The sequence below is a fragment of the Ornithorhynchus anatinus genome, chromosome 7 (genome assembly GCF_004115215.2).
Source record: "Ornithorhynchus anatinus isolate Pmale09 chromosome 7, mOrnAna1.pri.v4, whole genome shotgun sequence".
NCBI lineage: Eukaryota > Metazoa > Chordata > Mammalia > Monotremata > Ornithorhynchidae > Ornithorhynchus > Ornithorhynchus anatinus.
Window position 1 is genome coordinate 25,960,273 of NC_041734.1, and position 272,329 is coordinate 26,232,601.

Here is a 272,329-nt window from a genome sequence, read left to right on the forward strand (position 1 = left end):
ATTAATGGTATCAGTTGAGTGTGTACTGTGTGCAGAAAACTGTAACTAAGCACTTGGGAGAGTGCAATGTAATAGAGCTGGTAGACAGATACAATCCCTACCCCTAAAGTTGCTTGCAGTCTATATGTGTGAGCTTTTCCCTGTGGAGGGGACTGTTTTTTGACCTCCACGCTTGCTAAATGGTTGCGCCTTCAAAGTCAAGATTACTAAATTATCCATCCACCTCCCAAAGCTTGCTCCTCCCCAGGCTAGGTGTGTTCATCCTAAGTCTTGAAATAGCTTTTTATATGGAATATTGTCAATGAAACCGCTTTAAATGCTAGTCAGTGTTTCTCTGGCACTTCCTCTCCCGAGTGTGTTCCCCATCCTCTTCAATGGTAGGTGCTCCAGCCCCCACAGCCCTTCAGTTTATGGCTGAGGGAAATGTACCAAGAGGTCTCCAGGACCAAGATGAGGCCAGAGCCCCCCACTGCTGAAAAGTGCCCAGGAGACCGAACCGTGATGTCAACCAACTGGGGAGTGCAAGGTCAATCAGTTAGAGATGCTCTATTGTAGAACAAGAGGGCTGCTCTGGGGGGATGTCCCCTTAGCTGCGCCACAGGCAGGTCCGACTTCACATGGTCAGCAAGGCCAGTGGTTGGTTGGTTGCTCCAGGGTGGCAGCGCGGCAGGGATGAGGCAACGGTGTGTCTTCTGACTCGCCTAAGATGGCTGCCACTCAGGACATTCAAGATGGCACCCCTCCACATCACTTACTGCACATCCTGGGGAAACAATTTCGTTCAGAATGGGAGGAACCATGTCAAAAAGTAAAGATGGCTGCCACTGCCCATCCTCCTGCCCCCAGCCCTCTGCCACAGGCACAGCCACTGACTTTAGTTTTTGACAGAGATCCTCTGCCTCTCTGCCCTCCCTCCTTCCCCCCTTTAATAAAGGAGTCCATGAAAAAAGGTCAACATTTGTTTTAGTTTTCTATTTTTATTGAAGCTCCAGGGAATCACAAGGCGGTGGGAAACAGGGTTGTATTTCGGGGGTAGGGGAAGTTCGGAGGGGCTTCCTGGATCAGCTCTCAGCCTCCCACAGGCCCCCACCGGGCGAGCCCATCTGCCTGCCCACCTCCATCTGGGTCTGGGCCATTGAGTGGCCCAGAAGTCCGTTCTGGGCTTGGCTCGCCCACTCCAGGGAAGGCAGAGAAGGCATCCATGGTGGGACATCGGAGCCGGAGAAAGCCAGAGCTCCACTTCCTGCTGGCATGGAGGAGGGGAGTAGCAGGTCAACGGACTGGGGGTTGGGAGGAGCCAGTTCTGGGATAGACTCGCCACAGCGGGACCTTAATGTGGTGTGGAACAGCGGCAGCCGGAGCACCATGCTTCCATTCAAAGCGGGAGCGGCTCTGGAAGCCAGGGGTGGCAGGCCGGGCAGGATCTTGAAGACCCAAGATCCCTGTACTTCCTGCCAAGCTGTTCCATCCAACAGGTGAAGAGAATAAAACATGACAATTCAAGAAAGGACAGCCTTTTTGGGTGTACAACTAAGCCACCTCCTCCCTACCCTCTAGGTTGGGGTCCTGCCATTTCGAGAATGTAAACTTTTCCTATGTCAATCACCTGTGTCTCTCCAAGGGTGTCCACGAGTCTTTCTGTCCTTAGATTTGTCCGTGGGTCTGTCCCGGATCCGTCCACAGATCTGACCACAGGGCCATCTGCTGGGCTTCCCCAGAGGCCGCGGCAGGGGTGGCAGGGCGAGCCCCAGGGTCTGAGCTCCTCCTTTTCCACAGCCCAGCCTCTCTAAGGACAGATTTGTGGACACCCCAACGGACAGCCCCGTGGAGAGCCCCAAGTGACTGGTTAGATTGCAAGGCGGAGGTGGCCTTGTTGTGCACCCAAAAAGTTTGTCCCTTCTTGAATTATCATATTTCATTCTCCTCGACTGTTGAATTGAATGACTTGGCAGGAAGTACAAAGATCTTGGGTATTCAAGCCCCTTCTGTATCTCTCTGGGGTTGCAGAAGAAATCCTTTGTCCTTGTTAGTGACATCTGGGGAACGGGTCCAATTTGAAGGCAGAAAGTCTCTGAAAAGTCTCGAGACCCAGTTTGCTTGGATTTCTTAGAATAAAATGTCAAATTCCAATATTAACCCTTTTAGATAAAATGCAACCGTAAAATAGAAACCCCCATCCGCCCGCTAGAAGTTTAATTTAAATAAATGGGCATTACAGGCCTGCCGGAGGGGTCCAGGTGGCCCCGGGGCTAGGCTGTTGGCTGGATGTCAGGTTCTGTACCACAGGTGAGAATGGAGAGCCCCAGATAGCCCATGTGAGGGGATTGATCAACCGTCAGCCTGGGAGGCCCCGACCTAGATCGCAAGCCAGAATGGGAGGATCTGTTGACTGGGGCTGCCCGAGGACAGACGGGGCTATTTGGGTCCTCAAGGACAGATTATTTCTTTGACCTGGGGTGTTATTGAACTTAAGGGATCGGCTTGGGTTGGGAGGTGAAGAAAGAAGAAGTTTCTGAGGGGATAAGAACTGCTGCCCGGGTCAGAGGTTGGAATGAACCCCGGCATCCTGTGCTTTGGGGCTGGGGAAGATGAGCTCAGTCACAGTAAGTACTGAGGTCTCTGGCACCGGCGTGAAAAGAGTTGTGCCACCATCGGGATGGTGTTGTCAGGAACATCTTGGCACAACGAGCAGGGTAGCCCTCCTCTCGCTGGACAGACTAACCCTTGTGGCTCGTGGCTGAGTCTGTGCTACTTTGGGAAATCCTGTCAGTGATGGGATGGAGACGAGCCTAAGGAACCAAACAGCTGTCTGCATGGTGCCCATTTATGCACAGATGGAGGAGCACAGGGATGACCCTCTGCAGTAAGGTATCCAGTCAGGGGTTACCCTGCACCATGCTTGACCGGAGGGTTTCTCGGAGCTGCATAGCTGTAGCAGTCCTCACAGTGGGATGGAGGGAAGTGGGATGTTTGTGTGGGCATGGTTTGCTGGGGAAAGACGCCTACAGCCCTCTGGCCCATCGGGAAGAAGCTGGGCTATTGCAACTAGGACTCTGGGAAAGGCACGGGAGCAGCCTTTCCATTTCAGGACCCGGCAGTGAGACGCCAAGCCAGCTCTGACGTGATTGATCAGGACAGTGGACCACTGGTGGAGGCCTTCTCCAAGTGAAACACATCGCGGGAACTCAATATAATTAAGCAAGGGTGGATTACAGCAGACCTCTGGATCATGAAGTTGGGAGGATCTGTTGGGGTGGTTAACCTTAAGTTTCAGTTCTCCTAGAATAAACAAAAAGAGCCAGTTCTCTTCATCCTTCTATCAGGCATACATACATTAGAGAATCAATACAATAATAATAATGATAATAATAACAGTACTTGTTAAGCACTTACGATGTGCTAAGCACTATTCTAAGTGCTGGGGTATTTACAAGTTAATTAGATCGGACACAGTACCTGTCTCACATGGGGCTCACACTCTTAATCCCCATTTTACAGATGAGGTAAGAAAGAAGTTGTGACTTGTCCAAGGTCACATAGCAGACACGTAGAGGAGCTGGGATTAAAACTCAGGTCCTTCTGACTCCCAGGCCTGTGCTCTATCCACTTAGTCACACTGATTCTAAAGGCTTTAAGGTCTCCTAGAGACTGGGGGCCCCTTTCAGGATCGCACCTGGAGAGTTTCCAGTCCTCTACTGGTCACGACTTCAGGAGGGAGAGTCAAGGAGAGGCATACCCATTATGCTCCTATCTTGGGCAATGGCTAGCGAGTAGGAGGCAATTTGCTACAAGTCAAAACTCACCTGTGCTGGGCAGCAGTGGCATGGGAGAGAGTGGAGGGCAAAGACTCGTTTACGGCGCGGAAGGCGGCAGCGGTAAACCACTTCTGTATTTTTACCAAGAAAACTCTGATACACAACCAGAATGACTGCAGATGGAAGTGGGGCTTTCTGGGAGAGATCGCTACGGGTCGGACACGACTCGATAGCCTAAGACAACAAGAGAGATCAGGGGAGACCGTAGCAGTAGTCATCATTGAGTGCTCTGTTGGTGCAGGGCACTGTACTAGATGCTTGTGAGTTTTTCTTGGATCTGGAGGAGATGCAGGAAGCCACTGGAGGGTTTGGGGGAGAGGATGGGTTTGGGCCAAGAGACTCCAGGAAGATGACTCTCGCAACAGAGTGTGAGTCCACATTGGGGAAGGGGGAGGGAAGGAGGTAGGGTAGAGGAGTGCGTGTATGAGGCTATCGTCCTCTTGCCTGATTCCTCCACGGGGGGCATGGGACTCTTTTCCGGCCTCTATCACCAAGTCTAGCTGGGGAGCCGAGATCTATGGGCCCCGTGACCTTGAACCCTGTGGCCTGCCTGGGGGCTATCGCAACTCTCCAGAGAGACTCCATCGGCTGCCCTGGCCATGCTGGGGTGAAGCAGTCAGCTCCCAGACCAAAGCCCAAAGAAAAGTTCAGCCAGGTCCAGCAGGGTCTGGAAGGCCCAGTGCCCAGAGGTTGGGTGACTAGTAGGAAACAAACGTGGATACCGACTGGCCTTGGGGGACGGCAGTGTGAGTGCTTCCAGAACCCCTAGTTTACTCCCCTGGTTGTTCCTCTCCATAAATATTCATTCATTCATTCAATTGTATTTATTGAGCACTTACTGTGTGCAGAGCACTGTGCTACAGGCTTAGAAAGTACAATTCGGCAACAAGTACAGACAATCTCTACCCACCAACGGGCTCACAATCTAGTAGCGGGGAGGCAGACAACAAAACAAATTGTTTGCTTTTGCTGAAAAGGGTTTCTCTATTTTTCTCCTCTCCTTGCTCTTCTCTTCCACCTTGTTTGCCTAGCAGCCAGTGGGGCAGGGCTGGTTCTTGGGCCTCAGGGACCTGGATGGGAGACAGGCCGCCTGACTTTGAGTTTGATCAGGTCGGCCCTTAATCAAGCCTACCCCCGACCCTGGTCATCGCCCGCTTATTAACACTACTGTATTGTATCATACTGTATCATGTTGCTATATTATCGATTTCGTTCGTTACTGTTTATTGTTGTCAGTGCTGCCACCCACCTCTCTGGCCTCACCATGTCCCTCCTCCCCCCCCTCCCCTTCCTATCCTCCCCTTCCCCTTCCCCTCTCTCGCTCAGCTCTTTCCCGCTCTCTCCTCTGCCTCCTCCCCCTCTCCCCTCCCCCGCCCTAGAACCCCACTTTACCAGCGCTACCCCTCTTCCCCCTCCCCCTACTCTCCCCCCCACCAAACCCCCTCCTCACCCCCTCCCCCCTTCTCTCTTCCCCATCCACGCCCCATCCCAGTCCTCCTGTCCCACCGCTACCCCTCATCCCCCTCTCCCCATCCAGGGCCCCGCCACCTCTTTCCCATCCAAACCCTCCCCTCCCCCCGCTCTCCCCCCCCGCACCCACAGGTACTTTCAAGTGTGGCCTCTGGAACCCCCGCTCCATTGCAGGTAAACTAGTAAACTACCTTTCGTCCATGACCTTTTCCTTTCCCGCTCTCTCCTCCTCCTCGCCCTTTCAGAAACGTGGCTCACTCCCAAAGACACGGTCTCTGCCGCTACTTTCTCCAGCGGAGGCCTCTCCTTCTCCCATTCCCCCAGACTCACCGGTAAGGGAGGAGGCGTCGGCTTCCTCCTCTCACCCTGTTGCCGCTTCTGCACTATCCCTCCTCCCCCCTCCCTCTCCTTCCCCTCCTTCGAAGCCCATATCATTCGCCTCTACCACCCCCTCCAGATACTTGTCGCTGTCATCTACCACCCTCCCGGTCCCACCTCCGACTTCTTCAACCACCTTGACCCCTTTCTCACCTTCCTTCTCTCCTTCTCTCTGCCCACTCTGATCCTCGGAGACTTCAACATCCATATGGATGTACCCGATGACTCCTCTGCCGCCTGCCTGCTATCCCTCCTCGACTCTGCCGACCTCCTGCTCCACCATACCGCGCCCACTCACCGACTCGGTCACACCCTCGATCTCATCATTTCCTACCGCTGCACTATCTCCTCCCTCACCAACTCTGAAATCCCTCTCTCTGACCATAACCTTCTCACCTGCCTCATCTCTCACACTCCCTCCCCCCTCAAATCTTTGCTACTGCCCCACAGACACCTCCGCTCTCTCGATCCCATCCGTCTTTCCAAAAGCATCTTTCCTCACCTTGCCGCCCTGTCCTCACTTCCCACTCTTGACGATCAGGTCTCCGCTCTCAACTCCAACCTCTCTACTCATCTCAACTCTCTCGCCCCCCTTTTCCTCCGCCGCTCTCGCTCCACTAACCCACAGCCCTGGATCACCTCCTCTGTCCGCCTCCTACACTCCTGTGCTTGAGCTGCCAAGTGCTGGTGGCGAAAGTCCAAGCACCAAGCCGACCTCACACACTTCAAATTTATCCTTTCCTGCCTTAACTCTGCCCTCTCCTCCGCCAGGCAAAACTTCTTCTCTTCCCTCATCGACACCCATGCCTGTCACCCCCGCCAATTGTTCCGGACCTTTAATTCTCTCCTTAGGCCCCCTGTTCCTCCCCCTCCCCCATCTCTCACCCCCAATGATCTGGCCACCTACTTCATCACAAAAATCAACATAATCAGGTCTGAGCTCCACAAAGTCAACCCTCCGCCTCTCCCTTCCCCACCACCAACCCTCTCCCCTACTTTTAATAATTATGGTATTTGTTAAGCCCTTACTATGTGCAGAGCACTGTTCTAAGCGCTGGGGTAGATACAGGGTAATCAGGTTGTCCCACGTGAGGCTCACAGTCTTAATGCCCATTTTACAGATGAGGGAACTGAGGCACCGAGAAGTTAAGTGACTTGCCCACAGTCACACAGCTGACAAGTGGCAGAGCTGGGATTCGAACGCATGACCTCTGACTTCGAAGCCCATGCTCTGTCCACTGAGCCATGCTCTCGACCCCACTTCCCCTTCCCGTTATCACCCTATCTCCCTACTACCCTTCCTTTCCAAAATCCTAGAACGAGTTGTCTACAATCGCTGCTTAGAATTCCTTAACTCCCATTCTCTCCTGGACACCCTCCAATCTGGCTTCCGTCCCCTCCACTCTATTCATTCAATAGTATTTATTGAGCGCTTACTATGTGCAGAGCACTGTACTAAGCGCTTGGGATGAACAAGTCGGCAACAGATAGAGACAGTCCCTGCCGTTTGACGGGCTTACAGTCTAATCGGGGGAGACGGACAGACAAGAACAATGGCACTAAACAGCGTCAAGGGGAAGAACATCTCGTAACTATTACGGGCTCTCGTTATATCCCGGCTAGACTACTGTGTCAGCCTTCTCTCTGACCTCCCTTCCTCCTCTCTCGCCCCGCTCCGGTCTATTCTTCACTCCGCTGCCCGGCTCATCTTCCTGCAGAAACGATCTAGGCATGTGACTCCCCTTCTTAAACACCTCCAGTGGTTGCCTATCAACCTCCGCTCCAAACAAAAACTCCTCACTCTAGGCTTCAAGGCTCTCCATCACCTTGCCCCTTCCTACCTCTCCTCCCTTCTTTCTACTGCCCACCCCGCACGCTCCGCTCCTCTGCCTCCCACCTCCTCACATTCCCTCGGTCTTGCCTATCCTGCCATCAACCCCTGGGCCACGTCCTCCCGTGGTCCTGGAACGCCCTCCCTCCTCACCTCCGCCAAACTAATTCTCTTGCCCTCTTCAAAACTCTACTTAAAACTCACCTCCTCTAAGAGGCCTTCCCAGACTGAGCTCCCCTTCTCCCTCTACTCCCTCTACCGCCCCCCCTTCACCTCTCTGCAGCTTAACCCTCTTTTCCCCCCATTTCCCTCTGCTCCTCCCCCTCTACCTCCCCATCCCCTCAGCACTGTACTCGTCTGCTCAACTGTATATATTTTCATTACCCTATTTATTTTGTTAATGAAATGTACATCACCTTGATTCTATTTAGTTGCCATTGTTTTTACGAGATGTTCTTCCCCTTGACTCTATTTATTGCCACTGTTCTTGTCTGTCCGTCTTCCCCGATTAGACTGTAAGCCCGTCAAATGGCAGGGACTGTATCTGTTGCCAACTTGCTCATTCCAAGCGCTTAGTACAGTGCTCTGCACATAGTAAGCACTCAATAAATACTATTGAATAAATACTATTGAATTTACCCCTCCTCCTAGTCAATTCCTCAACCCCAATCCAGGAGGAGTGGCCCAGGAGAATTTAGAGGTGGGATCAGGGGCCTGGGAGTGGGAACAGAATTGGGGACCACCAAGGGCCATGTGGCAAAGGTTGGACTTTTCATAGGAGGGGAGGCACTTAGGAGAGGTCACTGGGACTACCCTCTTTTTCTCCAATCCAGCTATGGGAGACAGACAGCCCCCGAGTCCTTTCCTTATCAAGTCCCTAGTCTCAGGCCATGGGAGCTCACAGTAGGGGCCAAAGAAACCACATCCAGGCAGATGTCTCACCCTCTTTATGAGACTTCTGTCTCCCTTCCCCTTCTTTGCCTGGGGCTTTACATGCTGCCCCCATTCCTCCGCAGAAACCTTGCAGTGCCATCCCCCACTTTCCCCTGGCAGTCTGCTCATACCTGAAACATTCCACTGGTGTAACGTCTGGAGAGGTTGCATGCTGGTGCTGCTGCTACAGTCACACTTCCTCAAGACGCGTTGGGAACCGGAACGTGGGATGTCCTGTTTGCAAGGTGGCAGAGGTTTCTCAATGGTTTCTTTCGGTGGCCTGGCGGGAAACGCTTAGTACAGTGCTTTGCACACAGTAAGCACTCAATAAATACAATTGACTTTATGTACCACCAGTGCAAAGCAGGCCGCAACCTAAATCTGTCTTGGCTGGGGGAATCGGCCACATCTATTCTAGAGTCCAGTCCACAGCTGGACAGTTGGACAGTTCATTCCTGTTGGCCTTGTGAGGCCCAGTCCTGCCAAAGGTGCTGGGAGGCTCTTCTCCTTGGTTTTGCCCATCTGCTCCTGGGGCTCTTCTTCCCTTTCTTCATAAGGTGCCGTGCCGATGTGCCCCGCCCCCTGCCCACAACAGAATGAGCTCACCGGGGCAGATCTGGAACTTCTCACCCCTCAGAGAATCTTCCAAAGGGGTGGCCTGAATTCTTGAGCACTGCCAGAGCCATCCCATGTTGGGGCAAGAGGGAGGAGGTTAGAACATTATCCTCAGGAATCAGCCTCCGTGAGGGTCAGGGAGTTGGGCATATCCCAACTCGATCAGTGCATCAGCCTCCTTGCTGACCTCCCCACATCCAGCCCATACATTGTTCTGCTGACCGGATCATTTCTCAAACATGGTACTGTGCATGTCTGCCTGTGCCTCGAAAGCTCCAGTGGTCTCCCCACCCATCTCAACATCAAGAAGGAATGCCGAACTCTTCACCACCAGCTTTAAATCACTATTCTCCCCATCTTCAAAACCCTACTACAGCTCTGCCCCTTGTCAGCTGTGGGACTGTGGGCAAGTCACTTAACTTCTCTGTGCCTCAGTTCCCTCATCTGTAAAATGGGGATGAAGACTGTGAGCCTCACGTGGGACAACCTGATTACCCTGTATCTACCCCAGCACTTAGAACAGTGCTCTGCACATAGTAAGCGCTTAACAAATATCAACGTTAATTAATTACTACAATCACATCTTCTTCAGGAGGCCTTCCCTGATAAAGCAATTTCTCATCAATCAATTGCTCATCAATCACTCACTCATCTATTCTTTTCCATACTGTGTCACCTATGCACTTGAATCCTTAATCCCTGAAGATTTAGGTACTCACACCACCTGCTACACCCACAGCACTGTGTACACACAGTCTCCACCAACCTGTTTATTTAAGTGCTTGTCTCCCCCATTAGAATTTTAGCATCTTGAGGGTGGGAATGTGTCTACTTATACTTACTCTCCTGTACTCTTACAAGGACTTAATATGGTGCTCTGCCCAGAATGAGGGTTCAGTATTACCGATTGTTGGATTGATGGAATGTGTGTTTTCTAAGGGTGTAGTCTGAAGGCACCCCAAAAGCTCCCTGACTCTTGTTTCCCAGAGGTAACTTTAAAACTAATGGCAAAAACAGGCTATGGTGCCTGTGCCAGGATCAGGGTTATTTTTCAAGATGCATCCTTTGGTCCTGCTTCGGAAAACGTCAAACTAGAAAATGTGACTATTCCATTCCTGAGTCTCACTTTCTATACCTCTTCAATCTCGGGCTCACTGAGGTGCACCAAACTAGAACAAGGGCAGGGGAGGAGGGTATCAAGTGGGTAGAATCTTCAGGGACAGCCGGTTCTTGTTTTCAATTGTTGCCTTTCCATATCCAGGTGTTCCTGTTTCCTCTATCTGATTTCCTTAGGATTGGCGGCCCCCATTGGCCAGGTGGACATCTGCTTCCCATGTGGTTCTGCTGGGAGCTGAAGCCTGCCAGGGCAGCGGGGAGTCCATGGGGGCAGGTTCTGGGGCCGGGGGAGTGGAGCAAGCCCTGTGCCCGTGGTAGCCAGCACTCTGGATGCTTGGCATCACCTGGCCCTGCTGTAACTGCTGGCAGAGGGAGGGAGGGGGAAAGGGAGGGAGGAAGGGAAGGAGGCACAGTGGGCAGGGGTCTCTGTCACCTCAGGTCCTGGGGTGCACCCTTGGCAGCCCACTGTGGGTCCAAGAGGGACCAGGAGATGGGAGAACAACTTAGAGCAGGAGAATCTCTCTACCCTCTTAAGCAGAGTGGAAGACTCCTTGCCGCCCAGATGCCCCTCCCACATCTTTCAAATACCCCTAAGATCACTATCCCTAAGCTGAGAAGCAGCGTGGCTCAGTGGAAAGAGCACGGGCTTTGGAGTCAGAGGTCATGGGTTTGAATCCCAGCTCTGCCACTTGTCAGCTGTGTGACTGTGGGCAAGTCACTTAACTTCTCTGTGCCTCAGTTACCTTATCTGTAAAATGGGGATTAAGACTGTGAGCCCTACGTGGGACAATCTGATTCCCCTGTGTCTACCCCAGTGCTTAGAACAGTGCTCTGCACATAGTAAGGGCTTAACAAATACCAACATTATTATTATTATTATTATTATCCCAGATTTACACACCTTCTTGGACCACACTGGCATGACTCAGTGGAAAGTGGAGGGGCTTGGGAGTCAGAGGTCATGGGTTCTGATCCCAACCCCACCACTTGTCAGCTGTGTGACTGTGGGCAAGTCACTTAACTTCTCTGGGCCTCAGTTACCCCATCTGTAAAATGGAGATTAAGACTGTAACCCCCACCTGGGACAACCTGATGACCTTGTATCCACCCCAGTGCTTAGAACAGTGATTTGCACATAGTAAGCGCTTAACAAATGCCATCATTATTTCCCAATACTTCTCTCCTTTTAATAGTAGTATCAGTGTTCACTGAGCATTGTGACATATTCTACATCCCGGTAAAATAACTGGCTCCTGCCCTTCACCCCGGGGCCACTGGAGAAGTGCCTGGACCCCCATTAGGCTCCACTATGTCCTAATGCCTGACAGTTGAGGAACCAACATGGCCTAGAGGAAAGAGCATGGGCCTGGGAGTGATTGGACCTGGGTTCTAATCCCAGGTCTGCCAATCGCTCTGCCATGGCATGTCACTTAATTTCACTGGGCCTCGGTTTCCTCAACTGTAAAATGGGGATTCGATACCTATTCTCCCGCCCATTAGGACTCCGAGACCCATGCAGGACAGGGACTGTGTCTGACCTAATTGACTCCTACCTACTCCAGAGTTTAGAACGATGGCTGACACACAGTAAGCATTGAACAAGTACCATAAAACAAACAACAGAGAAACTGTTCTTCCCAACCTGGGGCAGGCAGAATTTGGGGCTCCCTCCCTAGAGCCCTCAAATCCCCATACCCGTATCATTTCTATCTCTTGTCTCAAGTCCAGGAAAGGGTTTGATTGACCAGGGACTAGATCATCACTCCATCCCAGGACTGGCTACAGGAAGCTCACGGAGAAATCCGCCAGTCAATCATATTGATTGAGAGCTTACTCTGTGCCCAGCATTGTACGAAGCCCTTGGAGAGTATAATAGAATAATAAACAGCTATGTTCCCTGCATAATGAGCTTACAATCTTGGGGGGTGGGGTGGGAGGGAGGACATACATTAATATAAATAAATATATTATATAAATATAAATAAATTCCAGGTATTATAAATTATTATTATAAATTATGACAGATAAATTGCTGAAGGGCTGAGATGGAGGATGAATAAAGGGAGCAAGTCAGAGCGACACAGAAGGGAGCGGGAGACGAGGAAAGGAGGGCTTAGTCAGGTAAGCCTCTTGGAGGAGATGTGCCCTCAACAAAGCTTTGAAGGTGGGGACTCTAACTGTCTGTCAGACATGAGGAGGGTTGTAGTAGGAGAGCAGTGGGATGAGGTAGGAGGGGGTCAAGGTGATTGAGTGCGTTAAAGCCAGTGGTGAGGAGTTTCTGTTTGATGTGGAGGTGGATGGACAACCACTTAAATTTCTTGAGGAGTGGGGAGACATGGCCAGAAAGGTTTTGTAGAAAAATGACCCCGGCAGCAGAGGGAAGTATGAAGGTCATGGGTTTTAAATCCAGCTGATACTAGTCTCCTGCGTGACCTTGGACAAGTCAGCTCACTTCCCTGTGCTTCAGTTACCTCATTTGTAAAATGGGGATTGAGACTGTGAGCCCCGCATGGGACAGGGACTGTGTCCAACCCAATGTGCCTGTATCCACCCCAGTGCTTAGTACAGTGCCTGGCACATAGTAAGTGCTTAACAAATACCACAGTGATTAAATAGGAACTGGAGTGGGGAGAGATGGGAGGCAGGGAGGTCAGAAAGGAGGCTGATACAGTAAAGCGAGAGAGGATTGATATGATAGCAGTTTGGATTGAGAGGAAAGGGTGGGTTTTAGCGTTGTTGTGAAGGTCGAACCGACAGGATTTAGTGATGGATTGAATATGTGGGTTGAATAAGAGAGAGAATTCAAAGATAACGCTATGGTTACAGGCTTGTGAGACAGGAAGGATGGTGGTACCGTTCACAGGGATGGAAAAGTCAAGAGGAGGACAGGGTTTGGGTGGGAAGTTAAGGAGGTCTGTTTTAGAGGTGACGAGAGCATAGTTAAGTAGAGAAGCATTGAAGGCAGGAAGAAATGCGAGACTGCAGAGAGGGAGAGAGATCAGAGTTGGAGATGAAGATTTGGGTAACATTTGCATAGAGGTGGTAGTTGAAGTCATGGCAGCCAGTGAGTTCTCCAAGGGAGTAGGTGTAGATGGAGAACAGAAGGGGACCCGGGTCTGCACTTTGAGGAGGCCCACAGTTAGGGGGTGGGAGACAGAGGAGAAGCCCCTGAAAGAGATGAAGAATGAGCAGGCAGAGAGATAGGAGGAGAACCGGGAGAGGATGGCGTCAGTGAAGCCCAGGTTGGACAACGTTTCCAGGAAGAAGGGGATCCGGTCGACGGTGTCGAAGGCAGCTGGGAGGTCGAGGAGGACTTGGAGTAGAGGCCGTTAGAGAAGGCGCTCCCTCCTCATCCTGCAGTCAGCCTTCTCTCTGATCTCTCTACCTCCTGTCTCTCCCCACTCCAGTCATTCTTCACTCCACTGCCCGGCTCATCTTCCTGCAGAAACGCCCTGGGCCTGTCACTCCCCTCCTTAAAAAGCTCCAGTGGTTGCCTATCAACCTCCGTACGAAACAAAAACTCCTCAGTCTGGGCTCCAAGGCTCTCCATCCCCTTGCCCCCTCCTACCTCTCCTGCCTTCTCTCTTTCTACTGCCCACCCCGCACGCTCCACTCTCCTACCGCTCACCTCACGGTCTCCTGTTCACGCCTATCCCGCCGTCGACCCACGTCTGGCCCACGTCCTCCTGCTGTCCTGGAATGCCCTCCCTCCTCACCTCCGCCAAACTAGTTAGCACGCTCCGCTCTTCCCCTCTTCAAAGCCCTCCTGAGAGCTCACCTCCTCCAAGAGGCCTTCCCAGACTGAGCTTCCCCTTTTCCCTCTGCTCCCTCTCTGCTCCCCCTCCGCCCTCTGCTCCCTCCTCCTTCCCCCTTCACCTCCCCTCAGCTAAGCCGTCTTTCCCTCTGCTCCTCCCCCTCTCCCTTCCCCGCAGCACTGTGCTCCTCCGCTCATTTGTATCTATTTTTATTACCCTCTTTATTTTGTGTTAATGACATGTACATCCCCTTGATTCTACTTTTTGCTATTGTTTTTGTCTGTCTGTCTCCCCCGATTAGACTGTGAGCCCGTCATTGGGCAGGGACCGTCTCTGTTGCCGAATTGCCCATTCCAAGCGCTTAGTGCAGTGCTCTGCACCTAGTAAGCGCTCAATAAATACTATTGAACGAATGACCCCCGGGGCCAGGCCTTTCCCTGGCACCTGAATCATTCAATGGCATTTATTGGGTGCTTACTAGGTGCAGGGCACTGGGCTACGCACTTTGAAGAAAATACCCTGTAACGGGGGTGGGGGGGGGAACGGGGGGACGTGGGTCTCGGCCGGCTGGGCCGCGAGGCGGTAAGTCAGTCCCGGACCGTGCCGGGGACCAGCGCGGCGGCGGTGGTGGGGGGGGAGTCGGGCCCGGGAGGGTCGGGCCGGGCGTGGGGGAGGGGGCGGAAAAGGCACTTCCTCCGGGCCCGCCCGGCCCCGCCCCTTCCGGCGCGCGCGTGCGCGCTGCATTTGGGGATAGTAGTTCCTCCTGCGCCGCAGACGGGCCTGGGCGCCCGGCCGAGGACTCCATCTCCCAGCAGGCCTCGGGGCGGGGCCGGGCCGGGCGGAAGGCGGGCGGCTTTGGCTTCGTCCGCCCGCCCGTCCGCCCGCCCGCCCGCGCTTCCCCTCTTTTCTCGTCCTGCTCGCCCGCCGGCTGGCCGGACTCGGCGCACGTGGGCCCGCCCGCTCCTCCGCCCGCTCCTCCGCCCGCTCCTCCGCCCGGCCGGCCCGCACCATGGCGTCCGGCTGCAAGATCGGCCCCTCCATCCTCAACAGCGACCTGGCCTGCCTCGGGGCCGAGTGCACCCGGATGCTGGACTCCGGGGCCGACTACCTGCATCTGGATGTAATGGACGGGTAACTGCGCCGGGCGGGTCCCGCACTCACTGACAGACCCACCCACCGACCGACCGACCGACCGACCGACCGACCGCCTCCCCCCCCCCCCCCCCGACTGGGGCTTCCCAGCCGTCCATCCCCCGACCCTTTCTACCTCACCTCCCTTCTCTCCTTCTCCAGCCCGGCCCGCACACTCCGCTCCTCGCCCGCCGCCACCGCTCACCTCCTCCCTGGGCTCCTTCTTACCTGAGCCGGAACGCCCTCCCTCCTCACCTCCGCCAAACTAACTCTTTTCCCCTTTTCAAAGCTCTCCTGAGAGCTCACCTCCTCCAGGAGGCCTTCCCACACTGAGCCTCCCCTTCCCTCTGCTCCTCCTCCCCTCCCCGTCGCCCCGACTCCCTCCCTCTGCTCTATCCCCTTCCCTTGTACATCTCCGTACCTATTTACAATCCTTTTTATTCTGTTGATGATGTGTTAATGATCTATTAACGATCTATAACTCTGTTCATACATTTTGACGCCGTTGATGCGCGTCTACTTGTTTTGTTGTCCGTCTCCCCCCTTCTAGCTTGCGAGCCCGTGGTTGGGTAAGGATTGTCTCCATCTGTTGCCGAATGGTACTTTCCAAGGGCTTAGTAGAGCGCTCTGCACACAGTAAGCGCCCAGTAAATACGATTTGAATGAGTGACTGCCGTGTGCCCCTCTGCCGGCCCGACTGTGTGCCCGCCTGTGCCCGGGAGGCCTCGCTGGGCGCCCACGAGCCTTTCTGGGCACGGGTGTGTGTGTGAGGGACCGGGGGAGGGATGACCAGGGATGTGAAAAAGGGCGGGGGCGGCGACCTCCTCCTCGGGCCCTGGAGTCAGAAGGACCTGGGTTCTAATCCCGCCTCCCACACCCCGTCTGCCGGGTCACCTTGGACAAGTCACTTCTGGGCCTCAGGTAGTTAATCGGTAGAGCGGGGATTAAGTCTGCGAGCCCCACCCCATTATCTTCTATCTACCCCAGCCTTTGTGCTTGGCGCATAGTAAGCGCCCAACAAATGCCGTAAAAAAAAAAAGGCGTGCTGGACAGGTGATGACTTGCAAATGAGAAAGCGGGGCTGCCACAACACCTTGTCCCCAAAGTGTTTGCCCAAATACAGTGGTGTCATGTTCTGAGGCACGCCTACCCTCCCTTCCTCTTCTCCATTCAAGTTTTTTCCACCCAAGTAGGATTTTGGCCAACTGTTGCCGCTTCCTTACCGTCCTGGAGTTTGTCAGGATAGAGCATTTGAGGCCACTGTAAGGGACGTCTCTGGCAGCCATAGTATGCCTGGCTAGTTCCTGGTTGGTGTCAACATTTCCTCTTCCCCTCTGCTCCGATCCCCTGCTCACCCAGTTCTCTAAATGCTGCTGTTGGTGCCGGCCAGAGGCTGGGGGCCGGGGGAGCATCTTGAAATCGGGGTGTCCAGCCTTCACCCCCGCTCTGAGGCAGTGCCCCACCCTGATAAGTTATCGTTTAAGGGCAGAGTAGGTTTCCCTTGACATCTCTGACAAAGTCCAGATAGGCTTCTCCATTCAGGTACAGCTGCCTGAACCATCCCTTTTATTAAGTCTTGTAGTGAGAGTCAGGGAAGCAGATTCCTTATAATAATAATTGTGGCATTCGTTAAGCGCTTACTATGTGCCGGGGACTGTGTTGCAGTGGATAGAAGCAAATCGGGTTGGACGCAGTCCCTGTCCCACATGGGGCTCACGATCTTAATCCCTAAAGAGAGGAGGAATCGGAGGCACAGAGAAGGTAAATGACTGTGCCCGGGGTGACACAGCAGACAAATGGTGGACCAGGATTAGAACTCATGTCTTCTACACCTCAGGCCCGTGCTTTTTCCACTGGGCCACGCTGCTTCCTTTTAAAAATGCATACAGGAAAGACTCAGGCATGAGTGGCTGAGACTGATGTACAGCTGAAGCTTTGATTCGGTACAGGAATGAGCAGCGTGTTAGGGGAGCCCCAAGTACCTGGGTCAGAGTAGCACTCTGGACTTTAGGGCATGCCGGGCCCCTGACTTGGAGAGTAGGCTTAGCTGGGAAGGTTGACCCTCGACTCCGAGGTTTTTTGAAAATTTGTTATTTTCGGATATCTGAGTGTCGGTTCCAGAGTGAATCGAAAGTTGAAAGTGTCGCGGGCCTGGTTTGAAGGGCCCGAACTGCAGTTTGGTGCTGGGTCGTCACATCTGAGCGTCACCGGGAGATAGCACTTTGCTTCCCGGGCACTCCCGTTAATGTGGTTCTTAGAACCAGGGTCAGGCCAGAGGGGAAGAGGAAATGGTGACACCAACCAGGAACTAGCCAGGCAAACCGTGGCTGCTAGAGACATCCCTTACTCTGGCCTCAGATGCTGTATCCTGGCAAATTCCAGGGAGATAGAACTTGAATGGAAAAAGGGAGGGAGGGAGGCGGGCCGGTGTGCCTTAAGTATGACACCTCTATCTTTGGGGAAGCCCCAAGTACTTTCATATACCTGGAACTGCCTTCCTACCAACTCCCCCTTGGAAATGGCTGAGTTGCCCCTTTCCCCCTACCCTTTCTAACAGCATAAAGCCCTACAGCTTGTGGAAGGAGGAGCGGCCTGGAACTAGTCCAGTTGGGGCGTGATGGATGTGTTAGGCTGGAGGTAGCTCGGGAAGGAGGAAAGGAGTGCTTTTAGACTGGAGGAATTGCAGAGCCCATTTCATGAAGTCTTGCAGGAGTGGCCATCCCTACGTGGATACAGACTCTTCCTGCACTTGTTTTCTCTGAGATAGAAGCTGGGGGCCTGACAGGCAAGCCATCCTAAGTTTAAAGTAAAAAGGCCAGTTTCTTACTGGGAATGCCTTCCTACCCGGTCGTACTCACCCAGGTATCTAGTGCAGTATTCTGCCCACAGATTGGGCTCAATAAATGCCACTGAGTAGTTATTGAATGAGAAACCCATTTCTTAGTGGGGGGTTTTATGTTTTTTGTTCATCGCTTACTGTATTATGTGCTGGGGTAGGTACAAATTTATCGAGTTGGGCAAACTCCCTGCCCCACAAGGTTGATTGATCGATTGACCGATTGATTTCCCAATTTTACAGATGAGGCTCAGAGAAGATAAGTGCCTTGCCCAAGGTCACACAGCAGACAAGCGACAAAGACAGGATTAGAACCCAGGTCCTCCAACTTCCAGGCCCGGACTCTGGCCTCTAGACCACACCACTTCTAGTTGGGTTGGATTCTGTTATGACCATACCAATTTCTTTGGCTGATAAACCCTACATGGGGATTGTGAAGACTTAAACAGTGCTCCTCATGTAACGTGTAACTATAAATAAAGTCTTAGTTTTATCGTGGGCAATTACATGCTCATATGATCTCTTTTCCTAAGAGCACAGCAGAATCGGTCAGTTGTTTATTGAGTGCTTACTATGTGCAGAGCACTGTACTAAGTGCTTGGGGGAGGACAAAATAAGAGTCGGCAGACATATTCCCTACCCACAAGGAGTTTATAGAATGAAACAAAGGGTTGGAGAGGAGTTTCTTGTATTGGCAGGGTGTTTGTCTTCAGTATGAGAATAGCTAAATGATTTATAAAACCAATGTCAGTTGTAGAAAAAGATGACTTTTTTTGAGCAGGGGAAGGGACAAGGGGACAAATTAAATGCCTTCTCAAAAACAATCACTTCAGTACTGTTCACTTAAGCAGGGTTCAGGCTAAGACAGGGGAAGACTTGGAGGTGATGTTCCCTGCGGGAGCTGATTGGACCTGGGGTGTGCAGGTCTAGATCAAAGTTAAATGCGAAGCAGCCTGGCCTGGTGGATAGAGCATGGGCCTGGGAGTCAGAAGGACCTGAGTTCTAATCCCGGCTCCACCGTGTGTCTGCTGTGCGATCTCGGGCAAGTCACTGCACCTCAGTAAGCTCACCTGTAAAATGGGGGTGAAGACTGTGAGCCCCATGTGGGGCATGGGCTGTGTCAAATCTGATTATCTCGTATCTATTCCAGCGCTTCGTGTGGTGCCTGGCACCAAGTAAGAGTTTAACAAATACCCTAAAATAAGAATTGCTAAGTTTGCTTGGAGATGCTTGCCTGAGGTCAGTAACAGAGATTGTTAATTAGTCTGTTTTATTGTCTGTACTTCCTGGATGAGCATGGAGTGGGTTAAAAATGACAGTTTTGCTAGGTTTGAATACAGTCCGATTGCCTTAAACAACTCATTCAGTGGGCCAATAATACTGAGACATATTGTATGTACCCCTTACTGTTGAACTCAAAACAGTTTATTTTCAGAAATTCTGATAATAATTATTATTATAGTATGCTAGGTGAGTGGTATTTTTGACCCTCTGGATGCAGGTCACGGGGGCAGGACTGGGAATGGGATCCAGGAATTTTTTTTCCAGACCTCCACTCTCCCTACCCTGCCTGCTGCCTCTGGCCTTGGGCATTCAGCCCAGCCCAGGCAGGGCAACCACCCAGGTGTCCCACTGGGGCCCAAGAGGCTTTTGGGAACTGGCAGAGCCACTTTCTGGGTGGCAGACTCTCCATCCACTTGCCCGAAGATTAGCTTGTGCAGTTGTCTTTGTGATCCAGAAGTGGTCAGGCTGCTCCCTGATGGTTGTGAAGGCAGCTAATGTGCCAATTAAAAGCCAGTGTAGCGTGTCAGCGAAGGTTGAAATTGATTCCGGAGAGACAGATTTTCTCACGCCCTCGGGTGGGTCTCACAGTTAGTTTATGTTTAGATGAATTTTCCAGAGTGCTTTCCTAAATACTGAAACCGTCCATATGCGCCTATGGATGGTTTAATCCACAGGGAAGCATCTTGGCCTAGTAGATAGAGCCTGGGAGTCAGAAGGTCATGGGTTCTCACCCCGGCTCCACCACTGGTCTGCTGTGTGGCCTCATTTCCCCCATCTGTGGGGATTAAGACCGTGAGCCCTACGTGGGACAGGAACCATCTCCAACCCAACTATCTTGTATCTACCCCAGCACTTAGAACAGTGCAAGTCACAGAATAATCGCTTAATAATAATTATAATAATAATAATAATGTTGGTATTAAGTGCTTACTATGTGCAGAGCACTGTTCTAAGGGCTGGGTAGATACAGGGTAATCAGGTTGTCCCACGTGAGGTTCACAGTCTTAATGCTCATTTTACAGATGAGGTAGCTGAGGCACAGAGAAGTTAAGTGACTTGCCCACAGTCATATAGCTGACAAGTGGCAGAGCCAGGATTCGAACCTGTGACCTGACTTCCAAGCTCGGGCTCTTTCCACTGAGCCATGCTGCTTCGCAAATTCCGTAATAATAATCATTATTATTATTATTGTGATTATTTAATGGGTTCCACATGGAGACAAAAATGATAATTCTGTTTTCCAAATGGACTCTGTTCCCTTGGTAGGCACTTTGTTCCAAACATCACCTTTGGTCACCCTGTGGTGGAGAGCCTGAGGAAGCAGCTGGGACAGGACCCTTTCTTTGGTAAGTCAGAATTATGAAATCTTAAGCAAAAAAAATGTTGCTTCACTAAAACCAGAGTGCTTGTTTCACTCAGAGGCCAGAAAAGACAAGAAAACACCTAGCTTTAAGGGCTGTATTTTATCAACTTTAAGAGTGGGCAAGCATCATGAAGGTGTGGGGTGGGGAACAGGACATGACGGTTTAAGGGATTGGGGTATTTCCTTCCAGGTATTTCCAGGTTTAAATACGCCAGGAAAACTTGGGGTATTTCCAGGTTTTTCCTTCCCGGAAAAACTCTCTTCACACTTTTCTCCTTTGAAAGTGGAGTTTCATCTTTTCCAGTGGAAGAGGGTTGTGTTCTTTTCACATATGTAGCCCCTCTCTGCTCCCATCTCAAGGTTGTATAGGTTGATAAATTTGCAGGTAAATCAGAGCTGCTGGATAGCTAGATTCTCCTTGCCGCCGTCCCCCTTCCCCGCCAACCCAGCCCAGGAAATTTTATTGATAATGATGATGATGATGGCCAGAGCCATGAGGCTTTAATAATAATAATAATAATAATGTTGGTATTTGTTAAGCGCTTATTATGTGCAGAGCACTGTTCTAAGCGCTGAGGTAGATGCAGGTTAATGAGGTTGTCCCACATGAGGCTCACAGTCTTAATCCCCATTTTACAGATGAGGCCACTGAGGCACAGAGAAGTGAACTGACTTGCCCACAGTCACACAGCTGACAAGTGGCAGGGTTGGGATTCGAACCCATGACCCCTCACTCCCAAGCCCATGCTCTTTCCACTGAGCCACGCTGCTTAGGTGTCCAGTGGGTACTATTACATGGATCAGCTTCCTCTCGACTTGAGGAAGTCTTGTTGCCATTGAATGAGACAGAAAGCATTGGGATCCTGAATTTCCTATATACTTCTCTTCCCCCATCCCACTCCACTTCCTAAGATGGCTCTTCCACTACCCACTATCCCTTGTGCTCCCTGGTGACATGGCTGAGCTGAGGAGACAGCTGAAGTGGGAGAAGATTTAGAAATACTTAGCTGGTGGACTTCATCACCTGATGAATTCTTTACCCTGATTAGTGGTTATTCAGGTGTCCTTTTCTTTCACTAGAGCAGTTTTTCTGTTTTAACTGCCTCGGACCCAGAGGTGCAACCCGTACCCTCGGCACCATCAACTTCCGCCGCCGATGCGGCGTGCCCTGCAGTGACACAGCTGAAAAATTCAATCCTTTCTCTTGGTGATTTAAATCCAAGCCAGAGCATCGAGTGTTGTGCTGGCAGAGAACAGTTAGTGCTGAGTAAAGGTTCCAGCCTGTCGAGTCCCGGAGTGGCTGAACTGAGTGATTCCTTTCAGACATGCACATGATGGTTGCCAGACCGGAGCAGTGGGTGAAGCCAATGGCGGTAGCAGGAGCTAATCAGTACACCTTCCACTTGGAGGCCACCGAGAACCCCGGCGCACTGATTAAAGACATTCGGGAGAACGGCATGAAGGTGAGAGGCTCAGGGGAGACCGACACGTTCGACACAGTGCGTTCCCTTGGAGGATTTGCTTACGTGACAAGTGGCTTATCGTGACTGTGCATTTTATGGGGCTGCGTCTGTGCGCTCAGCTTTATGTTGGAACGTGACAGAACTTTATATGTTAAGCATTTACTGTGTACCTTACTGAGCGCTGGGCTAGGCACAGACTAATCAGGTTGGGCATGGTCCATGTCCTCCTGGTGGCTTCGCTGCTCTCCGAATGAAGCAGGTTAACGTGTCCTCGGAACATTTTGTCCGGCCTTCTAGGTGACACTGACCTGTTGCGGAGGTGGACTCCTTGGCCGTGGCTGGGGACCATGAATGTTTGATGGAGGTGGTAGGGGCGCTCACCGAATCTGAGCCAAATACCTACCAAAGTAAAGCCTGACTCTCTAGTTGGCAGCCCTGCTCCTTGGTCCGTGGCAAATTTATCCCCGGCAAAAGCCTCAGAGGCTTCCCTAGCAGCCTGTGCTGCTTCAGGGGTGATGGGTTCCCCGTCTAGTCCGGAAAATACTTCCTGAGTTCAGAGCAGAGGTAGGAAGGCCATCTTGACCCCGCAACACTGAGTTTGACTCCAGGATTTGGGGTCCAGACAAAACTGGTGGGATACCCTGTTCCAGGCTCTTTGTATAGTGGAGCGTGGTGAAGCAGGGGCTTCAAGATATTGAGGGACCCTTTGCTTTCTACTATGCTTGGGTATTTGAGGATGGACAAGTAAGGAGGCACCATCGAGTGGGTTAAATAGATCACTGATTTGGGTCTTAATCCCTGCCTGGAAAGCGTTTCACATATCCGGAGAACATAGGGGCACAGCCTAGTGGAAAGAGTACAGGCCTGGAGACCGGAGAGTTGGGTTGTAATGCTGGCTCCACCGTCTGCCTCCCCTGTGACTTTGGACAGGTCACTGAACTGCTCTTGGCCCCAGTTTCCTCATCTGTAAAATGGGGATTCAGTGCTTCTCCTCCCTCTTCCTTAGACTGTGAGCCCCATGGGGAACGGGGACTGTGTCGGACATGATTATCTTGTCCAGCGCTTAGTGAAGCAGTTGACTCATAAGAAGTGCTTAACAAATACCCCAGTTGTTATTATTATTATTAATGACCAATTTGCCTGGCTTTGTTGTAGGTTGGCCTTGCTATTAAACCAGGGACCACGGTGGAGTATCTCGCCCCATGGGCCAATCAGATCGACATGGCTTTGGTCATGACAGTGGAACCTGGCTTTGGAGGACAGAAGTTCATGGAAGACATGATGCCAAAGGTAGCTAAGAGGACATCGCCCTGGGGCACATTACTTGAACGCTTTCATGAGGAGTGGAAACGGCCCGGAGATGTATAGTATTGTCAAGACTTTTCTCTTGTAGGTGCTCCCTTAATTCCTAGAACCTCTTTGGGAAATCCCATGTGGGCCCTGTCTGCCCCTTGCAATAGGGAAATGGTTTCTTGGTGCATGTAAGCGGCCCTAGCCATTGAATCCTGTATAAACGGAAGAAAATGACTGAAAGTTTTCTCCGCAGGGCCCAAATTGAGGAATTTTTCAAAAGGCGATCATGTGAGGAATCAGCGTGCCCTAGAGGAAAGAGCACAGGCCTGGGAGTAAGAAGGACCTGGGTTCTAACCCCGGCTCCACCTTGGGCGAGTCACTTAACTTCTCTGGGCCTCAGTTACTTCTTCTGTGAAATGGGGATTGAGACTGTGATGACCCCCTATGGGACATGGATTGGGTCCAATCAGATTAGCTCGTGTCTACCCCAGGGCTTGGCACACAGGTTAAGTGCTAAACTAATTCCATTACAGAAAATAATTTGAGGGGTAGCTTAATGGAGAGTGACTGTGTATATTGCAATTCACTGGCTAGCTTGGTATGTTTTGAGTCTCTGCATTTCATGGTGGTCTTTTTTCATTCTATTTCTAGGTTCACTGGCTGAGGACTCAGTTTCCCTCTCTGGATATTGAGGTGGATGGCGGAGTTGGGCCTGACACAATCCATAAATGTGCAGAGGTGAGAATCCATTGTAAGTCTGCCCCATGACCAGGACTTGCTACAATCAAACCCACTTCCTGGGATTAATTGAGTTTAGAAATGTGGGGCTCCCTCGAAATAGAAAACTGGATTTGTCTCAGACGTGTTCAGTTTGATATATGGAAGTTGGCCATGCCACCTCCTTTCCCTGTCTCTCATCCCTGATCTTGCCATTATCCTGGATTCTCCGTCTTCCTTTTCCCATAGGCAATCCATCGCTAAGTCCATCCGATTTTCTTCTACATTTCCCAGCTGTGCCGCTTCCTCTCAATCCAAATGGCCACCGACCCCGGTACAGGACTATGTCGTATCTCAGCCTCGCTGGTCTCCCTGCCTCCATTCTCTTCCTTTTCTGGTCTATGTTTCATTCTGCGGTCCAAGTCATTTTTTCTAAAATGTCCTTCTGCACACATCTCCCAAGTCCTCAAAAACCTTCAGTGGCTTTTCATTCCTCTCCCTTCTACCTCTACACCTGTTTACACTCTTCGTTTCCATCAAGCTAACCTATTCATTGAGCCTCCTTTTTTTTTTATCTCTTCCAGTTCTGACCCCTTGTCAATACCCTTCCTTCAGCCTGGACCTCCTCCCTGCCCCAAATCTACCCAACCACAGGTCTCCCCAGGGTATGTCCCCTTCTCCCGTGCAGCTGCCACCCTCTGAACCACCTTCTGCACTTGTTTACTTACTCTGTACTACTTTTTAAATGGTAAGGGGTTACTGTGTGTCAAGCTCCTAGGGTAGATACAAGTTAATCAGGTAGATACAAGTTGATCACATGGGGCTCACAGTCAAGTAGGAGGGAAAATGGATATTGAATCCCCATTTTACAGTGTAGAAACCTGTGGCACAGAGAAATGAAGGGACACTTGACCAGGGTCACACACAGCAGGCTAGTGGCAGAGCAGGATTAGAACCCCAGTCCTCTGACTCCCCCTAGGCCTCACTCCTTTTATCTTTAGATATCTTCCTACATGTTTTATTACTGCGTACATGCCTGATTACTTACCCTGTGTATCTGTCCTGGCCCTCGAGCTCCTCCAGCCGACAGGGCAGAGCCCCGTGTATCTGTCTTAATAATAATAAATTTGATATTTGTTATGCGCTTACTATGTGCTACACACTGTACTAAGCGCTGGGGTGGATATAAGCAAATAAGGTTGGACACAGTGCCTGTCCCACATGGGGCTCACAGTCTCCATCCCCCTTTTACAGATGAGGTAACAAGCACAGAGAAGTAAAGTGGCTTGCCCAAGGCTTGCAAGTGGCTTGCAAGTGGCTTGCACAGCAGGCAAATGGAAGAGCTGGAATTAGAACCCAGGTCTTTCTGACTCCCAGGATCGTGCTATGATAAACACACCCCACTCACCTGCTTCCAAGCTAGCCTGGCCCTCCAGGCCCAAAGCCAGCAGAGCTGCTTGGACAGGGAACAGGAGGAAAAGCCAAGCCCCCACCAAAGTCCACTTGACAGATTTTACTCGTTTTTGTGAAATTTAGGAGCAGGAAATGGGAAAAACAGTTCCAATTTTCATATAGCCAAGAGTTCTCTGAGTATTCTGCAATTCCTCTTGTAGGAGTTCTGGCTTTTTTTGTTAGGCACTTGAATAGATGCAAACTAATCAGATTGGACACATTCCCTGTCCCACATGGGGCTCACAGTCCAAGAGGGAGGGAGAACAGGTATTGAATCACCATTTTACTAACGAGAAAATGAACGCATAGAGAACTTAAATGATTTGCAATTAGAACTCAAGACTCCTGACTCCTAGACCTGTGCTTTTAGGCCACTCAGCTTCTCTTGTACCCTTAAAATCTGCCAAAAGTTAAAATCGTTGAAGGTAGTTCTGTAGTCCTGCCTAAGGAGCTTTAAGCATTTCAAAGATGAAAATGGACTGAACTAAAGGGACCAGTTTTAGTCATTTATTTGTTTCCAGTTGGGCTTAGCAGAAAATGGCTGGGGCTGTATCACATTCAGCTCTGCAGATGGGCACTCAAATATTACAAGTAGTGGTACTTGAAGCTCAACTTAGCACAAAGGTGAGAATTTGGAAAATGTCAAATCTGTTTAAAAAAAAAAAAAGATGAGGTTTGCAATTAAGGCCAGTTTCCCCTCTAATTTTTAACAAACCACCAATACCACCTAATATTTTTTAGGTAATATTTTCCCAAGTGTGGTGCCACTTCTTTAATGTTATAATAATAATAATGGCATTTGTTAAGCGCTTACTCTGTGCCAAGCACTGTTCTAAGTGCTGGGGGGATACAGGGTAATCAGGTTGACCCATGTGGGGCTCACAGTCTTAATCCCCATTTTACAGATGAGGGAACCAAGGCCCAGAGAAATTAAGCAACTTGCCCAAAGTCACACAGCTGACAGATGACGGAGCTGGGATTAGAACCTCTGACTCCCAAGCCCTTACTTTTTCCACTGAGCCATGCTGCTTCTCTTATATAGATAGGAAGGGCAGAGTTTAGCTCTGAATGTACTAATACCCCTAACAATCAATCATATTTATTGAGCACTTACTGTGTGCAGAGCACTGTATTAGATACTTGGGAGAGTACAGAAGAAGAGGACTGCAAATAGATATATCCCAGAGTCTTTTATATGTCCACCCTGATGGGGCAAAGTGCCCAGCTCTCTGGCCTCATGTTGCTCAGTGCCATCTTCAAAAACAGTGGGTAGCTCTCTATGTACACAGACAAACACACACATACAATTTATATGTTATTTATTTACTGCATAAATAATGTAGAGTCATCAAGTAGAGCTGCACATCCAGGTCCTGCCCTGGTAACTTTACGGGGAGTTACATCGGCAGGCACCACTTTGTAATTTCCAGCGTCCCATTACTTGGCCCTGAGCGAATGCCAGTTTGAGGCCACAAGCCGCACCCATCAGCTCTCGGCCCCATCTCCAATTGTGGCCTGGTTTGCGGTTTTCACTCGGTCCCAGGGTCTGGCCTGCAGAGCTGGATTTGGTTAGTCCTTGAAATAACTCATCCGCTTGGGGTTTCGGTGGGGCAGCGATAACTACCTCTGCACCCAAGAGACTCCACTAATGACAGACTGTTTCGGGTAGTCAGTCAGGACTGTTAAGGGCTGTTAGCTGGAGAGACTAGAAATCGGAGGATTGAGTTCCTACCCCTTGAGCTAGCATATACTTCTGAGCATTCCTCTCAGTGTGTACTTGATACTCCACAGCTGTATAACCAATCTTTCCTATCTTTCAGGCAGGGGCCAACATGATTGTGTCCGGCAGTGCCATCATGAGGAGCGAAGACCCCAGATCTGTAATCAATCTCCTGAGAAACGTGTGTTCAGAGGCCGCTCAGAAACGCTCCCTCGATCGATGAACTCCTCCTGCCTTCCTCTTCCCCGTCCTCTTCCCTCCCTACCCTTCCGTCCTTCCCCGTGGCTGCAGGTAGCTAAATGGTCTGCCTATTAAAATCTTATTTTTTAGTGGTGCCGAAGGGTCTTCATCTTTTTGCTGTTGAAGCAGGGCTGCTGTCCTTAGCAGTAGTTCATGCCCTTCTGTTTGATGACCAGGACCACTTGTGCAGAATACTTTGTGATAAAGGGAAAGAGCCTGTTGTTGGGTAGGGATCTGTTGCCAAATTGTACTTTCCAAGTGCTTAGTACAGTGCTCTGCACCCAGTAAGCACTCAATAAATACGATGGAATAAATGAATGAAAGTCAAAGTAACCACCCGTGGTGAGGCCAAAGGCTCACGAGGGAATAAATATGGGCCGGTTTCCCTTCTCCTCGGCTGGCTCTCAAGTGGTCTCGTCCTGTTCCAAGCCATTGTGCCTTGTGGGCAACTGGAACCATCTGGAGTTCAGCGGCATTAACAGAGAAGTCAGTTGTAACTGTCTAAAGTTCACCATTACCCTCAGGAGGCTGGTAATTGTGAACTTCCAGCCACTATGATGCAGTTCCCCATGATACTGTTGAACTACTGAGAGCGAGGGAGATGTACAGTGCAATCCTGGTCGGGGTTGGGAGTAGGGGAGAGTCAGGGGGGTGGCTCGTGAGAGGATGTTGGGCTGGGGAACATCACAGTTTGGATATTCTGGGTCACGGGTAACTGGGCACTCAAACCTCCATAGCAGGAGAGAGAATTCCAGATGGAAAATAACTCCTCAGTCCTGTAGGAAAGAGTTAGTGAGGGGAAACCTGTACTTTTACAGGCAGATGCTAGGGGCATGGTGTTCACTGATGGAGTTCGTCTTACCCCAGTGTAAATATGACAAAGTTGGGTGATTATTTTAACCTATTCATGACATTGGGTCCTAAGGATGCTACTAAAGGGAACAGAAAATTGGATACTGATGCTACTTTTCCATGTAGTTTTCAAATCTAACTTTTGTGCATTCCTGTAAGAAATGTTTTTGCAAAGTTTGAAATTAAAAAAATCAGTGTGAGAAGCAGCATGGCCTAGTGGAAAGAGCATGAGCTGGGGAGTTGGAGGACAAAAAAAAGCTTTTGTTGGGATAGTGATGTACATTCTTCTTAGGTTGGCTGGCTGTTTCGGTACAGCTCCCTTTTGTGAATAAGCAGTTTTGTTTAAACAGGGTGATGGCACAACTGGGGAAAAGCACATAGGAAGAGGTGCAGGGGTATGTTAGGGAAATTGCAAAATGCATTTATTTGATGTAACAGCACATCAATCAGTGGTATTTATTGAGTGCTTACTGTGTGAAGGGCACTGTTTTCAACGCTTGGGAGGGTACATACAGCAGAGTTGGTCGATAACATTCCTTGCCCACAAGGAGCTTGCAGTCTAGAGTACATCCTTCCCAAAAGGTCCCACAGGCACTTCCTCACCTTTTGGAAAGACCCTGTTCCTTCTGCTTTCATCTTGTTTAGCTGTGAGGAGAAGTCAGCGAGATTATTTGGCTTGGTAGTTCTTCAATAGAGCAAGGCAGTTAGTGAGAAAAGTGGGTTTTAGTTAACTGGCCTCACTTTAATTTTCCAATTGCTGGGAATGGATCCTGCTTTAGAGATGGACTAAGAATGTATGGGAAACAAAAGGTTAGTGTGTCATCAGCTACCTCAGACTACTGAACTTGCCTACCTCATGGGTAAGACTATGAGCATCTGCATAATACAGGAACTTACTGAGTCAGACCAGTGCTTTAACCAGCCCAGCTCTCTGTCTCCAACAGAAGGTTTGGAGGGCCATTAATCGCTTTAATCACCATCCTGGAGACGCTTGTGAATTTTATATTTTCAATCACAGGGCTTGAAAAAGCAAAGCCACTTGCCTCCTAATCTGGATCTGCCCACTTGGCTAGTCCTGTGTTTTTAGGACAAAGGAGGACTCAGTTGGTGGCAAGAATCCTGGCTAGGAGGGGATGCAAAATCCATCTTCACTCTCTACTGTGGAAAATAATCTGGGTGGGATGGTTACGGGGGCAGCGAAGGGGAGAACCAGGTTGGAAAGGGTGAGGGGAAGACTGGGAGAGCTAACACTGTGGTTCAGTAGTCCCTTGGTAAGGGAGGGATTAGAGAGATCGCTGCAGATATCATCAGTGCCTGGCAAACAAAAGTTCTGTTCAAAAGCGCATAGCCACCTGGGGGTGGGGGAGTGTGGGGGGTGGGAAGAATGCCCAGCCAACCAGTAGAGAGGGGTCAGTTGTTGCTGACCAAAGGCACAGCAGATGGTGGGGCCCAGGCCTGCCCCCTCAGGCCCCACAAGACTGCAGACCAGTGAAACTTTAAGCAAAAAAAAAAAAAAATAAAATAAAATCCACAAATACAAGAGGACTGTTGTACTGCAAAAGATGCTAGCTAAATGCCAGTTTTGTCCAAGAGTCTGTGCAGGCAGTCACTGCTGCCAGAATGTGATGCTTATAAGTGCCATTTGCATAAAGCTAGTTGGAAGAATTAGGGGAGTGTAGTGCCATAATGAGGATGTGAATTGGTAACGCATGCAGTGCTCTACAAATGTGTTTATTGCCAGTAGAATCAAAGGATCGCTCAGCAACAGGAACCAAGTGTTCTACAGTTTTAATGAAATTCAAACTACACAAAACATAGAAATAAGTTTAAAAAATTAGGGGGATTTAAGCATTAAAGCAAAAAAAAACAAGTTTAATTCTAAGGACAAACTGGTTTCAGCAGATTTAGGGGGTTTTTTTTGTTTGTTTTTTCTTAAACTAAGAGACAGTAAAACTACAAGCAAAAGCAGCAAGTGGGGAATTCTGACAACTGTTTCCTCCAATCCTAGCACTTATCAATTTCACGTCAATTGACAGAAGCTTGGTGTGAAATCACACAAACTAAGCCAGGGCCGGTTATCTGGATCCTTAACAACTTGGAGCACATGTTCAACAAAGACGTTATTTGTATAATTTCCCGTGACACATAGAAAAACACGACTGGTGTAATTTGGATTCCACTGAGAATGTGTGCTACACATTCAGTCTTGCAGAGGCTAGGTGTTTTAACTAGCAAACCTCACTCTTGAATTAAAATAGATTAAGTAAAATACATGGAAAGTTGAAGGGAATTAAAGAATCAAAACTCCATTACACGATTCTTACACAATTTCATCTTTTCACTTTCAAATAAGTACGTTCTTTTTACGTGGCCCCTTTACACAGAATAAGAGCTAGAAGATTGGATGCCTTAGCTGAACTTTCAGAGATCTGGTGATTGAAAAAGCACCAGTAGTTAAACGTTAACTCTTTTCTGCTTGTCTTGCACCTCAGTGACCTAGAAAATAGTCTAACAGAAATAAATTATTTTAAAGGATTAAATCTCACCTCTGCAGGAATTGCTGCAAATGACTCCCATCTGCAATAAAGGGAGTTAAACATGTAAAACAACCTCCCTTCACATAGTTAAGGTATTCAGAAGCCTATATTCAATTAAAACTATGGTAGAGTACACTTTGCATTAGGGATTTAAATCTGGTTGCATAACTACCAAACAGTTGCTCATACTGAGGACATATACCTCTCTAGTACTGGTTCAAGACAGCTTTTCTGAGTTGGAACAGTATGCTCAATCACCAGGACCATAAAATATATTTCAAACATGACACTGACCCTAAGATTCGGAATTAGGAATGCCACTGGATTTAAGTGCTTGGTTATTCCAGGCAAATGACTGCAGCCCTGAGATGTAACTGAAAAAAGGAGCATCTTGAGAAAAGATTTTGTGCTTCAAAAGGAATCCCAGGGTGATAATTCCTACTCTCCTGTTTTAAAGCATATAAGAGTGAAATATGTTACACTGACTTTATCTTCCACTTTTCTCCAGTTTTTAATGCTCTACTGAACCACCCCGATCCTTGTCACCTGTTTTTCTTTATATTACTGAGTCCTGGGCCATCAGACTTGTCGCCTTCCAGTCCTCCCGGGAATTGCTTTCTTGGCAGGGGGATCCACAAGCTACTTGTGCACATGAGTCATCTCCGTGGAAAATCACGGTAGACCTTTCAGGTTGATCTGCTGTCTCTTCTTGGCACAGCAGGGCTGCTATTTCTTCATTCTTTAGTGGAAAAACTCTCCGTTCCCACCACCCAGACTGAAAAGAAATAAAAACAGCTTAAGGGTGGAATTCCAATACATTTGTGTCATAAATTTTATCGGGAAACAAACGGCAACCCTACCACGCTTTTCATGCAACAGGAAACTGCCGTCTACCTTGTCAAGAAACAAGAAAAAACCCAAAAAAACTAATGCTCTTGCCAGGAACTTAGTTAGCTACCGTCCCCACTCTGGTGGGTCTGTTGGGGCTATGAGCGACTTGGAAGTTCAGTCCTAGGCAATGCCCCCTAAAGATCTTTTCAAATAATTATGGCATTTGTTAAGGATTTACAATGCTATTCTACGCATTTTTCCCTTCTTACTGCCTCAGAGGAGTTTTCCTTTATTCAGATGCCTGTTATTCTCTAATCTTTAAAATAATCTTCCCCAACACACCCTCCCATACTCCCAAACTCATTCTACATGCCCCCACAAGTTGCCATTTTAGTCCCTAATCTTTCCTGGCATCTGGGTTCATGAGCTGCCACAGAAAAGCAGGGTGCCTAGCGGAATGAGTATGGGCCTGGGGTCGGGGAACCTGGGTTCAAAACCTACCTCCGTCACTTGTCTGCTGCGTGACCTTGGGTAAGTCTTTTAACTGTTCTGTGCCTCAATTCCCTTGTTTGTAGAATAGGAATTAAGACAGTGAGACCCACATAGGATATGGACAGTGTCCAACCTGATTAGCTTGTATCTACCCCACGGCTTAGGACAGCGCTTGATGCACAGTAAACGTTTAACAGATAAAATTTCTAATCACTGCAGGAAATTGGGGCTGAAAGGAAACAAATTCACCTAGAGGTAAGACTATATCTTTAATTTTCATTAAAAAAAAAACATGGAGATTTCCTAGTCATTTGAGTACATTTTATCTCCTAGGGTCACATAGGAGGGGTGCTATCTGTAGTTACACATGGAGAAAACATTACTGAGAGATGAAATGACTGTCCAAACTTTTTCGGAGAGCCAGTGGCAGAAGCCAGTGAACAAGAGCTTTCTGGTGTCTAGCCTAGTAGTACAGCCAAGGTCAGAAAAATGGGAAGAAATGAGAAAAATGCCTAAAAAAATGAGAAGAGGGGAATCAGCATGACCTAGTGGAAAAAGCACAGGTTTGGGTTCTAAGCCCTGTTCTGACACTTGTCTGCTGGGTGAACTTGGGCAAGTCACCTCACTTCTCTGCCTTAGTTACCTCATCTGTCAAATGGAGATTAAGAATGTGAGCCCCATGTGGGACATGGACTGTCCAACCTGCTTATCTTGTATCTACCCCAGTGCTTAGTACAGTGCCTGGCACATAGTAAATCAGTTAATGGTATTGAGTGCTTACTGCGTGCAGTGTGCTGTACTGAGCGCATGGGACAGTGCAGTACAACAGAGTTCAATTGGTAGTGTGAACACTTTCAGATGTCCCAAAGAAAAATAAATTCTTCATTTAGAAACACCTTATGTGATTATGCGTAGTTGGGGTTAAGCCTGCTGACCTTAGCTTCTTCGTTTTCATCCAAGATCGGTGAGACATCCTCACACAAATAATTGTGAACTTCGGAGGGTTGGTCGGGAGTAGTTTCAGCCATGTAGCACTGAACGGTGCCAATGTTGCTATCTTCTTTCAGCAATGAAACTTGGCTCTCTTGCCCATCAACATTTTTGCCTAAAGACCTAACAAAAAGCATGTGATTTATTAACTTGCATATGCAAAGTTTTTCAAAGTAGTGATGTATATAGAGTAACACAGGCCCCAGTTGATGTTAATTATTTTCTAAGCGACTTCTAGCACACCAAGCACTCATCTCCTCACTCAAGGAAGGGAGAAAGGAAGCAGTAGTTTGGGGAGGAGAGTTCTCCGCCCCACACATTTCTGGGACAGAGTAGGCAATGTTTCTATGGCCATGAGTCCTAGGAATATCCGGATGTTAGAGATGATGACAGTCCTACCCTTCCTATATGAGAAAATAGCATCTCCTTGCTCCGCCTTCTCTGTGTAGCATAATTGCGGCAGCTGTTGCATTTAACAGAGTTGGTAGACATGTTCCTTGCTCACAAGGCGCTTACACTCTAGAGAGGGAGACCTAAGTGCTGTGGGGCTGAGGGTGAAGTGAATATCAATTGCTTAAAGTGTACAAATCCTTGTTCAAAGACAAAGAAGAATGGAGAAAGAATAGGGAAGATGAGGACTTTGATGGGGAAGGCCGCTTGAAGGAGATGTGACCTTAAGACCCTAAAGGTGGGGAGAGTGAAGGTCTGTTGGACATGAAGGGGGAGGAGGTTCCAGGCCAGAAGGAGGTTATGGATAAGGAATCAGCAGCGAGACTGAGGTATAGTGAGAAGGTAGGTATAAGAGGAGCAAAGGGGTGGGTTGTAGGAAATCAACGAGGTAAGAGAGGTGGGTGTGGTTTGATTGAGTGCTTTAAAGCCAATGTACAAATTCCAGCACTAATGAAAATATGTAAATGCCAAAATTATAAATTTTAACATCCTCCCTCGTAATAATAATGTTGGTATTTGTTAAGCACTATGTGCAGAGCACTGTTCTAAGCGCTGGGGTAGATACAGGGTAATCAGGTTGTCCCACTTGAGGCTCAGTCTTAATGCCCATTTTACAGATGAGGTAACTGAGGCACAGAGAAGTGAAGTGACATGCCCAAAGTCACACAGCTGACAAGTGGCAGAGCTGGGATTCGAACCCATGACCTCTGACTCCCAAGCCCGGGCTCCTTCCACTGAGCCACGCTGTGAACTCCTTCTGGGCAGGGAAAGGTCTTGTGCTTCTGTTGTGTTTCCCAAGAACTTGGTAGGTGGGCAGGGAATGTGTCTGCCAACTCTGTTATTGTACTCTCTCAAACACTTAGAACAATGCTCTGCACACAATAAGCACTCAATAAATACACTGATTGATTTTTTATACCAGTGGGTGCTTAATTAATACTATTGCTTCTACCATTTAAAATAGTCAATTTTACTTTAAGGCAGCAATTTCTGTCAGGTAAATCTGCTATTACTAAACGTGGCAGCAAAAGACGGCAAATTCAGAAAAAAAATTTCATCATTGCACCTGATTGAGCAGAGATTCTTTACTTTTTGCCTTTTCTCCTCTGCAAAAGAACTGAAGATACAGGGCTCACAGTACAAGCCTACATTTTCCCAGGAGGGGCTTTGCGTGAGTACCTTTCCTAAAAATTGCCTCAGAGATTCAGTGCTAGGACTCAGGATTCGGTTTCTCCCGCTTGCCCCACTACCACTTGCCTGCTGATTCTTCTTTGCCACTTGCTTTGTTCCCACAGGGACCACCTGGTTTGCTCTTTTTCTTCGTAGTTTTTATGGCGTAGTGAAAAGACTTCATCAGAAAGGTCTTCTCTCTGAATTGAGAAAGACAAGGTGAGTGTAGCGTACAGGAAGGGCATTACTAGGAAATTAGCTTAAAGAGAAGCAACATGGCCTAATGGATACAGCACGGGCCTGGGAATCAGAAGTTCATGGATTCTCGTCCCTGCTCTGCCACTTGTCTGCTGTGTGATCTTGGTCAAGTCACTTCACTTCTCTGTGCCTCAGTTACCTCATCTGTATAATGGGGATTAAGATGTGAGCCCCATGAGGGACACGGACTGTGTCCGACTTGATTTCCTTGTATCTACCCCAGCGCTTGGAAAAGTGCCTGGCCCACACTATGCACTCAACAAATACTATGAGTTTTAGTCCTGTTTAGTCAACAAAATTCCACAGAAGAACTAAGTTCCTAACAAAGGTATTTTGAGTAAAACCTGCTTGGACTAGTCACTTGGGATTGAGTTCTAACTTTCGAGGGAGAACTGGTGAAGCAGCGTTGGAGAAGCAGCGTGGCTCAGTGGAAAGAGCATGGGCTTTGGAGTCAGGGCTCATGAGTTCGAATCCCAGCTCTGCCACTTGTCGGCTGTGTGACTGTGGGCAAGTCACTTAACTTCTCTGTGCCTCAGTTCCCTCATCTGTAAAATGGGGATTAAGACTGTGAGCCCCACGTGGGACAACCTGATTCCCCTATGTCTACCCCAGCGCTTAGAACAGTGCTCGGCAAATAGTAAGCACTTAACAAATACCAACATTATTATTATTATTATTATTATTAACTGGTTGAAAAAGTACTCTGTGCCTCAGCTTTTATTTTATTTTTTTTATGGTATTTGTTAAATGCTTACTATGTACCAGGCACTGTACTAAATGCTGGGGTTACATAAAAGATAATCAGGTAAGGCACAGCCCCTGTCCCACATGGGGTTCACAGTCTTAATCTCTATTTTGGCTTAGTGGAAGAACCGCCTGGACTTGGGAGTCAGAGGTTGTGGGTTCTAATCCCGGCTCCACCACTTCTGCTGGGTGACCTTGGTCAAGTCACTTAACTTCTCTGTGCCTCAGTTACCTCATCTGCAAAAATGGGGATTAGAAAATGTGAGCCCCATGTGAGACAATCTGATTATCCTGTATCTACCCCAGCATTTAGAACAGTGCTCTGCACATAGTAAGCGCTTAACAAATACCATAATTATAATTATTATTTTACAGATGAGAGAACTGAGGCCCAGAGAAGTTCAGTGAATTGTCCGAGGTCACACAGCAGACAAGTGGCGAAGTCCTTCTGACTCCCAGACCCGTGTCCTTTCCACTAAGCCACACTGTTTATCAGGCAACTGTAATAAGGTGAAAAAAGTAACCCTGTCAAAACATAAGGGTTGGGGAAAATAAAGAGGCTTAATTAAAGTAGCATGGTCTAGTGGAAAGAGCATGGGCCTGGAAGCCAGAAGACCTGGGTTCTAATTCCGGCTCCACCCTTTGCTGTGTGACTTCTGGCAAGTCACTTACTTGACTCTTGACTTGACTCTAAAGTATGTAAAACCAAAGCATTTTTCTGGGGCCGGTAATCATTGGAGTGCCTGGGACCTCGATCGATGGAGGGGATGCTAATACACATCAAGTCACTTCACTTCTCTGGGCCTAAGTTTCCTCATCTGCAAAATGGGGAGTCATTACCTGTTCTCCCTCCTACTTCAAATGTGAGCATCATGTGGGACATTCATTCAGTCGTATTTATTGAGCGCTTACTGTGTTCAGAGCACTGTACTAAGTGCTTGGAAAGTTCAATTCAGCACCAGAGACAATCCCTGCCCACAAAGGGCTCACAGTCTAGAAGCCGAGGGCGGGGGATGATAATCTCGTATCTGCCCCAGCACTTAGTACAGTGCTTGGCACATAGTAAATGCTTAAATATCACAATTATTACTATTATCATTATTGTTCTTAAAAATCCTTGTGAATGATGATAATGATGATAATAATAATCACTGGGAGAGACAAAACAATTATAGTAAAAATAAACACTAGGCTAGATATAGGCAATTCAGGTAGAGCACGGGTCCTGCCCCACATAGGTCTCACAGTTAAAGGCAGAGAGTACCTTAGTCCGACTTTACAGATGAGGAAATTGAGGCATAAGGGAATTTAATCAACTTGCCCAAGGCCCCAAGTAGGCCAGTGCAAAAGCAGGGACTAGAAAGTAAAGTGACTCCCAACCCCACACTTTTTCCACTAGGCCACACTGCCTCACCAGCATTGGGTCTACTCTTCTAGCAGATGGAGTCCTCACATGCTTTCACCTGCACAGGTGAAAATATATTTTCAAGGTCACGCAACCAGCAGCACAACAAAAATATCCTGTAAGTTTGCCTTTCCTCATTCTTCCCAGAGAACCTTATTTTATTAATAACAATAATAATAATTACAATATTTGTTAAGCATTTACTATATGTCAAACACTATTCTAAGTGTTGGGGTACATTCAAGATAATCAGGTCTGATAGAGTCCCTGTCCCACATGGGTTAACAGTCTAAGTAGAAAGGAGAACAGACACTGAATCCTCATTTTACAGTTGAAGAAAGAGAGGCACAGAAAAGTGAAGAGATTTGCCCAAAGTCATACAGCAGGCAAGTGGAGGTGTCAGGATTAGAACCCAGCTCCTCTGACCTCCAGGCCCGTGCCTTTTCCGTTAGGCCATGCTGCTCCGATTCCTCAACTCCAACTCTCTCCTCCTGGATCCCCTCCACTGCACCGAAACTGCCCTCTAAAAGGTCACCAGTGACCTCCTTCTTGCCAAATCCAATGGCTCCTACTCTATCCTAATCCTCCTCGACCTCTCAGCTGCCTTTGACACTGTCGACCATCCCCTTCTCCTTAACACACTGTCCAACCTTGGCTTCACGGTCTCTGCCCTCTCTAGGTTCTTCTCTTGTCTCTCTGGCAGTTCATTCTTGGTCTCCTTCACGGGCTCCTCCCCCCATTCCCATCCATTAACTGCAGGGGTTCCTCAAGGGTCAGTTCTTGGTCCCCTTCACTTCTCTTTTTTCACTCCTTTGAACTCATTCACTCCCACGGCTTCAACTATCATCTCTACGCAGATGACACCCAAATCTACATCTCCTCCCCTGTTCTCTCTCCATCCCTCCCGGCTTGTACCTCCTCCTGCCTCCAGGACGTCTCCACCTGGATGTCTGCCTGCCACCTAAAACTCAACATGTCCAAGTCTGAGCTCCTTCTCTTCCCTCCCAAACCCTGTCCTCTCTTTGACTTTCCCTACCCTGTGGACGGCACTACCATCCTTCCTGTCTCATAACCCTGCAACCTTGGTGTCATCCTTGACTCTGCTCTCTCATTCACCCCACACATCCAATCCATCACCAAAACCTGGTCTCATCTTCACATCACCAAGATCCACCTTTTCCTCTCCAAACTGCTACCTTGCTGGTACAGTATCTCATAATATCCCGACTGGATTATTGCATCAGCCTCCTCTCTCATCTCCCATCCTCCTCTCTCTCCCGCTTCAGTCTATATTTCACTCCGCTGCCTGGATTATCTTTCTACAGCAATGCTCTGGGCATATCACTCAAAAACCTCCAGTGGTTGTCTATCAACCTTCACATGAAGCAAAAACTCTTCACTCTTGGCTTCAAAGCTCTCCATCACCTTGCCCCCTACCTCATCTTCCTTCTCTCCTTCTACAGCCCACATGTACACTCCGCACTTCGACCGCTAACCCCCTCACTGTGCCTCGTTCTCGCCTGTTTTGCCATCGACCCCTGGTCCATGCCCTACGACTAACTTGGAATGCCCTCCCTCCTCACATCTGCCAAACTAACTCTCTTCCCCTCTTCAAAGCCCTGCTGAGAGCTCATCTCCTCCAAGAGGCCTTCCCAGACTGAGCCCTCCCTTTTTCTCATCTCCTCTTCCCCTCCCCATTGCCCCTACTTCCTCCCTCTGCTCTACCCCCTTCCCCTCCCCACAGCACTTGTGTATATTTGAATATATTATTTATTACTCTATTTACTTTATTAATCATTTACTATGATTCTATTAATCTATTTTGATGGTATTGATGCCTGACTACTTGTTTGGTTTTGTTGTCTGTCTCCCGCCTATAGACTGTGAGCCTGTGGTTGGGCAGGGATTGTCTCTATCTGTTGCCAAACTGTACATTCCAAGTGCTTAGTACAGTGCCCTGCACATAGTAAGCGCTCAATAAATATGATTGAATGAATGAATGCTTCACATCCTGAAACATCACTCAACCCACATCTTTCAGCTCCTCAAAACCCTCCAGTGGTTTCCAGTTATCCTCCAAATAAAACAGAAACCTGCTTTAGGGCTTTCCACTAAATCACTCCACCTTACAAAGCTGCCCTCCTTCACCCTCTCCAGGCCAGTTCTTGCTCTTCAGTCCACGCAAGCCTGGCATCTAAATGACCTCACTTTGGACGATCTTTTTTCCATCATGCTGCTCTCGCTTTCCCAGCTGGCTGGAATTCTCTCTGTCCCCAACAGCATGCCCTAATGGAAAGGGCCCGGGCATCCGGAAGTCTGGGTTCTAATCCTGGCCCCCACCACTTGCCTGCTTTGTGACCTTAGGCAAGTCATGTCACTTCTCTGGGGCCAGTTTCCTCATCTGTAAAATGAGGATTAAGTATCTGCTTTCCCTCCCCCTTAGCCTGTGAGCCCATATGGGATCAGGACTGAGTCTGTCTAGACTATCTCGAATCTACCCCAGTGCTTTCAATATAGTAAGGGCTTAAATGCTTTTGTTATTACATTGCTATTATTATTCATTCATTCAATAGCATTTGAGCACTTACTGTGTGCAGAGCACTATACTAAGCGGTTCGAATGTACAATTCGGCAACAGAGACAATCCCTGCCCAATGACGGGCTCACAGTCTAAACGGGAGAGACAGACAGAAAAGCAAAACAGAACAAAACAAAAACAAGACAACATCATCAAGATAAATAGAATCAAGGAGATATACAACTCATTAATAAAATAAACAGGGTAATAAATAATATATACAAATGAGCACAGTGCTGAGGGGAGGGGAAGGGGCAAAAGTGGAGGGGGAGGGGAAAGGAGGGGGAGCAGAGGGACTCTCCCAAGCACTTAGTACAGACCCCAGCTCTCTGCACATCACTAAAAATCTTACTTCCTCTACCTTTCACAATTAATTCCCAGTGCTCTGTTAAATTATTGACCAACTCTGGTACTTATTAACATACTGATACACACCCTCAGCACTCCTTTATATATGCTTATTCAAGTATGCATTCAATTATTTAATTTGATCCTTTATAGGCATTAGAGTGTAAACTCCATGTGGGCAGGGCACAAGTCCCTTCTTTGTTTTGTAGCTTCCCAGTACATAGTACCAAGTACTCAATAAATACTACTGCTTTGAAAAAATGGTTTATCCAGAGGTCAATTAAAATTACAACACCCTGACTGTTCCAGGAATGTTTTCAATGCACAATTTATCAATGCACAATTTAAGAGATTAAACAAAAAAAAACCCCACCTCTCGGCTGCTGGTAATGGGAGGGGGGCGAGGGGTGGCTCTGGCATAGGAGGACAGGGATGGAGCAGGGAGGAGGGGGGTGGGGGGTGATGCAAGGGGCGGGGAAGAGTTGGATGGGAGTGAGTTGAAGGGGGATGCGCAGGGGGAGGGGGATGAGGGGTGGCGCTGAGACAGAGGGATTCCAGGGAAGGGGCGAGGGGGCAGCACAAGGGGAGGGGAGGAATTGGGGGGCAGAGGGGGTGGGAGAGGTGAGGACTGGGATCTACCTTTCCAGCCCTGACCTCTCTCCTTCTCTGCAGTCTTACATTTCCTCTTACCTTTACGATGCCTGCTGACACCTCAAATTTAACGTGTCCCAAACAGAACTCATCTTCCCACCCAAACTTTGTCCTTCCTCTGGCCGTCATCACTGTAGACAGCTGCAATATCTTCCCTGTCTCACAAGCCCATAACCTTGATGCTATCATCAACTCACCTCTCTCCTTCAACCCACATATTCAATCTGCCACCAAATCTTGGCGGTTTTACCTTCACAACTTGGGTAAAATCAGCCCTTCCCTCTCCATACAAACAGATAACCTTGCAGGTCTGAGCACATACCCTATCCCAACTTGACTACTCCTTGTGGACCTCCCTGCCTCCTCCATCTTCCCACTCCAGTCCTTAAGTCACTCTGTTGCCTGGATCCCATTTCCAATATATCATTTGGCCCACATCTCCCCTCTACCTCCACCACCTCATCAAACAGAAATTCCTTCCCCCTAGCTTTAAAGGACTCAGTCAGCTATCCCCCTCCTTCTTTAACTGTCTGATGTCCTGCTACAACCCAGCCTGTATTCATTGGTCCTGTAATGTCAATCTACTCACTGTACCTCAATCTCGTCTTCCTTGCCACCTACCCCTTTCCCACGACCTCCCTTTAGCCTGAACCTCATTCCCCATTCATATCCGACAATCACTCTCCTCACCTTCAAAGCCTTATTAAAATCACATCTTCAAGAGGCCTTCCCCGACCAAGCCCTCATTTCCCCTATGCCCTCTCTCTCCTCTACTGCACAGGCACTTCAGTCTGTGCCCATTAACCACAAAAAGCAGTGTGGCTTAGTGGATAGAACATGGTTCTGGGAGTCAGAAGGACCTGGGTTCTAATCCCAGCTCCGCTACATGTCTGCTGTGTGATCGTGGGCAAGTTGCTTAACTTCTCGGGACTTCAGTTACCTTATCTATAAAATGGGGATTAAGAGTGTAACCTAACTTGTATTTTACTCCAGCTCTTAGAACAGTGCTTGGCACATAGTAAGCACTTAACAAGTACTATTATTATTAATATTCACCCCAGCCTCAGCCCCACCATAAGTTTGTAAGTGTGTAATGTATTTTAATATTAGTCTCCCCCTCTGGACTGCCTGATCCTTGTGGGCAGGGAACATGTCTACCAACTCCGTTGCACTGTACTCTCCTAAGTGTGTAGCACATTGCTAGAGAAGCAGCATGATCTAGTGGATAGAGCATGGGCCTGGGAGTCAGAAGGACCTGGGTTCCAAACCGAGCTATGCTAGTTGTCTGCTGTGTGACTTTGGGCAATTCACTTAACTTCTCTGTGCCTCGGCTACCTCCTCTGTAAAATGGAGATTAAGATTGTGAACCCCATATGGGACACAGATTGTGTCCAACCCAATTTGTTTGTATCCACCCCAGTGCTTAGTACAGTGCCTGGTAAATTTGTTAAGGAGCTTAATAATTGCAGCAATTATTGTGGCTTAGTGGAAAGAGCCCAGGCTTGGGAGTCAGAGGGTGTGGGTTCTAATCCCGGTTCCACCACTTGTCCGCTGTGTGACCTTGGGAAAGTCACTTAACTTTTCTGTGCCTCAGTTACCTCATCTGTAAAAAAAAAAAGGGGGATTAAAAAAAATGTGAGCCCCATGTGAGACAATCTGATTACCCTGTGTTTACCCCAGTGCTTAGAACAGTGCTCTGCATATAGTAAGCACTTAAATACCATACTTATTATTATTAATAATGTTCTGCACACAGTAAACAGTCAAATATCACTGATTGTTTAGGCAACCATTGTTTTTAGAAGAAAAGAGGACCTTTAAAGGAGCTTTTTTCAGCAAGATACAGTGATTCTATATACTGTTCCATTCAAAGTAATCACTTGTATTATAATAATAATATTTATGGTATTTGTTAAGAGTTTACTATATGCCAAGCACTGTTCTAAGCCCTGGGGCAGATACATGGTAATCAGGTTGTCCCAAATGGGGCTCACAATCTTCATCCCCATTTTACAGATGAGGTAACTGAGACACAGAGAAGTTAAGTGGCTTGCCCAAGGTCACATAACAGACAAGTGGAGGAGCTGGGATTAGAATCCACAATCTCGGACTCGCAAGCCCATGCTCTTTCCACTATGCCACATTGCTTCTATAATAATGATGATGGTATTTTTAAGCCCTTACTGTGTGCCAAGCACTGTTCTAAGTGCTGGGGTAGATACAAGGTTATCAGGTTGTCCCATATGGGGCTCACAGTCTTAGTTGCCATTTTACAGGTGAGGTCACTGAGGCACAGAGAAGTTAAGTTACTAGCCCAAAGTCACACAGCTGACAAGTGGCAGAGCTGGAATTCGAACTCATGACCACTGACTCCCAAGCCCATGCTCTTTCCACTAAGCCACACTGTTTCTCATACTGCAGTGTGGCCTAGTGGATAGAGTTCAATTTCAATTTCAATTCAATTATATCTATTGAGCGTTAACTGTGTGCAAAGCACTGTACTAAATGCTTGGGAGAGTACAAAAACACACACATTCCCTGACCACACTGAGCTCACAGTCTAGAGGGGGAGAACATGGGCTTGGGAGCCAGAGGACCTGGGTCTAGTCTCGCACGGCTCTGCTGCTTGTCTCTTCACTTCATTTCTCTGGGCCTCAGTTACCTCATCTATAAAATTGGGATTTAAGCCTGTGAGCCCCATGCGGGACATGAACTGTGCCCAACCTTGTAATAATAATGACAGTATTAAGCACTTACTATGTACCAATCACTATACTAAGTGCTGAGGTGGATACAAGCAAAGTTTGCACCCACCTTAAGGAAAGGCCAGAACTGAGGCTTCATCACTGGTGCTTAGAGGCTGAGGGGCCAAGTCCAAGAGCAGTTTAGCCTTGGGTCCTTGGATTTCCTTCCCTCCCTTTCCCACAGCCTGGCAACAGTTCATTTTCCAGTGCCATCTTCTCCAACTGCTTTCAAGCATGCCCACACATCCGCTATCCTAAAAACAACCACCCTTCCTTGACACCACACTCCCTCCAGTTATCTCATCTTTCCACCCAACTTCTCACCCCTCTTCCTCTACCCCCTCTTTGATCTGTGTCATCCTTGCCCTTGAATTTGCACCTTTTATTCATTCCACCCTCAGCCCCACAGCACTTATATACATAGTCATAATTTATTTTAATGTCTATCTCTTCAGCTAGACTGTAAGCTCCTGGTGGGCAGGGAACATTCATTCATTGGTATTTATTCAGGGCTTGCTGTGTACAGAACACTGTACTAAGCTTGGAAGAGTACAATACAACAATAAACAGACACAGTCCCATCCCACAGTGAACTTAAAGTCTTAAGGATGACTACCAAATCTGTTGTATCGTACACTCCCAAGTGTTCAGTACAATAGTCTACACACAGTAAGGGCTTAATAAATATGACCAACTGATTGCCCCCCACCCTCTGACCAGCGGGCGTTCCTCAAAGTTCAGTTGTGGGTCCTCTTTTCTCCATCTACACCCACTCCTTTGGAGAATTCATTCGCTCCTAGGACTTTAAATACCATCTTTACCTGGGTGATTCCCAATTCCCACATTCTACCTCTCAGCCTGGACCTCTCTTCTTTCCTCCAGTCTTACATATCCTCCTGTCTTCAGGCTATCCCTACTTGGATGTACTGCTGACACCTTAAACTTGTTAAGCACTTACTCTGTGGGGTGGACACAGGATCATCAGGTTGGACACAAGCCCTGTCCCTTATGGGGCTCACAGTCTAAGTCTGACATGTCCAAAATGGAATTCCTCATATTCTCTCTTGAACTCTGTCTTCCTGTTGACTTTCCTATCACTGTGGACAGCACCACTACCTTCCTTGTCTCCCAAGTCTGTAAACTTGGCATTATCTGTGGCCCATCTTTCTCATTCAACCCACAGTCTGTCATGAAATCCTGTCAGTTCTATCTTCATAACATCTCCAGATTCACCTCTTTCCTCTTCCTCCAAAATGCTCTCATGCTCATCCAAGCATTTATATTCCACCTTGACTACTACCCCAGCCTCCTCACTGACCTCCCTCCCTCCTATCTCTCCCCTCTCCGGTACATCTCAATGAATCGATCATATTTATTTGAGTGCTTACTTGTGTGCAGATCACTGAACTAAGTACTTTGGAGAATACCATAAAATAGAATTAGTAGAGTTGTTCCCTGCCCACAAGGAGTGTACAAGCTAGAAGGGACTTTTTCGCCCACCTCATTTTTTGGAAAAACTGTTCAGTCCCTATTTCTCCACTCCTCAAAAGTCTCCAATAATTGCCCAACCACCTCTGCATCAAACAGAAACTCCTTACCACCAACCTTAAGGCATTCAGCTCTCTCCCTCCTACCTACTCTCTCACTACCACCCAACCCACACACTCCGCTCCTCTAGCACCAACCTTCTCTCTGTACCTCTATCTCACCTATTCTGCTACTGACCCCTTGCCTATGTTCTCCCTCAGGGCTAGGACTCCCCCTTAACAGCTCATGGTCTAATCCAGCAGCCAGCCAATGGTATTTATTGTTTCCTGTGTGCAGACTCTTGTGCTAAGCGCTTGTGCTAATAGAGTTGGTAGATATGTTCCCTGCCCACAAGAAGTCCAGAGGAGAAGACAGGCATTAAAATAAATTCCACCATTCTCTCCACCTTCAAAATTACACCTCCTCCAAGAGGTCCTTCCAGACAAAGCCCATGATTTCCTCTATCTCCCCTCTCCTCTGTGTCAACTGTGCACTTGTCTTTGTACCCCCTAAGCACTGTACTCCCCCCAACCCACAATACTTATGGAAATATCTTTATACTCCACTATTTCCCCATCCCTCCTTTATTTTGCGTCTGTCTCCCCCTGTAGACTGTAAGCTGTTTATGGGTAGGGATCACATCTCAACTATGTTATATGGTACTTCCCAAGCCTGTGCTCAGCACACAGTAAGCACTCAATAAATACCACTGATTGATCGATTGATTTTCTTGCCTAGAGCATAGAGTCAGAGCCTGGTTCTTGGTGACTACTGACTCTTCCCACCTACAAGCCCAAAGAGCCCACCATCCTGAGGTATTGGGAAGGGCTATGGTAACTTCAGGCACACATGGTCAATCTCCCTAAGCCCATATTCAAAATTATTTGCAATATATATAGAATTAGGGCACTTACTAGCCATTTACCAGGTGCTATACCGTGTGGTAGATATGAGACTCATCAAATCAACCACAGTCTCTGTCTCAAACAGGGCTCACAATCTAAGAGGGAGGGAGAAGGGGAAAGCAGGAATCTTTTCCCCATCTTACAAAAGAGGAAACTGAGGTTGAGAGTAGTGAAGTGACTTGCTCAAGGTCATACATCAGTCTAGTGGTAGAGCTGGCGGTAGAACTTAGGTTTCCTGATTTCCAGTCCTGTGCTCTATCGACTAGACCACTCGGCTCCCTATCCTTACTACAACCCCGAACTACCCTTCTTTTGAAGGAGCTGCTGTGTCTTAGGTGCTGCCAGGACCTAATGTTCTTTCATTAAAAATAGTAACAATAATAATAATTTGGTTCTACATCCATCTTCCCTTTTATTGTGTTTCTAAACAATTAGGCTTTACTATGTAATTGTCAATGAATTTTCATCCAATCGCATTTATTGAGTGGTTTCAGTATGCAGAGGACTGTACTAAGCCCTTGTAAAGTACAGTTCAGCAATAAAGAAAGACCATCCCTGCCCAAAACAGTCTTACAGTCTAGAATGGAGGAGACAGACATCAAGACAAGTAAACAGGCATCAGTAGCATCAATATAAATAAATAGAATTATAGATATATACACATCAAAACAAGTAAATAGGCATTAATATAAATAACTAGAATTACAGATAGGTACAAATAAACACAAGTCCTGTGAGGCAGGGGGTGGGGTGGGTAGAGCAAAGGGAACGAGTCAGGGTGATGAGAAGGAGAGGGGGAGTTGAGGAAAAGGGGGGCTTAATTTGGGAAGGCCTCTTGGAGGAGGTGAGCCTTTAGTAGGGTTTTGAGGGGGGAAGTGTAATTGTTTGGCTGATTTGAGGAGGGAGGATGTTCCAGGCCAGAGGTAGGACATGAGCCAGGGATCGATGGCTGGTCAGGCGAGAACGAGGCACAGAGAGAATTTATTTAAGACACAACTTACCTCGTCTTCACCGAAATAAGGCTTTTCCAAAGGTTCCAAAGGTTGAAGATCCACAATCCGCCAGCTATTAAAAATATAAAGATGGAAAACTTGAAAAGATTAGTTCATCTAAAATTAGGATTCTGAGCATCACTCAACTAAACTTGCCTTGCTTAGTCTTACACATTCATAAAGATTGAAATGTTCTCATTTTTATTAGCGCAATTAGGATTGTTTCATACAGGGAACATTACCTCCAAAATAAGGGTTTGAGAAGGAATAAGGGATTGTTGTGACTGACATTTCAGTGATGCTTTAGTTACTGAGTTATGCTCAGTTCCTCCATAATGTTGGTAGTAGTTGTTTCGGATTAAACACTTGAACGGGAATTGGGAAATGTTCTTCAATCAATCAATCGTATTTATGGAGCACTTACTATGTGCAGAGTACTCTAATAAGTACTTGGGAGAGTACAACACAAGAGAATGAGCAGACACGTTACCTGCCCATAAACAGCTTACAGTCTAGACAGGGAGAAATACATTAAGATGAATGAACAATATTCATTGTTCACCACATTCTATCTGGAAAGAATGTGATGTGCCCAACCATTTTTTCCAGTAGCGCATGTGTGTGACTTTGGTCATGGCCAATTGTACTCTAAGTTTTTCTTACTGTGAGTTTCATCAAGAACGTAATTCCCACGTCTTAAGAACAAAGTATGCTATTATCTAAATGGGGATTATTTTATTCAGACAAAAATACCCAATCCGCCGGTAAACTTTATACTGGTAAGAATCCACCCTCTTCTTCAAGTGCTGAATTAGCACTGATATTTCTCCCATATCTTAAAATGAATAGGATATATGCAAATTGGTTCAGGCACTTAGGCTCGGGCATGAAATCAATTTAAAAAAGCCTAAAAGGAATCAAATTTTAATCCCAACTGAAGAGAATATCCAAAACACATTTTTGGGTTTTTTGAGCTGATCAGAATTTTGAGAGTGGCATTGGTTTTTGCGGCCAGCCTTCCACATCCATGTCCTGAGCTGGAGGAAGAGGGAGACCCTTTGACAAGAAGGACTGGGAGTCCCCATTAGCCAGAAGACCATTTACTTTAACTCTGATTGAAGCGAGGACAATAAGGAGGGATGGATGAAAGTATGCTTACCTTGGAGTAAGAATTTCTTTGTACTGAAGCTTCTCCAGTTTGGCAGGAGCCACCAAAGACATGGGAATCACAATATTATCTATGTCATAAGAGCTTTCACTTCTAATTCTCCGTCTTGTACTCTGAAAGGCATAATTTTGGCCAAAGAATCTTTGGCTTAGTGATGTTCAGAAAGTCCTCCCACAGAAGAGAGGAATCGTGACTGATTTATGAAATGCTAGGAATCGCCAAATGTATTCCAGAGTGAGAATCCAAGAAAGCTGTAGGAAGGCAGGAAGCTAGAGAGTCAAGGAGAAAGAGTGCATTGGAGTGGGACTCAAACCTCAGAATTTGTACAAGGAAATGCCTTACTGCCTCAAGGTTGCTAGCTTCCCCTCCGAATTCCACCCTTTCTCCTTCCCGTATCTGCTTCAGAGCTACATGGCTCAGTGGAAAGAGCCCGGGCTTGGGAGTCAGAGGTCATGGGTTCATATCCCAGCTCTGCCACTTGTCAGCTGTGAGTGTGGGCAAGTCACTTCACTTCTCTGGGTCTCAGTTCCCTCATCTGTAAAATGGGGAGCCTCACGTGGGACAACCTGATTACCCTGTATCTACCCCAGTGCTTAGAACAGTGCTTGGCACATAGTAAGCACTTAACAAATATCAACATTATTATTATTATTATTATTATTATTACTTTCACCCCTCTGTGCCTCCTAGGAGGACTTAGCCTGTCAGGCTGCTGCATCTGGCTTCCCTTGTCTCACTCTTGGTTCACTTTTCCTTTCAAGCCACATGAACATAACCTCCATGTCACGTAATCAAAGAAAGTTTCCATAAGGAGGCAATTGGGATTGGTGATTTGGCCAGAACGGGGATCTAGATTGGTAGATGGAAAGGGGGAAGAGAAAGTTTTCCAGGCCATTCTGAAAGAGACCTGGGGTTTTGCAGAGGCCAGTCATCATTCCCAAGCCCTCCTCAGCTGTCCTGGGCCCCTTCAGAGCTTCCCCTAAATTGTGCAGGAGCTCAGGACTCATCAGCAAGATGAGGCAACAGGAGCTGTGTGGGAATGGAGCATGTGTCTGAGCAGCTGCTTTGAGATTTCAGTCTCCCAGGCCCCTGTAAGGATACCAGAAACACAGCTGAGTGATACAGGGCTGCTATGTCACTGTTGGCCACAGACTGGTGACCAGTCAATCAATCAATCACACTTATTAAGCACTTACTGTACACATGGCACTGAATTAATCGCTTAGGGGAGTACAACAGAGTTTATAGACACATTCCCTGCCCACAACTAGAAGGTGAGACAGTAATTTAAATGAATAAACTACAGATATGTACATAAGTACTTTGGGTGAGGAAGGGGTGAATAAAGTGAGCAAATCAGGGGGATGCAGAAGGGAGTGGGAAAAGAGGAAATTAGGGCTTAGTCAGAGAAGGCTTCTTGGAGGAGATGTGCCTTCAATAAGGCTTTGAAGGTGGGGAGAGTAATTGTCTGTCAGATATGAAGAGGGAGGACGATCCGGACCAGAGGTTGGACGTGGGGAAGAGGTAGGGGGTGAGAGAGATAAGATCTAGGTGCAGTGAGGTTAGCAATAGAGGACCAAAGTGTGGGGGCCGGGTCGTAGTAGGAGAGTAGCGAGGTGAAGTGGGAGGGGGTAAGGTGATTGAGTGCTTTAAAGCCAATGGTAAGGAGTTTCTGTTTGATGCGGAGGTAGACAGGCAACCACTGGAGGTCCTTAAGCAGTGAGAAAACATGGCCTGAATGTTTTTATAGAAAAATGATCCAGGCAGCTGAGTGAAATAAGGACTGAAGTGAGGAGATAGTGTAGTAGTAATAATAATATTTAGTGGTGATAGTAGTCACTGCATTCATGATATGTCCATTGGGTGCCATGAACTGTACTAATCTTTATCCACAAAAGTTACTTAATAAATACAAATGACCACAACCTATGACCAATTTGTCTGCATTACTATGAATTCTCCTACTGCCTTAGCAACCCCGCCCGATTTTACGTCAACTTGAATCTTTTGCCCAGGTGGTCAACAGAAGTTGAGTTTCTCTTTAAGAGTAACAGCTGAACGCTGGCCCTCACACTTCAGGACCGAGAACCTCTGAGAAGGAATTGATTATAGTGGTAGTGGCTTGCCCAGGAACACTTGCAGGCCATCATCCCTGCCAGCTGAGATCCCATTTTTGGCCAGAGTGCAACCGGCAACTAGGAAGGCAGGGATGTAGCATTCTGAGAAGTCCCTGCAGGCTTATTTATGGCGAAAGTGTCCACAGCACATCAATCGATATAAGTAAATTGAATATTGAATAAAAGGGTACAATTGTTTAGGTGCCTTTCCAAGACAAGGGACCATCCAGACAAGAGTATTTTTAAGGTCTGGGACCTAAGGAATAGGGCTGGGTTGGATCTGAATCGAAGAAGAGTGGCCTGAGATCACCTGTGTCCTTCAGCTCAAGGGTTGCAAAACCCAATCGCTTAGACAGTAAGCTCAGGGAATGTGCAGGGAATGTGCATGTTGTTATATTGTATTCTCCCAAGTGCTTAGAACAGTGCTCTGCACACACTAAGTGCTCAATAAATATGATTGAACCCCACAAGTGTGGGGAACAATCACCTGCACAGGTGTGTAGGAGATTTACCTCAGTCCTGCATTCGATTACATTACGGAATCATATATAACAATGAATTTTTTGATGTGGTATTTGTTAAGTGCATATCATAGTATCAAAGACTGTGTCATCATAGTGTCAAGGACTGTTCTAAGCAACGGGTAGATACAAAATAATCAGGTCAGACACAGTCCCCGTTCTACATAGAGGAGGGTGAACAGGTATTGAATGTACATTTTACAGATGAGGAAACTGAGGCCCAGAAAAGTTAAGTGACTCTTTTCATTAAGTGTGTGTGGGTGTGTGTGAGAGAGAGGGAGAGAGGGAGAGAGGGAAAGAGGGGAAGAGGGGAAGAGCGGGGAGAGGGGAAAGGGGGAGGGAGAGAGAGAGAGAGAGAGAGAGAGAAAGGATTGGGAGGGAGAGGGAAAGGGGGAAGAAAGGGAGAGGGAGAGAACTTCTGCCCTTGTCTTTAAGGCACTCACCCACTCCTCATCCTCACTCCTCTTCCATTATCCCTTAGCCCAAGGCTTCATTCCTCTCAAGCCAATCTACTCACTGAGCCTTGTTCCGATATCTTGCAGCTGACTCCTTGCCCACATCCTTCCTTTAACTTGGAACTCCCTCCCTCTTCACATCCATCACCCTCTCCCCATCTTCAAGGCCTCTCCAGGAGGCCTTCCCTGATTCATCCCTCATCTCCTCAAGCTATATCCCTCACTCTCCTCAACCCACCAATTGTCACTTCTGCATTATCTAAGTAATGGCAATGCACAGACACACTGCATTTATCTACATATTTTTTATACTCTATTTCCTCCCCATACCTATAATTTGTTTTAATACCTTTCTCTCTCCTTAGATTGTAAGCTCCTTAAGGACCGGGATCTTCTAATAACGCTACTGTACTCTCCCAAATGCTTGGTACACTGATCTGGGCAGAGGAAGCACTCAATAAATGCTTCTGATGGATGGCTAGGGGCTAGGACTAGTCTTTAACATAAGTAAATGGATGTTCAATTCATCCTGTCAACTGACCTTAATAAATGCAGTGGGCCTTAAATATCTCTAAGTATCATTTTACTTTGCTAATTGAGTTATGAGTCATGAAAATAAAGTGAAAATAAAGTCTCTACACATGCTAATACTTTTATGGAGAATTGTAGGAGGGTAGGGGTTGGAATCTATCAGGTAGAGTTGGCTCAAATTGGGCCAAAAGTTATATGAATAAGAGAAGAAATAAGATCAGGAAAAACACAAACATGTTTCCTTTACCCCCATTTGTAAAACACAGTGTTCTTGGACAGCCCCAAGTTAAGGACAACTTGTGTTTCAGTACTCATCCCATATCTGGAAACACAAACCTGCACACCAGCCATTTCCTCTGGCCTTGTGTTGTTCTGTAATCCAGACAGATGTGCTTTGTCAGGTAACTCTGCCTAATTCTGCCATTGAAAATGCATAGTAAAACCAGACATTCTGGCAGAACCAGGTATATTGCTATGTATGTATTACTCCCTGTGAGGAAGTAATGAACGAAATGCCTACCTGTGGTGTGGTTGGGATTGATCTGGAGAGGACCTGGACATCAGAAACTGCCGTGAAATGGTGAAGTGCTCCTGGGTCTGCGTTCTGCAGAGTAAATTCTTCAAACCTATTTTTTTCTCCTATCCCTGAAGGAAACAGATAGTGATATAGTCAAAGTAGCTGATGAGCCATTTTTTATGGTATTTGTTAAGTGTTAACTATGGACCAGGCACTGTATTAAGCGTTCATCAGGTTGGACACTGACCCTGTCCCAGGTGGGACTCACAATTTTAAATCCCCATTTTATAGATGAGGGAATGGAGGCCCAGACAAGTGAAGTGACTTGCCCAAGGTTACACAGCAGACAAGCGGCAGATCGGGGATTTAGAACCCAGGTCCTTTGACTCCCAGGCCGGTGCTCTTTCACTAGCCCACACTACTTCTCTAGAAGAAATAGAGCCATCCTAACATTACAGAAATCATCATTATAACTATCAACCAAATGCTCTCCTTATATCACGTTCTGGTCTAGGCAGTCTGTCTCACCTCAGAAAGATAAATATAATCCTAAAGCCAATCAGAGGACTCCAAATGAGGGCTTTCTTACCTATCTGGGGTTTCATTCAATCAATCATATTTATTGAGTGCTTAATGTGTGCAAAGCACTGCATTTTTAAGGCTGCCTCTCCTAGTCCCTATTCCCTAAAATCCCTGAGTGCTTAATGTGTGCAAAGCACTGCATTTTTAAGGCTGCCTCTCCTAGTCCCTACTCCCTAAAATCCCTGCCCACTTTCACCCCTGACATACTCCAAACAAAACACTGGCATGTTTGCCTAAGACTGAAGAAACATCTAAGAGAAGCAGCATGACCTAGTGTATAAAGAGGACCTGAGTTCTAATTCTGACTTGGCCACTTGTCTACTCTGTGACTTTGGGCAAGTCACAAGTTCTCTGTGCCCAAGTTACCTTACAGTAAAATGGAGATTAAGACTGTGAGCTCTATGTGGGACAGGGACTGTGTCCATCCCGATTAGCTTGTATCTACCCCAGTGCCTGGCACATAGTAAATGCTTAACAAATACCATAAAAAAAGGTAGTCTAACCCCAATTTATGAGTTTGCATCAATGATGATTCCATGTTATAATTTTTAGAGGGAAATAACTGCCCCTATTTTGAAAAATGTATTCAACATTTAGCAGGGAGGCACAGACATGGAGATCTGAGTAATGAATTTAATAAAGGTAAAGTTGTGCTTTAAGGGATAATTTTCTAATTTTGAACCTTGATTCCTATGTACGTCTCAGCCTACCTGGGGAGGTTTCACTTAAATGCTGCTTTCTTCCTTCTAACAATTGTGCTGTGGTCTCCGATTTTGTTTGAGATTTGCATATGGGAGAATGCCCATTTCTCCATTCCTTAGGAGGAGTATGATGAGCAAAATGCACTACAACACGAGAAGTTCAAATAGTATATTCAAACCGGTAACAGGCATGCCAGAATGAGAGACGATCGTTCAAGATTAAAAAGTATAACACAGAATCTCCTATACAAATTATACGGCTGGACATAGAAATCCAAAGACTTGCCCCTTTTCTTCCAAAGGTCCTTTTAATGCTCTATCATTTCCCATACTCCTCCCTTCTGCATCGGCCTGATACTTGGATTTGTACTCCTTATTCAATCCATTCTCAACCCCACAGAATTTATGAACATGTCCGCAATTTATTTTAATGCCTGATTCTCCCTCTCGAGTCTAAGCTCGTTGTGAGCGAGGACCACGTCTACCAACTCTGTTATATTGCACTCTCCCGATTACTTAGTACAGTGCTCTGCACTCAGTGCTTAATAGATACAACTGATTCCCTTTCCACTGGGAATAGGTAGGAGTCACAGAGATTGGGAATCCTTTCCCCACCCACCCGGTTGGGGGTGTCTTAGACAGTTGTGAAGTCTCATGGGGTTTAGGAGAACACTCTGAACCTGACAGATGAAGCCAAGAACTGTAGTTATAGGTAAATTGGCTGAACTTCAGTGCAATCCTGGGGAGTTTCAGGAGTATCCTTAGAGATGAGGCTCTTACACTCCAGGATTTTGCACAAATATGCCCTGAGGATTCTTTCGCTCATTCATTTTTCAATCAGTAGTAATTACCGAGCACCTTCTGGACTTAGAGTACAAACTAGGTGTTTGGGAGAGTACAATAAAAGACAGAGTCCTTGCTCTTGAAGAGCTTAATGTAAACTTAATGCAACACACACATTCATGTGAGGGGGGAGAGAAAGAGTAGAAAGGGAAATAAATGAAGTTATGGGAGAGAGGGAGAAAGACAGATTCAGAGAGGGAGGCAGGGGGGTATAAGGAGGAAAAAAAGGGAGAATTTGGGAGATGAGAAGTGGATGAGAGCCTGGGAGAATAAGCATATGGGGAGAAAAGAGGCAAGAGACATGAAGGCAGAAATGAGAAGAACAGGAACAGGAAGAAGCTAAGAGTGGATAGTAGGATTAAGAGAGGGAGAAGCAAAGAGGGAGACAAGGAGGAAGCCCAGAGAGGGGAAGGCAGGCAGAAATGGAGAAATGCAAACGTACTAAGAAGAAAGGCCTGAAGCCATGGCAATCACACTATCACCTGCAGAGGAGGCAGTGAGAGACAAGCCAGGGCCAGCCAGGAGATGAGGGAAATGAGGGTGAAGGTGGAGGGGGAAAGAAGGAGAGAGGACAAAGATGGAAGGAAGGAGATAGAGAGATAAAGAGGGGGAAGAGAGAGGGAGAGAGGAGAAAAAGGGAACTCCAAAAATCCATTAATTTTTTAGGTCCCAGAGAGCAATTAATTAACAATCAACTAATTACTTCAAGACGTGTACACTGTAAGATCCCTGTGGGCCGGCATCAGGACTACCAACTCAATTTATGGAATTGCATTTTCCCAAGCTCTTAGTACAGTGCTCTGCACATAGTAAGTGCTCAATAAATTCCACTGATTAACATAAACTGAGAAAAGGAAATTAAATGTTTACAGTGCCTAAGGATCATAAAATTAATGCATGATACATGTGCACACACAAACCACACACATTTATGTATATAACACTTAAAGGAAATATTATACCCTCTCTTTCCAGCAATGTGCTCTCAGGAGAATCTCTTTTAATCTCATTTCCTTTTACCAGTGTTTCAAAGTATAAGTGAAGTGGAACATCTGGAAAACAAACACAAAGCACATGTTTGTCTAAGAGAAAATCATTTTGAAGACAAGAGAGTTAGATTCCTTTAGGGGGTACACCCTTGGCTCTGTACCCCTTAAGCCCTTTTATACTCACTCCAGCCTTCACATATCCTTATACTCTACTATTTCCCCTACCTATAACTTATTTTATTATCTGTCGTCCTCTTTAGTCTGTAAGCTCGTTGTGGGCAGGGATCTTGTCTACCAACATTATTGCATTGTACTTTCTCAAGCGCTTAGCACATTTCTTTGCAGAGGGTAGACATTCAATAAATACCACTAAATGATCGATTGAGTCACAGAATTTTATTTGAAATTGGAAGTAGTAGACCTCAAGTTGCTTACAGTCACCTGGAGGGAAATAAGACACACACATATTTACAAATAAAGGAATCAGAATAAATAATTGAAAATGTCCAACCAGATAAATGTAACACATTGGTACTGAGGTGTTGGGTGGATAAGGCTTGGGGTATTTGGAATTAATTGCGGAAGGCATGCTGGAGGAGGTGGGATTTGGATTTTAGGAGGGTTTGAAGGTAAAAACTTCAGGCTGTAATCAGGAGGGCTCTGGAGGGGAGGGAGTAATGGGCTGGGATAAAAATATGGGTAAGAGGTTGGAGGCAAGTGAGATGGGAATGGTCATAGTTAGAAGGTGAACTTGGAATGAGCAGAATGCTCACTGAAGAGTAGCTGGTGAAGGCAGCCAATGAGGGCAGGGATTGTGTCTGCCTACCCTGTTGTAGTGTATTTTTCCAAGCACTCAGTACAGTGTTCTGCACATAGTAACAGCTCAATCAATGCAGTTGATTGATTGATGTAAGAGGAAGAAAGCTGGTGGATAGCCTTGAAGCCAACGGTAAGGTGTCGTTGCTTGCATTAGAAGGAAATGCGCAACCTTTGGAGCTTTTGGAGGGTTGAAGAGAGAGATGTTTCAGGAAGACGACCGGGGCAGCAGGGTGAAGGATGTGCTGGAGGCAGGGAGACCAGTGAGGAGGCTGATAAAATAGTCTAACAGTGACGTGACCAGGGCTTGAACCAGAGGGGTGACTGTTAGGGTGGACAGGAAGGAGAGGGTGTCTGGGAAGTGACCCGAAGGAAGAATCAGAAGCATTTATCAGTTGACTGGATGTGAGAGAGCTGCATGTCGAGGAGTGGTCTACCAACAAAAGTGGCCAGCTTCAGGGATGTTGGTGTACTCCAGTGTGATAGGAGAGTTGGGAGGAGGACAGGGTTTGGGAAGGAAGATGGGAAACTCAGTTTTGGAGAGAAGGTGGGAGGTAGGGGGTACATTAGGAGTCCTAGGAGCTAGTTTAAGGATTGGGATAGTTCAAGGCAGCAGGGGGTGGGAGTCGCTGAGGAAGGAAACCAAGAGTTGTCATCAGAAAACAGAGCTGAGTCACATGGCAAGGCGGGGCAGAAGCTCTCCAGCTGCAGGGCTCAGAGGCACAGTACAGGATCATAGGAAGCTGATGGGGACGGTGGATTCAGGGCTGGGAGTTAACTGTGTGACAGCCAAGGAGGGACACAGAGACAAGGGGATTGGTTCATTGAGTTGGTAGAGGGTAGAGTTGAGGGTATGGACTTTACCATCAAGGGATTAGGGGTGTAGGTAGGGCATGTTGAAGAGCAGCGTGTCATGACTCTTCTCAATGTGCCTTGTTCTCACTTGTCCCACTGTCGACCCCTGGCCCAGGTCCTAACTCTGGCCTGGAATGCTCTCCCTCCTCAAAACCACCAAACTATCTCACTTCTCCCCTTCAAAGCCCTACTGAAAGCTCATCTCCTCCAGGAGGCCTTTCCAGACTGAGCCCCCCCTTTCCTCTGCTCCTTCTCCCCTCCTCATTGCCCCTACTCCCCTCCTTCTCCCCTCCTCATTGCCCCTACTCCCTCCCTCTGCTCTACCCCCCACCCCTCCCCAAACACTTGTGTATATATGTACATATTTATAATTATAATTCTATTTATTTTTATTAATGATGTGTATATATCTATAATTCTATTTATTTATAATGATGCTACTGATGCCTGTTTATTCATTTTGTTGTCTGTCTCTCCCCTTCTACACTGTGACCCCATAGTGTGCATGGATTGTCTCTGTTTTATCTTTCTACAGAAACGCTCTGGGCATGTCACCCCCCTCCTCAAAAATCTCTAGTGTTTGCCTATCAACCTTCAAATCCAGCAAAAACTCCTCACTATTGGCTTCAAAGCTCTCCATCACCTTGCCCCCTCCTACCTCACCTCCCTTCTCTCCTACAGCCCAGCGCGCACACTCCACTCCTCTGCTGCTAATTTCCTCTTAGTCCCTCGTTCTCTCCTGTCCCTCCGTTTACCCCTGGCCACACTGTTTCTCTGTTACTCTTTACTCTCCCAAGCACTTAGTACAGTGCTTAGCACATGGTAAGTGCTAAATAAATAGAATTGATTAATTGATTAGGGGAATGAAACTGCAGGTGCTTCACTGGTGGCCCTTTCTCAGTCAATGAATTTAACTTTGCCTTCTCCAGAATCAGGCTGACCATTCATTCATTCATTCAATCATATTTATTGAGCACTTACTGTGTGCAAAACACTCTATTAAGCGCTTAGTAGAGTACAATATAACAACAAACAGGCACATTCCCTGCCCACAGTGAGCTCATTTTCTAGAGGGGGAGAGAGATATTAATATACATACATACATAAATTGATTAATTACGGATATCTACATATGTGCTGTGGGGATGGGAGGGAGGATGAGTGAAGGAAGCAGGTCAGGACAATGCAGAAGGGAGTGGGAGAAGAGGAGTAGAGGTCTTATTCAAGGAAGGCTTCTTGGCGAAGATGTGACTTACACTGATTTGCGTTCACTGAAAGTCCTGGCTGGCTTGCAAATTCCACATTCAGAGGCTTACCTGAGGGGAGTGATAATACAGGATGGAAAGAGGCATCCAGCTCATGAACACGGTGGCTTGATAGCTCAGATTTTGCAGTGTGATTGCCGGCATTCCAGGTTGAGGCGGACGACGTACAAGGCATGGGCACAGAAAGGTGATTCAGGACATCTTTGGAGGGCAAAGCCTGCATAGGTAGAGATGCAAACAGATGAAAGAATTTCTCCGTGGCCTCTCCCCTCCTCGTAGAAGCCTCTCCCAGGGAAACCGGCAAAAGAGGCCAGGCATGGTAGAGGAAGACAAGTGCCCTGCTCATTTTCTTTCAACCTTTTACTAAAGGGGAAAGGCAAATGATCAGGACTTGAGCTTTCCTTATCACTGGGCCCTGCACTGACATGATAAATGTTTTCTGACAGGGCTTTGGACTGCAACAGACTAGAAGAATCTAAACAGAACCACTGCTGCCTCTTCACTGCAGCGCTTGGGGCTCTGCTCCCAGCATGCCCTGCGCACTGTGGACTATAGGTGTGGACTTAAATGGCTCCTAATGGCCCGCTGGACTACCCCACCACTTGGCTGTGTGACTCCTAACACAGTAAGTGCTCAATAAATACGATTGAATGAATGAATGCTTGTTGTGCACAATATCACGACCCCAGGGCCCTCAGCATCCTACTCTGCCTCCCTGGGATCACAAATCAGCTCTCCTCTGCGTCACCGAAGAGCCTCCATGCCCGCCCACCTCCCACCACCCGGGCAGGACACAGAAAACCAGCAGCGGCCTGGCACTGCCTCCACAAATCCCAGGGAAGATTGTGGGGGCTGCTGCTGGGGCCCTCACTGTGGCCCATGAGCTCACACTAGCCTGTGGACTCTGAACCTTGAGGAGCCAGAAATCCTGCTCCTCCTGCCACAACATCCAACTGATTCCTGCTTTTGTCTTTATGTTTCTTGGTTTTTTGTTTCATCTCTCCTTAGTGTATCTGTTGTCAATTCCTTCTCCCCATTTTTATTTTTAAGTCGCGAGGGCCTTGAGGGACAAGGATCATATCTAATTCCCACCTGCGTATTCTTTCTCAGAGCTTAGTGCAGAGCTCTGCACACAGTAAGCTGGGCAGGGAATGTGTCCGTTTATTGTTATAATGTACTCTCCCAAGCGCTTAGTACAGTGCTTTGCACACAGAAAGTGCTTAATAAATACGATTTAATGAACGAAGCACTTCTTAAACACCAAACTACTACAACTGCGAAAGAACTTGTCATGTTAAGGCCTCAACCATCTTGGGTCTGGATTATGCAATGGTCTCTTTCCTCGCTTTCCAGCTTAAACCCTATTCCCCCCCAGCTTCAAGTATCATTCCTAGGCATGCCACTCCTTCTGTTTTTCCTCCAATGCAGCAAGCATGCTTACTCTTTCCCACAGAGGGCCTGCCCTTGCCCGCCACTTGCCAGAACCCATGACTTCCCCAGGACTTCGGAAAGCAGTATGGCACAGTGGATAGAGCACGCGCCTGGGAGTCAGAAGGTCACGCGTGCCAATCCTGGCTCCGCCGGTCTGATGGGTGACTTTAGGCAAGTCACTTCACTTCTCTGTGCCTCAGTTCCCTCATCTGTAAAATGGGGACTGAGACTGTGAGCCCCAACACGGCCAGGGACTGTGTCCAGCCTGATTTGCTTGTATCCACCTCAGCTCTTAGTACAGTGGCTGACACATAGTAAGCACTTAACAAATACCACAGTTATTATTATTATCATTGTTCCCTACTTCAGGGAAGTCCTCCCCACCTCTGCTTCCCTATATTAAAACTTGACTAGACATTCCTAACTATCCACGCACATCCCAAGATTAACATCATCTGGCCCTGGTCATTCCAGTAAACCCCCACGACTTAGCATATTCACACTCAATATATTTTAATTGCTGTGATTACATACTAGCTCTGGGGCATTTATTTTCTGCATCATCATTCAGTCTGATTTAGGACTGGCTGGGTTAAAAGTTTTCTTAAAAGTAATGAGTCCAACTCCCCCATGGATTAAGAGCTTTGGGAGGAATGCTTGACATTTTAACAATGCAATAACTAAGCTTCTAAAGGTCGGAGAAAGTTACTGGGAGTTGGAGGCCCCGGGTTCTAGTCCTAGGTCTGCCACTCGTCTGCTGTGTGACCTTAGGAAAGTTACTTCATTTCTCTGTGCCTGTTATCTCATCTGTAAAATGGGGATGAGATCCTCCTCCTTCCAATTTAGACTTTGAATCCCATGTGGGACAGGGATTGGGTCTGACCTTATTAAACGTGATTCTACCCCAGGGCTTTGAACAGTGCCCGACACATAATTAGTGCTTAACAAATATTATTATTATTATTACTGAATCTCTCAAAGGTTCTAATTCCCTTCCCAGGGAGTAACCTCAGGCAGGCAGTGGAAGAGTCTGACTCAATAAAAATATTAGGAAGCTATCATTAACCACTACATATTGAAAACAAGCCATAGTAAATTGTTTACAGGTATTATGGGTTGGAATTGTGGGCTGGAGAATTTCCAAGAGTTAGAAATAAGGCAATTGAAAAATTATGGCTCATGAAAAATACAGAGCTCATGTTCAATTTATGGCTCTTCAGTTTCCAAGTTGTTCTTCCTTGTCAAGGAAGAGAGAAATTTATTTCTTTACTGATTCAGATTTTAATATTATGGTCCCTTGAGATTCAGTACCAGACAAAAAGACTGGTTTGTTATAACTTCAGCCCAGTGGTATCTGAATATGTAGCATTATTTTCAAATTATTTTCAAATTTAATATAAGCTATATTACATAAATATAATATCTTTATATGGCTTTTCTATTTACTGTTTCACCCTATCAACCAACCAATCAATGATATTTATTGAGCATTTACTGTGTGCAGAGCATTGTACTGAGCATTTGGGAGAGTACAATACAAGAGAGTTGGCAGAAACGTTCCTTTCCCACCAGGAGCTTATAGTCTAGAGAGGCAGACAGACAATAAAATAATGGCTATTTCTGTAAGTGCTGTGGGGTTGAGGATGAGGTGACTATAAAGTGCTTAAAGGGTACAGATCCAAGTGAAAGGGTGATGGAGAAGGAGAAGTAGAAGAAATGGGGGCTTAGCTAGGGAAGGCCTCTTGGAGGAAATGTGACTTTAATACGGCTTTGAAGATGAGAATGATGGGCTGTCGGATATGAAGGGGGAAAGAGTTCAAGGCCAAAGAGAGGACAATGGCAAGGGGTCAACGTTGAGATAGATGAGAGAGATGTACAGTGAATAATTTGGATTGGAGGAGTGAAGTGTTTGGGCTGGGTTGTGTTAGGAAATACATGCCTTTCCCTCTGCTCCTCCTTCCCTCCCCATTCCCCCTTCTCCCGCCCTCTGCTCTTCCCTCTTCCCCTCAGCACTGTGCATATTTGTATATATTATTTTACTCTATTTTGTTAATGACGTGTATATATCTATGATTCTATTTATCTTGATGATATCTACGCCAGACTACTTGTTTTGTTTTGTTCTGTTTTGCTTTGTTGTCTGTCTCCCCCATTTAGACTGTGAGCCCGTTATTGGGCAGGGATTGTCTCTGTTGCCAAACTGTACATTTCAAGCACTTAGTACAGTGTTCTGCACATAGTAGGCACTCAACAAATACGAATGAATGGATGAATTAGGAAATCAGCGAGGTTTAAGATAGGAGAAGCAGCCTGGCATAGTGAAAGAGCCCTGTCCTAGGAGTCAGAGGACATGGGTTCTAATCCTAGCTCTACCACTTGCCTGCCGGGTGACCTTTGGGCAAGTCACTTCACTTTTCTGGGCCTCAGTTTTCTCACCTGTAAAATAGGGATGATATATCAGTCCTTCCTATCCCTTGGACTGGGAGCCCTACTTGGAACAGGGATTGCCTCACCTGATTATCTTAGCGCTTTAAATAGTGCTTGGAACACTGTAAGAGCTTAACCAATTCCACAATTATTACTATGATTATAGGAGGGGGTGAGCTGATTGAGTGCTTTAAAGCCTCAAGGAGTTTCTGTTTGATGCAGAGATGAATGGGCAACAAGTAAAGGTTTTTAAGGAGTGGAGAGGCATGAACTGAACTTTTTTTTTTTAGAAAAATGATCTGGGCAGCAGAATGAAGTACAGACAGAGGTGATGAGAGACAGGAGGCAGGGAGGTCAGCAAAGAGGCTGATGCTGTAGTTAGGGTGGGATATAAGTGCTTGAATCAGCAAAGCAGTTGCTTGGATGGAGAGGAAAGGGCGGATTTTAGTGATGTTGTGAAGGTAGAATCATCAGGGTTTGGTGACAGATTGAATATTTGAGTTAAATGAGAGATATGAGTCAAGGATAATGCCAAGGTTACAGACTTGTGAGACACGGAGGATAGTGGTGCTGTCTACAGTGATGGGAAATGCATGGGGAGGACAGAATTTGTTATGGGCAAATTACGTTTGAGGTGTCGGCAGGACATCCAAGTAGAGTTGTCCTCAAGTCAGGAGGAAATACGAGCCTGCAGAGAAGGAGAAAGATCAGGACTGGAGGTGCATATTTGGGAATCATCTGTGCAGAGAGACTAGATGAAGCTGTGGGAGCAAATGAGTTCTTCAAAGGACTGAAATGAGTTCTCCAAAGGACTGGGTGTAGATGGAGAATAGAAAGGGATGCAGAACTGAGCCTTGAGGAACTCCCACAGGTAGACGATGGAAAGGAGGAGCCTGTGAAAGAGATTCAGAATGAACAGTCAGACGGATAGGAGGAGAACCAGGAGAGGACAGTGTCAGGGAAGCCGAGGTTGGATAATGTTTCCAGGAGAAGGGGTGGTCCACAGTGACAAAGGCAGATGGGAGGTCAAGGAGAATCCTAACTAGCTTGCTAGGGGCTTTGGCAAGAAGGAAGTTATTGGTGACTTTAGAGAGGGCAGTTTCAATGGAGTGCAGGGAGCGGAAGCCAGATTGGAGGGGGTCAAGAAAGAACTGGTACTGGGAGCTGAAGGGGTGGGAAGCAGAATGCCTGCTATTTGCTTCTGATAGAATTCCTGAGGATGCCTGTGTGGCTAGAACCTTTTCCAGTGAATGCAACCCTTGCCATCTAAGCACAGAGCACCCTGCACTCTGGGTCAAGGGTGGACTCACCCTCCCATCCCTGGCAGGCCCACATCTGCACCTAAATGCTCATGCCCCTCTGGGTGCTGAAGAGGGTCAGGCTCATTCTTCTAATCTTAATATTTTTTTCTCCCCTTGCAATGCGCAGATAGCAATTGCCTGTGGCCTCCCCAAGTCACCAGAGGAGGTTCTAGCAGTGTGGGCTAGCAGTGGAAAGAGCAGGCCTTGAGGGGTCAGGGGGCCTGGCTTCTACACCCAAATCTGTGACTAGCCTGGCCAGTGACCTCCCGGTTTCTCTAGGCCTCGGTTTCTTCATCTGAAAAGTGCAGAAACTGCTCTTTGCTTCATTCATTCATTCGATCACATTTACTGAGCACTTACAGTGTGCAGAACACTGTGCTAAGGTCTTGGGCGAGTACACTATAATGGTAAACTGGCACATTCCCTGCCCACAACGAGCTTATAGTCTAGAGGTGCTACTTGCATCTCCTGATCCAGTGTGGTTAATAAATGGGTAAAATAAAGTGAGTTTTAAGAGGGCTTAGGAAAACAAAAGTGCTATACCAATGTATAATTATTGACTGAGTTTCTGATTTATGATGCTCTACTCTCTTGGGGAATGAATTACAAAGTATTTATTATATCATTTAAGTTCAAAATGACTTAAAATGGCTTTCTTTTCAACTCGTTTTTCCTCTAAAATCTTTCTGCTGATCTCATCCACTTTGATTGTATTTCCAAACTCTTTCCCCTAAAAGGAAGGAGTACTAGTATTTCAAACAACCTCAAAGATGCTCATATGCATTTCAAATCATTCTAAACTTCAGAATTATTAAAAGCCTTCCACCAGCAAAGGCAAGAAAAGCGGCTCCTTTAAAGATTCAGTCTTTAAAAGGAAACCTATGCAAATCCCTTTGTACCAGTAGGTAGCATGACCTACTGAAATGAGCCCGGGCCTGGGGGTCAGAGAGCTGGATTCTCATCCCAGCTCCACCACTTGCCTGTTGTGTGACCTCAGGCAAGGCACTTCACTTCTCTCTGTCTCCATTTCCTCGTCTGTAAAAGTGGGGTTCAATACCTATTCTCCCTCCTATTTATACTGTGAGCCCCCTGAGGGACAGGGACTGTCTGACCTGATGACCTTGCATCTGCCACAGTGCTAAGAACAGTGTTTGACACATAGTAAGCACTTAAATACCACAATACTCACATAATTACCATCTATGACTAAATATGCTATTTTGTTGCAGATAAAGCCATACTAGAGGAATTTTAGTGGTTCCATCCCTAACCAGGAGGGAGCATGTCTAAGAGTGTAACCATTACACTCTTTCTCCAGGCCTCTTGTTGCCCACTGATGGATACAGACTCCTGGTTTGACCCCCAGTGGCATTTCTTTCCCCCTTCAAAGTCTTATTGAAGGCACATCTCCTCCAAGAGGCCTTCCCTGACTGAGCCCTCCTTTCCTCTTCTCCCACTTCCTTCTGCATCGCCCTAACTTGCTCCCTTCATTCATCCCTCCCGCCACAGTCCCACAGCACTTATGTACACATCTATAATTTCTTTATATTTATGTCTGTCTCCCCCTTTAGGCTGTAAGGTCGTTGTGGGCAGGGAATATGTCAATTTGTTCTTGTACTGTACTCTCCCTAGTGCTTAGTTCAGAACTCTGCACAGACTAAGGGCCCAATAAATATGACTGAATGAATGAACTTTGTATGCTTCTTACAGGAAGGTGCCAAACACCATTGTCATCTTCTACCTATCAAATGCAAGAAAAACCTGCAGGTTGTGCCCATGTTCTACAGGGCATCAAATTCACTAGCATGCTGTGTGGCAGAGGACCCTGAAGGATGCACCCGTGGACCAGTGGACAGCAGTGGACACCTGGTTGGCTCCAAACTCACAGAGGTAATATGGTAAATGCTGTTTAATTGCCTTCACAGGCTCTCCCCCCACATAGATTACGCTGAGGAAAAGCCAGGGGATTTCAGAGATGTCACCGTTATCACAGTCTTCAAGATGGAAGGGGAGAGATCTGGCTCTAGAAACGCTGCTCTTCATTGCTGGCAAGATCCTGTTTAAGTCCTCCTGAAGTGAAGAAGAGGCGGTCAGGGGTGGGGGGTGGGGGGGGAGGGTGGTGGGTATTCTGAACTGGGGTAGTGAGGGAAATGAAATTCCTTCATCTATACAAACTCTTGTAGGGACATTAATTCTCTTTAGAAATAAGCTGCTAGCAGATATTATATGTTCCTTTTGTCAGTAGTGTTGTTTGTAACAAGCTGATTGGGAACGAGACTGGATGTACAAGGATTGGGAATATTTTAAGGCTCAGAAATGATTGACTACATGTAATACATTTCTACTTAACGGCAACTCTTTTTTATTGTCATCTCCAACATCTATGCACTTATGTGTTCCCAACTCTTCTGGATATAAAAGGCAGTGGAGGAGAAACAATAAGCCCTTGGAGGTGGGCTAACCACCCGCCCGAGAGGTTTGAGGCCTGTGGGAGCTACTATTTTGCCTTCCTCCAGAAGAACGGGACAGCTTCATCTCTGGGAATGCAGGCTTCCTGAGAGGAGGGCTGCCATCCAAAAAACCCTACACCCCTTGATGGAGTAAAACGGGAATCTTTAGAGACTTGAGCTCGGTGGGAATTTTCAGTTACTAGACTAGAATTAGGGAAGAGAAGGAAAAGGGGGCAGAGGTTCCTAGACCTTACTTTAGCACATTCTGATATTCAATTGTTGCTTGTGGTGGAAATAGTATTTGTTGTTTACTGGGTGCAGAACAGTGCAAAGTACTACTCTCCCAAACACTTAATTCAGTGCTCTGCACATAATTAAGCACTCAATAAATACAATTGATTGACTTATTGACAGAATAAGCACATGAGAATTAGACACGGTCCCCTTTTCCTCTTGGGGCTCTCAATCTAAGAGTATAAGTAGGGAAAAGGGACTGGAGACAGACACATCAGGAATGATGAGGCATTCAAACACAACACAAACACACATAACCAGCAGCTTTGCGATCATAATTATCTTCTTTACATGTCCCCAATTAATCAATCAATAAATGGTATTTACTGATCACATACTGTGTGCAGAGCACTGTAGTAAGCACTTCGGAGACTACAAATATCTAGCAGAATGCTGTGTTTGCAGTAGGCCCTGAATACATTTTAATAGTGAACGGGTGGTTGGATGATAAGTGCATCACAGGGCATATGGAGATGGGAAGAGCTGAAATCTTTGTTTATGACTCCCCAAAGTCCACCTTACCTGCTGACTCAAATAACACACAGGGCTTGGACTCAATCTGTAGAGTTTTCTTTTGTGGAAACTCTGAAGTGGCCTTGTACGGGCAGATGTGCACATAGTAATCGTGGAAGGAGACTTCATTCTTGTCTTGTCTCTTCCCCTTTTCTTAACATGCTTCTCGCTACGTAACCAACTACTGGAGGGAGGCCGCTGATTCACGTTCTCTGAAAAACTGAAGTACCATGAAATAATTGGTAGGGGGAAATAAGCAGACAAAAAAAATTCAGCCAATGGACTGCTTTAGACTGAGAGGCTAAATCAGATGTAGTGTCAGTGGCAGAACTAGAATGAGATTATCAGAAATTTCAAGTACCCATCTCACCAGCTACTGACGAATTTTCTCATTCTGGAAAAGCAATTTCTAGTTTCCTATTTTCCCACTTGAGAAACATGTGCTTAAATACTACAGTTAAGTATTTTAAAATGCAACATAAATGTCAGTTACAAATGATTGATCCACGTTTACAGATTTCATAATGGTGTCAAGTGCCAGGGCACAGCTCTTCTTAGGTATGGCTCTGCATTTCCTTCTGTCTACATCTTGAGTCTCTTTAAGGCGGGATACAGAAAAACAGTAGCCCTGCGGCTGGCCCAGCGGCGAGAGCGCCGATCTGGAAGCCAGGCGATTCGGGTTCTGATCCCGGTTTGGCGTACGGCTGGCTAATCTGGGCGAAGGCTGGTGTACACGTGCCCCTCTGTAATGGGCTGTGCCCCCGTCCGCCTACTTGCTCGTTATATTCCAGCCCCCGGAAGGCAGGTATGAGAGTGTGAAACGCGCTGCTCGGGCCACAAGCACTTTACCCGATCCCCCCATGCAGGTTCTCCCCTTGTAAATCTTCCAACCCACAGCTCTCCCCATCTTCAAAGCCCTTCTGAAAGCATCTCTCTTCCTGGTGACTTTCCCCAATCACTGTTCTTCTCAGTCGAGAGCAGTGAATCGATGGAATTTTTTGAGCACTTACTGTGGGCAGAGCACTGTGCTAAACACTTGGGAAAGTACAACATGACAGAGTTCCTTGGTGGACACTTTCCCCACTCAAAAGGAGCTTACGGTCTAGAGGGGGAGACGGACAATGAAATAAATAAATTACCAATATGTACATAAGTGTGAGGCATTGGTGGGGTGAATATCGAGTGCCAAAATCAACTCCTCATATTTATGAGAGCTTACTGTGTGCACAGCACTGTAATAAGCACTTGGGAAAGTACGATATAAGAGGTTGGTAGACTTGTCCCCTGCCCACAAGGAGATCACAGCCCAGAGAGGGAGGCAGACATTAATATAAAGTAAGGATATTTACAGAAATCCTCTGGGACTGAGGGTGAGGTGAATAAAGGGTACAAATTCAAGTGCAAGGATGATGCAGAAGGGAGAGGGAGTAGGGGAAATGAAAGCTTGGTTGAGGAAGGCCTCTTGGAGAAGACTTGACTGGAATAAGGTTTTGAAGCTGGGGAGAGTAAGCATCAGTCAGAGGAGGAGGAGGAGGGTGTTCCAGGCCAGAGGTGGGATGCAGGCAAGGCGTGGGCACCAAGCCTTAGGCTCTCAACTACCACTAGAGTTGGCAGACACATTCCCTGCTCACCACAAGCTTACGGTCTACAAGGGGAGAGTAATCATTTAACTCATATAATAATAATCATCATCATCTGTGGTATTTTTTTTAAGTACTTACTATGTGTCAAATACCGTAGTAAGCACTGAGGTAAATGCAAGATAATCAGATCCCACATGGGGCTTACTAAGTAGGAGGGAGAACAGTTATTGAATCCCCATGTTGCAAATGAGGGAACTGCGACCCAGAGATATTAGGTGACTTGCCCAAGGTCACACAGCAGGTAAGCGGTGGAGCTGGGTCGAGCACCCAGGTCTTCTGACTCCCAGGCCCGTGCGCTTTCCTCAAGACCATGTTGTTTCTCTATGGTAATGCTAGTAATACATATACACATATGTAACATCTCTCCAAATGTTCATATACCAATCTCCCCCTGCACATACACATTTAGAAACATGTGCAGATACAGTCATGCATAAGAACGTGCTTTCTCACAGACCACCTCATGCTGGGGCAGCCACACAGAAATAGCCCCCTCCCGCCCCGCCCCCAACCTCCCGCACTCACAAATGAGCCCATATGAAAAACGGGCACACGGCGATCCAGGTCAGCTCTGTCCCCCAGGAACTCTGGTCCCCACCCAACATCTGCTCGCGTCACAACTGCCCAGTCCCAGACCAAGCCCAGATAACCCTGCTTCCATACTTTCAGAAAGAATAAAATAAGCCTGTGTTTAGTCTAGTGGAAAGGGTGTTGCTTTGAGAAGTGGTAGATGATCAATGGTATTTACTGAGTGCTTACAGCGTTCTAGTCCTGGTATGCCTGCTGGGATCGGCACTCAGGGATGACAGTTTCTGATCGAAGAACCACTTGGGACACTGTGGGAGGGGAAGACCGACCCAGCAGGAATCCTGAAGGGGAGCCGGTGGAAGGTGGACAGCCACGGCTGCAGAGGCTACTGAGGCGACTGCCCACTGGGTTACTTAGAAACAGCATGGCCTAGTGGCAACAGCAGGATTTGGGAGTCAGAGGCCATGAATTTTAATCCCAGCTCAACCACCTGTCTACTCTGTGACCTTGGGCAAGTTATTTCACTTCTCTGTGCCTCAGTTACTTCATCTGTAAAATAGGGATTGAGAATGTGAGCCCCAGGTGGGACAAGAACTGTATCCAACCTGATCAGCTTGAATCTACTCCAGCACTTAGAGCAGTGCTTGGCACAGAGTAAGCATTTAACAAATACTATAATTATTATTATTGCCTGCCTATTTGCTTGCCGGCCTCTGGGCCTCGGTATGAATAGAACTGGTGAGGACAGAGAGAACCAGGATTCTTCTGTGCAAAACTGCTAGTACTAGAATCGATCCCTTCACATAGGTTCTCACGGCTGAAGACTCAGGATGGAAGTTCAGGCCTTGTTCCTGCTGGTAGGCTCTGTCCTACTCTAGACCTTGTAACATCTGGAAGCAGTACCCAACTTAAGTATTTAATAAGTTTCTCTTGTTACTGCCTCTTGGGAATTGGATCCAAATGGCTGGGCTCTTGGTCTGTTTATGTACCCTGCCCACTTTCCAAAACACTATTTCCCTGCTGTGGCTATCTAATTTACTGAGTTGTCCAGGGCAAGGTAGAAGCAGTTCTTTCTTGGAGGTCATGCACTGAAGATCAGGCAAGCAAGCGAAGGCGCAAACTTAAAATTAAATCATATGATGTTGTTACTTGCCTACAAGAGATGCCATTGGTCAGGTGTTTTCCTCTGTAGGATTTGGAGGCAAGTGGAGAAGATGTTGGTGACTGGTTGAATGGAGCAATCAGACTACTGATGATTTCAGTCAACTGAGCACTCTGGAAGAAAAAAACAACATCTTCTCCTTTAATAGCACTAAGGGTGATTTTGAGTATGAGCTATGAAGCTATGACTGTTATCACTTCATAAGGCCAGCAAACGATTCCCTACCTGGATGATATGAACGAGTCCTTAAATCGCAGTAGCACTTGGTGTGATACACTCAACTAGGTTGAACCAGTTGCTTAGAAAGAGACCTAATGGATAAAGTATGGGCCTGGGAGGCAGAAAGATCTGGTTTCTAATCCCAGCTCCACCACTGGTCTGCTGTGTGACCTTGGGCAAGTCACTTAACTTCTCTGTCCCTCAATGATTTCAGCTGCAAAATGGAGATTAAGAGTGAGAGCCCTTTGTGGGACATGGACTGTGTCCACCCTAATTTTCTTGTATCTATTCCAGTGCTAGTTCAGTGCCTGGAACATAATAACTCTTAAAAATTACAACAAAAAACTAGAATGGTCAAAATAATGAAGTATATTAAATAATTGAGTGTGTGTGTGTGTGTGTGTGTGTGTGTGTTCTGAGCCTATATAAACAGACTGGTGCTCTGGTTAGCTGTAAGGATGATATATCTGAGATGCTGGAAAATTCACTTGGGAAGGTTTGTTGTTGGAGGTGGGATTTGAGTGTGTAGAAAGCTGCAGTCTGAAGATGTGGGAAAGGATGGAGTTCCCAGCCGAGTGAACAGCGAAGGCAAAGGGAATGGAGATGGGAAAATGAAGCATGAAGTACAGCTGGAAGGTTGGCTGGGGGGGAACAAAGATGGTGATTTGGGGAATGGCGGCTAGCCCAGGTGGGGCCAGATGGGGGAGAGCCTACAGGCTGATTGTGCGGAGTTTTTATCTGCCTTGGAGAGACACAGGAAGCCAGTAGAGAATTTGGAGGAGAGGAGAGATATGGGTTGTGCAAAATGGCAGAAAGATGATCTGTGCAGCGTGTGTTCTATGGGCTGGAGGGGGGAGAGGAGAAGTTCTGTTGTAGACATGTTGAGGTTGAGAGGACAGCCAAGTGAAAATGTTTAGGGAGCAGGAGGATATGTGAGATTGTAGATCAGATGAGAGGTCAGGGTTAGAGGGAAAGATTTGGGAGTCATCTGCAATAGAGGCGGCAGCCAAAGCCACACGCGTGAATAAGCTCCCCAAGAGAGTGAGTGTAAATAAATGAATGGCATTTACTGAGCACTTACTGTGTGTAGAGCACTGCACTATGAGCTTGGGAAAGTACAATAGAGTTGGTAGGCAGTTTTTTTAATGGTTTTTGTTAAGCTCTTACTATGTGTAAGGCACTGTAATAATACTACTAAAATAACAATGATGGTACTTTAGTGCCTACTATATGTCGAGCACTGTCCTAAGTGCTGGGGTAAGTAGGTTAGACACAGTTCCTGTCCCACACGAGCTCACAGTCTAAATCCCCATTTTACACATAGGTAACTGAAGCACGGAGTAGTTAAGTGACTTGCCCAAGGTCACCCAGCAGAGAAGTGGCAGAGCTGCAGGTCTTCCAATTCCTGTGCTTCTGCTCTTTCTAGGAAGCCACGCTGCTTCTCCAGGAGATGTCTACAGTTTAAAATGAGAATAGCAGAGGACCCAGGACTGAGCCTTTGGGGAACATCCACAGTAAAAATATGAGGTGAAGTGGAGGAAGCTGTGAACAAAACTGAGATGGAGCAGTCAGAGAAACAGGAGGAGAACTAGGCTAGTTTTGTGTCAGCAAAACCGAACCCCAGTAATGTTTTGAGGTGGGAGGAGTGCTCCCTGGTGCCTGAAGAGGCAGAAAGATCAAGGGGATCAAGAGAGATCAAGATGGATTTACAGCGCTCTGCACACAGTAAGCGCTCAATAAATACAATTGATTGATTGACTGATTACAGCCCTTTGGACTTGCCTCTAAGGAGGTCATCAGTGACCTCAGGGAGAGTGTTTTAGGTGGAGTGAAGGGGTCAAAAGCCAGACTGCAGACAGTGGGGGAAATGAAAGTTTGTAGGGAGGAAATTAGGGCAGTCGGGTATCTAAAACCCATTCTAGGAATTTGAAAAGGAATGGGAGCAGGAGACAGTACAAGAGCAATTCCACCTGGGTATTCTTTCCTAGCACTTAGGACAGTATACAGTAAGTGCTTAATAAATACTGTTACTACTCTTAGTACTATTACTTTGAGGGACCACAGTGTTGAAAGAGGGATTTTTAAAAATTTTTAAAAATGAGGGGGAAAGGGAGGATTGGCATGTTTCTATTTACCAAATTCCTGCTGGCAGTAGAGACCCTGCCTAATTAGCCTTGCAGGTCTGCATGCGACTTACGGTCCCTGTTCTACCATTCTACCCATTTTCCAAGTAACTTACTCACTTACTTACTTGCTCTCATCTCTCCCTCCCCTGATCTCTCACTCTCAACTTCTCCCCTGTCTGGGACTCCCTCTGACAGACCACTGCTCTCCCCATTTTCAGGACCCTTCTGAAAGCACATCTCCTCCGGGAGGCAGTCCCCACTTAATTTCTGGTCTCCCGAGCTTATATCTCCCCTAGAGCTAAGACAACGCTTCCCTAACCCCTACAGACTTGGGTCAAGCCACCTCTCTTTATAATAATGTTGGTATTTGTTAAGCGCTTACTATGTGCCGAGCACTGTTCTAAGCGCTGGGGTAGACATAGGGGAATCAGGTTGTCCCACGTGGGGCTCACAGTCTTAATCCCCATTTTACAGATGAGGGAACTGAGGCCCCCGAGAAGTTAAGTGACTTGCCCACAGTCACACAGCCGACAAGTGGCAGAGCTGGGATTCGAACTCATGAGCCCTGACTCCAAAGCCCATGCTCTTTCCACTGAGCCATGCTGCTTCTTTATCACTGTGTGTGCTGGGCAGCAGTGGTACAGGAGAGAGTTGAGGGCAGAGACTCAAGCTTACTGCGGGGAAGGAGGCGATGGCAAACCACTTCCATATTTTTACCAAGAAAACTCTATGGATACATATCTGGAACGACTGCAGATGGAGGTGGGGCATTCTGGGAGAGATGCATCCATGATGTCGCTGTGGGTCGGACATGACTCGACAGCATAAGTCAACAACAATGTACCCTACTGACTTTATTACATCCTCCTCTTGGCAGTTTATTTTAGAAGACATTCCCTCACTGATTATACCACCCCTCTGGCTACCCTCCCCTCTCTGGTTCGCACCTGGAGAGTTTCCAGTCTCGGCTACGGAAGGAATAGTCAAGCAGAGGCATACTCATTCCATTCTTAACTTAGGCAGTGGCTAGCGAGTAGAAGGCAATCTGCTACAAGTCAAAACTCACCCATGCTGGGCAGCAGCGGCTTGGGAGAGAGTAGAAGGTGGAGACTCAAGTTTACTGTGTGGAAGGAGGCTATAGTAAACCACTCCATATTTTTACCAAGAAAACTTTATGGATATATTGCCAGAAAGACTGCAGGTGGATGTGGGGTCCTCTGGGAGAGACGTGTCCATGGAGCCACTGTGGGTCGGCAACGATTCGACAGCATAAGGCAAGGCAAGACAAGACTGGCTACCTTAGGACTCCTGGCCATATCTGTTTGTTTATTGGTTATTTGTATAATCAATTGATTATCTGTGCTTTGGAGCATTTGAGTACATTCTCGTCTTCTACCTATTGCACGTTAGGAACAGTAATAATAATGGTATTTGTTAAGCGCTTACTATGTGCCAAGCACTCTTCTAAGCGCTGAAAGAATCTACTGGTCTCCTCCTGAGATGGCAAACTCCAGCTGACAGGATTGGCCATTAGGGGGCTGCAGTTGCACGCGTGATAAGTAGCCAAGACCAAGAGTTGGGGGACTCAGCCTACTGCCAATCCCACCAAAGCAGTGTCCTTTGTACTGCAAACCATCTCTGTGACCCACTCTGAGACCAGGTACTGAAGATTCCCAGGAGAAAAAAAAAGTGAACACAAATGAGAATCCTGGAAATTAATCAGAATTAAACTATGGAACCTGACTACCAAGACTACTGAATTGTACTCTCTCCAGTGGTTATGCTCTGCCCACAGTTAAGCACTCAATTGTCTTGTTTTATGCCGTCGATTCATTCCCGAGCCATAGCGACACCACGGACACATCTGTCCCAGAACACCCAGCTCTCCACTGGCAATTGTCTGGTAGTGGATCCATAGAGTTTTCTTAGTAAAAATATGGAAGTGGTTTACCATCGACTCCTTCCATGCAGTAAACTCAAGTCTCCACCCTTGACTCTCTCCCTTACCGCTGCTGCCCAGCACGAGTGAGTTGTGACTTGTAGCAGATTGCCTTCTGCTTGATAGCTACTGCCCAAGCTAGGAATGGAATGGAGAGGCCTCTGTTGGACTCTGTCCAGTAGCCGAGACTGGTAGAGTACTGGAAACTCTCCAGTTGTGACCCTGAGAGGGGAAAGCACTCAATAAATACCACTGATTGATTGATCATCATCATTTACAAAAACCAGTGCACACATTAGTAGTTCTTTACAAGACAATTATAATGAATTAAAATTACAACATGTTTTTTAAAATCCTTTAAATACTAAACAAAAAATATGGCTTAATGATGTATAGGCATCACCTTCCCCCCTTTCCCCTCCCCTGTACCATCCTCCAGGAGACTTCTACGTGGATTACTGGGTTCCATTTCGGAAACAGTCCCCTGAGTCGATGATGGGGCCCTGCAGATAAGTCAAAACTATGTTGTAGATTCCCTCCGGCCAACTCTCCCAGTTTCCCCTTTCCCATTCCTAGGGATCTTCCTGATTCCATGTACTCCAATCTCAACCTCTTCACCTCAGTCTGCCCAGCTCCAGTCACCTCCCTGGTACTCTGTTCTGTAAATTAGTGCATCACACAGGGCCCCACTCAAACCATGCACCTCTACTGATGGTAGCAGGAGGCTGGCAAAATGCTACTTACATTTCCTCCCCTGGTGGCTGGACGTCTGTGTCCTGGACCCTGCCTCTTCACTTCGGGGGGAGGGGAGAAGGGGGAGACTTCATTGGACACAGCTGGCTTATTATATTCTGTCTTGCCCCAATCTCTATCCGCAGGTACTCAGTTACAAAGACTGCAGCCAGTCCCCCCTGCTTGACACCTGCTCAAGCAGGAATCCCCAGTAATTTTCAGCTACCGGCCTGAGGCACAGCTCCTTAGGAAGGGAGGACAAGAAAAGGAGGAGGAATGGGGAGGGTGTGGAGAGGTTGGCATTCATTCATTCGTATTTATTGAGCCCTTACTGTGTGCAGAGCACTGTATTATGCACTTGAGAGAGTGTGATACAACAATAAAAGGACACATTCCCTGCCCACATCAAGCTTACGGTCTAATAATAATGATGGCATTTGTTAAGCGCTTACTATGTGCAGAGCACTGTTCTAAGTGCTGGGGTAGATAAAGGGTAATCAGGTTGTCCCACGTGAGGCACACGGTCTTAATCCCCATTTTATAGATGAGGTAACTGAGGCAAAGAGAAGTTAAGTGACTTGCCCACGGTCACACAGCTGACAAGTGGAAGTGCCGGAATTCGAACTCATGACCTCTGACTCCCAAGCCCGTGCTCTTTCCACTCAAATAAATAAATTACAGCTATGTACATAAGTGAAGAAGTAGAGAAGCAGCATGGCGTAGTGGCTAGAATACGGGCCTGGGCGTCAGAAGGTTCTAATCCCAGCTCTGCCACTAGTCTGTGTGACCTTGGCCAAGTCACTTAACTTCCCCGTGACTGAGTTACCTTATCTGTAAAATGGGGATTGAGACTGCGAGCCCCATGTGGTACAGGGACTGTATCCGACTCGATTTGCTTGTATCCACCCCAGCTCTTAGTACAGCATCTGGAACATAGTAAGTGCATAACAAATACCATAATTATTATTATTATAAGTGCTGTGGGGCTAGGAAGGGGGGAGAGTAGAGGGAACAAAGGGAGCAGGGTGACGCAGAAGGGAGTGGGAGATGAGGAAAGTCGGGGCTTAGTCTGGGAAGGCTTCTTGGAGATGATGTGCCTTAGGTATGGCTTTGAAGAGGGGAGAGAGTAATTGTCTGTTGGATTTGAGGCCAAAGGCAGGATGTGGGCCAGGGGTTGGAAGCAAGATAGGTGAGATAGAGGCACAGAGAAAAGGTTAGCACTAGAGGAGCAAAACGTGTGGGCTGGGTTGTAGAAGGAGCGAAGCAAGGTGAAGTCAGCGGGCAAGGGGGTGGACTGATTTAAAGCAGTTTTTGATTGATGAAGAGGTGAATGGACAACCACTGAAGTTTTCTGAGGAGCAGGGCGACATATCCTGAACGTTTTTATAGGAAAATGATCTGGGCAGCAGAGTGAAGTATGGACTGGAGTGGGGAGAGACAGAAGGCTGGGAGGTCTGCAAGGAGCTGATGCAGTAATCCAGGCAGGACAGGATGATTGTATTGTATTAATGTGGTATCAGTTTGGATGGAGAGGAAAGGGCATATTTTAGTGATGTTGTGAAGGTGGGAGCGACAGCAATTAGTGATGGATCGAATATGTCGGCTGAATGAGAGAGAAGAATAAGGAGAATGCCAAGGTTATGGGTTATGAATGGTGGTGCTGTCTACAGTGATGGGAAAGTCAGGGGGAAGACTGGATTTGGGTTGAAAGATAAGAAATTCTGTTTTGGAAATGTTAAGCTTGAGGTGATGGGAAGATATGCAAGTACGGATGTCTTGAAGGCAGGAAGAAATGTTGAGAGGGAGAAAGATCTGGGGAGCAGATATAGATTTGGGTATGCATAGAGGTGGGAGTTGAAGCCATGGGAGCAGATGAGTTCTCCAAGGAAGTGGGTGTAGATGGAGAATAGAAGGGAATGCAGAACTGAACCCTCGAGGGACCCCCTCAGTTAATGGTTGGAAGGCGGAGGAGAAGCCTGTGAAGGAGACTGAGAATGAACGGCCAGAGAGATAAGAGGAGAACCAAGAGAGGACAGAGTCAGTGAAGCCACGGTTGGATAACATTTCCAGGAGAAAGGGGTGGTCCACAGTGTCAAAAGTGGCTGAGAGATCAAGGAGGATTAGGATGGAGTACATGCCGTTGGACTTGACATGAAGGAGATCACTGGTGACCTTTGAGAGGGCGGTTTCCATGGAGTAAAGGGGACAGAAGCCAGATCGGAGGGGGTCAAGGAGATAATTGGAGAGGAATTTGAGACAGCGATTGTAAACAACTCATTCAAGGAATCTGGAGAGGAGTAGTAAAAGGGAGATGGGGTGATAATTGGAGGGAGCCTTGGGGTCAAGAGACTTTTTTTTTTAGGATAGGGAGATATAGGCTGTTTAAAAGCAGTGGGGAAGAAGCCTTTAGAAACCTAATGGTTGAAGATGGCTAATACGGAAGGAAGAAGGGAGGGGGCAAGAGTTTTGATAAGGTACGAAGGAACTGGGTCGGATGCACAGGTGGAGTATGGGGCTTTTTAGGAGACAGGAGATCTCCTCTAGAGATAGTGCTGGGAAGGAAGGGAGAGTTGAAGAGGGGTCCAGAAGCAGGAGGGACTGAGGAGGGGCAAGGGCGATTTTAGGGAGCTCACACCTGATAGTGTCAATTTTCTTAATAAAGTAGGTGGCCAGGTCATAGGGGCAAGGGAATAAAGTAGGTGGGCAGGTCACGGGGGCAACGGATGGGGGAGGTTGGGGGGCAGGGGACCTGAGGAGGGAGTAAAATGTCTGATGGGCATGGGTGTCAATATGGGTGGAGAAATAGTTTTGCCGGGCAGAGGAGAATCTACGCTGGTTGCTACTAAAGACCAGCAGGAGCTGGGGAGGATGACCTACCAAGTACTTAGTACAGTGTTCTGCACACAGTTAGTGCTCAAAATGCCATTGATTGATTGGTTGACTGGGAAGACAGTTAAGGGAGAGGACAAGGAATATAGAAGGGGAGGGAAACTGCTCACATCACAGCCAAGTAGAAACAGAACAGGGAGAGGGAGAAGAAGGGAATTGATTCTCCAACAGTGATTTAGATGTAATGTAGAAAGGGCTTCCAGATCCTGGGCTATATCACCAATTAGTACATGACATAATTCTGGATTTTACGTGGTGGTTCAGAACAGGTGGTACACCTACTTCCAGACGCTAAATACGGAATAATTTCTCGACTGCTACTGACATTTTAAAAACAAGGCCTTTATGCTCCAAATGTCAAACTTCAGGGTAAACTGAGATTCAATATGGCCACACATACTGTGATGCAAGCCAATCTGAGTATCAAAGCAACTAAATGACTAAAACACCATTATGGCAAATGCATTTGAAATAAGACTCCTTCCCAAAATTGTTTTAACTTGATTCTTGCTTCTACATTATAAAGGTTTTTACACAAGCTTTACCAAAAAATGATAGATATTTATATATGCATGTGTGAATATATATATATACACACACAAACACACCCCTATATATACACACACATACATTTAACTGTCCATTTTCAAAGATGAAACCACTGTCAATTAATCAATAGTATTTACTGAGCACCTATTATATGCAGAGCACTGTACTTCAAGCTTGGGAGAGGAGAGTAGTAGTAAGCATACTCCCTGTCCTGAAGGATCTTCCAATCTACCAGAGGAGACAGATACTAAGATAAATTATTAGTAATATTGATAATACTACTACTACTAACATTAACATTAATAACAGTTGCATTTGTTAAGCTCCTACTATGTAGCACGCACTGTATTAAGTCCTGAGGTTGATGCAATATGGGCAGATAGGACATAGTACAGGTCTCATGGGGGCCCGCAATCTAAGAGGGAGGGAGAACAAGTATTTTACAGATGAGGAAACAGAGGTACACAGAAGTTAACTGACTTGCCCGAGATCATACGGCAGGTGAGTTGACGGAGCCAGAATCAGAACCCAGGCCCGTGGGTACCGGAGGACTGTGTTGAGTTGTTAAGAGAGATGAGTGAAGATAGGTAGGAGGAAGATATCTAATTGAGTGCACTAAAACTAACGATGAGGAGACTCCTCTTGGTGTGGAAAAGAAAAGGCAACTATTGGGGATACCCAGGGAGATTTGTGCAAAACGACCCTCTTGGAAAAGATATAGGCAGCGGTATAGAGATATGTACTAACATGCTATGGGAAATGTGACTGTTTAGGTGCATAGGTGGCTGGAAGTCCTGAAAAGGAATTGAAGATATATGGTGGGAAGATTAGAGTTCAATATCAGAAGAGCTCTGAAGATGAGGAGAGTGCCTATCCATCAGATAGGAAGTGGGGAGAGAGTTCCAAACAGGAGGGAGGGTGTGAAGTAAAGGGTCGACTTGGGGAGAGATAAGAACAAGGTACATCGAAAAGGTTGGCTTGAGAGCAACGAAAAGTGTCAGCTGTGCTGGAGTGGAAGGAGAGTTGGATAAGATAAATTGGAGAGAGAGAGTTGAGTGCAATAAAGAGAAACTCCCAACCACTTGCTTTAAGGGGTTCCGAGAGGAATGAGCAATCACTGGGGGATTTTGAGTAGTAGGGAGACATGCAGAATGTCATTTTAGAAAAATTATCCAGCAATAAATATGGGTGTGGCCAAAGCATTACTTCAATACACACACAGCAAAATAGTCGAAGGCATTAATTGGACTCATGACAGTTGGTTCTGGGAAACTATCTTCAAGTTGAACTGCATTTTGTAATCTGTAACCCATGGTCTCATAAATCCAATGGGATAATGCGGGATTGTTTCCTGATACAAGGTTGCATACTTGATTTTAACCCAAACTACCCAGAATCAAGTACACACCCAGCCCATATTAGAGGAGTGACGTAGTACCTTAATGCATTTATATTGGATCAGTGAGACTCCCTGATAGGGTAGCCAACTTTTATTTCAGTAAAGCAGATGTGTCAACACTCCCTAGTGATTCTGCCAGACAATCGAGTAACCCTCCTTGCCCATCCCCATCAATCCATCAACGGTATTCACTGAGCACTTACTGTTTTCAGAGCACTGTTCGGAGTGCATGGGAAAATACAATAGGAATCATACCTTCTAAATCCCTCACCCCCGCCCCACCAATAATCACGGCTTTGTGCAAGGGCTTCCCCATTTTGCCACGGCTCTCACATGTCCCTCTACTGCCAGGGGGGTTCTTAAGGCTAGTGCCCTAAAGAAAGTTAGTGTTATAAAACTGAGACAGGGGTAAATGCAGAGTAGTTAGTTGTAAATTGAGGACTATCTGTGCAAAAATATCTCCTTTTGTACTGATGATAAGCACTCAATAAATACCATTAATTGAATGACTGATTTCATGACCCTCCCAGATCTTATGCTTATTAAGAGGTGCTACTCGTTCTCAACTGATGGTATTTACTGAGCACTTACTGTGTGCAGTGCACTGTACTAAGGAGTTGGGGGAGTGTAAAACAACAGAGGTGATAGACACATTCCCTATAGAGGATAATCAAGACCCACACAAAAATAAAGAATGAAGTTGATTTGGTTATTTCACTTAGAGACAAATGAAATTAATCAAGTTTAGGACTATTTCAAATCGTTTTAAAAAATAATCACTTGGTTCCATTTGGCACAAGGCTCTGTATTTACCTGTTTTTCTATGTTTTGCAGAAGTAAAGTAGGGCTGCTTGGTGACATTTCAAAATCTTGATCCAGCAAAGATTCTGGTTGCTCCACTGGAACTTGAGAATTCCCCATTGGGCTCAACAAAGCTGCTTGGTCTGTCAATTGTATCTGCTTCATCAAATTGTGTTTTGGAAGTTGGCATTCCTTTAGGATCACCATTCCCTAGACAACAGCAAAAAACCAATTAACTCTCTTAAGTCATTTTTAAAGCCACAATAAACTTTGAATCATGCTTACTTTATCCCTCCGAAACTCCCGATTTCTATCTGGAATGTGTTTTTGTTTTTCTTTTATTGGTATTTGTTAAGCACTTACTATGTGCTAGGCACTGTACTAAGCACTGGAGTTGATTCAACCTAATCAGGTTGGGCACAGTCCCTGTCCTACATAGGGCTCACAGTCTTAATCCTCATTTTACAGATGAGGTAACTGAGGCCCAGAGAAGTGAAGTGAATTGCCCAAGGTCACAAAGTAGACAAGCGGAGGAGCTGGGATTAGACCCAAGATCCTGACTCCCAGGCCCATGGTCTTTCCACAGAGCCACACTGCTTTTCATCAATATACACCTTTTTTAAACTTACATACAATGTAAACCTATGAAGCAGTGTGGTCCAGCGGAAAGACCATGGGCCTGGCAGTCAGAGGCCCTGGCTTCTAATGCTAGCTCCACCTCTTTTCTCCTCTGTATGACCTTGGGCAAGTCTCTCAACTTTTCAGCTCTTTCATCTGCAAAATGGGGATTCAATACCTGTTCTTCCTCCACTGTGAACCCCATGTAAAAAGGACCTGATTATCTTGTATCTACCCAAGCTCTTAGTTCACTTCTTGGCATACACTAAAGCACTTTACAAATACCATAATTATGTATCTAGTTGAATATATATACTTCGTCACACAAAGGCACACACATTTTAAGAGAGTCAAGCTTCATTACTTCAAGGAGCCAACACAGATGATGGTTTCACTGAATAAATTCAAGATGATTTTCTGTTGAGTGCTAAAGTCTACCTCACACGATAGCTTCAGAAGAAAACAACAACTTCTTAAGGGTTTTCTTTTTTAATGAGTTCACAAGTTGAGCGTTCTCATGTCTCACGCTTTATCAACCCCACTGCCTGCCCTGGCTAGCAGTTTTGATGTGCAACTCTGCCATGGTGTGTAAGCCACCGGCACTACAAGTGATTCCTCTGCACGGGTTCTCGGTCCTGAAGTCTTAGGGCTGCTGCTCATTAGAGGTTTCTGATGGGAGACTGCCCATATATGACATTCTTTTTGTGGTATTTGTTAAGCACTTACTAAGCATCAGGCACTGTTACTAAGTGCAGGGGTAGATGCAAGCTAATCGGGTTGGACTCGCTCCAGATCCCGAATTGGGCTCACAGTATTAATCCCCATTTTACAGATGAGGTAACTGAAGCACAGAGAAGTGAAGTGACTTGCCTAGTGCTTAGCTGCAGTGCTTGGCACATAGTGAGTGCTTGATGTATTTATTCTTGAGGGCTTACTGGGTACAGAGCACTGAACTATGCGGCTGGGACAGTACAACATAATTGGTAGACACCATGCCTTCCCACAAGGAACTTACAGTCGAGAGGCATCGAATGGGCATCTCTCATTCCCCTAGTCTACTGGCTAACAAATCTGGCAACCTGCAGTAGAGGCAATACCAAGTTTTCACTTGAAAACTAAAAATTTTGATTCAAGATGGAATCTATCTCCTATTTGGAGAAAGGAGACCATTTCTGCTTGACACCTGGAATCTATAACAGAGCATTTTACTTTTTATTGAGGGTCCATCATTCGCAGAATTACCCTTAGGGAGGGGCCACCAGCTGCAGGGTAGGTAGGAGAAGTAAAGGGGGCTTTCAAGAGTGAAACTCTTTCTGCTCTTAAAGCAGTCATTCCCTCCCCTTCTATTCCAGGACAAGCCTTTCATGAAAACTGTGGGCTACTGAAGTTTTTATTAGATTATATAACTTTATCCAAGTCTAAATCAGTTTCGAAGAAGCACCGGAATTTTTGCAGTAAGATTAAAACTATTGTGCCTGGCTGTAGTTTATTATCAAACTCTCAACTCAATTAATTCCTGTCTCCCCCTGCAGACTGTAAACTTCTTGTGGGCAGGGATCACATCTATCACCTCTATTATAGTTTACTTTCCCAAGCATTTAGTGCTCTCCACTCATGAAGCACTCAATAAATGCCAATTATTAATAGATTGATTACATTTATACCCCATATGGTCTAATTATAAGCATCATTTCTTTTCAATTTGTCCTAACCGCTGTGAAATGAGAAATAACTGTCACATTTCATCCCAAAGAACAAATGAAATGATTGCATTGTGCCTTTCGGGAACTCTGCTTGATCTAATTAAATTTTATAATGACATGAGATGTTATTAAAGTGCAAAGGGATTTCTGTAAGAAATACATGTTGATTTCAATATGGAAAGTTGGTAAATTTAATAAAATACTTTTTGAATCGCACCTCAACTTTTCCTTTCCTCTGCTCTCATACTCTCTCACACATTCACTCTTTCCCACTTTTTTTTTTGTCTCCCAATGCAAGGAAATAGAAAATAGGCATATCACAGGAAGGAACAATCAAGGTATCTACCTCTTCAGTTTTTTTTAATTTGCAATTTGCAAAATCAAGTGGTCATCAAGCTAATAAAGTATTTGATTCTTTGTGCACATTGAAAACAAAAAATATAGCATTTTGTAAAAATTCGAAAATGAAACTTCATAAAAGCTATTAAATAGGGTCCCAGGTTTTTACAGAAATGTGATGAAAGAAAAGATCAATCAATTTATATTTACAATCACATAATATATTTAATTCAGCAATTTTAAAAAGTTTTTTTTGACATTCACATCCTGTTTTGTTGCATTTACTTTTACTGCTCTTTATATTATTTGGTAGAGACCCAAATCTCTCACAAAAAGACTGTTCCCATGGGTTGATTATTTCAGAAATCCCCTCTTGGAACACCTAGATAGTACCTTGTTAGCACGAATCTGCCTGTGAATGCCAGTTAGTTGTTGAATTTTACATTCTAGTTCTGAAATTTGGGCTTGAAGCCAGGCCCAGCGACTGCCAATTCTAGCTCTGTCTACAAGCCACCTCCATTCAGAACTGCAGTTCCTATGAACGAGACAGAAGACTGATTAGTCAAAGAATAAAAACAATTGCATTTATGCTTTTATTCTTCTAACTTTGGTTTGCTGGTCTTTAAATCACCTTCACTGAGTTCCTAAGACATCAACATATGAGCGTATCAACTCATCTAAATGGCTATATTTCCCCAAATTTTTTGCAGAGTTTAGGAGATAACTTACCCCACTATTGGCATTTAAAAGAGAAAATAACTAATCACTTAACTACCTGAGTCAGTAAATAAAGCAATAGTATTTGTTAAGCACTTACTCCAATAGACTTAATCCCTGCCTTCAGGGAGTTTACAATACAGTAGGGGAGACAGACACAAGATTAAATTACAGGTAGGGAGAAGCAACAGAGTTTAAAGATATGAAAATAAGTGCTAGAGGGTAGAATGGGAGGGTGAGTGCCCAAGGTTTAGGTGATGTAGAAGTGCTGAAGTGGCCTCAAGGTGGCATGGAGGTGGTGGAGTAAAGACATGAGATTTACTCAAGGAAGGCCTCTTGGAGGAGATGTGATTTTGAAAGGGCTCTGGAAAAGCAGCATATCCTAGTGGATAGAGCATAGGTCCTTCTGGGAGTCAGGAGGACCTGGGTTCTAATCCCTGATCCACCACTTGCATGCTGTGTGCTCTGGGCAAGTCACTTACCTTCCCTGTGCCTCAGTTACTTCATCTGGAAAGTGGGGATTAAGACTGCAAGCCTCATGTAGGACGTGAACTGCGTCCAACCTGGTCAGCTTAGTGCTTAGGACAGTGTCTGGCACATAGAAAGTGCTTATCAAATTCCATTAAAAAAAAAAAAGATGGGGAAAACAGTGGTCTGACCTGTGCAGGGAGAGGAAATTCCAGACAGAAGGGAGGGTGGGAGAAAGGAGGTCATTGGCGAGAGTGATGAGAATGAGGCACAGAGTATGTGTATTGACTAGAACTGAGCAAAGCAAGTGAACTGGGATGTGGAAGGGCAAGGAGAGCTGATGGAGTGCCTAAAAGCTGACTGTCAGGAGTTCCTGCTTGATGCAGACAGGAATGGGTAACGGTTAGAATCAAATTCTCCACATCCAATGTCTAACATTAAAACTGAAACATTATGGTAAATATTAGTAGGGCTAGTACATTTAATACTCTGTCAAAGGCATCCTCACCTGATGCCTCAAAGGCAATTGGACAGCCAAGGTTATGGGTGTGATCTGTAGCCAGTAACACAATACCTCTGAGCCTCTTCCTCAGCAACCAATAACTCACATACATAGTTTATGCATGACATGATGTTTGGGCAACTGAATAAGCGATTTCACGAACTGGAGTGCTGGAGCAAATCAATCTTGATTAATAGCCTTACAGTTTGTCCCTTTCATTTATATAATTTTACCATCAACTCATCGACCGTGCTGTGTTTACTTGGTTGTCCCAGCAGAGGATAGCTTAGCATCGATATAACATAAAAAGAAGAAGAATTTCATGGTGATATCGCATATGCTACGAATTTCTGAAATCCATTTAAAATAATTATCAACTTTTGGGATAATTGATTTTGTCCTGAAATTAGAGTAAAAAAAAATGCAATCCAGATTGTACGCTGTAGACACCACCATGTGTAAATCAGATGTTAAAGGAGCAAGTGATTGACAAACAGCTAAAATGATGGCAACAATAAAAAGGTATGTCGTAGCTTCCAAAACGAAATTAAAAAAAATAACCCAAGTCAAACTGTGCAAGATGTAAATATTCCATTGATATCATAATGTAAAGAATTATTTTAATCTTGATGGCGTGGAAATCCAAATGACACAAAGAAAAATCTCACTGAGGATGCTGCAAAGAAAATTCAGGCTTGAAAACAGCAAAAGCACATGAATTTAAGCTCATTTCTTCTTTGTTTTAGAATGCAATGTGTATTTATTTTTATAATAATGGTTAATTTTGGTTGTAATTGTGTGGCCTAACTTAGAACACATATTACAGTCAGTTCTTTGATAATGCAGGGGTTACCTTTTAACCAGACTCAACACGGAGGAAAAGTTAAAATACATAGCTGTTAGCCAACGCCTATATACAAAGATTTCTTCTAACAGCAGATTATGACCATCCATACACATGTGCACTATGGGAGGGTCAGTCCCTTATTCTCCAACATCATTCTATCCAAAATAAGTAGTGAAAGCAGGCATTTTGGAAAAACTGACTGTTTCCTGCTGACCAAAACTTATCCACAAATCTCTCTCTCTCTCTCTCTCATCCCCCCCCCCCCCCCCCGCCCCCGGAAGCGTATATATCAATAGGATGGAAGTTGAAAATTACATCATTTTATAAATGCAGTTGAATTTCTTCCTTTATGTTCCTAACGTAGTCCAATAACTTGGTGGCTTTTAAATGTAATATAGCTAGGTTTAAATTCCACCTTTGGCTTGTGGTTGACCAAGACCCCTATTCATTTTTTGATGCACTTATGCAAAAGAAGTCATTTCCTCATTCTGGAATTGCTTTTTTTCTGTCCCGTGGAACATTTGTCCTTATTTTGACTGCATCCCACTTTGGCCTGGGGCATTCTCTAATTTCTTAAGGTGACTCATAATTTTATTCCTATCTTCTAAAGTGGTAGCAACTCTACCAAATCATTTTCAGCCTCCTCACACCTCCCTGCCTCCTGTCTCTCCCCTCTCTGGTCCAAACTTCACTCTGCTACCCTGATCATTTTTATGAAAAAAGCAATCAGTTCAAATCACCCCACTCCAAAAAAACCTCCAATAGCCCCTCATGCACCACTGCATCAAACAGAAACTCCTTACCAACGGCTTTAAGGCACTCCATTGGCTTTGTCCCCTCCTACCTCTTCTTGCTGATCTAAGTGCAACCCAATTCACACACTCTGCTTCTCTCACACTAACCTACTGCCAACTCCTTCCCTCTGCTGGGGAACTCCTTCCTCCTTCATAACTGACAGTCCACCACTTTCCCCACCTTTGAAGTCCTCTTAAAATCACATCTCCTGAAGAGATCTTTAAGTCCTCATTTCCTCTACCCACTCTCTCCTCTGCATCATCTATGCACTTGGTTATGAACCCCTTTATTATTATTATACCACACCTTTCTCCTTGAAACATTATCCAACCTTGGATTCACTGACGCTGTCCTCTCTTGGTTCTTCTCTGATCTCTCTGACTGCTCCTACTCAGTCTCTTTCACTGGCTCCTCCTCTGCCTCCCACCCTCTGACAGGAGAAGGCCCTCAAGGTTAAGTTCTAGGTCTTCTTCTATTCTCCCTCTGTACCCACTCCCTTGGAGAACACATTTGCTCCCATGGCTTCAATTACCATCACTATGCAGATGATTCTCAAATCTACATCTCCAGCCCTGTCCTCTCTCCTTCTCTACAATTTCTCATTTCCTCCTGCCTTCAAGAAATATCCACTTGAATGTCCTGCTGTCACCTCAAATTAAACACATCCAAAACTTAGCTCTTTATCTTCCCACCCAAATCCTGCCTTCCCCCTGCCTTTCCCCTCACCATAGACCAGTATTGTACAATCACCCTACCCCCATTTGGTCTCCATACCCAAACTACCTTCTCCTGACACCCATATTGAGTGAGAAACAGCGTGGTTCGGTGGAAAGAGCCCAGGCTTGGGAGTCAGAGGTCATGGGTTCGAATCTTGGCTCTGCCACTTGTCAGCTGTGTGACTATGGGCAAGTCACTTAACTTCTCTGTGCCTCAGTTACCTCATCTGTAAAATGGGGATTAACTGTGAGTCTCACGTGGGACAATCTGATTACCCTGCACATAGTAAGCGCTTAACAAATACCAACATTATTATATCAACACACTCACCACCACCCTTTCCACTGAACTCCCTGGCTCCTCTCTCCCTCCGCAGGTCTCGTACCACTAACCCACAACCACTATCCTCTCTGCCTCACAAGCCACATTCCACCCACATATTCAATCTTTCACCAAATAATGTCGGTTCTAGTTCTACTCTCACAACATTGTGAAAATCCGCCCTTTCCTCTCCATCCATACTGCTACCATGTTGAACCAAACACTTATCCTATCCAGCCTTGACTACTGCTTCTGCCTCCTCGCTGATCTCTTGACTCCCCCCACTTCAATCGGTGCTTTGCACTGCTACACAAATCATTTAACAACAAAAGTTTTCTGTTCAAGTCTCCCCAGGCCACAAGAACCTCCAGTGGCTGCCCAACCACTTCCACAACAAAGAGAAACTCCTTATCATTGGCTTTAAAAGCAATCAACTTGTCCCACCCTACCTCATCTCACTAATCTACCACAGCCCAGCCCACAAACTCTACTCCTCTAGCACCAGTTTACTCACTGTGCCCTGATCTTGACTGTCTCACCACGTTATCCCCCTAGCCTGGAACTCTCTGCCCCTCCACATACGCCAGACCACCACTCTCTCTATTTTCAAGGCATTACTAAGGTCACATCTCCTCTAAGAGGCCTTCCCCAATAAAGCCCTCTTTTCCCCGGCTCACTCTCCCTTCTGCGTTGTCGATGCACTTCATTCTGGACTTCTGGACACTTTCCTCATCCCAAACCCTTCAGCACTTATGTACATATCTCTAAATCATACAAAATAAATGACTTATTCATAGTAATGTTTGTCTCCCCCTCTAGACTGTAAACTTGCTATGGGCAGGGAACATGTCTGCTAATTCTGTTGTACTCTACTCTCCCCAGGGCTTAGTAGAGTGCTTTGCACATAATAAGCAGCTCTGCATGAAATAAGCACTCAAAGATTATTGACCAATGTGATTTATGAGATATGAGATATTCAGCACTTAGGCCAGGGTTTGACATATAGTAAGCCCTTAACAAATACCATAAAGCATATATATATAGAGTGGTTTGGGCTTCCTCTCTCTTTAGTTTTAAATAGAAGGTAGCCAGACTTGTTTGAAACCCAACAGAGAACAAGTTGTTAAGAAAGGAGGAAACAACAAACCCCAAAAGCAAAAAAGAGATACAAAGGTGCAAAGTAGTTCCATTAAATAAACAGGAGAAGCAATTCTGGTCAGGCCAGAATCAAAAAGGGAAGCTGCTCTAACATCAAAACGTTTTTCACCGTGGTTGGAGGAACTGACAAACTGACTGGGATTATGGCAGGCAACAAACACTGTGCCCAGGAGTTGTTCTCAAGCCATCTTTGATTTCACACATTTTCAGTTTGCTTTTCAAATCCCCCCCTTCCCTTCTCCCCTCCCCCCGGGCCCCAACTTCAAAAGCAGGTCTGGGGCACAGCAGTACCCCAGCCAGAAGGGTAAGAAAAAGGACGTTAAATCTGTATTGCAAAGATTTGTTCAGCACTCTGTTTGCCCTGCTCCTATTTCAATTCAATTGCATTTATTGAACGCTTACTGTGTGCAAAGCACTGTACTAAGCACCTGGGAGTGTAGACTACAACAGACTGACACATTCCCTGCCCAAGTGCAGGAGGGCTGGAGAGGAGAGAGGGAGCTTAGCTGCATGCAATTCCACCCCTCAAGGCACTTGACCACAAGTAGTTCCACTTCCTGGGTCCATGATGGGGGTGCCATTTCCTTAAGAGGCATGTGGCTGACTTATGGACTGATCTAGGGGTCTACCAAGTCTACCAGTGCTTAGAACAGTGCTTTGCACAAAGAAAGCGCTTAACAAATGCCATCATTAATTAATTACCAATCCCGAGGCAAAGAGTTTGAACTATGATCCAAAATGGCACCATCCCATTCCATGGGGAGACCCAGTAAATAAAGTAGGAGCTGATTAATCAGTAGCCACTAAGAAACACCTTTTTGTCACATCACCTTGATGGATTTTTTCTGAATAATGCCTAGTAGAACAAAATATGTCAAACCATCATGGAACTTGAGGAATAGAGCAAAAAAAGGAGGGAGACAGAAAGAGAACAAGAAAAGGAGGGAGAGAGCTAAAAGTCCCTCTAGACTTTACTCTCGATGTGGGCAGCGAATGTCTATTATTGTACTCTCCCAAGCTCTTAGTACAGTGCTTTGCGCACAGTAAGTGCTCAATAAATGATTGAATGATTATCTTTATCTTTCTTATTTCCATGCAGCCAAATAACATGGCAGGTATGGGGGGAGAGGTGAACCTTCCTCTAATTCAGCATCCATGGGGCCTACGATAAAGGGGTGTGCTCCTTGAGCCACCTGGTGCCTTGCCACAGAGGCTATTCCTGCTCTTGGCATCCCTGGCAGTGAGTGGTCCCCTTCCCTGCTCACTTTGGGGGCTCACTCTAGTACCATTACTGCTTGTTGACTGTGGCAGCAGGCAGAAGGGCAGGGGAGGAGGAAGGGTAGGGGGCAGCTCATTGTTGGGGAAGGGTTAGGGTCACCTGCCGGGGTTGGGGGGGGGCAGTGGAGAGAGAGAGAGAAATGTAAGAGTTAAAGGTCCAACTTGTACTGCTGTCCAGTGAGGATGATGGGAATCCCATCAGTCTCAAGGCCAGGTGAATCCCAGACAAGATCCCCGCTACCGGTAGAGGGCAAGGAGTGGAGTTGCCACCTTGGTCTCTTTCCAGGAGGACCAGCTGCTTCTTGCCCAAAAAGCTGTGAGAGCAAAGTTAATGATGATGCCCTCAATGTGCCAAGTCCCCGAGAGCCCATGCTCAAGAGTCCCATCTGATTCCAAGAGTCAGGTATGGCCTTGCAAACCACAGGTTGCCAACCGCCACCTTAGAGAATATGACCATGGTGATCCTGTCCATCACAGAGGGGAAGCGAGCAGGACGTTCTGTTGGCACCATGGAAAATTGAGAGTACAACCTCCATATTTATCTGTCTTGGTTTTGGACGATGAAATTATTTGCTGCAAGACCCTATCTAGCTTTGTGAGTATAGATGAAAAGACCAGAACCGTACAACTGTAGGCTGTAAGCTCTAGACCTCTAGATTTTTATGCTCATTGTGGGCAGGGAATATTGTACTCTCCCAAGCGCTTAGTATGGTGCTCTGCACAGTAAGTGCTCAATAAATTGACTGAATGAATGAATATAACACATTCTGTTGCCATCTGCCCATAACAACAGACCTCTGCTGCATTAATAGGTTTGTCCAAAACCCGGTTTGTCCGTTTTCAAGTCCATCTTTTGTAGACTGGAGTTTGCCAAACCTTTTCTACAGCAGAGCAGCCCCTCCCATGATTGCTGCCCACCAGGGCTGCTCTGTCCATGCAGTGATCTCCCAGCAGTCTATTACTGTGTCTCTTTTTTGAGGCTGTGCTTCACTGTGTCTTTATCAGGTCTTCTGCCTCCATTGTGTTCTCTATAGGGATACAGTTCTTCTCACAAGTCCTCTCCAGCAGAGCTGTGTCACTAGGAGCATTGTTTCAATGCTGATGAGATGACCGCATGCCAAAGACCTCAGTGGTGGTAATCCTGTCCTGCCATTTGATATTGAATATGTTCACCCAACACGTCTCTAGAAAATGAACGTGCCTTCCGTAACGAGTTCAGTTCTCACAGCCGAATAGGGAGCCTCTGGCCCACCATGACAACCATCTAGACTCACAGCAAGTTGACATGTTTGATTCCCCTTTCCTGCCACACTTTTGTTTTGCAGTTTGCAGAAAGCGAGGCTGGCTCTGTTTTCTATCTTCATTTTTATCTACTAGATTTTTTTTTCTATATTTCCTATCCATTTCTCCCTAGGCTGGAAGCTGATTGTGGACAGGGAACGTTCATTCACTCAATCGCATTTACTGAGCACTTATTTTGTGCAAAGCACTGTACTAAGCACTTGGGAGAGTAGATTACAACAATAAATGGTAACATTCGCTGCCCGCAACAAGCTTACAGTCTAGAACAGGGGAGAAAGACATTAATAAAAAGTCCAGATTTATCCATAAGTACTGTGGGGCTGGGAGGGGAGAAGAATAGAAGGGAGCAAGTCAGGGTGACACAGAAGGCAGCGAGAGAAGAGGAAAGGAGGGCTTAGTATCTACAAACTCTGTTGCATTGTCCTCTTCCAAACACTCTGGACTCTGAATCCGGTGATCCGAGTTCATATCTCGGTAGGACTTCTCTTCTAGATTCCCTTGGGACTCCATGTTTATTATAGGCAGAGGATGTGTTCAGTACAGTACTCCCAAGTGCTTAGTACAGTATTCCACACACAGTAAGCACTCAATAAATAAGACTGAATGAACGAATGCTCTGCACATAGTAAGCACCCAGTAGGTACCACCGATTGATTGGACAGAACACTTTCTAGGTAGCTGAATTGAGTGATGGCTTTAAGTTTGTGCTGCTGCTGAAAGCTTCTGATTTGGGGTAGGTTTTCTTGGGTGTGAGCTGGTTCATTTCTTCAGTCTCACCGTCCATCCATTGCAGTGGGGCACACCTGCAGAGCAAGTCATCATCATCGGCATGCCCTTCCTGTGGGTGTGGGCTTCTAGAGCACAGTCACCTGCACAAAGCAGTCCCAGGACCACTGACTCAGTGACTTGGGGAACCACTTGTAGATTGCTGAGCCAGAAGCCTGGAAGTGGTGGAAGCCAGTAAACCAGGGATCTTGTCTACCGACTCTGTTATACTGTACTCCCGCAAGTGCCCGGTGCACAGTAAGTGCTCAATAAATACCACTGATGAGGGAATTCTACAGTTCCTCTGCCCAGACCCCTGATTCCTACCCGGGTCTCCACCTGGCTTCTAGACATCCCCCTCTAGACTCTAAGCTTGTTGTTGTCAGGAATGTGTCTGGGTACCGTTACCCAGTATTCTCCCAAGTGCTTTGCACTCAGTAAGTGCTCAGTAAATTCGACTGACTGATTGGCTGACAATGGCTTCAGGCACAGCAGCACCAAGGTAAGGGGCAGCAGACAACATCAAGTCCTTTCTACTGTGGTAATTGACCTCACAGAAATATCTGACAGGCCAGAGCTCTGGAAAACGTTAAGTTAATTTTGCTGCCTGACAAATTCACCCAGATCCTCAGGTGCAGGCTGGCAAAGAGGGCTCATAGCCCGGGTAAATGCTGTATGCCAACATCAGGGGTTGGTGGGAGTGGACATGAAAATGGTTGCGATAGGCCTGCAGCAAAGTGTGCAGGCTGGCAAATGTTTTTGTGAACCCTCAAATCAATCTGCTCATCTTATTCATTCAGAACCCAAGTGAACTCGTTATATCCCGTTATATATCCCGGCTAGACTACTGTGTCAGCCTTCTCTCTGATCTCCCTTCCTCCTCTCTCGCCCCGCTCCGGTCTATTCTTCACTCCGCTGCCCAGCTCATCTTCCTGCAGAAATGATCTGGGCATGTCACTCCCCTTCTTAAACAACTCCAGTGGTTGCCTATCGACCTCCGCTCCAAACAAAAACTCCTCACTCTAGGCTTCAAGGCTCTCCATCACCTTGCCCCTTCCTACCTCTCCTCCCTTCTCTCTTTCTACCGCCCACCCCGCACACTCCGCTCCTCTGCCGCCCACCTCCTCGCCGTCCCTCGGTCTCGCCTATCCCGCCGTCGACCCCTGGGTCACGTCCTCCCGCGGTCCTAGAACGCCCTCCCTCCTCACCTCCGCCAAACTGATTCTCTTTCCCTCTTCAAAACCTTACTTAAAAATCACCTCCTCCAAGAGGCCTTCCCAGACTGAGCTCCTCTTCCCCCTCTACTCCCTCTGCCATCCCCCCTTTACCTCTCCGCAGCTAAAGCCTCATTTTCCCCTTTTCCCTCTGCTCCTCCACCTCTCCCTTCCCATCCCCACAGCACTGTACCCGTCTGCTCAACTATATATATTTTCGTTACCCTATTTATTTTGTTAATGAATTGTACATCGCCTTGATTCTATTTAGTTGCCATTGTTTTTACGAGATGTTCTTCCCCTTGACGCTGTTTAGTGCCATTGTTCTTGTCTGTCCGTCTCCCCCGATTAGACTGTAAGCCCGTACAACGGCAGGGACTGTCTCTATCTGTTGCTGACTTGTTCATCTCAAGCGCTTAGTACAGTGCTCTGCACATAGTAAGCGCTCAATAAATACTATTGAATGAATGAATGAATGAACTCCCGCGCAGGGAGAAGGGCAGGCTGCTGGAAGCTCACAGAATATCAATCAACCAGTCACATTTCTTGAGCACTTAATGGACGCAGAGCACTGTACTAAATGCTTGGGAGGGTACCATACAACAGAGTCAGGAGACACGTTTCCTGCCCACAGTGAGCTTACAGTCTGAAGGGGGAAGCAGACGTTAATATAAATAAATAAATGTGGGCTAGGGACATAACTGCTGTGGGGCTGAAGAAGGGACGGAAAAAGGGAGCAAATCCAAGTGGGAATTTTTGTAGAGATGGAGTGGAAGAGAAATCACGCTCTATGTCACACCTAGTCTTACTTGGAATCTGGTACAGAGCACGGCCCCCGATGGCACCCAGCAGGTTTGGGATAATGACTTCAGGCTGGCAGGCAGAGGGCCATTGAATGGCCAATTGTAGTCCCACTCTACGCTGCCCTGGGAGGAAGCCACATGGACTAGGAACGCAGCCTGCTCCTTCCCAGACAGGGGTTCATAAGGGTGTAAAGATCAATCTTTTCCAATCATATAAAGGCCGTCATTTGATTTTAGGGTTTTCCACGGGTCACATTAAAGTCCATCAGTCGTACTTCTCAGCAGAGCCTGGTTTGGGAGAATCAGGAAACTTTTAGGGCCTCTGTTCTGGACCCACTCTTTCACTGTTCAGGGTGAACACTGAATTTCTAAAGGGGGTTGCTCAGAAAGCCAGCATGCTCCCTAATAAATGCTACCAACTTCAGCAACTGAGCAATCACTATTACTACTATTACTATGGTATTTGTTAAGTACTTACCATGAGTCAAACACCATTTTAAGCGCTGGGGAAGATAAAACTTAATCAGGCCCCAGTCCCCATCCCAAATAGGGTTCACAGTCTACATAAGAGGAAGAACAGGAATTGAATCTCCATTTTACAGATGGGGAAATGGAGGCACAGAGAAGTTAGGTGACTTGCTCCAGGTCCCACAGCAGACAACTGGCAATGGCGGGATAAGAATCTAGGTCTTCTGATACCCAGGACCATGCTTTTCACTAGGCCATGTTGCTCCTCCTTGTTTCCTTGAAATGATGCCAGCTATCTTTCAATGTCTACTCTCCCCTCATCGAGGGCCTTTTCACTCTGAATGGCCCAAAGACAATTCAACCATCTCTTCTGGTTATCACTGGATTATATTGTTACTGCTGTCATTTATTAAGCTGTAATCGTTCTAATTGCTTTATCTGGTGACCCTTCAATCCCTCCCTTCGCCTGCCCCTGTCTGCCCATCCCAGTCCTCTCTTCCCACCTCATCTTCCCCAACCCTCTGCCATTCAACTCCTCCCCTTTTCTCCCCCCTCCACACATGCAGTCCCTCCCCCCCCCCCACCAGCTGCTGCCAAGTGTAGCCTGTGGAACCCCCGATCCATCATGGGGAAGCTCCCCTGCATCCTTGACCTGCTCCTGTCTCAGTCAATCTTCCTCGCCATCACTGAAATCTGGCTCTCCCCAGATGACACGGTCACCCCTGCGGCTGTCTCCAGAGGGGGCCTCTGCCTCTCCCAGACTCGCTGGGAAATAAGGAGGTGTTGGCTTCCTTCTTGCACCCCAATGCCGCTTTTGTGACATTCCACCTTTCCCTCCCCTTTCTTTTCCTTCCTTTGAAGCCCTTATTGTCCACCACTACCACCCCCTCCAAATTCTAGTAGCTGTCATCTACCACCCCCCAGGTCCCGCTTCCAACTTCTTTAACCATTTTGATCCCTTTCCCACATTCCTTCTTCTCTTTCTCCATGTCCACTCTGATTCTTGGGGACTTCAATATCACTCCTCAACTCCGCCGAACTCCTGCTCCACCCACCTCCCCCCCCCCCCACCAACTTGGACACACAATCTCATCATCTCTAACCACTATATAATCTCTACCCTCACCAACTCTGAAATCCCTCTTTGACCACACCCTTCTCACTTGCCTCCTCTCCCTCACTCCTCCTCTGCATAAATCTGCGCTATTCCTCCCTAGAGACTTCCGATCTCAGGATCCCATCCAACTTTCTCGAGTCATCACGGCCCACTTAGCCTCCACACCCAGTCTACCCGCTCTTGATGAACAAATAGACATTCTCAAAACCACCCTCTTTATTCAACTCAACTCGCCTGTTCCCCTATCCCTTCGTTAATCTCGTACCACTAACCCACAGCCCTGGATCACCTGCACAGTCCTCCTCCTTCGCATAGCCGATGGTGTTAATTTTATTAATAAAGCAGAGGGCCAGGTCATTAGGGGCAAAGGATTGGGGGCAAACGGAGGGACCTAGGGCCTGAGGAGGTACATTACCTCATTACATTACATTAATGTAACATTACATTACCCTATTTATTTTGTTAATGAAATGTACATCGCCTTGATTCTATTTAGTTGCCATTGTTTTTACGAGATGTTCTTCCCCTTGACTCTATTTATTGCCATTGTTCTCGTCTGTCCGTCTCCCCCGATTAGACTGTAAGCCCGTCAAACGGCAGGGACTGTCTCTATCTGTTGCCGACTTGTTCATTCCAAGTGCTTAGTACAGTGCTCTGCACATAGTAAGCGCTCAATAAATACTACTGAATGAAAGTAGTTAAATGTCTAAATGTCATTACCCGACTCCTCTCTCTCTTTCAACCCACATATACAATCCGTCACCTAATCCTGACGGTTCCACCTTCACAGCGTCACTAAAATCTGCCCTTTTCTTCTCCTTCTAAACTGCTACCACATTAATACAATCACTCATCCTATCCCGCCTAGATTACTGCATCAGCCTCCTTGCTGACCTCTCAACCTTCTGCTTCTCTCCACTCGAGTCAAAACTTCACTCTCCGCTGCCCTGATCATCTTTCTACAAAAACATTCAAGACATGTCATCCCACTCCTCAAAAATCTCCAGTGGTTACCTATCTGCCTCCATATCAAAAAAAACTCCTTACCATTGGCTTTAAATCTCTCCACCACCTTGCCGCCTCCTACCTCACCTCGCTCTCTCCTTCTACAACCCAGTATGCACACTTCACTCCTCTGTGCAAAGCAGGGTGAGTGTTTGTACTAAATGTACAATACAAGAAGTCTGTGTCCTGCTAATGACAGGACACGCTTTACCCTTCCTACTCATTGGTTTCTGAGCCTTGTTCCCCCTAAATGGCCAGAAGAACTGCACTACTATATTTTTCAGGGTGTGATGGGCAAATGGACAAGAAACTCTCACTGCATCACTAACATCGATGACTACAATCTTAGATTTGAATGATGGGTCTGCTTCTGTTTACCTGGATTGTACCGGAGAACACGACTGCCAAAATTCTCATGTCATATAATTATTTAGGGCTTTGACATTCCTGGATCAGAAATTTCCTTGCAGGCAAGAACATGTTAAAACTGATCTCGTGCTTTCCTTCCTCTGGTTTGCTTTCTGGAAATCAGCATCTTGTTTTAAAAAATAGCTGCTCTTGGTTACACATTTTTTGAGCCACACCTTGCTTGGTGGTGCAGGTGAAATTTTTTAGCTCCATGGGACCACCTGTAAAAAGTGATGTGTGACCAACAATGCCTTCCTCCTTCTCCTCATCATGTGTACAAGATTACCTCTTGATGTTCACTTTCACAGACTCCCTACAGACCTCATGACCATTTTGGGTCTTTTCTCTGTGAAAAGCATAAGCCTCTCCCAAAACACTAATGATTAACTACTGCCCAGTGGTATAACTAGATCATTTTAACAAATCATTTAAATATACTAAAATTCAGAATTATCCACCATGATAATAAAACCATTAGTTGTGAATTCACATGATGTAGTCTTATTTGTTTACCTAGTCTCCCTCATTAATTGTACATTCGTTGAGAGCAGGGATAATAATAATAATAATGATAATAATAAAATTGTGGTATTTGTTCAGTGCTTACTATGTGCCAGGCACTGTACCAAGCACTGGGGTGGATCCCAGCACTTAGAACAGTGGCTAGCACATAGTAAGTGCTAAACAAATACCATTATTTTTATTATTATTATCATTATTATTATTATCATTATACAAGCAAATCAGGTTGGAGACAGTCCCAGTCCCACTTGGGGCTCACGGTCAATCTCCACTTAACAGGTGAGGTAACTGAGGCCTACAGAAGTTAAATGACAGGCCCAAGGTCACACAGCAGACACGTGGGGGAGTCAGGATTAGAATCCAGATCTTTCTGACTCCCAGGCCCATGCTCTATCCACTTGGCCATGCTACTGTTTTGAATGTCTGGCATACCCCAAGGAGCTCTGCTTATATTAGGTCCCCAAAAATGTTCTGAAGTTAAGAACTGTAAAGATACTTTCGCTTACATTCAAAAATGTTCTGACTTGAAATTAAGTTGCTAAATACTGATGCATTGTTTCTAGCACAAAATTTTAAATTTCCCTGCAAGAACAGCTTTCCTGCCTTGACCTTTTTGAAAAATAAAGATCAAATCTGAACCTACAAAGACAAATTCCTTCACCCTTTGAGAAAAAAACAGCTCATAGTAATACCAATCGGTGTTATTGAGAGTGTTTACTGGGCGCAAGGCACTCTCCTAAGTGCTAACAGACAACAAATAGAATGGGCTTATTGTGTTTGGTTGTTTTTTAAGACGATCCTAAAGCTTGCTCACACAAGTGTAAAACTGCTAAAGAAAATAATATTAGGCTAAATCCCGCCCCCCAGAAGACCAACCTCAAAATGATGTGAAGGTCTCGGATCCTGAAATATACCAAACATGCTTCAGAAAATATTTCAGCCCACAGCATTCAATAGCTGATAGTTTTTTGGCCACTCAGAAAGCATCGTGAACCTCAATGGGCACCTCCCCGCCACCCGTCAAACACGAATCCTCTTTTAACCAGGCTTAGCCTCTTGCCCTTCCCCTCTTAACCCCTCAGACCTCACTCAACTTGGCCTTTGGTTGGCTACGACAGAACCCGCTCTCAGATCGAGGCCTTAGGGAGGGGACCTGGACTATGGTGGCGCTTCGGTTTAAGAGTCCCGGGGCTCGGGTGGACTTGTCACCTAGTGACACCATCAGCCCCCAGCAATGGGATGCATTCCCAACCCCGCCATCTCGGTTCCAGAGAGGCCTAGAGCAGGAGGGGTGGCGGCAACCATCCCGCAGGGCTTCACGTCTCTGCCAAACTGGCCAGTAGGTTTTTCTAGTCTGGGACGGCGACGTCATACGTTAGGAAGATACCATATAAACAACTTTTCGCTCCCTGGATGATAAGTGCAAATTCGAGTGTAAACTTATATATGTGCATTTCACCGCAAAACTGTATTGATCTTGGAAAAAAAATCAGTAACTACCATCAATCAAACTGCTGAATTGGAACACCAGAGTTGTTCACTGCTCACTTATCAGGCCCCGCAACAAGTCAAACAATTACTCAGGACTTACGCCGCCGCGTTTTTATTAACCGGCTTTTCATTCCACTCTTCATCCGAGCTGCTGCCCGTCGCCTCAGAGTCCAGGTTTTCCTCAACGTGGGATAACAGTCCTGCAGCTGAGAGCACAAACCTCTGGAATTTAGAGGCAGCACTTCTCGCCAAGCCAGTTTTTAGGTCTTTCCAAGAATCATTCTCCATGGCAGATAGGATAGCTGCTGAATTCACCTCGGTACAACCAGGAAAGCCGCAGTCCCAGGCTCCAGGAGCCTTCACCTTTTGGAGCTGATGCTTCAGGCAGCACCTCAATTGCTCACCACAATGTTCAGCCACATGCTTGGCCAAGAGCATCTGCAAGTGTTTCTGAGTCCTCTGGGCCTGGAAGAGCAGAACTTTCTGTTTCTTTACACACTGAGCTAAACGAGTATTCACCTCCTTTTCTTTCCTAGCAGCAGCAGAGCTCAAAATCAAGTCTGAGTGTCCAGGCCAGACTTTCTTTTGGGGACAATGCAGTATATTCCTTTGAATTTTGGCACTGGAAGTCTTACTTAGAAGCCCGTTCCTTGGGAACCACTTACAGTTTAATGGCTGTGTTTCGCCTCCACTGCTAGCTTTAGGTGCATCTGAAACCAAAGCCCTCTTCACCTCAACCACGCGATGGCACCTTGTTAGTACATCTGATTTGGGTCCCTTGTCGATTAGCTCTTCAGATCGGGAGTGACATATTCTTCCAGATTGAGAGCTGGTGCCAGTTTTCAGTCTGCTGCAGTAGGGCTCCCCTAATTTCCTTTGCATGCTATTGTTGTCGTGGGTTTTTAAAGAGGATGGAGAACCCGTCAGCAAGATGGTCTGATACTGGTTTGAAGGCTGAAGGGAGCCAAAGGGCTTTAAATTTATCGACTGACTGACTCTGGGCTCAGGAGTGGGAAACCTACACCCCGAGTGATTAATCTGCGAGCTGGAATCCCTCTTTGGCGCCTCTTCAACAGCTCTCGGGCTTTCGATTTTTAACAGAGCACTGGGATCCATGGTTTTAGTTGACAAGGAAGGTAAGTGGACACCACGTGCCTTTGTTGCTGACTCTCTCAGGGCTGGGGTCATGGTGACTTCTGCAATGAACAAAATAAATAACCATGTCAGGGGACTTCCTTCTGATTTTTCATATTATTCAAGTGCATCATTAGCCCACCAGGGTTGCAGCTAGCGAAACAGATGAGCCACTCTATGTCAAGCACAGTTCTAAGTGCTGAGGCAGATACAGGTGAACCAGGCCAGATAGTCTCTGTCCCTCAAGAGGTTCACATTCTAAGTAGAGGGGAGAACATTTTGCGGTTCAAGAAAGTGAGGCACGGAGAAGTTAAGTGACTTGCCCAAGGTCACACAATAGGTGAGTGGCAGAGTCGGAATTAGAATCCAGGTCCTCTGGCTCTCAGGCTTGAAAGCACTTGGTGAGTTTGCCCCCTTCTAGCGTACCTCTCTGATCTCCTACTACAGCCTAGCCCACACACTTTGCTCCTCTAGCTCCAGTTTACTCACTGAGCCCCAATCTTCTCTCTCTCACTGCCCCCCCTTTCCAACATCCTCCCTCTAGCCTAGGACTCTCTCCCCCTCTGTAGATGCCACACCACCACTCTCCCCACCCTCAAAGCCTTATTAAGGTCACATCTCCTCCAGGAGGCCTTCCCCGATTGCACCCTCTTTGGCTCAGCTCCTCTCTCATCTGTGTCATCTATGTATGCACTTGGAACTGTACCCTCAAACTCACAGCACTTATTTACGTAGCTTTAAATGATATATTTGAATTTTCTATTCTCATCAATGCCTGTCTCCTCTCTAGTCTGTAAGCCCATTGTGGGTAGGGAAATTGTCCACCAACTCCGTTGTATTTTCCCAAGTGGTTTGGTAGAGTGCTCGGCATACAGTACGCGCTCAGTAAATGCCAATGATGAGGACGATGATAAACATGAAAAAACCCCCCGCTGCCTTCAAATGGCACACCTCACGTTTATAAAAGCATGAACATTTAAAAAAGAGAAGCATGGGAGAATGCAGAAAAAGCTGAATGGGGGCAAAATGGGGGCAAAGGGGTTAAAAACAGGCCAAGGGAAAAAAGCCAACCACTGGAGTCCTGGATCCCGCTCCGATGGTTCCCTCTACCTCAGGATTCACCCTCCTCCTGAGTGCATGCAGAGGTTATGGTTGGAGAGAGGAAATTCAGAGTTGGTGAGGGTAGAGATAATACAGTGGTTACAGATGATGAGATCAAGTGTGTGCCCAAGTTGGTGAGTGGGCGAGGTGGGGAAGAGCAGGTCAGTGGAGTTGAGGAGTGATAGAAGGTAGTCAGCAGAAGGGTCATCAGGAACACCTACGTGGACAGTGAAGTCCCCAAGGATCAATTTGGGCATGGAGAAAGGGAGAAGAAATGTGATAAGGGGATCAAAATGGTTAAAGGAGTTGCAGGTGGGACCTGGGGGTCGGTAGATGGCGGTGACTATAATTTGCGGAGCACTCATAATAATGTTAATAATGTTGGTATTTGTTAAGCGCTTACTATGTGCCAAGCACTGTTCTAAGAGCTGGGGTAGGCACAGGGGAATCAGGATGTCCCACGTGGGGCTCACAGTCTTAAACCCCATTTTACAGATGAGGTAACTGAGGCCCAGAGAAGTGAAGTGACTTGCCCACAGTCACACAGTTGACAAGTGGCAGAGCCAGGATTCGAACTCATGACCTCTGACTCCAAAGCCCGTGCTCTTTCCACTGAGCCACACTCATCATAATCTGAGCACTGTCCCTTCGAGGCCAGCAAGATAAGGCCACAGGTCTCCCCTTCCGCCATCCCAGCCAGGACCCCCTCAACAGCTCTGGTAGTTCTCGGAGTTGTAAAGCAGAAGAGAGCTGGCCTTGGTAGGATGTGAGTTTTGAAAAAAAAAATGTTTAAAGCAGTACCAGTCTCTGGTGGAGGAGGGAGGCTGTGTCTCTGTGTGTGTGGGGGGGGGGGGGTGGACAATAGACCCCGGATGAGGTGTGGCCCAGGGAACATTTTAAAAGCCGCAGCGGTAGGGGGAGGGAAAGGTAAAGAGGGGTGGGGAGGTGAGAGAGGACAGGGATTAAAGCAACATGACAGTTCCCGGGGAAGGCAAAGCCAGCCCAGCTGCTGACCTTCTTCTAAGACTACCTGGAACGAAGACATCACAGGTCAATCTAGAAAACTGCACCTGAACTCTTTCTGAGGAAGTTACACTTAGGTGACCTTATTTTCTTGGGAGGTTTCATCCCGATAAAAATGATAAACTTGCTCAGGGAAATGTCACCTTCAAAATCTGAGTTAAAATCCTTTAGATGAGGTGCAGGAGTCAAAGAACTGAATCCCATTACAAGCCAAGGAAAATTAAAGTCACAAAAATGAGACATATTATAATCTCTCTAACTCTGAATGCTCAATCCCTGCCTCTAACTGTATCTAGGGAAGAGCCTTTATCTTCAAATGCATTGTGTTCACAGCTTATTTTGTGTCTACAACTCATAAATCGACTTCTGCTCATTTCTATCTGAACTTTAATCTGGATTTTTAAGAAGCCTGAGCAGCCGGAAATGTCGTGGGATTTCGTATTAAGTAGTCTGCTCCCATTGTCAACCATGGATATTTGGCAAAACTTTTGCCTTCCCTCAGTTGCCTAGAGATAATGGAATAGTTGTGAAACCAATATTTGCCGTATGGGCTTTGACACACTGATTTGTATATATTTTGTTACTAAGTGTCTGCCTCACTAACACCAGATAATTTTGGGGCATGTTTTGCAAAAGATGTTGGAAGCCAGCCATTTGGAAAACTTTCTTCTGTTCAGAATGCTGTCTCGGCTCCTGAGAAAAGAGGTGGTTTTTTTTTTTTAAAAAAAAGCTTGTAAATAATATTTGTTAAGCACTTACCAGGCACTGTACTAAACACTGGGGTAGTTAGAAGGTGATTGGGTTAGACACGGGCCCTGTCCCAGATAGGGCTCACAAGCTTAATCCTCACTTTACAGATGGGGTAACTGAGGCACAGAGAAGTTAAGTGACTTCCCCAAGATCCCACAGCAGAAAAGTGGTGAGGCTGGGATTAGATCTCAGGTCCTCTGACCCCCCAGCCCCCTACTCTTTCCACTAGGCCAAAATGCTTCTTGATCAATTAATAGATATATAGCCTATATAATGTGGTATATTTCATGGGAGGGAAAGGAGCAATGAAGTGGCGAAACACACACCGCTTGGTTCATTTGGTCAAGCTTCTACCATTGCCGTTGATTGTGGTTGACGGTATTTGTTAAGCACTTACTACATGCCAGGTACTGTTCTAAATGCTGGGGTAGATACAAGCTAATCAGGTTGGACACAGTCCGTGTCCTACATGGAGCTCACGGTCTTCATCCCCATTTTACAGATGAGGGAACTGAGGCACAGAGAAGTGAAAAGACCTGCCCAAGGACACACAGCGGACAGGTGGCGGAGCTGGGATTACAACCCAGGTCCTCTGACTCCCAGGCCCGGGTACTGCCAGCAGGCTCCTCTTAACAGAGAAGCAGTGAATCTTAGTGGTTAGAACACAGGCTGGGGAGTTAGAAGTACCTAGGTTCTAATTCTGGCTTTGCCGCTTGTCTGCTATATGACCTTGGACTAGTCACTTAACTTCTCTGTGCCTCACTTCTCTCATCTGCAAAACAGGAATTAAGCTCCAGGTGGGACACGGACTGTGTTCAACCTGATTAATTAGTGTCTACCCAGTGCTTAGAATAGTGCCTGGCACACAGTAAGCACTTAACTAGCATCAAAAAAATTAGGAAACCGTTTGGCCTAGTGGAAAGAGCACAGGCCGGGGAGTCAGGGCAGCTGAATTCGTACCCTGGTTTGTCTCTCTTCTGCTGTGGGATCTTGGACGAGTCACTTAACTTCTCTGTACTTCTGTTTTATCATCTGTCGAATGGGGGGCCTTAATACCAGTTCTCACTTTCCCTCAGACTCTGAGCCCCGTATGGAAACGGGGCTGCGTCCAACCCGAAGATGACCTTTATCGATCCCAACACTTGGAGCACGGCATGTGCTTAACTACCACCGTTATTGCTGATATTCATTTAATAACCACACAATTACGTGGGCGTGGGGGGAGAAAACTATTCTGAAATGGAAGCCAGACCCTCTGCTGTTTCTCTGGGGTTTGTCTCAACAAGCTAATAAACTCCTTAATTAAATCCCCAGGCTTTATTATCACGATTGTCGTTACACGTAGGCGCTTCCTCGGTGCCGGGCCCCGGGGTGGACAGCGGCACGGCCTAGTGGCAAGAACGCGGACTTGGGAGTCCGAGGTCATGGGTTCTAATCCCAGACCCGCCACCTGCCTGCTGTGTGATCTCGGGCAAGTCACTTCGCTGGGCCTCGGTTACCTTATCTGTTAAATGGGAATTGAGATCTGCGAGCTCCACGTGGGGCAACATCACAGCCTTGTATCTACTCCGGTGCTCGGCACGTAGTCAGCGCTCGACAACCACCATCATCATCATCACTATTATTACCGTCACCCGGTGGCACATGGTTTAATAATAATAATAATAATGTTGGTATTTGTTAAGTGCTTACTACGTGCACAGCACTGTTGTAGATACAGGGGAATGAGGTTGTCCCACGTGAGGCTCACAGTCTTCATCCCCATTTTCCAGACGAGGGAACTGAGGCCCAGAGAAGTGAAGTGACTTGCCCACAGTCACACAGCTGACAAGGGGCAGAGTTGGAATTCGAACCCATGACCTCTGACTCCCAAGACCGGGATCTTTCCATTGAGCCACGAGTGGAGTAGTTTTACCTCCCCCCCCCCCCATTTTTCAGATGAGATAACTGAGATCCCGGGTAGTTAAGTGACTTGTCGAAGGTCCCGGGGCCGACGAGGGGGAGAGGCTGGATTTGCACCCGGGTCCTCCGCCTCCCGGGCCGGGCCTCTCTCCACTAAGCAAAAGTTTTCCCGGTAAATTTCCACTTTCCCTCTGCGGCGGGGGCGGGTTGGGCCCGTTTTCGGCCGCAGCCCCCAAGACGACAGAGCGGTAACGGGGCGGGGCTGGAGGGGCGGGGGGCCCCGGGGGAGGGCCCGGGGGTCGGCCGGACGGGGACGTTATAACCGAGTTACGGGACCCGGTGCGACCGCTGCTGCGTCACCACGGGCGGACAAGAGGACCGGCCGAGCGGGCCGCCCCACGGCCCCGCGCTCCCCAAGCCCCGCCGGGGCGAGCGGGAGGGCGGGGTTTTCTGGCGGTTGGGGGGGTCGGGCCGGGTCGGGCAGCCAACAGTCGGGCCCTCCCTCCCTCCCTCCCTCCCTTCCTTCCTCTCTCTCTCTCTCTCTCTCTCTCTCTCTCTCTCTCCGTCCCGCCGGCCCCCCGCTCCCCCGCTCCCCCGCGGCCCGCACTCACCTCGCCGCCCCGCCGGGAGAGCCGCTGGCGGGGGGACGGGGACGGTCCCGCTCCCGCCGCCGGTCCCGCTCCCGCTCGTGGCTCAGCCGCCGCCCCCGCAGTTTAACAGCCGCACGGCCCGCCGCCCGCCGCCCGCCGCTCACGGGAGGGAAGCCCGCCGGCCGCGGGGAGGGGGCGGGGCCGCGGCCGGGGTGGGGCGGGGGCGGGGCGCCGGGCCGTCCAATAGCCGTCCGGGAGGGGCAGGGACATGCAGATGAGGGGGCGGGCGGCGCGGGGCCGCCCAATAGCCGTCCGGGAGGGCAGGGACATGCAGATGAGGGGCGGGCGGGCGGGCGGGCGGGCGGCCGGCGCTCCCCTCGGGCTGGCTCGCGGACCGCAGCGGAGCGGACCGTGCTTCTCCCGCGGAGCCCAACTCCTCCGGGCCTCCATTCCTCATTCATTCATTCATTCATTCATTCATTCATTCATTCATTCATTCATTCATTCATTCATTCATTCGCATTTCTTGAGCGATTACTATGTGCACAGCACTGGACTTAACCTCTTGGAATGTACAACTGGGCACCAGATAGAGACCATAATAATAATGTTGGTATTTGTTAAGCGCTTACTCTGTGCAGAGCACTGTTCTAAGCGCTGGGGGAGATACAGGGGAATCAGGGTGCCCACGTGAGGCTCACAGTTAATCCCCATTTGACAGATGAGGTCACTGAGGCACAGAGAAGTCAAGTGACTCGCCCACAGTCACCCAGATGACAAGTGGCAGCGCCGGGACTCGAACACATGATCTTTGACTCCCCAGCCCGGGCTCTTTCCACTGAGCCACGCTGCTGCCCAACAACGGACTCACAGTCTAGAAGGGGGAGACGGACAACAGAACAAAACAAGTAGTTGGCCCCCGGCCCGCCCCCTACCCCTGCCTAACACACTGCTTGGCACATAGTAATATGCACTACTACTGCTACTACTATTATCATTTTTATTACGATGTCATTCCGGACTCCCGAGATTCGTCTCCCTCCGGGCCCAGGGAACCGGCCTCGTCAGGTGGCCCACCGCCCGGGACACCCAAAGTCGGTGACTGTCTTCATTTGGAGTTTGACGGCCTCCCCCTGCTTGGTATACATGCTATATTCTTTTGGGCATCTGGGTCTCATCTTCTTGGATCCCTAGTCCCAAAGCCTTCTGAGATAGCACAGCGCTTGGCGCACTGTAAGCACTTAACAAATACCATCGTTATTATTACTGAAGTAAGAACTTAGCTCTCCAAGGTAAACTGTATTTTTTAAAATGATATTTAAGTGATTATTAGATGCCAGGCACTATATTAAGCGCTGGGATAGATAATGATGATGGTATTTGTTAAGTGCTTACTATGGGCCGAGCACTGTTCTAAGCCCTGGGGTAGATACAAGCTAATCAGGTTGTCCCAAGTGGGGGCTCACAGTCGTCATCCCCATTTTACAGATGAGGGAAATGAGGCCCAGAGAAGTTAAGTGACTTGTCCAAAGTCACACAGCTGACAAGTGGCAGAGTCGGGATTCGAACCCATGACTTCCGACTCCCAAGCCCGTGCTCTTTCCACTAAGCCACGCTGCTTCGATGCAAGTTTATCACGTTGAACACAGTCCCCATCCCTCATGGGGCTCACAGTCTTAATCCCCGTTCTACAGATGAGGGAGCTGAGGCTTAGAGCAATGAAGTGACTAGCCCAAGGTCACCCACAGCAGGCAAATGGCGGCTTGGGGATTAGAACCCAGGTCCTACTGATACCCAGGTCCGTGCTCTACCCATTAGGCCGTGCTTGTGAAAGCAGACTTTCCTCTTCTAACTGACCCTGAAGACCCCTTTCCAAAGCACAGGTCACGAGTAACGATATTGCAAATCTTGAAAAAGACAAGCAGGGTACATGGCACTACCACTTGGTGCCCATGTAAATGCAAAACCAGATACCAAGTTCCTCAAGAACAAATTTCTCACATGCTTCACAGTGGAGATCAAGCCCCAGATCAACCTAATCTGAATTAGTCACCAGAGAGTCAAGTAGAGGGGGCATGGGCTGAGGCTAAATTCATGTTCTCTTGGAGATGTGCCTTCAATAAGATGGGGAGAATAATTTAGAGGGAGAGATCATTCAATTACCATTGTACCCAGCAGGATAACCTTCTGACGACTCCTCTGAACATTCTCTCGCCAGACCAAGAATTCTGAGCTGAATTCTTGGTCTGAGCTCTTAGGTAATGAGAACATTGAACAGCTTAGTTTGCACTGGGTTTTGCACAGTGACACCACATTTGGGTTTTAAAAAGTAAAAAAGAAAAGGACTCTTACTTTCTTCATTTTAAAATGCTTTACTCAATAGTTCACCGACATACACAAAGGAAGCGTACCCAGAAACAAGGTCAATTATTTACACATAGAAAATGAATGGTTTAGTTTTCAAAATGGGAATGGGAATTCTCAATGTGTGAGTCACTCTTTTGGCAAACGTGAAGCAAACCAGTGTTAAGAAAACAATTTCCAGTGGATGTTCTTCTTCAAATAAGCATATCACTGACATGAGAATCGGCAATCAGACCAGGCCTCCCTAACTAAAGTGAAAAACTGTGGCAAGTGTATGAAAAGTTAAGGCAGCTTTAATTTTCCGCTTTAGTTTGGCTGCAGAGACCTAGTCACGGAGCCTACGACATTTAAAGTGAGCTTACCATGATCGGTGACTTTGATGTCAGTCTAATAAGACCAGCAACTCTTTGGGGAATTAAAGCAAAAATTAAGTATCTCAGAATTTTTAAATAATAAATTTAATCAAAGATTATTTGTAGCACTTCAAAGATAATTAGCACTTCTGGAATCTTAGAATGGATTATCCTTTTTTCTTACTCTTTTACATTCCTACGATTAAGAACCACCTCAACTGAGCTGCCCTGAATCATGTCTTTTCTCTGATGGAGAGATTCCCTATTCAAACCATGGCAGTATCTTTTCCTTTCAGATTGCATCAGATCTAGAGATTTAAATACCCCTTGGTGGTGACCAAATTCCACATGGGCCAACAACACTACTTGTCCCGCACAATCTCTCTGGCAATCAGCTCCTTCATGATTTCGTTGGTTCCTCCATAAATCGGCTGAACACGGGCATCCACATAGGCTCTACATAGACCAGAAGTGGGAGAGAGAGAGAATATGTCAAAGACGTTACTTAGAAACCGAATCATACGTTTCCAAATGAAGCAAGGATAATTATTTCAATTCCACCCTCATCAGCTAGCCAAAAGCAGAAACTTTTTTTTTTTAATGGTATTTGTTATGTGCTTACTACTGGCCAGGCACTGTACTAACCACTAGGAAAGATACAGGCTAATCAGGTTGGACACAGTCCATGTCCCATGTGGGACTCACAGCCTTAATCCCCATTTTACAAATGAGGGAACTGGCACATAGAAGTTACGTAAATTGCTCAAGGTCACACAACAGACAAATGGAGGAGAGGAAGTAGAACCCACGTCCTTCTGACTCCCAGGCCTGTGATTTAACCATTAGGCCATGCTGCTTCTCTCTCTTCTGAAGATCACAGTCCTTGTATTTCCCATGTTTCAAACCTCTCAGAATCTACACAGTTTGTTCCCAATTTTGGTAACCCTCTAGACTGTAAGCTCCTTGAAGGCAGGGAGCTTGCCTACCAACACTGTTACACTACACTCTTCCAAGCACTTCCACAGTGCTGCTCACAGTAAGCTGAATACATATTATCAATCTATCAATCTTAGGAATTTAATGTGCAAAGTCATAAATAAACTGCAAATTTACTAAAGCTGTTGGAGTAAGTTTACTAAAAGCAATACCGAGTTTCAGTACCAAATTGGAAATGCCAAAAAAAAAAAAGCAGTCAATTCCCCTCACATTGTACTTCCGGATAAAAGTAGAATTCAATCACTTTTCAGAAGAGAAAAAAGGAAATAAAGATCTACACCCTAATGGGCCCCAGGGGCTAGCAAGCATAGTGCTTTGTGAAACTTTCAAGCTAAGATGAAGCTTATTCTCTAATAAAATGCTGGGTTTAATGTGAATTTCTCTGAACACACAGGAGAAAACAGGACTTATATCCCTAATGATTCTTTAAAGGCAATATTACAGTGTTCTTGCATATGGAGATAATGCTGCAAAGTTGGGGGAGCAGCAGGGCTTAGTGGAAAGAGCATGGGCCTGGGAGTTAGAGGACGTGGGTTCTAATCCTGGCTCTGCTACTCGCCTTCTGTGTGACCATGGGCAAGTCATTGAAGTTCCCTGTGCCTCAGTTACCTCCGTAAAATGGTGATTAGGATTGTGAGTTTCATGAGAGACATAGACGGTGCCCAACCTTTTATCTACCCCAGCACTTAGTACTGTGCCTGGCACTGAGTAAGTACTTAACAAATTCCATTTAAAAAAAAAAAGTTTACTTTGGTTGTTTGAAATATTAATGCACTTTACATGGAACATGGTACTTCATTTAACATTCTTTCCTAGGAACTAGTTCATTCATTCATTCATTCAATCATATTTATTGAGCGCTTAATGTGTGCAGAGTACTCTACTAAGCACTTGGAAAGTAGAATTTGGCAACAGATAGAGACAATCCCTACATAACAACGGGCTCACAGTCTAGAAGGGGGAGACAGACAACAAAACAAAACAGACAGGCAGTTTGGAACACTAGCCAAGGTATAGAACCACCATGAGAAAGCAGCAGGAGCTATTGGACGGAGCAAGGGGTCTGGGAGTCAGAGGACCTGAGTTCTAATCCTCAAAAATCCTTAAAGGTTCCCCTCCTCAAAAATCTGCAGTGATTCCTATCCACCTCAGTATCAAATGAAAACTCTTCACCATTAGTTTTAAAGCACTCCAAAACCTAGCCCCCTCCTACCTCACCTCGCTTCTCTCCTACAATCCAGCCCGCATACTTCGCTCTGCTGGTGCTAACCTCTCACTGTACCCCCATCTGGGCTTGTCTCGCTACCGACCCCGAGGCCCATGTCCTGCCTCTGGCCTGGAACGCCCTCCCTCCTCAAATCCAAAAGACAATTACTCTCCTCTCCTTCAAAGGCTTATTGAAGGCACATCTCCTCCAAGAGGCCTTCCCAGACTAAGCCCCGCTTTTCCTCATCTCCCACGCCCTTCTGCGTTGCCCTGACTTGCTCCCTTTGCCCTCCCCGCCCCCTCGACACCCAGCCCCACAGCACTTATCTATACATCTGTAATTTTATTTATCTGTACTGATGTCTGTCTCCTCCCACATACTGTGAGCTCGCTGTGGGCATGGAATATCCCAGTTTATTGTTGTACTGTACTTTCCCAAGCACTTAATACAGTGCTCTGCACACAGTAAGTGCTTAATAAATACAATTGAATGAATAAATGTGTGAATAATCCCGGCTCCGCTACTTGTCTATCTGACTTTGGGCAAGTCACTTCACTGGGCCTCAGTGACCTCATCTGTGGAATGGGGTTTAAGACTGTGAGCCCTAAGTGGGAGAACCTGATTATAACAGTGCTTGGCACTTAGTAAGCGCTTAACAAATACCATAATTATTATTATTATTATTTTATGGGACATGGACTGTATTCATCCTTATTAGCTTGTATCTACCCCAGTGCTTACTTCAGTGTCTGGCACAGAGTAAGTGCTTAACAAATACCATTAAAAACAAACAACCCAAAACCCTGATTTCCAGGAGGTTCCAACCTTCATCTCGCTGGGTCCATGAGAAGCAGCGTGGCTCGGTGGAAAGAGCCCGGTCTTGGGAGCCAGAGGTCATGGATTCTAATTCCGGCTCTGCCCCTTGTCAGCTGTGTGACTGTGGGCAAGTCATTTCACTTCTCTGTGCCTCAGCTACCTCATCTGTAAAACGGGGGTTAAAACTGTGAGCCCCAGGTGGGACAACCTGATCACCTGTATCTACCCAGTGCTTAGAACAGTGCTGTGCACATAGTAAGCACTTAACAAATACCAACATTATTATTATTATTAGTCAGTCAGCCAGTGGTATTTATGCTGGGGGCTAATCATATTGGACACAGTCCCTGTCCCACCTTGGGCCTACAGTCTCAAACCTCATTTTACAGATGAGGTAACTGAGGCACAGTGAAGTGACTTACCCATGGTCACACAGCAGATAAGTGGCAGAGCTGGGATTAGAACTCATGATCTTCTCACTCCTAGGTCTGTGCTCTAGCCACTACGCCATGCTGCTTCTCGAATAATTATAGTATTTGTTAAGCAGCGTGGCTTATATTATATTATAATTATATATATTATAATATATATTATAGTTATAGTTATATATTATATTATAACAAATTATAGTATTTGTTAGAGAAGCAGCGTGGCTCAGTGGAAAGAGCATGGGCTTTGGAGTCAGAGGTCATGAGTTCAAACCTCGGCTCGGCCATTTGTCAGCTGTGTGACTTTGGGCAAGTCACTTAACTTCTCGGTGCCTCAGTTACCTCATCTGTAAAATGGGGATTAAGACTGTGAGCCCCACGTGGGACAACCTGATTCCCCTGTGTCTACCCCAGCGCTTAGAACAGTGCTCGGCACATAGTAAGCGCTTAACAAATACCAACATTATTATTATTATTAAGCACTTACTATATGCCAGGCACTGTACTAAGCGCTGGAGTGGATACAAGCAAATCGGTTTGGACACAGAATCTGTCCCAGAAGGGCTCACAGTCTCAATCCCCATTTTATCAATGAGGTAGTCAGTTACAATCACTCATCATATCCCAACTGGATTACTGCATCATCATCCTTTCTGATCTCCCAACCTCCTTTCTCTCCTCATTTCAGTCTATACACTTCACTCTGCTGCCCGGAATATCTTTCTACAGAAACGTTCTGGGCATGTCACCCCCCTCCTCAAAAATCTCCCATGGTTGCCTATCAACCTTCAAATCAAGCAAAAATTCCTCACTTTTGGCTTCAAAACTCTTGGCCACCTTGCCCCCTCCTACCTCACCTTCATTCTCTCCTAATCCTAGCCCACACACTCCACTCCTCCAGTGCTAACCTCCTCACTGTTCCTCATTCATTCATTCATTCAATAGTATTTATTGAGCGCTTACTATGTGCAGAGCACTGTATTAAGCGCTTGGAATGAACAAGTCGGCAACAGATAGAGACGGTCCCTGCCGTCTGACGGGCTTACAGTCTAATCGGGGGAGACGGACAGACAAGAACAATGGCAATAAATAGAGTCAAGGGGAAGAACATCTCGTAAAAACAATGGCAACTAAATAGAATCAAGGCAATGTACAATTCATTAACAAAATAAATAGGGTAATGGAAATATATACAGTTGAGCAGACGAGTACAGTGCTGTGGGGATGGGAAGGGAGAGGTGGAGGAGCAGAGGGAAAGGGGGAAAAGAGCGTTTAGCTGCAGAGAGATAAAGGGGGGGTGGTAGAGGGAGTAGAGGGAGAAGAGGAGCTCAGTCTGGGAAGGCCTCTTGGAGGAGGTGAGTTTTAAGTAGGGTTTTGAAGAGGGAAAGAGAATCAGTTTGGCGGAGGTGAGGAGGGAGGGCGTTCCAGCACCGTGGGAGGACGTGGCCCAGGGGTCGACGGCGGGATAGGCAAGACCTAGGGACGGTGAGGAGGTGGGCGGCAGAGGAGCGGAGCGTGCGGGGTGGGCGGTAGAAAGAGAGAAGGGAGGAGAGGTAGGAAGGGGCAAGGTGATGGAGAGCCTTGAAGCCTAGAGTGAGGAGTTTTTGTTTGGAGCGGAGGCTGATAGGCAACCACTGGAGTTGTTTAAGAAGGGGAGTGACATGCCCAGATCGTTTCTGCAGGAAGATGAGCCGGGCAGCGGAGTGAAGAATAGACTGGAGCGGGGCGAGAGAGGAGGAAGGGAGGTCAGAGAGAAGGCTCACACAGTAGTCTAGCCGGGATATAACGAGAGCCCGTAGCAGTAAGGTAGCCGTTTGGGTGAAGAGGAAAGGGCGGATCTTGGCGATATTGTAAAGGTGAAACCGTCAGGTCTTGGTAACGTATAGGATGTGTGGGGTAAACGAGAGAGATGAGTCAAGGATGACACCGAGATTGCGGACCCGAGAGACGGGAAGGATGGTCGTGCCGTCCACGGTGATAAAGAAGTCTGGGAGAGGACCGGGTTTGGGAGGGAAGATGAGGAGCTCAGTCTTGCTCATGTTGAGTTTTAGGTGGCGGGCCGACATCCAGGTGGAGACGTCCTGGAGGCAGGAGGAGATGCGAGCCTGAAGGGAGGGGGAGAGGACAGGGGCGGAGATGTAGATCTGCGTGTCATCTGCGTAGAGATGGTAGTCAAAGCCGTGAGAGCGAATGAGTTCACCGAGGGAGTGAGTGTAAATGGAGAACAGAAGAGGGCCAAGAACTGACCGTTGAGGAACTCCAACAGTTAAAGGATGGGAGGGGGAGGAGGTGCCAGCGAAGGAGACCGAGAATGACCGGCCAGAGGGGTAAGAGGAGAACCGGGAGAGGACGGAGTCCGTGAAGCCAAGGTGAGATAAGGTATGGAGGAGGAGGGGACGGTCGACAGTGTCAAAGGCAGCAGAGAGGTCAAGGAGGATTAGAATGGAGTAGGAGCCATTGGATCTGGCAAGAAGGAGCTCATGGGTGACCTTAGAGAGAGCAGTCTCGGTAGAGTGGAGGGGACGGAAGCCAGATTGGAGGGGTTCAAGGAGACCTGTCCTGCCGTAGACCCCTGGCCCATGTCCTACCTCTGGCCTGCAATGCCCTCCCTCCTCAAATCCCCCTTCAAAGCCCTACTGAAAGCTCACCTCCTCCTGGAGACCTTCCCAGACTAAGACCCCCTTTCCTCTGGTCCCACTCCTCTTCCCCTCCCATCGCTCCCTTTGCTCTACATCCCTCTCTGTCCCACAGCACTTGTGTATATAGGTACATATTTATAATTCTATTTATTTTCATTAAAGATGTGCATATATCTATAATTCTATTTATTTATAATGATGCTACTGATGCCTGTTTACTTGTTTTGATGTCTGTCTTCCCCGCTTCTAGAATGTGAGCCCACTGTGGGCAGGGATTGTCTCTGTTGCTGAACTGTACTTCCCAAGTGCTTAGTACAGTGCTCTGCACACAGAAAGCGATGAATAAATAATGACTGAATGAATGAATGAGGTAACTGAGGCTCAGAGAAGCAAAAGCCAAAAGGTTACACAGCACAGAGTTGGCGGAGCTCATTCATTCAACAGTATTTATTGAGCGCTTACTATGTGCAGAGCACTGTACTAAGCACTTGGAAAGAACAAGTCGGCAACAGATAGAAACAGTTCCTGCTGTTTGACGGGCTTACAGTCTAATCAGCTGGGAGCTGGGATTAGAACCCATGCCCTTCTGCCTCCCAACTCTGTGCTCTATCCAATATACCATGCCGCTTCTCTACCCACTAAGCTATGCCAGGAAAAGAACCCAGATCCTTCTAACTTCCAGGTCCATATTCTGCTTCTCAAATTTCCTTTCTTTCCTCCACTGGTGTGCCAGGAACCAGTAGGCCAGAGGGAGAAATGCAGCCCCCTCTGCTGGAATGAGGTAGGCAGAAAACATGGTGGCAGTCGAGATTTCCAGACATTTAATAATAATAATAATAATAATAATGTTAGTATTTGTTAAGCGCTTACTATGTGCCAAGCACTGTTCTAAGCGCTGGGGTAGACACAGGGGAATCAGGTTGTCCCACGTGGGGCTCACAGTCTTAATCCCCATTTTACAGATGAGGTAACTGAGGCACCGAGAAGTTAAGTGACTTGCCCAAAGTCACACAGCTTTAGGATATTGGGAAGTTTGGAAGCCTGCAACAGATGCGCCAGAGTGGTGAGGAGCCTGAAAATCCATCCCTTAATATACCACACCTCTGACTCTGTTCATTAATGTGCTAGTTTCCCTATTTGTCTTGCTGCTTTTATCATTTCAATTTTTCCCCATGTCTGTCACTAACCCTCTCCCTCTCACCCCCTGTACTTATCCTGACCATGTGGGGTCAGGGATATGCCTGAATGAGCCTCTCTGTACTACATCCTGGTGCTCTGCACACAGCAGTGATCCAGCTAAGATCTCTGAGCCAGAGGTGATTCTATTTAGCCAACTTTTCCTTCAATTCTAGGTCTAGACCAAGGCAGAGTACACTGGTTCCATTTCGGGTTCTAGTCCTTTCACCAGTTAGTAGAGGGACCCATGCATCTCCTCCTTACTACTATTATCATCACCATCAATTTAAGCCTTAGACCCTAGCAAGCTGTGGGCTGCCAGTGGCCATTAACTGAATGGGTTCACTCATTCATTCAATCGTATTTATTGAGTGCTTACTGTGTGCGGAGCACTGTACTAATATAACAATAAACAGATACATTCCCTGCCCACGAGTTTACAGTTTACATTAATATAAATAAATTACAGATATATATATAAGTGCTGTGGGGCTGGGAGGGGGGATGAAAAAAGGGAGCAAGTCAGGGTGATGCAGGAGGGAGATGGGAGAAGAGGAAAGGAGGGCTTAGTCAGCGCAGGCTTCTTGGAGGAGGTGTGCCTTCAATAAGGCTCTGAAGCAGGGGAGAGTATTTGTCAGATTTGAGAAGGGAGGACGTTCCAGGCCAGAGGCAGGACGTGGGTGAGAGATCAGTGGCTAGATGGATGAGATCGAGGTACAGTGAGAAGGTTGACATTAGAAGAGCAAAGTTTGTGGGCTGGGTTGTGGCAGGAGAGTAGCGAGATGAGGTAGGAGGGGGCAAGGTGATTGAGTGCTTTAAAGCCAATGGGGAGGAGTTTTTCTTGGATGCAGAGGTGGATGGGCAACCACTGGGATTTTTTCTGAGGAGTGCGGAAGCACGTCCTGAACGTTGATCCTGTCAGCAGAGTAAAGTATGGACTGGAGTTGGGGGAGAGAGGCAGGAGGCTGGGAGGTCAGCAAGGATGCTGATACAGTAATCAAGGCGGGACAGGCTAAGTGACTGGAGTAACAGTAACACTCCCCTTCTCCACTTAGAATTCCTGACTGCAGGGACATGGAGGGTTAACAGTGGATGCTCACAGAGCTGAAAACAGTTCAGGTATCTAATATTAAGTTGTGCAAACGTTTCCTGAGTCCACATATTTCATAGAGAACCAAAGAGGGAATGGGGTGGAACACTGGAATTTTTCCTTGTAAAGTCTGAAGGGATCACATCAGAACACCGTTTTTGCAAAATTAAAATTAAGGGCTACAGTTTGGATCCATTTTCACATCAAACCTGCCTTCAAGAATGACTTTTCTTTTGGGAATGGACAAACGATATTGAACATCCCCAAGCACCTACTATAGTGCCTTGCACAAAATAAGTGCTCGAAAAATCCAGATGACTGATTGTCGTGATATAGTCCCCCCTGCGTATTATTTCAATAAAGGTGGTAACAAAAGTAAAAATCATAGTGAATCTGCATCTCATTTTCCTACAAAAACGAAGTATCCTTAAAATTCCCAGGATTATAAAGCACTAGGCTTCCTTGGGCTTTGCCACCACCAATGTTTAATCGCTGTTCTGAACTCTGTTTGCAAATGCTTGGGACAGACATTCCAGGCAAGTTTTTTTTGCTAATTTTTAACTAACTAATTTTTAACTAATGATGGAACATTTCTCAGAAAAAAGTCTTACTTCGCAATTGGATATTCCCACATGTATCCCCATCCGCCGTGGAGTTGCACACACTCATAAGCTACACTGTTTTGGAGCTCGGAAGCCCTGAAATAGGTCAAAATAAAAGAGAAAACATGACAATTTATTCTTGCAAGATAATATCAATTAGTAAACAAGTAAGCAAGTAAGCATTCACAATTGTAACTCTATGCCTCAGTTACCTCATCTGTAAAATGGGGATTGAGACTGTGTGCCCCACGTGGGACTTCGTTCAACCTGATTTGCTTGTATCCACCCCAGTGGCTGGCACACAGCAAGCGCTTAACAAATACCACAGTTATTATTATTGTTCTTAGTTGAGAGACTATACAGTAAAACCTAATGAATTCAGAAGCAAAAATTAATCACGTCTGATAATATGGCTTAGTATTTACCCACTGGTAAATGGTGGGTAGTATTTACCCACTTTATAGTCTCTTACTGCTTCCAATGGAAGTGCCACTCGAAAACAGGGATGTTTTACTCAACATGGTTGGGGGTAGAAAGGGTTAATGCCAAAAAGCCGTGGAACGGGCCTTTTAGAGGGGAACCTACTCCACAAGATACTAGCAGGATTCTGCGTTGAAAGATGAGGACGTGGATAGAGCACAGGCCTGAAAGTCAGAAAGTCACGAGTTCTAATCCCCGCTCTGCCACTTGTCTGCAGTGTGACCTCGGGCAAATCACTTCACTTCTCTGTGCCTCAGTTACCTCATCTGTAAAATGGGGATGGAGACTGTGAACCCCGCATGGGACAGGATCTCTGTCCAACCCAATTTGCTTGTATCTACCCCAGAACTTAGAACAGTGCCTGGCACATAGTGAGCACTTAAAGACAACAGTCATTAATTATTATTATTAATAAAAGGGAGCGGTAGACTTAATGGGCCCAATGGGAAATTGACCAGATACCCCACTAGACACTGCCCATCTACTGGCTGTCCCATGCCCTTTCCTTAGCTACCAGACAAGTGGAATCGAAAGGCTGATGATTTTTACTTCGTGAGAAACTGATCCGATCGGTCCCGCCAAGCATGTGACAGGCGAGTGCACACGAAGCCTGTGTAGCAGATGGTGTGGACAGAGCAGGAAGCTACCCCTGAGTGTGGCTCACACAAACCTCAGGAGATAAAACATGAGCCCAAGAGTGGGACAGATGCTCCCCTACAGGCTCTGACCCTCGAGCTGCGCAGCTTGCCGCTTTTGCTGCTGGAATCCGGGCTACTGGGGCTCTCTTGAACTTTGGGTCTTTCGGCAGAGAGGGGCGTTCCACCGAGAGATGTGGCTCTGTGGGAGACCCAGCCAGTGAACTCAGCTTGATTTACCATCACAGGTGTCCCTTGGTGTTGGATCACTGCTCTGTCCCACGCGGGGGGGGGGGGGGGGGGGGGGGGGGGAATGGGAGGAGTCACGTGGTTAAGTGATTAACGGCATTAGCTTACACCGTGGCCCTGGCAACCTCCTTTAACCAGTGTGAGGAGGAGGAGGAAGCCTGTTCAGAGGCTTGGAGCATTTGTGAGGCCTGCTGGAGTCAGTCACCCTCCTGACGGATTTATAGAGTGTGCATTAATGACTATTGCCAAAGATTTATGAGCATCCCGACTACCTGCTGGCATCTCTTCCCTCGCTTCTGCATCTGCAGTACAGAAAGAACAGGTCTACTTTGTATCATTAAAGTAGAAGTCTCATTGCCATTCTGGAAGTGCAGGGTCAATGACTTTCTTCAGCAGCTCCACTTCAGTTTACCAAATCAGCTCTTTTCCCTTTTGTCCGTAAGATGGTAACATCGGAAGAGCTTTAAAATCTTGTCACATTTCCCAAATGCTTAGTACAGTGCTCTACACACAGTAAGTGCTCAATAAATACCACTGATGATAATGATTTCCTTAAAGTGTTAGCGGTTGAGGAAGAGCATTATGGCCCAGTGGAAAGAGCACGGATTTGGCAGTCAGAGGACCTGGGTTCTAATCGCGGCTCCACCACCTGCCTATGTGGCTTTGGACAAATCACTTCATTTTTTTGTACCCGTTTCTTCATCTGTAAGATGGGGATTCAATACCTGTCCTCTCTCCTTCTTAAACTGTGAGCCCCATGAGGGACAGAGACGGGGTCTGACTTGATTATCTAGTATCTACCCCAGCGGTCAGTACAGTGCCGGGGACATAGTAAGGACTTAAATACCACAATTATATCCTACCCTCACCTGTAAGTCTCTGCTGGTGTGTACATTCAGACTTGGGAGTATTGCTAGTCTTCATGACTCTGACTGCAAGGGTGCCTTTCTTCAGTGAATGATGGAGGGAAACCAATGACTGTATAAAATTGCACTGTCTGTCTCCACTCTTCTACATAGTGCAATTCCCATCAGGGGATTTAAAGTGTTATCCCTCACAAGGGACACAACTGAGCACAATTTGGCACATTTCCATCCTAAACAAATGATCAACAGTTACATAAAACTCAGGGTAGAGAAGACCTTTTAGACAGAGATAACTTGGGATTAATTGGAATACTGCCTACATTTATGTTGTCTCTACACTGATAAATCGAATGGAAAGTTCAAGCAATTATCCAGATACTTTGGACAAAAAAAGCTGAACTAAGAAAAAAGATGTTTAGTTGGCCCAAACTCTAATAATAATAATAATAATAATGTTGGTATTTGTTAAGCGCTTACTATGTGCCGAGCATTGTTCTAAGCGCTGGGGTAGACATAGGGGAATCAGGTTGTCCCACGTGGGGCTCACAGTCTTAATCCCCATTTTACAGATGAGGGAACTGAGGCACAGAGAAGTTAAGTGACTTGCCCACAGTCACACAGCCGACAAGTGGCAGAGCTGGGATTCGAACTCATGAGCCCTGACTCCAAAGCCCGTGCTCTTTCCACTGAGCCACGCTGCTTTCCTCAGTGCTTAGCCTTCACTCTATTATGCTTGTCTTGAGCCAGAGAGTGTCTAAGCTTAGAAAGAATGTTGAAATCTTTAACCTCTCACTCCAATGACCAGGTCACCATCTTAAATGTATCACTTGTGCCCCCCGCCCACAGTCAAAGACTAGGAATTACTCTTTCAGAAAGTGACAGAAGTTAGAGAACTGTGTCCTACCTGATTATCATCTTGTATTTACCTCAGTACTTAGTAGAGTGCCTGGCATATAGCAAGTCCTACTAATCCCTACTCAGTAATATAGAAAGAGAATGTAATTGATCTAACACGTAAATACATTTATAAATGTTCTTTTTTTTCAAGTATACTCGGCTAAACATTTCTAAAGCAAATTAGGATTTTTCTTCTAGTGCTATGACTATTAAAAATTTTAGTCTGGTTAACAGAACAGGGATATTACTTTTCAGGCTAATATCCCCTTTAAAGCAAGGATGCTGTATTGAAAATGGGGAAATTGATCAGTGAATTAAATGGAAAAACCCTTTCCATTTGAAACCATTTTTCACTCAGGTGAGGCAGAAGAATCATCCTCAGAGAAATCATCCACAACTAGTAAAGTCTTCATTTAAAATTCTATAAATATTTCTGCAATTGGCAAATGCAATGCTGAAACATGTGCAGGACCCCTCAGAGCTATTTCCTTATCTACAAACCAATAACCACTGTTCTGACTGTAACACTTTCCAAAAGGAATGCCAACTTCAAGCACAACTTTTGGTTGATGTTGCCTTTGTAGTTTTAAAAGAATACCTCTAAATTTACCATCTGTCACCTCAAATAGTTGATCTCTAGGTGTTTTGTGTTATTTTTAAACAATGCAATTCGATCTTTTCAACAAAAGCATTACCTTAAGTATTTCTACCTGCCTACCCTTTCTCCTTAGTTGAATCCACATTAATGACTCACGGCAAGAAAACCTCAGGAGCCATTTTCAAACTAAGTGGGATATGGAATGTTTATTTTAGTTTCAACTACCTAAACCATCAGTCCCTGTTATAATGATATAAAAAAATGGTCCCTACTGATGCATTTTAGAATCTAGAGAAGATTTTTAACAACTTCAACGTTGCTCAGTGCCTCAGGTGAAGACTTAACACTGCTGCCTTTCAAAGTCTTCTAAAACATTTCCCATCTGTAAACGGCTTTAACATCACCATCCGGTAATTAATTCAAAACTGTGGACTCCAACGTTTTAATTACTTAAAAAATGAACTAATCAGTACATCAGGCAGTGTGAGTTTCCAGCATTTCCATTTGACAAAACTTGCTAGGCACACCTTATTACTCTCCTGACAAAAGCATTTGTTTCAAGGCTGAAACAATGTGGTCCTTTTGCAAGCCGTTTTACAGTTACTTTTTCAACGGCATTTGTTAAGCGCTTACTGTGTGCCAGTCATCGTACTAAGCACTGGGGCAAATATAAGCTATTCAAGTCGGCCACAATCGCTGATCTATTCAGGGCTCACAGTCTTAATCCCCGTTTTACAGATGAGGTGACTGAAGAACAGAGAAGTGGAGTGACTTGTCCAAGGTGACAGAACAAGAGAAGCAGTAGAGCCGGAATTAGAACCCAGGTCCTTCTCACTCCCAGGCCCCTGCTCTATCCACTAGGGCACACTGCTTCTCTGTTACATAGCACCGATCTGAACTCTGTCCCTTTAAAGATATCCAAGCTCAGAGGAAAGCTGGCACGACTCCATGGCAGCCTAGGCACAGGGTGCCCTTCATTCACCGACTCACACATACCAGTATTTCGCCATGGAAGCGGTGGCAGAGTCCAGCCGTTTTGCGGCATGCAGCTGGAGGCAGCTGTCCACGAAAGCCCTGGTAACGCAGATCCGGGTCTTCAATTCCGCCAGTTTATGCTGCACTGTCTACCGTTAAAGGAGAGAGGAGGAAAAGTGAAATAAACGAGAGGTTTTGAATCATATTGTGTCAAACTTTAAGCATGGGGAGAGATCCTTCACGGCAGAAAGAAGTCAAGTTGCATTTCTTTCCCCAGTCCCATTTTCACAATCCCCCTCGAAACGTGATTTACTTCAGAGGCCAGGAAGCCTACACCCCAAAAAGATACAACACATTCAATTTTCTTGCTCTGCCCATAGGAGGAGCTCAATAAATACCAATGATGAGATGATTCTTTTTTTCCACCCACTGAGATCTGCAGCAGAATGCAGGCTTCTTCCTCAATCCTTGGGCACCACCTGGTGGCCCTTAGGGTTTCTCCTTTTGGAGAACTAAAAGTCTTTTTGGATGGGAAGAAGTGGCATAAAAGGCTTGCTTTCTGCTTTTCCAGATGACCGCGAACAAATAAAGCTGGTGGGATGGTCTGTAGTACCACCATCAAATCACCACTAGAAGTAACTGAGCATAAACGAGTCCTAAAACAAATGACTCCTAAGGAGTGAGATGTTCTTGGATGTCGTCTCACCTCTCCAAACACAGAGGAACCATATAATAAATGATTTCTTCCGATTGATCGATCGTATTTATCAAGCACTAACTGTGTGCAGAACACAGTGCTAAGCGTTCAGAAAAGTACAGTACAAGAATTGGTAGATGTGTTCCTTTCCCATAAGGAGCAGCGGCATGGTCTAGTGTAAAGAGCACGGGCCTGGGAGTCAGAGGACCTGGGTGCTAATCCCAGGTTGTCTACTGTATGACCTTGGATGAGTCACTTAATTTCTCTGTGCCTCAGTTCCCTCATCGGTAAAATGGGGATTAAGACTGTGAACCCCATTTGGGATGTGGACTGTGTCCAACCTCTGTATCTAGTCCAGTGCTTGGGGAAGCAGCGTGGCTCAGTGGAAAGAGCCCGGGCTTTGGAGTCAGAGGTCATGGGTTTGAAGCTCTGCTCTGCCACTTGTCAGCTGTGTGACTGTGGGCAAGTCACTTCACTTCTCTGTGCCTCAGTTACCTCATCTGTAAAATGGGGATTAAGACTGTGAGCCCCACGTGGGACAACCTGATTCCCCTGTGTCTACCCCAGCGCTTAGAACAGTGCTCTGCACATAGTAAGCGCTTAACAAATACCAACATTATTATTATTATTATTAACAATGCCTGGCACATAGTAAGCGCTTAACAAGTATCATTGTTATTAAAAAAAACAAAAACAAAACAAAAAACCAACTTACAGGCTAGAGGGGACAGAGGGACATCTAGTGCTCCCCTTAAATCTTGGAAGGATTCATGCAGCCTCCCAAGATCCTTAGCTTATTCCCTTGCAGTAGCTCTCACAGCATAAAGATTTTTCCTTGTGTTCTGGCATTTCCAGAAATACATCGGAAGAGCACAGTGTGTTCACAATGATCAAGGGACACAGCCATTAGCACCCAACGGATTCATGTGGTGCTCCCCTTTTCATCAATGTTTGGCATTAGTATTAGGATTTGGGGGGACTTTACCAAATGCTTGGGTCCTGCAACTGGTGAGCCCAGTGTTCACTTTCACTAATATTTAGTATAATACTAAGTATAAATAAGGGTAGTGTTGAAGCATTTCTTGTAAGTGAGCAGGCATCAACATAGTTTGTCCTGAAAAGCACCTGAGAACCAGATTTTTAGAGCTGCATGGTAGGAAGAAAGCTGCTGTTTCCCCCACCCCGCCCCCCAAATGAAGCAGTAATGGCAAGAAACTACTGAACTGGGAATTCACTTGGCCAAGATCTTGGAGCTGGGACTGGAAGAGGGGAGGGGAGACCCTTGACCCTCTTCTTCCTTATTTTTTCCTTCTACCTCGGCCCCCAGGCTCCAACTTGGTCCCTGGGTAGAGGGGAAACAAGGAAAGCCCCATGATTCTCCTCCTTCCGGGGAATCGTACAGAAAAGAATCCATCAGTCGTATTTATTGAGTGATTACTATGTGCAGAGCCCTGAACTAAGCGCTTGGAAAGTACAACTCAGCAATAGAGACAATCCCTGCCCACACTGGGCCTACAGTCTAGAAGCGGGGACAGACACCAATCCCAGCTCTGCCACTGTCTGCTATGTAATCTTGGGTACATCATTTTTCTGTGCCTCACTTCCCTCATCTGTAAAATGGGGATTAATATCGAGAGCTCTACATGGGACAGGGACCTCTGTCCAACCCAATTATGTTGAATCTACTCCCGTGCTTTGTAAAGTGCCTGGCACACAGTAAGTGCTGAAACAAATACCATAAAAAAAGTTTATTGCCAATGAACTGCCAGGAATTTGTGCACTTTCTGGTGAAAGAAAAAGTAGAATGGACTCCACTTAACCTTCATTTGGTCTCAGCAATCTCTGAACTCGGTGTCAGAATGTCTACAACCCCTCTGAAGTTTCCATCAACGAGAGGCCCTTGCGGAAGTGAGGGTGGTAAAGGCAGAAATCAAGAACATCGTGGGAGCATACGCAATTAGAATTCAATACTTGAACTCTTCCTCCTGGGGCACTGGATACCTTCTGGCACCTAGGAACATCTCCACTAACATGAGGCTTAACAAAATTGTCTGGGATTTAAATGCAGAAGGTTCTAGTGGCTGCATCTTAGGAAGGGCATAATAGAACTGAAGATGACAAAGAGAGGGCAATCAAGTTAAGGGAATTAAGCCACAATCTTACCTCTTGGCTTTAAGGTATCCAGTCAACTCTCTTTCCTACTTAACCACTCTAGACTGTAAGCTCACTGTGGACAGGGCATGTATCTGTTTACTGTTATACTGTACTCTCCCAAGCACTTAATAGAGTGCTCTGCAAATAGTAAGTGCTCAATAAGTACAGACTGACTGACTTCAAAGCCCTCCTGAAATCCTATTATCTACTTCAAGAGGCCTCTTGGTGATTTTTTACTTTCCACAAGTTATATCCCCACAACTGTTACCTCACCACTTCTGCCCCAACTGAGCACCTGTGAGCTCACAATCTCCCATAGCTTCACTACTTAAAATTTTAATCCGTGTGCATATCCCCCCTATTCTCTTTTGTTCTATTGGTAAATGTCCACCTTAAGACAAACTGGGAAGGACATATGACGAGAATGAGTGACAGCAGGATATTCAAACAACTGCTATATGGAGAGCTCTCTCAAGAGCCTAGTACAGTCTTCTGCATATAGTAAACACTCAATAAATACCACTGATTGAGTTGAAATTGGGAAACAGAAAGAAATGAGGGCCCAGGAAGTGTTTTAAGGACATGACAAAGCAAAGCTACAGACACCGCTTTATACCAGTTGATAACTGCGAGTAACTGGTAGGGAAGACCAGCATGGCATATGCTATCAACAAAGGAATAGCTCTCTTCAAGAGGAAGCTTCACAGGGAATGAGACATGGAGGTAAAAGAGAAAGCAGCACCAGGTGCTGCAAACATTAAACACAACAAGGGACACCTTTGTTTTGTGCACAACTTGGACAGGACTGTGGATTCCCCCATTGGCTTTTTCAGAAACACACATACACACACACACACACACGTGAATTTCACCATCAGTGGTGTCTTCTTCAAATATATATATAAGTAAATTATTTTAGTGTTTGCTATGTAAGCTCCTTGAGGGTAAGGACCATTTCCACTAAGTCTGTTTTACACTCCCAAGCACTTAGGTGTGCGTGTGATAGGCGTTCAATAAATAGCACTGCTTGATTGTTCAGAAAGATCAATCCAAAGCCTGTAGCTCTTTTAAGGTTGAGTACTCAAATGGAGCTCTTAAATTCAGTTGGCCAAGCCTCTGGCTTCTGTGCTGACCGATGACTTTTTTCCTGAGTTGAGCTCAATGGGCCGCACACACAAGAATGCTTAAACGTTAAATATTAACAAGATATTTCAAAATTATGAGTCCCACTCACCTGCAGGTGGGCAACAGTTTTCCCAAAAGCTTTCCTTTGTTTCACATAACTTCTGGTTTCTTCAAACATGAATTCACAGGCTGAAACTGCCAGTTCAGCAATTAAGAGCCTTTCCTGGAAGACAGAAAAGAGAAAATCCCTAAACTTTCACAAATCTCTAATTCTAGAAAATTCTCTCAGCTGCTTTCTATCTCTCTTGGGGGCAGGGAGGGTATTCACAGCATTTGTTAACGCTTTCATGCGCCTCTGAGGATGACAACCTTTTAGATGAGAGCAGTATGCTCTCAAATTCACTAATGAGATGTGACAAGGAAATTTCAGGGGAGGAAAGGAAAGAACTACATGACCAGGGAAGTGAAGGGACTGGTTGCCTACATTTCCATGAGGCCACGGGGACTTGCTGGGAGGAGCTGGACTTCACTGCCAAGGGTGGAAAGTGCCCGGGGAAATCTCTTAGGTTGTCTTTCCTTCAGTTCCCTCATTTTCAAAATGGGGATACAGTGTTCTCTCTCCTATTTAGACTGTGAGCCCCTTATGGGACACGATCTTGTTTCCACCCCTGCGCTTTAGTTCACTGCTATAGAGAAGCAGCGTGGCTCACTGGAAAGAGCACGGGCTTTGGAGTGAGAGGTCATGGGTTCGAACCCCGGCTCTGCCACTTGCCAGCTGTGTGACTTTGGGCAAGTCACTTAACTTCTCGGTGCCTCAGTTCCCTCATCTGTAAAATGGGGATTAAGACTGTGAGCCCCACGTGGGACAACCTGATTCCCCTGTGTCTACCCCAGCGCTTAGAACAGTGCTCGGCACATAGTAAGCGCTTAACAAATACCAACATTATTATTATTATTGCTTGGAACATATGTTTACTCAGAGACTGCTCTGCTCTGCTGGGTCCCTGCCAGGAAGAAATCTGCCTTGCTTTGCTCTGCCAAGGGGTGAGTCTTTCTCTCTCTTCCTTGAACAATAACTATAGTAAAATGGGCCAGGGACATAAATTCATTCATTCATTCAATCATATTTATTGAGCACTTATTGTGTGCAGAGCACGGTACTAAGTGCTTGGAAAGTACAATTCGGCAACAGATAGAGACAATCTCTACCCAACAATGGGCTCACAGAGTTACTTTTGGGATGTGGGATTCCATCCCTTCTCCGAGCAAAACCTCTGAGTAGACGTGTTCCTGTGCTTGGCATGAAGACCTTGGTATTCATGCAACTGATCTTCACACGTGCAGCTTTAAAGCTCGGTGGTTTTAAATCTTCATTTCATTCATTCATTCAATCGTATTTATGGAGCTCTTACTGTGTGCAGGACACTGTAGTAAGTGCTTGATTTGACTCTGTTCAACTGTAATATTCTTTTCAAATGTAATATTTATTAAGCATTGAACCTATTCCCGCCAAGGTTATCGGGTTTTTGTAGAGCCTCCATTTGGATCTGGCCAGATTCCTTACCCCATTTATTTGAGTGTTCCGCGTTCACGGCGGTTCAAACGTTTAATATTGTTATTCTTTACTGGTACATGTCAGCAAAGCCAATGTTGACTCACGTGAGCCAAACAAGATCATACTAAATACCCAAATGGAGAGGAACAACTTGCCAACCTGCCCCTATCCAACCTCAGTAGAGGGGTCTGCCACAGGTTCAGTGTGATTGACCCATTGATTCAGAGCACTCCTTGAAAATAATACACCCACAATCTTGGAAGACTTCATTAGCAATATATTACCACTGTGATTGAGATATTCTTCCCAATGTTTGCTATAATTGCCAATGACAGTAGAAAATGATTCCCTTCCCTACTTCTGAAATTTACCCTGTCACCCCACTTTGAACTTCGTACGGTTCCTTTATTGAAAAAATGTACACGGAATTCACTATAAATTGCAGATTTATAGAAAGCAAGCTTGCTGTTTATTGCAATTAGAAGTTTATCACAAAATTAAAACAGTGCACCCAATAATCAATAAATGAGACTATATATACCTGAACTATTCCCTGCCAACCAATTTCTTATCGATCTTTTAACTTAGGTTTTGAAGAAAATGATCTCTAAAACCCCTTGGATGATGTAGACGGTAAATTTCCAGATTCAAAAAGCAGAGAGAACCACTTGATCTTTGTCACTATGGTGGTTAATCTCAATCTAATTGCTTAATCTGTTTCCTGGTGAGGGTTGTTAGTTCGTTTCTATTTTTTTAAACATTCTTACCTGGGGGAGTTCTGCCATTAGATAATAGAAGCCATTATTCTCTTGGCCAAGTAAAGCGCTAGCTGGCAAGCGGACATCTTCAAAGAACAGTTCTGCTGTGTCCTACGAAAAGGAAGATTAACCATTTTAGAAGGCCCGCACAATATAGCGCAAGAATCAATCAATGGTACTTGTTGAGTGCTCACTGCATTCGGAGCAATGAACTAAGCATTTGGGAAAGAACAATACTACAGAGTTTGTAGACAAGTTCCCTGTCCAAAAGGAGTTTACAGTCTAGAGGGCGAGACAGATATTCAAAAATAAAATTACAGATATGTACGTAAGTGGAATTCTTTTACTACTTCATGTTTCCTTTGATTGAATAAAGGATTTCCTTTGCGGAGGCCAACTTTTCACCCATTTCAGCTGGTTTGCTTTCTTTAGGTATAGATGAATCACTTCTACTGGTGTGGATTCTGAAGCTCTAGCTGGTGTTTTATACCATGGAGAGCCATGTTCTAGTATATGAGTGATGGGGCGAGCTTCTTCCATTCCTTCTCTTTAAGGTTCTAGGGGGCAAGGCCGGAACATGTAAATCTCTGTCTACAGAGCTTAGCACACCGTTGAGTGGTCAATATTGAAAGACAATAATATCAAGAAGCAGCATGGCTTAGTGGAAAGAGCACGGGCTTGGGAGTCAGAGGTCGTGCATTCTAATCCCGGCTCTGCCACTTGACAGTTGTGTGACTTTGGGCAAATCACTTAACTTCTCTGTGCCTCAGTTACCTCATCTGAAAACGGGGATTAAGACTGTGAGCCCCACCTGGGACAACCTGATAACCTTGTATCTCCCCCGGTGCTCAGAAAAGTGTTTGGATAAGGCACGGCATAGTGGATAGAGAACAGGCCTGGGAGTCAGAAGGTCATGGGTTCTAATCCCAGCTCTGCCACTTTTCTATTGTGTGACCTTGGGCAAGTCACTTTACTTCTCTGTGGCTCAGTTATCTCATCTGCAAATAGGGATTGAGACCATGAGCTCCATGTGGGACAGGGACTGTGTCCAACCTGTTTGGCTTGTATCCACCCCAGCGCTTCTTACAGTGCCTGACACGGAGTAAGCGCTTAACAAATATCATTATTATCAGCCAAAAATGACTCTTTCTAGTTCATGCTACATGAGAAACAGTGTGGTTTGGTGGAAAGTGCACTGGCCTGGGAGTCAGAGGGGCTGGCTTCTAATCCTGGCTCCCCAGCCTGCTGTGTGACCTTGTGGTTGGTATTTGTTATGTTGGTATTTGTTATGCGCTTACTATGTGCTGAGCACTGTTCTAAGCGCTGGGGTAGACATAGGGGAATCAGGTTGTCCCACGTGGGGCTCACAGTCTTAATCCCCATTTTACAGATGAGGTAACTGAGGCACAGAGAAGTTGTGACTTGCCCAGAGTCACACAGCTGACAAGTGGCAGAGCTGGGATTTGAACTCATGACCTCTGACTCCAAAGCCCGTGCTCTTTCCACTGAGCCACGCTGCTTCTCTAGCAGATCTCTTATCTATGCTTCAGTTCCCTCATTTGCAAAATGGGGATTCGGTGTTCTCCCTCCTATTTAGACTGACCCCGTGTGGGACACAATGATCTTGTTTCTTCCTCAGTGCTTTAGTACAGTGCTTGGAGCATAGTTCAACAGATATCACAATTAAACTATGTGTGGAAGAAACATTCCAAAATGTACCTGGGCTTTCATTCCCATTTTCTGCAACTTGCGTCCTTTGATGAATCCTTTCATTCCATTTTCCACCAGAAAAAGGCTGATGCCATGAGCTGGAGAGCGAGCTTCCCGGTTGGTAACGGCGACCACTATCACTAAATCACTCATCCAACCATTAGTAATGAAAACCTGCAAAAAACAAAAGGGACGCTATAATGCTTTTTTCAACATTGGGAGCTCCTGGTGTTTAGGGCTTGCAGTTTGTGAAGGGGAAGACCAAACGGTTGTGATCATCACTGCACTATCTTCATTTTGTGTAGCGTTTGTTTTCGTACTGACGGGGAGAGTCCATCCTTGTGGGAAAGTGATGTAGTTGTGGCTGAAGGCCACTGCAAGACATCACCGCCCGCCACATTTTCAGTACTTTTAAGGATGATCGCTAAATTTTCCTTTTCTATTGCCCCATAAGATAGGGCTTCCCCAAGCACCACCATTTGGTTTTTTAATGGTATTTGTGATTATTATTATTGTGGTTTTTAATAATCGTACTTTTTAAGTGCTTACTATGTGCCCAGCCCTTTTCTAAGCACTGGGACAGATACAAGTTAATTAGGTTGACCACAATCCCTGTGCCACATGGGGCTTACAAAGTGAGAGGGAGTAGGACTGAATCCCTGTTTTACGGATGAGGTAAATGAAGCACAGAGAAGTGAAGTGACTTGGTCACAGAGCTGACAAGTGGCAGAGCTGGGATTAGAACCTCTGACTCCCCGGCCTGGGCTCTTTCCACTAGGCCATGCTGCTTTCCTTCTGGTGAGCTGAGTTTGAGTTTGGAGAGATGGAGAATATTTGGGACCCCCATTCGAGGCCCATCACCAACTCAGGGTGAGCAGGACTCCTTTAAGTCAGGCAGCTCAGATGGCCAGGCTGTTGCCAAATATGAATGCTGCCAGCATTTTGCCTGCCTCTCGAGCTACCCATTTTCCCAGGACTTCTACTTAAGGTCAGTCAGTCAATCATATTTACTGAGCACTTAATGTGTGCAATAAGTAAGCACTGAACTAAAATCTTGGGAGAGTACAATATAATGATAAAAGCCAAACTCCCTGCCCACCACAAGCTTACATTCTAAGCCATTACTAAAAGTAAATAACAGATATGGACATAAGTGCTGTGGGGCTGAGAAGGGGGATGAATGAAAGGAGCAAGTCAGGGTGATGCAGAAGGGCTTTGGAGAAATGGAAAAGAGGGCTTAGTGAGGGAAGAGTAATCATCTTTCAGATATGAGGAGGGAGGGTGTTCCAGGCCAGAGGCAGGTGTGGGTGAGGGTTCGGTGGCGAGCTAGTCGAGATCAAAGTACTGTGAGGTGGTTAGCATTAGAGGAATGAAGTGTGTGGGCTGGGTTGTAGTGGGGGCGTAGCAAGGTGAGGTAGAAGGGGAAGGAGAAAGGAGGAGTTGCCCTATGTTGGTAAGACGGGCACCTGAGCAGGGGTTCCAATTGGGGGAATTCAGAGGTCCATATTAATCAATCCCTGCTTCAGTGTTTTTTCTAGTCGTGGTGATGGCTGCGGCTGAGTCATCCACACACTCTTGCCCAGGTCTCTGTAATCACTACTAGCAGACACGGCGCGACGACTGTCAAAACTAAGAATGTTGTCTATGATGGGGCGGTGACAAGCAGCGTGGCCTAGTGGCAAGAGCACGGGCCTGGGAGGCAGAGGACCTGGGCTCTAATCCTGGCTCTGCCACTTGCCTGCTGTGTGAAGCTGGCCAAGTCCCTTCACTTCTCTGTGCCTCAGTTTCCTCACCTGCAAAATGGCTATTCAACACCTAATCTCCCACCCCTTAGTGTCCAACTTGATTAATCTGCATCCAACCAGAGCTTAGAACAGTGCTTGACATATAAGTGATTAACAAAGGCAACAATAGTAACAATAAGCATAATAATCTCTACCCAGTCCAACATCTTGTAGGAAGAACATTCACTAATTCCCAAATCGTGTTCTATCCAAATCATGGAACCAACACACACACACACGAACACACAAACACACACACACACACACACACACACACGTTCCAGGAGGACTGAATGCGTTGATGGGCAATTCCTCAACACCTTGCCTATTCTTTCTCTTTGGGAAATCACTAAGCAGCGTGGCTTAGCAGGTAGAACACGGGCCTGAGAGTCAGAAGGGCCTGGATTCTAATCCCGGCTTCACCATGTCTCTCTTGCGTGACCTTGGGCAAGTCACTTAACTTCTCTGCATCTCAGTTACCTTATCTGTAAAATGGGGATTAAGAGTGTGAGCCCTATGGGGGACAGGGACTCTGTCTAATCTGATTAACTTGTATCTACCTCAGTGCTTAGAACAGTGCTTGGCACATGGTAAGTACTTAACAAGTACAATAATAACAACTCTTTTAGGCCACGAGCACTTGCACTGCTCATCTAGCTGTGTCTTTGTAGCCATTTTGCCTGTCTGTTTCACCATTAGACTATAAACTCCCCGAAAGGATTCTACCCTTGGAATGCCTTCCAAAACCCAGAACACTGCTCTGCACAAAATAAATGAAGGCTTCTGATGATGATCAATAGTGATCATTAGTTATCAAGCCCCTTTTTGCTGAGGTTGAAAACAAGGCTGGAATGAGGCTGACACGATCTTCCTGATGTAGACATGATTGCATGGGTTTTTAAATTCTTCTAAGCGCTGGGGTAGATACAAGGTAATCGAGTTGGACCCAGTCCCTGTCCCACAAAGGGCTCAGAGTCTTAATCCTATTTTACAGATGAGAGAACTGAGGCACAGAGAAGCAAGTGGCTTGCCCAAGGTAACACAGCAGGCAACTGGCAGAGCAGGCATTAAAATCAAGGTCCTTCTGACTTCCAAGGCTGCACTCTCTCCACTAGGCCATGCTGCTTCTCAACTTCTCTGCTTCTCTTAAAATGGGCAACTTTATAGGCTCCATTACTCCCTTCTATCTGTAATTTATTTTAGTGTCTGTCTCCCCCATTAGACCTTAAGCTCCTTGTGGGCAGGGGTCGGGTCTACCAACTCTGTTGTACTGTGCTCTCCCCAGAGCTGAGGAGTGCTCGGCCCACAGTAGGTGCTCAATAAATACTCCTGATGGAGTGGGAATCAGGGAACACAGCCAACACCACAAGCCTGTTTGCAAGTGGTGAACTGTAGTGACAGAAGAAACAGTGTGGCCCAGGATCAGACCAGATAATAATAATAATAACAGTACTTGTTAAGAACTTACTACGTGCCAAGCCCTGTTCTAAGCACTGGGGTAGTACAAGTTAATCAGGCTGGACAGTCCCTTTCCCACATTGGGCTCAGACTCTTAATCTCCATTCTTTACAGATGAGGTAACTGAGTCACAGAGAAGTTAAGTGACTTGTCTGAGGTCACACAGCAGACGTGTGGCAGAGTCAGGATTAGAACCCATGACTCTCAGGCCCCTGCCCTATCCACCACACCGTGCTGCAGATGCATGCTACAGCACAAGTTCTCCTGAATGAGGGGGAGTTGCCAAGATGCAAACCCAACTCTCTAGAAAATGTGTGCATTGAATTGTACTTGATATGGTCATCATTCAGTGTAGTATTTGAGCTATTATTTTATAAGGTAATGAACATAACTACACAGTCACAGTTGAGGTATTAATTTTCAGGGCAATGACCGAGATGGTCCAACAAAGAGTAGACAGGTAATCATGGTGAAAATGCTAGCAATGGAGAAATGCTTGCCAGTTCTGTGTCCCTGCTTTACCGCTCAACCTGTGACACGTACCTTGCTACCATTAAGGATCCAGTCACTTCCATCCTTTTTTGCATGGGTCCTCACTCCTTGCAGGTCACTATTGTCGTGGGAAAGAGGGAAGATGTCATGGACTTTACACCCTCAACTGAGGCAGCTGGTAACCACAAAAAAATTGGAGCCCGAGTGTCTCTCTAGAGCCGAGGGTGGTGTCTGAAATAGGTGGTGTGTGGGAGAGAGAGTCTGGCGGGCAAGGGTTGCTAGGTAAACTGCTGAGAGAAGAAATGCTATGCGGGCTCAAAGAGAACGCTGGCAATAGCTTTCAGGTTGCTGAGGGGGGTGGGGAGCGCGTCCGTCACCCGGCCCCTGGACCTCGTGGCACTTCTGCAGTGGCTCCAAGTGGGTCTTGGCCCCAGCCTCACCGAGCCAGTCACCAGCCCCTTTGAATCTCTGCACAGAGTGAACCTCCTCTGACGCTTGTGGACCTGAACATCAACCGCTGGATCTGCCCATATCCGCCCTCTGGCCTGCAACTCCCTTCCCCGTCACATCAGAGAACAGACCTTCACTTTGCCCACCTTCAAAGCTCTCCTAAAATTGCAGCTCCTCCAAGAGGCCTTCCCTGACTAAGCCCCCTTATCCTCCCTTCTTGTTGCCTACGCACTTGGGTCACACTTCGGTATTCATCCCATCTTCAGCTCCAAAGCGTTTAGGTACAGGACTAGGTGGATAAAGCATGGGCCTAAATAAGGATGTGGGTTCTAAACCCACTTAGCCTCTGGTCTGTTGTGTGACCCTAGGCAAGTCACTTCATTGGGCCTCAGTTAACCTCGTCTGTAAAATGGGGATTACGCGAGCCCCAAGTGGGACAGGGACTGTGTCCAAACTGACTAACTTGTAGCTACCCCAGGGGTTTGTACAGTGCCTGGCAAACAGTAAGTGCTTAACAAATACCATTAAAAACATCCTTACATGCAGGCAATTTAATGACTATTCCCCCGCTCTGTAAGCTCCTTAAGCACAGGGATCATGTCTACCAACTTGTATTGTACTCTCTTGAGCGCTCAGTACAATGTTCTGCACACAATAAGACCTCAATGAGCACCACTGATTGATTGGTTCTCATCTTTTGGAATTTATTGGTTTACTTCTCAATTCTATAATGTGACTATTTCCCCAATTCACCTAAGCATTTCAAAGCTACCCCCTACCCTCACTTGAATACCTCTCGCAATTGGCCGGCATCCGGGACTCTGCCACATCTGATTCAGCCCGAGGTAGGGCTTTTTATAGTACTGGATTTACCTTCCAAACACTTCTCCTAACAAATTCTTCCCCCCGTGTTGGTGCACATTTAATTGCTTCAATCACCACAACTATATATGCGTAATATACAGTTATAAACTATGTCCAAACTGACTACCTTGTATCTACTCCAGCGCTTTAATGAGATGTTCATCCCCTTGATTCTATTTCTTGCTATTGTTTTTGTCTGTCTCCCCCGATTAGACTGTAAGCCCGTCGATGGACAGGGACTGTCTCTATCTGTTGCCAACTTGTACATTCCAAGCGCTTAGTACAGTGCTCTGTACATAGTAAGCGTTCAATAAATACTATTGAATGAATGAATGCTTATAACAGTACTTGGCACTAGTAAGCACTTAAAAAAACCCCACAATAATAATAATAATAATAATGAAAATTGTGTTAAGCACCATACTAAGATGCAGTGTGACCTAAGGGAAAGATCACAGGCCTAGGAATCAGGGCAGCTGGATTCTAATCTCAGTTCTGCCAACTGCCTGCTGTGGGACCTTGGGCAGGTCGTTTAATTTGTCTGAGTCTCAGTTTCCTCATCTGTAAAATGGGAATTCAATTCCCGAACTCCCTCCCCTTTAGACTGTGAGCCCCACGAGGGACAGGGACAGCCTGATATGACTGTACTATGTCTACACGAGGGTGTGGTACAGATCTTGGCACCTAATAAGCACTTAAAACCTCCATTAAATGAAAATTCAATTCAAAGTCACATGGCACGCAAGAGGCAGAACCGGTATTAGAATCCCAGCTCTCCAGACTTCCAACTTCAGGCTCATTCCACTAGGCCTCATCTCCTTCCTACTTCAACTGGGAGTCCCATGTGGGACCTGCTTCTCTTCTGTCTTCCCCAGCACTTAATACCATACTTGCCACATAGTAAGCACTTCACAAATACTAATTATTTTTAGACCCACAATGCAGCATTGCAACAGCAGCCTTGCGTCCTCACGATTATATGCATGTTGTATACCTCCAACCACTACAGCTATGCTCCCCAAAAGTCTAAATAAAATGCTACACTGAAGAGTTCACTAGGGGCCAAGCTAAGGGGCCAATGTTGAAGAGGCAAGAGAATCGTATAATCTTTACCTAAGATGGTAAACGAAAGAGTAATGATTCAGGAAAATCGACTAAGTCATTCCTTGGTCCATCAGTCATATTTTTTGAGTGCTTAATGTGTGCAGAGCACTGTACGAAGCATTTGGGAGAGTAGAGTACAACAACCAACAGACATATTCCCTGCCCACAATGAGGTAATCTGCCTTACAACTGGGAAAAAAAAAAAAACACTAGGAAACATATAATCTGTCCCTGAAGGGATCAACAGATAGGCCTTTTGGTGGATAAGTTTATTTGATAGTAAACAAGCTACCAGTATCTTCACCTTCTTTGTGTTCTAAGGTATCCAAATTTCAGCCAGGCCTCAGTAAATATTTCCTAAGCCAGGTCTATGTTTAAACAACAGAGAAGACAACAGTAGGCTCCACACTAGCAGAGAGCAGCTCCAAACTGAAGGGCTGGAGGAAATGTACCCTAAACCCTCCTTCTCCTCTGGAGGCCAAGAGACCTCCTATTATCTCTCCTCCCCGGGCTTTCTGTCACTTCTTTTCCCCTACTCTCAGTCCTGCCTGTCTTTCTGCTTCGGCCATCTCCTGCCTTGTCCACCATATGACTGACCCTCTTTTCTTCTTAGCTTTCAGCTCTGTTTGCCCTGCCTATCTCGGCCCTCCTCCCCACCTTTCCCTCCACCTCTCTCTTCATCTTATCTTTATACTCCTGAAAGGAACACAGATTGTGCAAAGAAGGAACACAGAATTATTTGGGGATGTTTACATTCAACCATCAGGTTTTGCTGTAGGTCTCCAACTGAGGTCACCTCGTTTTTGTAAACAGGGGTAGTCAACAATAACAATAGTGGTATTTGTAAGCACTTACTATGTGTCAGACACTGTACCAAGCGTTGGGGTGGATACAAGCAAATCAGGTTGGACACAGTCCCTGTCCCACGAGGGACTCACAGTCTCAATCCCTATTTTACAGATTAGGTAATGGAGGCCCAGAGGAGTGAAGTGACTTGCCCCAAGGTCACGCAGCAGACAAGTGGCAGAACTGGGATTAGAACTCCCAGGCCCATGCTCTATGTAGTTTGGCCTGTGGTAGCACCTAGCCAGTTCTGAATCCTCTGTGACCCCCGGAGCTACTGGACACGGTGACAGGAGTGAGTGACTGCACCCACAGCAGGCTGGGAGCCATTTAGATGCCACCACAGGTGGTAAGGACAACAAATTCCATCCCTTCAGCCCCCCTCCCCAGCCCACCATGCTCTGCACTGTGACAGCCGGGAGAAATCTGAACATTTGTAGAACTTGGGAAGCGGTCCGCCAGCCCACACTTGTGTTAGAACCTAAACTTCTAAATAATGACAGTATTTGTTCTGCGCTTACTATGTGTTCTAGTTATAAGCATTGGAGAAGGTACTAGTCAATCAGGTCAGAGACAGTCCCTGTCCCATATGGAGCTCACAGTCTAAGTGAGAGGGAGAACAGGCATTGAAATTCCCATTATACAGATGAGGAAACTGAGGAACAGGGAAGTTAAGTGACTTAGGGACATGGCATCGCTGGGGTTAGAACCCAGGTCCTCTGACACCCAGACCTGTTCCCTTTCCACTAGGTCACAGTGCTTCTAAAAGATCGAGAATCAATTCTCTCCCCTATATTGTGGCAATATCTGTGCACACCCAGAGGGTGTGCAATAAATGCTATAGGATGATCAATCTACAGTATGGTCTACAATCTCTTTGTCACCACTTCTCCGAGAATTCCAAGGCGGTGGTGATTCTGTCTTTGGCATAGTTTGAGCCGGCCTGGCTAACAATCCAATGGTAAGAGCCTTGCTCTGGGAATCAGGAGACCTGGGTCCTTGTCCTAGTTTTGCCTGAAGCTGGCTAAAAATGTGGGTAAAACCTGCCTATGTATTAAGCAATGGGCTGCGTCCTTCCTTATGGCACTTGGTGCCTCGGGGGAAATCCGACTGAGTCAGAATGGCACACATTCAGATTTGCGGTCCTCAAGTTTCAGGGCCGAGGCTAATCTGTGGCTTCTGATGGGAGACGCCACCCGCAAGCTGGACCGGATCATCAAGAATCCTGAAAAATAGCCGCTTAAAGCAGCCAGCTAAGATCACGATCACGGCCGCTACCCGGGCAACTCTTGTGTGCCACCCCCCCCCCCCCCCCCCCGGCCCGGAGCATGTGTGGCACCGAGCGAAACGGCATCGGTCTAATCGGGTCTTTGATCCCGAACTGTCAGGATCAAGGCTCATCCGTCATTCCCCACAAGGAGACTCCATCCTCAAGTTCCGGCCCAGCTTCTAAGGACACAGCCATACAGCCATCCCCTGTTGGGAAAGCTCTAAGTCCAGTCACTCACTCCCCTCCTCGGACTGTGCCCCTTCTCCTCTCACCGTTCCCCCTTCTCCAGTTTCCACCTCCTCGTCCTTCTCTCCAACTCCAATTGCCCCATCTGCCTCTTCCTTTCAGGGTTCTCCTCCCTCTCCCTTCTCCTCCACCCTTCTTTCTGTTTGTGCCCTTTCAGTCTCTTCTCCTCGCCCAAGTCAATCAATACTGAGCCCTTACCCTGTGCAGACATAAATCCCCCAGTTCCCGCAGAACCCAAGGAGGGTGGGACAGACAGCAGCGAGAGGCCTGGATTCTGGAAGGGTCTCCATTACGCATGCCGCGACTGGGAGCTGAAAGGGCTTGGGGTGTCATTCCCTGTCATCAACGCTGTTGCATTCTACCACCGGGCTCAAGGCTTGGAGGTTGGGTCAAAACCAAAGTTTCTCCTGGCCCAGCCTGCTTTTTTGGACCTCCCAAAAGCAAGCCCCATGAACCGGCTGAATTTCCCCACCAGATCACCCTGTCGGCAGGCAGCTGGCTGGATGCCTCGCGTTCAAATCTGGGTCAGAACTCCGCCCACTCTAATGGAGAGGTTTCCGGCTCGAGAGCCGGTGGATTTTGAGAAGCTTTGCTTTGCTTTAGAGAAGCAGCATGGCTCAGTGGAAAGAGCACAGGCTTTGGAGTCAGGGCTCATGAGTTCGAATCCCAGCTCTGCCACTTGTCAGCTGTGTGACTGTGGGCAAGTCACTTAACTTCTCTGTGCCTCAGTTACCTCATCTGCAAAATGGGGATTAAGACTGTGAGCCCCACGTGGGACAACCTGATTCCCCTATGTCTACCCCAGCGCTTAGAACAGTGCTCTGCACATAGTAAGCGCTTAACAAATACCAACATTATTATTATTATTATTTTGTCTAATGAGAAAGATAAGGAGCCGCTCCTGGACCCTCCCAAAAGACCACGCAGAGTGACGGGAGCAGCATGGGTCCCTGTTGTCAACAACGCACCTTCCGGCCCCTGGTTCGGTCATCGCTATGGCGCCAATGCATTGGCCGGCGGTCATCTTCGGGATGAGGCGCTGAATTTGTTCTTCCGAGCCGTAGTTGGCAATGTAGGGCATGACGATGTCGGAATGGAGGCTAAAGCCCGGGCCCGTGCAGTTGGAGTAAGCTCTTAAAAAAAAAAAAAGATTTCAAAATCGGAAATCCAATATTATTTTGGCCAAGATGTTATCTGGCTCAGTTTAGAATCCATTCACTGAATTCCTTAACCCCACACATGGCAACAGTGGCAATCTGACTGTACCAGCGCTTAGTATAGTGCTTGACACATAATAAATGCTTAACAGATACCAAAGTTATTACTGGGTTTCAAGACGATGTACAACACCTTTTGAAATCATGCTCTGGTCAGTTATGTCAACCAATTTAAAAGGGGCAGGTAATACGGCTAATAAGAGGGTGGCCAATGTGTAAGACATCGTGTCGGTGGTATCTGAGCGCTTACTGTGTGCAGGGCACTGCGCTAAGCGCTTGGGAAAGTACAGAGAATCCTCCGAGGGATCAGTTTTCAAAGAGAAAACCATTCTTCAAAGACCCTTCCTATGTTACACTGTCCAGGAGAGGACTGCACGTGAGTTACCGCCAAGGTAGAAAAGTGAAAAAAAGAAAAAAGTTGTGGTAAACACTCAAATACTCACTGCTCTTCCCAGACAACAGCTGCAGAGTACAGGTCCCCGCCGACACCACCGTGTTTCTCCGCAATATTGACACCTAACAATCCTTGTCTTCCTGCTTTTTCCCACACTTCCCTACTCACCTCTCCGGCTTTCTCCCACCTGAAAAAAGTCCAGAGGCCGCAGTCAGAGAAGCTTCCTTGCAATTAATTACCAGGATAGTGACAGCAGTTTAATAAGTGGCTCTGAGGTGAGGATGGTACAGATGCGGACGGACATTTTTAATGAGCCATTAGATCGTTAGGAGCCTCCAGGTCAAAACGAAATTGTTTCTGTCAGCACAGACCATTAACCAGGATGGGGGAACTACTTTCAGTTTGTCATTTCCATTCTGGATAGTAGCTGTAGTAATAAAGGTACATATTAAAGTGCTTATTGGGTGCGGAGCACTGAATGAAGCCCTGGGAAAGAGTATGCAGGTGGGAATTAAACCCGGTCCCTGGCCCTCAAAGGGTTCATAAACTAAACATAAAGTGGGTGCGTGTTTGGGGGTTGGGGAGAACAGTGGCAACAAACACATAAAGGAAAGATGAAAATAAAAAACCAAAACATCAGAAGATGAGGACAGAGAAAAACTCACAAAGAGACACCCACAACTGTGTATGGTAGCTGGAGGGTGGGGAACACCGGTGCTGTGTCTGGGCTAACAAACTGTAGTAAATTGTGGTGGGTCGTGTCACACGACCCTTTCCCCCTCCTCAAATACGGCCAACAGAAGGGAAGAGGATCAGGAAGTAGCAAGGTGTACTTGGTGAGGGGTGTCCACCAACTCTTGGCAATAGGTTGGAACTTGGTCACCCCAATGTGGAAGTCGGGGCGTTCACTCAGTCAAACCCTGTGTGGTGCTCGGTGACCGATCGAACCTCCTTCCTGGAGCTAGGAGAAGTATTTCCCTCCTGGCTGATTTGAAAGATAGCCCGTTTGGGGTGCCTTGAAAGATATGCTGTATTGGGGTGATTTGAGAGGTAGCCCCTGGGTGACAACCGGTGTCTCCTTCCCGGTTCTACCACTGCTAGGAGTTGGGGACCGTGCTGATCACTACACTTAACAGCCTAGGAATAGTTTGCTCCTGAGGGTTATCTATCGAGGATTCTTTGTGCTATCATCTTAATAAACCTGCTTCTGTTACTCATTAATCCTCCTGTCTGTGAGTCCATTTCCAGCCTTCCCATCCATGAGCTCAGTAGTTATTCGGTAGCTGGATCCACCCAGCGACTCTCCCATACATTAGTAACTAAAATCTCCTTTTTCGGTATCCAAAGAGGCAGAAACCAGAGACTTGACCTGTCCTCTCAAATCTGACTCCTAGGTCTCTGCTTGAGTGAATGCTTACATTTGATTTTTTCATATTTTAATTGAAAGAAGCCCAGAATATTCCTGCACAATTTTTGAGTGCAGAGCAAACTTCCACCCAAAAGCAATCTTCTGTGAAACTACATATTTTACGGGACGGAAAGCAAGGGGATAAACAGGACAGAGGCCAAGGGGTCCGGAGTGAGGATGAACACTGGAAACTCTGATCCTGGACAGCTATTTTTAGATTTGTCCTTCAAAGTTGGTGACAAAAGAACTGCAGTACACAACCTCCCTGGTAGCTGCAGTTCACTAAAGTGAGTGAACAGGGCTGAGAGTTGTCTCTTGGCTTCTCTTCTCTGGGCAGCTTTTTTGGGGAAAATGTCCTTTAGAGTGTAAGCTCCTTGGAGGCATTAGTAGTATAAGTATTTATTAAGCCCTTACTGTGTGCAAAGCACTATACAAAGCAATGGGAAAGACTATACAGTTGAGAATAGCACATTCCAAGTGCTTAGTACAGTGCTCTGCACATAGAAAGTGCTCAATAAATACTTTTGAATGAATGAATGAATTAGCAGAGACCGTGTCTACCAACTCCATTTTATTGTTCTTTTCCAAGCACTCAATAAATACTATGGATTGATTGATTAACTTTCCTAGCACTCAATAAATGCCATGGATTAAATTGATTGATTTAATGATTTCATGGGGTAGTCAGTCCTTGCTTTCTGACTGCCCATTTGGGTCAGGAAGATTCACTCCTTATTAAAGGAACCACATTAAAAGACACATACCAGGAAGGTAACAATCAATCAATTGTATTTATTGAGTGGCTACTGTGTGCAGAGCACTTTACTAAGCTCTTGGGAGGCAGACCCTGATTCACACAAATGCATACAAATGGAAAGATACAGAGATACAATCAATCAACTGTATTTATTGAGTGGCTACTACTGTGTGCAAAGCACTTCACTAAGCGCTTGGGAGGCAGACCCTGGTTCACACAAAGGCATACAAACAGAGATGCACTCCTCATCAATAAAGGACAAATATCCACTTTAAACTGCTCTTAAACACTTGTCAACACTTGTTTTCCTGATGAAAAATCATGAGAACCTTAGAATCTCTAGCTCCTACCAATTCAATAGTTAAGAGTCCGTTGTTGGAGAAAAGTTGTTTCTTTTTTCTTTTTTCTAGATCTTAACTACAAAATTATGCAATGCTTTGGCACTTTGATTCCCGATACGTAGGAGAAAAGGCAATGAGTTAAAGATTTTTATAAGCCCCTACTGTGTGCAGAGCCCTACACTAAGAACTTGGGAGAACGTAATACGACAAACTCGGTAGACCCGTTCCCAGCCCACAGTCAAATGATCTCATAATTGAAGAGGGTTCAGAAAAGAGAGAAAAATGGATGAGAAGGGACCTAATAATAATAATAATAATAATGGTATTTGATAAGCCCCTACTATGTGCCAGGCTCTGCTCTAAGCACTGGGAAAGAGACAAGATAGTCGGGTTGTATACAGTCCCTGTCACATACAGGGCTCACAGTCTTCATCCCCATTTTACAGATGAGGGAACTGAGGCCCAGAAAAGCAAAGTGACTTGCCCGAGATCACACAGCAGACAAGTCTCCACTTGACAGGGAGCAGGGATTAGAACCCATGACCTTCTGACTCCCAGGCCTGTTCTCTATCCACAGGCCATGACTTAATGAAAAAGAGGCCTAAATGCTTTATTCCACGTCAGCTCTGATTGGCATCTGTCTTTTTCCACAGTGCCAGCACATGAAGGAACTCAGTTTGTCTTCACAAAGTCCCTTGGAAAGAAGTGGGGGTGACGGTGGGTCAGGATCTTAAAACCGGGGACGGGAAGAATTTGGGTGGTTTTACTGCATTTCGTTTTTTAAAAATCTGGCTAACCCCCAGCCCCCTCCCCCCCACTCCCAACCCACATATTGTGGTATCTCCCCTCAGAGGCTCCTGGAGCTCTGCCCCTTCTGTTGTTTACAACCTGCTCCTTCCCCAGCCCCCCGCTCAAGCAGTCCTGCCCACTTTCCTTTGGCCTGTCCCCACCCCACCATGAGGGGAAGCTAATAGGGGCAGCCTCTGGGGGGAGGGCCGAGGAGAGGAAGGTGAAGGTGAGGACCTTTGCGCTGCTTCTGCTGCAGCAGTGAAGGGTCATCCCTCTGCCCCGGTCCCGGCCCCTTCCTTTCCCAGCCACGGTGGTCTGGTCTGTGGGAGAGCAGCAGCTCCTGCCATTTCCCAGCACCAGCCCCGTTGCCTCTACTTACTCTGTGTGGTGAGGCGTCACTTCTTCTAGGAAGAATTTCCTTACACTTTCTCTGAAAATGTCATGTTCTGAAGAAAAGATCCTCCGGATTCCGACATCGGTCATTGCTTTGGCCGAAGACGTTTCTGAGCGAGCTTCCCTTTCGGAATGAGACCATCTAAAGAGAAAAGCCGTTCAAAATCAGAGCTCGACAAACACTATGGAAGTGCACCCCTCAAGCACAAACAGCACTCACTTTATGTTTTACTACTTCATTTGCATTACCAACCTTCAAAGCCCTACTGAAGACTCACCTCCTCCAAGAGGCCTTCTCAGACTAAGAATCTAAGAGACTAAGGGACTGTGCCAATCTGATTATCTTGCAACTACCCTCGGGTTTAGCACAGTGCCTGGACTAGTAATACTAGTATTTTTATAGTAATACCAGTAATAATATTACTATATATATATTGTAACAGTAATATAGTATTTTTATAGTAATACTCTAAAAAAAAAAAAAGAACCCACCCCCGAAAGAAAACAATGTTTCAGTAGGGTGAATCAGGTTCTTCAGAGTGTAATATACATTATCTTAGGAGGCAGTGTGGGGGCAAGGAGACCGGTGAGGGAGATCGGCAAATCCAGTGATAAAAGGCAGAGGGAAGGCTTGAACCATTTAGGTGGATAAGATAGCGTAGATTTGAGAAATATCATGGATAAAGGAACGGTAAGACTAGTAACAGACTACAGGTGAGGGGAAAAGATAGCAAAGGGGTTACAACTCCTCCATGACGCCCCTTCCCCGATTAAACCCTCTTTTTCCCAGATCACTCTCCCTTCTGTGTCTTCTATGCACTTGGAACTGTGATCTTTGGACATTTGATATTCGCCCTACCCTCAATCCCACAGTTAGAAACCTATCTTTAAATTATCTTTCAATTATTTATTTATATTACTATCACCCTCAAGACAGTAAACTTGCTACGGGCAAGAGAACATGTCTGCCGATTCTGCTGTATTGTGCTCTCCCAAGTGCTGAGCACAATGATCTGCGCAGAGAAACCACTCAGTAAATACCACTGACTGATTCACAGATGACACCAAGGTTGTGGGCTTCTGGGAAAGGGTCAGAGGAACGGAAGTTTGGAGGAGCAGGTTTAGGAGGGAAGATGAGTTAATTTCAGACATGTTCAGTGGAGATGCTCTGGAGGTAGGAAGAAAATGTGATCGGGTAAAACAGCAGAGAGAGCTTGGGGCTGCTGAGGTAGATTTAGGAGTCATCTGCCCCAAAGTCATGGCTAAAGTCATGTAAATCTATCATCTTTTACAGAGAGGGAGAAAAGCAAGGGTTCCATACAAGAGCCTTAGAGGATTAGAGGTGAAAGAGCAGCAAAAGGAAACTGAGGAGGAGCAGACAGAGAAATAGGAGTGGAACAGAGAAAGTGCCAGGTCAGAGAAACCAAGGTGAGGTAGTTTGGTTTTTTTTTTGATACTTGTTAAGCGCTTACTATGTGCCAGACACTATACTAAATGCTGGGGTAGATACAAGCTCATCAGTCCCTGTCCCACCTAGGGTTCACAGTTCATCCCACCTAGGATTCATAGTTGACATCAGCGGGAGGAAGGTTTAACCCCCACTTTGCAGATGAGGAAATAAAGACACGGGGAAGTAAGGTGACCTGCCCGAGATCACAAAGCAGACAGGAGGTGGAGCTGGGATTAGAACCCAGGTCCTCTGAATCCCAGGTCTGTGCTCTTTCCACTACACCACGCTGCTTCTCTATTGAGGGCTTACTGTGTTGAAAGCACTGTACTAAACACTTCGGAGAGTACAATACAATTGAGTTGGTAGACATGTTCCCAGCCCACCAGGAGCTTACAGTCTACAGCGGGAGACAGATATTAAAATAAATTACGGACTTGTTCATAACAGGGACAGGAGAGGGGAGAAGGAGTGAAGCTTGTTGTGGGCAGCGAATGTGTTTGTTATAATGTTGTGTTGTCGTCCCCCAAGCACTTCAATGCTCAACACAGTGTAATTGCTCAAAAAATACAGTCGCTGAATGACTGACAGCTACAGGGAAGAGTGGGATCCAGAAGGGGTTTTTTTTAATCTAGGAGAGACTCGAGCAAGGTTTACGGAGAAGCAGCCTGGCATAGTGGCTAGAGCACGGGCCTGGGAGTCAGAAGGTCATGGGTTCCAATCCCAGCTCCCCAACTTGTCTGCTGTGTGACCTTGGGCAAGTCACTTCACTTCTCTGGTCTTCAGTTACCTCACCTGTAAAATGGGAGTTGAGACTGTGAGTGCCACATGGGACAGGGACCCAATTTGCTTGTATCCACCCTGGCGCTCAGTATGGTGCCTGACATATAGCGCTTAACAAATATCATAATTATTATAATTATCATTATTATTAGGGCAGACAGTGAGGTTAAAGATGGCAATACGATAGGGAAGGAGGGTGAGAACAAGCACTTTTAAGAGATGAGCATGGACGGGGTCCAGAGCACAGGGGGAAGGGGTAGATTTGAAGTGCAGCAGGCAGCTGGGAAACAGAAAAAGGTCTCGGAGGAATGAAGGAGCTGGGAAGGCAAGGGTGAGGAGACGGGGGAAAAGTCAGGTCTGGTAGGGCCTACTTTGCCAATAACACTTTCATTCATTCATTCAGTAGTATTTATTGAGCGCTTACTATGTGCAGAGCACTGTACTAAGCGCTTGGGATGAACAAGTTGGCAACAGATAGAGACAGTCTCTGCCGTTTGACGGGCTTACAGTCTAATCGGGGGAGACGGACAGACAAGAACAATGGCAATAGAGTCAAGGGGAAGAACATCTCGTAAAAACAATGGCAACTAAATAGAATCAAGGCGATGTACAATTCATTAACAAAATAAATAGGGTAACGAAAATATATACAGTTGAGCGGACGAGTACAGTGCTGTGGGGATGGGAAGGGAGAGGTGGAGGAGCAGAGGGAAAAGGGGAAAAAGAGGGTTTAGCTGCGGAGAGGTAAAGGGGGGATGGCAGAGGGAGTAGAGGGAGAAGAGGAGCTCAGTCTGGGAACGCCTCTTGGAGGAGGTGAGTTTGAAGTAGGGTTTTGAAGAGGGAAAGAGAATCAGTTTGGCGGAGGTGAGGAGGGAGGGCATTCCGGGACCGCGGGAGGACGTGACCCGGGGGTCGACGGCGGGATAGGCGAGACCGAGGGACGGCGAGGAGGTGGGCGGCGGAGGAGCGGAGCGTGCGGGGTGGGTGGTAGAAAGAGAGAAGGGAGGAGAGGTAGGAAGGGGCAAGGTGATGGAGAGCCTTGAAGCCTAGAGTGAGGAGTTTTTGTTTGGAGCGGAGGTTGATGAGCAACCACTGGAGTTGTTTAAGAAGGGGAGTGACATGCCCAGATCGTTTCTGCAGGAAGATGAGCCGGGCAGCGGAGTGAAGAATAGACTGGAGCGGGGCGAGAGAGGAGGAAGGGAGGTTAGAGAGAAGGCTGACACAGTAGTCTAGCCGGGATATAACGAGAGCCTGTAACAGTAAGGTACCCTTTTGGGTGGAGAGGAAAGGGCGGATCTTGGCGATATCGTAGAGGTGAAACCGGCAGGTCTCGGTAACGGATAGGATGTGTGGGGTGAACGAGAGAGACGAGTCAAGGATGACACCGAGATTGCGGGCCTGAGAGACGGGAAGGATGGTCGTGCCATCAATGGTGATAGAGAAGTCTGGGAGAGGACCGGGTTTGGGAGGGAAGATGAGGACCTCAGTCTTGCTCATGTTGAGTTTTAGGTGGCGGGCCGACATCCAGGTGGAGACGTCCTGGAGGCAGGAGGAGATGCGAGCCTGAAGGGAGGGGGAGAGGACGGGGCGGAGATGTAGATCTGCGTGTCATCTGCGTAGAGATGGTAGTCAAAGCTGTGAGAGCGAATGAGTTCACCGAGGGAGTGAGTGTAAATGGAGAACAGAAGAGGGCCAAGAACTGACTCTTGAGGAACTCCAACAGTTAAAGGATGGGAGGGGGAGGAGGCTCCAGCGAAGGAGACCGAGAATGACCGGCCAGAGAGGTAAGAGGAGAACCAGGAGAGGACAGAGTCCGTGAAGCCAAGGTGAGATAAGGTATGGAGGAGGAGGGGATGGTCGACAGTGTCAAAGGCAGCAGAGAGGTCAAGGAGGATTAGAATGGAGTAGGAGCCATTGGATTTGGCAAGAAGGAGGTCATGGGTGACCTTAGAGAGAGCAGTCTCGGTAGAGTGGAGGGGACGGAAGCCAGATTGGAGGTGGTCTAGGAGAGAATAACGCGTTGGCAAAGGTTGTCAGAGGTTAGAGAGGGCAGAGGTGGGGTACTGGAGCAGGGAGGGGTCAGAAATGGTGTTGGGGGTCAGCGAGAGGGGAAAAGCAGGGCTGCTCAGCCAAAAAGGGGGCGGGGAGGGTCAATCTGCAGAGGCTGAAGTCAGGTGGTATCACCCTTTGGACGTGGCACCACTTCACCCCATCTTCTGGGTCAGGTTGGGCAGTCAAGGGAGAAGCTGGAGGGAGGGAGAGCCCTGAGTGAGTCCCTAGGCCTTGCCAGGCCCTGATAACCCTGGAGGTCCCGGTGCCTTCACCTGGCGGTGAAGCTGAGCTTGCTCCCACTGCCTTCCTAGCAACTCAAGTTGCTTACTCTGCCCCTAATTCAATGCTATTTAGCCCAATTACTTCCTTCCAGAATCCTCCTGCTTTAGCACTAGTAGGTACTGAAGCAGCGTGGCCTAGCGCCTAGAGCACAGACCTAGTAGTCAGAGAAGGTGGGGGAAGTCAGAAGGTCATGGGTTCTAATCCCGACTTCGTCACTTGTCTATGTGACCTGGGCAGGTCACTTCACTTCTCTGGGCCTCGGTTACATCTTTTGTAAAATGGGGATTAAGATTGTGAGCCCCATGTGAGACATGGACTGTGTCCAATTGAAAAAGCTTGTCTCTACCCTAGTGCACATAGTACACACATACAGTGGCTGACACATAGTAAGCACTTAATACCATTTAAAAAAAAAAGAGTGAAGCTTTGCAGGAATTGAGGTGGAGGCTTGCCCAGCCCAAATCAGCTCTAGGCGGGGAAAAGCGTCACTCAGGCACTCAAACCAACTTTGCTTTATTTTCCCAGAAAGGATTAACACTCTTCCTCACCCACCATTCTGTCATTCCTTTTACACACCCGGATTATCTACAATAAATGCAAAATACTGGTAATGCATATATAGCAACGTTAAGGAACTTTCGTCTTTCTGAATTGTAGCATGATGTGAAGAATTCGGCTGCATAAAGTTTCAAACCTTACAGGAAGTTGCACTGAGGGCATTTTTGTTTTGCAGTTTCTAAACGGCTTGGTGAAAGCAAACTCTTACACTGACTTTCTTTCCAAGTAGTATCTACTTTCTTAATTTAGGATCCTTTCTACACACTCTATTATGCTTTCCCAAGTGATTTCCACTGTTCTGCCCACAGTAAACACTCAATAAATACCACTGACTGACTGATTTGAAGGGCAGAAGGGGAAAAGAAAGCCCTAATTTTTGCATAGCTTCCATATACCAGACTGAATTTTTACATTGGAACAGTTTTTTTAAAAAATCAATTATATTGCCTGTGCACTTATTGTGTGCTCGAGAGGGTACCGTATCATAGATTTGGTAGACAGGTTCCCTGCCCACAGAAAATTTACAATCTAGAGGGGAACACAGATATTAAAATAAATTGGATGAGGGTGGGGTGGAAAAAGGGTACAAATTAAAGTGCAAGGGAGACACATAAGGGAGTGGGAGAAGAGGAAACAAGAGCTTAGAGATGGCCTCTTCAAGGAATCGTGATTTTAAAAAGGCTTTGAAGGTGGGGAGAGTGATAGACTGTCAGAGATGAAGGGGGAGAGAGTTCCAGGCCACAGGCAGGACGTGATGGAGGGGTTGGTGGGTGAGATGGATGAAACAGTGAGACGTATAGTGAGTAGGTCGACATTAAAGAAGTGAAATGAGCATGCTGGGTTGCAGAAAATCAGTGAAGTAAAATAGGAGGAGGCATGGTGATTCAGTGCTTTAAAGCCACTGGTAAGTTTCTGTAGATGGTCAACCACTAGAGGTCCCCGAGGAGTGGGGAAACTTGGAATAATTGCTTTTTAAGAAAATGATCTGGGTAGCATAGTATGGACTGAAGTGGGGAGAGACAGCAGCAGGCAGGAAATTCAGCAAGGAGGCTGCTGCAATCATCTAGGCAGGTAAGGATATGGGTTTGGATCAATGCATTTATAGTAGCAGTTTAGATGCAGAGGAAAGGGTGGCTTTCAGTGATGTTGTGAAGGTACACAGAACAGAATTTGGTGACACTGAATATGTGGGTTGAATGAGAGAGATGAAAACCTAAAGAGATCATAAAATAAATCTTCAGTACTTGTGAATTACAAAAACAAAGAAGATACCTCAAATAAAAACTCCTCACTATTGGCTTCAAAGCTCTCCAACACCTTACCCCCTCTTACCTCACCTCCCTTCTCTCCTTCTACACCCCAGCCCGCACACTCCACTCCTCTGCCACTGCTAACCTCCTCATTGTGCCTCATTTTCCTCATCTCCCCCCACCACATCATGCCAACTCGCTCCCTTTGCTCTACCACCCCCTCCCCACCCCACAGCAGTTGTGTATATATGTACAGATCTATAATTCTAATTTATATTGATGACTGTTTACTTGTTTTGCTGCATATATATATATCTATAATTCTATTTATCTTGATGCCTGATTACTTATGATGTCTGTCTCCCCCCTTCTAGACTGTGACCCCATGGTGTAGGCAGGGATTGTCTCTCTTCATTGTTGAATTGCACTTTCCAAGCACTTAGTACAGTGCTCTGCACACAGTATGCCCTCAATATGATTGAATGAATGAATGTTTATTTTGTAATTTATTTAGTCTGTCTCTCCCTCTAGACTATATGCTTGTTGTGGGTTGGAAAGGGACCTTGGGGAAGTCACTTAACTCTTCTGTGCCTCTGTTACCTCATCTATAAAATGGGGATCATGTCCAATCCAACTACCTCGTATCTATCGTCTCCATCCAAACCGCTACCACATTAATACAGTCAATCATCCTATCCTGCCTAGATGGCTGCATCAGCCTCCTTGCTGACCTCCCAACCTCCTGTCTCTCCCTCCTCCAGTCTTTACTTCACTCTGCTGCCCGGATCATCTTTCTACAGAAACGTTCAGGACACATCGCCCCACTCCTCAAAATCTCCAGTGGTTGCCTATCCACCTCCACATCAAACAAAAACTCCTCGCCATTGGCTTTAAAGTATTCTACCAACTCACCTCCCCTTCCTACCTCACTTCACTTCTCTCCTTCTACCTTCCAGCCTGCACACTTCGCTCCTCTAGTGCTGTCTCACTGTGCCTTGATCTCACTTGTCTCACCATAAATCCCAAGTGCATGTCCTGCCTCTGGCCTGGACCGCCCTCCCTTACTCTCGCAGCCTTCAAAGCCTTACTGAAGGCACATCTCCTCCAAGAGGCCTTCCCAGACTAAGCCCCACTTTTCCTCATCTCTCACTCCCTTCTGCATCACCCTGACTTGCTCTTTTTGCTCTTCCCCTGTCTCTCAGCCCCGCAGCACTAATGTACATTTCTGTAATTTTATTTATATTGATGTCTGTCTCCCAATCCGCCCCCAGACTGTGAGCTCGTCGCGGGCAGAGATTGTTACTTTATTGCTGTATTGTATTTTCCTCATTGCTTAGTGCAGTGCTCTGTATTGAGTAAACGCTGAATAAATATGATCGAATGAATGACTGACTCTAACCCAGTGCTTAAAACAGTGCTTGGCACACACTAAGTGCTTAATAAATACTACACATTATGATGATGATGAGATAATTGAGGTACAGATTAGTGACTTGACCGAGGTCACACAGCAGACAGGTGGCGGAGCCGGGATTGGAACCTACGACTTTTGACTCCCCGGCCCGAGCTCTAACCCCTAGGTCGTACCAGTCACCAACCACGCCCTGAAACCCCTGGAGTTTCTCTCTAGGTAGCATTATAGGTCCAGAAGGGCGTCTTACCAAAGAAGCCGGTAAATTCTAAAACCGGTAAATTCCCGCCACCGGGCCTCCGCGCCCCCCGTCCCGCACCGTCGTTGAGCGGGGTCCGCCTGGGGAATGGGTCGCAGCCCGACCCCCGAGGGGGTCCGGGAGGATAATAGTTAATAATAATAATGACGATGACACTGGTTAAGCGCTTACTATGTGCCAAGCACTGTTCTAAGCGCTGGGATGGTGATCAGGTTGTCCTCCGTGGGACTTCCAGTCTTCACCCCCATTTTAGAGGTGAAGTGACTGTGTGGCCCAAGGTCACCGAGCTGACAAGCGGCGGAGGGAGGCGGAATTGAAACCCATGACCACTGACTCCCCAGCCCGCCCTCTTGCCATCCCTCTGCAAGGGGGGGTGGCGGGGGCAGGGAGAGCTGGGGGGGGCAGAGGGGCAATGGGTGGGCAGGGGAGTGGGGAGGTTAGGGGGGGGCGGGGGGAAGAAGGGGCAGCAAGGGCGGGGGGGGGCAGGGAGGGCAGGAGGGGCAGCAAGAATAGGAGGAGGGGGGCAGGGAGAGCAGGGTGGGCAGGGAGTCAGGGGGGCAGGAGGGGCAGCGGGGCAGGAGGAGGAGGCAGGGAGGCAGGGGGCCAGGGTGGGCGGCGCACGACGAATGAAGCGACAGGCGGACGGGTCCTGCTCTCCTTCTTTCCTTTCTTCCTTCGTTGGTCCCGGTCGGCGCCCAAGCTGAGCCGAGTCAGGGCGGGCCCGCGCTCCCAGGCGCCCGGAGCCCAGAAGTCCGGACAAGGGCGGACGGGGAGGCGGGCCCCTTCCCGCCCCGGCCGCCCCGGCCCCCCGCGCTCCGCCGAGGACACTCACCGGGGACCGGCCGCGGCCCGGAGGCGGCGCCCCCGGGGGAACCAGCCCCCGGCCTCCGGCCCGGCCCGCGGGACCAGCCAGCGGCCCAACAGCCGCCCGGCCATCCTGCTCCCGGCCGTCCTGCTCCCGGAACGGCTCGGAACGGCCCGGCCTCGCCCCGTCCGGCAACCGGGCACCGCCGCCCGGGAGCGGGGGGCGGGGCCGGGGGGCGGGAGGGCCACGGACAGGGTGTGTCTCCCCCTCCGCCCTCCTGGCCCCGGGCCGCCTCCGCCCCTGCCCCGCGGTCACCGCCCCAATCCCTCGCTGCCTCTTTTGGGAGTATCTGCTGCGCGCAGGACACTCTACTAAGCGCTTGGGAGAGGCCACTGTAACGGACACGTTCCCTACCCACAACGAGCTCACGGTTTCTTCATTCAATAACGTTTATTGAGCGCTTACTATGTGCAGAGCACTGTACTAAGCGCTTGGAAGATACAATTCGGCAATAGATGGAGACAATCCCTGCCCACTGAGGGGCTCACTGTCTAATCAGGGGAGACGGACGGACAAAAACAAGACAACATAATCACGATAAATACAATCAAGGGGATGTATACCTGTGCCAGGCACTGTTCTTAGCGCTGGGGTAGAAACGAGGTCACCAGCTTGTCGACCTGTCTCAACCCTGGGCAGCGCGGGGGGCTCTTTGGGGCCGAGAGGGGGCGGGTAGAGGGGGAGACGGATACCTTCTCCTGCCTTCAAATCAGCTCTACTGGGGTGCCCCGCCGACGCCTCAGGCTTAACATGTCCATGACAGAACTCCTTACCTTTCCACCCCAGCACCATCCTCCCCCTGATTTGCCCATCGCTGTCATCGTAATGATAATAATTAGGGTTTGGGTTAAGCGCTTACCTTGTGCCAAGCGCTGTTTGAAGCGCCGGGGTGATAATAATGGTGGTATCTGTTAAGCGCTTACTATGCGCTAAGCACTGTTCTAAGGGCTGGGGTGATCAGTTTGTCCCACGTGGGGCTCATAGTCTTAATCCCCATTTTACAGATGAGGTAACCGAGGCCCAGAGAAGTGAAGCGACTGGCCCAAAGTCACACAGCTGACAAGTGGTGGTGCCGGGATTAGAACCCGTGACCTATGACTCCCAAGCCCATGCTCTTTCCACTGAGCCACGCTGCCCTGCACGGAGTATGTGCTCAATCAATATCACAACCAGATTCCTCGGTCTGTAAAGCATCCTAGCCCACAGGAACCAGGAGGGCAAATGCTTCCAAATGAATGGTGTCTTTCCAGCCTCTTGAAGAGAAGCTCTTTTAAGCAGGGGAAGGAAGAAACTGTCATGACTTTTTTGCTAAGAAGTGAGCCCCTGTGGTGAACACAGAAACACTGGCTCTTGGGCCAGGCAACATTACAAGATTTGGAGTCATTTCTATTCTAGACATCACCTTTCCCCCATTTCCCTCTCTTAGCAGAGATGACCTTTCCCCCAGTGGCCTCTCCAAGCAGTGCGATAAGCTAGAACGTTTTTCATGTCACTATCAGGAGGTGAATTCCCGGGGAGGACGAGGAAACAAGTAAAGACGGCCCATAGGACAAGACATCGGATGGTTTCTGCCCGTCAAAGTGGGAGAGATTACCACTGACAAAATGATCAGCGTAAGACTGGAAAATGTTCAGATCAAATCCGTTCTCTGTGGAGCCCAGGGTACTCAGGTTCCCTCTGGTTAAAGCGTAGTTATTAGACTGTGTGAGCCCCATGTGGGACAGGAACTGTGTCCAACCTGATTCACTTGGATCTAATCAATCATATTTATTGAGCACTTAATGAATGCAGAGCACTGTGCTAAACTCTTGGGAGAGTACACTATAACAGTACTGAGAAGCAGCCTGGCTTACTGGAAAGAGCACGGTTTGGGGAGTCAGAGGTCACCACTTGTCAGCTGTGTGACTTTGGGCAAGTCGTTTAACTTCTCTGTGCCTCAGTTACCTCATCTGTAAAATGGGGATTAAGACTGTGAGCCCCCGATGGGACAACCTGATTACCTTGTATCCCCGCCCCCCCACCGCCCCCTCAGTGCTTAGAACAAGGCTTGGCACATAGTAAACGCTTAACAAATACCATCATTATTTAGAGAAGCAGCATGGTTCTGTAGAAAGAGCATGGGCTTGGGTGTCAGAGGTCATGGGTTCTAATCTCTGCTCTGCCAGCTGTGTGACTTTGGGCAAGTCATTTAACTTCTCTGTGCCTCAGTTCCCTCATCTGTAAAAAGGGGATTAAGACTGTGAGCTCCACGTGGGACAACCTGATTACCTTGTACCCCCCGCCCCCCAAAATGCTTAGGACAGGGCTTGGCACATAGTAAGTGCTTAACAAATACCATTATTATTATTATTATTGTTATTATATAACGGAGTGGTTTAGTGGAAAGAGCCCGGGCTTCGGAGTCAGAGGTTGAGGGTTTTAATCCTGACTCTGCCACTAGTCTGCTGTGTGACCTTGGGCAAGTCACTTAACTTCTCTGTGCCTTAGTTACCTCATCTGTAAAAATGGGGATTAGAAAATGTGAGCCCCACTTGGGACAATCTGATTACCCTGTATCTACCCCAGCGCTTAGAACAGTGCTCAGCACATAGTAAGCGCTTAGCAAATACCATAATTATTATTATAACAGAGTTGGCAGACACATTCCCTGCCCACCATGAGCTTACAGTCTAGAGTTGGGGTGCAGACAGTAATATAAATAAATTACGAATATGCACATAAATGATATGGGACTGAGGGAGGAATGAATAAAAGGAGCAAATTCAAGTGCAACAGTGTTGCAGAAGGGAGTCGGAAAAGAGGAAATGAGGCCTTAGTCGAGGAAGACACCTTGGAGATGTGCCTTCAGTAAGGCTTTGAAGATGGGGAGAATAATGTTTGTAGGATGCAAAGTGGGAGGGCGTTCCAGTCCAGAGTCAGGACGTGAGTGAGAGGTCGGCGGCGGCAAGATAGACGAGATTGAGGCACAGTGAGTAGGTTAGCATTAAAGTGTATGGGCTGAGATGCAATAGAAGAGAAGGAAGGTAAAATAGGAGGGGGCAAGAAGGGTTTCAAAGTGCTTAAAATAGTGCTTGGCACATAACAGGCACTTAAATGCCATTATTATGATCATTATTATCATTATCATTATTGTTTACTGCGTAATCAGGCCACATTGCCTTTCTGTCTCTGGTACTTTTCCATGGGCTATTTGCTTATTATTAATGCCCCACTTCAAATCCTATGCAGAAAAGTATTTATTCGACCTGTAGGATAAAACCAAAACAGGCAAATAGGCCTAGTGGAAAGAGCCCAGAACTGGGAGTCAGGATACTAGTTCTACTCTAGTCCCGGCTCCACCGCTTGCCTGCTGGGTGACCTTGGGCCATTCACTTCTCTGCATATCAGTTTCTTCATCTGTAAGATGGAGATTTGAATAGCTGTTCTCCCTCCATGGGGGCACAGGAATGGGGTGGGCCGGTCTGAGGACTCTGCTGGAAAGTGTCCAAGAGAGCTCAGGTCATACAGATCATATGTACTAGAGACATTAGCACAAGGCCCATAAAGGCCAGATCAGGCCACCACACACAGTGGTTTTGCCTTAGTTGGGCTAGAAAGCAGAGCCATGAGCAATTTTCAGGAACCGGGCCTGGAGGATGGTGAGGAGGTTGTCTTTAAGGGAAGAGGGAGGAGGAGCTCCTTGTGGGTAGGGGCTGTATCTACTAATTCTATCATACTGCTCTCTCCCAGGCACTAAGCCCAGGGATCTGCATACAGTAAACACTCAATAAGTAACATTGATTAAATGATTGATTTTCTGTGCCTTAACAGTTTCCTCAGCTGTAAAATGGGGATTCAATAGCCCTTTTTTAGCTTTTGGTATTTGTCAAGTGCTTACTATCATCCAGGCACCACCCTAACCTCTGGGGTAGTTATGAGATAATCAAATTGGACACTGTCCATGTCCCATATTAGGCTCAAAGTCTTAATCTCCATTTTACAGATGAGGTAACATTCCATTCAATAGTATTTATTGAGCACTTACTATGTGCAGAGCACTGTACTAAGCGCTTGGAATGAACAAGTCGGCAACAGATAGAGACAGTCCCTGCCGTTGACGGGCTTACAGTCTAATCGGGGGAGACAGACAGACAAGAACAATGGCAATAAATAGAGTCAAGGGGAAGAACATCTCGTAAAAACAATGGCAACTAAATAGAATCAAGGCGATGTACATTTCATTAACAAAATAAATACGGTAATGGAAAGCGGAGGTTGATAGGCAACCACTGGAGTTGTTTAAGAAGGGGAGTGACATGCCCAGATCGTTTCTGCAGGAAGATGAGCTGGGCAGCAGAGTGAAGAATAGACTGGAGCGGGGCGAGAGAGGAGGAAGGGAGGTCAGAGAGAAGGCTGACACAGTAGTCTAGCCGGAATATAACGAGAGCCCGTAGCAGTAAGGTAGCCTTTTGGGTGGAGAGGAAAGGGCGGATCTTGGCGATATTGTAAAGGTGAAACCGGCAGGTCTTGGTAACAGATAGGATGTGTGGGGTGAACGAGAGAGACGAGTCAAGGATGACACCGAGATTGCGGGCTTGAGAGACGGGAACGATGGTCGTGCCATCGACGGTGCTGCTGGATGGCTGAATTGATATATTTACGTATAAATTGATCTCTTCCATCTATTCATTGATTCATCTTTACATACTCTTGCCGGTTGTATCTATATTTTTCTCCTGCCCCCACTGAATAAATAGAACCTTTGTCTGCCATCTCCCCTTTGGATTGTAAACTCCTCAAGAGAAGAGACTTTCTCTTTTATGTTTCATGTACTCTCCCAAGGATACACAGCCACACAGTAAGTGTCCCATACATGGTCTACCCACAACAGGTGCTCAGTACAGTGTTCTGCACAATGGGGGCCCCCAATAAATATGGTTGAACGAATGAAGAGAGGAAGGAGATAGAAACGAATGCAGAGAAATGACAGCCATGTGCTCCCTCCTTGGCCACCATGGCTTCCTCTGCCTCAGCTGCCGATGGTGTGCAGAGAGTCTTGACCAGAAAACTCAGGGTCACCCCACAGCAATGGCAGTGGGGATGGTGATGATAAGGATGGTGATGGTGGAGGTGGTGGCAATAATAATAATTGTGATATTTGTTAAGTTCTTACTATGTGCCAGGCACTCTATTAAGCATCGGGAAGCTGTGTGACTGTGGGCAAGTCACCTCACTTCTCTGGGCCTCAGCTACCTCATCTGTAAAATGGGGATTTACTATGAGCCCCACAGGACAATCTGATTACCTTGTATCTACCCCAGCGCTTAGAACAGTGCTCTGTACATAGTAAGCGCTTAACAAATACCAACAGTATTATTATTATCGGGGTGTGTACAAGCCAGTTGGGTCGGGCAGAGTCCCTGTCCCACATGTGGGTTACAGTCTTACTCCCCATTTTACAGATGAGGTCACTGAGGCACAGAGAAATTAAATGACTTGCCCAGGGCCACACAACAGACAAGTAGCGGAGCTAGGATTAGAACCCAGATCCTTCTGACTGCCAGGCCCAGGTTCTCTCCACTCCACCACCCTGATGATGATGGTGGAGGTGAAGTAGTGGAATGGCAGTGACGATGGTGGAGGTGGTGGTGGGAGAAAGATGAAAGCGGGAGGTGTGGTGGTCGTCATGGTGATGGTCATGGCAGCGGTAGTGGTGCCATTGGAAGAGGGCAAGGTTGAAAAGCATCGGTTGCCTTTGCTTTTAGCACAGTGCTCTGCACACATAAGCGCTCAATAAATACGATTGACTGACAGCCCCATGCCAGGGGCAGCATCTGATTAAGTGTTTCTGGGGGTGGTGAGTGTGTGTGCATCTTTGTGTATGTGCTTGTGTGAACATTTCTGTGGCTCTGTTTTTGTGTGGGAGTCTGTCCCTCCTTATCAGACCCTGGGAGTCTCTCTTTTGGTCACTTAATCTCTTGGACACACTGTGTTTCTCAGTCATATTGTGTTTCTCTTGGTCTCTCCCTACTTTGTCTCTACATTTCTTGGATGCCTCTCAATTACTTTGTGTCTCTGCCACTCAGTCACTTTGTGTCTCTGTCTCTCAGCCACTTTATCTCTCTGTCTTTCATTACTTTGTGTCTCTGCTTTTCAGTCAGTTTGTGTCTCTGTCTCTCAGTCACTCAATCTCTCTGCCTTTCAGTTACTTTGTGTCTTTCTTGCAGTCGCTGTGTCTCTGCTTCTCAGTCACTTGGTGTCTATCTATCAAGCACTGATCGCTCTTTGTCTCTCTCTTTCTCCCACTCTCTCTCTCTGGCATCCCACCCCCAGGAGAACTCATCCTCTAGGAAGCTCACTCTCCAGAAATCTCACCCTCAGAAGCCTCACAACTGGAAGTCCCACCCCCAGAAGCCTTACCTCATCTCAATCTGAGCTTTGGTCAACCTCTCCCTTTTCCTGGGAGAAAAGGTGTGAGGTAGTGCAGGTGGATGGGAGGGCAGAAGTGTGGGGTAGGAAGGCCAGCAGGCAGCTGAGAAAGAGTGAATGAGAAAGGGAAATCATGTCCGTCTTCCTGTTAGCCAGCCTCCCCCTCCCCCCAACTTCAGCTGCGCACCGGCTGTGAACTGTAAATAAGTGCTACTGATATGAGACTGCCTATGCCAGACAAGTTATTTCAGAGAGATTATTTTATGGTAACACAACCTTTTCCGTCATCAGAAAGCTCACATAATTTCAGCAGCCGACGGGAAATCAGATCCAATTCAAGAATGATGGGTAATGATAAAGTCCCAGCACTGCTATTTATCGCCAAATTGGCCCAGAAATAGCAGAGGGAACAGTGCCCCCACCCCTCCCCCTGCAAGGGGCAGAAATCTCCCAACCACCCAGGCCCGGGGTATCCTCGGTGATCTCCAGCAAGTCTCAGCTATGCCCCACAATTTTGACCTTTGTGGGGGTGGCTTTGGTGGGGGATGCGGCAACCTGGTTTCCGTCCAGTCTCGCGGTTTCTGGTCTTGTGCTCAGTGGGTTTTCATTCAGAATTGAAAGGGTAGCTCCCACCCAAACCAGGATATCACCGTGGTTACACTCATTATATCCTGCAACAGGGCTATAGCCAGGTTATAGGCTCCTTATCCATCACATCTCTGCCACCCTTACAGGGATGGTACGTTATAGCACGTGTCCAATCTTGGCCTGAATTAGCCAACTGCAAGCAGAACCAGGATGCACCCCTGGTCTTCTGGTTCCCAAAGCAGTGGTCTTTCCATAGGACCGAAAGCTGGAGCTCCACATTGAAACAATAGAGGGCTAGTTGTTGGGTGGTCCATCTTTAACCAAGTGAGTGAGTTCTCAGGAAAGCAACCCAGGATGCCTCTGAGAATTCTAGTGCCCCAGGGGGAGACCAGAGTCCTGGCCTGGAGACACTTGGGTTTGCCCAAGGTGGAAAGAGCACTTTTTTCTGTGGAAAGAGCACAGCTCCAGGGGTCAGGAGAACCGGGTTCTTGTTCTGGCTCTGCCACTGGACTGCTGTATGTCCTAGAGCAAAGACACTTAATTTCTCTGTGCTGCAGTTTCTTCATCTCTAAAATAGGGATAAAATACCTTTGAATCCTCCCTCTTAGCTGTCCTTTTTCATCTGCTTACCACACATCTGCCCCAGAGTTTCCACGGTCCTTCACACATAGTAAGCTCTTACTTATCTTGTCTTAGGCTCCCAAGTCATTTCCGACCCCTAGCGATGCCATGGACACATGTATCCCAGAATGCCCCACCTCCATCTGCAATCATTCTACTAGTATATCCATAGAGTTTTCTTGGTAAAAATATGGAATTGGTTTACCAATGACTTCTTCTGTGCAGTCAAATTAAGTCTCTGCCCTCGACTCTCTCCCATGCTGCTGCTGCCCAGCACAGGTGAGTTTTGACTTGTAGCAGATTGCCTTTCACTTGTTAGCCACTGGCCAAGCTAGGAATGGAATGGACATGCCTCTGCTTGACTCTGCCTCCCATAGTCAAGACTGGTAGATGTGCAATCCAGGTGCAATCCTGTGAGGGGGAGCTCTTACTAGATACTATTATTATTATTATTATTATTATTATTACCATTATTACTATGCTTATGTTGGGCCCCAGATGCCCAAGGCCAGAGCTTCACATTGAGCACCCAAAGGCGAGGTATTATCCTGGTTCGTTTTTTTAATTGTATTTGTTAAGCACTTACTAAGTGCAAGGCACTGTTCTGTGTGCTGGGGTAGATACAAGCTAAACAGGTTGGACACAGTCTCTGTCCCACATGGAGCTCACAGTCTTATTCCCATTTTACAAGTGAGGTAACTGAGTCACAGAGAAGTGAAATGACTTGTCTAAGGTGGCACAGGAGACAAATGGCAGAGCTAAGATTAGAACCCAGGCCCTTCTGACTCCCAGGCCCACGCTCTAACCACTAAGCATTGCTGCTTCTCAAACCATTCTTCCTCCTGTCAGTGACCCCAGATCCATCCCACTGTCTTATTTATTTGGCTAAAATTATTCAAAGACCATCCTTCTCCTTTTGTCCCAGCTCCATGCCCTGTCCAAACCAGAGACTGGAGTCCTGCCAGATCAGTTTTCTAAGAGTGTGGTGGCTAAGCACCATTTTCTAGTAGAGGAGAAGCATGGCCTAGTGGCAAGAGCACAGAAGACAGTATTATTTAATTTTTATAGTTTGTGTGACATATGATCTATTCTGAGGTCCAAAGATCATACTTTTGATTGGATTGTGTCTTATTCACAGTTTATCATTTCCTTATTTCAATAATAATAGTGGTATTTGTTAAGTGTTTACTATGCGCCTAGCACTGTACTAAGGGTGAGGCAAGATATAAAATAATCAGGTTTAGCTACAATACCCATCCCACAGATTTACTGCCTAAAAGAGAGGGAGGATAGGCAGAGTTCATGTCTTGGAGTCAGAAGGACATGCATTCAAATCCCCGTTGTGCCACTTTTTTGCTCTGTGACCTTGGACAAGTCACTTAACATCTCTAGCCACAGTTACCTCATCTGTAAAATGGGCATTAAGACTGTGAGCCCCATGTGGGGCAAAGCCTGTGTCCAACCTGATTACCTTGTATGTACCCCGGTCCTTAGAAAAGTGTATGGCGCACAGTGAGCGCTTAAGAAATGCCATAATTACTTATTATTATTACTCATTCATTTCCTAGTATATATTAAGCACTTACTGTATGCAAAACCCTTGGGAGAGTACAATACAACAACAGACACATTCCTTGCCCACAGTGAGTTCACAGTCTAGAGATTATTAGGCAGGAAAGGTCTGCCTGGAGGGAGTCAGAGAGGGGCAGGAGAGTCCCTAAGAGCCAAAATAGGAGAATTCCCCCCTGACAGAGAATGAGGGGTCTGGTAGGGTGCAGTATTTATGGGCGGCCTTTCCCTCTCTCTTCCTTCCCACCAGCCCGGGGCAGATGACTTGTAAACCAGTTCCATGAGAGCAAGAAAACCTCTGGACTGGAGCACAGTGCTTTGAGCAAAATGCTTCCAGGAGAACAGGCTGATAGAATCTGCTGCCCCACTGCAAAAGCCGGTGTAATCTCCTCCCTCTTGGTCATCCTGTCGACTGTGTCTTTTGCTCACATGGACTCAAAGGTGTTGGCTTTCCAACTGCAGGTATCGCTTTTTTCATAACTAAAGTGGGGATGAAAAATCCATCTGATGAGAAGAGCTGGTGTTGAGGGCCACACTGGAACCAAACCAAGGGGCTGAACCAGGAGCTAGCTAGAAAAAAATAACAACATGGTTCACAAGTTCCCGGTGTGGAACTCAGAGTTTAATTATACCATGTGGCTTGGGCACACTGATGCCTGGGACAAATGCCACTTGAGGAAGCAGCATGGTGTAGTGGATAGAGCATGGGCCTGGGAGTCAGAAGGTCATGGGTTTTAATCCCCACTCCCCCACTTGTCTTTTGTGTGATCTTGGACAAGTCACTTAATTTCTCTGGGCCTCAGTTCCCTCATCTGTAAATTGGGGATTAAGACTATGAGCCCCCCCAAGAGGTAGGGGCTGTGTCCATCCTGATTTGCTGGTATCCACCCAAGCTTTTATCACAGTGTCTGGAACATACTAAGCACTTAACAAATACCATTATTATTATTATTATTAAAGACTATTCAAACTGCTTTCCACCTCCAACCCCTCAGCACTTGTGTCCATAACCTTACATTCTCCAATTTCCCCTACCTGTAGTAAATTATGAAGTCTGTGTCTGTCTCTCTCTCTAGAATGTAAGCTCCTTGGGGGCAGGGAAATGTGTCAACCAACTCTAAACTGTGAGCTCATCCTGTAGACTATGAGCTTGTTGTGGGCAGGGAATGTGTCTGTTTGTCGTTACATTGTATTCATTCATTCATTCATTCATTCAATAGTATTTATTGAGCACTTACTATGTGCAGAGCACTGTACTAAGCGCTTGGGATGAACAAGTCGGCAACAGATAGAGACAGTCCCTGCCGTTTGACGGGCTTACAGTCTAATCGGGGGGAGACGGACAGACAAGAACAACTCTCCCAAGCATTTAACAAAGTGCTTTGCTCACAGTAAGGGGTCAGTAAATGCAACTGAATAAATGAACCAGCTCTGTTGTATTGTCTCCCAACCACTTAGTTCGATTCTCTGTAAAAAATAAGTGCTCAATAAATACTGTTGATTGACTGATTCTTTGATGAGAGCTGGGAATGGTTGATGCTTGGAGCCCCTCACTCCTTTCTTTTATGGTACTTGTTAAGTGCTTACTATGTGCCAGGCACTATACTAAATGCTGGAGTATACAAGATAATCAGGTTGAACATACATAGGGCTCACAAAGGGTTCCCGTCCCACATAGGGTTCACAGTTTTAATCCCCATCGTTCAAATGAGGTAGCTGAGGACTAGAGAAGTTAAGTCATTTGCCCAAGGTCCCCCAGCAGACAAGTGGTGGAGCCTGGTTTAGAACCCAGGTCCTTCTGACTCCCAGTCCCGGGCTTTCTCCACTAGGCCACACTGCTTCTCATCCACTAGGCTTAGTGCTTCTCTCCTGCAGCTCAGTAGAGAATCACCCACAGTCATTCTCGATGGAGAGAAAGGGAGAGACCGTTGAGCCCTAATTATGCTCAGAGCCATCTCCTAGCCACCAGCCTCCATCACTGCAGCCCCACAGTGCTTTTTCTCCAACAGGACTTTTCCTGCCCTTCTCACCCACCTCTTACCCCATCCGTGGTTCTGATTCAGTCTAGCCCATCAACTTATCCTGAGTGGCAAAGGAGAAGAAGGAGGTGTTTGGGTCATGGAGAGAAGGGAAGGGGTCACCGTGAAGGCAGTGGGCTGGCCCCAAGGGGATTCCAGGATCCTAGCCCTTGGGCAGTGGCTGCAGGCTTGGTAAGCTGAAACTTTAAAGAATCATTCACCCCTAGAGAGTGGCACTGTCCCTCTGGTCTTATGCCCCCTGAAAACATCCACACAGTAAACGCTCAATACATACCATTGATCAATCGATTGATTAATTGATTGATTGATTGATACAGGGTAGCTGGAAGGGGAAGGGGAGACAGTAGTATAGGTGGGCACCTTTGCTCAAGCCCCTCCAGTTTCATCCTCCCTCTCCACCACCCCATGACAACCTTAGGGCCCCCACTCAATCTGGTTCCTTTCATTCATTCAATCATATTTATTCATTCAATAGTATTTATTGAGCACTTACTGTGTGCAGAGCACCGTACTAAGCACTCGGGAGAGTCCCATCACTGTAGAAGGCACCATCATCCTTCCTGTCTCACCAGCCCTTAACCTTAATGTTAATCTTGACTCCACTCTCTCATTTAACACACATATTCAATCCATCACTAAATCCTGTCAGTCCCACCTTCACAACATTGCTTATTTGAAAGCACATGTCCTCCAAGAGACTTTCCCTGACTTAGCTCTCCTTTCCTCTTCTCCCACTCCCTTCTACATCACTCTGATTTTCTCCCTTTATTCACCTCCCATCCCAGCTCCACAACACTTATGTTTACATCTGTAATTAATTTATTTTTATTAATGTCTCTCTCCCCCGCTAGACTGTAAGCTTGTAAATGTATCTCTTTCTTGTATCTGTTCATTGTTATATTGTACTCTCCCAAGTGCTTAGTACCATACTCTGCACTCAGTAAACCCTCAATAAATATGATTGAATGGAGTGCTTTAAAGCCAATAGGGAGGAGTTTTTGTTTGATGAGGAGGTGGATGGGCAACCACTGGAGTTTCTTTAGGACTGCAGAAACATGTCCTGAATGTTTTTGTAGAAAAATGATCCAGGCAGCAGAGTGAAGGATGGACTGGCATGGGGAGTGACAGGAGACTGGGAGGTCAGCAAGGAGGCTGTGCAGTGATCCAGGCAGGATAAGATGAATGATTATATTAGTATGGTAGCAGTTTGGATGGAGAGGAAAGTGCGAACGAACAGAATTTAGTGGTGGATTGAATATGTGGGTTGAATGAGAGACAGGAGTCAAGGATAATGCCTCTCAGCTTCGCCCCTGGCAAGATTCAGAAAGGCAGAAGTTTGACTTCTTTGCAATCTTCACTGTTTGTGAACCATGGAAAGCTGAGTGAAAGAGGAGAACACAGAATAATGTATCTGGAGGAGACATTTGAGGCTGGAGGGTTCTGTACACACAAAAACAGACACATACACACACACACAGTGTGCATCAAATACAATCCATACACAATATATAGAGCACCTACATACCCACATTAATTCAACATGCACACGCCCACTATGCCCACATATTACAGACTTATATGCTAAACACACATTCAAAAGTGCCAACATAAGACACCCTTACTCCAGCTCCTCCATTTGCTCACACGTACCCCCCACCCCCAATCTTGGCGACTTGGTTGAGTAGGTGTCAAGAACAGGAGATTATGGGGCTGCACAGACCCTGGGAGAAGCTCTACCTCCAAGATTTCATTTCCCCAGAGGAGATTTTTGTCAGCAAAGACTCGGGATTCCTGGGCCCCAGACAAATCATGGGCCTTCTCAGGGAGCCTCAGTCCTCCTAAGGGGTCACAGTCACATTCCCCAGGGCTGCCCGACTTCTTGACTCCTCTTCAGAGTGGGTGGCATTAGATTGCAAGCTCTTTGAGGACAGCTAGCATGTATTTTGCTTCTACTGTAATATAATAATAAGGATAGTATTTGCTAAGCACTTATTATATGCAAAGCACTGTTCTAAACACTGGGGTAAATACAAGATAATTAGATTGTCCCAAATGGGGCTCACAGTCTCAATCCCCATTTTACAGATGAGGTGACTGAGGCACAGAGACGTTAAGTAACTTGCCCAAATTCTCACAGCTGACAAGCAGTGGAGCCTGGATTAGAACCCACAACCTCTGACTCCCAACCCTGTGCTCTTTCCACTAAGCCACGCTGCTTCTTTCCCAAGCACTTAGACGAGTGTTCCACACTCATTAGGCATTCAACAAATACAATTCCTTGATGGAATGAGAACAGGAGAACCAGGTTGTGGTGAAATCTCCCCACCCTTTCTGCTGTCGATTACAGCCCTTGGTCCGTAGCAGGGGAACCTGATTCTCAGGTGGAGTTGGGGGCATCGAGGGGGTGGGGGGCATTGGGATCTGGAGGGGGAAAGGGGAGAGAGGGAGTGGGAGGAAGAAGAAGGAAGAAGTACTCACGGTGCTTTTCCTTTCCTCCACTGCAGCTTTGGGGTGCTGGGGTGCTGGGGTGCTAGGGGCAGGAGGGCCTGGAGAAAAGGAGTGGAGGCTGGTGCGTACCTCATCGGCTCTGGTCAGCTGGCCTGCTTTTGGTGTCACTGCTTCTTGCTGCTGGAGTGGGAGTGTAGGGTGAGATGAGGGGTGCGGAGGGCCCAAAGGGATCACTCATTCCCACAGTTCCCCAGGCAGGGGGGCCACAGCCTGCTGACCGAGGACCAGGAGTGGAGTCACCATCTTGACTCCCCTCCGGCCCCTTTCCACCTCAGAGGGGAGGATGGGCAAGCTACTTCCTGCCCTAAAAGCTATGGTGGTGAAGCTAATGGCATCGCCCTAGTGATCCCAATTCCTTGGTCCCTCAGGGCTCCCTCAGAATGGGCCCCTCTGGCTGGAGGTCTCCCTGAGCTGGGTGTCTGATGGTTCCTGGGCCACAAGTTGGCCACTGAAGGGCTCCCCAAATCCAACAAATAAAGAAATAGAAACCGGGTTACTGAAATGAGATGATTCAGCTCCAACCTGGTGGTAGACTTTTCCTCATCTTGGCCTGCACTTGGAGCTCCACCTGAGAGTTTGGGGATCTTGGTTTTCAGCATCTCCAAGGGCCTACAGAATACCACCCGCCAGTATCATCATCACCCAAGGCCTGGTTAGCACAGTGCAGAGGATTGGCTGTTCTGGCCCCATAGCTCTAGCCCTTCCCCTAAGCGTAACACTCTGTCCGGCTCAGAGCTGGATGGGTGAGAGCATGGCTGTTCCAAGAACCTGGTAGAAGAAGGTTGATCACCCCGGGCACACTGCGAAATGAGATGGCATCATACAGAGCAGGTTCATTCATTCAATAGTATTTATTGAGCGCTTACTATGTGCAGAGCACTGTACTAAGCACTTGGAATGAACAAGTTGGCAACAGATAGAGACAGTCTCTGCCGTTTGACGGGCTTACAGTCTAATCGGGGGAGACCGACAGACAAGAACAATGGCAATAAATAGAGTCAAGGGGAAGAACATCTCGTAAAAACAATGGCAACTAAATAGAATCAAGGCGCTGTACATTTCATTAACAAAATAAATAGGGTAATGAAAATATATATAGTTGCGCAGACGAGTACAGTGCTGAAGGGATGGGAAGGGAGAGGGGGAGGAGCAGAGGGAAATGGGGGGAAAAGAGGGTTAAGCTGCGGAGAGGTGAAGAGGGGGTGGTAGAGGGAGTAGAGGGAGAAGAGGAGCTCAGTCTGGGAACGCCTCTTGGAGGAGGTGAGTTTGAAGTAGGGTTTTGAAGAGGGGAAGAGAATCAGTTTGGCGGAGGTGAGGAGGGAGGGCGTTCCAGGACCGCGGGAGGACGTGGCCCAGGGGTCGACGGCGGGATAGGCAAGACCGAGGGACGGTGAGGAGGTGGGCGGCAGAGGAGCGGAGCGTGCGGAGTGGGCGGTAGAAAGAGAGAAGGGAGGAGAGGTAGGAAGGGGCAAGGTGATGGAGAGCCTTGAAGCCTAGAGTGAGGAGTTTTTGTTTGGAGCGGAGGTTGATAGGCAACCACTGGAGTTGTTTAAGAAGGGGAGTGACATGCCCAGATCGTTTCTGCAGGAAGATGAGCCGGGCAGCGGAGTGAAGAATAGACTGGAGCGGGGCGAGAGAGGAGGAAGGGAGGTCAGAGAGAAGGCTGACACAGTAGTCTAGCCGGGATATAACGAGAGCCTGTAACAGTAAGGTAGCCTTTTGGGTGGAGAGGAAAGGGCGGATCTTGGCGATATTGTAGAGGTGAAACCGGCAGGTCTTGGTAACGTATAGTATGTGTGGGGTGAACGAGAGAGACGAGTCAAGGATGACACCGAGATTGCGGGCCTGAGAGACGGGAAGGATGGTCGTGCCATCAATGGTGATAGAGAAGTCTGGGAGAGGACCGGGTTTGGGAGGGAAGATGAGGACCTCAGTCTTGCTCATGTTGAGTTTTAGGTGGCGGGCCGACATCCAGGTGGAGACATCCCGGAGGCAGGAGGAGATGCGAGCCTGAAGGGAGGGGGAGAGGACAGGGGCGGAGATGTAGATCTTCGTGTCATCTGCGTAGAGATGGTAGTCAAAGCCGTGAGAGCGAATGAGTTCACCGAGGGAGTGAGTGTAAATGGAGAACAGAAGAGGGCCAAGAACTGACCCTTGAGGAACTCCCAACAGTTAAAGGATGGGAGGGGGAGGAGGCGCCAGCGAAGGAGACCGAGAATGACCGGCCAGAGAGGTAAGAGGAGAACCAGGAGAGGACGGAGTCCGTGAAGCCAAGGTGAGATAAGGTATGGAGGAGGAGGGGATGGTCGACAGTGTCAAAGGCAGCAGAGAGGTCAAGGAGGATTAGAATGGAGTAGGAGCCATTGGATTTGGCAAGAAGGAGGTCATGGGTAACCTTAGAGAGAGCAGTCTCGGTAGAGTGGAGGGGACGGAAGCCAGATTGGAGGGGGTCTAGGAGAGAATGGGAGTTAAGGAATTCTAAGCAGCGATTGTAGACGACTCATTCTAGGATTCTGGAAAGGAAGGGTAGTAGGGAGATAGGGCGATAACTGGGGGGGAAGTGGGGTCAAGAGCGGGTTTTTTTAGGATGGGGGAGACATGGGTATGTTTGAAGGCAGCAGGGAAGGAGCCATTGGAGATTGAGTGGTTGGCACAGAGAAGTTAAGTGACTTGCCTAAGGTCCCTCAGCAGACAAGTGGCAGAGCTGGAATTAGAACCCAGGGCCTTCTGACTCCCAGGCCTGTAGTCTTTCCACTTGGCCAGGTTGTTTCTCCCTTCTATTTAGACTTTGAGCTGCATGTGGGACAGGGACTGTGGCCAATCTGATTGTCTTGAGTCTTCTCTCACAGTTAACAAACAGTGTTTTGCATATCGATCAATCAGTCAATCATTGGTCTTTATTGAGCGCTTATTGTGTGTAGAACACCATTCTAAGTGCTGGGGAAAGTGCAGAACAAGAGAGTTGACAGACATAATGGGGGAGACAAACATTAAAATAGGTAAGAGGTAGGGGAAATAAGAGCATATAAGTTTGTTTGTGTATTTGTGGAGATGAGGTGAGAATTCAAGTGCCCAAGGGGTACACAGCCAAGGGCCTAGTTGCTGCAGAGGGGCACTGCATAGGAGAAATAAAGGGCTTAGACTGGAAAGACCCCTTGGAGGAGCTGTGATTTGAGGAGGGTTTCGAAGGAGGGGAGACTGGTGGACAGTCAGCTACAAAGAGGGCAGGGAGTTCCAGGTCCGAAGGAGAACCTGGGCGAGGGGTCAGTGGTGGGATAGATGAGTTCGAGATTTGGAGAGTAGGGTGGTGTTGAAGGAGCAAAACTTGCAGGCTGGATTATAGTAGTAGGAACATAGTAGGTATATAGCTTATAATTAACAAATATCACTATTGTTATTATTATTTTTATTATTACTACTCCTGTCACTAGAATTGAGAAGACTGAGGACCTCATAGCAAGATAACCAGAATCCCTAATTAATCCTTCATTTGATTCAGTTACAGGATATCCTCCCCGGGATGCATTCATTCATTCATTCAATAGTATTTATGTGCAGAGCACTGTACTAAGCGCTTGGAATGAACAAGTCGGCAACAGATAGAGACAGATAGATACGCAGTGCAACTACTTCCAACTTTGCTGTATTGTACTCTCCCAAACGCTCAGTATGAAGTTCTGCACAAAGTAGGCACTCAATAAGTATGATTCATTGATTGATTCTCATTTCCTTTCTTCCCACTCCCTTCTGCATCGCCCTGGTTTGTTCCCTTTATTCACCCCTTCCTCAGCCCCACAGCACTTGTGCACACATCCTTAATTTATTTATTTACATTAATGTCCGTCTCCCTCTCTAGACCGTAAACTCATTGTAGGAAAGGTCTGTGTCTACCTACTCTGTTGTATTGTATTCTCCCAAGCGCTTAGTACAGTACTTGGCACAGAGTAAGTACTCAATAAATATGATTGACTGGTTGTATTGCTGTTATATGGGACTTCTGTTGGACTGGTGGCTGTTCCTTCCTGACTTTCCCTATGTGTTTTCCCTATTCTGTAGCCCAAAATAATAATAATCCTGGTATCTGTGAAGTCCTTACTATGTGCCATACTATGTGCTAAACTCTAGTGTAGATATAATACTCTCAGATCAGGGACAGTCCTACATGGGACTCACGGTTTAAAGTGATGCTAGTATTTGTTAAGCGCTTACTCTGTGCCAGGCACTCTTCTAAGCCCTGAGGTAGATAAAAGGTAATCAGGTTGAAAACAATCCCTTTCCCACATGGGGCTCACAGTCTTAATCCCCATTTTAAAGATGAGGTAAGTGAGGCACAGAGAAGTTAAGTGGCTTGCCCAAGGTCATACAGCAGACAAGTGGCAGAGCCGGGATTAGAACCCAGGTCCTTCTGACTCCCAGGACCGTGCTTTATCCACTGTGACATGCTGAAGGAGAGCCAGTACTGAATCCTCAATTTACAACTGAGGAAAATGAGGCACAGAGAAGATGTGAGTTTCTCAAGGTCACAGAGCCGGCAAGTGGTGGCTCTTTAATAGACCCCAGGTCTTCAGATCTCCAAGCCCATGCTCTTTCCACTCAGCAACATTTCTTCAAAATAAAACTTAAAAACAATTCCTTCTGCCCAAGCTCTGTTCCACTTTAGAGCAATAAAATGCTTTAGGTAACACGAAAAATTCACAAATCAGATAATTTCCTACTTTCTTTCCAAAATGCTCTCTTAAATTAGTTTGCAACACGATTTCAACCTAAAAATTGTCCGTATGTAAGCTACCTTTACTCTCCTCCGATACGTAGCGTTCGTTTTTGAGGTTAGATGCATCTATATTGAAGATCTTACACTAATCCCCGAGCCCTAACTGAGCAGAGGCTTTGCTGAGAACACATGCAGCCAATTGGTTGGTGCTTTTTAGTGAAAAAAAATTTAGAAACCATAACCCACTGTCACCCCAAAATCAAGGTTAAGAGGGGCAAAGCCACACTAGTTTTAAAAGGGATTTGCCCCAGATTCAATACTAGAGAATAAGTAGAAGACGTTTTTCAGAGACTTGCTTGGGGCATTTCCAATCAAGGTGCTTCTGCCCCGTTCTCTGTAGGGTCGGAGGGGCATATCCAGACCCACGATCAGCTGGGCTACGTCACCTGTCCTAGGGCAGACTAAAACAGCCTCTGCAGCCAACTCTCCTCCCATCGATCAATCAATAAACCAATCAATAATTGATAATCAGTTATTGGGCAATAACTGCACGCAGAGCCCCATACGAAGTGCTTGGGAGAGTACAAAACACCAGACTTGGTGACATGAGCCCTGCCCACAGAGGGCTTACGCTCTAGAGGGGGAGACAGGCATTAAAATTGATCAGGGGTAGGGGAAATAGTGAGCTGGTTTCTGCCACCGTGATCACTGCTGGGAGGAGGGTGGGAATGTGGGTGGTTATGGAAGTATCAACTCCCATCCCATAGCCCTTCTTCTCACACCGTCCCCTTTGGGCGGGCAGCTAGACCCGGCACCAGAGTCGTCTCGGCTTTGTTGGGGAAGGCCCGGAACGTTTGTCATAATGTGCCCTCCTAAGCCCCTAGTACAGTGTTCTCTGCATTCAGTAAGCCCTTGGTAAATACCACTGATTGATTCTCATCTTATGCTGTCGATTCATTCCTGACCCGTAGCGACTCCGTGGACACATCTGTCCCAGAACACCCCTCCTCCATCTGCGATCGTTCTGGTAGTATAGCCATGGAGTTTTCTTGGTAAAAATACGAAAGTGGTTTACCGTTGCCGCCTTCTGCACAGTAAACTTTGAGTCGCCGCCCTCGACCGTCTCTTATGCCGCTGCTGCCCGGCACGGGTGAGTTTGACATGTAGCAGATTGCCTTCCACTCGCTAGTCACTGGCCAAGCTAGGAATGGAATGGGTAGGCCTCTGCTTGACTCTCCATCCCTTAGCCGAGACTGGTAGAGTACTGGAAACCCTCCAGGTGTGATCCTGAGAGGGATTGATTGATGCAGGGGGCTGAAATTCTGGAGCAACTGATACTTCCATTCTTCAAACTGGTTCTGTCCTCTGTACGTCAGCCTTCTCGGGACTGTCCAAGCAGGCAAAACCAGTCAATCAGTGGTATCAATTGAGCGCTTACTATGTACAGAGCACTGTAGTAAGTACTTAGGAGAGTACAATATAACAGAATTAGCAGACAGGTTCCCTGCCCATACAAGCTCACAGTCTAGAGGGGGAGTCCTCTAAGTATAGCCTAAAATAAATGCACATTCAGACACAAAGGACGTGATGAAGACTCCTTTCATTTGGAGAGATTCCATTTTCCCAAAGCGGTTTTAGTGCAGTGATTTCATTTTATCCTCACAATATCCCTGGGAGGTAGGGAGAGGCAGATATTACTGCCCCATGTTTCAGAGGACTAAACTGTCACTCAGAGTGGGTAAGGTGTTTGAGGAATGTATATAATAATAATAATGTTGGTATTTGTTAAGCGCTTACTACGTGCAAGGCACTGTTCTAAGCGCTGGGGTAGACACAGGGGAATCAGGTTGTCCCACGTGGGGCTCACACTCTTAATCCCCATTTTACAGATGAGGTAACTGAGGCACAGAGAAGTTAAGTGACTTGCCCACAGTCACACAGCTGCCAAGTGGCAGAGCCGGAATTCGAACCCATGACCTCTGACTCCAAAGCCCTTGCTCTTTCCACTGAGCCACACTGCTTCTCAATGGAATTCTTTAAGTGTTCACTATGGGCCTCTATAGTAAGTATTGGGGTAGACAGAAGATAATCAGGTTGGACACAGCCTCTGGGTTGCATGGTATTCACAGTCTTAGTAGAGGGAGTAGGATTTACTACCCATTTTACAGATGAGGAAACCGAAGTACGGAAAAGTTAAGTGACTTGCCCAAGGTCCCATAGCAGACAAATGGCAGAGCTGGGATCGTCTGACTCCGGAGGCTTATGCTCTTTCCACTAGGCTACTCGACTTCAGCCTAGAGGAAAGAATAGAAAGTTAGTCAGGTTTTTGCATAGTTTAGTGGACAGAATATTGGACCCAGGAGTGCTAAGGCTCGTGTTCTTACTCCTGCTCTGCCACTTGACTACTGTGTGAACTTGGGCAAGTCACTTAACTTCAGTTCTTTATCCTTAAAAATGTTCTCCCTCCCTTTTAGACTGTGAGCCTTATGTGGAACCAGAACTGAGTCCGATCTGACTTTTTAAAAATCTACCCCAGTGCTTAGCAGTGTGCCTGGCACACAATGCACCATTATAAGTTTAAAAAGTGGTTTGCCTGAGGTCACCAGTGGCAGGGGGAGCTTGTAAACTAGGTCTCCTGCTTCCTGACTCTTTCACACACCTCACCCTGGTGCATGAATGTATGTGTTGTTTCACCTCAGAAATGATGGTTTCTTAAAAATCATTTGAGGGGCAGATCAATGAACTGACTGTATTTATTAAATGCTTATTGTGTGCTGAGCACTGTACTATTTCCAAAAATGACAATGGTGTCTGTTAAGTGCTTAATGTGTATCAGGCACTGTTCTAAGCACTGAGGTGATAATAAGCAAATTGGGTTTGACACAGTCCCTATCCCATATAGGGCTCACCATCTTAATCCCCATTTTACAGATGAGGTAACTTAGGCACAGAGAAGTGAAGCAACTTGCCCAGGGTCACACAGCAGACCAGCGGCAGAGCCAGGACTAGAACCCATGACCTTCTGACTCCCAGGCCCGGATTCGATCCACTAGGCCACTGGGTTAGGTTTTAAAAAGTTATTAGGCCATTTCCATTTAGTGGAAAGAGCATGGGCTTGGGAGTCAGAGGTCGTGGGTTCTAATCCCCGCTCTGCCACTTGTCAGCTGTGTGACCTTGGGCAAGACACTTGACTTCTCTCTGCCTCTGTGACCTCATCTGTAAAATGGGGATGAAGACTGAGCCCCACGTAGGACAATCTGATTACCTTGTATCTACCCCAATGTTTAGAGCAGTGTTTGGCACCTAGTAAGCTCTTAACAAATACCAACATTATTATTATTATTATTATTATTATTTCCTTGGTGTGATCTGCAGACATGAACTCTGCTCGTCCTGGGGTCAAAGATGTGAAGTGTTAGTGAAGAAGCAGCGTGGCTTAGTGAAAAGAGTATGGGCTTTTTAGTCAGAGTTCATGGTTCTAATCCCAGCTCCTCAACTTGTCTGCTGTGACTTTAGGCAAGTCACTTCACTTCTCTGTGCCTCAGTTACTCCATCTGTAAAATGAGGATTGAGACTGTGAGCCCCATGTGGGACAGGGACTCTGTTCAACCTGATTTGCTTTTATCCACCCCACTGCTTAGTTCAGTGCCTGGCACATAGTAAACACTTTCAAATACCATGATGATTATTAATAAGCGCTCAAGACAGTGCTTTGCACATATTAGGCTCTCAGTATAGTATTCTGCACACCTCAAGCTCTCAGTAGAGTACTCTGTGCCCAGTAAGTGTTCAATAAATATTGATTACGTTGATGCTGAAGTGAATCCGCTGTTAAATCTCCTGCATGTCAATAGAGAATTACAACCGTTCTGAATAAATTGCTGACAAACGACATGCTTCTCCTCCCAAAAAAGAAGCTATTTCTGCATCTTCAAAAGAATAATTCACGATAATAGCTTTTTCTTCTATAGACACGAATAACCCCTCTCCTTCATATCCTTCACGCAACCAGAGAAATATCAACATGCATTTTTATGGCTTTTACGTGTCTCTTTCTTTCACCGTTCAGTGGGTTTTCCTTCAGCACATTAATAATTTTGCGTGTCTGACCACAAGCAGCCCGATTTAGAAAGGGAGCGGCAAGTCATTGCAACATTAGAGAGAGAAATTAGATGTTTATGAAGTAATCTATACCCTCCTCCTGAACCATAGATTTTAGTAATCGAAAGTTCAGTTTAATGTCCTGATAAAGTGCAGTCAGATACACACGATGCCAATTCATCTAGAAGGCTGACGTGGAGGCAGAATTTCCATTTCCCTGGGCCTCTCAGGCTTCATCCTGAAGGTTAATCATATAGGTAAAGGGATAGGATTGCATTTTATGGTATCAGATAAATCAGGAATAATGGGTCCATCAGGAGGAAGCTTGTTTTTATTGTCCACTGGAAGGGGTTTATGTAATTCTAAATAAGTCTGATTTTATACCTGAAGGAGGTGACCATTGCAGACTAGGTTGAATGACCTTCACAACGACTGTGAAGACTGCAGCCTGAGACTGCGAAACCTTTATGAGACATGGTCCGGGACCAACCCGATTAGCTTCTATCCACCCCAGCGCTTAGTACAGTGCCTGATACATAGTAAGCACTTAAAAAATACTATTATTATTATTATTATTATTATTATTATTAGCTTGTATCTACCCCAGCACTTAGTACAGTGCCTGGCACATATTGTACTCTCCCAAGTGCTAATTACACTGTTTTGCACCCAGTAAGTGCTCAATATATACGATTGAATGAACACAGTAAGCACTTAGTAAATGCCATGACCTCTCCTCTTGTTTTGCCTTGTCTTGTCTTATGTTGTTGAGTCGTCTCGGACCCATAGCGATGCCATGAATGCATCTGTCCCAGAACGCCCCACCTCCACCTGCAGTCATTCTGGTAATGCATCCATAGAGCTTTCTTGGTAAAAATATGGAAGTGGTTTACCATTGCCGCCCTCCGCGAAGTAAACTTGAGTCTCCGCCCTCAACTCTCTCCCATGTCGCTGCTGCCCAGCCCAGGTGAGTTTTGGCTTGTAGCTGATTGCCTTCCACTCACTTGCCACTGGCCAAGCTAGGAATGGAGTGGGTAGGCCTCTGCCTGACTCTCCCTCCCATCGTTGAGACTGGTAGAGTACTGGAAACTCTCCAGCTGCGACCCTGAGAGGGATAACCTCTCTCTCACCCCTTCCAAAACCAAAGAAAGTAATCATAGCATGCATTAAGTACTTACTATGTGCAAATCCAGGGAAGATATACAAGATAATCAGATCAAACACAATAATCCTTGTCCCACATGGGGTTAGCCGTCTAAAGGGGGAGGGAGAACAGCTATCTAGTCCCCATTTTCAGATGAGGAAACTGAGGTATAGAGAAGTTCAGTGACTTGCCCAAGGTCACACAGCAGGCAAGTGGTGGAGCTGGGATTAAAACCCAAGAGATGTTGCTTGAGCAATCCAAGAGTGAGCCAAGTTGAGAGCTTCTTTCTGTTGGAGGGCAAGTCCAGTGCTAACCTTCACACTGGCCAATACACACTAAAATGATTCAACCCACAGTGGTGCCTACCCTTTGAGGGAATTCAGGGGGCCCCTCCCTCTGCTTCTCATTAAATGCCTGGGTTCTAATCCTCCCTCTGCCACTTGCCTGCTGTGTAACCTTGAGTAAGTCACTTAACTTCTCTGTACTGCAGTTACCTCAACTGTAAAACAGGGATCAAGACTGTGAGCCCTGTGTGGGACAGGAACTATGTATCTACCCCAGCATTTAGTACAGTGCTTGACACATAGTAATAATAATAATTATGGTATTTGTTGAGCACTTACTATGTGTTAGGCATTGCACTAAGCATTGGGGTGGTTACAAGCAAATTGGATTGGACACATTCCCTGACCCTCGTGGGCCTCACAGTCTTGATCCCCATTTTGCAGATGAAGTAACTGAGTCCCAGAGAAGTGAAGTGACTTGCCCAAGGTCACACAGCAGAAAAGTGGTGGATCAGAACCCATGACCTTCTGACTCCCAGCCTTGTGCTCTTTCCACTACGCTATGCTCTTCTCCAATACCATTAACTAATACTATTAAAAAAAAATTCCACCTGCTGAGCCAACGTCACTGCCTCAGTGGAGCTAGGAGCTGCCATTGAACTGTGGGCTCAGTGAAACTTGTCACTGACAACTAATGAGCTCCTGGTGGGCAGGGAACATGTCCACCAACTCTTATACTGAAGTCTCCCAAGTGTATACTACAGTGTTCTGCTCTCCATAAGCACCCCTTTAATGCCACTGACTGATGGATTGATGGAATACATAGGCCATTAGCTTTCTGGGAGGAACCAAATAGGAGGCCTGCTTTCCTTGGAAAGAGGTCCTGGATGAGCAAAGCGATTCATCATAAGCTTTTACTTGTTCGCTGCCCATGGTGAGGTAGTCCGACGGAATAATTGTCCAAGTGTTGGATCGAAGTCGATTTCTTGCCTTCCACAGCTGGCCCAGTCTCTTCCATCAAAAGAAAATCCTGCTCTGAAAGAGCTCCTTTGGAAGGAAAGCCAAATGCTTTTGAGTGAATTAGTAATGAAATAGCAGAAGCACCATGGCCTATTGGAAAAAACATGGGCCTGGGAGCTCTAATCCTGGCTCCACTATTTCCCTGCTGTGTGACCTTGGGTGAATCACTTAACTTTCCTATGTCTCAGGTTTCTCATCTGTAAACATGGGGTTAAAATGTCTGTTCCCTGCAGTTAATAATAATAATAATAATAATTACGGTATTTGTTAAGCACTAACTGTGTGCCAAGCACTGTTCTAAACACTGGGGTAGATACAAGGTAGTCAGGTTGTCCCACTTGGGGCTCACAGTCTTAATCCTCATTTTACGGATGAGGTAACTGAGGCACAGAGAAGAGAAGTGGCTTGCCCAAGGTCATACAACGGGCAAATGGCAGAGTTGGATTTAGAACCCATGTCCTCTGACTCCCAAGCCACCCTGCACTGTCCTCTTTCCACTAAGCCACACTGCAATCGAGACTGAGAGCTCAGTGTAGGACAGAGGCTGTGGCTCATCTACTTATGCTCCAGGTCCTTATCTTTAAAATATATCATATCTTTAAATTATATATTAGAAATTACTTTTTTATTCATATTAATGTTTTTATCCCATTCTAGGTTGTAAACTTGTTATGGGCAGGGAATGTATCTGCTAATTCTGTTGTATTGTACTCTGCCAAGCTGTAAGTACATGAATGAATGCTCAGCACTCAATCAATTTGATAGATTGATTGGCCTTAGCACCATATTTGGCTTATAGTTAGCACTTAACAAATACTTCAGTTAATATTGCTAGTAAGCAACTGGAAAGAAGTGGAAGGTAAAATAAAAAGCATTGATGAAATCAATCAATTAATTGTATTTATTGTATTATAAGTGCTTGGGAGAGTTGATGGACAAATTCCCCTGCCCACAGCGAGCTCAAAGTCTATGGGGGAGACAGACATTAATATATATAAATACATTACAGATATGTACATTCATTCATTCATTCATTCATTCAATCGTATTTATTGAGCACTTACTATGTGCAAAGCACTGTATTAAGTGCTTGGATTGTACAATTTGGCAACAGATAGAAACAATCCCTGCCCAATAACGGGCTCACAGTCTAAATGGGGAAGAAATATCGTTAAGGACTTACTCTGTGCAAAACACTATTCTAAGCGCTTGGGAGGATAGAAAGTAATTGTGTTGTTCCACGTGGGACTCACAGTCTTCATCCCCATTTTTCAGATGAGGGAAGCGAGGCACAGAGAAGCGAAGCAACTTGCCCAAGGTCACACAGATGACAAGCAGTGGAGCCGGGATTAGAACCCATGACTTCAGACTCCCCAGCCCGGGCTCTTTCCACTGAGCCATGCTGACTCCCAGGCCCAGGCTATACCCGCTAGGCTGTGCTGCTTAATCAATCCATCAACGCGATTTATGGTGCACTTTCTGTGTGCAGAGCACTGGACTAAGCGCTGGTGACTTGCTCCTTTTTATTCACCTCCTATTTATTCACCGCCCCCCTCCCATGGGTATGTCTGCTGTGTGACTTTGGGCCAGTCATTTTGCTTCTCTGGGCCTCGGTTCCCTCCTCTGTCAAATGGGAATGAAAACGTTGAGTTAGAAATGGGATATGGACTGCGTCCAACCTGATCTACCGAAGTGCTTAACACAGTGCCTGGCATGTAGTAAACACTTAACAAATGCCATAAAAAAGGTATTGATGATAATGATGATCTCCCCGCAAAGCTTAGTACAGTACCCAGCACCTAGTAAGTGCTTAACAAATACCGTAAAAAAATGGTATTGATGATAACAATGAATTCCCCCAGCGCTTACTATGGTGCCCGGCAAAAAATAAGCACTCAACAAATAGCATAAAAAAATGGTATTGTTGCTACTGATGATCTCCCTCAGCATTTAGTAAAGTGTCTGGTACCTAGCAAGCGCTTCACAAATACCATTAAAAAATGGTATTAATGATAAGGACAATCTCCCACAGGGCTCACTAAAGTGCCCAGGCACAAAATAAGGGCTTAACGGCCTTGTTAAAACAAACAAACAAACAAACAGACAACCCAAGATGGGCCATGAAAACAACCAACCAACCACCAAAGCTCCCCCCGCCCCATGTTTCCTTGCTGTCTTCAGGCCTTTGGTAGCAAACACAGGATGGGGGGAGGGGCGGCAGGGTCAGGGGGCCGGGGACTGGGGGAGAGCGGAGGCAGGGGGTGTCCCCCACCGGCCTCCTCCCTGGAGGCTGGGGTGGACACACCTGCAAAAGGGCCGATGACCTTTAACCTCCTCTCCCTCCAGGGAATGGGAACCAATGACTCTGTTGACTTTTCCTGGCGTGGAATGCTTTCCAGAGTAGGGGGCCATGACTGGGGGTGGTGTGGGAGTGCATGTCCGTGGAGGTTGGGGGGACCCCGAGGCCAAATTGTCCATGGGGGCTGTGGGAAGGGGAGGGGAGGAAGATGTTTGGCTCTCTCATTCAACCCACTTTTTCTAACCATCATGAAATCCCAGCCGCATCGCTGAAATCCACCCTCTCCTCTCCACCCAAATGGCTCCCACATTAATCGAAATGCTCGTTCCTCTCCTGCCTGGATGACTGCCTCAGCCTCCTCGCTGACCTCCTGACCTCCAGCCTCTCCCCGCTCTGGTCCAGACTCGACTCCACGGCCCGCATAAATACTGTGGGGCTGAAAGCAGGGTGAATGAAGGGTGCGAATCCAACTGCTAAGGCAATGTAGAAGGGAGTACGAGAAAACAAGCAAGGGCTTAGTCAGGGAAGACCTCTTAGAGGAGATGTGCCTTTAATATAGCTTTGAAGGTTGGGAGAGTGATGGTCTGTTGGATATGAAGTTGGAGAGTTCCAGCCAGAGGCAGGATATGGGTGAGGAGTTGCCGGCAAGATAAAGATCGAGCTACAGTGAGTAAGTTGGTATTAGAGGAGCAAAGGGTTGGGACTGGGTTGTAGCAGGAAACCGGGGAGATCAGGCAGGAAGAGGAAAGGTGATTGAGTCCTTTAAAGCCAAGGGTAAGGAGTTTCTATTTGATGCAGAGGTGGTAAGACAGGCACTGGAGTTTGATGAGAAGCAGAGAAAAACGGACTAAAGAGGTTTTGTAGAAAAATGATCTGGGCAGCAGAGTGAAGTGTGGACTAGAGTGGGGAGAGGCAGAAGGTAGGGAGGTCAGCAAGGAGGCTGATGCAGTAATCAAGGTAGGGTAAAGATAACTGCTTGGATCAGCTTAGTAACAATTTGGATAGAGAGGAAAGGGGGGATTTTAGCAACGTTGTGAAGGGTGAACTGACAGGATTTGGTGACACTGAATATGTGGGTTGAAAGAGAGAGATGAAAGTAAATTATGATTATTTTTTTCAGGCAGTAGAGTCTTTAACCAACTCTAAGGTCTATTAATAACTTCTATTTCCCTTAAATTCAAAGGTCTGAGGGCCTGCTCCCTCTGAAAAACACGTTCTGTTCCTCTCTGAGACCACAGGGAGTCACTAGAGAACAACACAAAATATTGCTTCTCTTCAAGGATCCCACCGCATTGCCAAGACAAGCTGTCCAGAACTCATTCCTGTCCTTCCGCTCTGAGCACTCTTTATGGAATGGGTGCTGTGCACCTGGATTTCCTTTGGAAGCTTTGGTTAAACTATTTGGGGATTAATTCAGGTTCATGGGAGACCAGAAATGGATCCGAAAGAGGTCACGAAGGACTTCATTAAAAATATAATACTTAATATTAATATAATACTAATAACAGTGATTTTGTTAAGCACTTACTATTTCAAGCATTGGGGTAGATACCATGCAATCAGAACAGCCACAGTGTCTGTCTCGCATTGGGGTCATACCCTAAGGGGGAGGGAGAATAGGTATTTAATTCCCATTTTACAAAAAAGAAAACTGAGGCAGAAAAAGTTAACAAAGCAGGCAACTGGTGGAGCTAGGATTGTAACACGGGACTTCTGACTTGCAGTCCTGTGTTCTTTCCACTAGGCCACACTGCTTCTCTTAAAATGTTTAGTATACCGCATTCTCCTATATTGTAATGACTGTGTTCTTGTGAAATATCTTATTAAGGGAAACTCACACTACAGCTCCCAGCTGTTTCAGTGCCATGTCCATGCATACATGTACACATGCACCTGTACACAGGAACATGAAGTAACTGAGACATGGAGAAGTGAAGTGACTTGTCCAAGGTCACACAACAGCCAAGTGGCAGAGGCAAGATTAGAACCCAGATCCTTCTGACTCCCAGGCCCATGCTTTACCCATTGGTCCACACTGCTTCTCCAGTTGGTTACAGTCCCACAGATCCTTTTTGCCCATCTCTTCCCAGACATCCATTATGAAGAATGCCTGACCTCTGCCCTGCCCTCATTCTAAGAAACGGGCACAGCATTTACCCTTTCCCAACCTTTAGAGGTTTCTTCCATACTCCATGAGTTCTCGGAAGTTATTACTAGTGACTCTGGAGATACAGCTGCCGATTCCTTCACTATTCTAGAACGTTCTGAAGGTTTAATACGCCGTTTTTAAACAATGAGCAGCAAAGGCCTCCATCTTTCATGGTCTGTAGGTATTATTAGTAATAGTAATGGTATTTATTAAGTTCTTTCTGTGTGTCGAGCACTCTATCAAATCCTGGGAAAGAGAGAATAAGTGAGAACAGATATTAGCTCTCCTCTCTGGGTTGTGGTGGGGGGACATAAGAAGGAAGACAAAGGAAGGGGAGAATACCTAGCAAGTCATGCTATTTCTTTCACTCCTCTGGTGTTCTCACTTAATTTCCACTCTTTGTACCTTCATTTGCCTTTTAGGAATTTGAGCCAACGCAACATCTTTTCACTTTATTGGCTTCCTCTGAATTAATAGAGTGCGTTCCTGAGCCTGCAGAGTTGTCGGTTTGAAGATATTTGTTATCTCTGGGTGGATGGGCGGGAAAGATTTAGAACTACAAATGCAATGCTGATTACCAGCTGCAACTAAGGCAGGTCTCTGGCCACATGTCCACCCACAGGCTTTGTTTCCGGGAAGTGAATGGAAAAGGGTTAAGCAAAAGAACCCCAAATGAGATCAGCCTAATTTCCCTTTTAATCCAGAGATATTTTAAGTACAAAGAAATCCATAACCACATGGAAATCCTTCTGGTGTGGTCCCAACTAGGAGTAGCTCAGAGGCAGCACACTGCAGTACACCAGAGAAAATTAACTGAGGCTTTTTCTCCAAACATTTCTTGAGGAAAACTCTGCCTGGGCGGAGAAGTCAAACGTCTCCCAGAATATCCCAGTTGCTTCTGGGAAGCATAGGAGAAACCAACCCCTCTACACTTTGGGCTTTATACTTTGTCTTTTGGTCCCTACGACTATCTTGCCAGACTTGTTTGAAAGCTGAAACCAGGTGCTTTCACACCCATTCAGTGAGCTAATAAAAATCAACAATCCTTTCCCTAAAAGGATTGTGACACGAAAAGGCCACTTTTGGTTAATCAGTTAATCAATCTCATTTATAGAGCAGTGCACAGTAGTAAGTGCTTGGGAGAGTACACTGTAACAGACATAATGAGAAGCATGTGGTCTAGTGGGTAGGAGCATGGTCTGGGAGTCAGAAGGATCTTGGTCCTACTGCTGGCTCCACCACATGAATGCTGTGTGATCTGGGGCATGTCTCTTAATTTCGCTGTGTTTCAGTTGCCTCATCTGTGAAATGGAAAATAAGATTGGGAATTCCACGTGGGACATGGACTCTTTCCCACCTGATTAGCTTGTATCTACTCCAGCGCTTAGTAAAGTGTCTGGCACATAGTAAGCACGTAACAAATACCCACAACCTCAAAAAAAACCAAATCAAAATGAAACAAAACCGGAGTTGGAAGGCAGATGCCTGCCCACATGGAGCTTACGATCTGGAGGAACAGTCCTCTTATTGTTTGCAAATCTACCTCTTTCTCTCAAGTCATTCCCTGTGCTTTTGTGTAAAAAGCATAAGACCAAACTGAATCTCATTTTGTCATTTCCTCCCTATGTTTAGAGTTTCTTTTCTTACTGGAAGTAGAGATACTTTCCAATTTATTCTCCTACCAGGTCATTATCAAAACCAGTACCATGAAAAGGGCAGAATTTATCTTACAGCTTCATGGCCCCCACTATAATTTCTTTATATTTTGGGGGTTTGTTTTTGTGCTACAACTGCATTTTTCCTAAACTTCAGCTAATTTCCAGTCTGTCTCTAAGAAGGATTTGGGTTTGAGAAACACAGTATTTTTTAAGCCTGGATTTAGTGAAATGCAGATTACAAATAATTGAGCTCTATCTTCCTTCATCTTAGAGCACATATGCATTTCAAGGAAAATGCAATCCATATTACTGATTTATTAACAATTAGTTATTGAAATGTTTTGAAACATCTGTTTGGTGTCTTAAAAGCAATTTTTCTTGGGTCCAGAAATTTGGCATTTATCGGCTTGCTGATTAACATTAGATAGGTTTATCCTATCTTACCTGACTGATCTACTACAGCCCAGCCCTTCCATTCTACTCCTCTAGCACCATCTTGCTCACTGTGCCCTGATCTCACCTATCTCGCCGCTGAAACCTTTCCCACATCCTCTGGCCTGGAACTCCCTCCCTCTCCGTATACACCAGACCACCACTCTTTCCATTTTCAAAGATTTATTAAGGTCACGTCTCCTCCAAGAGGCCTTCCTCAGTTAAGCTCTCTTTTCACCCCTCCCTCTCCCTTATGCATCAACTATGCTCTTAGATCTGTAGCCTTTGGGCACTTGGAATTCAACCGACCCTCAGCCCCACAGTACTTATGTACATATCTGTAAATTACTTCTTTATATTAATTTCTGTCTCCCCCTCTAGACTGAAAGCTCACTGTGGGCAGGGATCGTATCTACCAAATCTGTTGTATTGTGCTCTCCCAAGTGCTTAGTACAATGTTCTGCACACAGTAATTGCTCAATAAATACCATTAATTGATTGACTGACCTGAAACAAAGCTTCTAATGGGAAGACTTAAGTTTCATTCAGAACACAAATTCACCTTAGAAGAAGGTTCCAGTCCATCAGTGCGCTGGGAAAGGGGTGGAGCTATTACGGAAAAACAGAACAAAGATGTCAACGCCTTGGATAGAGTTTAGGGAAGAGCTGGAAAACCGTGACTCAGACCTGAAACAGAAGAGGAGGGAACATCCGAATTGTGTGGTGTATTATACTCTCCCAAGCGCTTAGTACAGTGCTCTGCACACAGTAAGCACTCAGTAAATATGATTAACTGACTGAGTCTGTAGCTCCAATTGCTTTTGGGGGAAGGCAGCTTTGAATTTCCTGGAAGGTCATTTCTGGCTCAGAGTTCCCCAAAGGGAAGCAGTATTGCCTAGTGGAAATAGCATGGGTTTGGGGGTCATAGGACCTGGGTTCTAATTCTGGTTCTGCCACTTTTATTTTTAAATGGAATTTGTTAAGTCTTCACTATGTGCCAGGCACTATAATAATCACTTACCTCCTGTGTGACCTTGGATAAGTCACTAAACTTCTCTGTGCCTCAGTTTCCACATCTGTCAAATGGGGATTCAATGCCTGTTCTCCCTTCTAATTAGACTGAAAATCCCATGTGGGTTCTTTCAACTCTAATTGTCTTGTATTAACCCTAGTGCTTAGTTGCTTATAGAAAGTGCTCAACAATTATCAAAATTATTTTCATCAATGAGGAATCTCACTGCTAGCTTCTGCAAAGGCCTCTAAAAGCAAAGCAAAGTAACCTCTAGACTGTAAATTCTTTCATTAGATTTCCTTGATCTTCCTGGAGGCTCAAGAAGACTGAAGAAAGAAGAGGACACCAAAACTGAACCAGAAGGGGAGAGAAGATGAGAGACCAGGGTCCAGAGAAGGGAAGAAAACAAAAAAAGTAAGATGCTGTGGTTGAAGGAGAGAAAGGAGAAAGTAGAGGTAACAGGAGGTAAAAATCCAGACATCAGGAGTTAAGAATGGAGAAGTAGCTTGGCTTAGTGGAAGAAGCACAGGCCAGGGAGTCCCAGGACTTGGGTTATAATCCCAACTCTGCCTCTTGGCCAGTTGTATGAATTTGAGTAAATCAAATTCTCAGTGTCTCAGTTTCTTCACCTGAAAAAAGGGGATTAGATATCTGTTCTGCCTTTTCCTCAGACTGAGAACCCCATGTTGATGGGAACTGAGTCTGACCTGTTCATTTAGTATCTACCTCAGCTTTTAGTACAGGGCTTGGCACATAGTTCAGAGCTTCACACCATAATTATTTAAATAAGACACCACTCAATCAATCAATCAGTCATATTTATTGAGCACTTACTATGTGCAGAGCACTATACTAAACTCTTGGGAGAATATAACAGAATTTGCAGATATGTTCCCTGCCCATAACGAGCTTTCAGTCCAGAGGATGAGCTTCTGTTATAGACGATGAGATTGCAGTCTGTGAAATTCACCTTCAAGTGTATAATGAGGCTGAAAAGGTCAGTTCATGATCCACAGTCTGGGCATACAGTACACAAGAGAAAAAACTGTCTCTTATGTTGTAAGTCTTTTTTCTGTTTCTTTTGGCCCTGCAGATATTGCTCCCCATTTGTGGGTTTGCTAGAGAGCTGGTATTTGGTGAGGCAGAATTTAGAGATTTCCCTTTCTAGTTCCCTTTCCCATCTGTGGTGGTGCCCCTAAATAGGGCTGCTCAGACATCTAGGTTGCTGCCGAGCAGGATTGCTGTCTCTTAAGGGACCAGTATCCTGGACCGCCTACTTGTGACAGCCTATTTTTGAGTGTTGGAATGAGGCTTGCCGCTGTCAGGAGTCCAGAAACTTGAATCATTTTCTTTAGTGGGTGATGATTTGTGCTGCATCATTCACACTCTTGGGCCCAGTCGCCCAAAAGCCAACAGCACATCTTATCAGATGGCTGGTTCGTGTCTGGGTGCAACCTGTAGTTGTAGAACACTGTAATAATAATGATAATTGTGGTATTTGCTAAGCACTTACTATCTGCTAGGCACTGTACTAAGTGCTGGAGTAGACACAAGCAAATCAGATTGGATAGAGTCCCTATCCTACATGGGGCTTATAGTCATAATCTCTATATTTTTGTCTCATGCCGTCGAGTTGTTTCTGACCCATAGCGGCACCACAGGCACATCTCTCTCAAAATGCCCTGCTCTCCATCTGCAATCGTTCTGGTAGTGTATCCATACAGTTTTCTTGGCAAAAATATGGAAGTGGTTTACCATCGCCTCCTTCCGCGCAGTAAATTTGAGTCGACAGCCTCAACTCTTTCCCCTGCCGCTACTGCTCTGCATGGGTGAGTTTTGTAGCAGATTGTCTTCCGCTTCTAGCCCCTGGCCAAGGTAGGAATGGAATGGGTATGCCTCTGCTTGACTATCCTTCCCATAGCTGAGACTGGTAGAATACTGGAAACTCTCCAGGTGCGACCCCGAGAGGGAAATCCCCATTTTACAGACGAGCTAACTGAGTCACGGAGAAATTAAGCGACTTGCCCAGGGTCGCACAGCAGAGAAGTGGAGGTGCTGGGATTAAAACCCAGCTCCTTCTGACTCCGAGTCCCATGCTTTATCCATACTAGGCCATGCTGCTTCTCATCACTGCCTGCCCCCTCAGCTTCCAACCCAGCTGGGCCCACATTTGATTTGGACATCATCATGGAGTGAAACACTAATTCCCAGATGAAAAGAAATCCAGGACCTCTAGACCCTTGGATCATTCCACAGCAGTTGGGGAAACAAATCTAGAAACGAAGTTTGGCCATGTTGCTTGAATCCTGGCATCTCCTGGAGAAATGGGAGGAAGCAAAGATTCAGTAAGTGGCTCCTGGCTGTGCTTTGGAGATTAGCTGAATGTGCCTCCTTCCATGTAAAGGGTTAACCTGAAGTCCTTTTTAAAGAACTAGGATACCCAGCACCTGTCACTGACCCAGCTGGTGTATCGATAGACAATTTTGTCACCCTCCCTAATAGTCTCCTCTGTTGCACCTGTTACTCCCAGAGTTATGGCTATATTATACATTGTAATTTAATAAGGTCAGGTCACACAGCAATAGAAGGAGCTGTCGTTCCACCGGAGGATTAAGACAGTTTTATAACCTCCTGAGGGAAAGCGGTTATCTGGGAACTCTAGAGTCATATACATTTGCATCGGGAATATGCCTTCACAGTTTTGGAATCGAGGGATGGGAATTATAAATAGAGCCTGGAATCTGACCACGACTACTTTGTCACTTGTGTGTTTCTATTTACCCCACTCGGCTGGTCTGTAGGACGATTCTTCAGGATAAAAAGAGCCTCTTCCCTTTTGGCCATTGACGGGGCCCTGTATAAATAAGTGTACTTTGTGTGAAATCCTTCCCCAGCCCTTCTTACTGGCCCCACAATCCCCAACACAGTCACTGACTGAAGTGGGCCACAGGAAACCACATCCACAGTGCCTTTTCTATACAAGGCTGATTTCTAGATTCTGACTTTTCCTTGGTGTCATGATCCTGGCAGCATCAGATGATCCTAAATACCTCCTGAAAGTGGTCTGGGAAAAGGACGAATCCCTGAGTGGGGGAAGCCACTGTCATTAAAGGCTCAGTACCAGATTGGCATCTTCCATAAGCTTAAAGTTAGGGGTAGTCTCAATGTCTTTCCTCCTTGGGAAGTGGTGATTCACTCTGGTGGCTGCCAAAAAGGTCAAAAAGAAAGTTTTTCAATCACAAAGGATGCTTGCTGGCTAGCAAAAGAGGAAATAATTCAGAGAGGGGCTGGGGAAGAATATGGAGCTCATTAAAAGCTTTTCCACTGCTCCTGAGTCTGCCTTTTCTCCTCATCATTTATGATGAAGATGGTTCTGAATGAACCATGGGAGAAGGGAGTGTGGGAGGTGTGTGTGTGGGGGAACTATTGAGGGGGGGGTCTTGATACAATGAGAAGCAGAGTGACCTAGTGGAGACAGCAGGGGCCTGGAGGTCAGAAGGACCTTGGTTCTAATCCCGGCTCTCTCACTTGTCTGTTGTGTGGCCTTGGGCAAGTCACAACTTCTCCAGGCCTCAATTCCCTCATCTGTAAAATGGGGATTAAGACTGTGAACGCCATGTGGGACAGGGACTGTGACCAACCTGATTACTTTGTATCCACCCCAGGGCTTAGAATAGTGCCTAGCACAAAGTAAGTGCTTAACAAATATGTAAAATGAATGGTTGGTGACTGTTAAAAAAAACCCCACTATAGGCAGCTAGAAAGGCCCCTCAAATCTTACTTTCAAGACAGAAGAATAGTTTCTCTTTGAGTTTGAATTTCATTGACTGTGTGGATTGGAGGCCTGAGGCAACTGCTCAGAGTTATGGGAAAAAAAAACACCTCCCCACTGACTGTGATCCATTTCCCCATTTCCAGCCTCTTTATCACACTTGCTCTCTTCTCTCCTCCGTATCTTCATCATTCACCTGCACTGCTGTGACTCAGATACAGTGCCCCTATCCCAAACCTGGCTACAGATCACCAACTGAGCCCTCCGAAGACCAGGAGGTTTCACACGTGAATGGTTTCATAAATCAGAAAGAGAAAATGTCTTTTAAAAAGCAAAGGATTGTGGGAGTTGGGACCTTGGGCATTGCATATTGGAGCTGCGTTAGAGAGGGAAAATAAAGCATGGTTTCTGATCCTGCCTCTAGGATAGCCAACTCGATAGACCAGTTGAAGCAAGCACACTGTGACATTTGAGTCAAGTATATGTGTGTGCATGCATTTTCCTTGTAATACTGTACCCCTAAAAAACAGCACTACAGCATCTCAAAAAGTTATGTATTCACTCCATGACTATAGGTGTGTTTGGGATATTGGGAATTCTTGTGGAGCAAGTTGGAATACATCCCCCTCATTCCCCAATGAAATAGTTTTCTTAACCCTTGACCAAATACTCTTAATAGGTAGAGTGCTGAAATTAGAGAGGGGCTCCTGTTTAAGCATTCCTTTAGTGACCCATTTGTTTTCATCCTTAATTTTATCCTGGAGATTCACAAAATCAAGAGCTCAGATTTTTTGTTTTTCAGACTTTCAGAGGGTTGGGAGAAATGACTATACAAATACCAAGACTGTCCACAGGGATTTATTGTGATGTTCTTTGGGGACATAGATTGCTCCAAAGGGAAATAGTGATTCTTATATTTAACACGTACAGCAGAACTCTCCTCCTACTCTGCCTCATCAAGCATGTGATCTGTGAAGTACATCATTGGATGATCCAGAGGATAACTCCGGGATATAAAAAAAAGTTTTGGCAAGGCGTTCGGATGAGTCCTGGATGACTTGGATTGGGCCTTCCAGTCATGGCCAACTGAGCTGGATTGTCGTGTGGGAGTTTCACTGAGTCACAGAAATCTCAATTCCACTGTCTTCAATAGTTGGTATGTGCTCTGGTGGGAGAAAGGAAAGAAAATTCAGTGAGATTTCCAGCCCATTTTTCCAGAAAGAATGGAGAGAGAGAAAAGTGGAGCTGGATAGAGCAAACTTAGTGGACCACATCTGGTCAGGCGGATCAGCACACCTGTGGAACTGCGACGTGCACTTAGACATGCTTACCTTTGAGGTACTGGATCAGACTGTCTTGCCCAGTGGGGCCGTGCCAAAGGAAGTGGAAATGGGCATGCTAAAATAGGGCCCTCACCCAGCAAAGTTCGGTCCAAACATCAGAGGATTTTGGGTCCTGTAGATCTGTAAACCCTTTTATATCGGTAACAAGTTACTGTTAATGTCCGTCTCCCTCTCTATACTGTAATCTCATTGTGGATAGTGGACGTACCTACTAACTCTGTTGTATGGTACCCTCCCAAGCACTTAGTACAGTGCTCTGTACATGGTAAGCAATCGATAAATACCACTGATTGGTCAATTGATTGATTTAGCCAGTAGCTGGCTTGGCTAATCTATGGTCAGGCTCTTGAAATAATATGCTGCCTGAAGCCATTGTAAAAGAATAATCAGTGAGCGTATGATCGCAGAAACCCTTGGTAAGGATTGTTGAAATTCAATGGGACCTAATAGCAAAAGTATTTATTGTTCAAGAGTTTTCTTTGGGCAGTTGAAAAGTTGTTCCCTAACATAGCCTAAGGCTTGCAGCTGCAGTGCAGTTTCCTACAATACTGAATTTCAAAGTATCAAAACTCAAGCATTCTATGTTGTCTGTTTGCTGATCTCCCTACGGATTTTATCTGAAGCTACCACCCACAAAAAAATCCGTCAAGCAAATCAAGCCCAGGCAAGAACACTGAACTGTACCTGAAGATTTCCGTTTAGTTAGACATGATGTGTTTGACAAAAGCTGTCGAAAAAATAAAACAAACTCGTGTTAGGAGGGGAGAGCCAACAATTGAGGGAAAATTTAAATGATTCAGAGATAGTTTTGATGGTAAGAAAAAATCCATGAATGAACTGGTGGTGTGTTCAATCAAAATTCTGCTGTTCTGGTTTGAAGGGGGCCTGTGCTTTGCTGGGAGCTGGTCTGGGGCTTGGAATGGGGTGGGATAGAGTGAGCTGGGGAACCGCTTGAACAGATGATCTTAATCAGGAGGATGTGCAGTACTCTGGGGCAAGACTTAGGTGTCATATTTACTAAACATATTGACTACGTAATATGTCATATGTAATTACTAAACACCTACTAAATGCCAAGCACTGTATTAAGAGCTGGAGTAGATATAAGATAATCAGGTCGGACCCAGTCCCCATCCCACATGGGGCTCATATTCTATGGTGGAGGAGATAAGGTATTGAATATTACAGTGGAAAGAACTGAGGCAAGGGAGGTTAAGTGACTTGTCTAAGGTCACACAGCAAGCAAGTGGTGGAGCTGGGATTAGAACTCAGATCCTCTGACTAATAATGATGTTTCCGATATGCGCTTGCTATGTGCCAGCACTGTACTAAGTGCTAGGGTAGATACAATAATAATGATAACAATTATAATTATGGTATTTGTTACATGCTTACTATGGGCCAAACACCGTTCTAAGCGCTGGGGTAGATAAAAGATAATCAGGTTGTCCCATGTGGGGTTTGCAGTCTTAATCCCCATTTTACAGATGAGGTAACTGAGGCACAGACAAGTTAAGTGGCTTGCCCAAGGTTATTCAGCAGACAAGTGGCAGAGGTTGAATTAGAATCTACATCCTCTGACTCCCAAGCCCATGCTCTTGACACTAAGCCACGCTGCAGGTCCACGTGGGGCTCAAAGACTAAGCAGGAGGGAGAACAGGTATCGAATCCCCATTTTGCAGATGAGGGAACTGAGGTACAGAGAAGTTAAGTGAGTTGCCCAAGGTCACACAGCAGGCAAGTGGCAAAGGTGAAATTAGAACCCAGGTCCTTGTTAAGGGCAGGGAATGTTTCTGCTAATTCTTTTGTATTGTACTCTCCCAAGTTCTAAGTATGGTGCTCTGCACATATCAAGTGCTCAATAAATAAGAGTGAATGATTAGATTCTCTCACTCCCAGGCTCATGCTATTTCCATTAGGCCATGCTGCTTCCAAAAATGGTCGTCTTGTCACATAGGTAGATTTCTACCAGGGATAGGATTGCCTCAGGCAGATGGAGGCCTAGAGAATCTCTGGCCCCAGTGGTTGCCGAAGAAAGACGGTAGCCACATCAGAACCCTCGCATCAGGCCATGCCTCTCCCCGGGCCTACCTTCATAGTTAATGCAGCCATTGGAATCCTCTTGACCTGCCAGCAGGGTTTCCACCTCCTCCTCCTTCATCTTTTCACCTGAAAGGGGAATAATCCAGGAGTTCAGTCATCCCCACCCATCCAACCCTTTACTGCTCCAAAGGGAGCTGTGGAGCCTGGGAATCCATTCTATCCCAACCATCTGCCAATCCCTTAGGAATCCTGCCCTAAGAATCACTTCCCATATACTACATACTTCCCAAGTAGCATGTACCATGTATTTCCCATGGTTTTACAATCTCACAGTCTCACCAGCTTGTCCTTCCATCTTTTGAAACCTCCTGCCCATTCCCTATAATACTTCAGGCCCTTAAGAGTACATCCTTCTCTTTTGGCTCCTTTCATGGAAGTCCTGACTCTTCTTAGGTGAAAATTCATTTTCCCTCTGGGCACTCTGGTTGGAGACCTTGGACCGTCATCAGTGGGTCCCCTCTTGCAGTATTCCGCCTTTCACAGTGTTTAATGACAATGGCGGTATTTGTTTGAACGCTTACTATATGCCAAGCACTGTTCTAGGGCCTGGGGTAGATACAAGGTTACCAGCTTGTCCCACGTAGGCTCACAGTCTTCATCCCCATTTTATGGATGAGGTAACTGAGGCACACAGAAGTTAAGTGACTTTCTCCGAGTAACCTGAATGGCAAGTGGCGGAGCCGGGATTAGAACCCAGGACCTCTGACTCACAAGTCCAGACTCTTTCCACTGAGCCACGGTGTTTAGCTGGAAGAACTAACTCAATGTGCTCTGGATCACTGGATAGGGATGGGAACAGCTGGGGAACAGAGATATTCTTACCGAGGGTAGCCAGGACGTGACGGAGTTCAGCCCCCATGACTGTCCCATTGCCTTCCTTGTCAAAGACGCGCAGACCCTCAACGAAGTCTTCATAGCTCCCCTGGTCCTTGTTGTTAGAAATAGCCTGCATCATTGGCAGGAACTGTTCAAACTCGATTTTCTTGGCATTCAACTCTGAAAGAAACACCCCACTGCAAGTTTGTACTTTCAAAAGGTACTAGAAGGGAACTCAGGATTTCATTTGCAAGATCTTACTCTCTTATGTTTGCTGAGGGACAGGACCTGAAAAATCCATTCCTGACATCATTTAAAGGTAAGAAACTTCTAAATTAAAGGAAGCTTGCTAGACTGCTCACCGAAGGCCATTTCTTCCCTTCCTACCAGATGAGTTGTTTTCTTATTGACCAGTGGGATTCTTAAAAGTCCACCCCACACACATGTATGCAACACACCTGAAAGCACAAGTGTGCATCTCAAGCACATGAGTACAAAATAGAGTTAGGGATATTTTGCTGTTGCACCAGGGAGTCACAATCTAAAGTCAATTGTACACAGGCAGAATAGGGTACTGGATGAGGAAGAAATCAGAGAAACTTTGGGGTCCTCTGGGGGGGTCTCTTGGTATTTGGCCAGTGACCATATGGGCAGCTGATAGACCAGATCAAGCCAAGACATGCCCCTGGGCTAGCCTGGCTAGCTGGGGGTTGGAGGTGGGAGGAACTCTAGGAACCCTCTGCTGGTTCTCCATTGGCTACTGGCCTCATGGGAAAAGGATGGGCCGGGGAGTCATAGGATATGGGTTCTAATCCCGGCTCCCCCACTTATCTATTGTGTGACCTGGGCAAGTCATTTAACTTCTCTGGGCCTCAATTTCCTCACCTGTAAAATGGGGAATAAATTGTACTCCCTCCTACTTCATTTTTCCCCGATGACATTTGTTAAGTGCTTACTCTACAGATACAAGATAATCAGGTTGGACACGGGCCTTGTCCGACCTAGGCTCACAATCTTAATCCCCATTTTATGGATGAGATAAATAAGGCTTGGAGAAGTTAAGTGACTTGCCCAAGTGGCAGAGCTGGGATTAAAACCCAGATCCTCTTACTCCCAGGCCCATACTCTTTCCCCTAGACCCCAGTGCTTCCCCACTGTTACACTATGTGGGCCAGGGACTGTGTCCAAACTGAATATCTTGTATCTACATCAGCTCCTAGCACAGTGCTTGGGGTATAGTAAGCACCATCATTATTATTACAGGGTCTGGGAGGACAACAGATGGGTGGGGATTTTCTGGGGGCCCCCTAGGGGTTCAGACTTCCTCTTGGTCTGATCAGGACAGATGGCACCCAGTAGCACCCTGCATGCATACACACACAAACACAAACACACAGCAGCAGCACACTGGTGGTATGACCTTCATTGCTGGGGTTTCCTAGAACCTTCTTGACCTCGGCATTGGTGGGGTTGGTGCCCAGAGCCCGCAGCACATCGCCAACCTGGCCCAGTGTGATTTTGCTTTCCCCAGTCCTGTCGAAGAGGAGGAAAGCTTCTTTGAAGTCTGCAAGCCAAAGAGAAAGAGGTAGGAAGGTTATTGGCTTTTGGGAGAATAATGATGGTTATAATAATCAACAATAATACAAGAATGTAATCTGATCATTGAATTGATAATTAATAATATAATAGTCGTTAATAGTAATAATTAAGCACTTACTATGTGGCAAGTGCCGTTCTAAGCACTGGGGTAGGTACAAATTAATGAGGTCTGACACAGTCCCTGTCCCACATGGGGCTCTCACTCTAACTCAGAGTAGAAGTAGCAATAGTATATAATAATTGTGATATTTTTTAAGGGCTTCCTACATGGCAAGTACTATTCTAAGGGCTGAGATAGATACAAAGTAATCGGGTCAGATACAGTCCCTATTTCACATGGGGCTCACAGTCTAAGTAGGAGGGAGATTAGGCATTTAATCCTTATTAGACAAATGAGGAAATTGAGGCACAGAGAATGAAGTGGCTTCCCCAAGGTCACACTGTAGACATAGGGCTGAGTCAGGATTAGAATCCAGGTCCTCTGACTCCCAGGCTCATGGTCTTTCCGTTAGGTCACACTGCTCTTCTTTGGATCAATCACTTCCCACTGTCACAGTTTAACCCTTCATAAGCGTCAAGGTCTTCTCTGCCTTCCGGCCTTCTTTTTAGGCTCTCTGACCATCCTTTGGAGTATTTAAAGTGGCAAGAAACAAGGACTTCCTAGACCAACTATAGTTCAAGGCTTTAAACTTCCCCAGCCTGTAAGCTCCTCGTGGGCGGGGAATGTGTCTACCGACTCTGTCGCACTCTCCCAAGTGTTTAGTACAGTAACCGCTCAATAAACGTCATCGATTAATTGATTCATGAACTAAAATTTACCAATGTGTGGCTCAAGGCAATCTCAGAATCAGTCCTTCAGAGGTGTCCTCCTCCTAACAGACAGATAATTGCTCTCCCCCACTTCAAAACCTTATTGAAGGCACATCTCCTCCAAGAAGCTTTCCCTAAGCCCTCCTCTCCTCTTCTCCCACTCCCTTTTGCGTCACCCTGACTTGCTCCCTTTGTTCTTCATTCCCCTCATCCCCACAGCACATATGCATATATCTGTATATATCTGCATATTTAGGTATATTGATGTCCGTCTCCCCCTCTAGACTGCTAGCTCGTTGTGGACGGAGAATGTGTCTGTGGTTATACTGTACTCTCCCAAGCTTTTAGTACAGTGCTTTGCACACAGTAAGGGCTCAATAACTATGATTGAATGAATGAATGGGCATCTATTGAGGATTCACAGTGTGCAGGCCACTGTACTAAATGCTTGGGAGAGAACAGGGAGTCCTAGGCGTTTCTTCCTAAATGGAATTTTACCTTTTGGAAGATAAATTCCTTTCTAAAAGTATCTTTCTGGCTGCCGTGGTCCCCAACTCTGGTCCCTACTCAGGGTGTCTTTGTTCATCTTCTAAGAACTCTCTTTCCACGGAGACTAAAATTGCAACATAGACTTCACATGGGGATTTCTAAGTGTCGCTGCGCCATTTCCTCTACCTTCAGATGGGTTCTAATCCCAGCTCTGCCACTTGTCTGCTGTGTCATTTTGGGCGACTCCTCTGTACCTCAGTTACCTCATCTGTAAAATAGGGATTGAGACAGTGAGCCCTACGTGGGACAGGGGCTGTGTCCAACCAATTTGCTCATATCCACTCCAGCGATTAGTACAGTGTCTGGCACATAGGAAGGGCTCAACAAATACCATAATTCTTATTATTCAAAAATCAATCAACCAATGGTATTTATTGAGCACTTTCCATGTGCAGAGTACTGTACTAAGTGCTTGGGAGAATAAAACAGAATCAAAATCATATTCATGCCCACAATCAATCAATCGTATTCATGGAGCTCGTACTGTGTGCAGAGCACTGTCCTAAGTACTTGAGGGAGTACTATATAACTGAGTTGGAAGACATCTTCCCTGATGACAGAATTAGCTCATTTATTTCTTCCTCAGCCACTTCATCATTCAAGTTTTAGCCACAGATGTCTTTTGCCAGATCTGGATTGACTTTAAAAGTGTTGAGTGGACATAGAGATAAAACTAGGCCTGGATTTTCCCAAAGATTTGCCAAAGGTCAGTCCAGCACCTCTGGACTCAGTTGCTTATAGCCCTGGGACCTCTGGGTTCAGCTCTGATTACACCAGGTTCTCTGAGCTCGATTTTTTCATAACGCAATCCTACTCACTCTAACCCCAACATACTCACTGTTCCTCTTCTCATCTGTCTCAGTGCTGATCCCTTTCCCATATCCATCCTCCCTCTGGTCTGGAATTCCCTACCCCTCCTTATATGCCAGTCCACTACTCTACCCAGCTTCAAAGCCTTACTAAGGTTACATCTTCCTCCAAGAAGCCTTTCCTAGCTAAGCCCTCATTTCCCTCTCCCTCTACATACTTGGATTGGCACCCTTTAAGCACTTGATATTTACCCCACCCTCAGCCCCACAGCACTGATGTATATGCCCATCTGTAATTTATTTTAAAGTCCATCTCCCGCTCTAGCCTGTAAGTTCTTTGAGGGCAGGGAATGAGTCTACCACCTCTGTTGTAGTCTTCTCAAGCTTTTAGTACAGTGCACTGCACACAGTAAACACTTAATAAATTCTATCGATTGACTGTTTTTTCATAGCCTGGCATATTTCTGCTCTGTAGACATCCAACTCTGGAAGAACACTGAAATAAGCTTGTTACAGCTGTTTGTGTGGTCATACCGCCATCCATGGCAACAACATCAATTACATAATAACAATAATAATGATGGCATTTAGTATGTGCCAAGCACTGTTCTAAGTGCTGGAGCACTATTCTAAGCGCTATGACTGCACATTCAAAGTGAGAGCAAATTTCAAATGTGGAATTCCAGAACTGCTTGAGCCCCAAACCCGTTATTATTGCAGCAAGGGAGACTTGTTTCGGTGTCTTGAATAGGGATAGCTGACTAGAGTGACAAGGAATTTTCCCTCTCTGAATGGCATGCAAGATCAAAATTCCCTGGCAGTCGTTTGCTCTTCTCATGCACGGTGCGCAGCCAGTTCACTAGCACCCAATCAAATTGCCGAGGCCAGAATTGGTTTTTATGATGGTAAGGAAATACCTTGGAAACGAACACTTCTACTGTGCTGAGGAAGCGGCATGGCCCAGTGGAAAGAGCTCAGATCTGGGAGTCATTTCTAATCCTTGCTCTGGCTCTTACCAGCTGGATGATCTTGGGCAAGCTACTTAACTTCTCTGTGCCTTGATTTCCTCATTTTTTAAATGGGGATAAGATTCCTGCTTCCCCCCTCCTCTCAGACTGTGTGGCAGAGGGACTAAGCCTGACTGGCTCATTTTTCATACGTTCCAGTACTCGGCACATTATAAGAGCTTAATAAATTTCATTATTTATTATTATCATTATTATTATTATTTCCTCAGGGAAGATTCTAGGACCAGAAACCTTTCAAGCTTCCCAAAAGTTTTCACCACCTCAAGTTCAGGAGTTTTGTGAAATAGATTGGGATAATCACAAAGATGACCCTAGCCTTGGACTAAACCCCTCTGAACTAACCCACTGCTCCTCCAACACCTCTCCCTCAGTTATGTAGAGTTTGTGTTTTCTCAGGTTATTATTTTTTTTCCCAAAGCACAGTGAAATTTTGGTTTTGGCTATAACACACAAGGATGGGAATGCCTTAGTGTGTTCTGAGCAAACTTTGTCTCCTAAACAGATCCTAACCGAACAGTCCCTCAGCCTCTAATAACACACCAGCCAATCACAGAGCAAGTTGGTAAATATCTTTAGAGAGTTTCAGGGTAGAGAGCAGGGAAGCTAAACTGCAGTATCTTTCAGTTAAACAGTGCTATGAAAACAGGTCACACTGTACTGAATGTACTGTAGAAAAGTCGCATGGCTTAGTGGAAAGAGTACAGGCTTGGGGGGTCAGAGGACATGGGTTCTAATCCTGACTCCACCACTTGTCTGCTCTATGACCTTGGGCAATCCACTTAACTTCTCTGTGCTTCAGTTACCTCATGGGGATTAGGACTGTAAGTTCCACATGGGATAACCTGATTACCTTGTGTCTACCTGGCGCGTGGCACAAAGCACAGAGTGCTTGACACAAAGTAAGTGCTTCACAAATATCATAATTATTATTATTACTGATTAATATATTTTCCTGTTCTGACTTACCCTCTGCCCGACAGAAAAAGAAATATAATGTAGTCTCTGGTGATTTCAGTGCCCAGTGATTCACACCTCCAGAAAACAATTATCAAACATTGTCTGAACCCTCCCTGCTTCCTCATAAGGACATCAGTCAAGAACACAGTTGGGATTAACTTCTTGAGTTATTCTTTGTGATCTGATTATTTTTACAAGGGTGCATATTAAGTGCTTACAATGTTCCCAGCACAGTGCTAAACACAGGGGGTAATCATTCAGAACAAAACTCTGATCTCCCCCAGGTTCTCATCTTGTCAAACCTTCTCAGCTGAAAACCTTGACAGGCTTTTATGGAGAAGATTTAGGACCTGAAAGGGAAATTAATGAACTTGAAAGGCAGGCCCTGGAAATCTCACTTTCATTCTCACTCATTTCTGTTAGGATCTCTTCTTCCCAAGGACACACCCCCTGCAATGTCACCTCAAAGCTCTATCCCCAGAAAGGCTCCGAGATTTAGCTACTGCTGTTGCTCACCCAGACCCCGAAGTTCAAGAGGTACAGGGAAATATTCCCTGCCCTAAAAAAAGTTCCAGCAGCTTGGGAAGGGTCAGAAGGTGAAAAATGACACCTGTCTTTCAATGAGACTATCAGGCAGAGAGGATATGGGGTCACAGAGAAGGAGAGAGGCTCTTTCTTAATCGGAAACCCTTCCCTCTCTCGGATTTGAAAGATCTGAAACTCTCTGGTTAGTACTGATGGTCAGTATTGGTAGTCAGGAGATGTTGGTAAATTTAAATGAGCCATTCAACTGTGTTCTCTGAACGATCTGTATTCCAAGCTTTCACGTTAACTTTTGTTCAGCAATATTCATCTCCGACACTTGCCTTATCCTTCCCTCTCCCACCCCTTCCCTCCCCTCCCAGAAGTTATATAGTCTCTCAATGCCCCATCCCCTTTTCCCCATGAATCATAGTCAGGTTAGCCCTTTCCCTGCCAATTATTTTTGAAAGATTGCAGTTTTGCTCAGAGATGTATTTGCCCAACATAAGTAACATCAGAAAATCAGGACGAAGTGCCCGTGATTCAAATACCACCCAAACATTTCTTTATCGAAGGGCATGGGTTAAAAATCATTGCGTTCCACATACCTTCCTGCTGTTCCTTAGAGAACTCGATCTAATGGAAAGAAATTAACCACAGAGATCACTTTTTTAGCCAAACTTTTCTGGATCTGAGGACTATCCAGATCACCTCATGAGTCATCTTCCAAATGGGATCTTGAACGATCCTATTTGTCGGAGCTCAGATTTAGAATGGGTAATCCGGCTGGGCCAGTCAGTGATTAAATGTCACAGCGGTTAATCAATGAAGAGCACTGTGCAGGGTAGCGACAATTCACCCCAAGGCCATTAGAACTGAAGTTCAGCTCCACTTACCCGCAATCTGGTCAGCACTGAAGGACTGCAGTGAGTGACAAACAAAATGTAAGAAACATGAGAGAGAGAGGAGGTGCCGTTGAATATGCATTGGCAGAAGGAAGAGAGCTACTGGTGAGAATGGGCATCCTGTCTAGTGAGCTGCAACCTCCGTGGGTAGCATAAGATACCTGCTGGGAAATTCCGACAGCCTGGATCCCCGGAGGTGCTTATCCTGGGGGGGAAGCAGGGCCCGACGCTTCAGCCGAGGATGGATCGGCTCGGTCCAATCCCATCTTTAGGCCACTTAAGAGTCTGCCCCAAGCAGCCAACATGAAGGTTATTTGAAGTATTACTGCTGCAGAACTGTGGCACTTGACATTATGTAAAGCCCATTCATTGACCTCAGCTGGCTCCCGTTAGAGCCACTGGCTTCTCCCAGTCAGATCGTCCGAGACTCTCTGGTGAGAGCAGAATTGGGTTTCTACGTTTGGGCTGAGCCAACGTTTTTGCATAGAATAACCCCAACTCCTCTAACTCCGGCCTCCCCCGAGGGGGATTCGCCTTTTTCTAGCCTAATGCTTTCAAAACAGGGCCAGGCTGGCAAGCTTCGCTTTCCCCGGAGAACTAAGGGGTCCCCTTTCCCTTAATCTTCCCCTCAAATTTAACTGACTTTCTCACTGCCTTTCCCTGTGGGGCCCAGTCAGCCCGAGGTCCCTAGCCCTCGGGGCAGGCGGTGGCTGCTCTGGGGACCCACCATGATGGAGCCGGTCAGCTGCAGCGTGGTCTTGGAGCTGGAGCGGTGGTCTAGAGCTGACCGAGTCCCTGAGTGGGGGCCTCCCTGGCTGGCCCAGAGCCTTATTTATGGGGAGGGAGTCTCGTCACATCGCCCCAGCTCCGGTGTCAGGGGAAGTGGCCACACCCAGGGGAGCCTTCTGAGGCTTTCTTAGGGCAAAGGCGGAGAAGGATCGGTTTCTCCCTGCACCTGCGTGGGGGCTATTTTTAAGAAGACATCCGTGGTGCCTGGGAGAGTCCGGCTGTGGCGAGCACGGAGCTCGTCAACATTTGCTAGGTCTCTGTCTCCAGCAGATCCAATGCTGCCGTTTGGGAGGGGCAGTGGCTAGGGAGTTTCATATCGCCCTGAAAGGTCAGCACATTCCTCCCTAGCTTGGCGGTGGAATGGGCACCCAAGGGGTTGCATGCGGGCCAGGCTTGTGGTAGAGCCTGACTAAGAGAACCGACCCTTAGCAGCCTGGGCTCATTTGCTCAAACAATAGCATTATTTGCTCATGCCCTCACTGGGGTTGCAAATTAATCCTCACCTACTAACCTCTGCCACCTAAGGGGTCTACTGTCTGGACTCCCTTCCTCTCACCCCCACCCTCCCAGAGGGACTGGCTTGTTGCTGGCCACTATCCTCAGGGGTCCATGCTGAGGCTGGTTAGCTGGTCGACAATGCTTCTCCTCCCATCCCTGGGGGACGTTGACCCTGGCAGGCTTCCAGAAACCCCTTCACCTCTCCCAGCTTCCTACCCATTGCCTCCCTTCACCTCATTCTGTGTATTCTCTTCAGCAGCACCCAGGGTCCTCTTCGGGGTGAGCAACTCCTATTTCAGACCTTCAGAACCACCTCAGGCAGATGCCAGAAACGTGCTAGCTTGCAGATTCTCTGCCCAACAGGGGCTATTTTAGGGCATCACCTTATACTCTGCAGGGACCCTACTCCAGAATGCTTGAACAGGCCAAAGGCAGGTGCTGCTTTCATTAGAAATAGGAGGGGCTGACAGACACCCACCTTTGGAGTTGCCAGCAGGGTGGGCTAGGATGGGCATTTGGCCTCCTGATCAAATGTCCCTTTTCACCCTTCCTCAACTCCACAACACCACTTCATTTCTCTAAGATCTCAGGCTCATCTCTGGAGCTCAGAACAGGGTCATTATTATTTGCAGTTCTGTCCCAAGCCATCTTCCCCTCTTGTTGTTTAAGTTCCTGAATAGATTTGCTCGTCTCAGATCCACTCTGGAGAATGGGATCCTGAGAAGTCAGAGGAGAGACTGCAACAGGCCAAGGGCCAGTGGCCAATCACAATTTCAGCAGTGGGTGTGGGAACATCACTGGGGGCCTTGGGGGAGTGAAGATAGAAACAGTGTGGCTTAGCAGAAATAGCATAGATCTGGCTTCCAATCTCTGGTCGTCCACTTGTCTTCTTTGTGATTTTGGAAAAGTCACAACTTTTCTACTCCTCAGTTTCCTCAAGTGTTCAATGGGGATTCAGTACCTGTCCTCTCTCTAAAGACTGTAGTCTCCATGTAACACAGAGACTGTGCCCGACTTGATTTTCTTGTATCTACCCCAGAAATTAGTTCAGTGCTTGGATTATAATAATAATAATAATATTGCTATATTGCTAGTATTAAGACAGGTGAGGGCACCTTATAGTAGGGGCAGGAGCTCCAAGGTTGGTTAGCAAGCTTCCTGCATTTTAGGTTTTGACTGAGGGAAACCAGCATTTCAGAAGTAGGACATGGTTTCGGATAATGATTTGATTTCCTCTGTGGGCTCTCGTTAGTAGCACACAGCACTTTGGGCCATAGACAGAGTTAAAGAAGCTCCTAATTGGAGCACAAGCCTGAATGGCATTCCCGGGTTTGAGCAGGCCCAGTTGGAAGGGAAAGCCCTGCTATGATTTTTTCATGAGCCATTTTTTAAGGATTTATTACATGTCAAGTGCTGTATTAAGTGCAGAGGTAGATACAGGATAATCAGGTTGGGCACAGTCCCTGTCCCACTTGGGGCTCACAGTCTGTGTCCAAGTTTCCTCAGGACATAGAGATCAAGGCACAGACATTGGCTTTTGCCTTTTGGGGCTAGTCCTCTGCCTCCAGGCCTGGCCTAGACCCTCCCCACCTCCCCTTCCCCCTCTAAAAAGGACTTGTCCAGGGGCCAGTAATTGCCAGGGACTTTCAGGAGAGGCCTGAGGAGTGCTGAGGAGGGTGGGGGATTTGAGAAGAGGGGTTGAGGCCAGGGACATGCCGCAGCTGTGACTTCTCATAACATTTTATCAACCGCCTTGCTTATTCACAAGAGTTATTCCGGCTACTAATTTTGTATCTGTGCCTTTCATGTTTGCTCCTCTTTTGAAGATTTACACCCACAGTTTTCCAAAGTATGGAGATCAAAATGAATTTTGCAGATGAGAATTTAGTTTCTGCGGCCACAGGGGTTCCCATGACAGCCTAGTGAGAGGGTTACGGGCCTAATTATTGAATATAAGTGGACATTGGAATGGAGGCATCAAACCATCTCTTGCCTTAACTCACTCAGTATCTGTCTCAGCCGCTCTGCAACAGAGAGCACTGCTCTTAAGACATATAAAACAGCCAAAGAGGTGGGGGCAAACTCTCTGGGGAACCTTGCCACACTCCTATTCTGCAATCACAAGTACTCGTGTGAAGGAGGAATTCTCTCTTAGTAGTTAGTTAAGTCTGTGAATGCAGCAGGCCACTGGGGAAGGTCTCTGTCTCTCCACCCACTCAAGGGAGCCTAGAAGGGGAGACTGAGTTCTGCAGCCCCTTAGTGGTGACAGGTCCACCCCATCCCCATACTATATTCTTTCCCATCAGGAGATTGAGGGAATTGAATTTCCATGGGGCCCAGGGCCAGGCTCCCAAACTGATCAAACAGATTAGCTTCTCTCTCTTTCCTAGGGGCGGGATGACAGAGGGCTGCCAGTTGCTGAGAATGTTTTGCTGAACATATGAGTAAAATGGTCAGATGTTTTTTCTGACAGAAACTAAGCAGGTATGCCTGGGGGTGGAGCCCAAGGAGGTGACAGTGAAATGGCGGGGGTTGGAGCAGCAGAGGCTGCAGACCCCAGAGTGTTATTATGGGCTTAATGGACGGGACCATAAAGCCCATAAAAATTGGGGAAGCAGCATGGCCTAGTGGATAGAGAATGGACCTAAGAGCCAGAAGGTCATGGATTCTAATCCCGATTCTGCCACTTGTCTTCTGTGTGGTCCTGGGCAAGTCACTTCACTTCTCTGTGCCTGAGTTATCTTGTAAAAATGGGAATTAAGACTGTGAGCCCCATGCGGGACAGGGATTGTGTCCAACCCGATTTGCCTGTATACACGTCAGTGCTTAGTACAGTGCCTGGTTTATAGAAAGTGCTTAACAAATACAACAATTATTATTATTATTATTAGGACTGATTTTTGATTCACATGGCCTAATGGAAAGACAATGGTCCTGAGAGTCAAAGGAACTGGGTTCTAATTTCAGCTCTGCCACTTGCCTCCTGTGTGACCTTGGGCAAGTCACTCATTACCTTATGCTTCAATTTCTTCATCAGTAAAACAGGGATTAAATCCTACTCCCTTCTACTTAGACTATGAGCTCCAATATTTTACCTGATTATTTTGTACATTCCCCAGTGTTTAGTATAGTGCTTGGTACATAGTATGCATTTAATAAGTACCATAGGTATCATTTTCTGGACTGCTCATGAACCGACAGTTTGCAACTCCATTGGAAGACTATATAATCACCTCTTGAATTGCCCCACATACGTTCTTCTAATCCCAGTGATAAAACTCCATTAAGGCAGAAGACAAGGCACAAGATGAAGCAGCATGGTGTAGATGAAGCATCATGGCATAGTGGATAGAGCACAGGCCTGGGAATCAGAAGGTGATGGGTTCTAATCCTGACTCCGCCACCTGTCTGCTGTGTGACTTTGGGCAAATCACTTAACTTCTCTGTGCCTCAGCTATCTCATCTGGAAATTAAGATTAAGACTGTGAGCCCCACATGGGACAACCTGATTAGCTTGTATCTACCCCAGCACCTGGAGCAGTGTTTGGCACAATAATAAGTGCATAACAAATACCATAATAGAAGCAGCGTGACCTAGTGGAAAGAGCATGGGTTTGGGAGTCAGAGGTCGTGGGTTCTAATCTCAGCTCTGCCACCTGCTGGCTGTGTGACTTTGGGCAAGTCACTTCACTTCTTGGGGCCTCAGTTACCTCAACTGTAAAATGGGTATTAAGATTGTCAGCCCTTCCTGGGACAACCTGACTACCTTGTATCTCCCCCAGCACTTGGCACATAGTACGTGCTTACAAATACCATTAGTTTTATTATTATATCTGCAGAACGTTAACATTACTGAAGCTTCAGAGCTTGTATGAGTTGCTGGGAAGCATTTTTGTATGAGTTGCTAGGAAGGATTTTTGGTGCAGGGACAGACGACTTCCTCTCATTTCCCAGTGCTTTGGAAACATTCCTCAGTTGGGATGATTAGACTGTAAGCCCGTCGATTAGACTGTAAGCCCGTCAAACGGCAGGGACTGTCTCTATCTGTTGCCGACTGTTCATCCCAAGTGCTTAGTACAGTGCTCTGCACATAGTAAGTGCTCAATAAATACTATTGAATGAATGAACAGTAAGGGAGCTTCTCAAAATGAAGGAGACAAACTCTGGGAAATAGCATGGATGAATAGGGCAGTCAACTAGGATTTCTACTGTTGGATAATTGGAATAATGGCAAGAAGCCCATAACTCAGTGAGGCTGGGTGGTGTGGGATAGGGGCTACCCTAAAGTAGAGAGCTTGGGGATGGAAAAGATGAGGCAGCTTTCATAGAATCAGATCCTGGCAAGGGTAGAGGGGATGCAGCATTTATTCAATCGCATTTATTGAGCACTTACTATGTGCAGAGCACTGTAGTAAGCGCTTGGAATGTACAATTTGGCAGCAGATAAAATCCCTGCCCAATGACGGGCTCACAGTCTAAACGAGTACCACTAATAATAATAATAACAATAATAATAATAATGTTGGTATTTGTTAAATGCTTACTATGTGCCGAGCACTGTTCTAAGCGCTGGGGTAGACATAGGGGAATCAGGTTGTCCCATGTGGGGCTCACAGTCTTAATCCCCATTTTACAGATGAGGGAACTGAGGCACAGAGAAGTGAAGTGACTTGCCCACAGTCACACAGCCGACAAGTGGCAGAGCTGGGATTCGAACTCATGAGCCCTGACTCCAAAGCTCATGCTCTTTCCACTGAGCCACGCTGCTTCTCAACTACTACTGCTACTACTAATTATGGTATTTTTTAAGCACTTACTATGTGCCAGGCACTGTTCTAAGCTCTGGGGTAGATACAAAATAATCAGGCCAGACCCAGTTCCTGTCCCACATAGGGCTCACACTCTTAATCCCCATTTTACAGTTGAGGGAACTGAGGCCCAGAGAAGTTAAATGACTTGCCCAAGGTCACATAGAAGACACGTGGTGGAGCTGGGATTAGAACCCATGACCTACTGACTCCCAGGCCCCTGCTCTATCCACTATGCCACGCTGCTTACTAGTACACCTAATAATAATAATAATAATAAAATAATCATCAGAAAAACTTCCAGCGAAGGAGTTTAGACTACCTGACATTTGTTACATTATATAAAGGAAAGACTTCACTCCTGACAATCACTGTAGCTCTTTGCCCCCTCCTATCCTACTTTGCCGCTTTCCTTCTACAATCCATCACACTCGCTTCAGTCTTCTAATGCCAACCTACTCAATGAACCTTCATCTTATCTATCTTGCCACTGATCCCTCATCCACATCCTGTGGTTGCCCTGGAACTCCCTCTCCCTTTATATAGAGAAGCAGCATGTGTAGTAGTAGTAGATAGAGCACGGACCTGGGAGGCGGAAGGTCATGGGTTTTAGTCCCGGCTTGGCCACTTGTCTGCTGTGTGACCTTGGGCAAGTCACTTCTCTGGGCCTTGGTTACCTCATCTGTAAAATGTGGATTGAGACTGTGAGCCCCGCCTGGGACAGGGACTGGGCCCAACCTGATTTGCTTGTATCCACTCCACTGCTTAGTACAGTGGCACTCACATTGTAAGCACTTAACTAATACTATTTCTTTTATTTTAACCCATAGACCTCTCTTCAACTTCAAAGCTCTGTTAAAATCACATTTCCCCTAAGAGTCTTTCCCCGACTAAGCTCTCATTTCATCTATTCCCTCTCCCTTCTGCTGCAAGAGTGATGCACCCCATTCTTTATTCACCCCACCTTCAGCCCCACAGGACTTATGCACATGACCATAATTTTTTTTAATATCTGTCTCCCTCTCTCTCTCATGGGGAGGGAACAGGGCTACCATATCTGTTATAATGTACTCTCCCACAGCTTAGTACAATGCTCTGCACACAGAAAGATTGATTGATTGATAAAGGCTTTGGTTCAGCAATCTGGTTTCATGACAGCCCTCAACTAAGAGAAACCAAGAACAGGGAAACTACGGAATCAAAGGGACTTCTCAGGAGTCAGATTTAGAGAGCAGTAATCTATGCCATCATGAGAGATTTAGAGTTGGTCTGAACCAACATATCTTCAGAAGGCCCAGCTAGAGGAGTGGATTTCCTTGGGTTCCTGGTCAAGACCGAACTAAGGCTGAGCCTGGAAGAACTTAGGCAGGGAGTCTGAAGCTACGATGACCCCTAGTGCCAGAGAATGGTACTCCAACAGATGGACTCTCTGCAGGAGCATTTTAGCAGAGCAGAGAAGACCTCTGGCCAGGGCCATTCATAGACTCTTCTGCGATTGTGCAGTATTAAAAAGTCTACCTGATTCATGGACAAATTACAAAGGGTTCCAGAATGGAAGAGTAGTTGGGTTGGGAGGAGAAGATTCCTCTAAGAAAAATGGATTTTGGATACTGAAATCTGTTTTTGTAATATTTGGATTCATTTGGGCAAGTTTAGGTGCCTGTTGTCCACTGCACTCTGCCACTTTAGTGGTTTCTGGGACTTGGGATATTAATTAGACCAGGGACATGTGGGCAGGGCGGGAAGATGTTGGCATCTGTGGCTCCCCCTTGAGTTAGTTGCCTTGGGGTTCTAGATTGGTAAAGCGCTAGGAACTACCATCCTGAACTACCCTCTAGCTCTGCTCTGCCTCAGAGATAGCTGGGACTCAAAAATCAATGGCAAAACTCCCATTCTGCTACCCTCCATACTCTGTGGGGAGGGGCGGGGGAGAAACGAGGACATTTTTTCTTCCCTGGCCCAGATCTATATCCCTTATAAGGGTGAGCTGTTTTCCTTAGTATTTATTCCTGTCCCCTGGGGCCATTTTATATTAGAGAAGGTACCAAGCTCCTTGGCAGATGAAATCTGAAACCCAGATTGGAATTTTATAGCTATGGCTGGAAAAGGGGCAGGAAAAAATTCTGTTTTATCGGCAGACTAAATGGAACCCTTTGTAACTTGTCCATGAATCAGGTAGACTTTAATCCTGCACAGTTGCAGAATAGTCTATGAATGACCCTGGCCAGAGGTCTTCTCTGCTCTGTTGAAATGCTCCTGCAGAGAGTCCATCTGTTGGAGTAGCATTCTCTGGCACTAGGGGTCACAGACCTTCCTTCATCAGAGATCAATGAGCCGGGTAGCACCTCGTACCCAAGTATGGTTTGGATTTGATGCAAGAGAGAACATTTTTTTAGTAGCATTTGTTAAGCGCTTACTCTGTCCCAGGCACTGTACTAAGCACTGGGGTAGTTTCAAGATTATCAAGTTGGATACAGTCCCTGTTTCACATGGGGCTCACAGTCTTAGTCCTCATTTTACAGGTGAGGTAGCTGAGGCACAGAGAAGTTAGGTGACTTGCCCTTGGTCACACAGCAGACAAGTGATAGAGCTGGTATTAGAACCCATGACCTGCTGACTCCCAGGCTCGTGCTTGATCCACGGTCATGCTGCTTTGACCTTCCCAGGGCCTTCCACCCAGCAGGTAGAGAGGGGAAGAAATGCAGGTGGGAACTCTGGACAGAACTGACTAGTGCTTTTCTCTAACAGATGTGCTATATCAGTGGGATTTATGTTGGAGTGGGAAATCACAGTCTTGTTCACCAGCTGAAAAGCTCCAGGGAGTATCATGACTTCCAAATTCTATAGGAATCTTCCACTTCTTGGCTTCCTTAAATCAATAATAATAATTAGGGTAGTTTTTTTTTAAAAAAATGGTGTTTATTAAGTGCTTATGGTCTGGGCTAGATGCAAGCCAAACAGGTTGGACACCGCCTATGCCCCACAGGGCATTCACGGTCTTAATCCCCATTTTACAGATGAGGTAAATGAGGCCCAGAGAAGTTAAATAACATGCCCAAGGTCACATAGAAAACAAGTGGCAGAGTTGGGATTAGAACCCAGGTCCTCCTGACTCCCAGGCTCATGCTCTATCCAGTAGGCCATGATGCTTCTCTTTGTCGAGTGCTTACTATATGTCAAGTGCTGTTTTAAAGCTCCAGAGCAGGAACAAGATAATCAGGTCAGACACTGTTCCTAAGCCCCTTAAGGGATGGGATTTCAATGCTCAGCATACAGTCAGCACTTAATAAATATTACTCTTACTACTATCTTATTACAACTGTCCCGTGTTCTGCCCACAGTCATTGCTTAATCAATACTATTCCTACTACATGGAGCTTACAGACTAAGGGGGAGGACAACCAGCTTTTCCCCCTGGTGAATGAAGTTCAGGATTTTAACTCTCCCAAAGTTGGACCCAACATTTTTGGCATTTCCAAAGAATGATGGTGCCATTAGTGTTTTTATGACGCAAGTATGGAGGGGTGGAAGCTGGATGGTTGGTCCGATTTGGTGGAGGTACCTAGGGCTTGTGCTGGTTTGCGGGCTGGGCTTTCCACTCCTTTGAAAGTGCCCTCGGGGCCTAGGGGTGAAGGGCAGTCTTGCCCTCCCTAGGGTCCTTGGTTCACACTTCTCTTCAAATTTGCCCAGGGGGAGAAGGGCCCACCTTGGCAGCCAATGGGAGACGGTGTGGCCACCACTTACAGCCGCAGCGCCCCCTAGTGGCCAGATGGGTTCTCCCTGCTGTGGGGCTGCAGCAAGTGATTCCTCTTGCCCAGACTCTGGTCTTGTCCTTTTAGAGCTGAGGATGGGAGCAGAGTATGTCTAGGCAGACAGGGGGATTCTTCTCTCTCCCTAGGGATCATAAGATGGGGGCATGTCTGAACCTCTCTCTTCTAACCCCTCACCCTGGGGAGAATCAGGCTCAGAAAGTTTGTCTTTATTGTCTTTCCTCCATTATTTTTCCTTAACTAGAGTGGGTTCAGGCCAACTTAAAATGGGAGGGGTGGGTTTTGGGAAATGAATTGGACAGTCCTTGCCAAGTTCTTCATTCCAGAGGAAACCAGGTTTCTGAGGCCCTCGTGAGACAGGGAATGGGTTCTATCTGCTGATCTCTTATCTGCCCCAGTGCTCAGTACCGTGCTTGGAACATAATAAGCCCTTTACAAATCCCACAGTTATTTGAATGGGGAGCTCAGAATTCCTTTTCCTGGGAAGCAAGAATGGAGCCTTCCATTTTAAAATGACTGAAAATCCTTTTCCTTCCTGACTCTACTCTTTGGGCTGGATAGGTCGCCTTGTCCACCAGCCCTCTTAGGTGATTTCTGTCTTAGCTGTCAGAGGCACAGACTAGAATTCAGGGAGGACCACTGACTTCACCTCCCCCATCTCCCAGTCTGGTTCTTGCCTGTCTATGGCAGCTGCAGGTGCCCTCCACTAAAGCAGACCTAAAGCAAATCTGCTTTAGCATGGAAATAGACTCCCCTGTTCAGACCACAAAACAAAGCCAACAGGGTCTCCCTCCAGTCACCAGCACCCCAAACATCCCAGGGATGCTCCCAAACAGAGTGGACCCATCATTCCCAGCCCCAGGCCACTTTATATTTCCCCAGACAACACTGGACCACAAGGCCTCATTGACCATGCCACCCGACCTGCTTGTCTTTTCTTAGGAAAGATGGCGGTGCTGAAGCTCTAAAATGGATTTCTGCCTTCGTGGCTTCATTGGAGTTGGTAACCCTGCCTGCCACTAAGGTCCCTTGCCTCTATGAGCTTCGTAGATCCAATCAGCATTCTTTCTGCCAGTGCATTTCATGGGGTTACCTCTCTCATAATGGCACATGTAGGTCTGTCAGAGATGACCTGGTTGACTGGTAAACAGAACAAGCGTTACAAGGGAGGAGCTGTTAAGAGCCATGGAAGGGCTCATCTTTCTGTTTAGAGGAAGAAGATATGCTGAAAGTGGGCATCATGCAAATGGTTTACTTACCAGTCGGTGGTCTTTCCACCTGTCAGGTGCCCGGATACAGCGCTGGTCTACACCTCTCGTGGCTCTTCTCCACGGAGTTGCCAGGCAGTCATTTTAGTGGTTGGGATTGTTTAATGGAGCCAAAGGGGCTGGGCCCGTCAGTGGCCATCTCAAGCCCGGTCGAGCCACTGATGGGAACCATTCACGGGAGAGCAAACAGAAAACATGCAATGCTTCCAGCATCCAAACCTCAGCAGGTTGAGCGCTTTTGTAAAGGGACTCGGAACCCAGTGCAGGGAAGGAGAGAAAACAAAAAATAAGCTGTGCTCTGCCCCCCATGTCCAGAGTATCACATTCCCCAGCCTCGGAGCCAGCTCCAGAATCGAGGCTGGCTGCGAGACTGCAAGGCATTTTGCAAAATGGAAAGTGCACGACCAGGGGTCATGCTCAGTTTTATAGCTATCAGCAATTCTGAAAGGACTTACTCAGAGTCCAAAGGACTAGCAGCTTTTCATTGGTTGGGAGTCCCAGGGGGCAAAAGGGAATTGAATTTGTGGTCTGGTGTCTGGTCCTTTTAGCCTGAAATGTCTTCAGGACTGTTGCTGGGTAATGAGGCCAAAGCCTGGTAATAGTTTCCAAGGTCTAGGCAATAGCCTGAGGGTAAAAGAGTCTGAGGGGCTGGAGGGGGAGGGCCTCTTGCTTGCCTCTGCCATGGCAGGGCACTACGTATGCGGGTATGTTCTGAATTGCATGGTTCCTGGAAGGAGAGGTGAAGCCTCTCCTGGAATGTTGGAGGAGGAAGCTTGGCTCTTTCCTTTGATCTCTGTACCCCACTCACTCCTTCCAAGGGCACTCTCTTTGTAAATAAAAGATAATTGAAACAGGATGAGGAGCCCTGGCATCAGTAAACAGGATTTAACTCGGGAGCCTTTCCACACCAGTCCCAATTAGTCCTGATTCCTCCTGAGATCAGAATCAACATTGTTAATGGGATACAGGTTCAGTAGCTTTCTCTGCTTCTAAAGAAGAAAACCGGGTTGCAGATTTCGTGGATGAAAAGGTGTAGATATTCTTCTTCTCCTTCCTATTTAGACTGAGCCCTTGTGTGGGAAAAGGGACTATGCTCATCTCCTCCAGGAGGCCTTCCCAGACTAACCCTCCCTTTTCCTCTGCTCCCCCTCCCCTCCCCATCACCCCACTCACTCCCTTTGTTCTACCCCTTCCCCACCCCACAGCACTTGTGTCTATATGTACATTTTTATAATTATAATTCTATTTGTTTTTATTAATGATATAGATATATCTATAGTTCTTTTCATTTATAATGATGCTACTGATGACTGTTTACTTGTTTTGATGTCTGCCTCCCTGTTAGTCTGTTGTGAGCAGGGATTGTCTCTATTTGTTGCTGAATTGTACTTCCCAAGCACTTAGTAGTGTTCTGCACACAGTAAGCCCTCAATAAATATGAATGAATTAATGAATGAGCCTGTTTTTTTTGTACCTGCCCTAATGCTTAGTACAATGCTTTGCACCTATTAATCACTTAACAATTGTCACCATTATTATTAATCTGTTTTTTTTCCTTTCTGATCATAGGTGAGGGATCTGGGGTGAGAGCTGAGACAAGAGGTGAAGCAGCATTTTGAGAGATGATTTCTGCTGATTTCCAAGAACTAGAAGCAATCTAGTTCCAATCTGAATATTAATAAGGCTGTGGACTTCAACTCGTCCATTCGAGAAAGTTTGCTAAATAACAGTGCCTGGCTGCTTCCTGATGCCACTGACGTACCAACTGAGGTGTTTGGTTTCCCTTTCTTATCCCAACCTAAAAAAAAGAAAATGAGTGACTCTTTTCAGAGATACAGAGGATAAAAAGGGAAAGAGGGAGGGATGAGAACTAAGAGAAAGCTTCCTGTCTTCATGGAATGTAGAAACAGATTAATCAGTGGTATTTATTGAGCACTTATTTGGTGCAGAACACTGAACTAAATGTTTGGGAGAGTACAGTGGAGTATATGGACACAATCCCTATCCTCAAGGAACTTAAAATGAAGCAGAGGGGACAGACAGAAAAATAAATTCCAGGTAGAGAAAGCAATAGAGTATAAGGAAGGGCATGAAAGTGCCGTGGGGTTGTGGGGTGGTTTGAGTGTCAAAGGGCTTAGGTCCTAACCACCGACCATACACGTGTCTTAACAGCGTCCATGCATCCCACGAGTGGGAATGTCTTTGATAGCTAGTCAAGCCTACCTTGGCTCTAACAGTCTGCTGCCCTCACTCACTATTAGTGTTAGGGCCCATACTCTGCCCATACTAAGCATAAGTCTCACAGCATTCTGCAACTTGTAGTATGAACAGCTCCTGAAGGTTGGGTACTTTAACCCCACTCTCTCGCCCAGTTGTTGAGAGAAGGGGAAGGTGTGTAAGCTTAGGACAGTGTCCCAATGCCCAGGTTTCAACCAATCAATGGAATTTAGTGAGAGTTTACTGTATGTAGAGCACTGTGCTAAGCATTTGGGAGAGTACAGTACACTACAATACAGTAGTGTTGGTAGACACCATCTCTGCCCATAAGGAGCTTACAATAGAGAGGGTGAGACAGATATTAAAATACATTGCATTTAGGGGAATGGCAGAGTGTAATGATATGGACATAAGTGCTGTGGAGCTGAGGGAGGGTTCAGTCATTCATTCAATAGTATTTATTGAGCGCTTACTATGTGCAGAGCACTGTACTAAGCACTTGGAATGTACAAATCGGTAACAGAGAGAGTCCTGCCCTTTGATGGGCTTACAGTTTAATCAAGGGAGACAGACAGACAAGAACAATAGCAATAAATAGAATCAAGAGTCAATAGAATCAAGGGTTGAGCATCAGCTGCTGCCATATATATTAAGGTGGCTACCATAGTCTTCTGATTAGTTTAATTATTAATAGCAATCCAAGTGCACCATCAGCTTTGGACTGGCCTATTTAAATGGTATTTGTTAAGCACTTGCTATGTGCCAGGCACTGTATTACTAAGTGCTGGGGAAGATTCAAGCTAATCAGGTTGGACATAGTCCATTTTCCCAGGTGGGGCTCACGGTCTTAATCCCCATTTTACCAATGAGATAACTGAAGCACAGAGTTAAGTTAAGGGACTCACCCCAGGTCACCCAGCAGACATGTGGGTGAGCCGGGATAAGATCCCAGGTCCTCTGACTCCCAGGCCCGTGCTCTCTCCTCTAGGCTATGCTGCTTCTATCTAATGATAGTGCTAGGTAGATTTGTTATAGACTGTTTTAGACCTGAAACTTCAGAGTGCATCTGAAGACACGTTACAAGGAGGAGCAGTATTGTTGGAAGTTTTGTTTCCTCCAGGTGAACTGGGCCAAGGGATAGGTTATTTCCTAAATGGTCCAGCCTGCATTATCTCCATAAATAGATATTTATAAAGTCACTTTAGTTGTCTGGCCTAATGGAAAGCGCATGGGACCGGGGGTCCAGATACCTGACTTCTCATCCCAGCTCTGCTACAGGTCTGCTGTGGGACCTTGGGCAAGTCTCTTTTGGGGGCCCTCTCTTAGCTCATCTGTAAAGTGGGTATAAACTGTGAGCTCCGAGTGGGATGGGGACTGTGTCCGATTGGATAACTTCGTATTTACAGTCCTCTAGACTGTAAGCTCCTCGAAAGCAGGGAACGCATCTACCAACTCAGTGCTTGACACACAGTAAGCATTCTATTAAATACCACTGACCACCCAGTGCTAAACCCAAGGTAGGTGCTTAACAAATTCCTTGATTATTATTAATTATTGATTGATCCAGGTTTTGATAATCCTATTTTTACCCCAGTGCTTAGTACATAGAAAGCACTGGATAAATGCCTTGATTTCTATTCTTTATTAACTGATCCAGCTTTACCAAACCCATTGTAGTTATGAATACCCTCCAGCTCCAGCTCAAACTTCAATTTGGGGCTAATGGGGTATCGGAGGGTTGAAATGCGAACTGGACATTCATTTCTTCATCTCATCTCAACCACTGCAGGTCGCTCAACTAAATTTTGACTCACAAATGCCAAAACATGAAATACTAAAAGTATGATGTGGTGAATGTTCTTAGCCTAGGCCAGTGTGGGGACAAATGAAATTTTAGTTAACCTCAGGTAGGAGAGACTTGCTTAAACTGAGACTCCTTACTAACTCCTTCACCCTTGAGCTTTACCATATAAGGCAGGGTCCTGAGACGGGGACTCTCAAATGGGAATCTGACCTATCGGAGTGCTGAGAAGGCAGAGGCGCGGTCTGGCAGAGAGGAAGGCAAATTTTTGGCTTGCTCTCCTTTGCCTAATTCCGAGCCCCTCCGGATCAGCCGTGACTTCAGGCCCAGCACAGAGCTGACGCTAGTTCATTCATCTCTTCCATCCAGCATGCAAAAATCCAAAGACACATTTTAATCAGGAAGGTGCAAAACCTGCTTGTAATTTTCTTCTTGTTCGTTAGTTTCATTTATCAGAAATGGGCAAATTAGGAGCAAAATCCATAACTAGGAATACCGTTAAAGTCACTGAAACACTTGTGCCTATCATTTTCTGCATCAGGCTAATTTAGGTAGGGTCAAATTTCATTGCGTCCAGCTCATGAGGATCATGGTCTGAATTGCACAGATCTTCTCTTAAGGAGAAGACTCAGAGCAGCTGTCCAACACAGACATCCAGGAACACCACCCATCAGCTGCTCCCAGATCCCGGAAAAAAGTCAGAGATGAAACTCTCATGGGAGCGATTGCCGTTTTCCTCCGGCCCCGCCAAAGGGACCAGGTTTTCCTGCCCCTATAAAGAGCAAACCGGCATTCACTTGAAAGAAGTCTGATGCCCCAGATCGAGAGCTCAGGGTGAGAGGACCTGACTCCTGATCCGGTTCGGTGATGGCAGGTTTCCTTTCCGCAGATGTGTTTACAGAGGCTCGGCAAGGAGGCCCCCAGAGCGGAACCGTTCACAAAGAAGAAGGCCGACCGGTCCTGCTCTCCGACCCTGCCCCCCACATCCCTCCTCCCCCCGCCTTCCGTGCCCACGATTGCTAATGCAAATTTCACAAGTTCCTTATTGGCTAAGTTTTTCAGTGACCAAACAATTCATCCATTTACCTTGATGGCAGAAAGGTCAATTTTCTCTTCCTTAGGCTTGGGAGGTGGAGCTGGGGCCGGGGCCGGGGCCGGGGCTGGGGCTGGGGCAGCAGCCTTCTTAACGTCCTTCTTTGGTGCCATTTGGTTTAAAAGCTTTGGTTGAAAAAGGAGACGGAAACAATGACAACCCCAACCCAACTGGTCAGAGAGGTCCTTGCAGGAAGAGGAGGAGGAAGAAGAGGAAGAAGTAGAGGAGAAAGAGGAGGAGGAGGAGGAATGGCTGTCAGGCTGATCACCCTGTGCCTTGAATGTGGCCCCAGAGTGAGAGATGGTATAAGGGCAAATATATATATTTCACTTCCTGCTGAAGAGAATCTTGTCCCATGCAGCTGGATTGGACAGTTTGCTAGCCCAGGGGGGCGTCATTTGGCCTCAGGCTATAAATGGAATCTACTGGGGTCAGGGCTTCACCAAATTGTTTTTAACTGCTCCTTGCCATCTTTTTCTAGAGGCAAAGGAGGAGGAAATTAGGCAAAGCCAGCTTCAGCTCTCCTGCTGACTGTCAAAAGCGGATTGACGGATCCTTTTTCTTGGTAGAATGTCAGTTCTGCTTAACTTGTAAATCTTTTTTCTTCAGTGTCACTGCCAGAGGGTTTGGTTTCATCCTGGAATTTTGACTTTCAAGGTTGGGAATATCATCGGCTTCCATCCTACCACTCTGCTTCAGCTCCTCCCTCCTCTCCATCTCTTGCAAGAAAGTGTCCATCAGCAAAGAGTTAGGGATGTTTAAAAATAAAAAGGAGACGTATATGGAAAACCATCGATGCTTGAAGGTGGATGCCCCCCTCCTGCCTCTGTTCAGAGAGAAGGCTCTGTAAGAGATTGCTGATTGACTCCTTTTGATTAACGTGAGCTCCACAGTCAACTCCTCTGTCAAATCCCCAACTGCTTTCGGTCATTTACTTACTCATCTGATACCCCAGCGCTGAGCACAGGGCTTGGCACTCAGTAAGTGCTTAACAAATATTCCGATTATTATTATCCCCAAGAGTGTCAAATGAAGTGCAGACTAGCCCCAGCAGATGCCTTTTTCTAATCTTGAACTACCGTCGGTCCAAGGAGGCGGATGAGTTTTCTTGCCCATTGACATGCCAGTCGTTGATTTGATTACTTTTTTGCCTCTGTGCCTGCAGAGGGATACTGTATTACCAGCACTGGTGCCAGAAAAACCCTGAACCTTAGTTAGACGGCTAAAATGTACCAAAAGGAAGAAAGAATATTGTGTTTCTAAAATCTGATGAAGTTTTCCCCAAAGGACCCCTTAGAAGCCGGACAACTTTTCCTTTTCTGTGGTTCTCTACCTGCCGTGAACAGCTGAGTGAGCTAGCAACCTCAAGCTCAAAGAACCAGTGAGGACATTCCGTTTTTGCACATTCCTGGGGGGGTGAAGGTTGACGCTAGAAATAGCCTCCTCCCTCAGCATTCACTGAACATTTGTCTTTCTCTCATCTCAGACGGCACCCAGTTCACGTGTCAAACATTTTGCGTTGCAGTTAAAGAGCAATGGGAGGACTGACTCGTTACGTAGCGCACCAGGTTAAGGGCAACACGGGACTAAAAGCACCTCTCAGTCCACTCCCCTGTTTCCAGATATCTCAGAAAGAGACCCATTTGGGGCTTTAACTCCTTTGTCATGGGAGTCTTTGGCCAATATGCCTCTTCATATTTTCAGCCACAAAGAATAAGATTCACAGGTAAAAAGAGACTCACCCAAGAGACCCCTTGCAGTGACTTAGTGCTGTGAAGGTTTAATCTGCCCCTCATCTCCAGTACACCTATGCCACCCTCATCTCCAGCTCAATCACCAACTAAAATTCATATCAACTGAAATCATGTTCGTCTCCCCACTTTTCAAGTGCCCTTATTGATTGCCCATCCATTTCCACATTTAGCCGAAACTCTTCCCCTTCCATTTTAAGGCACTCAATCAGCTCGTCCCCTCCTTCCTACTTTCCCTGGCTCCTCTCCGAAAACATCCAAACCTCCACACTTTGCCCCATCAGTATCAACCTACTCACTGCATCTCGCTTTCATCTCTCTTGCTGCCAATCCCTTGCTCACCTCCTTCCTTTTGTCTGGAAATTCCTCCACCTTCAGTCAGTCAGTTGTATTTATTGAGTGCTTACTGTGTGCGGGGCTCTGTACTAAGTGCTTGGGAGAGCACAATATCAAAATAAACACATTTCCTGCTCACAGTGAGCTTTTGGCAGACACTACTCTCCCTATTTTCAAAGCTCTACTAAAAATCCCAGCTTCTCCAGGCAACTTTCCCTGACTGATCTCTCACCTCCCTATCTATTTTCCTCCCAACTGTGTCCCCTGTGCCCCTTTTTTTGGTAATGGTATTTGTTACTTATTATATGCCAAGCACTGTATCAAGTCCTGGGGTAGATTCAAGATAATCAGGTTGGAACAGTCCATGTTCCACATGAGGTAACTGAGGCACAGAAAAGTTAAGGGACTTGCCCAAGGTCACACATGTTCTTTCCACTAGGCTAAACTGCTTCTCAAGTCGGTACACCTAAGCCCTTGGGTAATCACCCTACCCCCTTCACAGTACTTATGTGCTTATCTTTATGTTCAGTTGTTTCCCCTGCCTGTATTTATTTTAATGTCAGTCTTCCCTGTTAGACTGTAACCTTCTTACACGTCTACTTGCACTACTCTATTTTCCCAAGCATTTAGCACAGTGCTTTGCACAGAATAAGTGCTCAATAAATACTGTGGATTGATTGACCAACAGTGAATTCCTACACCCATCACCTCTCCATAATGATAATAATAATAATAATAATGGTATATGATAAACACTTACTATGTGCCAGGCACTGTACTAAGTTTCAGTGGTGGATACAAGCAAAAAGGACTGGACACAGTCCCAGTCCCAAATGGGAGTCACAATCTCAATCCTGGTCTTATAGATGAGGTACCTGAGACCCAGAGAAGTGAAGTGATTGCTCAAGGTCACACAGTAGACAAGTGGCAGAGGTAGGATTAGAACTCATGATCTTCTGCCTCCCAGGCCCATGCTCTAATCACTACGCCATGCTGCTTCTCTAGCTTGAAACACTTTATCTGACCCTGAAGTACCTGGAAGAGATGCCTTTTATTCCACTTATCCAAATTGAATAAAATTTCCCAGAAATAACCCATCTAGAAAATAATACTTGAATCTCTTCTGCTAAGCTACATATTATATGTTCATCTCTATAATTAATCAGTGATATTTATAAGCATTTACTGTGTGCAGAGCCCGTACTAAGCACTTGGGAGAGTAAATGTAATAGAGTTGGTGGACATGTTCCCTGCCCACAACAAGCTCTGTTTTAAATTCCCCTCATCAAGAGCTGAAGAATGTTTCTCCCTCCGAGGCTTCTGGTTTGGCAGCAGTCTCTTTCTCCTCTTGGATTCCCTTTGTTGATGGGGTTGGGTTCAGGGGGAGACATGCCAAGAGCTCTAACCATTGACCACACGGGGCAAGGGAGTCCCCAAAGGATAGGTCAGGAGCCTTCCCAAACCCCAGGGCTGATGCTGGTCAAATAGTATCTGTAATAACTATTAAGCGCTGACCACATGCAGAGCACTACCTCAAGTCCAGGGAGAGAATACACAGGTGTGAGATAGAGTCACAACAGGGTGAGGGAGTTAAGTTTGGTGGAGGGGAGATGTTGGAGACATGGATTTGTTCCTCAAATATACTGGTGAAATAAATATTTATATTTGTTATATATACATATATTTGTTCAGCTGTTCATTCTGATATGCTCCTACTGATTCCGTCCTGTTGCATCCTGGTTCTTCCTCCTGCACCCTTTCTTAGTAAATAATTTATGTCTGCCTGCCTGCCCCCGGTAATAATAGTAATAATTATGGTACTTTCATTCATTCAATTCAATCGTATTTATTAAGTGCTTACTGTGTGCAGAGCACTGTACTAAGCACTTGGGAGAGTACAGCAAAAAACAGACATATTCTCTGCCCACATCAAGCTTACAGTCTAGCATTCACTATGTGCCAAGCACTGTTCTAAGTGCTGGGGTAGATATAAGTTAATTAGGTTGGACATAGGCCCTGTCCCACAGGGAGCTCACACTCTTAATCCCCATTTTACAGATGAGGGAACTGAGGCCCTTAGAAGCTATGTGACTTACCCAAGGTCATAGTGCAGGCATGTGGCAGAATGGGGATTAGAACCCAGGTCCTTCTGACTCCCAGGCCTGTGCTCTATCCATTAAGCCATGCTGCTCCTCTGTAGATTGTTAGGGCCTTAAGGGACCTTGCATTATGCTTCTGGGGTGCTCTATAATGATAACAGTAGTCATGGTATGAAGGGCTTATTATGTGCCAAGCACTAGGGAGATGGAATACAATCAGATTCGACCCAGTCCCTGTCCCGTTTGTATTTTAAAGAGGAAGGAGAATGGGTATTTAATCCCATTTTACAGAGGAGGAAACTGAGGCCCAGAGAAGTTAAGAGACTTGTAAGTAAATGGCAGCAGATATGGGACTAGAACCCAAGTCTCTTGACAACCAGTCCTGTGTTTTTTCAACTAGGCCACACTGATTCTTCAGAGAGTTTAGTACAGTGCTCTGCACATAGTAATAGCTCAATAATACCATAAACTCATTGATTGATCGACTGACTGAGTCTTGCCTCAGCAGAGCACTGCCCTTACGGCAACAGGAGAAGAGGCTGCCTCCTTTGGGAGAAAACTGCCCAAAGCACCTGCCTTTCACCTCTGACGTAGGCCTGAAATGTACATCCTGGGCCTTTGAATTTCCTCTCTGGCTTCACGTTGGTGTCAGAAGCAGAGCAGGGATGTGCTTACTGTTGCACTGTACACTCCCAAGCATGCTCTGCGCACAGTAAATGCTCAATAAATACGAGTGATTGGCTGACTGACTGACTGGATACAGGTCACTCATATTATATCTGTACTGAGAAGCTGCCTGGCCTAGAGAAACAAGTACGGGTATGGTTGTCAGGGGAGCTGACATATCTCAGCTTCCATACTTGCCTGCTGGGTGACCTCGGGCAAGTCACTGAACCTCTCTGTGTCTTAGTTTTGCCACCTAGAAAATGAGGATAAAATACCTGTTCCCCTCTCTCTTAGACTGTGAGCTCCACGTGGAACAATGGCAGTGTCTAATCTGATCTGGGGATGTCACAGTTTATTGTTACATTGTACTTTGCCAAGTGCATAGTTCAGCGCTCTGCACACAGTAAGTGCTCAATAAATACGATTGAATCTGTTTATAGTGAACTGATCTCAGCTTTTAGCAAAGTGCTTGGCACAAAATAAGGACTTAACAAATACCACAATTATTCTTATTAGCATTATTAAGATGAAAGAAAGAGTGCTGTAAAGTTTTCCAAAATAGCACCCCTGAGCGACCCCCACCCACCAACCCACCCCAAGGCTCCCAGGCCAGAAGTGACCCGTGAAGGAAAAACCAGAGAACAGGTGAAGATTCCTCTCCCAGGGACAGCTCCCAGCATGCGCTGCTGCTTAACTGTACCCTCTGCTGTACCCTCTGGGGGCTGAGCAGCTGATGACAGAGGCTGGGGAGGGAGAAGAGGGCAGCTACCCAATACAGGTTTAGAAGAGTCTGTTCTAATCATTCACTTCAATGTTAGCTTAAATTCGTCTAGACGTGTTCCCAAGTGTCAAGATTGCCATTTCCCTTTCTTCTAAGAGAGGTGAGGCTCTTGGGGATAAAACCCTCTCTGGACAGTCCCTAACTGATCGTGGTGTTCCTTCAGGGCACTGGGCTAAGTTCTGGGGAAAATACAGAGAAATGTTCAGACCTAGTTCCTGTCCCACAAGGGGCTCACACTCTGAGGACAGTGTGGGAAGGCAGACATGTAGGAAAATAGGAATAAATCTTAAAGAGTAGGAGTTATTAAAAACATAAAATTCAATTATAAAATAGTCCTTGAGTGAGGGGTTTCCTCCAAAGCCTCTCTGCTCCAGGCGACCATGCTTGTTCAGCCTTCCCTGTGTCCTACCCATCCTAAAGGTCATTGACAGGGTCCACTCCTCCAGTGAGGGCGGGGAGGGGGCCGGCCTCCCGTGGTGGTGTTTTGAGTGAGGGTGAGAAGGAGAGAGGATGAGAGAGGCCTTTTCCAAGCAGGAGACGGCCCCTGATGGTTCCCAGGCGCATGATGCAAAGGCATTTCTGTGGGACTGGGTTTCCTCTCTAATTCATTTCCTTCCTCATAGACACCTTGGATTCATTCCGAACTGGGGGATGATCCACTGTTAGCCTCCTGTATTCTCTTCTCAAGCAGTGGATTTCATTTTCCAGCCACTGCAGAGCCCATTATTTTCCTCCCTTTCCCGTCCCCAAGTTCCTGAGCCTCTCCGTCTTCTACCTACTCAATATCCAGCCAGCACTTCTGCATCGCGTACAAACACACAAACACTTCTGCATCAGGCACAAACACACAACTCTCCACTGGCCCCGAGCAGTACTTAAGTTCATATCTTGAAATTCCCTTCCTTGCCACTACGTGTAATTTATTTTAGTGTCTCTGTTTCCAGCTAGATAATAAGCCCCTTTAGGGCAGGGATTAGTTCTATTTTATCTACTGTATTGATCTTAGGTACTGTGCTCTTCACAGAGCAAGCCCTCAATAAATAATAATTATGGTATTTGTTAAGTGCTTATTATGTGCAAGGCACTATACTAAGCAGTGGGGTGGATACAAGCAAATCGGTTTGGACACAGTCCCTGTCCCAAATAGGGCTCACAGTCTCAATCCCCATTTTACAGATGAGGTAACTGAGGCCCAGAGAAGTGAAGTGACTTCCTCAAGGTCACACAGCAGACTTGTGGCAGAGCTGGGATTAGAACCCATGACTTTCTGTCTCCCAGGCCTGTGCTCTCTCCACTACACCATGCTGCTTACGTGGTTAGATCATTGATCGAACCCAGGACTCAGTTTCCAAAACATACTCAAGAGGCTTGAAGGAATCATGCAATGTTTATCCTGCTCTTCCCCCATCCTCATGTTTATTATTATTATTATTATTATTATATTTGTTAAGTACTTACTATGTATCAAGCACTGTTCTAAGTGCTAGAGTAGATACAAGTTAATCAGGTCCTCATCCCACGTGAAGCTTCTCCCTCCTCCTCCCATCATTCCCCTGATCAAACTCCTTCAGTAGTCCCATTGCTTCCCTCTTAATTAATCAACCAAAAAATAAATGGCATTCATTGTATTGTACTCTCTCAAGTGCTTAGTACAATGCTTTGCACATAGTAAGTACTCAATAAATATCACTGATTGATTTATTGAGTGCTTCCATGTACCCTGTACTAAGCATTTACAAAAGGACCATACAATGGAGTTGTCTGACTCAGTCCCTGCTCTCAGGGAGCTTACCGTGTAGATGGGGAGTCGAATATAAGGACATGTTCAGTTCACAAGTGCTTTAGGGCTGAGGATACGGGAACTATCAAGGGCTTAAGGGATCCAGAGCCAAATGCACAGGCGATCCAGGAGGGAGGGTGAATAGGGGAGATATAGGCTTAATCAGGGAAGACTTACTGGTGTCATCATTGTCATCTCCTCAGTAGTAATAGTAGTATAGAACAATCCACCTTAAGGCTCTCCACTGGCTATCTCCCTCTCATCCATCTGCTTTCTTCTACCACCACCATACCCAGGAATCAATTGATCAATCAATCAGTGGTATTTACTAAGTGCTTACTGTGTGCAGAGCACTATGCTAAGCTCTTGGGAACGTACAATAGGATATCAAGACATGACCCCTGCTTTTAAGGTAAGGGAGACAGATGTTAAAATACATTACAAATAGAGGAAAGACTCTCTTTGTTGCTGAATTGTACTTTCCAGGTGCTCAGTACAGTGCTCTGCATACAGTAAGCACTCAATAAATACGATTGAATGAATGAATGAATATACATAAGCTCTGTAGTCCTGGGAACAGGGTGAGTACCAACGTACTTAGGGGGTACAGACCCAAATGTATAGGCAAAAAGAAAGAGAGGACGAATAGGACGGAAAGGTGAACGGGTAGTCTGGGAAGGCTTCCTGGAGGAGATTTCATTATCATCAACATCATTATATTCACCACTGGCACTGTCAACAGTAGTATGTTTTGAGCACCTACTCTTTGCCGAGCACTGTACTGAGCATTTGGGAAAATTCAGTAGAAGTAAGACATGCTCCTTGCCTCTGAGGTATTTATAAATGAATGGAGGGAGAAGGATAGTCACAGGTTATGAATAGACAATAGGAATAGGAGGAGAAAAATAGATGTGACAAAAATAAGCAAAAAATGAACAGACAAGTGGAAGAAATCAACAGATATATTCATGAGTCGTAAAAGTGGTTGTGAGGCAGGGATCAACACTGGATGCCTCCTGGAGGAGGGGGCGTTTAGGAGGGCTTTAAAGGTGGAAAGTGGAATGATTAGGTGAATTTGGTGGGGAAGAGAGTGGATGAAAGGGGAAAATTGAGTCCACTGGGTTGAAGATGAGAGAGTCAAAGGCTTTTCTTCCTCCTTGGTCCCGATGCCTATTCTCATCACTCAAAATTATCCAGAGAACGGAGATTTAATCCCTATTTTACAGATGAGCCAACTGAAGGCTAGTGGAAAGAGCCTGGGCCTGGGGGTCAGAGAAGCTGGATTCTAATCTTGGCTCAGGCCCTTGCCTGCTGTGAACCCTGGGCAAAAGGCACTAAATCAATCAATCAGAAGCAGAAGCAGCATAGTTTAGTGGATAGAGCAGGGACCTGGGAGTCAGAAGGGCCTGAGTTCTAATCCCGGCTCCTCCACTGGTCTGCTGTGTGACCTTGGGTAAGTCACTTCACTTCTCTGGGCCTCAATTACCTCATCTGTAAAATGGGGATTAAGAGTGTGAGCCCCATGTGGGACAGGGACTGTAACCAACCTGATTAACTTGTATCTACCCCAGCACTTAGAACAGTGCTTGGCACATAGTAAGCACTTAACAAGTACCATAATCATCATCATTAACAATCAATGCTACCGATTGAATGCTGACTGTGTGCAGGGCACTGTACACAGCTCTCTTCCCCCTGCTTGTCTTCAGTCCTCTTTTGGTACACCCAACTTTTCTTGCTTCACTCCTCCCAAGCCAACCTCCTCACTGGGCCTCATTCTATCTCTCTTGCCGTTGGCTGCTTCCCCACTTCCTCTCTCTGGCCTGGAACCCCCTTCCTCCTTTGCATCCAGCAGACCACTGCTCTCCCCATCTTCCCAGCCCTTCTGAAATCACCCACCTCTAGGATGTCCTCCCCCAATTAATCCCTCACCTCCTTGCCCTGTGTCCTAACCTCCAGTACCCCTGGCTACTGATCTTCTAGGACCTAAGCTTTTAGTGGGTCCTCACCCCTCCCTGCCCCCAGAGCCTTAATGTATGTTTTTTTGACCTCTGACTTGGAGATGGGTCAGCTGTTCCAGGGACCTCTAAAGAGCACCCCCCTACCCTCCCCATGTCCTTCCTGGAGGGTCTCACCTGGGGAGACAGGGCTGGAGACTGAGAGGGGAATACCTTGGGCCCAGAAATGGGGCAATGTCAGAATTTCCCAATAAGCCCTGCTCCCAGGGCAAGTATTCTCAGAAGGGCCATGGCCAAAGGCAGCAGTTTGAGCCACGAGGAGCTGAAATGGATTGGCAGCAACGTGGCCTAGTGAATAGAACATGCGCCTGGGAGTCAGAAGGACCTGGGTTTTAATCCCGGCTCTGCCAATTATCTGATGTGTGACCTTGGACAAGTGATGTCTGTCTCCCCCCTCTAGACTGTAAGCTCACTGTGGACAGGAAACGTGTCTGTTTATTATTATGTCGTACTCTCCCAAGCATTTAGTTCAGTGCTCAGCACACAGGAAGTGCTCTCTGTGCCTCAGTAACCTCATCTGTAAAATAGGGATTAAGACTGTGAGCCCAGTGTGGGACAGGGACTGTGACCAACACAGTTACCTCCTACCTACCCCAGCGCTTAGTACAGTCAGTGCTTAACAGATACTACAGTTATTACTAATTCTCATTGGCAAAGACTCTTTCTGTCTCTCTTGGCTGTGAAGGAGTTGGGTTATATGATCCCGCCAGGGGCAAGAGGGGACCAGTGTCCTTGGGGGTCATTAACATTGCTCAGAGATGGCTGCATCTCGTAATCATCCTGAGTTTAGCGCTAGCACGAGAGGAATTCCCCTCCTGGGGTGGGTGTGCATGCTGGCAAGGGCAAAAAGACAAGCTTGAGTGGGAACGAGAATCTTACCATCGAGGCTTGGGGGCAATGGTGGGCTGGGGGTGGGGGTGGGAGGGCTGAGTGGGCTCTGGGGAGGGGGCTGCCCGTGCTTATCATTAGTTGAAGTCTGAGCCCAGACAGGGCTAGAGGTGGAAGCTTGGGGAGGCTGGAAGGCTGCAGGGGAAGAAAACGCCCAGGGAAAGTGAACCCCAAGAGGTGGTGAACCACAGAAAAAAAAAAGCTCAATCAACACCATCGATTAATGGATTGATTGATCGATTGAGAAAGGGGGAGGGGTGTCTGGCCCTCCCCGGCTTGGGCCTCAGCCTGCCAGCCCAGCCCGGGGAGAGGGAGGGCAGCAGATGCTGCTCCAGAAATAGCCTGCGGCTGACTTTGCATTTGCTCCAGCTCGGCCCCCTGCCCGAGGTTTTCTAATTCTGGCTAAGACCAGTGTCCCTGTCACTGAGAGCCGGCTTGGAGGTGGGTCAGCTGAACCGAGGCGCTCCCGACCACCCCCAAAACCCTCTCTGGAGGGGCATGCCTGGGAGGTAGGGTTGAAGGCTAAGAGGGGGACACTCTTGGGCCTGGAGAAGCAGTGGAGCCCAGAGGAAAGAGGGGAGATGAGTTCTAAGCTGGGCTCTACTGCTGGCCTGTTCTGTGACCTTGGGCAAGTCACTTAGTTGCTCTTTGCCTCAGTTTTCTCCTCTGTAAAATGGGCAGAAAATATCTGTCCTCCCTCTCCCTTAAACTCAGCCCCACATGAGACAGGCACCATGTCTGACCTGGGGATCCAATATCTACCCCAGTGCTTAGTAGAATGCAATAAGCACTTAACAAATATCACAGTTGTTATTATGAATTGGCAATGTTAGATTCCTCCTAAGACTTCTACTGCCAATACAATCAACCAACCAACCCATCAATCAGTGGCTTTGATAGAACACCTAATGAGTGCTAGGCATTGAACTAGTGCTCGGGAGAGGCCAGTAGCAACAAGACAGATACAGTGCTTGGCACACAGTAGGGACTTAACAAATATTGACATTATTATTATTACTCTGCCCTTAAGGAGCTTGAAATCTGATGGGGAAGATGGACAAAAATTACTAATAAGGAGTAAAAGCTTGACAAATCACAGGTTAAGGTGGGAAGCAGTAGAAATACATCGGGATGGAACCGCAGAACAAATAATAGACTGTATAGATACATACATCGGTACAATAAAAAATAAATAAGAGTATACATGTGTACACAAGAGCTGAGAAGGAGATTAAAGTACACAAGTCCTAGAGGCAAGGGATGGCTCTTTATGGCTAGGCAGTTGGGAATTGATCAGGGAAAGCTTCCTGGAGGAGGTGGGATTTTAGTCAGCTTTAGAAATGAAGGGAGAAGTGTGGGCCAATGGATTTGGGAGGGAGAGATTCTCAGACTGGGGAATGGTATATGGGAGGGGATGGTGGTGGGAGCATTTAGAGAAGGTAGGGATAGAAGCAGCATATTAAGTGATTTGCCCAAGGTCACACAGCAGGCCAGCAGTAGAGCCAGGATGAGAACTCAAGTCTTCCTTCTTTCCTCTGGATGGAGCACGGGCCTGGGAGTCAGAAGGACCTGGGTTCTAATCCTGACTCTGCCACTTGTCTGCTGTGTGACTTTGGGCAAGTTGCTTAACGTCTCTGGGCCTCAGTTAATTCATCTGTACAATGGGGATTAAGATCATGAACCCCACGCGGGGCATGGACCATGTCCAACCTGACTAGCCTGTATCTACCCTGGCATTTAGTAAAATGCCTGGCACGTAGTAAGCACTTAAATAACCATTTTTTAAAAAGGTGCATTTGGCGGGGGTGGGGGTAAGTGGACGGAGAACCTGGCTTGGTTCCTCATATCCTCTGGTGACTGGGGATGGACCCCTTTGCCAAGGCCTCCCAAGGTGGACATATCGATATTAGTTCCCAGGAAAGGTGCTGATTGAAACCGTCCTTGGCCAGGATGAGGGAAATGAGGCAGAAATAAAAAAACAAAACAGGGAAAACAATGTCCCAGATACCCAGTGGGGGCATGGCTGCCCAAGCTAGACTCGTGTATCGACCCCCATTGAGCAGATTCGCTGCAGGGTGGTGGAGTTAGCTGGCCCATGGGGGCCTGGAAAACACAGCCTAGGGTGCCCATGCTCAAGGCCTAAGGTGCTCTTCCTGACACATACATACCTGCAGGGATTCTAAGCTCGCTATGGCCAGGGAACATGTTGCTGATTCCGTTGTATCGTACTTTCCCAAGCGCTTCATACAACACTCTGCCCACAGTAAGCTCTCAATACTGATTTGAATGACTGATTTGAACCTCTTCCTTTGGGGACTTCTTTGGACCATGAAAATTAGCGGCTTATATGGACCCTCAGGCTCAGCACCAGTTGTGTAGCCTCTCTCTCCTCTCCTGGAATGTGTACTGGAAGAACTAGATTCCCCTACAGAAAAACCAACTGTCTCAGGCCCAAGGCCCTTGGTGATAATCTGCCAGAAGCCAGATTGGCTTCAGAATGAACCTTGTCACGTCCAGGGAGTGTCGTGACACCCAGCCAGAACTGAAATAGCTTTAAAATAGGAAAAGGCATCGGGGCACATCTAATTCAGTGGCAGCAGAGTGTCCCATACACACCTGTCCAGCCTGCTGCATTTCAACTTGGGCAGTCAGCAGTGGCACTGAAGAAACCAGAGCCCCAAGACGTGCAGAGAGTACTGTTAATAACTGTGGTATTTGCTATGTAACAAACACTGTACAAAGCGCTGGGGAATATCCAGAATATTCACATTAGACATAGTCCCTGCTACACAGGGGCCTCTCAGTCTAACAGGGAGAGAGATTGGGTATTTCACTCCCAATTTATAGATGAGGAAACTAAGGCACAGAGAACTTGAGTCTTTTGCCCAGGGCCTCCAGAAGACAAGCACCAGAGGATTTGAACCCAAGCCTCCTCATTCACAGTCTCGTGCCCTATCCACTAGACAACACCGGTTCATACCTAATATTCTGGCCTGAGGCCTCTTTGGCATAAATCTCCCCTTCCTTCTGCATCATCTATGAACTTGGATCTGTGATCTTTGGGCATTTGATGTTCACACCACCCTCAATCCCACAGCACCTATGTACAAATCTTTACATTATATATTATCAATGATTTTTTTATATTAATGTCTGTCTCCCCCTCTAGACTGTAAACTCATTGTGAACAGGGAACGTGTCTACCAATCTGTGCATAGTATGCTTCTCTGCATATAGTAAATGCTCCATAAACACCAGTGATTGAAATCTGTGCGGTTCTGCCCAAATCTGCCTTAGCCCCGAGCATTTCTCCAGGGGGACCCCCACCCCCATTTGCTGAAGAACCCCTAGGGACTCCCTCTGACGAAGGTTATGGGTTCTAGGCTGCAGAATCTGATTGCGAGAGCTGCCCTGTAAATGTGAACACAATACAAAAATTGTCCCCAACTAAACTGGTGCCAGACTGGGAACAGAATAGTGGAAAACAGGACCGTCGGGTCCATGACAGCATGACTGGCCATCTGATTCGCACTGAGTCTGACAGAAAATTCCATGCTTTTCATCAAGAAATAACCCTGAAAGTTCTTTAACAAAATGAACGTTGAATCAAATAATGCAGCAGTAGCATTTACTGAGCACTAACTCTGTGCAGAGCACTGTCTGAAGCATGTAGGAAAGTACAAGAGAGATAATGGACATAATCCATGCTGGCAAAGAGGCTATTTGTCTAGCAGAAGTGAACCACACTAAAATAAATTACAGGAAAGGTGAAGTAACAGAGTGAAAAGATAAGTTTGTAAGTACATAGGTTATGTGGAAGTGTTGAAGCAGCAATAACGAGGAAAGAAACTCTCTGGGCCTGTCACCTCCCTATTCTCAAAAATCTCCAGGGGTTGCCTATCAACTTTTGCATGAAGCAAAAACTCACTCTTGGCTTCAAAGCTTTCCATCACCTGGCCCCCTCCTACCTTATCTCCCTTCTCTCCTTCTCCAGTCCAGCCCGTACATTCCGCTCCTCTACTGCTAACCTCCTCACTGGGCCTTGTTCTTGCCTGGCCCGCCGTCGACCCCTGGCCCACGTTCTACCTCTGGGCCTGGAATGCCCTCCCTCCTCACATCTGCCAAGCTAGCACTCTTCTCCCCTTCAAAGCTCTATTGAGAGCTCACCTCCTCCAGGCGGCCTTCCCAGACTGAACTCCCCTTTTCCTCTGCTCCTCCTCCCCTCCCCATCACCCCTATTCCCTCCCTCTGCTTTGCCCCCTCCACGCCCCACAACACTTGTGTATAATTGTGCATATTTATTATTCTATTTATCTATAATTCTATTTATTTATTTTGATGCTATTGACACCTGTCTACTTGTTTTGTTTTGCTGTCTGTGAGCCCGTTGTTGGGTAGGGATTGTCTCTATCTGTTGCCAATCTGTACTTTCTAAGTGCTTAGTATAGTGATCTGCACACGGTAAGCACTCAATAAATACGAATGAATGAATGAATGAATGAAATGAGGCGGAGGGGTGAGAAATTAAGTAAGGAAGACTTCCTGGAGGAAATGGGATTTCAGAAGAGTTTTGAAAATGGGGAGGGCAGCGGATTGCCAGATGTGAAAGGGGAGAGAGTTTCAGACAGAAGGGAAGGTGGGAGCAAGAAGTTGGTGACAAGAGAGATAAGAATAAGGCACAGTGAGTAGATTGGCTTGAGAGAAGTGAAGAATCCACACTGGGATTTAGAGGGAGAGGAGCAAGGATAAGTAGGGAGGGGAGAGAACTGACTGAGAGCCTTAAAGCCACTTAAGGGCTTCTGCTTGATGCAAAGAGGAATGAGCAACCGTTGAAGAATTTTGAGAAGAGAGATGTGCAAAATATTTGAGAGAAATGATTTGGGCAGCAGAATGAAATATGGACTGGAGTGGGGAGAGGCTGGAGGTAGGAAGATCTACAAGGAGACCGATGCAGAAGTAGAGTCAGAATATGACAAGTGCTTGATCACAGTGTGATGGTAGTTTGGATGGAGCAGAAAAGGGTGGCTTCTGGAGATGTTGTGAAGAAAGAACTGACAGGATTTGGTGACTGGCTGAATAAGTGTGTTGAAAGAGAAAGAAGTCAAGGATAATATCAAGGTGGTGACCTTGAAAGACAGGGAGTATGGTGGTGCCATCAATAGAGGTGGAAAATTTAGAGGATGTAGGGAGTTTGGGTAGGGAAGATGAGATCAGTTTTGAACATGTTAAACTTGAGGTGCAGGCAGGAGGAAATGCAAGATTGCAAGGAAGGAGAGAGGACAAGAATAGTGAGGTCAATTTGGGAGTCATCCATGCAGAAGTGGTGGTTGAAGATGGGAGAGAAAAATGGGAAGGCATCTTGCCTGTCTTGCCCATAATAAGCACTCAATAAATACCATAACTTGACTGGAGATTTTTGTACCTTCTCAAGTGCTTAGCACACAGTAGATGCTCAATAAATGCTACTGATTAATTGACTGAGATGTGTAAACAGAAGAAAGTCAGACTTCTGGGGAGCTGCAGGGCACAGCATAGAGCTGGAGACATTTGGAAAGTAGAACAGCTGTTTCTGGAAGATGTAGATTGGAAACGGTATGGAAATTTACCGAATCTTGAAGGATGTGGACAGGGTGAAATGCAGAAATATTGCTCTCCAATTCTCTTCCCTCCAGAATGAGGGGGTAGCCAGTGGTGGGTTCAATTCAAACAAAAGGAAAAACTTCTTATCGTTGAGTGAGGGAGTCCGTTATCATTCATGTGTTATCTATTTATGTTATTGATTGATTTAGTCATTTGTGTATTATTTTTATCTAATCTCTTAATTGCAGCATATCACCAAAACCAGCTCCTTCAATAAGTTTTCTCTGATTTAATTCAATAATATTTACTGAGCGCTTACTGTGTGCAGACACTGTACTAAGCACTTGGGAGAGCAAAATATAACAATAGACAGATACAGTCCATGCCCACAACAAGCTAACAGTCTAGAGGACGAGCTTATTGATTCACAACAGCCTGATTACCTCCAAAGCAATCCCCACCTATACCATTTATGGATTCTATTTCTATCCTCAACACTTATGTGCATGCATATACTTTTATTTCTTTGTATGTCAGTTCTATGGAGTTTCCAGTGACAGTGCATGGACCCAAAAGTTGGACAGTGAAAAAACAGGATAGAAAGAGCGTTGATTCTTTCGAAATATGGTGTTGGAGAAGGGTGAATACCATGGACTGCCTGAAAAACAAACAAATTGATTTTGGAGCAAATTAAACCAATGTGGCCTTTGGAAGACCAAATGACAACTTAGATTAGCATAGTTTGGACACATCATCAGGAGGACTAATTCTCTGGAGAAGACACTAATGCTAGAAAGTGTCTAGGAAAGTGTGGAAGAGTCAGACCAGCAGTTAGATGGATAGGAATCATGACATGATTATGGAAGAACTATCAGCAAGGTTACAGATTATGGCAGAAGATAGAACATTCTGGAGAAAATATATCCACAGAGTAGCTATGAATTAGAAACGACTATACGGCATTCGATAATGATAATATTCACTTATTCAGTATATTTAATGTACAAATTCAGGCCTCCAACATCTCCCCCCACACCAAACTTAACTCTGTCACCCTGCTGTCACTCCGTCTAGCTCACATCACCAACCCCCAGCTCTGGATTCCCGTTACATCCCCTGCCCTCGCCACTCACCTCCGCCAGTACCTTTCCTCCACTCCTTTGCTTGGGCCAAGGTATGCTGGTGTCAGCAATCCAGGCACTGGATCAGCTTTAGCAACTTCCAGTTCATCCTTATATGCTTTCTCTCTCTCTCGGTTTTCTCTCCCATTTGATAGCACTGCTTCTCCTCCCTCGTCATCTTCCGTGCCAATGCCCAAACCAATTATTCTAGACCTTCAACTCCCTCCTTTAGCCTCCAATGCCCTGACCGTCCCTCTCTCACCTCTAATGAGGTGATTTGGTTGACAAAATCCCATCAAGCCCCAGTTTCTCAAAGTCTTTTCCTCATCCCTCCATTCCCTCCTACCCAATATCTGCTTTCTCTTCATTTTGGGTCATCTCTCAAGAGGAGTGAGTGCTCCCACCTGATTTAAAACATCTAAGTGGTAATCAGTCAATCCTTCAGTGGTATTTAGTGAGTGCTTACTGTGTACAATGTACAGTAATAATAATAATAATAATTATGGTATATTTAAGCGCTCACTACATGCCAGTCTACTCAGCACTGGGGTGGATACATGCAAATTGAGTTGGACATAGTCTCTATCCCACATGGGGCTCACAGTCCTAATGCCCAGTTTACAAGTGAGGTAACTGAAGCACAGAGAAGTCAAGTGACCTGCCCAAGGTCACACAGCAGACAAGTGGCAGAGCCGGTATTAGGACCATGACCTTCTGACTCCCAGGCCTGTGCTCTATCCACTACATCATGCTGCTTCCCTACTAAGTACTTGGGAAAGTACCATGACTAAGTGGAAAAAGCCCGGGCTTAGGAGTCAGAGGTCGCGGGTTCTAATTCCATCTCCACCACTTGTCAGTTGTGTGACTTTGGGCGAGTCACTTAACTTATCTGTGCCTCAGTTACCTCATCTGTAAAATGGGGAGTAAAACTATGAGCCCCACGTGGGACAACCTGAATACCTTGTATCTACCCCAGCGCTTAGAAAGTGCTCAGCACATAGTAAGCGCTTAACAAATACTAGTATTATATTCATTCCATCATCAAATCCTGTCAGTCTTGCCTTCACAACATTGATAAAATCTGACTTTTCCTCTCCATCCAAACTGCTGTCATGTTAATACAATCATTTAAGCTATCCCAAGTAGATCACTGCATCAGCTCCTTGCTGACATCCCAACCTCCTGTCTCCTGACACAGCCCCTGTCCCACATGGGGCTCACAGTCTTAATCCCCATTTTACAGATGAGGTAACTGAGGCACTGAGAAGTTAAGTGACTTGCCCAAAGTCACACAGCTGACAGGTGGCAGAGGCGGAATTAGAACCCGTGGCCTCTGACTCCTAAGCCCATGCTCTTTCCACTGAGCCACGCTGAATGAACAGTTGTGACCCTGACCGCACTTCTTGCAATCATTGAAGTGTGCCTAATCTGGCTGTTCTTAGTACTGTCCTTTGACATTCCAAGACACTTCTCCTGCAAAGGGCATGCAGTTCTTTATGGACTTTCAAATTTCACCATGACATTACTACTGACTTCACACTACGTGAGTCCTCAATTGTTCATTCATGTAACTGACCTCCCTGACCAGCTGATAAGAGATCCCTGCTGCCTTCCTTTAAATGGCCTGGGATCACTTAGATCCAGTTACAGTAAGAAGGAATCAGGTGGCACAGTGGAGGAGAAGAATGTCCTGTGCTCTATCCACAGGGAACCCAGGCTAATAGTTGCCCAAACCAATTATTCTAGACCTTTAACTCCCTTCTTTAGTCTCCAATGCCCTCACCGTCCACTGAAGGATTGACTGATTACCACTTAGATGTTTTAAATCAGGTGGGAGCACTCACTCCTCTTGAGAGATGTCCCAGAATGAAGAGAAAGCAGATATTGGTTAGGAGGGAATGGAGGGATGAAGAGAAGACTTTGAGAAACTGGGGCTTGATGGGATTTTGTCAACCAAATCACCTCATCAATAGCTACAAACTCTTCTTGGGGGAGAGAGCCTTTGGTTGGGACCCCCTTGTTCACTCCTGCTGGGGAGCTCTGCTTTGAGCAAGAACTGGGAAGTCTTTGGGGTGGTAAAAGGCTCTGTCTCCCCTTGCTCTGTCTTTTTGCTGTGCCATGTGATGTGGGCAATGAGCGGACTGTCACCAACTCTATGCTTGTTGAGTGATGAGTCAACGGGGTCTGGAAAAGGAAGCTGGAGGTAGGTTGGCTAGTCATTCAGTTTTCAGCCAGGCCACTCTCTGTCCGAAATAGAGGCATTTATGTCTAGTACTTTTATTTGAAGTGCCTAGATTCAATTGATTAATGGTAGTTTTTGTGAATTTAGTGTGTGCAGAGCATTGTTCCAAGCACTTGATAGAATACAATATAACAGGGTTGGTACATGAGTTCCGTGTCCCCTCTCCCATAGCTCCTACTCCTGAGGCCCGTGATTCTCATTCCTCTAATACTAACCTCACTTTATTTCCATCTCTTCTATCTCACCATTCATTCATTCATTCATTCAATAGTATTTATTGAGCACTTACTATGTGCAGAGCACTGTACTAAGCACTTGGAATGTACAATTCGGCAACAGATAGAGACAATCCCTGCCTACTGACGGGCTTACAGTCTAATCGGGGGAGACAGACAGGCAAAAACAAGACAACTTAATCATGATAAATAGAATCAAGAGGATGTATACCTTATTAACAAAATAAATAGGGTAATAAAAATATATACAAATGAGCACAGAGCTGAGGGGAGGGGAAGGGAGAGGGGGAGGAGCAGAGGGAAAGGAGGGAAAGAGGGCTTAGCTGAGGGGAGGTGAAGGGGGAGCAGAGAGGGAGCAGAGGGAGCAGAGGGAAAAGGGGAAGCTCAGTCTGGGAAGGCCTCTTGGAGGAGGTGAGCTCTCAGTAGGGCTTTGAAGAAGGGAAGAGAGTTTGGCGGAGGTGAGGAGGGAGGGCATTCTAAGACAGTGGTAGGACGTGGGCCAGAGGTCGACGGTGGGATAGGCATGAACGGGGGACAGTGAGGAGGTGAGCGGCAGGGGAGCCGAGCGTGTGGGGTGAGCAGTAGAAGGAGAGAAGGGAGGAGAGGTAGGAGGGGGCAAGGTGATGGAAAGCCTTGAAGCCCAGAGTGAGAAGTTTCTGTTTCGTGCTGAGGTTGATAGGCAACCACTGGAGGATTTTAAGGAGGGGAGTGACATGTCCAGAGCGTTCACCACTGACACCCAGGCCCATGTCCTGCCTCTCGCCTGGAAACACCCTCCCTCCTCATATCTGACAGACAATTACTCTCACGCCATTCAAAGCCTAATTGAAAGGACATGTCCTCCAAAAGGCCTTCCCTGACTATGCCTTCCTTTTCTCTTTTCCCACTCCCTTCTGTATTGTCCTGCCTCTTTCCTTTATTCATCCCCTGCCCCAGCCCTACAGTACTTACGTGCATAGCTGTCATTTATTTATATTAGTGTCTGTCTCCCCTTCTAAATTGTAAGCTCGTTGTGGGCAGGGAATGTGTCTGTTTATTGTTATAGTGTACTCTCCCAATCCCTTAGCATAGTGCTCTGCACGTTTTAAGCGCTGGATGAATACAAGTGAATGAATTAACAAATGAATGCTCCCAGGGACTGCATGGAGAGCACATGACCAGAGGATAAGGTCGGGGACCACCCCAACCCAACACCCTCCGGAGAAGCAGTCTGGCATAGGAGGCTCGGGATCTCTGCTCCCCTGGGGCTGCTTTTTGGCCACCAACCGCGGACTCATCCACGCCGAGACCGCCCCCCTCTCTCGGGAAGCCGAGCCTTGTCATCGCCCGGAGCCTTGGAGCCATTACTGCTTGGGCTTGGAATCTCTGCTCCCCTGAGGCGCAGCCTCGGCCCGCCCGGCCCCGATTCCCAACAAGCCCCCCCTTCGCCTGCCGCTCGCCGACTCATCTGCGCCTCCTCTGCCTCCCCCGGGGAGCTGAGCCTTGGACCGCCCGGACCCGCGCCCACCTCATCCTTTCCCAACCTGGACCTCCGCACCCCCGCTCGGAAACTCCGACACTAAGGATCTTCGCCCCCACAGACCCCCAGCCACCAGCTCCCATTCCACCCCCCCGCTCGGGCCTGGGGACATTGCGCTCCCCTTCTCGACCCTGGGGACATTGTGCTCCCCTGCTCGGTCCTAGGGACATTGTGTCCTCTGGGGACATTGTGTCCCCCTGCTCGGGCCCGGGGACATTGGGCTCCCCAACCGCCCCCCCCACTCCGCCTGAGGCGGCCATTTTGGGAAACCCTCACTCCCTCTTCCCCCTTGAGGTGATTCATCTCCCCCGCCGCCTCAGGGACATTTGGTCATGAGCTCTGGGACTCTCTTGGCTGCTAGCCGCTTGACTTTGAGTCTGATCAGGTAGGGTCGGGGGACCCGACCCTGGTCATCGCCTGCTTATTAACACTATTGTATTGTATCTCACTGTACCACGTTGCTATATTAGCGATTTTGCTTGTTATTGTTTATTGTCAGTGCTGCCACCCACCTCTCTGGCCTCACCAGCCGCCTGACTTTGAGTTTGATCAGGTCGCCCCTTAATCCAGCCTACCCCCGACCCTGGTCATCGCCCGCTTATTAACACTACTGTATTGTATCATACTGTATCATGTTGCTATATTACCAATTTCGTTTGTTACTGTTTATCGTTGTCAGTGCTGCCACCCACCTCTCTGGCCTCACCATGTCCCTCCTCCCCACCTCCTCCCTCCCGCCCTTTCCTATCCTCCCCTTCCCCTTCCCCTCTCTCGCTCAGCTCTTTCCCGCTCTCTCCTCTGCCTCCTCCCCCCCTCCCCCGCCCTAGAACCCCACTTTACCAGCGCTACCCCTCTTCCCCCTCCCCCTACTCTCCCTCCCACCAAGCCCCCTCCTCACCCCCTCCCCCTTTCTCTCTTCCCCACCCATGCCCCATCCCAGTCCTACTGTCCCACCGCTACCCCTCATCCCCCTCTCCCCATCCAGGGCCCCGCCACCTCCTTCCCATCCAAACCCTCCCCTTCCCCCGCCCTTCCCTCCCTCTCCCCCTTGCACCCACAGCTACTTTGAAGTGTGGCCTCTGGAACCCCCGCTCTATTACAGGTAAACTACCTTTCATCCATGACCTTTTCCTCTCCCGCTCTCTCCTCCTCCTCGCCCTTTCAGAAACGTGGCTCACTCCCGAAAACACGGTCTCCGCCGCCGCTCTCTCCAGCGGAGGCCTCTCCTTCTCCCACTCCCCCAGACTCACCGGTAAGGGAGGAGGCGTCGGCTTCCTCCTCTCACCCTGTTGCCGCTTCTGCACTATCCCTCCTCCCCCCTCCCTCTCCTTCCCCTCCTTCGAAGCCCATATCATTCGCCTCTACCACCCTCTCCAGATACTTGTCGCTGTCATCTACCGCCCTCCCGGTCCCACCTCCGACTTCTTCAACCACTTTGACCCCTTTCTCACCTTCCTTCTCTCCTTCTCTCTGCCCACTCTGATCCTCAGAGACTTCAACATCCATATGGACGTACCCGATGACTCCTCTGCCGCCCACCTGCTATCCCTCCTCGACTCTGCTGACCTCCTCCTCCACCATACTGCGCCCACTCACCGACTCGGCCACACCCTCGATCTCATCATCTCCTACCACTGCACTATCTCCTCCCTCCACCAACTCTGAAATCCCTCTCTCTGACCATAACCTTCTCACCTGCCTCATCTCTCACACTCCCTCCCCCTGCAAATCTTCGCTACTGCGCCACAGAGACCTCCGCTCTCTTGATCCCATCTGTCTTTCCAAAAGCATCTCTCCTCACCTTGCCGCCCTGTCCTCACTTCCCACTCTCGATGATCAGGTCTCCGCTCTCAACTCCACCCTCTCTACTCATCTCGATTCTCTCGCCCCCCTTTCCCTCCGCCGCTCTCGCTCCACTAACCCACAGCCCTGGATCACCTCCTCTGTCCACCTCCTACGCTCCTATGTTCGAGCTGCTGAGCACTGCTGGCGAAAGTCCAAGCACCAAGCCGACCTCACACACTTCAAATTTATCCTTTCCTGCCTTAACTCTGCCCTCTCCTCCGCCAGGCAAAACTTCTTGTCCTCCCTCATCGACACCCATGCCCGTCACCCCCGCCGATGGTTCCGGACCTTTAACTCTCTCCTTAGGCCCCCTGTTCCTCCCCCTCCCCCAACTCTCACCCCCAATGATCTGGCCACCTATTTCCTCACAAAAATCAACACAATCAGGTCTGAGCTCCCCAAAGTCACCCCTCCGCCTCTCCCCTCCCCCCCATCAACCCTCTCCCCTACTTTCCCATCCTTGCCTGCAGTATCCTCAGAGGAGATCTCCTCCCTCCTCTCAAGTGCCACCCCCTCCACCTGCGCCTCAGACCCCATTCCCTCTCACCTTATTAAAACCATCGCCCCTGCCCTCCTCCTTTCCTTAACTTCTATTTTTAACCACTCAATCTCCAATGGCTCCTTCCCCTCTGCCTTCAAACATGCCCACGTCTCCCCCATCCTAAAAAAACCCACTCTTGACCCCACTTCCCCCTCCAGTTATCTCCCTATCTCCCTACTGCCCTTCCTTTCCAAAATCCTAGAACGATTCGTCTACAATCGCTGCTTAGAATTCCTTAACTCCCATTCTCTCCTGGACCCCCTCCAATCTGGCTTCCGTCCCCTCCACTCTACCGAGACTGCTCTCTCTAAGGTCACCCATGACCTCCTTCTTGCCAAATCCAAATGGCTCTTACTCCATTCTAATCCTCCTTGACCTCTCTGCTGCCTTTGACACTGTCGACCATCCCCTCCTCCTCCATACCTTATCTCACCTTGGCTTCACGGACTCCGTCCTCTCCTGGTTCTCCTCTTACCTCTCTGGCCGGTCATTCTCGGTCTCCTTCGCTGGAGCCTCCTCCCCCTCCCATCCTTTAACTGTTGGAGTTTCTCAAGGGTCAGTTCTTGGCCCTCTTCTGTTCTCCATTTACACCCACTCCCTTGGTGAACTCATTCGCTCTCACGGCTTTGACTACCATCTCTACGCAGATGACACGCAGATCTACATCTCCGCCCCTTTCCTCTCCCCCTCCCTTCAGGCTCGCATCTCCTCCTGCCTCCGGGACGTCTCCACCTGGATGTCGGCCCGCCACCTAAAACTCAACATGAGCAAGACTGAGCTCCTCATCTTCCCTCCCAAACCCGGTTCTCTCCCAGACTTCCCTATCACCGTGGATGGCACGACCATCCTTCCCGTCTCTCAGGTCCGCGATCTCGGTGTCATCCTTGACTCGTCTCTCTCGTTCACCCCACACATCCTATCCGTTACCGAGAACTGCCGGTTTCACCTTTACAATATCGCCAAGATCCGCCCTTTCCTCTCCACCCAAACGGCTACCTTACTGCTACGGGCTCTCATTATATCCCGGCTAGACTACTGTGTCAGCTTTCTCTCTGATCTCCCTTCCTCCTTTCTCGCCCTGCTCCAGTCTATTCTTCACTCCACTGCCCGGCTCATCTTCCTGCAGAAACGATCTGGGCATGTCACTCTCCTTCTTAAACAACTCCAGTGGTTGCTTATCAACCTCCGCTCCAAACAAAAACTCCTCACTCTAGGCTTCAAGGCTCTACATCACCTTGCCCCTTCCTACCTCTCCTCCCTTCTCTCTTTCTACCGCCCACTCTGCACGCTCCACTCCTCTGCCGCCCACCTCCTCACCGTCCCTCGGTCTTGCCTATCCCGCCGTCGACCCCTGGGCCACGTCCTCCCGCGGTCCTGGAACGCCCTCCCTCCTCACCTCCGCCAAACTGATTCTCTTCCCCTCTTCAAAACCCTACTTCAAACTCACCTCCTCCAAGAGGCCTTCCCAGACTGAGCTCCTCTTCTCCCTCTACTCCCTCTACCACCCCCTCTTCACCTCTCCGCAGCTTAACCCTCTTTTCCCCCCATTTCCCTCTGCTCCTCCCCCTCTCCCTTCCCATCCCTTCAGCACTGTACTCGTCTGCGCAACTATATATATTTTCATTACCCTATTTATTTTGTTAATGAAATGTACAGCGCCTTGATTCTATTTAGTTGCCATTGTTTTTACGAGATGTTCTTCCCCTTGACTCTATTTATTGCCATTGTTCTTGTCTGTCGGTCTCCCCCGATTAGACTGTAAGCCCGTCAAACGGCAGAGACTGTCTCTATCTGTTGCCAACTTGTTCATTCCAAGTGCTTAGTACAGTGCTCTGCACATAGTAAGCGCTCAATAAATACTATTGAATGAATGAACCTGCTCTGTATGATGCCATCTCATTTCGCAGTGTGCCCGGGGTGATCAACCTTCTTCTACCAGGTTCTTGGAACAGCCATGCTCTCACCCATCCAGCTCTGAGCCGGACAGAGTGTTACGCTTAGGGGAAGGGCTAGAGCTATGGGGCCAGAACAGCCAATCCTCTGCACTGTGCTAACCAGGCCTTGGGTGATGATGATACTGGCGGGTGGTATTCTGTAGGCCCTTGGAGATGCTGAAAACCAAGATCCCCAAACTCTCAGGTGGAGCTCCAAGTGCAGGCCAAGATGAGGAAAAGTCTACCACCAGGTTGGAGCTGAATCATCTCATTTCAGTAACCCGGTTTCTATTTCTTTATTTGTTGGATTTGGGGAGCCCTTCAGTGGCCAACTTGTGGCCCAGGAACCATCAGACACCCAGCTCAGGGAGACCTCCAGCCAGAGGGGCCCATTCTGAGGGAGCCCTGAGGGACCAAGGAATTGGGATCACTAGGGCGATGCCATTAGCTTCACCACCATAGCTTTTAGGGCAGGAAGTAGCTTGCCCATCCTCCCCTCTGAGGTGGAAAGGGGCCGGAGGGGAGTCAAGATGGTGACTCCACTCCTGGTCCTCGGTCAGCAGGCTGTGGCCCCCCTGCCTGGGGAACTGTGGGAATGAGTGATCCCTTTGGGCCCTCCGCACCCCTCATCTCACCCTACACTCCCACTCCAGCAGCAAGAAGCAGTGACACCAAAAGCAGGCCAGCTGACCAGAGCCGATGAGGTACGCACCAGCCTCCACTCCTTTTCTCCAGGCCCTCCTGCCCCTAGCACCCCAGCACCCCAGCACCCCAAAGCTGCAGTGGAGGAAAGGAAAAGCACCGTGAGTACTTCTTCCTTCTTCTTCCTCCCACTCCCTCTCTCCCCTTTCCCCCTCCAGATCCCAATGCCCCCCACCCCCTCGATGCCCCCAACTCCACCTGAGAATCAGGTTCCCCTGCTACGGACCAAGGGCTGTAATCGACAGCAGAAAGGGTGGGGAGATTTCACCACAACCTGGTTCTCCTGTTCTCATTCCATCAAGGAATTGTAATTGTTGAATGCCTAATGAGTGTGGAACACTCGTCTAAGTGCTTGGGAAAGAAGCAGCGTGGCTTAGTGGAAAGAGCACAGGGTTGGGAGTCAGAGGTTGTGGGTTCTAATCCAGGCTCCACTGCTTGTCAGCTGTGAGAATTTGGGCAAGTTACTTAACGTCTCTGTGCCTCAGTCACCTCATCTGTAAAATGGGGATTGAGACTGTGAGCCCCATTTGGGACAATCTAATTATCTTGTATTTACCCCAGTGTTTAGAACAGTGCTTTGCATATAATAAGTGCTTAGCAAATACTATCCTTATTATTATATTACAGTAGAAGCAAAATACATGCTAGCTGTCCTCAAAGAGCTTGCAATCTAATGCCACCCACTCTGAAGAGGAGTCAAGAAGTCGGGCAGCCCTGGGGAATGTGACTGTGACCCCTTAGGAGGACTGAGGCTCCCTGAGAAGGCCCATGATTTGTCTGGGGCCCAGGAATCCCGAGTCTTTGCTGACAAAAATCTCCTCTGGGGAAATGAAATCTTGGAGGTAGAGCTTCTCCCAGGGTCTGTGCAGCCCCATAATCTCCTGTTCTTGACACCTACTCAACCAAGTCGCCAAGATTGGGGGTGGGGGGTACGTGTGAGCAAATGGAGGAGCTGGAGTAAGGGTGTCTTATGTTGGCACTTTTGAATGTGTGTTTAGCATATAAGTCTGTAATATGTGGGCATAGTGGGCGTGTGCATGTTGAATTAATGTGGGTATGTAGGTGCTCTATATATTGTGTATGGATTGTATTTGATGCACACTGTGTGTGTGTGTATGTGTCTGTTTTTGTGTGTACAGAACCCTCCAGCCTCAAATGTCTCCTCCAGATACATTATTCTGTGTTCTCCTCTTTCACTCAGCTTTCCATGGTTCACAAACAGTGAAGATTGCAAAGAAGTCAAACTTCTGCCTTTCTGAATCTTGCCAGGGGCGAAGCTGAGAGGCATTATCCTTGACTCCTGTCTCTCATTCAACCCACATATTCAATCCACCACTAAATTCTGTTCGTTCGCACTTTCCTCTCCATCCAAACTGCTACCATACTAATATAATCATTCATCTTATCCTGCCTGGATCACTGCACAGCCTCCTTGCTGACCTCCCAGTCTCCTGTCACTCCCCATGCCAGTCCATCCTTCACTCTGCTGCCTGGATCATTTTTCTACAAAAACATTCAGGACATGTTTCTGCAGTCCTAAAGAAACTCCAGTGGTTGCCCATCCACCTCCTCATCAAACAAAAACTCCTCCCTATTGGCTTTAAAGCACTCCATTCAATCATATTTATTGAGGGTTTACTGAGTGCAGAGTATGGTACTAAGCACTTGGGAGAGTACAATATAACAATGAACAGATACAAGAAAGAGATACATTTACAAGCTTACAGTCTAGCGGGGGAGAGAGACATTAATAAAAATAAATTAATTACAGATGTAAACATAAGTGTTGTGGAGCTGGGATGGGAGGTGAATAAAGGGAGAAAATCAGAGTGATGTAGAAGGGAGTGGGAGAAGAGGAAAGGAGAGCTAAGTCAGGGAAAGTCTCTTGGAGGACATGTGCTTTCAAATAAGCAATGTTGTGAAGGTGGGACTGACAGGATTTAGTGATGGATTGAATATGTGTGTTAAATGAGAGAGTGGAGTCAAGATTAACATTAAGGTTAAGGGCTGGTGAGACAGGAAGGATGATGGTGCCTTCTACAGTGATGGGACTCTCCCGAGTGCTTAGTACGGTGCTCTGCACACAGTAAGTGCTCAATAAATACTATTGAATGAATAAATATGATTGAATGAATGAAAGGAACCAGATTGAGTGGGGGCCCTAAGGTTGTCATGGGGTGGTGGAGAGGGAGGATGAAACTGGAGGGGCTTGAGCAAAGGTGCCCACCTATACTACTGTCTCCCCTTCCCCTTCCAGCTACCCTGTATCAATCAATCAATCAATTAATCAATCGATTGATCAATGGTATGTATTGAGCGTTTACTGTGTGGATGTTTTCAGGGGGCATAAGACCAGAGGGACAGTGCCACTCTCTAGGGGTGAATGATTCTTTAAAGTTTCAGCTTACCAAGCCTGCAGCCACTGCCCAAGGGCTAGGATCCTGGAATCCCCTTGGGGCCAGCCCACTGCCTTCACGGTGACCCCTTCCCTTCTCTCCATGACCCAAACACCTCCTTCTTCTCCTTTGCCACTCAGGATAAGTTGATGGGCTAGACTGAATCAGAACCACGGATGGGGTAAGAGGTGGGTGAGAAGGTCAGGAAAAGTCCTGTTGGAGAAAAAGCACTGTGGGGCTGCAGTGATGGAGGCTGGTGGCTAGGAGATGGCTCTGAGCATAATTAGGGCTCAACGGTCTCTCCCTTTCCCTCCATCGAGAATGACTGTGGGTGATTCTCTACTGAGCTGCAGGAGAGAAGCACTAAGCCTAGTGGATGAGAAGCAGTGTGGCCTAGTGGAGAAAGCCCGGGACTGGGAGTCAGAAGGACCTGGGTTCTAAACAAGGCTCCACCACTTGTCTGCTGGGGGACCTTGGGCAAATGACTTAACTTCTCTAGTCCTCAGCTACCTCATTTGAACGATGGGGATTAAAACTGTGAACCCTATGTGGGACGGGAACCCTTTGTGAGCCCTATGTATGTTCAACCTGATTATCTTGTATACTCCAGCATTTAGTACAGTGCCTGGCACATAGTAAGCACTTAACAAGTACCATAAAAGAAAGGAGTGAGGGGCTCCAAGCATCAACCATTCCCAGCTCTCATCAAAGAATCAGTCAATCAACAGTATTTATTGAGCACTTATTTTTTACAGAGAATCGAACTAAGTGGTTGGGAGACAATACAACAGAGCTGGTTCATTTATTCACTTGCATTTACTGACCCCTTACTGTGAGCAAAGCACTTTGTTAAATGCTTGGGAGAGTTGTTCTTGTCTGTCCGTCTCCCCCGATTAGACTGTAAGCCCGTCAAACGGCAGGGACTGTCTCTATTTGTTGCCGACTTGTTCATCCCAAGCGCTTAGTACAGTGCTCTGCACATAGTAAGTGCTCAATAAATACTATTGAATGAATGAATGAATGAATGAATGAATACAATGTAACGACAAACAGACACATTCCCTGCCCACAACAAGCTCATAGTCTACAGGATGAGCTCACAGTTTAGAGTTGGTTGACACATTTCCCTGCCCCCAAGGAGCTTACATTCTAGAGAGAGAGACAGACACAGACTTCATAATTTACTACAGGTAGGGGAAATTGGAGAATGTAAGGTTATGGACACAAGTGCTGAGGGGTTGGAGGTGGAAAGCAGTTTGAATAGTCTTTAATAATAATAATAATAATGGTATTTGTTAAGTGCTTAGTATGTTCCAGACACTGTGATAAAAGCTTGGGTGGATACCAGCAAATCAGGATGGACACAGCCCCTACCTCTTGGGGGGGCTCATAGTCTTAATCCCCAATTTACAGATGAGGGAACTGAGGCCCAGAGAAATTAAGTGACTTGTCCAAGATCACACAAAAGACAAGTGGGGGAGTGGGGATTAAAACCCATGACCTTCTGACTCCCAGGCCCATGCTCTATCCACTACACCATGCTGCTTCCTCAAGTGGCATTTGTCCCAGGCATCAGTGTGCCCAAGCCACATGGTATAATTAAACTCTGAGTTCCACACCGGGAACTTGTGAACCATGTTGTTATTTTTTTCTAGCTAGCTCCTGGTTCAGCCCCTTGGTTTGGTTCCAGTGTGGCCCTCAACACCAGCTCTTCTCATCAGATGGATTTTTCATCCCCACTTTAGTTATGAAAAAAGCGATACCTGCAGTTGGAAAGCCAACACCTTTGAGTCCATGTGAGCAAAAGACACAGTCGACAGGATGACCAAGAGGGAGGAGATTACACCGGCTTTTGCAGTGGGGCAGCAGATTCTATCAGCCTGTTCTCCTGGAAGCATTTTGCTCAAAGCACTGTGCTCCAGTCCAGAGGTTTTCTTGCTCTCATGGAGCTGGTTTACAAGTCATCTGCCCTGGGCTGGTGGGAAGGAAGAGAGAGGGAAAGGCCGCCCATAAATACTGCACCCTACCAGACCCCTCATTCTCTGTCAGGGGGGAATTCTCCTATTTTGGCTCTTAGGGACTCTCCTGCCCCTCTCTGACTCCCTCCAGGCAGACCTTTCCTGCCTAATAATCTCTAGACTGTGAGCTCACTGTGGGCAAGGAATGTGTCTGTTGTTGTATTGTACTCTCCCAAGGGTTTTGCATACAGTAAGTGCTTAATATATACTAGGAAATGAATGAGTAATAATAATAAGTAATTATGGCATTTCTTAAGCGCTCACTGTGCGCCATACACTTTTCTAAGGACCGGGGTACATACAAGGTAATCAGGTTGGACACAGGCTTTGCCCCACATGGGGCTCACAGTCTTAATGCCCATTTTACAGATGAGGTAACTGTGGCTAGAGATGTTAAGTGACTTGTCCAAGGTCACAGAGCAAAAAAGTGGCACAACGGGGATTTGAATGCATGTCCTTCTGACTCCAAGACATGAACTCTGCCTATCCTCCCTCTCTTTTAGGCAGTAAATCTGTGGGATGGGTATTGTAGCTAAACCTGATTATTTTATATCTTGCCTCACCCTTAGTACAGTGCTAGGCGCATAGTAAACACTTAACAAATACCACTATTATTATTGAAATAAGGAAATGATAAACTGTGAATAAGACACAATCCAATCAAAAGTATGATCTTTGGACCTCAGAATAGATCATATGTCACACAAACTATAAAAATTAAATAATACTGTCTTCTGTGCTCTTGCCACTAGGCCATGCTTCTCCTCTACTAGAAAATGGTGCTTAGCCACCACACTCTTAGAAAACTGATCTGGCAGGACTCCAGTCTCTGGTTTGGACAGGGCATGGAGCTGGGACAAAAGGAGAAGGATGGTCTTTGAATAATTTTAGCCAAATAAATAAGACAGTGGGATGGATCTGGGGTCACTGACAGGAGGAAGAATGGTTTGAGAAGCAGCAATGCTTAGTGGTTAGAGCGTGGGCCTGGGAGTCAGAAGGGCCTGGGTTCTAATCTTAGCTCTGCCATTTGTCTCCTGTGCCACCTTAGACAAGTCATTTCACTTCTCTGTGACTCAGTTACCTCACTTGTAAAATGGGAATAAGACTGTGAGCTCCATGTGGGACAGAGACTGTGTCCAACCTGTTTAGCTTGTATCTACCCCAGCGCACAGAACAGTGCCTTGCACTTAGTAAGTGCTTAACAAATACAATTAAAAAAAACGAACCAGGATAATACCTCGCCTTTGGGTGCTCAATGTGAAGCTCTGGCCTTGGGCATCTGGGGCCCAACATAAGCATAGTAATAATGGTAATAATAATAATAATAATAATAATAATAGTATCTAGTAAGAGCTCCCCCTCGCAGGATTGCACCTGGATTGCACATCTACCAGTCTTGACTATGGGAGGCAGAGTCAAGCAGAGGCATGTCCATTCCATTCCTAGCTTGGCCAGTGGCTAACAAGTGAAAGGCAATCTGCTACAAGTCAAAACTCACCTGTGCTGGGCAGCAGCGGCATGGGAGAGAGTCGAGGGCAGAGACTTAATTTGACTGCACAGAAGAAGTCATTGGTAAACCAATTCCATATTTTTACCAAGAAAACTCTATGGATATACTAGTAGAATGATTGCAGATGGAGGTGGGGCATTCTGGGATACATGTGTCCATGGCATCGCTAGGGGTCGGAAATGACTTGGGAGCCTAAGACAAGATAAGTAAGAGCTTACTATGTGTGAAGGACCGTGGAAACTCTGGGGCAGATGTGTGGTAAGCAGATGAAAAAGGACAGCTAAGAGGGAGGATTCAAAGGTATTTTATCCCTATTTTAGAGATGAAGAAACTGCAGCACAGAGAAATTAAGTGTCTTTGCTCTAGGACATACAGCAGTCCAGTGGCAGAGCCAGAACAAGAACCCGGTTCTCCTGACCCCTGGAGCTGTGCTCTTTCCACAGAAAAAAAGTGCTCTTTCCACCTTGGACAAACCCAAGTGTCTCCAGGCCAGGACTCTGGTCTCCCCCTGGGGCACTAGAATTCTCAGAGGCATCCTGGGTTGCTTTCCTGAGAACTCACTCACTTGGTTAAAGATGGACCACCCAACAACTAGCCCTCTATGGTTTCAATGTGGAGCTCCAGCTTTCGGTCCTATGGAAAGACCACTGCTTTGGGAACCAGAAGAGCAGGGGTGCATCCTGGTTCTGCTTGCATTTGGCTAATTCAGGCCAAGATTGGACACGTGCTATAACGTACCATCCCTGTAAGGGTGGCAGAGATGTGATGGATAAGGAGTCTATAACCTGGCTATAGCCCTGTTGCAGGATATAATGAGTGTAACCACGGTGATATCCTGGTTTGGGTGGGAGCTACCCTTTCAATTCTGAGTGAAAACCCACTGAGCACAAGACCAGAAACCGCGAGACTGGACGGAAACCAGGTTGCCGCATCCCCCACCAAAGCCACCCCCACAAAGGTCAAAATTGTGGGGCATAGCTGAGACTTGCTGGAGATCACCGAGGATACCCCGGGCCTGGGTGGTTGGGAGATTTCTGCCCCTTGCAGGGGGAGGGGTGGGGGCACTGTTCCCTCTGCTATTTCTGGGCCAATTTGGCGATAAATAGCAGTGCTGGGACTTTATCATTACCCATCATTCTTGAATTGGATCTGATTTCCTGTCGGCTGCTGAAATTATGTGAGCTTTCTGATGACGGAAAAGGTTGTGTTACCATAAAATAATCTCTCTGAAATAACTTGTCTGGCATAGGCAGTCTCATATCAGTAGCACTTATTTACAGTTCACAGCCGGTGCGCAGCTGAAGTTGGGGGGAGGGGGAGGCTGGCTAACAGGAAGACGGACATGATTTCCCTTTCTCATTCACTCTTTCTCAGCTGCCTGCTGGCCTTCCTACCCCACACTTCTGCCCTCCCATCCACCTGCACTACCTCACACCTTTTCTCCCAGGAAAAGGGAGAGGTTGACCAAAGCTCAGATTGAGATGAGGTAAGGCTTCTGGGGGTGGGACTTCCAGTTGTGAGGCTTCTGGGGGTGAGATTTCTGGAGAGTGAGCTTCCTAGAGGATGAGTTCTCCTGGGGGTGGGATGCCAGAGAGAGAGAGTGGGAGAAAGAGAGAGACAAAGAGCGATCAGTGCTTGATAGATAGACACCAAGTGACTGAGAAGCAGAGACACAGCGACTGCAAGAAAGACACAAAGTAACTGAAAGGCAGAGAGATTGAGTGACTGAGAGACAGAGACACAAACTGACTGAAAAGCAGAGACACAAAGTAATGAAAGACAGAGAGATAAAGTGGCTGAGAGACAGAGACACAAAGTGACTGAGTGGCAGAGACACAAAGTAATTGAGAGGCATCCAAGAAATGTAGAGACAAAGTAGGGAGAGACCAAGAGAAACACAATATGACTGAGAAACACAGTGTGTCCAAGAGATTAAGTGACCGAAAGAGAGACTCCCAGGGTCTGATAAGGAGGGACAGACTCCCACACAAAAACAGAGCCACAGAAATGTTCACACAAGCACATACACAAAGATGCACACACACTCACCACCCCCAGAAACACTTAATCAGATGCTGCCCCTGGCATGGGGCTGTCAGTCAATCGTATTTATTGAGCGCTTATGTGTGCAGAGCACTGTGCTAAAAGCAAAGGCAACCGATGCTTTTCAACCTTGCCCTCTTCCAATGGCACCACTACCGCTGCCATGACCATCACCATGACGACCACCACACCTCCCGCTTTCATCTTTCTCCCACCACCACCTCCACCATCGTCACTGCCATTCCACTACTTCACCTCCACCATCATCATCAGGGTGGTGGAGTGGAGAGAACCTGGGCCTGGCAGTCAGAAGGATCTGGGTTCTAATCCTAGCTCCGCTACTTGTCTGCTGTGTGGCCCTGGGCAAGTCACTTAATTTCTCTGTGCCTCAGTGACCTCATCTGTAAAATGGGGAGTAAGACTGTAACCCACATGTGGGACAGGGACTCTGCCCGACCCAACTGGCTTGTACACACCCCGATAATAATAATACTGTTGGTATTTGTTAAGCGCTTACTATGTACAGAGCACTGTTCTAAGCGCTGGGGTAGATACAAGGTAATCAGATTGTCCTGTGGGGCTCACAGTAAATCCCCATTTTACAGATGAGGTAGCTGAGGCCCAGAGAAGTGAGGTGACTTGCCCACAGTCACACAGCTTCCCGATGCTTAATAGAGTGCCTGGCACATAGTAAGAACTTAACAAATATCACAATTATTATTATTGCCACCACCTCCACCATCACCATCCTTATCATCACCATCCCCACTGCCATTGCTGTGGGGTGACCCTGAGTTTTCTGGTCAAGACTCTCTGCACACCATCGGCAGCTGAGGCAGAGGAAGCCATGGTGGCCAAGGAGGGAGCACATGGCTGTCATTTCTCTGCATTCGTTTCTATCTCCTTCCTCTCTTCATTCGTTCAACCATATTTATTGGGGGCCCCCACTGTGCAGAACACAGTACTGAGCACCTGTTGTGGGTAGACCATGTATGGGACACTTACTGTGTGGCTGTGTATCCTTGGGAGAGTACATGAAACATAAAAGAGAAAGTCTCTTCTCTTGAGGAGTTTACAATCCGAAGGGGAGATGGCAGACAAAGGTTCTATTTATTCAGTGGGGGCAGGAGAAAAATATAGATACAACCGGCAAGAGTATGTAAAGATGAATCAATGAATAGATGGAAGAGATCAATTTATACGTAAATATATCAATTCAGCCATCCAGCAGCAGTTTGTGTGCATGGATGTGTGTTGGGTGGGGGCGGGGTTGGGGGGAAGCACAGCCATCTGAGACAGGGAGTGTGAGTTTGGGGGAGACCTGGAATGTCAGGTTCAGCCCGGGGGCTGATTGGACCCTCCCCTCCTCCCAACAAACCTTCATGGGTGCAGTCCTCTGCCTTCATTCTTCCTCCACCCAGTCCTGTCAGTTTCTAACCGCCCAGAATTCTGTAATTGCAGGTATGACAGAGACCACCCCAGGGTCCAACTGGTCACTCAGAGTGCCCCGGTTGGACACTGGTCTGGCTAGCTGTGGTGTCCTCTCCATAGACAGTTAAGGCACTGATGGTCCAGGACCAAAAAAGTCTGCTACCACCTCCCTGGTGAAAAGATATGGTGTAGAGGTGGTGGAGGAAAGCAAGAATGGTCCAGTCTCAATCAATGAGGTTCTCCAAGCTTTGTAACTTGTGTTGTTATTTGTAGCTGATTCGGAGACAAGCTTTTCTTCTAAAATTATAAAACGTCCCTGGCTCAGTCCTTTGGTCCACACAGACCAAGACTTTATGACAGCAGTCCTAGAACACTCAGGGGAACATTAATAATAAAAACAATTGTGGCATTTTTTGAGTCTATTCCATGCCAAGCACTGTACTAAGGTCTGAAGTAGAAGAAAGATAATCAGGTTGGGCATCGTCATACATGGGGCTCATAGTCTAAGTAAGAGGGAGAGCAGGCATTGAATCCCAATTTTACAGATGCAGAAACTGAGGCACTGTGAAGATAATGGTATTTGTTAGGTGCTTATTTTTGTGTCAAGCCCTCTACTAAGTGCCGGACAAGATACAGTATAAACAGATTGAACACAATCCCTGCCCCACTCAGGTTTCACATACCCTCATGGCTAAGGGTGGGGGACCCTCAATAACCGTAACACACCCTTCTCCATCCCTGACTTTGTCTCTGGGGAGCAAACATGATTACAACTTTTCTGGATAGTTCAAATAATTTAACAAATCCTTCCAGGATCAACCCTGGGGAGCTGAGAGATGGAGGGAAATCATTTGTGCAAATAATAAGAGGTGAGCTGGTGTTAGTTAGTTAGTTAGTTAGTTAGTTAGTTAGTTAGTTAGTTAGTTGTCCAGGGGTGACTCACACTCCTCCATTCCCTGGAGCAAGGAGAAAGGGCTAGAGCCTAAAATGGGAGGGAAGGGGCCTAGGAGCTAAAATAAAACCAAAGCAAATGGTGGAAGCATGTTGGGCTGCTTCCTGAAGCTGATGGGAAGGCGCAGCTGCCAGCAGGACCTATGATCCCGGGTGGGCCCGCAGGCCTGTAGCTGCAGGGACTCTATTCCTAGCTCCCGGGCCAGATTCTCAGGGGCCAGATTCCCAGGGGCTGAGCTCAGGGGGATTTGGTTTCAGCCTGGTCTCCCTGCAAGGGTGCAATACCACCCACTCCAGTGCACCCAGTGGGAGCCAGCCCCAGCACCGAGCTGCCTTCCAGCTGCTGCCATGAATCAGTCCATTCATCAGTGTCATTGTCGGCAGAAAGTGCATCTGTTTATTGTTATTTTGTACTCTCCCGAGCGTTTCGTGCAACGTTCCGCATACAGTAAGCACTCAATAAACACGATTGAGTGAATCAATGAATCCGTGCTATTTACTGAGCACTGACTGGGTATAGAGCACTGCTTAGTGCATGGGAAGGTACAATACAACGGAGTTGGTAGACATAATTCCTGCCCACAAGGAATTACAGTCTACAGGGAAGCAATGTTGCCCAGTGGGAATCCATTCATTTATTCAGTCGTATTTATTAAGCACTTACTGTGAGCAGACCGCTGTACTAAGCGTTTGGGAATTTGCAATACGACAATAAACGGTGACAATCCCTGCCCACAACAAGCTCACAGTCTAGAGGGAAAGAGCCCGGGCCTAGGAGTAAGAGACCTGGGTGGGTTCTAATTCCGGCTTTGCCATTGGTCTGCTGAGTGACCTTGAGCAAGTCACTTCACTTCTCTGTGTCTCAGTTTCCTCACCTGTAAAATGGGGATTAAATCCTACTCCCTCCTACTTGGACTGTGAGCCCCATGTGGGTCAGGAACTGCATCCAACCATCCACCCCAGCACTCAGTGTAGTCCCTGGCACAGCACTTAAGTAATACCGTAATTATTACTAGGGGGAGACAGTTGTTACAATAAATTACAGATGGGGGAAATAGTAGGATAAAAGGATGTTTACCTACATCCTGTGGGGCTGGGGTGAATATCAAAGTGTTTCCTTGTTTTCCCAGAGAAGCAGAGCTGGACAGCACCACTCTTGCTTCATGGCTCCAGACTGGGAGCCTTCCATGGCTAAGGGCAGATCCAGCAGCCGCAGGAGGGAGGGTGTCACGGAGGAGTTACCTGTCACACCTATAGTGACAATAATAACAATGATAAAAAAATAATTTGGTATTTGTATTTTCTATGTGCCAGGCACATTACTGAGCACTGCGGTGGATACAAACAAATCGGTTTGGACACAGTCCCTGTCACACAATAATAATAATAATGTTGGTATTTGTTAAGCACTTACTATGTGCAGAGCACTGTTCTAAGCACTGGGGTAGATACAGGGTAATCAGGTTGTCCCACGTGAGGTTCACAGTTAATCCCCATTTGACAGATGAGGTAACTGAGGCACAGAGAAGTTAAGTGACTTACTCAAGGTCAAACAGCAGACAAGTGGCAGAGCTGGGAGTAGACTCAGGTTCTTCTGACTCCCAGGACTGTGCTCTATCCACTAGTCGCACTGCTTCTTCTGAAGTTTTTTTTTTTAAGTATTTGGTAAGCATTTACTATGTGCCAAACATTGTTCTAAGCACTGGGGTAGATCAATCAGTCGGTCATATTTATTGAGTGCTTACTGTGTGCAGGGCACAGAACTTGGTGATTGTGATTTCAATATAGTAGACACATGCATTCGCCACCCACAACGAGCTTACAGTCTAGAGGGTACAAGACAGACACAAGTGTAACAGGTTGGACACGGTCCTTGACCCAAGTGGGTCTCATAGCTTAAATTGGAGCGAGGAGGATTTAATGCCCATTTTGCAGATAAAGTAATTGATTGGCAGAGAAGTTTAGTGACTTGCCCAAGGTCACACAGCAAGCACTTTGCAGAGCCGGAATTAGAATCCAGTCCTCTCCCAGGCCTGTGCTCTTTCCACTAGGCCTCGCTTCTTCTAGGTGTGGGTGTGATCTCTCTCCTCTCGATAACTCCCTCTCAACACCTGATTGCCCATCCACCTCTGCATCTAACAAAACTATTCACCATTGGCTTTAAAGCAGTCCACCACCTCGCCCCCTCTTCCCTCCCCTCACTTCTCTCCATCTACAACCCAGTCCTCAGACGTTGTTTCTCTAATGCTAACCGTCTCACTGTGCCTCATCTCGCCTGTCTTGCTACTGACCCCTATCCCATGTCCTGCTTCTGGCCTGAAACACCCTCCCTCCTCAAATCTGACAATTATTCTCCCCCCTCTTCAAAGCCTTATTGAAGGCACATCTCCTCCAAGAGGTCTTCCCAGACTGAGGCCCAACTTTCCCTCATCTCCCACTGTCTTCTGCATCTCCCTGACTTGCTCCCTTCTCTCTTCCCCCCTCCCAGCCTCGCAGCACTTATGTACATTTCTGTAATTTTATTTATTTATATTGATGGCTGACTCCCCCTCTCTAGACTGTGAACTAGCTGTGGGCAGGGAGTGTGACTGTTTGTTGTACTCTCCCAAGCCCTCAGTATAGAGCTCTGCACACAGTAAGCGCTCAATAAATACAATTGGACTAAAGAATGCATGAATGAACACTGGTTATACCCTGCTCCCTCCCAATCCGCATGAAACAAAGCACTTGGAAAAGTGAAAAAGAAGCAGAAGATATCTTCTCTGACTTCAGGAAGCTGACAATCTACTGAAACTGCCTTTTCATTGAAAATGTGGTCAGCCACTCTTCTACCACAAGAAGCCAATGAAGGTTTACCTGGGCCTTCCAGGGATTATATTGTACTCTCCTAAGTGCTTAGGACTGTGCTTGGCACACAGTAAGCACTCAATAAATATAATTAATAATAATACTATTTCTATTAGGATTGTGGTTGCCTTGGGCAGAGGAGTGACAAAAATTTGTATGTATTTTTCTAAATCAGGCTCTCTGGAGTCGTGTGCTTCCTATAAGAGGACCCTGATAATTAGATTATAATTATAACTGTGGTATTTGTTAAGCACTTTGAGAAGCAGCATGGCTTAGTGGAAAGAGCAAAGGCTTGGGAGTCAGAGGTCATGGGTTCTAATCCTTGCTTTGCCTCTTGTCTGCTGTGTGATCTTGGGCAAGTCACTTAACTTCTCTGAGCCTCAGTTCTCTCATCTGTAAAATGGGGATTAAGAATGTGACCCCCTCGTGGGACAATCTGATTACCTTGTATCTACCCCAGCACTTAGAACAGTGCTTGGCACATGGTAAGTGCTTAACAAATACCTTTATTATTATGTGTCAGCCACCGGGCTAAGTTCTGGAGTAGATACAAGGTAATGAGGAAAGAAACATCCCTGTCCCACTTGGGGACCACAGTCTAAGTAGGAAGTAGAACAGATATCTTATCCTCATTTTAGTTGAGGAAATTTAGGCACAGGGAAATTAAGTGACTTGTCTAAGGTCACACAACAGGCAAGTGGTGGAGCCAGGACTAGAATCCAGGTCTTCTGACTTGTAGGCTCATGCTTTATCACTAGACCACCCTGCTCAGAGCAAACAGATGTGAATACTTGGGAATTAGCTATGCTAGCATCACCCCCAGCATTACGCACTGTGTCCCTACTGTGTGCAGAATACCAGACTAGGCACTTTTGGGATGTACAACAGAACTCAGTGACAGAATCTCTACTTCAGGTTTCTTATATTCTAATGAGGGAGTCAAGTGCCATGATCTGACAAATACGTAATAGCAGGAGAACTAGAGAATAAAAATATTAAGTTCAAAGGGTCAACAAATAGAAGGTAAGCATGTAGTGTGATACATACAAAAGATGATGAGTTAAGATCGAAGAATATGAGAGGATGGAATGATTGGGAAGGTGGTGATTGGAGAGAGATTTTGAACAACTTTTTTAGGTTGAAGAGGGGAGAGACTTGATACAGGCTGTTCCAATTATTCATCCAGGAAGTTCCAAGGGATTACTATTAATAGTGCAATATCAATCTATTAATATAATAATATCAATATTATCAACAACATTAATAAAGATGATACTGTTTGTCAAGCACTTCTTATGTGCACAGAACTGCATTAGGTACTGAGGCAGATGCAATATAAAAAGTCCCCAGCCCATTCGGGGCTCACCACATGGGACTCGCAGTCTAAGTGGGAGGGAGGAAAAGCACTGAATCCCCATTTTACAGATGAGAAAACTGAGGCACAGAGAAGCTAAGTGACATCCCTAAGATCTCATAGCAGGCAAGTGGCAGAACCAGGATTAGAATTCAGGTTTTCTGACTCCCATCTGTGTTCTTTCCACTGGGCCACTTTTCTTCTCAAGCAGGGTAGTCATAGCAAGGATGGGGAGGAATGTGGGGATTTGTAAAATATTATAATATTATAAAAGAAGATTCAGCGGGATTTAGAGACTGCATGTGGGGGATACAGACAGAAAGGAGCAAAAACTGACTCCAAGGTTGTGGGCCCTAGGCCAAGGAGGATGGCATAGTGGTTAAAAACAATGGAAATGTTAGCAAAAGGATGGGTAACTGGAGGATAAAGGAATCTAATTTAGGCCATAACAAATTTAAGGGGATACCCTTCGAGATGTTCAGAAAGCAAGTGGAAATACAATTGTAGCATTGTCAGACCTGAGGGTGGGGTGTGACGTGGCTCGAGGTGATAACCAAAGCCATGGGAATGGGTGAGCTTAGCAAGAGAATGTGTAGATTGTAAAGAGTAACCATCCCAGAAGGGAGTCTGATTGGACACCCTCAGTTAAAGGGTGGAGGGAAAGTAGAAGAGTTTGTGAAGGAGAATGAGGAGTGGTCAGAAAGGAAAGAGGAGAACCAAGAGAGGATACTATGTGGTAAAACCAAGCTTGGAGAGAGTTCCTAGGAAGAGAAGATAATCAATTAGTTTGAAAACAAGGCCCTCCCGAAAAGAGACCATTGCATTTTGCCAAAAGGGTATCGTTGGAGACATCTGTGAGTGTGGCTTTAGAAGAGGAAAGGGGGAAATATCTGGATTTCAGCGGGTTGAGGAAAGAGACGGTGGAGGAGAAGTTGAGGCGGGGGTTAGGGGGACCCTGCAGCCCATTCAGGGAGACTGGACAGAATTAGAAGATGGAACAAAAGCTGATGGGGACACTGATGGGGAGGGTTGGTGTTCTCAGGACTGGGGAGACTCAAGTTTATTTGAAGGCAGGGGGGCAGGAGCTAGAGGAGTTTTGAGGGTGAAGAGAGGAGAAGGGGGGTGAGAAAGTCTACTTTCAAGAGATGAGAAGAGAGTCACGGGAAGCTGATTCCTCCCAATTTCCTCCAGAATCTCCAGAATGTGAATGGTCATTTAATGGCAGAAACCGTAATGTGGAATTGAATTGTTTTAAAAATGAATAAATCCACTCTGAAACCTTAGCTCCAGTGTGCATTAAACAAAAACACTCACATTTACATTCAGGAATTAATGAAATAATCAGTCAGCCATATTCTCAGCACAGTTTTCTATTATCTTACTGCTCATGGGGCAGGTACAATCCATCTGCAATTCATTTGATTTCCCAGTTTAAGGTGAAATCCTAGTTAAGAACTGAATTTCCTAAATGAGTCCTCTTGACAGATCTAGGCTGCAGCCCCCTTTCAATTTTAAAACAAACTGCAGCCACGATTTAATACTTAGGCATTCAAGTGGCATTAAACATCTCGACTGTTACAGATTAAATTTCCCTCGGACTAAACGACCCTAATCAGTCTAATTTAACTGGCTGGAGTTTATTCCTCTGAGCTGGCGGTTGTCACGTTGGATCTCATCCTTAGAGAGAAACAATACGACAAATTGGAAATGTCTATTCCAGATGTTGCTTTTCCACTTTCTAACAGAGTTATTAATAAGAGCAACCAGTCAATCAATGCCATGGAATTTATTGAGCACTTACCGTATGCAGAAGACTGTTGTAGTCACTCGCAAGAGCACAATACTATAGAGTTGGTAGATGTGATCCTTGCTCTTAAAGAGTTTACAATCTAGATGGGTGGACAGACAATAAAATAGATCACACATAGGAGAAGCAGCAGACTACAAGAATATGTACTTAAGTACTCGAGGCTAGGGTTGGTGTGACCATCAGAGAGCTTAAGGTTTTCAGACCCAGGTATATCAACAATGACAGAGGGAGGGAAAATAAATTGGGGTAATGAAAAATTGATGGAGGAAATATGATTTTAGTAGAGAAACAGCATGGAAGCAGCAAGGCCCCGCGGTAAGAGTCCGGGCCTGGGAGTCAGAAGACCTGGATCCTAATTCTGACTCCACCACTTGTCTGCAGTGGGACCTTGGGCAATCACTTTACTTCTTTGGGCCTCAGTTACCTCTTCTGTAAAATGGGGATTAAGACTGTGAGCCCCATGTGGGACATGGAATGTGTTCAACCTGATTAACTTGTACCTAGTCCTAGTCCTCTCAGGATGGCACCTGGAGAGTTTCCAGCACTCTACCAGTCTCAGCTAATGGGAGGGAGAGTCAAGCAGAGGCATACCCATTCCATTCCTAGCTTGGGCAGGGGCAATGGAGGCATGGAATAGAGGCAATCTGTTAAAAGTTGAAACTCACCTGTGCTGGTTAGCAAGAGGCATGGGAGAGAGTTGAGGGCAGAGACTAGGGTTTACTGTGCGGAAGAAGGAGGCAATGGTAAACCACTTCTGTATTTTTATCAAGAAAATTCTATGGATACACTACCAGAACGACTGCAGATGGAGAGTGGGGCATTCTCAATAGCATAAGACAACAACTCAAGGAAACAACTCAATAGCATGGCTCAGTGGAAAGAGCATGGGCTTTGGAGTCAGAGGTCATGAGTTCGAATCCCAGCTCTGCCACTTGTCAGCTGTGTGACTGTGGGCAAGTCACTTAACTTCTCTGGGCCTCAGTTACCTCATCTGTAAAATGGGGATTAAGTCTGTGAGCCCCATGTGGGACAACCTGATCCCCTTGTGTCTACCCCAGCGCTTAGAACAGTGCTCTGCACATAGTAAGCGCTTAACAAATACCAACATTATTATTATTATTATTAGCATAAGACAAGATAAAACTCCAGTGATCAGTGCGGTGCATAACAAATGCCTTTCTTAAAAAAAAGTAGAGCTTTGAAGATGAGGAGAGTGGTCGGTTTTTTTTACATTCATCTGGAGTCAGAATTCTCCACTGGAACATGTGATTCTTAAAAATCAAGCCAACAGGCTGCTGTTGAGGAAGATAATTAGAAATTAAATGCAGCTTTCCAAATAGTTAGGATAATGCACTTCACCTTTTAGCATTCAGGAAGTCCCGCTAGACTGTGAGTTCGTCGTGGGGAGGGAATGTGTCTGCTTGTTGTTACAGAGTAAGTGCTCAATAAATACTATACATAAATAAATAAGTTCCAAAAGAGAATGGAGCAGATGACAGTGAGGAGGATGAAGCAGCAGAAGGAACTTGGGAAATAGTTTAAATGTATCAGAGAACATGCTATTTTTGATTGCACAAAATCTGCCAGGTTTAGCTTAACTATAAGATAGATCATCAAACAGAAGATAGGAAAGTTCAAGACATTTTAAGAATCAATCAATAGCCTATATTAGGACTCACTTTGTGCAGACCACTGTACTATGTACTTGGGAAAGTATAATACACAGAATTAGTGGAGTTTACAGGTATTAATATAAACACATAATTTAGAATATATAATTTAAAGATATATATATGTGTTGTGGGGTTGCAGGCGAAGGGGTGAATATGAAATGTCTAAAGTGCAATCAATCATTGGTATTTACTGAGCACTTCTGTGTGCAGACTGCGTGGGTCAGTTAGTGAGAAAATAACTGAAAAGACCAGTTGAAATGGCCTAAACCATTGAAATAATATCCGTGTCAAATATGAAAATGTGAAAGTTTATATTATTGATTTTTATAGTTTGTGTGACATATTATCTACTCTGGGGTTCAAAGATCAAGCTGTTATTGGATTGTATCTTACAGTTTATAATTTCCCATTTCATTAATTGTGGTATTTATTATTTGCTATGTGCCAAGAACTGTACTAAGTGTGGGGGAAGATATAAAATAATCTGGTCAGATGATACAATCCCTGTCCCACAGTTTTACTGCCTAAAGGAAAGGGAGAATTGGCAGAGTTCATGCCTTGGAGTCAGAAGGACCTGGGTTTTATTCCCAGCTCTGCCACTGTCTGCTGTCATTTAACTTCTCTTTGCCTCAGTTACCCCATCTGTAAAATGGGGATAATGACTATGAGTCCAGTGTGAGACTGGGACTGTGTCCAACCTGATTATCTTGTATCTGCCTCAGTGTTTGGCACATGGTAAGCGCTTAACAAATACCGTTTATTATTATAATCATAATTTCATTCCCATTTTACAGAAGAGGATGTTGAGACACAGTAACAGGGCTGGGATTAGAACCCAGTTCCCCTAACTCCCAGGCCTGAACCATTTCACTAGGCCATGCAGCTTCTCCACTCACCACAAAGCAGTAGTTTGGGTATTCTGCTAGCATCCATTATTTTCACATGTCTGGGCCATTTGAGGTGGAATTAGCAAGCCCTGGTTGATTGATAAACACGTGCAGTTAAAATGGAAGAAACGTAACCAGGTCAAATTGGTTTTGAAGCTGATGTCATTTTTATTAAAGAAATAATAATAACTGTAGTAATTATTATGACTGTAAGCTTGTATGAGCTGGGAAGATGTCTACCAACTCTCTAGTACTGTACTTTCCCAAGCAGTGCACTGCACACAGTAAGTACTCAATAAATACTACTGATTGATTGATTGATGGAAGGGACTGTGGGGTTCAGAGAGGACTTTTATTTTTCAAGTAATTGGATGGCTGTTAAGCACTTATTGTGCTCCAAGCACTGTAATAAATACAATCCAGTCAGGCCCAGTCCCTGTCCCACATAGGACTCACAATCTAGGTGGGAGGGAGAACAGGTGTTAATCCCCATTTTACAGATGAGGAAACTGAGTTCGTGAAGTGTGTCGCCCAAGATCACAGAGCAGGCAAACGGCAGCTTCAGCGATTAGAAAGCAACTCTCCTGACTCTCAGGCCTGGGTGCTTTCCACTAGGCAACACTGTCTCTCCGTTCCTATGACCCAAGCACTCAGCACTCATGCCCAGGAGTATTTCTCCGTCCGTAAACCCTCAAACCTTAGGTGGGCTCCATGGGCCTGGGCCCTGAGGAAGCGGCAGAAGCATTGGACGGAAATAGGGGTCTCTTGGGTCAGCCTAAAAAAAATTCAATCACTGCCGTCTGCTGCCATCTTCTGGAGGGGCTCCACCCAACAGTGCAGTTGCTGCTGCGTTTTTCTGAGGGCCAGCAGATCTGAAATAGTTTTGGGCTTATGAGAAAGTCAGTCGAAATAAGACAGTCTTCATTTGACATGATGCTTGACTCAGCTCCCGGAATTTCCCAGGGCTGAGAGGGAGCCCACTTGGGTTTAGCAGAGGGCACTGCACTCAGTAGGTGCTCCATAAACACCATTTCGACCTCTGGAAAGGTCGGATTTACCGAGAATCTACCATTCCTCCCAGGGCTGGGGCACAGCTTCCCCACCCATCACAGCAGAATGTCAGGCTAGGCAACAGCTGGTCCATCTCATGAGTGGGAACAGTGAGAAGGACGAGGATGGATTTTTGTCCAGTAGTCCGTTAGCCTGCTCTGCTGGGGTGCTGACAATGATAATAATTATTATGGTAATTTCTATGTGCTTACTATGTGCCAAGCGCTGTTTTAAGAGCTGGGATAGATAAAAGGTAATCAGGTTGTCCCAAGTGGGGCTCACAGTCTTAATCCCCATTTTACAGATGAGGTAACTGAGGCACAGAGAAGTTGAGCGACTTGCCCAAGGTCACACAGTTGACAAGTGGCAGAGCCGGGACAGAGAAGCAGCATGGTGTGGTGGATAGAGCAGGGACCTGGGAGTCAGGTGGTCATAGGTTCTAATCCCGACTCTGCCACTTGTCTGCTTTGTGACCCTGGGCAAGTCACTTCACTTCTCTGTGCCTCAGTTCCCTCCTCTGTAAAATGGGGATGGAGACTGAGATCCCCATGTGGAACAGGGGCTGTGTCCAACCCGTTTTGCTTCTACCCCACCACCCCCCTCCCAGCACTTAGTACAGTGCTTAGCACATAGTAAGCACTTAACAAATACCATAATTATTATTCTTGTTATTATTATTGCCAGAACCCATATCCTCTGACTCCCAAGCCCATACTCTTGCCACTAAGCCACGCTGCAGCCCCAGGTGCCTTTGTGACAGGCAATTTTATATTAGGCGTCTTGGGTCCTTCTTCTGAGTTCCGTGGCTCGGTCGTGGTGCCTGAGCCCGAGGGATTTGGAGGCTAAGGGACCGAGAAACTCCCAGTGGAGGCCAGGCAAGGCCAGCTGCCCCGGGAATGGGGCAGAGGTGGCCTTGATAGTCTGGAGGGGGCAGGGAAGAGTGAGCCTCAATGATCTCATTTGGACTGCCGGCCTCCACCTCCATCTGGGAGTTGGGCCCATGGCATCACTTGGCCCACTGGGGAGAGCAGGAGTCCCAGCTTCAACTCCGACACCGTTTGCCTCATCATTTGTTGTATCCCATCGTTAGCCCCCTGGTAGAGTGAGGATGGCTATTTAGGGAAGAGGAGAGTGCCATTCACTCATCCATTCCTTCAGTCATATTTATTGAGCACTGCCTGTGTGCAAAGCACTGTCCTAAGCGTTTGGGAGAGTACAATATAACTAAAGACACTTTCCCTGACCACATCAAGCACACAGTCTAGAAGGGGAGATGGGCATTAATATACAAATACATAAATAAGTAAATATATTACAGATATATACATATATACACAATTTTCAGACATAAACCAGCATGGCCTAGTGGCAAAGCATGGGCTTTGGAGTCAGAGGATGTGGGTTTTAACCCCAGCTCTGCCACTTGTCTGCTGTGCAACCTTGGGTAAGTCACTTAACCTCTCCCTGCCTGTTACCTCACCTGTAAAATGGGGAGTAAGACTCTGAGCCTCATGAGGGACAACCTAATTACCTTGTATCTACCCCAGTTTTTATATACAGATTATATATATTATATCTACACATATAAATACATATACAATTTTCCAGCAGCAGAAGCAGGCATGGAGCCCTGTGGAAGAACAGAGAACAGCCACAGCAGCAGAGATGAGACTAAGAAAGGAGTTCCCTTGGCCCAAATTAAAGCCAATCAATAAGCCAGGGGCTTGTGTTTCATCAAACCAGCAGGGCCTAGTTTGCCTTCCCAGGAAGGATCCATAGGGTCTTGTGACTCCAGTATCCACAAGTGAGGAGAAGGCCTCAGTTCTGAGACTCCCTGTGGGTCTCCAGGTCTCTGGGTGGGTTCTGGGGGCCACTGCTTCCATTTTCTCATCCCTGTTGGCTGGAGCAGGGTTCATCTCCTTGGAGATCCTCTGCCTCGCTGGCCCCACATTCCTCAGGTGTCTGGCTTCCTGGCATGTCTGTTCCCCTTCCCTGCAGAACCCAGGGGCCCTGAGGGGATGATGGTACAATCGTGCTGGGAGCATGGGCACACTATTCCTGCCACCATTTTAGAAATCTTCCACAGAACCTGGCTGGGAACTCTAGGGCCAGAGGGCTCAGAGAGTGAGAGGGGGTGGACCTGAGATGATCTGGAGGGCGGGCGTTTCTCCATAAAACCCAATCACACTCACTTCAGCCGGTATTGCAGGAAAAAAATGACTCCAGGGACCAGAGGAGCTGAGAGGTTCCCATCTGGAGCCCTCAAAAACTTGCCAGACAAGCAGGAAAAGGAGGCACTAACTGGCTCTTGACTCTTCCATCTCAGCCTCCTGGCTCACATTGTTCCCCCCACCTGTTCCTCCCTACATACATTCGAAGTCCTTCTAAAATCCCATCCCCTCCAATAAGCCTCCTAATCTCCCAGAATCGTAATCGTATCTTCCCTTCAGCCAAGTTTACAAACTTATTTATTACACCCTATTCGACCCTCATGTGTACTTTTAGTGGTTTTTTTAAGTTTGTCTCACCCACTAGTATGTAAGCTCCTGGTGGTCAGGGAACATGCCACTTCTTTGTGGCATAGTGGATAGAGCATGGGCCTGGGAGTCAGAAGTTCATGGGTTCTAATCCTGGCTCTGCCACTTGTCGGCTGTGTGATCTTGGGCAAGTCACTTCATTTCTCTGGGCCTCAGTTACCTCATCTGTAAAATGGAGATTGGAACTGTGAGCCCCACATGGGACAGGGACTGTGTCCAACTTGATTTGCTTGTATCCACCCCAGCCCTTAGTATAGTGGCTGGCACAGAATAAGCGCTTAACAAATATCATCCTTATTATTTATTTGGTACTTACCAAATGACAAATACCAATGCACTCGAGTAGAAACTCAATATACGTTATTATCAGTAAATCAATCGATGGATAGTATTTACTGAGTGCTTACTGTGCTCAGAGCACTGTGTTTGGGAGAATACAAGAGAGTTGGTAGTTGTGTTCACTGCCCAGGAGCTCACAGTCTAATGGCTTATGAGTAGTTAGTAATGGTATTTATTAAGCGCTTACTGTGTGCGGTACACTGTAGTAAACACGGAGAGAACATACACAGGTGGGAATTAAACACAGTCTCTGATCCTTGTGGGGCTCACAGTCTATTCCTACTACTACTCCTGCTATTTACTACTAGTAGTTAGCTGGAGTCAAATGAAGTAGACGAACTGGAATGTAATGGAAAAAAGAGAGCACATATGTAGGATTCCCATCAGAATTCCCATCTCTAATGGTCTCTAGAATTATTAGAATCATGGAATTAGAGCCATGGTCTCTAATTAGGCACTCCACATCAGTACATCATTAACGGACAATTTTATTCCAGGATGTAAAGCAGGATGCCCGCTCCTCCCTCACCTCGCTGCTCTCCTACTACAACCCAGCCCCCACGCTTAGCTCCTCTAATGTTAAACTACTCACTGCACCTCAATCTCATCTTTGTTGCCACTGATCCCTCACCCACATCCTGTCTCTGGCCTGGAAACTCCTTCTGCTTCATATCCAACAGACACTCTCCCCACTTTGAAAGCCTTATTAAAGACATATCTCTTCCAAGAGGCTTACCCTGACTAAGCTCTCATTTCCTCTTCTCCCACTCCCTTCTGCATCATCTTTGCACCTGGATTTGCTCCCTTTATTCACCCCTCCCTCAGCCCCACAGCACTTGTGTACACTTTCATAATTTCTTTTTATTTATATTAATATCTGTCTCCCCCCTAGACTGTAAGCTAGTCGTGAACAGGAAACATGTCTGCCAACTCTGTTATATTGTACATATCTGTAAATTATTTCATTTATATCAATGTCCATCTACCCCCTCTAGTCTCTAAATTTCTTGTGGGCAGGGAACGTGTCTAGCGACTCTATTATATTGTACTCTCCCACAAGCGTAGTACAGTGTTCTGAATACAGCTCTCAATAAATACGATTGATTGATTGAACTTTTTTTTCTGAAGTAGAACACAACCCAGGTCATTAATGCCTCTGGAAATCAGCTGACATAATCTGATAAATGTGGCATTCACATAGATAATTGAGGGAATGTGAAGCTGCCACAGGGGCCTTGGGAAAGCCAAGCTTTTTATCCAGATTGGCAGGAGGACCCTAACTCTTCTCTTCAGGGGAGCAGTGGGCTGACCCAGGGCAGATGTGAGATGCTCTGACCTTGGGGTACCCTGGGGAACAGATAAGGGATCAGGTAGAACATCTGCATCAAGTTGGGAACTAGAATGTGTCCCAGAACGTGGGGATCCAGGCTTCGGGTCATTTCAGGACCAGCTGGGAGCCACAGTGTCTCTAAGGTCAGTCACTAATCGGCTAAAGGGGGAGCTGGAGATCAGGTTTCCTTCCATCAGATTGTTTGAAGGGATTAGGTACAACAGCGGCACCAGGAGCTAATCTTGTAGATGCAGCTCATTCCTGAGTTTCCATCTCACAAGCAGTGCTGGATAATGAGATCCAATGTCTAGGATCCAAAGTGAAGCGGAGAGATTGTGGGAATGGTGAGAGCTTGCACAGCCCCCATTACTTGCTTCCAACGATGGTCATGAAAGGGTGAATTTTCACCTTTTGATGTCAACTTAAAGGCTAACTATTAAATCCTCTGTGACTGCAGGGGTAGGAAAACGTCATAAGATCACTGACAGGTTTTAAAGGAGTAACTACACCCCCCACGGTTGGAAGTCTTTGCTACTTGGGTTTACAAAAGCAGTCAAAGTGAAAACTAAGAATAAACTCGTGACTAATGAGAAAGTCATTTGTTAGCTTTCAATGAGTGCATCGTGGGTATCTATAGACAAGCTCTTTACATTCTAAAATATGCAACTTCCAGGGAGATAATTACCTTGGAGAAGCAGCATGGTGTTGTGGATAGAGTACAGACCTGGGAATCAGAAGGTCTTGGGTTCTAATCCCAGCTCTTTCACTAGTCTGCTGTGTGACCTTGGGCAAGTCACTTCATTTCTCTGTGCCTCAGTTACCTCATCTGCAAAATGGAGATTGAGACTGTGAGCCCCACATGGGACAGGGACTGCATCCAACATGATAAACTTAAATATATCCCAGTACTTAGTACAGTGCCTGGCACATAGTAAGTACTTAACAAATACCACTGTTATTATTAGAGATACTGCTGGGAAGGATGGGAGAGTTGAAGGGATGCCAGAAGGGGGAGGGACTAAGGAGGGGCAGGGGCAATTTCAGGGAACTGTGGTCTGTCTGATATGAAGGGGGAGATCCAGGTATAAGGAAGAGGTAAGAGGTGGGAGAGACAAGAATGAAGTATAGTAAGTAGGTAGGATAAGAGGAATAAAGAGTACAAGCTGGGGTGTAGTAGAAGAGGGTGGATAAGTAGGAGGGAGAGCTGCTGAGTGTTTTAAAGCCAGTGGCCAGAGGTACCTGATTCACAGCATTGCTAAAATCTACAATTTTTCTCTCCATCCAAACTGCTTTCACATTAATCAATTAATTACATTTTTTCAAACAATCATATTTATTGAGCATTTACTATATGCAGAGCACTGTATTAACTGCTTGGGAGAACATAATACAGCAAAATTTACAGCATTTACCCTATCCCGCTTTGATTACTGCATCAGCATCCCTGCCTCCTCTCTCTCATTCATTCATTCATTCAGTAGTATTTATTGAGCGCTTACTATGTGCAGAGCACTGTACTAAGCACTTGGAATGTACAAATCGGTAACAGATACAGTCCCTGCCCTTTGACGGGCTTACTGTCTCCACACTCCAGCCCATATTTCACTCTGCTCTGAAGATCATTTTTCTAAAAAAATGTTCTATGTTTCCCCACTGCTCAAGAACCTCCAGCAGTTGCTCATCCACCTCTGTGTTAAACAGAAATTCCTTACCAAAGGCTTTAAAGCTCTCAATCATCTTGACCTCACCTACCTTAGCTGGCTGCAATGTTATCCAACCTTGGCTTCACTGACTCTGTCCTCTCCTGTTATCTTACCTCTCTGGCCATTCATTCTCAGTCTTCATGGGCTGCAGCACCCCCATTCACTGTAGACGGCACCTCCACCCTTCCTGTTTCCCAAGCCCATACCCTTGGCTTTATTCTTGACTCCTCTCTCTCATTCAACCCACATATTCAAGCAACCTCTAAATCCTGTTAGCTTTACCTTCACAACATCACTAAAATCCATCCCTTTCTCTCCATCCAGACTATCACATTAATGAAAGCACTTATCCTATCCAGCCTTGATTATTGTAACAGCCTCCTTGCCGACCTCTCTGCGTCCTGTCTCTCCCCGATTCCAGTCCATACATCAGTCTGCTGCCTAGATCATTTTCCTTCAAAAACCGTATTTCCTCACTCCTCAAGAAACTTCAGTGGTTGCCCATCTACCTCTGCATCAAAAAAAAACCCAAACTCTACACTATTGACTCTAAAGCTCTCAATCACCTTGTCCCCTCCTACCTCACCTTGCTACTCTCCTACTACAACCCAGTCTGCACACTTAGCTCCTCTAATACAAACCTTCTCATTGTACCTCATTCTTATCTATTTCACTATCAGTCTCTCGTCCACATCCTACCTCTGGCCTGGAATGCCCTCCCTCCTCATACCAGACAGATAATTGCTCTCCCCCACTTCAAAGCCTTATTGAGACACATCTCCTCCAAGAAGCCTTCCCCAACTAAGCCCTCCTCTCCTCTTCTCCAACTCCCTTCTGTGTCACCCTGACTTGGTCCCTTCATTCATCCTTCCTTTCATCTCCACAGCATATATTTATACATCTGCATGTATCTATCCCCCTCTCAGGGTCACACCTGAAGAGTTTTCAGTACTCTACCAGTCTTGACTATGGGAGGGAGAGTCAAGCAGAGGCATATCCATTCCATTCCTAGCTTGGACAGTGGCTAGTGAGTGGAAGGCTATCTGCTACAAGTCAAAACTCACCTGTGCTGGGCAGCAGCAGTGTGGTAGAGAGTTGAGAGCGGAGACTCGGGTTTACTGCACAGAAGGAGACAATGGTAAACTACTTCCATATTTTTACTAGTACACAGAATAGTGTGTTCTGGATCCATTGCCAGAACGATTGCAGATGGAGGTGGGGCGTTCTGGGAAAGATGTATCCATAGCGTATCTATGGTTGGAGACCACTCGACAGCATGTCAAGCCAAGATGTATCTGTAATTTATTTATTTATTTATGCATATTAATATCTGTCTCCTCCTCTAGACTGTGAGCTCACTGTGGGCAGGGAATGTGTGTTTGGTGTTATATTGTACTCTCCCAAGTGCTTAGTATAGTGTTTTGCACAAAGTAAGCACTCAATAAATATGACATTGAATGATAATATAGCCTTCAGGAAGGCTCCCCCAGTTAATAATAATAATATATTAATTATAATACTTATTATATTATTAATTGGGGGAGGCTTCCTGAAGGAGATATGATTTCAGAAGGTCTTTGAAGAAAGGGTGAGCTGTGGTCTGTCTGGTATGAAGGGGAGTACCAGGTGTGAGGAAGAGATGGGAGAGGCAAGAATGAGGCCCAGTAGTAGGTAGGGTAAGAGGAATGAAGAGTACAAGCTGGGGTGCAGTGGGAGAAGAGTGGATAGGTAGGAGGGAGAGCTGCTGAGTTTTTAAAGCCAGTGGCCAAAGGTATTTGACTCACAACATCACTAAAATCCACAATTTTCTCTCCTTCCAAGCTGCTTATTATGTGTCAGGCACTGTGCTAAGCCCTGGGGTCGACCCAAGGTGGAAGTTTAAGTATTGGAAGCAGATGAGCTCTTCAAGGAAGGGATTACAAAGTGAAAAGAGGACCCGGAGACTGTACAATCTAGTCATAGTATAATCTTTACCCTCACCAACTCTGAAATCCCTTTATCTCACCATAACCCTCTGACCTGCCTTCTCTCCCACACACCTCCCACTCACAAATCTGTCCTGTGTCCCCAAAGAGAACTCCTTTCTTTTGACCCTATTCCATTTTCTCAAGTCATCATGACCCTTTAGCCTACATTCTCCAACTACCTTCCCTTGACAACAAAACTGATGCCCTCAACACCACCCTTTCTACTGAACTCAACTCAGTAGAGTTTAGCAGCGTGGCCTAGTGGAAAGAGTGTGGGCTGCTAGCCAGAAGGTTAGGGGTTCTAATACCGGCTCCACCCCTTGTCTGCTCTGTGACCTTGGGCAAGTCATTTCACTTCCTCTGTGGCTCAGTTGCCTCATCTGTAAAATGAGAATTGAAACTGTGAGCCCCACGTGGGTCAGGAAACACATCCAGCTCGATTTGCTTGTGTCCACCCCAGTACTTAGCACAGTGCCTGGCACATGGTAAGCCCTTAACACATGCATTATTACCACTTTTGTCATTACTATTAGTACCATGAACTCACATTCACTCCTCTACCCTTCGTCAATCTCATACTACTAACACACAAACCTGGATCACTTCCATGGTCCACTATCTTCGCTCTTGTGCATGAGCTGTAGAGAGCTGCAGGCAGAAATCTTGATATCAGGCCGATACCACCCACCTTAAGTTCAACCTTGCATGCTTTAACTCTGCCCTCTCCTCTGCCTTGCAAAATTACTTTGCCATCCCTATTGACACCCATGCCAATTGCCCTTGTCAGTTCTTTCGGACATTTAACTCTCAACACTCCTGTTCCCCCACCTCCCGTCTCTTGTTCCTAATGACCTGGCCACCTACTAGGATGAGAAAATTAAAACCATTAGCTGCGATCTCCCTAAAATCTCCCCTGCTTCTCCCCAGTCCCTGCCTCCACTTGCCCCTTTTTCAACTCTCCTCTTTCCCAGCAGTATCTCGAGGAAATCTCCTGCCTTCTCTCAAAATCCAACCCCTCTATCTGCACATCTAACCCCATCTCTTCACATCTTAACCAGTCACTTGCCCTCTCTCTTCTGCCTTCTCTGACCGCCATCTACAACTGTGTGCTTACCGATGCCTTTTCCCCCCACAGCTTTCGAACGTGTGTGAAAAAATCCTCCCCTGACTCCAACGTTCTCTCCAGCTCAAAGTCAGACTGGTATTCGTGACTTCCTGAACTAGCATGGCGGAACACCGAAGCGCGAGCGGGACTCCGCCTCCTTAATTTACACTGCTAGACAGAAATCGCAGGCCAGGGATATGGAAGGTGTCCCTCGCCCCTGTGTCAATCAAATAAGGATGGGGAGGGGGCGGAGATTGACAAGTGGAGGCTGGAAGATGGATTGACAAGGGAAGGCTGGAAGCTGGAATGGCCTGGGAGTGCAGGTAATAAATACCTGCCGCTTCTGACCTTTGGGGCAAGGGACCAGGACTTGCAGCAGCTGCTTACATCCCCCCTGCCCAGGGTGTGGGATACCCGCTCTGTCTACACTACGTGAGGGATTGTGGGACATGTGTCTCACTGAGCATTCGTGGGCGGAAGCTAGGTGTGTCACTACGGGTGGGTAACACATAAGTGAATTTCTCCCAAGCGGAAAGGGTTCAAGG

At 46.7% G+C, this 272,329-nt stretch overlaps 4 protein-coding genes and 3 non-coding genes across 15 annotated transcripts; 2 read left to right on the plus strand and 5 right to left on the minus strand.

The window, feature by feature from the left end:
- Nucleotides 1-14,807: 14,807 nt before the first annotated feature.
- Nucleotides 14,808-27,507, plus strand: RPE (ribulose-5-phosphate-3-epimerase). 5 transcript variants are annotated; one of them, XM_029069602.2, is made up of 6 exons: nucleotides 14,808-15,044; nucleotides 20,431-20,510; nucleotides 21,851-21,990; nucleotides 23,146-23,280; nucleotides 23,935-24,034; nucleotides 27,273-27,507. In XM_029069602.2, exons 1-6 carry the CDS (start codon nucleotides 14,923-14,925, stop codon nucleotides 27,485-27,487), a joined length of 792 nt encoding a protein of 263 aa, XP_028925435.1. In that variant the 5' UTR covers nucleotides 14,808-14,922; the 3' UTR covers nucleotides 27,488-27,507. The 5 variants fall into 5 exon arrangements, with proteins under 5 accessions (XP_028925435.1, XP_028925436.1, XP_028925438.1 ...); XM_029069603.2 differs by having other exon boundaries at nucleotides 14,923-15,044; nucleotides 23,935-24,021; nucleotides 27,273-27,506; XM_029069605.2 differs by having other exon boundaries at nucleotides 14,928-15,033.
- Nucleotides 27,508-30,027: 2,520 nt separating this feature from the next.
- Nucleotides 30,028-105,827, minus strand: KANSL1L (KAT8 regulatory NSL complex subunit 1 like). Of its 4 annotated transcripts, XM_029069069.2 has the most exons (16): nucleotides 105,729-105,826; nucleotides 99,308-100,403; nucleotides 83,703-83,844; nucleotides 80,662-80,859; nucleotides 69,987-70,108; nucleotides 66,672-66,882; nucleotides 58,298-58,463; nucleotides 55,284-55,373; nucleotides 53,488-53,622; nucleotides 52,199-52,323; nucleotides 48,046-48,167; nucleotides 46,896-46,959; nucleotides 34,822-34,934; nucleotides 33,060-33,237; nucleotides 31,348-31,576; nucleotides 30,028-30,841 (listed from the first exon to the last, which is right to left on the minus strand). In XM_029069069.2, exons 2-15 carry the CDS (start codon nucleotides 100,393-100,395, stop codon nucleotides 31,358-31,360), a joined length of 2,973 nt encoding a protein of 990 aa, XP_028924902.1. In that variant the 5' UTR covers nucleotides 100,396-100,403; nucleotides 105,729-105,826; the 3' UTR covers nucleotides 30,028-30,841; nucleotides 31,348-31,357. The 4 variants fall into 4 exon arrangements, with proteins under 4 accessions (XP_028924902.1, XP_028924901.1, XP_028924903.1 ...); XM_029069068.2 differs by having other exon boundaries at nucleotides 30,028-31,576; XM_029069070.2 differs by lacking the exon at nucleotides 53,488-53,622 and having other exon boundaries at nucleotides 30,028-31,576.
- A 2,232-nt stretch (nucleotides 105,828-108,059) lies between these two features.
- ACADL (acyl-CoA dehydrogenase long chain) lies at nucleotides 108,060-152,929 on the minus strand. 2 transcript variants are annotated; one of them, XM_029069805.2, is made up of 11 exons: nucleotides 152,762-152,926; nucleotides 143,874-144,029; nucleotides 140,249-140,386; nucleotides 139,557-139,721; nucleotides 133,863-133,929; nucleotides 130,087-130,251; nucleotides 128,377-128,478; nucleotides 126,164-126,277; nucleotides 122,100-122,227; nucleotides 117,388-117,474; nucleotides 108,060-108,880 (listed from the first exon to the last, which is right to left on the minus strand). In XM_029069805.2, exons 1-11 carry the CDS (start codon nucleotides 152,863-152,865, stop codon nucleotides 108,787-108,789), a joined length of 1,320 nt encoding a protein of 439 aa, XP_028925638.1. In that variant the 5' UTR covers nucleotides 152,866-152,926; the 3' UTR covers nucleotides 108,060-108,786. The 2 variants fall into 2 exon arrangements, with proteins under 2 accessions (XP_028925638.1, XP_028925639.1); XM_029069806.2 differs by lacking the exon at nucleotides 117,388-117,474 and having other exon boundaries at nucleotides 108,793-108,880; nucleotides 152,762-152,929.
- Nucleotides 152,930-172,397: 19,468 nt separating this feature from the next.
- On the minus strand, nucleotides 172,398-172,535 carry LOC114813359. The gene has a single exon (XR_003761081.1). It is a non-coding gene; the product is annotated as a small nucleolar RNA SNORA7 (small nucleolar RNA).
- Nucleotides 172,536-176,316: 3,781 nt separating this feature from the next.
- On the minus strand, nucleotides 176,317-176,454 carry LOC114813491. Its single transcript, XR_003761208.1, has one exon. It is a non-coding gene; the product is annotated as a small nucleolar RNA SNORA7 (small nucleolar RNA).
- A 13,497-nt stretch (nucleotides 176,455-189,951) lies between these two features.
- Nucleotides 189,952-216,907, minus strand: MYL1 (myosin light chain 1). Its single transcript, XM_029069342.1, has 7 exons — nucleotides 216,788-216,907; nucleotides 200,254-200,281; nucleotides 194,792-194,935; nucleotides 193,378-193,551; nucleotides 192,544-192,621; nucleotides 191,137-191,179; nucleotides 189,952-190,274 (listed from the first exon to the last, which is right to left on the minus strand). The coding sequence occupies exons 1-6, from the start codon at nucleotides 216,905-216,907 to the stop codon at nucleotides 191,151-191,153; spliced, it is 573 nt and encodes a 190-aa protein (XP_028925175.1). The 3' UTR covers nucleotides 189,952-190,274; nucleotides 191,137-191,150.
- Nucleotides 216,908-269,628: 52,721 nt separating this feature from the next.
- Nucleotides 269,629-269,766, plus strand: LOC114813646. Its single transcript, XR_003761363.1, has one exon. It is a non-coding gene; the product is annotated as a small nucleolar RNA SNORA7 (small nucleolar RNA).
- The last annotated feature ends 2,563 nt before the right edge of the window (nucleotides 269,767-272,329 follow it).

Bases quoted from the DNA above. Each gene is read 5' to 3' on its own strand.
- ACADL (XM_029069805.2), bottom strand. From the start codon at position 152,865: ATGGCCGGGCGGCTGTTGGGCCGCTGGCTGGTCCCGCGGGCCGGGCCG. The intron at 144,030-152,761 runs GTGAGTGTCCTC...TTTTCTCTTTAG, and splicing joins CGGGCCGCGGCCGGTCCCCG to ATGGTCTCATTCCGAAAGGG. The intron at 126,278-128,376 runs GTAAGAATGTTT...TCTGTCTTCCAG, and splicing joins TAATGGCAGAACTCCCCCAG to GAAAGGCTCTTAATTGCTGA.
- MYL1 (XM_029069342.1), bottom strand. From the start codon at position 216,907: ATGGCACCAAAGAAGGACGTTAAGAAGGCTGCTGCCCCAGCCCCAGCC. The intron at 200,282-216,787 runs GTAAATGGATGA...TCTTTCCATTAG, and splicing joins TTGACCTTTCTGCCATCAAG to ATCGAGTTCTCTAAGGAACA. The intron at 192,622-193,377 runs GTAAGAATATCT...TTCCCCTTTCAG, and splicing joins TCACGTCCTGGCTACCCTCG to GTGAAAAGATGAAGGAGGAG.
- KANSL1L (XM_029069069.2), bottom strand. From the start codon at position 100,395: ATGACCCCAGCCCTGAGAGAGTCAGCAACAAAGGCACGTGGTGTCCAC. The intron at 55,374-58,297 runs GTAAGCCTCTGA...TTTGTTTTCCAG, and splicing joins TGTATTATCACTCCCCTCAG to ATGTTCCACTTCACTTATAC. The intron at 33,238-34,821 runs GCAAGTGGTAGT...GCTTTTTGTTAG, and splicing joins TGGCAAAGAAGAATCAGCAG to GTCTTTAGGCAAAAATGTTG.
- RPE (XM_029069602.2), top strand. From the start codon at position 14,923: ATGGCGTCCGGCTGCAAGATCGGCCCCTCCATCCTCAACAGCGACCTG. The intron at 21,991-23,145 runs GTGAGAGGCTCA...GCTTTGTTGTAG, and splicing joins TTCGGGAGAACGGCATGAAG to GTTGGCCTTGCTATTAAACC. The intron at 24,035-27,272 runs GTAAGTCTGCCC...CCTATCTTTCAG, and splicing joins TGCAGAGGTGAGAATCCATT to GCAGGGGCCAACATGATTGT.